The sequence below is a fragment of the Talpa europaea genome (genome assembly GCF_964194135.1).
Source record: "Talpa europaea genome assembly, chromosome: 5".
Taxonomy (NCBI): Eukaryota; Metazoa; Chordata; class Mammalia; order Eulipotyphla; family Talpidae; genus Talpa; species Talpa europaea.
Genome location: NC_140071.1, coordinates 45,537,201 through 45,793,911, shown reverse-complemented (window position 1 = coordinate 45,793,911; position 256,711 = coordinate 45,537,201). Strand labels below are relative to the sequence as shown.

The 256,711-nt window shown below is 37.6% G+C and overlaps 2 protein-coding genes and 1 pseudogene across 3 annotated transcripts; 2 read left to right on the top strand and 1 right to left on the bottom strand.

The window, feature by feature from the left end:
• Positions 1-107,660: 107,660 nt before the first annotated feature.
• TENT2 (terminal nucleotidyltransferase 2) lies at positions 107,661-141,445 on the top strand (the record flags this gene model as incomplete). The annotated part of the gene is given in 15 exon segments (XM_084233404.1): positions 107,661-107,797; positions 108,116-108,205; positions 110,338-110,575; positions 118,262-118,376; positions 118,462-118,553; positions 119,976-120,093; positions 120,096-120,116; positions 120,938-121,007; positions 122,581-122,657; positions 123,030-123,158; positions 127,878-127,921; positions 134,074-134,210; positions 137,464-137,555; positions 139,844-139,923; positions 141,363-141,445. Coding segments are annotated over 15 exon segments (1,515 nt in total). The 3' UTR covers positions 141,438-141,445.
• Positions 141,446-145,072: 3,627 nt separating this feature from the next.
• Positions 145,073-228,235, top strand: CMYA5 (cardiomyopathy associated 5; the record flags this gene model as incomplete). The annotated part of the gene is made up of 13 exons (XM_084233864.1): positions 145,073-145,221; positions 177,252-187,776; positions 191,437-191,532; positions 193,231-193,464; positions 195,018-195,040; positions 199,590-199,708; positions 204,639-204,788; positions 207,213-207,359; positions 208,559-208,706; positions 220,796-220,929; positions 222,183-222,282; positions 224,349-224,522; positions 227,989-228,235. The coding sequence occupies 13 exons, from the start codon at positions 145,073-145,075 to the stop codon at positions 228,233-228,235; spliced, it is 12,246 nt and encodes a 4,081-aa protein (XP_084089990.1).
• LOC311171293 (MOB-like protein phocein) lies at positions 203,870-204,507 on the bottom strand (annotated as a pseudogene). Its single transcript has one exon. The product of its transcript is annotated as an MOB-like protein phocein (transcript).
• Positions 228,236-256,711: the final 28,476 nt, after the last annotated feature.

Here is a 256,711-nt window from a genome sequence, read left to right as displayed (position 1 = left end):
TCCCATATGAGGTTCAAGTCAAACCTCTGTCTTGTTTCAACTCTTACACTATAAAGAAATGCCCTTTCTGAAGTCCACTGAGTGCTATATTTTTTTGCATTTTTGTGCCTTATTGGTGCTTTCTCTGTTTAAAATGTATCCTAAGAGGGGACCCAATGGACTATGGCAAAGGTTTATGGGTACCTTGGTGGTGGGAGTAGTGTGGTAATATACATCTGAAAAGGTGTGAAGATATACCTCTAAATCATATACAGTGTTGTAAACAAATGTTACCTCAATAAAAAACATAATAAAATGGACGCTAAGCACAGCGCTGATGTGCTGCCTATTCCTAGGCACTGGAAGGCTTTAATGTGACTTACAGAGAAAAAATGTATGTCATATAAGCTTCATTCAGATATGAATTATACTGCTATATGCCATGATTTCAGTGGTGATGAATTAACAATATATATTAAACAAGGTGTTTTTAAGCAAAAATACACTTAAAGCAAGGCTATGTATTGACTGGCTAATGAAAATGTGACTGAAGGCTCACAGGAACCCTAATCCTCTACTTCCCTTAAGAGCAATGGTTCATTATTTGATAATTCAGCATTTGTGGTAACTTTATGCAACATAACTACCATGACTAATGAGATACAACTGTACTCTGTTAAAAGACAACTATTTGCACTTGACCCTTAGTAGGTTAAAAGTTTTTACCCATTTAAAACTATGTTACATAGCAAGAGAAACAAAAGAGAATATAAACAAAAGGGACTCAAAGGGGACTACATGAAACTAAAAAGTTTCTGGTGAATGAAAGAAACAATTATTAAAACAAAAAGACACCTTGCAAAATAGGAAAAAAAATATTTGCCCACCACACATCCAATAAGGGACTGATATCTAAAACTTAAAAGAAATCATATAACAAAAAGCAAATAAAAAACTCAATAAAAAAATGGGCAGGGAAGCTAAATAGAAATTTCTCAAAAAAAGACATACAGATGGCCAACAGGCACATGAAAAAAAGTTCATTATCCCTTATCATCAGAAAAATGTAAATGAAAATCATAGTGAGATACTGCCTTACACCAGATAGAACAGAATGACCCATATCAAAACACCAGAAATGAGTGCTGGTGAGGATATAAATGAAAAGGTACTGATATAAATATTGGTGGGCATGTAGACTGGTCCAACCCCCCTTGGAAAACAGTATGAAGATTTCTCAAAATGTTAGATAGATATAGATCATAGATCTATCATATGATCCAGCAATTCCACTCCAAAGAATGCAAAAACTCTAATACAAAGGGATATGTGCACTCCTATGTTCATTACAGCACTATTTACAATAGCCAAGTTATGCAAACAACCTAAATGCCCAACAACTGATAAGTGAATTAGGAAGAGGTGGTGTATATATACAATGGAATGGTAATCAGGTATTAAAAAAAAAAAGTGAACTCTTGCCATTTGTAACAACATGAGTGGAATTAGAGGGATAATGGTAAGCAAAATAAGCCAGAAGGAAAAAGAGAAATACCAGATGGTTTCACTTTTATGTAGAATATAAACAAAACGAAGAGTCAGACAGAACCAAACCATTTAGCAAACCCTGTAAGTCTGACTGCAGAATTGAGGCTTCTAGAGGGAGAGAATGGTAGATGGAGAGCAGGGTATGAAGGGTGCAAAATGAACTATGGGGGAGGATTATGGGTGTGGTAAGGAAACATATATCTGAAGAGGTGTGATCCTATATTTCCAAATTACATACAGTGATTAAACCAGTTACCTCAGTAACCAGTTACAGTGTAAACCAGTTACCTCAACGAAATAAATAAACTACATTATTCTCACTATGGTGATTCCTTAAAAAATTAATACAAAAATACCATATGACTTATGAATACCAATCCTATTTATCCAAAAAATATGAAAACACTAATTTGAAAAAACACATGGACCTCTATGTTCACAGCATTATTTACAATAGCCAAAACATGAAACAACCTAAATACCCATCTATGGATGACTGGATAAAGAAGTGTGGCAATTATACTCAATGGAATATTACTCAGATATTAAAATATTAAATCTTGCCTTTTGCACCAACATGGGTATAACATGATGTGATTAAGCTAAATGAAATAAATCAGAAAGTGGTTTTCACTGTGTGTTATATAAATAACCAAAACAAATGAACTAACAATTCACAGCAAGGAATAACTTAGACTCTGAAAAATATACTGGTTACCAGAGAGGTGAGGATGATGAGTAGGAGCAAAGGGTAAGAAGGGGTCGATCTGATAGTGGGAATGGCACTAGAACTTTGGTGATGGGTACAGTGAGGCTTATACACATATTCAGGTGTGAAACTGTACTCCTGAAATATACACAGTGTAAAAGAAAAAAGAACAATACATAGGCAAATAGTACACTGAAAAAGTTCTATATCATCTCTACTATATATTTTTGAATATATGTATATACATATTTCCATATAAGTATAAGGAAGACAAAGTAGCTCACCACCAGTCTCTTTTACTTAGATCAAGTAGGAATACAAACACAGACAGAAAAAGGTTTTAAAATTATATTTTCAAGACCAAAACTATTCAAAAATGTATACTTAAAATATATTAGTTTTTTTTTAACAGTCTGAAGAAAGAACATTAGATGTATATATAAAAAAGTGTTACAATGCAAGTTTCCAAGTTTTGAGTAAAAAATTCTTTTGAAACAGCATTTACAAGCTTTATTTTTAGCCCAAATAAAGCTCAATTCATTTACTCAATACCTCGCTTTCTTAACGCAGTTCAAGGTCCTAAGAAGAATATTAGCTGGCATTAATGTTTAAAATCAAATAAATCAAAAACATTTTAAAGAATTAAAAACATTGAATGAAAAACAGAAATTAGAAAACAGATAAGGAAAATCTGGGCTCTTAGCAAAATGGTTCTTTGTGTTAGTAATAGGTGACACATATGCCTCCTGTTAGCTCTGATGTATGAGAGAGCTGGTGTAAAAGGGAGGTACCTTTCCTGTAGGTAGTCTCAATTTTTATTTCTGGAAACCTCCAATGATAATTTTTCTTATTAAAGAATTGCTTTTCAAAGAAAGTGATACATTTTAGAACATCCCCTAAAATATTAAACAGAAAATCAACACTCCTGGCTTAATTGCATTCTATGTGGATTCATTCAACAAATAAGTTTTAACACTCAGGCATTGTGGCAGGGTGAAGAATACTGAGTTAGGAGATCTTATTCATTCCCTCTTTCCCCAACCTCAATCCTTAACTTTTAGTGAGGCTGATGCAATATTTGGGTTACCTTCTAAAAGACCTGCACTGCTAGCTTTTCTTTCCATCTTTCAATTAAAGTTCTAGGTACTATATGTAGTTGGCCATATTGGCAGTGACTAGTTCCAATTTATAGGGAAATCAAATCACACAAAACTACTAAGGCATGTAAGGAAGAGGAGTGGGACAGTAGCCTTTACTGGGTTTTTGGTTTGTTTTTTTTTCATTTGACTGGGGGTACATTTCTAAAGAGTACAGACTCATAATTATAGAAATATTCTAACAAATGTATTTTCTAAAAAAACTAAATTAGTTGCTAAGACAATAATCCTGTTTTTGCAAGTCTTCATTCAATAGAAATGAAACATTGAGCCCAGTAAATAAGTCCATATAATATTAATTCACACAATTTACTTAATCTGCACAATTAATCCACACTATTTAGTTCTCTTATAAAGATCTTTAGCATAAACTAGCTATTTTACAAGCAAATGATATATGAATATTAATTAAGTACAGTGCTTTCTTCAATTCTCTTTGAAATAGCTGATTTCTTAAAATTATAGTTCAAGATTTCTCTTGTCAAAAGTTTACCCATAAAAGTCAGAATGATGACTAGGAAAATAATTTCACTGCTGATAGAACAGAATTCCTAGAAGTAAAAAGGAGGTAACTACATCTAACAGGGCCTGAGAATAAATGATTCAAGCTTTTAGTGAGTATCTACTACACACAAAAACTGAAAGAGAAATGGTCCTCTGCCTTTGAAAAATGCACATAGGAGTGGTATGTTAAAAAATAAAAATCTTCACAATAGACTGTAAATAAGCAACAGAGGGCTACCATGGAGAACCTGATGCCTCAGTAGAATTTGAAACAAAGTATGGCATAGTGGGGAAAAAGGCACAGTGCAGTGACTGAGCAGCTAGACCTGAGGATGAATGCTTTTGAAGAATGAGGCTAGAGGGAGACAAGCCAGTTCATGAGAGTCCCTGCTGGAAGCTACAGTCTATAAAAACGGAAAAGGTCTGCATTCTGCAAAGAAAAATTTGGCAGCACTGAAGGGTGTGGATTGGAAGGAAACAACATTAGACATGGAGGCTAGTCAGAACATTATTAAAGAATCTTGAGTATTAAAAAAAATAAAGAGGATGTGAGGTTAGGGAGCAGAATGAAGAGGAGATATTAAAGGTAAATTCAGAAAGTAGAATCAGAAAGAAAGAATAAGTAACAGAGTGGGCATAGGGCAGTGGTTCTAACGAGGATGATTTGTTCCCCAGGGGACATTTCACAAAATCTGAAGACATTTTTGGCTGTCAAAACTAAAGGAAACTGCACTTTGGGCTAGTTGCTAGAAGCCAAGGATGTTGGTAAATATCTACAATTCACAGGACAGCCTTCCGCAAGAGTTATCTAGCCAAAAATGACAACAGTGCCATGACTGAGAAATACTAATGTAGAAGATAAAAAGAAACCTGAGTTTCCTGGATTTCTGGTTTGATTTGATTGACAAGAAGAAAGTGCAACCAGCCAGAAAGATAAACAGAAAAGTCTGGGATAGGTAAAGGAAAGGGAGAGGATGAGCTCAGTTTGGACTGAGTTCAGATATCTACAAGGGTTTACATGTAAAACTGTCTGGAAAGAAACTTAATTATTAGTTTGTAGTTCAGCAGAGGAAACCACAGGCTGGAATGAAAAGTTTGGGGAATCGTCAAGAGATCTTATCACTAGTCTGTTTAAGATACATTCAATACTAAGCATGTGGATAAATTTCATTTTAGAGAAGCTATACCTGAAATCTTAAAGCTCTTATCTTCTTAAAAGGATCTGTAAAGCAGCTGAAGCTGATACCCCAAATGCTTAAGTGTTAAAGTTAAAGCTTTTTCAAATAAACCAGATAGCACTCATAAAGGTTAGACGGCACACCACTTCCTTTATAACAATTTGCACAATTATTAAATGCATGAAATAGCAACATTTTCCAAAGTATGTTCTATGAAACACTGGAAATGACTGTTCCATGTTTAAATAAGTTCTGCAAAAACTGTGTTATGTCTCATTCTGAAATATTGAGAATGCACATTAGTGTATAAAAGGTTCTGAGAAATCCTGCAGTAAGAAAACCTCATAACCCGAGGAGTTATTTCATGGAATACATTAATTTCTTGTAGGACTTATATTTATAACCACAATATGAAAATCAAAAGATAAATTTTTTAAATGTACATTTTTTAATTTTTTTAAAGATTTATTTATTTATACAAGAACCGGGGTACAGGCCAGACGTGTGGGAGGTTGAGAAAATTCACCAGAGACAGAGCAGGGACCAGAACAGGCAGACTGACGAAATACACTGCTGAGGGGAGCAGCGGGCGAGACAGGAAAGGTCTGCCGCGCCAGGTGGGACCCTTGCCGGCTGGCCAGGATTGAACCAGCGCTGCAGAGGCTGTGGACAGCTTCACAGCACTGCGCTTAAACGCCTGTGCCACCAGGGGAGGCCCTCAAAAGATAAATTTCGAGGCAACTATATCTCACTGAAAGTTGGCCTGGGTATTCTACCAACTTCAGTGCTATTACTAATAAGCACTAGAAAAAGTATATAAATGACATATTACAAAGTGGAGATTTAGTTAACCGTGACCACAGTATTATTTCCTCAGTAGATATATATTAACATTTAAAGTAACTCTTCTAAGAAATTAAACATTAACATTCAGTTTTAAAAGAAATTCAATTTTGGATGCAATACTTGCAACTAGCTTAGAGAAACAAAACTAAACACACAAACACACACTGATCCTAGGGAATCATCTACTTTGTAATTTTTTACACCAATAATCAGACAATGAGTAGTTCAAATGGCCTTCCTGTTATAAGAAAAGCTTATGGTAGTACTTTCCAATTAGTTATTAAATGAATTCTAGTTAGCTGATATAAGAACAATATCAAAGATCTTTATCTTGAGATAAAAACCTGTAAAAATGGCAATCACGGACTCTAAAACATAATATGGATGTGGAAAATTAGAGGAATGTACGTATAAGATGAACCCTGAGAAAAATGTACAATTAGAATTGTGTTTTAAAAATAAGTTTTATTCAAACTCATAAGAGTTGATATGTCACTGCACTGAACTCTCAGGCATCTGTTTTAAGAAAGAAATGAAGCCAGTATCATTCTCAATGGTGAAAAGCTGAAAGCAATTCCATTAAGATCTGGAACAAGACAAGGATGTCCACTCTCACCATTGCTTTTCAATATAATACTGGAAGTCCTAGCCAGGGCAATAAGACAAGAGAAAGACATCCAAGGAATCCAAATAGGAAAAGAAGAAGTCAAACTATCACTATTTGCAGACGATATGATATTATATATAGAGAACCCCAAAAACTCCACAGAAAAGCTAATTCAACTCATCAATCAGTTCAGTAAAGTGGCAGGATACAAAATCAACACGCAAAAGTCAGTAGCCTTCCTATACACAAACAATAAATCTGAAGAAGAAGAAATCAAAAAGACCATCCCTTTTGTTATTGAAACAAAAAAAATCAAATATTTGGGAATAAATCTAACAAAAGAGGTAAAGGACCTATACAAAGAAAACTATAAAACACTGTTAAAAGAAATAGAAGAAGACACAAAGAAATGGAGAGACATCCCCTGCTCATGGATTGGAAGAATAAACATTATTAAAATGGCCATCCTTCCAAAAGCAATATACAGATTCAATGCTATTCCAATCAAAATTTCAATGTCATTCTTCAAAGAAATAGAACAATTATTGATGAAATTCATATGGAATCACAAAAAACCCCGAATAGCCAAAGCTCTCCTGAAAAAAAAAGAAGGGAATGGAGGCATCAGACTCCCAGACTTCAAACTATACTACAAAGCCATAATCATCAAAACTGCATGGTATTGGAACAAGAACAGACATACAGACCAATGGAATCGAATAGAAAATCCAGAAATAAACCCACAGATTTATGGTCAACTAATCTTTGACAAAGGAGCAAAGAATATGCATTGGAGCAAAGAAAGTTTGTTCAATAAATGGTGCTGGGAAAACTGGGTCGCTACATGCAAAAGAATGAAGCTTGACCACCACCTCACACCATACACAAAAATCAACTCAAAATGGATTAAAGAACTAGACATAAGACCTGAAACCATAAAATATATAGAAGGAAATATAGGCGAAACACTACGTGATTTGCACATCAAAGACATCTTTACAGACACATCACCCAAAGCAGTGATAGTGAAGGCAAAGATAAACAGCTGGGACTACATCAAATTAAAGAGCTTTTGCACAGCAAAAGAGACAATAACAAAAACAAAGAGAAACCCCACCAACTGGGAGAACATTTTTGCACCCAACACTAATGATAAAGGACTGATCACAAAAATCTGCAAAGAGCTGATGAGACTCAACAACAACAAAGAAAATAATCCAGTCAAAAAATGGGCAGAAGAGCTTAAAAGAAACTTCTCTGAAGAGGAAATGCAAATGGCCAACAGGCATATGAAAAAATGTTCAACATCACTTGTCATCAGGGAAATGCAAATCAAAACTACCATGAGATACCATCTTACACCAGTGAGAATGGCACATATTAAAAAAACTAGCAACAACAAATGTTGGCGAGGGTGTGGAGAAAAAGGAACTCTTCTGCACTGTTGGTGGGAGTGCAAACTGGTCCAACCACTGTGGAAAGCTGTGTGGAGATTTCTGGACCTACTAAACATAGAGCTTCCATATGATCCAGCAATTCCACTCCTAGGTATTTACCCAAAGGACACAGAAACATCAATTCCAAAGAACACCTGCACCCCTATGTTTATAGCAGCACTGTTTACAATAGCTAAGCTTTGGAAACAACCCAAATGCCCAAAAATAGATGACTGGATCAAGAAGATGTGGTACATATATACCATGGAATATTACTCAGCATTCAAAAAAGATAAACACATGCAATTTGCAGCAACATGGATGGCGCTGGAAGGGATCATGCTCAGCGAAATAAGCCAAAAAGAAAAAGAAAAATACCGGATGGTCTCACTCATAGCAGGAATCTAGAAAACTTAAATAAGGGACCAGGAAAATGAATAACTATAAGATAGTGAAAATCAAAATCAACAAAAAACTATGAACCAGAGACACTTTTAGGGGGGCGGGAGGGGAGGGATTGGGGTCAGAATGGGGGGGCTGCAATTGTATGGGGAATATAACAATAAAATTTATTAAAAAAAAAAAAATAAAAAAAAAAATAAAAATTTTGGGAAAAAAAAAAAAATGCAGGAATACCCTAACAAATTGCTTTAAACACAAGAAAGGACTTAGCCTCCTGGAAAGATTCTAGATGTGGGTGTGTTAAATACGTTTTCATGTGCCAGAAAATATAGATCTATAGATCTGATGAATCAGATGTACTTCTAAAAGGAAAGATAAAGATAAATCCCATAAAAATAGCTAACTTTTATAAACTGCCTCTCATATATATCAGACACTGGCATATATACACATCACTTGCTTTATATAAATATAGCCTATTGTTCTCAGGAGAGCCCTAAGAGATGGGTATTACTAGCCCCATTTTATAGTTGAGAAAAGTAAGGTGAATGGGAATTCTGTAAAAAAAAAAAAAAAAAAAAAAAAAAAAAAAGAAAAGAATAAAGGAAAATAATGTTGAAAAAAAAAAAAAAAAAAAAAAGAAAGAAATGAAGATCATTAAAAACTGAAACAAAACAAAGATTTGCAAAATACATATTCTAGGTTTAGGAAAAAAGCCAAAAGTTAACATTTATCATTTGGATAGCTTTGTTCTAACATTCTTTAAAACTTACTATTGAAGTCTTTATTTTTGCAAACATTTATGATTACTCAATAAATTTTTGTTCCATGGAAGTACAAAGCTATACATCAAAAAAATAGCATCAAGCGCAAGGAAGAAAATTTTTATATTTTCTGGTTTTCTTTTAATGCCTAGGTTACACATATTCTTGTCAGATATGTAAGTACAATAAGATATGTAGTAAAGGGAACATAATGAAAATACAGTTTCAAATAATTCCCTTTCTACTTAATTAAAAAAAAAATAGCCTGACAGAAATGTAAAAAATAAGGTAGGTAACGTTCTCCACTAAAAGTCTGACACTGTTACAAACATTGTTGGCTGACTATCCATCACCTCTCCCTTTTCTCTCCTCCCTAATATACCTCACATTGTTTGGTGCAACTAACCTTCTCACAACTTCGAGCTTTCATTCACAGTTAATTATGGCAATTCTCATGGCAAGAAGTGCATTAGGAATGAGTCTCTAAGCAATTCTGATCAATTGAGATCATCAGGGAAAGTTTGCTGGAAGCTTCTGGGTATACTCATAAAGAGATACACACAGAAGGGATGTTCTAGTAAATGCTGTGTTCGCAGTGATTCCTGGACTTGAGGAAGTCATATTAGTACTGACGGCAGCCACTAACCTGAGAACAAAGCAGGAATAGTTTGCTAACAATAGTAGATGGAAAGACAAAAGAATTGGGTTCCTTGATAAAGTGAACCAATGAATCTGCCTCCAGGCATTCCTGTTTCACTCAGTTGTCATTTAAAACACTACACATATCATAATTTAAGAAAGTTGTTTACATATATAATAAAATCTGCAATAATGTATCATCCTATAGAATGTGACTGGTGGTGTTCCAGAATCCCTGGAAGCTACATTGGTCTTTCATTAACTTCTTAATACAAGCCCAGAATAGACATAATTAGATTTTTGGAGTCCCCTATAAAATTAAAGAGGCAATCAATGGAAAAAATTATAAGACTAACTGCTCTGAGACTTGTGGGAGGAAGAAATGTAGATATGATGAAAATTCACTATCAATTGACTTTAAAGCTCTTAATCAAAAAGTAGTATTAGATCATATCAGATATGGCAGTAGCCACCAAGATAAGTCAAAATTACAATTTTAAAAAGCAGTTGCCTCTGAAGGAGGCTAGAAAGAAAGGATGAGATAAGGAACTAATACTCATCTTTACAAAACTTTAAGTACTATTTAATTTTTTAGCTTTGTACAGGTACTAAAGGATGTTCATAAGCGGCACTGTGGTAGAAATTATACCTGCATCACAATGAATACTGAGAAAAGTATGCTTTAAGGGCTATTTTTGAAGACAGCCAAAGAACTATAGAATAAGTGACAATTTTTAATGTCTTCAATTTGACTGAACAGTACTTGTATCAAAAGTACTATTCATAAAAAGGGATAATGAAAGCAGGAGAGAAACAGAAATCCAAACATGCCTAACTGTGAGACAGGACATGTAGAAAACACATACACTTCCAGGTGAAAAAAAAACCCTCCACTAAAAGTAAATACACAGGAAGTAAGACAGAAGTCATTATATCTTCAGCTTGGTTTTAGAGTTTGAAGGGGCAAGAGGAGATGGACAATACTTGCTGAGGCCAAAGGAACAAGGGCAAGGATAAAAAACAAGGAGTGGAGAGACACTCATGACCACTAGCTGCAGATGTAATGCCTGAAGAATTTAGTTCCAGTGTCCTTGTGAGGCTGCACAGCATGCTTTCCGACAAGCTGAAACTCAAGCACTGGAATTTTCTTCTAAAGTATTATCCTGTAGAAGTTAATTTAAAGTTAAGTCTACTGAATCATCAAGGACACAGTTTAACTCCCTTCCCCCACTACTCTTCGGCCTTTTACACACATGAAAAAAATCTTATTGAGCTGGTTTGACGATACTAAAAGATTACGACTGCATTATTGCCAACTATGTATTCCAGCTGCCATGTTATGTCTTTAACAGTTGATTGCTCATACATTTAGAATTTTTTAAACACATTGCTTATTTTGAAGAAAGCAAAGATTATTCTACTAATGGCTGCCCCACACATAGTTGTACTGCAAGAACTCCATCTAGTGATAAACCAAAAACATAGCAGGCATATATTTGTTTTTAAACTTTCAAGTTATTATACATAGCAAGTACAAAATTGTAAAGTGATATTGTTATAAGAAGTATTACAGACTTAAAATGTGACACCAACAACTACAAAACACCTATTCTGGATGGATTTTTGTCAAGTGTATAATTTGAAGTCACTGGTATTTTAACTAGCAAATTGTATATTTAAGTGACTTTTCTCTTTTCAGAAAATCATAATTTGCATCACAACTAAGCATTAGAAATATTTTCATGACATAGAGAATTCAGTTGACATATAAATAAACTATGATAAGATAAAATTTTCCATTTGGAATTGAAGCTTATTAAATTATAAAGCTATACTTAAAAACAGAAACTAGACTGTTCATGCTTCTTAAATACTATTCCTCGCCTTAAGAATAGATTTTATCAATCCCAATCCTTGTGTTAGGCCACAGCACTAATAATTAAAAGAAACTGTAGTACTTATTTTGGACACTGTAGTTAGCAGCTACATTAAAAAAAAAGATCAAGGAATATGATGAAATTCACAAACTCACTCAACATGTTCAATGCTCAAAGAACCTGGCTTCTAATTTATTAAATGCAAAATGACATTGCCTTTGCCCCTCCCCTCATTTAAAACTCTATCCACTTTAGGCTTCATAATGTATCAGGATATATGCAGATAACTAAATAACATTTAAAATTAGTATTAATATCGTATTTTCAATTGCATTAGACTTCAAGCATTTCTTTTCTTCCCAAATGATTTCTACTAAAGTTAAATTACTAAATTTCTACTAAAGTTAAATATACACCAGAGCAATGTAAGGAAAATAGCCTCCTGTTTCAAATAGTTTAATTCTGTTAATATCAGCAGCACAGGCCTAAAAATCTACAATAAGTAATTTTCTAGTAGACATCCAATTCCTAAAAAAATTTAAAATAAATTGAACATTAAAAGATTATATAATACTAATAATACTTCAAGGAACAGTGATAGTCTTTGGTACTCCTTTTTTTTTTACATCTACTACAAACTAAAGTAGATACTCAATCCACATAGTATCTACACAATATTCTAAAAAAATATAACCAGGATTGATGAGAAAGATATGAAGGTATTTTGGCAATATGTCAATATTTGCTACATTTGATTGCTACATGGATGCAAGGATATTCTATTACCTCCTGTATTATTATTATTCTGAGTATTTAAAATTGCTCAAAATAGTAACACTTTACAACATATTTCTAGAAATTCCTTCTCTAAACAGCTGTGAATTCTACATTTAAGTCTATTATCCAAACTTGAGTCAATTTTAGTCACAGGTGTAAGATCTATGTCGATTCATTTTTTTATTTTTGCACATGATTATCCAAGTTTACAGCACCATTTACTAAAAAGACTGTCCTATTCTTTCTCCACTAAATCACTTTTTGCTTCTTTGTCTAAAAGTGAGTGACTATATGTATGGAGGTCTACTTCTGGGTCTAGAAATTCTTATTGATACTGTGAAATTTGAATACTCATCCACATTTTACATGTATGTAGATCATTTATTTTAACTGTTAGGCAAAAGTTTTTGCTGATTAGAATTGCACTATCCTATAGCATAGTTATCAGCCATATGACTACTGAGCACTGAAATATGGCTAATGCAACTGAGAAAGTGAATTAGTTTAAATTTTATTTGCTATTCAAAGCAGTTACTAAAATACGTGTAAGCTCCAAGGGTATGGAACAACCTGTGTTTAATCTACTTTTTCAACTATTTAGTTTTTGAAGTTTACATTCAGATCAAGTACTTCCAATGAAAATCTTAGCATACAAACGGAAATATGCTTTAAGTACAAAATACAACATGGATTTCAAAGGCTCCATTTTAAAAAAGAATGTAAAATATCAATTATTTTTATATCAAGCACATGTTAGAGTATTTTGGATATACTGTGACAAAATATATTAAAATTGATTTCCCCTTTTAAAATTTTAAAAGTAAATTTAAATTACATGTGGTATCTACAATGTATTTGAAGTAAAAAATACTGGGCTATCTTATATAGCCATTTCCTTACAGACAAACACATAGATTATAGATGAAGCTCCCCTGTCAGATGTCATGTCCCAGTTTGGGGGACACGGCATGCACTAGATCTATTTCAAACAGAGGTGTTAATAATTTTGCGCTAGTAAAAAAAAATCGCACTCATATACTTACTTGTGTACACATGCAAGAGATATTCTAGAAGCAGTGTTCATGGCCATAGAGCGGGCATGCTAGCATATTTACAAAGTGCTCTTTATAGCACATTTACCAATTTATTATCTTAATAGTCTATTATTTCCTCCCAACACTGGTAATATGCAAGTAACATCTTTAATTTGTGCCAATTTAATGGATATTTCATCATTGCTTAAATTTGCACTCCCTGATTATTAGTAAGGCTCCAGAACTCTTCATGTATTTCTGGACAATTTGAGACCAACAGGTTTCTATACGTATTTCCAGGCTTGCCTAAAACATTATTTTAGCTCTAGAGTGAAAAGATCAGAGACAAAATTCAACACACAAACCATATACACTCAACATGTCATACATACAATCCTGGCACATGTATAAGTTTAATTACAGTCACCCTCCTTAAAATAGGAAAGGGCAGAGTTGCTTGGTTTGCTAAGTCTGATGACAATGTTTAAAAATCAATACGGTAAGACACAGCACATAAATTCTATTCTTTTTAGAAATAAATTATGGTATATTTTTGTTTCTATTTTCATATACCAAAGCATTTCTAACATTTCTCAAAATTTCTCCTTTGTAGAAGGATATGAGTGGAAGAGTGGCAAATATATATTGTCAGACTTTTAAGAGTTATTTAAAATGTTCCTGGCTAATCATCAAAACATAATTTAAACTAATAAAATATTTAATGTTAAACTAGAGGTCAAAAGTGGCAACACAATTCTACTACCAGGTAAGTTACACTCCTGGGTATTTTTCAAAGAGTAACTACTACTACTCCATTTCCACTCTGTTTCTCAGTACCATTTTTCATTTCGACATCTCTAAGACTTTGAAGTGATTTTCACTTTCATCTATTCAAGTTATCTCTAGACATAGCTAATGGCTAGCTCCTTTCTGAGTGGGCCTTATAGTTTAGCTATAAAGTCTACCAGTGAACAGAATCTGGTATTCACATACGGCAGACACACACTTCTCTGTTTTTCCAGATTATCTAGCTTTCATATATTTTTTTCTGTTAAAAAAAATTTGTATTAAATATAACTGTGATTTATGTTTCCATTTTTGTCAGCTTTATAGGTAACAAAAATTATAGATAAAGCTCTCTTGTCAGATGTCATGTCCCAGTTTGGGGGTTTGCACATAAAATCCAATGCACTAATCTATTTCAAACAGAGGTGTTAATAATTCAGTCACATCATCATAGAAACCCAAACAAATATATTTGCTAACTATGAAGGTATTTAACATTTTTTCTGACCAATACAATACAGGAATACAATAAGCTAGGTGTGAGGTCTTTTTCCTATTTAACTTTTCTAAAAATGAATTTTAATAGAGGTAAAGAGAGGCTTAGTTCTGAGGTATTGGGAAGTGATAATCACTATAGACAAAAGAGTACCTCACAAAATACAGTACTCCACACCTCACAGCAGTGCTTTTTCAAAGACAGGTCACAACTCAAGAAGTCAATGATAAATTTAATGCTAACAATGAACATTTTAAATGTAAAAGAGAATGCAAAATACCACACTGCATCAAAGGAAGGGTATATGTATTGTTCCATGAAACTTTTGGCTACATATTTATTTATATATGCTTGTCACAATGTAAGATGAATTTTTACTATGGATCATGTTGAAGAAGTTTAAAAACCTGGGAATACAAAATCCTTTAATTAATGTTCATGAAAATCCTCTGAGGCAGGTACACCACACCCAGTTCATAGTACAAAAACATTAAGTCCTAAGTGACTTAGCCAAGTCACACAGCTAGCAAATGTTATGAGTAAGCATATTTTAGAAAATGCAAATAGAAATGGAATTCAACCTCACTAGAAATCAAAGTATTGAAAAAAATAAAAAGTCCTTAAAATGACCTAAACACCTTCTACCAGTGTTTCTCAACCCTGGCTGTACCTTAGAAACCTGGTCTCCTGCAGTCCCAGAATCAATGGTCTGGATGGGTAACCCAGCTTCCAAAGTGCTTCTCCTGTTAGTCAGAGGGAAGAACCACCATAGGATATGGCCCCTGCTTCCTCTAACGTCATCTGTTGCTTACTGTCTTTTGCACCAACCATATTGGCCCTCCTAGTAGTTCTCACACTTGCAAAATACCTCACCTCTGCCTAAGTACTTTCTAGCATCAATCTTCCTTCGCCTCCACTCGGTGTTTGCTCAAAAGTTACCTTCTCAGGGATACTGTTCCTAGTTGCTCTCTATATAAATTGCAGCCTATTCTTCTCTTCTCCCAGGACACCCCTACTTCCCTTCTTCTACTTTTCCCCAAGGCACTTATCATCATCTGACATACAATGTAGTTTCTTATTTATTGCCAGTCTCCCCCAACTAAACTGTTATCTCTTCAAGGACAAGGATTTTCTCTTTTTTAACCAATGCTGTGTCCCCAGGAACTCAAATACCTGGCACATATTAAGCACTCAGAAAATAATGAATGAATGAATGATAATATACTAAGACATTTATAGCACTGAGTAGTGGAATTATAACTTGTTTTCCTATATGTAATCAGTTTTCCTATATGTAATCATGTACCGTATTCCTAATAAGAAGTAATTCTAAGCAAACAATTTTAAAGCAATGTTTTTGCTTGTTTTAAAAAACATTGCTAGATTATTACCTTGGTGATTACACAATAAAATGAGCCACAGATTCGCACACATTACTGAATACATGCCTTAAATTAAAAAAAAAAAGTGAATGACAGTTTAAAAAAAATCACAACCATAGCAATAATGCATCCATCTAGCAAATACAGATTGGGGACACTCTTACCTATAGAATGCTTCCTGCAATTCAGCCACAAATCTCCATAGATGCAAGTTTTCCATCAGAATTCCATTTATGATATGTAACAATACCTAGAGTTATCCTACACAACTAGTAACCTTGAATTACCTTCATGGCTCTTTATTGTGAACCAGCAATCTTGTCCTATGGGACCCCATAAAACACCAATTCTAAGAAAGCCAATCATCTAGTGCTAGAGAAAGTTCCTTAACTGGTTCTCCAGCTAGCAAAGCATAGAAGATGATGGATTAATGACTAACCATGCACAAATGTTAGCTGAGCCAACAGATAAATAGAAAACATATCAATTCTACTGAAGATTTGTGTTGGGCAGACATTCTATAATGGTTAAGAGGATAATAGAACTCCAGTTAAGACTTCCTCATCCAACTATTTGGTGACCACTTACGACCCCGTTCTACAAAAGCCATACCTTGGACTACTGACAAAGCCATAATGCCTACTCTTAAAACAATCATAGTGAGATACAGCCACTCATCATGTGAAAAAGAACTCTAGAGTCTCAGCTCATTTCAGAAAAACAAATTAGCCTTCTCTCAAGAAAATAGAAAATAGTGTGCTAAAAACGAGGGGCACTACAAAATCACAGCATGTCGCTACAACAATTTTACATCATGGTAATAAAAAAATCATGCATTACATCAAAAATAAATATGGCTATACTGTGGAAGAATGCAAAGTTTTTATAAATTTATAAGCTAAACCATAACTTTAAAAAATCGGCACTTCCTATCATTCACCCTTTTTTTGCTAGGCACTTTGGCAGAAATATCCAAAGTATTTTAATAAGGAACTTGTTAACTATTCTAAATTCTCTAAGACTAAACCTCCCCCCACCACACACATGCACACACACACACGCACACACACATTAGTAATATAGTCAGAAGGCAAATTTATTACCTCATTTCCTTAGGAGAAAGCCTTCACAGGATTAAGATTTAAATTTCTTCCTTAAAGCTTTTCAGAGATTGGTAAAAGTACCATTGGACCCCTGTATTATTCAGTAATCCATATGGCAGCACTAGAAAAAAACTTGTCTGCTTGTTATTATTCCAAAACAAGACTATAGCTCAAGACACTTGCTTGCCAAGAAACACAGCCATGTTCTCTCCTCCACTATTGCAGTGACTTCACCTCAGGTGCCTGCTATATCTAGTCATCTGGCTCTTTTCACACAGTATTTTTAAATGTCCCTTTTACTCATTCCTGATATTATGAATTATTGGAAATTCCCTATAGAAACTGAAAGATTACACACGTAATAAAAACTGAATAGTTTAACACTAGTTACTGAATTAAAAAAAAATAGTGACCAAAAAAAATGAGTTTTTAGTCTCTTGCAGTTATAATGATATATCTCAATAGCTGGCCTTTCAGAAATTAATGAACACACAGTTTAACAACTTTCATCATTTGTACCAAAGAGGGGAAGTCATAGATTAGTTAATCCAACTGGACACATTCAAGTATGTCACTCTTAAGGCTGAAAACTAAAGCCTAAACTTATAAAGTGGATATGTGATAAGTTCTTTGGTTGTAATTAACATTTTTGAGAGCTGACCATATGGTCAGATACTGTTCTAAGCACCATGCCTGTGTTATTTAATCCTCTCAACTTTATGAGGTTGTTATTATCATCTCTCTTCAGAAGATGAGTAAGCAACCTGAGGCATAGAGAGTATGTAATTTGTACTGAGATGACACATGATAGAGCTGGCATTCACAGTCTGGCGCTAGAGCCCATGCCTTTATCCTATGCTGACTCTTTGAATGAGAAAAGATTTTCTTTGTTTTATGTAGATCTGAGTCCACTACTATCACTAAAGTCTTGCCCGGCCCTTGCCTGGATTTTTGTTGACAGAAGTGACATAGTCCAGCTACACAACTATGGTTACTATGCATGTTGTCACTTTCAAGAGTACTTTAGTATTTTTATAAGAGAGATACATGTGCACTAGTACCACTTACCTTTTACCTATATTTTGAAAACAATCTGTACTAAAATACTTCATCAGAATACTAGTGTAGATTAGAATAATCCAAAAACTTATTTTCAGTCATGCAATTATCACAGTCCTTGAACTTCCCTTCCGCAAGGGACAATAAGTCTCCCAATTATATTTTGACAAAATGATTCATTCCATTTATGTAACAGAATAGTAATAACAGTACAGCACTAGCCTATGTGTAGTGAAAGAACTGTCTTTGAAAGTATCTCATATCTGCTTCAGATTTTGTTAGATTTCATCACACATGGCATTCTGAAAACAATTAAATGATAAGGAATAAATTGCATATTTTGATAAAACAGAAATTTTACATGTGCAAACAGACATTCTACTTTCGTCTCACTGTTTTTCCTATTTATTTAGTTTCCTTATGGGAAAAAATTTTAAAAACTTAATTCTTCCAGCATTTTATTGAATACCTTAGCTCTTATAAAGAAGGCATTTTTTTCAGGATAATGCTTCACTTCAGTTTTAAAAATTTAATTCCTAACTAGTTGTATTTGTAGGGAAGTTGCATACACTTTCTGTAAAAGCTTTTGGAACAATTATAGGATTCTGACACACACACAGAAGGTCAGATGCCATAAAAACAAGTTTTATAAAATGGGTTATAGGAACTATTTCAGAAAGTGGAAAAATTTTTTCTTTCATTAACTCTTTCTACAAGAATACCAAAAATAAAAAATCCAGCATTCAAACTAAAATTCTAAATATCTAACTCTCACTGTTGAAGTGAAATGCAACCCATAACAGGAAAAACCAATCAACAAAAATCCCCATAAATTACATAGATAATGAAACTAGAAGTGCATTAAGATAGCTATCATAAGAATAGTTTACATGTTTAAGAAGGCATACACATATTGAGAGATTTGAAGATACATAAAAGCCCCAAATCAATTTTCCTTAGATTAAAAAAATACAATGTCTGAGATTGAAAAAGTATATTAACAGCAAATTAGACATTGCAGAAAAGAGAAAAAAAGGTTAACCTGCAGATACAGAAACTATTGTGAAGCCATAGACCAAGAAGTTCAACAAATATGAAGTGCAAAGAAATATGAAGAAAACTATATGAAGGCACATCATAATTAAATTGCTTAAAACCAATGATAAAGAGAAAACTGTAAACAGTCTCAGGGTGATGGGGCACCTGACATACAGTGGGAACAAAGAATGGCAGCAAAATTCTCATCCAAAACAAGGCAAGTCAGGCGACCGGAGAACAACTAAAAGTATATTTAAAAAAAAAAAAAAAAAAAAAACAACCTCATCAACCTGAACATATCATTCAAAAATGAAAGTGAATTTAGGAAGATAAAATGTCTTGGAATTAGACAGATGTAATAGTTACATAACATTGTCAATCTACTAAAATGTTCTACACTTTAAAATGATTAATGATTACTTTCCTGTTATGTGATGTCTACCTTTCAAAAAAAAATGAGATAAAAAGAATTTTTTAGAAACACAAAAGCTGGGCCTCCCTGGTGGCGCAGCGGGTTGATCACAGCGCTGTAAAGCTGTCCGCAGCCTCTGCAGCGCGGTTTCGATTCCCAGCCGGCCAGGGAGATACCCACATGTCTAGGCAGACCTCTCCTGTCTTGCCCACTGCTCCCCTCAGAAGTGTTTTCAGTCCATCTGCCTGTTCTGCTTCCTGCTATCTCTGGTGAATTCTCTCACCCTCTCACACCTCTGGCCTATACCTCCATTCTTGTATAAATAAATAAATCTTAAAAAAAAAACCCACAAAAGCTAAAAGAATTCATCATCAGAAGACCTGTACAATGTTAAAGAGGAGTTTTAGGTAGAAGAAAAAGAGGCCATTTCAACATCTCAATCTACTTAAAAGAATGAAGAGCACCAAAAATGGTAAATAAGTGGTTATTTATTTTTAAAATCTCTTTAAAAATGATTGACTGCTTATGTAAAAAATAATAACAATGGATTGTAAGGTTTATATTAGAAGTAGAATGCACTACAATAGCACAAAGGCAGGGGATTAGCACTATAGTACAATATTATAAAGGTCTTACTATTCGTAAAGTAATGTAACATCACCTGGAGGTAAACTGTGATAAGCTAAAGATATATATTATAAATCTTCAAAAAGTAAAGGTATAGAACTAATGTGGTAGGTTAAAAGAGTCATGAAAAAATAATGTAAATAAGGAGTAAAAAACAGGTGTGAAAAGAAAAAAGAACAGATGAGAAAAGCAAAAAAGATGTTAAACCAATCATATGAATAATTATATTAAATGTACATGATCTAAACACCCCAATTAAAAGACAAAGATTGTCATATAAATTGGATATAAAGCAACACCCAACTTTCTACATGAAAATCATTTAAAATTTAAAGACACTATGGGTTAAAAGAGAGTTAAAGATAATAAAGGAATTACTGTAAACTCCCATCCCCAGTTTGCAAACTGTTTGAGGTCAGGGGCACCCTTGTGTCTCCAACACTTAGCAAAACGGCACACAGTATTTAAGTAAATTAAAGCTTTTAGGATCTGTGGAAAATTCCACCCCCCAACCCCCCTATTACCTCAGATATTACCATATCTGAGGTCATCTTTAGTTCTTGATGTTATATGTATAGAACTTTCAAAAGCCTAATCCCAATCTCCTGGGGGCCAAGAAACCTCATAACCAATCATTTTATCTGTGCCAAAAGAGAAAACACTGGTTCTGAGTGAGGGTCTGCTTAGCTTTCTCTGAGTGAAGAATTTGCTGCTCCCTGAGAGTACTGAATAATTCTAAGGCTATCATGCTTCTTTGTCAGACCCACTAGAAGCCTCTTGTCATGAAATGGACACTAGAAAAATAGGAAAACAGAGTATTTGCGGGTTTGGGTTTTAAAAATAGGAGAGTTCATATGAATTCTGTTATTCAAACTGCTTACTCCTCCCATCCCTTCTAATATCACAAAATTTATATAACATACATGTTTTTCCTCTCCACCCCAATCCTCACCTAAGTTAAGCAGAAGTACCTGAAATAGGAGGAGTTAAAAGACTGGTGTTTGTATACCTCTGTTCCCACAGTTTGGAATATGATTTTCCCGGTGAAAATGTGATAGATGGTGTTTAGATTATGTTACAAATAATATATTTTAATGCTTCACCAGGTTCCGTGTAGGTATACAAACAAACAAACTAAAAAAAAACTTTCACCCTCATGGACAGCCAGAGATAATCACAAACTGTGATCAGCGTTGCCAAGGAAAACAAAGAGCTATGAAAAAAGAGCTTTTTCAGGCTTAGGTAACAGCATGTGTGTGGCAAAGTGAATTTTCTATAAATGGCTGCAACATATCCTCTTTTTCTAGAACCTTTCCATCCTGCTATCAGAAGGTGGAGCCTTTGCCAACTCCCCTTAAATATGAATGGGCTTTTGTGATTGGACCAAAATAATGAGGCAAAACTGACACTGTGACTTTAGAGTCTAGATTGTAATAGGTCATTCAGCTGCAGCTTGGTTCTCCACTTAGAACACTCACTCTTAGAACTAGGCCACTATGATGTGAAGAAAGCCAAGCTTCCTATGGAGAGGAATCAAGGAACCAAGTTGGGAAGGTCCCCAAGGTCCCCAGCCCAGGTAAATTCTCAGTCAAGAGCCAATACTACCTTGCCAATTTATGAGTGACTCACTATTTTTTCTAATCCAGCATAGAGCAGTTGTTATTTTTCTGTAACACATGTAACATATTCATAGCACTTTACCACAGGTTTAATCTCTAAAGAAGTCCATTTTACTTTAAAAAAAAAATCCTTTGTGATCTAACAGATTTCCTCAAGTCTGGTCCAGAAGAATGAGCTAAGATCCTTGAACTGATGTTGAAAGATTGAGTCCACTGCACATTATACAGCTGTTGAAAAGTTTAAAACTAGAAAGAGTCACGGCCACTGACAAAACTTTTTTTTTTGGTTAATTTAAGTTTTGTGGTTAGGTAATAATTCACAAAGATCATAAATAAAGTTTAAAATTAAAATCTCCTTTCTTACCTGGTCTTCTATTCATTTAGTTCCTCTTCCTTTCCCCTAGTAAACACTGTATTTAGTTTCTTATATAGGTAGTATTCAGAGATTTTTATGAAATACAAGGAACTACAAATACATATATTTTTCCCGACATACTTTCTATGTAAGTGGAAGCATACAATTTATAATATTAAAAATAAATCTACCATATAACCCAGCAATTCCACTCCTAGATATTTATCCGAAGAGTATAAAAACACTAATTCAAAGTGATATATGCACTCCTATGCTTACCACAGCACCATTTACAATAGCCAAGTTGTGGAAAAAACCTAACTGCCCAAGGACAGGTGAGTAGATGAAGAACAATGGAATATCACTCAGCTATAAAAAAAATTATGAAATCTTGCCATATGAGAAACATGGGCGGAGCTGGAGGGGATTATGACATGAGCAAGAGAAGACAAATACTGGATGATTTCATTCATATATGGAATATAAAGAAACAAAGGAACACACAAAGCTAACCAAAACAAACCCTATAAATGTGACCGTAGAACTTATGCTACTAGAGGGTAAGAATGAGATGGGAAAGAAAGAGGCAAGGAGGCCCAACGGCCTATAGAAGAGGCTTACGGGTGTGCTTTGGTTTTGGGTGTGATGTGGTGATAAACATCTGAAGAGATGTGAACCTATTCCCCCAAAACATTACAGTGTTGTAAACCATTAACTCAATGAAAAATATAATTTAAAAAACAGGGTTAAACATATATTTCCATCAAAATGAAAACTTACATATTCTCATTTGCAAATGTAAAAAGGATTGAAAAAGTTCTTTATGTTCTGAAATGAACAAATAGCCAATAAAAAAATTAAGGCTACAGAACAATACACACATTATGAAAAACTCATTAAAAGTACATCCTGTGGTCCCCAGTTAAGTTACTCCAGCCAGTGCCATGTAGAGCAGAGATGGGCTATACCCACCAAGTCTGCCCAAACTGCAAATTTGTGAGCTATTAAATAAATGATTGCCGCTGCTTTAAGCCAGTAAATTTGGAGTGGATGGTATGTAGCAAGAGATAATCAGAACAAAGTGTAAAGATCTTCAGGCTGGCAAGAACTTGGCAGTTCTAGAAACTGAAAAGAACAAGTGTGGCTGGAACACAGAGATCAAAAACAACAGCATCAACATCAGCAGCAACCACAACAGCTAACATTTGGCACTTACAGTACACAGGCATTGTTCTAAGTGATTCATATGTATTATTTAATCATTATAATTTTGTTGGTAGATACTCTTAAAACACTGATTTTTCAAATAGGAAAACTGAGGCACAGAACAGTTAATGATTTGCCAAAGATCACACTCAGACAGTCTGGTACAAGAGTCAATGCTACAAATAATGCCATATTTCCTCCCACAGAATAGAAGAATGTCATAAAATTAGACTATAAAGGTAGATCAAGCACAATTACACAGATCCTTACAGACCATGGTAGGAAGTTTAGATGTTAGTTTCCAGGTAATGGCACACTACTAAAAGAGTTTAAAACAGAGTTATAATAAGTGATCCAATTTATATTTAAAAGATCATTCTGGCTATGTGTGAAGAAAAGATTACAAGAAAGGCAACAATGTTTGACAGCAAGGTACTCCTGGAGATTAAAATTAGGAATTATTAAAATATAATGGTTTAGGGCCTCCCCTGGTGGCGCAGTGGTTGAGCGCTGGGCTGCGAGGCTGCCCGTAGCCTCTGCCGCGCTGGTTCGTTCCCCGGCCGCCAGCGAGGGTCCCACAAAAAAAAAAAAAGGTTTATATATAAAGTGTATGTGGAGAATATACTTTATAATTATCAAGCAGATAACACCAAGTCCCAGGATCAACCTTAACATACAAAAAGGAAAAAAATCAAGACACTGTTCTGTGCTGTCTAATGTAATGAACTAGTATGCCAGGAAGTATTCCATACTATCTATGGCACATTCTTGAGGGTTTGAAAAAAATTCAAACCTAAATCTGATTAAGCCTAGGTCCAGGTCCAGGTTTACCAGAAACAGAACAGAGAGACATGTTAAAAGACACCATGAGGACGCAATCTGTCCAATCTAAAATGTGGAAAATTCTTGAAAACAACTTTGATGAATAGGAAAAAAGGGAGAAGGTATTCGGGCGGTAGACTGTTATTAAAAGAGACTCAAGAGGGCCTCCCCGGTGGCGCAGTGGTTGAGCGCTGGGTTGCGAAGCTGCCCGCAGCCTCTACAGCGCCGGTTCGATTCCCGGGCGAGGGTCCCATATGGCGAGCAGACCTCTCCCGCCACCCACTGCTCCCCTCAGCAGTGTACGTTGGTCCTTCTGCCTGCTCTGCTCCCCGCTCTGGCTCTGGTGAATTCTCTCACCCTCCCGTGCTTCTGACTGTACCCAGTGCTTGTATAAATAAATAAATAAATCTTTAAAAAAAAAAAAAAGAGAGAGAGAGACTCAAGAAACATATCAACCATATGCAATGCATAGACTGCATCTGGAAGTTGACTTAAAGCAATCCAATGATTTAAAAAAAGACACTGATGAGGCCACTGGAGAGCTTTGGCCATCTGAAAGTATCAGATTAGGTTTTATGGAATTATTAGGGGTTTTAGGTATTTCTGGTATGATAATGGTATTATAAATGTTTTTTTTGCATGTTTATATGTAAATCTTGATTTAAAATAATGTGGAAGAAAGGCAGTACAGATAAAACAATATGCTGAAGCTGGGTGATGGATACACAGAGGTTAACTACACAATTCTCTTTAGGTTTTGTTTGCTCGAAACTTTTTATAATACAAAATTTAAATTTAAACATTTAGGCGTCTTTCTAAACTCCCTAAATCCAACCATTGTAAGGCTGTAAAAGGTAGGAATAATACGGGCCTCCCCTGGTGGCGCAGCGGTTGAGCGCTGGGTAGGGAGGCTGCCCGCAGCCTCTGCAGCGCCAGTTTGATCCCCGGCCACCAGTGAGGGTCCCACAAAAAAAAAAAAAAGGTAGGAATAATACAATGATGATTAACTATAGAATATCCCCAAGTGTTGTAGATTAAACAGATTCATTTAATGAGTGAATGAAGTGGAAGCCCCCACCGAAGGAACTCCCTTTCAGTTTCCTGTCCTTTAACATACAATCGGCTCGTTTTTTCCCCTCTCTACTTTAAGTTTAACTGAGCTATGGAATCTTTTCCAGGGCTTAAAAGGAATGCTAAATAACATTTTGAAAACAAAACCAAAAGAATTTCCTGAACTCTAGAACTTGCTGAAGCAATACTCTACTTCAAAAAAGTTTGGTCTTGAAGAAGAAATCTCTACACATTGAATTGGAACCATCATCCTGTGGTAATTTGGTTTTCATTCCAGGCTGCTCAAACTTCTCAAAGTGAGGGCATTAAAAGGACCATTATTTACCTAGTCTAATACCTTTTTTTTTTTTTTTTTGCCTCGTTTGATGTTTCTGCTACATATGATCCTGACTATTCATTTTTTAAAAACACCTCTCTTGGATTTTTGACACTGTTTTCTAATTGGCTTAGCCTCATAGCTTTGTGTCTCTCTTCCTTATCTCCCTTTTAAAGGATTGTTCCCCAGAGAGTTCTGATCTGTTCTCTTCCACTAATACCCTGAATGAGCTCATCCTCATCCACAGCTTCAACTAATACTTACATGTTCTAGTGTTTCCTAGAACTCTATCCTTAGCCCAGTTTTCTTTTCTTGAATAAAAGATCTAGACATCCAACCATAAATATCTCCCAGGTAGATGGTCATAAATATAACAAGTTTTACTCAATTTGTCATCTCAACTCACTGCAACTTGCTTCATTCCTCCTGGTTTCCTGTCTTAACAAATGGCTGACCAAGCCACTCTTCTTACCCCTCCATACCTATTAATTCACTGTCAACTCCTGCAGATACTACTACTTAAATTTCTTTGGAATCCAGTCCATGTTCTACTCTGTCTTAATTCATTATTCCTTATTCATTATTCTTTTTTTAAAAAGATTTTTTTATTTATTTATTTATACAAGCACTGGGTACAGTCAGAAGCTCGGGAGAGTGAGCAAATTCACCAGAGCCAAAGCGGGGAGCGGAACAGGCAGACTGACGAAGTACACTGCTGAGGGGAGCAGTGGGCGTGGCAGGAGAGGTCTGCGCACCATGTGGGACCCTCACCAGAGGCCGGGGATTGAACCGGCACTGCAGAGACTGCGGGCAGCCTTGCAGCCCAGCACTCAACCGCTGCGCCACCAGGGAGGCCCCGTTTATTCATTATTCTTGTCTAATCTGTTGCAATTAACCTTAAACACAATTAATTTGAGTGTCTGCAAGACACTTTCATCAATTTGTCTCTCTTTCTCACACACACACTCCTTCACCAAGTGCAAACTTCCTCCTTCCTTCATATTGCAGCCTGAGTCGTTAATCTTGAACAAAAGTATAGAAATTGTATCTAAAATTGTTCCTGTTCACCACTACTTAAAGCAATGGTCTCTAAAGTGGGAAACAAGGAAGATGTTAATTTTCTCTTCTTTCATCTCTATTTTTATGTTTATATATATACACACATACACAGAGAGTGGGACACACAATTTATAACTATATACTTATGGTGGAATATGCTCAAAATCTTTCATTGATATATGAGTACCACACAAAAATATGTAGAAGACCACTAGTCTAGCAGAAAAATATAATCCTTTAACACAAAACACAGTCATGCCTTGGCCTGAAATAACTTTCTATCTTTATACCATATCTGAGTTGTGCCAAATTACCTTAATTTTCTAACTAATCACCTCTGAATTTTCACATACACCACCCCTATGCTTGAAATGCTCTAATAACCCCCTCACATTTTCTTTCTCCCCTCTGCCCCCTGCACTCCCCAATTATCACCCTGGGTTCTTGAAGGCACAAAACAAATATAACTGGCTAGGTGAAGCCTCCTCTGACCTTCCTAGGCAGAGATGGGCCAAGCAATCTCCTCTGTGTTCTCAAACATAACAGCACATCTCCATTTTAGCATTTAAATCACAGTAATGTAATTTCTTGTTTACATGGCTGTCTACTCATCTTTATATTACCAGTGGCTGGCATGACTCATGACACAAATTAAGTGCTTAAAAAAAAAAAAAACAAATTAAGTGCTTAATGTTTGTTATAAGTGCTCAAGAGGCACAGAGTTAGGGAATAAACTGTTAACAACACCTTAGTTACCTGACAGAGTTGAGAATAAGTGCTCTGTTTTGCTGAAGTTTGGACTATCAATTTTAACTTTTTAATTTTAAGATGTGTTTACATCATGTATTGGTTTTTCAGGTGTTGGTTGCAGGGGCAGATTTTTAGAAAGTCAACACTTTATCATCCACCAAATTCCAATCAATTAACCGTCAACAGTGTCAACACATTCTGAAAGATGTCTTATATAAATTCAAAGCTAAGGCTCAGTGATTCCATTCAAACATGGCAAATTAATTGCACACATTCATCTTTTGTGAAATTTCCACCAAATTAAAGAAGAGGAAAGAAGGTATAAACCCATAACACCAAAGAATAGAAATTACATAAGTAATGTCAGTGCACAACTAACTTTAATACAATCTTGAATGATACAGATTTGAATGAAGAAATAGTACATGACTTGGCAAAGCCAAGGAAAACGTAAAATGCCTGCAAAATGGGAATTAATAACTGATCAACTTGCTGGTCATAGTTTAGAGGTAACGGGTCTATGGAAAAGGGTGTGAGATGAGGAGTTGACCAGAAATTTACATAATAGCAATAAGAGCTCTGTTTCCTTTCCCATCCTACATAGTCCAGCAATTATCTTTCCTAATAGAAGACAAAAGTGGGGCCTAAAATAGTTGCACTAAAAGGTTGCAAACCAAGCCATAACCCTTAAAAACCCTCCCACTGATGGTTTCCAGATTACAGCAGGTAATATGCCTCCTAGGTACATAATGGGAGAATATACTCGCCTTGCTCTCAGAATTCAATAAGTTTTTATATTGGAAGATCATTGTCTCAAAAAATTAAACATTTTCACAGAAAAGACCTACAATCTCAAGAACAGATCTCTCCATAGCTAAACTTGGGGACCACCAAGAGAGAGGCCAGTTAAATAACCAATACAAAGTCTAACAGTGACAGGCATTACTGATTCAGCTTTTCAGTATGTAAGATATTCCAGGAAAAATTACAACATGAAATAAAAAACTAAGCAAACAGAAAAGGACACAAAAACCAGACAATTTAAGGAACTGATAACAAAACTTCAAAACAGTATAAATATCCCTAAAAGAGATATTAATAAAGAGAAATTGGAATAAAAAATTATGTGGAAATTAAAAATCTAATCACAGAAAATTCCTTAAATGGCAGCATAAAAAGAAAAAAAAAACTAAAATGAAAAGGTGGTCTATCATCATTCATAAAGCGAACAGGTATTTTCTAAAAATAGAAGAAAATCTTCCAAACTTAGGAAAGCAAGTTGACAGACTGAAAGGGTCCAGCAGTGACCAAAAGAATAAATGGTAAAATAACAAAAAACAAAATAGAAATAAAAATCCATACCATATCATCATGAGCCTTTTTAGCAGCACAGGGGGGATAAAGAGAAAATCCTAAAACTTTCTAATGTAGGGGAAAAGTCACACATGAACAGGAATGCCAAATAAGCAGACTTTAACAGAAAAACTGGAAACTATAAAACTAGATCAATGCCTTCACAAATGTCTCAAAAAAGTTATTACTTACCTAGCCATTTTCAGTTAACTACAGGAAAGTGAGCTTCAGCAAAACTGAGTAAACCAAGTGAGAAGACAATGTCCAAGAAACAGTGGGCACAATACCAAATATATATTCAAGGCAAAGTCTAATATGAGAACCTAGTATAGCCTGCTTAAAGAGTAACCAGTCCATACTGGACCAGGAGTTCACAGCACTACAAGATTTTTAAAAACTTTAAAAAAAAACATAATAGATATATTAATATTTGAACATTTGGAAACTTTCCATAGGCTTTTTTTTTTAACTGAAGAAATAGTACTTTATAATGTCATATAAGCTTCAGGCATATAGGATTAAAATTCAACATCTGTATAGACTACATCTTGATAACCACCAAGAGTCTTCCAGAGGTATTAGATGTGGTATAACAGACTGACTATTTTTTTTTCTTTTTTTTAAGATTTATTTATTTATTTATACAGGCACTGGGTACAGTCAGAAGCGTGGGAGGGTGAGAGAATTCACCAGAGCCAGAGCGGGGAGCAGAGCAGGCAGAAGGACCGAAGTACACTGCTGAGGGGAGCAGCGGGCGGCAGGAGAGGTCTGCGCGCCATGTGGGACCCTCCTCCAGTGGCCGGGGAGCAGCCGGGGATCGAACCGGCACTGCAGAGGCTGCGGGCAGCTTCGCAACCCAGCGTTCAACCGCTGCGCCACCGGGGAGGCCCCAGACTGACTTTTTAGATGGACAAAGATTATTGCCTCCTAGTGGAAACCTTCTGCAGAAAACTCTCCTCTTGAGTGAGAACAGAGGACTGAATATGATGGGCTACACAAGGGTGATTATGTCATTAATCAGTTGATTTTAAAGTAATCGAAAGGAAAGTTATCCTGGGTGGTCCTGGCCTATTTAAGCAAATACTTCAAAAGAAAATGAAGTATCAGACGGGCTCTTCCTGTCACCTCTGAAGACATATCTTCCATGAGCTCTCCTTGCAAGGAAAATAATTCAGCCAACATTGTGAGTTCTGAAGACAGTGATCCACAGCCTCTAGTTCCTGCTGCCATCTACCTTGCTGCTTTGTTAGACGTGAGCAGAAGACCCAGCTATAATCTGACTCAGAAACTTTGAAATAAATGGGTGTTGTTTTAAGCCACTGAAATTGTGGTGACTTTGTCATAGAGCAATAGGAAACTAATAGTGTGGTATGTGGACAAACTCAGTTATCTAAGCGGAATAAACTACATTAAAAGGAAACCATACTTCCTCCAAAAACATAAAAAGTTAGAAATTCAAAGTAATGTCAAGTAGGTCTAAAAGTAATACATTCAGAATGTCAAAAAGCAGAAGTAACTGAGTAAGAAATTGGTATAACTGGTAACAGCTGACAGCCACCAGTTTTTAAAGAGAGATCAGTTTCAAGTTGTCTTGAATCTTTTGGCTTATAAGAAATAGACATAAGACTCAATCAGGGATTTTCCCCCTCAGTTCAAACCTGTAATTTTTTCAAATTGAAAGCAGAGAGGGGGAAAAAAAAAACCTTCAAGGATCACTGAAGCTTTTGAAAGGACAAAAATTTCTCATATGTGTAAGCTTCACTTTATCCAATGCAGTTATTCTCAAAGTAAGGTCCTGGATAGGCAGCTCCAGTATCACTGGGTATTTGTTAGAAGAGCAAATTTGTGGAATCCACTCCCAGGCCTACTGAATCAAAAATGCTTGGTATAGAGTCCAGTGCTCTGTGTTTTTAGAAACCCTCTAAGTGATTCTGATGCAGGGTCAAAATTGAGACCTGCCAATCACCTGATTTCTGCCACTGTCCTGCTCTTCCTTCAGTCAAGAATTAAAGCATTTCTAAACTTTCTGTATCCAACCTGTATTAGAGTACCACAGTCACTAGTACATGGTAAGAACTGAAAAAAAAAAAAAAAAAGTTTGCTAAATCAGGAGATTAGGCTTCAGATGTGTTTCTTTGGCCAGAGGATCTTTAGAATAGGGATATGAATATCTTTGGGCAGGGCATGTTCTTTTCACTCTCCCACAATCACCACCAATCCCTACTGCCTTCTACCTTACACTTTGACGTATTTTTTTCTGCCCAACCCATGGTAGCATCAGAGTTTGGAACCTATGGGGGAAAAAAATTCAGAAACAATAACAATTTTAAATCTGGACACAATATAACCCAACCTTCTCTTCAGAATAAGGGGATAAAGTAACTTACAACTATCTCATGATGGTTCAGAAATTGTATAATATGGAGCCTCCCTGGTAGTGCAAGGGGTTAAGACACAACCTATGAAGCTATCCACAGCCACTGCAGCACAAGTTCGATCCCCAGCCAGGGAGCTACCCACATGGCACAGCAGACCTCTCCTGACTCACCCACTGCTCCTCTCAGCAGTGTATTTCAGTAGATCGGCCAGTTCTGCTCCCCGCTCTGTCTCTGGTGAATCCTCTCACCCCCACACCTCTGGCCTGTACTCCAGTTCTTGTATGCATAAATAAATAAATCTTTAAAAAAAAAAAAAGAAAAGAAATTGTACAATATGCTACAACAGACCCATCCACCTTGAAGGTCTCTTGGTTCAGGATTAAGCCTACTAAAAGTGTTTCAAGATAACATCTGAAGATTTCTTTTTCTGAAGTCTTCAGAGAAGTAGACTCTGCCTAATTAAGTATTCCACAAGCTGTGCCCAGTACTAGGCCAGGGCTTTGACTGATGAAATTCACAAGTGAATAGCAACTTTGGGAACTCCATACTAATAGGTAATATAAAAAAGAAGAACCAAAATGGAGCTACCTAAGTTCAGGTAAAAACCAGAGTTGGGAAGCTATAGATGGTTGGACCGAGGTGTCCCAGGGCATGTCCAGGCAAGCCCATCCATACAAAAATGTCCATCCATAAGAAAATGAAACCCTGCCAGCAGGCCAAAGACCACTCAGGATTGAAATTCAACCAATCATCCCTTAGTGAACTTTCCACCAATCAGAACTGTACTAAATGAAAAACTGTATTTGCATAAAGCAGACCTGAGTGTGCACTCTCTCAATTTTCCTATACACATAAGCAGCTCCCCAACCAAGGCAACTCAAACACACAGGTCAACTGTTTCTTGAGTCTGCATCTATTGGATTGCCCTAAAGAAATTGTTTTCCTTTGCTGTAACTAAACCAGATTTCAGTTTCTTGGACTATAATACCAAACACATATAACAACATTAAATCATTTGTGAGACTTCAATGTATTTTTAAAAAATAATGCACTGAACAGACTTAATTACACTAAAATTAGGATGCAGTTTCAGTGCTATCAAAAGGGAAAAAAAGATACATTTCATGACCTCATCACAAAAATATTAAACTTATACTAAATAAGATATTTTTTTTAACTGAGGGGTTAGAAACCCTCTCTAAATGAGTTTCTAAAAATATGAGTATCTCTTTAGGATCCCATGAACTAACAGTAAAAGCTCTGAGGAACTACAGTGCATATACACGGTCCATCGCTAAATAACAATAACATAACAGAACTATGCTTTACATTTAATCTTAAAAAAGACACAATTTTCATGATCATTGTCATGATAGCAAGAGTACTTCTTAAGCCAATTTTGAAAAGAAAATGAAATAAAATTTTAGAAAAGCCAGCTAAAATTGATACACATAAGCATCTACATGTATAAACAATGATCCTTGTAACTTTGCATTGCAGATACAAACATTTTTAAATACCCTTCACTCTTAAAACCCAAGAAAAGGTCTAAAATTTAGTATATTAAGAGAAACTAAATGGTTCAGAAAGATCCAAAAAATAAAGTTTCACATGGCAGCTGCCAGAAATAAACATAGTAGCACTTTAAGGAATTTCCTTCAAATATTTTTATGCATATACAAAAAAAATTTACATAGCTATGGTTATAAGGACTATGCAATTTTTCATCTGGTTTCTAATGACCACTGCACCATCTTTGAAAACATTCTTTAGGCTATTTGCCTATCATACAATAATCTATTGTTTAAATGTCCACAGGTGATATACTAATATGCCAAAAAAGAAAACTAAACAATAATGTCATTAATATTTATTTTCCCCATGCTAATATGAGCATAGCAATAAATTTCAATTTATCATTAACAGAATACTAACTGAAAGCAACAGACAACTAAAATTTTATATATGTACATATGTTGAGTAAGGAAAAAGGTAGTCTGCAAGACCTAGCTTTTTTTTAATCAACAGAAGCTCAAGAAAGATGAGTTAAGAGTAACTTGGGAATCTCCCCACTCAGTTGAATGTATACAATCCCTGGCAATACTGAGTAACACAAGCATAGGTAGTATCTTCATTCTATAAACAATCAAGGAGTCAAAGGATGATTAGGCAAAGCACAAGAATTTTAATGTCAAAAACCATGTGACAGATTCATAATAAGAGAGTAGTAAGACAAAACAGCCATTTTATATAAGATTAATAAGCAAAATGGGAGCACAGAAAGGTAAATGGATAGGGTAAGTACGCTTATATATTCTAACAGGCTCAAAATAATTACCCTATATAAGTTTAGTAATGTACAGTTACCTTCCATAAAGGAAGACTGACAAATTTCCTAATATGAGTGTGCTGAAGTCTTTGATAGTCAAGATACTGAAGATAATTTTCTATAGACTGTTATTAAGAACCTAATGGGGGAAACAACATAACTAGGGCAGAAAATTCCAACTCACAAAAAAAGCCTTATTCAGAAAAACCCTCTTAAACTTATCTTAAATACTTAAACGAAACAGGAGGCAGTAACTAGTCAATTAAGAATGAGGCATGTTTAAACATAAAGGTAAAAATATTCCACAATTTACCTAGAAGAATTATCAGAAAAATACCTGGGACATCTAACCATATACCGAATTGCCAGGAATCAAGAAGTAATGTGTAATAAAAATGGGGTCTAATTCCCCAAATCATTTTAATTTCTATCATACATGTATGCCACACTACAAACTAGTATGTGAACAAGGGAAAAGCAACATGTAGAACCCATGGAATGTGTATCAGGGCTGTGACTCTCAGCAAATTTCTATTTAGGTCTCCTACTCAGGGACAGTGAGGAACAAACTTTTCCATGGGGACTGGAGTTGCAATGTCGAGGATACTCCTACATCATTCTGGACTGAGGCATGTGAACATAAAAATCCAGATGTGCTAACAGGCATGACATGATAAACATGTCTTTAAATGACTTACAAGGTAATGAGAGCTGCTTTGGTATCTCTGGTCCCTCAGTAGTTTTGTTGTTGTTGAATTTCTACCTAGACCTGATTGGTTTATAGAAAGCCCTCAATTCTTACAACTGCTCTGCATTGAGGAACTGGTTCAACACTCTACAAAGACAACATGGAATGTTTCATGTTTTATAGAAAAACATTGTATGTCTATAAAGCAAGGTTTTTATAGAAGCAAATATTGGGCATTAAGGGTAAGGTAACTTTTTACACACTAGAGAAACTGCAAAGGTAAACTGTTATGAAAAGAAAATAGTGACTAAATTGCTAAATTTTTGATTGATAGAATTTTGCTTTCTGATACAAGAAAGAAACCAATGACCTTTTGACTTCCTCCAGTAGCCTATCTTTAAAAGACAGCTAAGTGTAAACAAAATTCAGTTCTAAACCATAAGTAAAATGTTAATGCTATACATTTAAATTCTTTTAGCTACACAAGAGTCATACTGGTTTCAAAATCCATTATTGGGGGAGAAATTTGTTAAGATCATTTTTTCCTTGCAAAGTCTCTAAAAAGATGTCCCATAAAAGGAATTCTAAATTATACTTGTCCCTACAAAATTAATTCCAAATTACACTTATCAGAGAAGTTAGAGTTTTTAAAAACAAGATGATAAAATGCAAGTGGAGAGAAAAGGCAGAGCATAAAAAAAGATAATATATACATGTCAACAGTTTTTACCTCTTCCCTCAAAAATGCTGCTTAAAACAAACAGCAATGAAGTTTTAAATTTTGTCTTCTTTCAACAGATATTTATTAGGAAGCAAAGAAATGACCAATGTGTTAGATTTGTGATAGGGGGAAGGAAAACCAGGCTACAGTAAGATTTTTAAGTTCACTGATAAATCTCTCTCTTAACAGAACGATAATAGAAGATCTAATTTTATTGTATTTGGATTATACCATATATACTGTACACAGTATAGTATCTGGAGTATACAGTAAAAAATAAGATTTTCTTGCCCCAAATTAAGATTCTAACTATACAATTTTATTCACATATTGAAGATTGGCTTTTAAAAAGTTTTACCTACTTTTGCAATATCCATTCAGTAAAGATTGAAAATTTTATCTCTTTAGATGGACTAACAACTAAATAAACACCACTTATTACATGGAGATTCTTTTAAAATGAAAATATTTAATAAGCTTGAAATGCCTCAAAAGCACTTAACTTTTCAAAATTTAACAGAAAATTCTGTTTGGGCCCTAGGAAAGCTCACTTATTCCATGAGTATAAGGAATTTCATGACCTACAGACTCACTTTCCTGTATGAGCCACAGATCATGGGTATTACAAATATGCAACACAAACAAGAAACTATATTTCATTAAACTAACCAGATCCTAACTAACTGTGAAATAAAGCTTTTAAAAAGTTTTATTTTCAGTCATTTAAACATTTTATCAGGAAGCATAATATATTTGAAATTTATTTTCCCTTCTCTCTTTCTAATGAGTTGGAATAATTCTAAACAACAAAACACTCAGGTAACTAAAAATAAATATTTAAACACCATAGGTCAGAAAAAAATAAAAATCACATGACAGTAGGGAAGGGTCAGACCTTCTGAGATTTAACCATCTTGTCATCTGAGACATTCAAACCACTTAAAACTAAACTGAAGTTACAAACTACATATAGAACAGTTTCTTCTATCTTTTAAATACATGAGTAACATTTCCTGAAATTAGCCAAACTAACCTTCATGATTCTCTAAATCCCAAAAGGAAAAGCAACGCTAGTCAGATTTATTTTGTGATTTCATTTCAAAATTATTAAATAAATCATTGCACTGAACCAAAATTAAGAAATTCCCTAAGCACAGCCATTATATTTTTAAGTAATTTTTTTGTTATACTTGTTTGTTCATTATAGACCTGCAAATTTGTTGAAAAAGTTTTAATCCTTCAAGTTTGAAAGGTAACTATTTTAATTTAATAGTAATTCTTTTCTCGAGTCAGGAATCAAAGAAAACAAGTAAAAGAAATAAAAATAGGAACAGTGCGGGTATTTTTTAAAAGGATTAATTTCTATAAGTTGTGACCAAATCAAAATGACATAATATATATTGTTTTAAGAATTACATAATCACATCTTCATGTACTACTCATAATCACTATTTCGTTCTCATAAAAATCTCAGGCCAGAGCCAAAAACATCATATATCATATTCATTCTATCCTAGCTCTAATATTTGCTCCTCTCAAGTTAATTCACATAGGTAAAGTAACCAACCTTGACTAGTTTATATAATCTTACTAAGTGCTTTACACAAGTACTCAAGTACCATAATCTTGATTCTCCTCCCCTTATTCAAATTGTGCCTTCTTAAATATGTACCTATTTTTAAAGGTTTTTCCCATTTTTAAAACTAGAATATTTTGTTTTTTAAAAAACATAAATATCTTATTTATAAATTATAAATAACATTCCTATATCAGGGCACAGTAACACCACTGGCTATCCCATATAGATAGTGTTACCTGTCAGTTGACAGTGAATCCATCCCATTATCACCAAACTTGTGGGAAAAAAATTCAATTTTCTTTTTGGAGAGAATAGTGTGAGGGTAGGATCAGACAAGCATAACCAATCCCAACTCTGAAACAAACAGAAGTTGGGAGGAAAAGAGTAAATTTTCAGGAGTTAAATTAGGGAAGAAGCAGGTTTGGGGGTGAAAGTGGACTTAAGTTTTTCCTACTACCTATAAGCAAGTAAAAGCATTGTATCAAAGAGAAAAAACCCTCAGAGTTCACTGCTATTAATCCCCTGCCTGTTTTAACTAGGACAAGGGGGGAAATGGGATGAAATCACAGAGATAAAAGGAAGTAAGAGCAAAGAGAAACCAAGTTTCTTTTGAAAAGTCCTCACTGTACATAGCAATAGGATTACAGAGTAGGTGAAAAGAATATTTGGAAAGAGCAAGTATAATACTCAAAAAAGTCCCCCCCAAAAAAAAAGTTTAAAAGATCAGTAGGAGCACAGTAGGCTTTATTAGTCCATTAATACATGCAGAACTAAACCTATTCCCACGTAAGTTCTCATAAGAAAAATAATGTAGCTATATGAGATGAACATTTATTAGACTTGTAATCATTTTGCAGTATATTAATCTGTTAAATCATTATACTGCACACTTTAAACCAATAAGGTGCTATATAGATCCACTAAGTTCAATAAAACTGGGGTGGGGGGAGAGGAAGGTCTGTATACAAAATATGTAAATTCTTATGGTTGAGACCCTCCTAATATGTTGATATAAAATTAATTAATCTGTTTCTCTCAGGTGATAGGACTTTTTAGCTTATAAGGCAAATCTTATCTACAACTCCAAGTACTCTTGCATTGTAAGTGTTGTCACTTTCCGTGCAGTTTTTATGCCAGTAAGAAAATCCTTTCAAATTCCCAAATTACTTTCTCATGGTCCATCTGAGGAGTATATCTCTGGGAAGATTACCATGTATTTTCCAACATTTTTACCTCTGTACATGAAATGCCGTAATTCTAAAATCTTACCCAACCAACCAACCACACACATCTCAATCTCCATCCCTCCCCTCTTCCCACTCTGGAATTTTCTAGGACCTGCCCAGCTATCGACTTACCCTACTGGCCAGGATTCACTGCTCTGGTTTGGTTTTTCCACAGGACACTACAATTTAGTTTTTTAACTGTTTTCTCACTCTACCTCATTGACTCTTTATATCACTAATTTTCAAATTACCAGATGCCACCACTGGGTTGTTAAATCAATTTAGTGGGTACCAACTGTCTTTCTTTCCTAAAAATAAAACTGAATCAAATAGCATAGAAAATACCAGAGTACATCACACAATGCACATTATTTTGTGGCATTTTATCATACGCACACTAGGTTTTGAGGTTAAAATGTATATTTTACTATAATGGGTCATTACCAAAAAGGACATGAAATATATCAGCTTTCATTTGTGCTTCAAGACTCTCTAACCTGGCCCCTGCACAGGACTTCAGAACTCTCTTGCTTTACATCCTGTAGAGTCCAAGCAAAGTTCTTCATGCCAGATTTTCACAACACCTCAACTTAGTGCTGCCAATCACACTGTTCCCTATCCTTGAATGGCCTTTCACTTGCCTACCAAGTTCACCTGCACTCATCTTTCAGAGTTTAATACCTATCACCACCTCCACAAAATCTTTTTTATTCTTCCTTCAGCAGCTAATATTATAAACATACACACTCTGTGCTTCTGGTTCCCCTTAGACATTTCACTTCTCAATTTTACTTCTTAATTTTAAGCTTAACTGTCCTTCCAACTTCTAAATTACAAACTCTCTGAGGGAAGGAACATGTTTTAATCGACCATATCAGCAACACTGAGTTACTGCACATGACAGGGATTCAACATTGCTAAAATGGACAAGTAATTAGAGATTTGCATATAACTTCTCTAATGTTAAAAATGATTGCTCGTTTTGAACAAAGTTCACTCACATTGCAGTACAGGACAAAGGTTTCCGTATTTTTTCTATAGGCCCCAGAGAGCTGCACAAAGTAGCCTGAGATAGAAAGAGGTGTCAGTTTCCTCTCTCAGCAAACAAGGGACTCAGTTCAGGTTGCAATGCTACAGGACCCACTTCCACACTTCAGGAAGTTTGCTGAGGAAGGTCAGAGAAATGGATTTCCCAAGGTTTCCATAAGCAGGTGAGATTAATCAAAAACAGCATTATCAGACCCCAATAGCAGGAAGAACCACATGTTATAAATAACTCTTAACGGAGTGGGTGTTCGCTATTCCCTTGTTGATGGTACAAAATTGCCAATATGAGTTAAGCCAAACAAAAGGTAGCATAAAAAACTAGTTGAGGGTGCTTGATTTCCATTGCCTACTCTAATAGTTCTGAAATAGCTACTGACTCACTCTCTCATTATGAGATAAGATGGGAGAAGGGGACATACCTAACAGGCTCCTCACTGAGACTTTGAAGCTTTTCACAGACCTTATCTTACACAAAAGCTCTAATTTTCAGGGGTGTGAAACACCTGTTTCACAAACCAATACTTTAGCTGCTTTCAGTGCAATGAAACACAGTTCACAGAGCACCTAAGATACTTTGACAGACGCTGCCAACTGTCAGTTTCAGCTGTTCTTACCCCCTTTCCACCCTAGTTCATAGACTGCAATTAAAGGGTCATAGACTTGTTTTCAGCTTAATCACTCATTGTGTTTTCAAATAATTCCTTTTGCTTAGAATTTGACCCTAGACTTGCAATTATATCCATAATTAAGCAAAGACAAATTCTTATTAACAGTAGTCAAAAATAAATTCATATATGAAACTCTCCACCCACAATATTAAATTTTAGGCACTTGTCAGAGTAAGGTCATTTACGATTGCCTTGGTTTAAAACTTTAAAGGCCTTTTGATATAAATAGATCTAGCAGGCTATGCTTATTTCACAAACATGCTAGGCATAAATACCTAGAAAGTGTGAAAATGTCCATAAATGCCTTCTTTGTATGCTCCTCTCTTCTACTTTCACCATCCTCTCTTGACAACTTACAGCAACCAAATCACTATTGATGAGAAATACAGACTTTCAAAAAAAAACAAATGCCATAAATGCTCACTCCTTTCTCCTTCAACCTCTTTGAAGTTCTTTTAAAACAAGGACAAATAAACCAGATTCTAAACAAATCACATTTCACTGAAGTGTCTAAATGTATGTTGTGTAAAGACTTATTTTCATATTTTAAATATCAGAGCCCTTGGTATTAAATTCACCTCAAGCTCCCCTGGTAAAATAATGGACATTCATGCAGCCTAAAGGTTGTGGAAAATCGATTTTCTTTCATGATGCTACCACTCCACCGCCTAGAGAGAATGCAGCCTTCAACATGAAAAACTGCCACTTGGTTTTTTCTTTTTTTTTTCTTTTTTTTTTTTTTGCTCTGGCACATGTTAAACAAGAGCTGCAGATTGTCAAGGGAAGCCATATTTCAAAGATTTTGAATAGTAGTAATTTTCACATTAAAATTGTTGCAATTCATGCAAAAATAATTTTCAAATACAACTGTTTTCCAGCCTAGGTGCTTGAAAACCTCTTAGAGAATACAATGTCTCCATCTGAAAGATTTACTTCAAGAAACCAACTGGTAACTATTAAAATGGAAAGAAGGTGAAGGAAAAAAAAAAATCACATTTTCAGACTGGAAAAAATCTCTAAAACTCATCTAAGTCTTTCCTTTGTAGATAAGAGTTCACAGAGGTTAAGTAATTTACTCAGATAACCAAGCTACTAATAGCAACACTAGAAATAGAATGAGATATTTAAACTGCAGTTTCCCAAATCATGCAAGTTATACATATTCTCATCACTTGTCATTTAAATTTTTATAACAATTGTCACTCTCTATAATTCCTGATGAAGTCCTACAACATATATTTTAAATTTTTTAAGTTGTTCAATAAGCTTCACATTCTAACTTCAGCAAAAAAGATAGTACTATCAAAAAATTTTCCAAGGTTTAAGGAGTGTGCATATATCCTCAAACTGTCACGGTGAATTTCAGAATCTATCTTTTCAATCCTTGCCCCTTAACTACACTTCAGATGTGTTAACCAGAACACAGGCACAGAGAGAAAGAGAGAGAGAAGAGAATAAATTCTGGAAGTTCTTCTTAGAAGAGAAGAATCTACAATCTGTAAGTGAAATGACTAGTCATTACTCAATATAGTATGAGTTTCTGGCTTAACTGAGGAAGAGTCACTAAGAATTTTACTAAGTAACTGTCTGAAGAGTTAATACAAGATTGGAAAAAGCACTCTTTGACTTTGAATCTGAAGGGTGTAAATTTGACATGTTACACAAAGATCTGAGCTGAAAAGGGTTAAAACAGACAAACAAAAAAAGTAAACAAGTTCGTTCAAAGCTTTTTCCTACTGAGGCTCTGATTTCCCTACCTAGTGCCTGGCACTGTGGAGACCATCAGTAAAACACACAGATTTTCTTGATTTCAAATGCCCCAGTACATCTATGTATTTTAGCTTTGGCTATTCAAGGGCAAAAGAGAGGGCACAGTAAGGGCAACAATACACACTGGATCGTTTTCAAGAACAGTACTCCAACCACTCATTACTTTACAATCGTCCCTTTGTGCAAAGTACAGAGAGAAAGCAGTAGTTCTCTTTGAAAGATACCGGCAACAAAACCTAAAACAACATGATTTTGATTACAAACTGATCGTGCAGTTTGCCCAGTAAAACGAAGAATGTATTCCAAATATTACTAATAAAACTATATTCGTATAACAAAAAATGTTTCTTAATTATGACCGCCGGTGTCACTTTACAAAAATAACTTGTTAAAAGGTTAGCACACCTCTTTTTAAAGTACGACCAGGTTAGCATGGTGGCAAATTTCTTTGAAAACATAAAACACAGACAATCGCCACCACCGCTCAATAACACACATACATAAACAGATTCGAAGCTGTGTTAAGCACAAAAATCCTTACCCCATTTTGACCAAAGAAAACTTGCTCTGAAGTTTCTGCTTTTATGCTACGGAATAACTTCCAAAGGAATTCCTCCGTCTGCTATTTCGCAGTTGCTTTTCCACCCCCCGAGATCCTTTTCTGGAGGTATTTCGGTGATGCTGACAATTCAATTAGTTCCCTTAGGTAAAATGATTTCTCTTTCGTAAATACCAAAACGTTCAAACAGAGGTGGCATTTGCTTATTAGAGTTAAAATGCTGCGCGGAGGAAACAGCGGTCAACTCTATTCCACAAAAAAAGAGTCTACGTGTAGGAAAACGCAGAATCCAGCTTCACTGAGTCCTATAAAAAATGAGTTCGGTGGTCATTTTGTTCATGTCCTCCACGACACTCAGGGAAAGCCAGGTAACTCGGCCTTTTCGGTGCTACTAAGGCTGCGGGTTCAAATTTCTCCACCACACCAGGTCCCTGGGGGTGGAGCGTGCAACCCAATGCGACGTGCACTTTAGAGATCCCTACGTGAAAATAAAAATCCTAAAAGCAGTAAGCCACTGCTTCCCTGCGCTCACATTAGAAAAAGCGATATAGAAAAATCTCCTCGAAGTGCAAACTCGGCAGCTCGAGACGTGCACGGCACTCCACATAGGAATCTGTCTTTTTAATTTGTCCCCTTCTAAGACTCGGAGCAGAGAGGAGGTGGGGAGGAGGAAGAGAAGGCTGGGCAGGATCGATTCATTCTCCCGAGGAGAATAAACGGAGCCATTTCCAGGATGGCAGCAGGCTGGGGGCGCAGCGCACGCCGGGGCGCAGGGGGAGGGGGCCCGATCCCACCTCCCTCAGCCCCTTCCCGCCCCCCGTCGCCGAGCACAATGGAGCCCGGTCGGCGCGCGGCCCTTCATTCGCGGCTGCACCCTCTTCCCTCCTCTCTTTGGAACACAGCAGCAGGTCGGAGGCTCCCGTCGGCGAAGAATGAATGAATCAGAGCGCCGAGCCCCACGCAGCCCCCGGCTCCCTGCCCCCAGCTCCGGGGCGGGACGAGCAGCGGCGGACGGGGCTGAAGGGTCGACGGGCGCGAGCCCGAGCTGAGGCGGGCGGCGAATCCCGCGTCGGGGGCCGGGGAGCGGAGCTCGAAGCCGCGGGAGAGCCGCCGCTCCGGCGCCCCCACCCCTGCTCCTCGCCTCTCACGCTCCGCGCCGCCGCCACGCGCCGCCTCACAGTCCCCGGGCCCGCCGCCTCCTCACACTTCCATCACCACCCGCCTCCGCCGGCCTCCAGCTCCCGCTCGGCAGAGCAGCGCCGGCCCGGGCGGCCTGAAGCCCGTCGCTGCCTCCGCCTCAGAGCGCAGGGCGCAGCTTCCCGGGTCAGCGCCGCCCGCGTGAGCCCAGCGCGGCGGGAGAGCGGGCTGCGGGGGGCGGGGGAGGGGGCGGGGAGAACGAGGAGGGGGCCCGAGTGGCCCCTCCCCCTGCTCACGGGCGGGAGCGGGAGGCGACAGCTGCCGCGGAGCCGCAGCCGGGCGCCGGGGGCTGAGGCTGACCCGTCCGGAGAGCCCAGAGCGGCCCGGCGGGCAGCCGGAGGAGGCGACGGCCGCGAGGGCTGAGAGGAGGCTGGTGGTGTGAGGCCACGCCGGCCCTCGTGGGGAGCGCGGCCGGCCGGCGGGTCCGTCGGTCCGTCCTTCCTTCCTTTCCCCCCTCCCCTAGTGGCCGGCGGCGGGCGGGCGGCGCGCTCTGCTCCAGTGCTGGCTCCCGGCCCCGCTCGCGGCCGCCACAGCCTCCTCCGCGCCCCGCACCAGGTGCTCGCGCTGTGTCTCCATCCTCCCCGCAGGAGGACCTTTAAATAGCAACGTCAGCGCGCTCCTCTCCGCACACACGTCACCCGCCGCTTACGTCACCGGGTGCGGGGGATGATGTCACGCGGCCGGAAGTACTGCTAAATTAGGGAAGGCGAAGGGGGAGGCGGACTGGGCGAGCTCCTCTGTGCCCACCTGCTCTCACTTCTCTTTAAAGGCCAAAGCGCAGGAGACAGCCCGAGAAGAGCTCGGAGAAGGAAGCGACGGGAGGAGATTTCCTTGCAAGAAATGTGCCAAACACGAGTGATTCATTCATAGCAACAGTGCCGAAGTGTCAAGCCGGTGATATCCTATCTCCCACTCCCACCCCTGATACGGCAGCATTCCCGGGCTTCTCAAATCCCAACTAACGCGAAATGTGGGAGGAGAGCCTGATCACTCGCGATGGAATATTTCCAACAAACTTGGGAAAAATCCTATTTTTCGAAATAATTATGAAATGCTCTTCTGCACATAGTAGATTTTTAAACTCCCCCACCACCACCACCACCACCACCACCACCACCACCACCCCCCCTTTGGTGGTTACCTAAATCACCAAAAAATAAAGAAGGGAGCCATGTTCAAATATTACGTTATAAAGGATAGTAATTAAAGGAGGAGAGGCCGCTGGATGATCTAAATGTTTTCATTTGCAGAACAGCGATGCTTCAACATAGGATAATGAGTCAGTCTTAACAATTCACTCGAAATTATCACATACTTAGCAATGCTAGTATATACCTTCTATGTTCTGGTTTATCAAGACTATGAATTCCAGTTTAATGTTAACACGTACACATTTAGGTTGCTTTTGTCCTTAGTTTTAACCACATAATACATAATTACAACATCTCTTAAGCAGTTTTCATTTTCTATATGTCAAGGATGAGTGGTGGTCTAAAGGGTTACTAATTATGTTTTTGTGCCTATGATAAAGCATATTGTGAGTGTTTTTCCAATTGCAAATTACTACATCCTTTAAATAGCCTCATTATTTTGGTTGGTAAGTATTACGTAGACTCAAAAAATGAAATTTGTTTTAACTTGATAATCATGACCCAGAAATAGTTACTACATAATGCCAAAGGCCATTGCTATTTCAGAGTTAGTCTGTAAATGCAGTGGCCACGTTTTCCAAACTGAAATCTAGACACTTTATTTAATAATAGACAAAATATTTGGAATCAGATGTGATCTGGAAAATCCAGGACATGGCATAATCAACCTATAAAATAATTGTTAAGAGAGCTATAAATGGATATGAATGCAGTTTAAATAAATGAAGTGAAAACTAGAGAATTTAAATCGTGTCATTTAAAAAATGTTTTTAATGTCAAACTACTCACATGATTTCTAATTAAGGAACATTGGTTTTGCAGCTTTTTGCATTTACATTTTATTGATCAAGTTAAAGGACACCGGCCAAAAAAGTTAGCAATTTTGCAAGTAAGCTGGGCTTTCTGGTTATCGCCACAATACAAAATCACGGTTTTGCTTATTGTTGGATATTTTTTTAAGGCTATAGCAAAGGTTAATCAAAAGCAAACCCCTGCTTCCTATTTGTCTAATATTATCATATTAATAGAAAATTGTACTCACTCATATTTCAAATAAGAAATAAATGGAGCTTCTTATTATAAAATATTAAAACAATAAAACTGCCATTCTACAGTAATGTCATCCCTTGCCTCATTCAAATTAAAATACAAATTAAGTTATTACTTTACTGAATTTTATCTACAAACTGTTTTTTATCTGAACTAAATCACTTATCTCACTTTCCTGCTCTTCCCATCCAGTTAATTTAAGCTCTCACTTTACCATATCAAGCACTCCATTTATCCTTTCATCATGACTTCCTCTGATTTATAATCTTTTTTCCTCCCCTTATCTGCAACCAGCTGTCAAAGGAGCATATCCGCCTTTTAGAAGACTGACCCTTCATTAGTTTTTTCTGCTTGAAGCTCTTCTCAGCTGCTCATCTGTCAAGAGAAGATTGAGAGCAACTTTTTTTCTATATAAATCAAATGGTACAGTGTGATACAATTACTTACAGATCATGTGATTATTTAACTGTAGCCTCTACTTTTAATCTAGAAAATTCTACAAATAATTGGACAATTTTTCTTTCTAATGTATGTGGAATTGTAATAAGTATAGAAGGGAATAAATAACACATTGTGTCACGAAATGTCTGCTTCATTGTACGATGAAAGATAGAATTGGATTTTAGCAGTAAACTTAAAGTAGTCCACACACATGTTGATTCTCAGTGATTCATACCTGAAACTTATGTTACAATGCAATACTTATTCAAGAAAAATAAAATTTATGAAAGGAAAAATAAAGTGCTTGACTTTTCTCCTTTAAAGCAATTCTAATACAGTTTTGAGAGGAATCAGAGAACCCTTCTGTGATTTTCTATCTAAAAGAAAGTATCTTTTCTCTTGAAACTGAACTGATGGAACCCAATGCTAGCTATGAATTTCCAATCTTGAGTGCTTATATTTTTTAAAGTAATGAGCTTCCTAGAAAGTAATATATTTTCTTTTACCGGAAAAGACAGTAACTTAAACTTTAGTGAAGTTTCAAATTCTTAACAGTTTCTGTTTCCCACTACACTCTGAGAATTTGTAGAGAGGTTTATGAATACCCTCTGATTTTAGAAGCTGTGGGCGAAGGCATCTGTTTTAGTTACAGAGTTTGCTTCCATGCCCTTAATAGGAGATGGCAATATTCAATGGGTGTTCGTAGATTGGTCGTGATATATGTCTTTTTCAATGAAAAGATATCTAGGAGATAGAAAAACTTTGCAGGAAAGAGAGTTACAGTCAACTTTTATTTTTAATTACTTAACATTAGACAATAGCAAATCCCTTTCAAGCTCCATTTTAATTATCAAATTCCACTTTTTGCCTCAAATAAAGTCATAAGTAGAAATAATAGATAAAAAGATATCTATCCATACAATAGGAACTTCAAGATTCCCGGTTTATGCCACATAATTATAAAGAAGCTAAATGACCAGCAAATGATAAAAGAATGCTAGCCTTGTAGGAAAACAGAACTTACCCAGTTGATTCTCCAAAATCATCCCACCTTATCTACAATATAGCATTTTGGGCACCAGTGAATTGTGTTTGGCCATCGATAAAGCAACTTTAGTTGTTATAAATAATGTTCTGAACAGAAACATGGAAATTAATAGTGTTAGGGCTCGGAAAATAAGTGTTTGACATCTCCAAGGCATTGGCCTGAGGACAGCTTTTGCTCTTTTGAGTGTCTGCCCTATTTTGTTAGAGAGTTTGGTAGTGGTGAAGGAAGGGAAATTAGATATTATCTTCAGGAAAGAAATGATACAGAACACATGGGAAATGATTTCATGAATATCTGATTTTTACAGTTCTGATTTTTACTGTAAATTAATCATTTCTTTTCTAAATATGATTAAGGAGATTCTAATATAATCCCAGAATTGTAAAAGAATATACCAGAAAGTTTTCAGATGGTGCTGTGAGGAAAATTATTGTACAGCTATTTATGTAAGTATTTTAAATCATCAGAAAAGGATAAGTTGCCTTTGGAAAAAATTAACCTGCTTAACTTCAGATTTTTTTTTATTTTGGTTGGTTGTTTGGTTGGTTGATTGTTCTAAACAACAGGCAGGAAAAATATACAAATCTGCGGAGCTACAGTAAAGAACAAGTAGTAAAGCTTGTCTTATACCTGTGCAGTTACTTAGAATGGAATGCTGTGGAAGCTGATTGCCATGGTAACCAATAATCTTTTTCCTGAATGGGGAAACAGGACAACCATGAGGAAAATGTTTTAAATGAGCTACCTTATTTTGTGATTCTTTTGATAACAGACAGGAGAAAAACATCACCAAGTTATTTAGGCCAGCCAAGCTTATGAAAAGAAATTGTCTTCTTTTCCAAGAGACAAGGCTGAGGCAAATATCTGGGGCTATTTCAAAGAGAGTTAAGGGGTTAACATGCCTATTGCATACTCTCTGAAGGAGAATGTAATTGGTAAGGACTCTGACTTGGCCTAAGAGGGCAGAAACAATATCTACATAGCGTGTTAAAAGTTATTCCAAGCATAAGAGGTCAATATTCTCAATATTTGGGAGTTTCAGTCAAGACATTTTATTCATGAAGACTTTCTTTTAATCTGATCCTATTGATTAGACCATCTGATAAAATCTCTTACACTTATAATAAAATCCAAACTCAATGCGTTGGCCTAAGAAGTTCTGCATAATGGACCCCTGTTCATCTCTCTTACCTTGGTTACCATTCATTATTGTGTGTGAGTTGGTGTGTTATGAACTATAAGGAACAGAAACCCCAGCTACTGTTGACTTAAGTTAGCAGATTGTTTTTGTATTTGCCTACTAACTTAATAGGAAGTCTGAAGGGGGGTGATGCTGTAGTTGGTTTGGAAGGTACAAACTTTCTGTCCTTGTACTTTGTTATCTTCATTGTTGTCTTTTTAACCTGGCTTGCTGTCTCTTAATTGCTAGAATACTATTGCATATCCAGGCATTATCACAAAGAACATCCTAAGCAGAAAGGGAGGAAGAGAGATGGGAATGTTCTCCTTTATGCATGTTTACCACAAAGGAGAAGAACTTTCAAGAGGCCACCAGAAAATTTCCCTAGGCTGGACTAGATTACTTGCCCATTGTTAAATCAGTCACTCACAGTTTGCAATGGAATTTGACTGATTTGTGTAGACGAGCGATAAGTCATTCGTTTACACTGTACATATTGTGTGCGTAAATGGAATGTGAATTCTCCTAGCAAGGAAGAAGATACAATGAATGTTGGGCAAGCAACCTGAATATTTGCCACACATACTACTCTGATATTTCTACTGTTCTTCAAATATGAAAAACTTGTTCCATTGTGGGAACTTTGCCATTTTTCCCTTCAACTTAGAACACACATGCCCCCAAATCTCCAGACTCCTCCTCATCATTCAGTTATATGCTCAGATTACATTTCTTAAAAGAAATCTAAATATTCTTAATTAGATTATCTGGATGCCACTAGTCACTCACCCTCCATTTAATTTGCTTTATTTTCTTCATAGTATGTTTGGCATTCGCTAAAATGTTAGTAATCTACCTACTAGTTTGCTTATGAGTATAAGTGTTATGAAGGGGACTTTTGTACACTTTCCCATCTGAAATAGCAAGACAATATCTAACATATAGTGAATATTCAGTAAATTTTTTTTAATGGATGAATTTCTATACACTAAGTTCTCCTTATTTAGAAATTACTTGATTAGTCAGAGTTCTTAGCAAGTTAGCTGTTTTATCTAGAACAAAGGGACTTGATAAAGAGGTATTTGTAACTCACAGAATCACTGGGTAGGCTGGGGACTCTCTCTAGGTTGAGCTTCTAGGAGCAAGAACTAGCAGGAAACCGGACAAGACATTAATTAGATCCTTCTAAGAATAGTCAATAAAGACACTACTCTTTACAAGTGTGGAGCAAGGTAGAGGGAAAACTTAAGGGAGAGGGCAATATTTGGCTTAACACGGCACATTACCCCTGTACACCTGAAAGGACTAGAAGGGTAGCAGCATCAGGAAGCTGGATAGAGAGAAGATTGTGTGTAGAGGAGCCGTGTTCTTTGCTTAAAAGTCACAGTCAGACCACGGAGACCCCACAAAGAGGAAGCTCAGGAAATAAATACCTCAACTCAAACTCTTATCCCCCTCCCAACTCTCATCTCCTGGTGGCTTCTCCTTCTAAACCTGACATGAGAAAACTAGACATCAGGGCCTCCCCAGTGGCGCAGCGGGTTGGGGGCAGCGCTGTGAAGCTGTCCGCAGTCTTTGCAGTGCGGGTTCGATCCCGCTGGTGAGAATCCCCACGTGGCGTGGCAGACCTCTCCTGTCTCGCCCGCTGCGCTCCTCAGCAGTGTATTTCCATAGTCTGCCTGTTCTGCTCCCTGCTCTGTCTCTGGTGAATCCTCTCACGCACCCCCCTCCCCGCCTGGCATCTCTGGCCTGTACCCCAGCTCTTGTTTAAAAATAAATAAAACTTACCCAAAAAAAGAAAGAAAGAAAGAAAAGAAAACTAAACCTCACCAGGAACCCAGAAATACAGCCCAAACAGATTTTTCTTCCAGGGGTAAAAAGCAGGGAAAAGAAGGATACAGTGTGGATCTGAAAGGGCAAACAGATGTTCAGCCCAAATCATATTCCATTTGTCAGCTATTAGAATAGCAATTATTTTAAAACTTGGCATTCAGAAAAACAAGCACCCTGTTAGTAGGAATATAAATTGGTTTACCCTTGAAGACATACATAAATTTTGACAAAGCAGTTCTCCTTCAGGAATTTATCTTATCCTATAGATGTGCTTTCTCAAGTGTTCAAAGAAACGCATACAAAAAAAGTTTTTATTGCTATAAAATAAAAAAGGAGAGGAAACAACCTTTATATCCATCAATCGGAGACTAGTTAAATAAACGGTAGTATAACAATGCAATAAATTACTATGTAGCTATTAAAAAGAATGAGGCAGATCCAGAGTGTTGATATGGAAAGATGCCTAAATAGAAAAAAGTTCTAGATGAATACAGTAAACTAAATTGGAAGCAGGACTGTAAGTTTGAGAGGGAATAGGATTTTTTTTCTCAGCTTTTCCCTTATATCATTTATATTATTTGAATTTTTTAATATTAGCACATCATTTTCATGATACAAAAACCAACCCAAATTACTTACAGATGTTATTTAAAACACATAAATATATTTATAATTCAATTGCAAAGGGTAGAATAAAACATCAATATACATTTAATTTCCCTCATCTTTTTTTGAAGAAAACTATGGAGTTTTAAACTGCATTTATGGGGCCTCCCTGGTGGCGCAAGGGGTTAAGCACAGCACTATGACGCTATCCACAGCTTCTGCAGTACTGCGAGGGAACTGCCCACATGGCACAACAGACCTCTCCTGCCTTGATTGCTGCTCCCCTCAGCAGTGTATTTCAGTCAGTCTGCCTGTTCTGTTACCCACTCTGTCTCTGGTGAATCCTCTCACTCCCTGCACTTCTGGCCTGTACCCCAGTTCTTGTATGCATAAATAAAAAAATCTTTTAAAAAATTGCATTTATATGCTAAGTGAAATAACTCAGAAGGAGAAAGATAAATACTGGATGGTGTTACTAAAATGTGGGATATAAAGAGACCAAACTAAGGGTCAGATAAAAACAAACTTAAAACTAATCCTCGAAAGCTGACTGCAGAACTGAAGCATCCAGAGGGTCAGAGAGTGGGCTGAGTAAGAACAAAGGGGAGAAAGCACAATGGACTATGAAAGTGGACTATGTGTGATTTGATGGTGGGTGCAATATGGTGGTGATACTTGATGGGGGAAGACTCTAATATTACCTCAATTAAAAAGCAAATTTATTAAAAAAATAACAATGCTGTGAAAATCAATGAAATGATATTTTCAAAGCAAAAATATAAATAAGTAAAAAATAAAAATGCATTCATAAAAAAAGAAATTGGAGTAAGGCATTTTATTGGAAATAGTGATTCCATTGTACTCTTTACTAATGCAACCTCATCTGGATATTTTTTAAGAAAGATGCTGATGAGAAATCTAGATGGAGATGATGAGAACCAAGACAAGATCATGAGATGTCTGATTTGTTGAAAACAAAACCAATGGAGACATGGTGGCTGATTTCTTAGTACATCTGTCCCTAAGACAAGATCACAACTCCATAATGTGTGAATAGCTTTACATGCGAAGATGTGTTCCATGAGACAGTAAAGAATCAGCAGTAAATATATATATATTTAAAGACAGGTTTCAGGGGCCTCCCTGGTGGTGCAGGAGTTAAAAACACAGCACTATCAAGCTATTGCCAGCTGCTACAGCATGAGTTCGATCACCCCAGGATGGACAGGGAGCTGACCCACATGCACAAGGCACAGGGGACCTCTCCTGCCTCACCTGCTATTCCCTTCAGTAGTGTATTTAAGAAGTTCTACCTGTTCTGCTCCCCAACTCTGTCTCTGATGAATCTTCTTACTACCCCACCCCACACTGCTGGCCTACACCCCAGTTCTTGCATGCATAAATAAATAAATCTTTTTTTAAAAAAAGATTTATTTATTTATTTATACAAGCACTGGGTACAGTCAGAAGTGCGGGAGGGTGAGAGAATTCACCAGAGCCAGAGCAGGGAGCAGAACAGGCAGACAGATGGAGGACACTGCTGAGGGGAGCAGCGGGTGCAGCAGGAGAGGTCTGCCCGCCATGTGGGACCCCTGCCAGCAGCCGGGGAGCGATTCGGTGCTGCAGAAGCTATGGGCAGCTTCACAGCCCAGCGCTCAAATGCTGCGCCACTGGGAAGGCCCTAAATAAATAAATCTTAAAAAAAAAAAAAAGGTGGGTTTCTGCTGAACCTGAGGAGGAATACAAAAACAATCAGATCTATTTCAGTAGACTAAGTTGCCCTAAGAATAATTGACCTGGCTCTTCCTCACTATATCTATGAAGCAGAAACTAACTCTATGACCAATTATTGGGAAGATGTAGAAAAGATGTTTGTATCAGATAAACACTCAGCTATAAGACCCCTAAAGTCATGTTTTATTCAAGGATTTTATGAGTGCTCAAGTTGGAGCTCACATCAAAGTAGAGCTTCACTAATAGCTTCTCTGTACTGTGTCTTTCAAAGAACTCATCTCCTCTGCAGGGTATTGTACTTAGTGAAATAAAGTCAGATAAAAAAACACAAACACACTATAATTTCATTCACATATGGTGAATGAGAAAACAAAATGGATGACTTAATAAAACAAAAATAAACTTTTATGATAAGACCAATTAGTGGTTACCAAAGGGGAAGTGTCCAAAGGAGTGAGTAAATTGGGTCAAAGGGGACACTTATATGGTGAAGGATGGAACTGGACTTTCAGAGATAAGTTTATTTATTTATTTTTAAAGATTTATTTATTTATACATACAAGGACAGGGGTACAGGCCAGAGGTGTGAGTGGGGCATGTGAGAGGATTCACCAGAGACAGTGGGGAACAGAACAGGCAGATTAACTGAAATACACTGCTGAGGGGAGCAACGGGCAAGTCAGGAGGGGTCTGCTGTACCATGTGTTTAGCTCTCTGGCCGGGGATGGAATGCATGCTGCAGTAGCTGCAGATTGCTTCATAGGTTACATCTTCACCCCTTGCGACACCAGGGAGGCCCCTTTTAAGATAAATTTAATGTGATATATACACATGTTGATTTCCAATGATGCACACCTAAAACTTATATGTTGTAATGCAATCTTACTTCAATTAAAAAAGGAACAAATCCATTCAAAATTCAATTTATTACTTACACAGACAGCAAAAGCAAAAATAGCAAACATTTCAGCTCCTTATTTCCCTTGTCCTACAGGAACACAAGGGGCTAGCTGACACATAATGCAATATAAATGGTGAACTAATTCCATGCTGCAGTTAAGCAGAATTTTTATAGCTTAGTTGTATGCTAAGAATGGGAGACTGTACATAATAAAGAATTTGGCTAACCTTTGTTCCTGGTTCCTGGGAAGTAATCTCCAAATCCTTGGAATTTCCCTGGGGATAGGAATATCTGTTATTCATGGTGGGGGACCAAGGACCTTAATGGAGTTTATGCTGATGAGATATCTCAGGGTGGGGGCCGTTCATGCCAGAAAAACCAACAGTGTGATTGGAGGGTTGGGACTTTAAACCAGGTGCTATCAACCTGCGATCTAGGGAGAAGAAAGGCACTAGCCAAAGATTCAATCAAATACGTCTACATAAAAGAACCCTAATAAAAACTGTGGACACTGACATTCAGCAGAGCTTGAATTGATTGATAAGCGTAATATGGTATATGGGAGGGTTATACAGTCTAAAGATGTGAAAGATACACATCCACATTTGGAACGCTCCCAGAACCTGCCTTGTGCATCTCTTAGTTGGCTGATACTGATTTCTACCCTTTATAATAAAACTGTCACCATAAGGAGGTGTATTTTCCTGCCTTCAGTGAGTGATTCTAGTGAATTCTTGAACTTGAGGAGATAGTAGGAACTCCTGGACTTCTAACCAGTTGGTGAGATGTATAGATGACCTGGGAACCTGAGCTAGTTACTGGTGTCTGAAGTGAGTGCAATCTTGTGTGTGTTGGGGTGAGGAGTAGGGGTAGAGTGGAGGGGGGTTGTCTGTGCCCTCGTAATTCTTTGCAGAGGGGAAGGCAGGCATGAAAACTTCATCCCTCCTCAAAATCCAGAAGATGATCTGAAACTGCCTCATGATACTTTTCTGGGAAGACAAGGAGGCAAGTACAAAATGACCCTGAAGCAGTTCCTCACAAGCTTCCCATTGTCTTATGTTCTAAGAGGATCACAGGATGTTCTATTAAAACTAAACATCAGCTGCAGTTCAGCTGTGCATCAAAAAGGCCCTTGAAAACTGTTTACCAAAATAACTGCAGTTGTTGTCCCTGTTTATGGAATTAGAGGACTTCTAGCTTTCTACTAAGTGCTTTTCTTCTTTATACTTTATAGAGATCATTTAAAGGATGATTAAATGTGGGCTCTGGGGACATCTTGCCTGGGTTTGATTCTCTACCCTGTCATTTAGTAGGCATGTGTTCTTGATAGTGTTCTCTGTGTCCAGGGCTCAGCCAGCTCTAGACCCTCTTAGGTGTGCATGCACAACCCGCCCTCCACCCCCCCACCCCCGCCACACACCTTTCACTGTCCTCATGTGGAACTATCATTTCCTTTCCTGAAATGAAATTGTAAGATGTCCATTGCAAGGTCTTAATTCATCATCTTTGTTTTCTCATTAAACTAAATGACCTAATGAACAAATCAAAACCACGTTTTTTTGGTGTGACTGTTTTCTTGATAAACTAAGACTTTAAGCAAATTATTTCACTTCTTGATGCTTAAGTTTCCTCATTTATAAAATAAAATTGATAGTAGCCCTTATATCACTGAGTTCTTGTGAGCATTAAATGAGTTAATATAAACAAAACCCTATGTCTGGCACATAGAAAGCACTCAACATATATCAGCTATTTTATTCATTTGTTTGTCTCTTTGTTTCATGATCAACCAAATTGTTTATTTAAGCCATCTTCTACAATGAGAAGAGAGAAGGAAAAACAATACGCAGGTCATCATTTGATACAAATAAAGAAGATGATTTTAAGGTCCCTTATATTTTTCTGGTCCTTGTGTTGAGTAATGATCCAAACCAGTGCTGTGGTGCCCAGTTCTTTGTCATGGTCCACGTTCTGTTTATTTATCTTCACAGTCAGAAAGCAGTGGATTTACATGAGAGTTGTGGAATAGACTATGGTTACCATCTACCCAGGAAAAGGGCTTGGGCCTAATCGGGAGGTAGGGGTGGGTTCATGTCTCTCATGATCTCTGTACTGCAACTTCAGGAAGACATTGAGCACACTCACTCCCACCCCAGCGAGCATGACCAAGTAGGTGAGGGCCTTCTACATGCTAGCTGAACCCCCTTCCATGGGTGCTACTCAACACAGCTGCCCCAGTGTTTTGGTAACCTTCAATGAGTAGCTTAGATGAACATATAACATATAAAATAGATACATACTAAATACATATACATATAATTTTAAATTACTTAATATTCTTCACCAATCTTCCTTCAAAAAGCTAAAGTTAATCTTTTAATCTCACATAAATTTAAAGTAATACATTAGAATGCTCTTCCTATTTTATCTGTGGAAAACAGAATTTTGGATTTTTTTCCTTTATCTCTTTTTACATATTCTAAATTCTTTCAAGTGATCATGCGTTACTTTTTGCAATTAGAAAAAATGTTATATTTAAAGACAAAATTATATTTATCAGAATCCTTTTTGCTCTGTGCGAAGGAAGTAGAAACAGAAAACATTTGAGACTCCAGTGACATGAGAGATTGCTTTTGAATTGTTTTGAAATTATATTTTTACTGGGTTTAACAAGATTTACAACCTACTCAAAAATGCAGTAGAGTGGCCACCACAAAGCAAATTTTTTAAAGTACTTACCAGTGCATGGACAATCATGACATTCAGCAACATGTCTCTGTTGAAAATAGTTTTTATAATTTATAATGGTGAATGTACTACTTAACAGGGTATGCTTCAGGTAGTATAAAATAAAAAGAATTTGAAAGTAGAGATTAAAGGTGATCAAAGCTTAAAGATTAGAAGTATTTTAATAAAACTTCCTTCTATTATACTAACACAGATTACAATCAAATGTAAACATGAACTTCAAGAACATCAGTGCAAGTTTTTGTGTCTGTGTCAATACTAAGACCATGGACTTTAGAATCAAACAGACTTTGAGCTTGAGTCTCTTTAGTCCAGATAGGTAGCACTGGATAAGTTATTTTATATATCTGAGGCTTAGTTTTCCACTCTCTAAAATATAAATAACAGTACTAAAAGGGCTTGCTATAAAAATTAAATGAAGTGTAAAATACTAATAAATTGTAAATGCTTAGTAAATTTACTGTTTATCTATTTGAAGTGCTACTATCAATTTTTTGTTTGTATCTTTTACTGGTTTGAAATTAATTGCATTCTTCCTACTCCTTTCAGTACTATTTTGTTATCAACTGCTTAAGAATTATATAAATGGGAAGGAAATATCAAACTATGTAACAAGTGGGGAAACTGACTTCAAAGTTATTGCCAAAATGGATTATTTTCCTTTAAAACACCCAAAACCTTGGAGAGTTTTACACAGAGACATACAATACCAACTTTATGATCTTATCAAGTGAAAAAGGAAAGTAAAAACTGAGGCCACTGCACACAAATACAAAATCTTTTCTACTTCTAGTCCTGATCTCTGAATCTTTAACTGCTGCATTTTAATCTTTTCCATCTATGAATTGCATTGCAGATTTTCAGTGACCTTGGATTTTTCATATAGCTGCTAGAGTAAACTCTGGCCTTTTAAGAATGATTTTCCTTGAATGAAGACTCATGTTACCCTTCAAAGACCCTTGGAGAGTTCCGCCAAATTGTCCTCAAAGCTTGCTCTTGATTTACCTGAGTCCTTGGAAGTACATACATTAGAGTACCTTCACTACAACTTTTAGCTATACCTTCATAGAACATTTTCCTTAATGGGAAAGCCTCTCATCATGATGCTTCTACCCATCTCACTCTTACAAGAAAATTTCTCTGGATTAACAGAACATCTGGCAGTTCAGATCCACAGAGAAAATGGTTCTCTCTATCCTTGGCTCAAAACCTAGAGTGAACATGAAGGTTTCAGTTACAGGGAGCCTTCTTCTCTTCTATGGCATTGCCTTGATTAACAGCATTTCTCTGAGACACTCACCTCCCACCCCCCATCTTTAAAAAAGTGGTCAATATTTTGGGCATTAAGTGTAAAAGAATAGGAATTGCAAATGGGTACTGCCTATTTGCCCAAATTCTCAGATTTTCCCTATCTTTTCCTCCATTGCTACTATTGGCATTTTCTGTTTGGAAGAACTAAATTATCATTTATGAACCTACTATTCTGTCTTCCAGATGACTTGTGCAAATTTAAAATATATTAGTCCCAGCACAGAGGGAATGCCGAAACACTGTTGTTTATGCTTCTCCAAATTAAAATGTGTTTATTGATTCATATGTTCTGTTTTTTCATTTTAAGCCATCTCCCTATCCATATTTTTTTTTAAAGTGGTGTCAATTCAATGATGATCCACTCTTCAAAATTTTCTTATTGAATAGTAGGAAATGTCATTGGGTATAATGATTTTGGGGAAGTCGTATTTTTATAAATTTCATCCATTAGTTTTCCTTTGGCACAATAGTCATTATTTCTCTAAAGACTTCATAATATTTTTACATGAATTTCCCTTGCAAGTTCTGATGAAATGAACAGCAATTATCCTTTCCCCCAGTAGATTGTTTAACATTTTCAAATGGGTCTACCATTTATTACAGATTCAAGTAGTTTGTCCAGTATAGTGTAACATATCTTATCTGTAAATTTCCACAGCTGTGCCTGCAATTCTTTTTTAAGGCAGAATTCAGAAAGGCAATCTATTAGTCCCTGGGAAAGTTTGCCTTCACTGGTTATACAACTTTGTTAACAATTGCAGTTTTACCTTTGACATCCTTAAAAACCTAGGTAGATTAAGTTGCTTTGATTCATCTCTGTCTGGTCTCTGGGCCCTTCTCACTAGTCATTAGAATAATACCACCTTCTCTCTTCACAGTTCTTTATGTTTTTCAAGCATTTTCAGCTTCTTGATGGGTCCAATAGTAACAATCTGTGAGTCAAAATGATTTCTTTCTCTATAAATCTAAAATTATTATAAAAAATAAAGTTTATTAATTACATAAATACAAAGTTATAGTTTAAAAAGTTATTGTTTAAAAGTTATAATTTCAAATATTGGTAATATATCCTTAGTAAGGACTGAGAAGAAAACCAACACATTTACTCTGTTAGAACTGTTGGATTCCTTCTTACCCCAATTCAGTAGTTTTCCTTATCCTTTACTTCACCTCTTCTGATTTATTGGAAGATTTTTTTGTGTGATTTAGAGTTCCCACAAAGTTTATCAAATTGTTTTTGAACATAATCTGTGACTAAATAATCAGTAGGTTATTATAAGAAAACCAGAAAAAAATAAAACTACTATATTAGTCATTTATTGGACTCTAATAAATGCCAAATATTGTGCTAGACATTTTTTGAATATTTTCTTAGACAATCCATAAGCACCTGTGAGGTAGATATTCTATAATCATCCTACTTAGAAAAAAGAAGAAATGGAAGTTCAGAGGGAATTTGTTGTTGCCTAATATCAAACTGAATTTGAAACTACATTTGCCTAATTCCAAACCTTTGCTTAACCTCTATACTCTGTTACCATTTAACTGGAACTAAATCAAGTATTTCTAGAACTACGGGTGACTAGATGACGATGTAGACTATTTGCATTCTGGTCTGGTTCTGCAACAACCAACTATTTGATGAAGGAAAGATCAGTTGTGCAGCCTATTTTGTTATCCCTTAAATGAGAAGGTACATTTCGAGACCTAGTTCTGTGATTCTATTTATGAAAATATTCATGAACCCTTATGTAGTCATGAATAGGCACTACACTAATGTAAAAAAAATTCAACTATGCCTCTCTTTTAAACTTTTTTTTTTAATTTATTTATTTTTGCATGTAAGAGCTGGGATGCAGGGTCAGAGATGGGGGTGAGGGGAGGGTGAGAGGATTCACCAGAGACAGAGTGAGGAGAAGAACAGATAGATCTACTGAAAATACACTGCTGAGGGGAGCAGCAGCCAGAGAGGAGAGGTCTGCTGCTCCATGTGAGTCACAGTGCTGCAGAGGCTGCTGAAGCTTTATAGTGCTGAAACTTAACCCCTTGCGCCACCAGGGAGCCCCCTCTCTTTTAAATTTAAAGAGAGCATTTTTTTTTTTTAATTTTCTAGAGGCATGTCTTATTTACTTATTTATTTATTTGTTTGTTTGTTTGTTTGTTTATTTATTATTTGTTTGTTTGTTTGGTTTATACATGCACTGGGTACAGTCAGAAGCGCGGGAGGGTGAGAGAATTCACCAGAGCCAGAGCCGGGAGCAGAGCAGGCAGAAGGACGGAAGTACACTGCTGAGGGGAGCAGCGGGCGGCAGGAGAGGTCTGCGCGCCATGTGGGATCCTCCTCCAGTGGCCGGGGAGCAGCTGGGGATCCAACCGGCGCTGCAGAGGCCGCGGGCAGCTTCGCAACCCAGCGCTCAACCGCTGTGCCACCGGGGACGCCCTAAAGAGAGCATTTTGATATTATTCATAACAATTCCTCCACACTGAAACATGTTTGTTATTTTACTTTATAGACAAAAATCTTGAAGTACTCATTAAGCAATATAGCCCTCACTTTTGAGTGTGATGACAGCTATGTCTGTAAATGAATTTTGTACCTATAGATCTGTATATAATTTTTTGTCTTGAAACCGCAATAATTGAGAGTTTCAAAGTAATGGAAGCTTTATTCTCTTTATTCAGATTGTATGCAGAGTAAACTGGTAATGAATACTAACACTGTGTAAGGGCCTAAAATCCTGCCCAAATCCTTCCCTCCCTCATCTTTCCCTACTCCATGTCTTAGAAGACTGAAATTTGCTGACTATATCACCATGATTCTTTGTGAGCTGGAATACACAGGAGATCTGGAAATACACAGGATACACAGTAAGCTGGAAAGTGGAGGTATTTCTTCCCTTCTCCCTGCCTGAGCCCCAAGTCCTGATGGTAGCTGTGTCATTCCCCACCCACATTTCTGGCCAGTGGTCTTTTCCATTGGTTCTAGCTCCCATCAGGCTCTGCTAACTTTATGTTCTTTCTTCAAATCCAGGGAAAACGGCTCTGTGCTCAGTGGTCACTGGGCACCTCATCACACTTTGTCTCTTTACTTAACCTTGCCCATAGAGCCTTGAGGTGTCTTTTCATTAGCCTCTTCATTTGAAGCAACAAAACTAGGGTGAATTGTGTTTCTTCTCCAGAACCCTGACTAAGTCTCCATCTCTTAGCTAAAATCCGTTGAATTGGAATTTAAGAACCTCATTGGGAAGATAATATTAGCTTTGATCAATGAATATATTGATATATACTGAACACTTTGACATCCTCAGGAAGATATGCAGCACTATAAGAGATGTAAGAGTCATTTGTGGCGTGATTTTGTCTTTAAGAAGTGTATAGTCTAATTAGAAAGGTTGCATTAAACCATTAACATGTAATGCAGGACTTTAAATCTTAAATTAGGTAGTTCATGTAATTAGGTAGTTCATAGGGCTAGTCAAGCGAAATGAGAAAACACTACAATAAGAAATGCTCACCCTCCGGATAAACTGCACTTCTTATAATGTTTTAATTTCCTGAGTTGGATACTTACTTATTGATTGATATTAGATATATAAAATATGGGGGTTTTTTTGCATGGAAGAACTGGGGTGTAGGCCAAAGGTGCTGGGGGTGAGAGGATTCACCAGAGACAAAGTGGGGAGCAGAACAGTGGATTTGCTGAAATACACTGCTGAGGGGAGCAGCGGGTGAGACAGAAGAGGTCTGCTGTGCCATGTGTAGGTTAGGTCCCTGGCCAGAGATTGAACTCAGGACATACTGGTGATAGCACTGACACTTAACCTCTAGGCAAGCATGGAGGACCAAAATATGTTATTTTAATCTAGGAAGTAGTGAAATTTTAACCAACTGTGGAATACTTCTGCTTGCAATATCCTGAGTCAGTGAAATGTGTTCAAAGGTACCTGCTGTATAAACAACATGAAGGCCAAGAGGTCATTCTTGTGTATGAAAGGGAAATTTGTTCATCAAACAACAATGGTAGGTCATAAGTCTGCAGTCTAGAACTACCTACCATTTTTAATTCATCAAAATAGTGATCAATTGCTCCTCACTTTTATCTTGAACAGGAACTTTACGACAGACTGAGAGACATATGCTGAAACTCAGCCTTGTTCATTAATGTATCCCCATACTCGGTTCAGAGGGAAGACCATAGGGATAGGAGAATGGAAAAGGAAAAGGCATATGGCACACACCAAGGCCCAATCTGATTGTTACCATCCAATAACAAGTTACCGTTTTAAGATCTTACATGTCAAGAGTACAAATTTGATATTTCAGCCACAGATTGGGAAGGAAGAGACATTGGAATGTGCGGAAAGGTATTGAATTAACTGCCTGTGTGCAGATAAGAGTAGGGTTCTCTATCATAGCTGAAAAGGCTTTATTCAGGACTTAGGGTCTTACTGTGGAAATTTAATTAGAATTCTAATAGGTGAGAGAGGAGAAAGGCTTACAGAAGAGAAAAACAATCTAAGAGAGGTAGAAATGAGCTAAATATTACACATAGGACAATGAAGTAACAAGCTTGATTTGACAGCCAAGTACTCTTTGAGCAGTACAAAGTAATATTGGACAGATGGGATGGGGTAGATTAACTTCCTGCAAAATTGTGTTGATGGAAGAGAACAGCACACCAGAATTTCAAAGTATTATCAGCTATGTGATTTTTCTTTATTAATATAATTTGCTTGTAGTTTTGACGATTGGTTAGAAATTGTTTTCATATTCACATGAAGGACTAGAAATGGACGGGATCTCTTAAGATTTCAAATCTGAATGCTAAAGATCCTGTACATGTTATAGTAGATGTAAGAAAAGAGGAAGTTCAGGAGTGCATTCTCAACTAAAGTGAGAGTGGGGATAGAGCTACTAATGAGGCGGCAGAAGTTTGCAGCTGTACCAACAATAGTGTCATTCAAAACTACTTCCTTTCCCAAAGCAGGAGGTGACATAACAATGATTTCCTCTCCAACACAGGAGCCTGCTTCCTACCAGGAGTATGGGAAATAAGAGAAGCCTCACTTTTATTGTCAGATCCACCATGAAAGGGACTGGATAAAGATCATGGAATACAGAAATAATAATGGGTGGGGATAGGAATTTCCCAGGTCTTAGCAAGCACTGTCCTACTGGTGCTAAATTCTGTGGACTTTTTTTGCCTTTGTGTTCTCCAAATTTCAAATGAGGAAAAATGGCACTGAAACTCATCTACCAGTAACAACTCCTGCAAAAATGTCTTTTAAACACTTGTTTCTGGAGTAGCAATTATTGGAGCTCTTGGCTAATAAATGCCTGGTGAGTCTAATCTCTGCATATCAGAAAATTAAATAAAAACCCTTGAAAACTGAATAGAAAATTAGCAACACCAGTTATTATTGTGACACATAAGTATTTTTCCACATCAAGCTACCAGTATGCTATCAAATTTATAACAATGACCTTGACTCTTTGAGTTAGCAGAGCAAAGGACTTATATTCTATATAACTATTTCAGGCAGTAAAAATTTCCAAGTCAGCACCAATATTCCTTATAAACCTGTCCTGCATATATCACATTGATGTGAAGTCAGACTAGATAATTATGTGAAGGCATTTTGTAAACTGAAGAGCTATATAATGGTCGAGGAATCATTATTACTATCATTCAACGAATCATAAAAGAACATGCTGTAAGGTCACTTGTTCAATATTTTCAAATTTTAGAAAAATGCACTTAGTCTTAAGAAATAAAGGCATTGAATTAATTTTTGAAATAGTATTTATTATGAGATTGGTATGCTGACAATGATCTGGAGCGCTAACAAGAATGAAGTACAATAAAACAATATTATTCCATTACTTCTTTTTAATGCTTTAAAGTACTGTGTTCCCAGAGTATATAAAGAAGTTTTAAAGGAAATTCAGTGCAACATTGGTATGGCAAAACAAAACAAATGTGCAAAGATAACGAATCTGGAAACAACTCGTGTGTCCACAATTATGGACCAATTTAAATAAATTAGGCAAATACATATCATGGGAAGCTATGTAGCCAAAGAAAAAATGAAGTAGATATATACTACAAACAAAAGGTATCCAAGAGGCCTCCCCGGTGGTGCAGCGGGTTGAGCGCAGCACTGTGAAGCTGTCCACAGCCTCCGCAGTGCGGGTTTGATTCCCAGCTGGCCAGGGAGAATCCCACATGGCGCAGCAGACCTCTCCTGTCTTCACCAGCAGCTCCCCTCAGCAGTGTTTTCGGTCCGTCTGCCTGTTCTGCTCCCCGCTCTGTCTCCGGTGAATCCTCTCACCCTCCGGTGACTCTGGACTGTACCCCAGCTCTTGTATGAATAAATAAGTAAATAAATAAATAAATAAAAATAAATGTAAAAAAATGGTATCCAAAAGATATTAAGTATTAAACATAATATGCAAAACAATATGTCTTGTGTGATTAGTATGTTTCTATATAATTTTCAAGGAATTATTGGGAGAAAAAGTCTATATAGTAATAGGTACTAGTTAACAGGAAAACCTTCTTGGGAAATAACTCCTGTTCCTCTATTAACAATGCCTTTCCATATCACAAGAGTTAAATTGTCTGTAATAATTTTATACTGTTTGAATTATTTTGTAATGAGATTATATTACTTTTATGATGATAAAATGCCAGGGCTTTTACAATGAATAAAACCCTTGTGCTTCAGACAAGATGTAAACATATTAATGAGCAAATGTAATTGACTTTCAATCATGAAGATTGGAATAGCTAAAGCCAAATAGAGTTTAGTTTAACCTGCTGAGGTTGATTTGGAATTGTGGAGCTTGAAAACATTCTTCAAAATATTGATCCCACTTCTCTAAGGCAACAGGCAATAAGTTCAAAATAAGATTCAGAGTCTCCATGGGCCTTAAACAACTCTTCCTGCTAAGATAACCTGAAACAAAAATGAGTTTTATCCTTTTGTAAGATTTTTAGTTTTTGTTTGTGACCAATAAATCAAAGGTCCACATGTTCATTGAATGTTCTCTAAGCCCTAGAGAAAAATCAACTAAAACGGCTTGAGCATAGGTTGAGTAAGGTCAACTTGGACTTGCACAAAAGAAAATGCTGGTAATGACTAAAGTTAGCTTTGCAATTTGCAGTGAAGAGCAAAGCCCAGAGAGTATGGCCTGTTTTTGAAGGGAGATATTTAAAAGATTCAGTCATTTCAAAGGTGAATGATTATTTTTTTTTTTATTTTTCTTCATTTGCCGATCCATCCCTAACCTATTAAAATGCCTGGTTGATGGCTGAATTTATAGAGAAAACTATGATATCATTAAAATTATAATGTCGCAGAGTATTTAACAATATGCAAAACAAAAATTTATGCTAGCACATACGATAATATAATTTTACTTTGTGAGGATGTGAAATTACAGGTAATTTTTAAAATTTTCCATTTATGTTTTAAAATTGGGCAGGCCATACATTTAAAAACAAGTTTAAAAAAATTATTTCACAAAAAATTATGGCTTCCTTTTATATCTCAAAGGGTACTCATGAAGGAGAAAAATCATTCAGTACAGTGTTTGCAAAAATAGTTCGGTTCTAGATTGTCTCTAAGAAATCTTCAAAACAGTTGTAAATGTAGCACCAAATAAAAAAGGGGAAAACCCGGTGTCTGTACAGTCTCGACCTGCCCTGAAATCAGGGCAGGGCCATGGGCTGATGGCCTCCAAGGAGCCACAGCGCCAGCACGCTTCAGTGGGGCAGGAGGTACAGTGGAGCTGGTGCCCCTTCAGCGGGCCAGGTGTAGCAATGCAAGGGAGGAGGGCTGCAGCAGCACCGGGACAGGGTGGCATTTTGTCTCAGGCCGCTGAGCCAGGGAGCACAGCTCCAGGGAGCCATAGCACTGGTGCTGCCCCAGCAGGGTTCAAGTCTTCTCTAAGCCGCCCCTGTCCACAGCCCAGGGACTTGGGGTTTGCCCCACTTACAGGATCTTGCTTTGCCATGGGGTGATCTAGCGGCTGCAGCCCCAGTAGAACTGCGTGCCCTGGCGTGGCATGGCAGGGGGACCACCAACACCCACCACTGCTGCCAGCCACTGCCTGAGCCCATGGGGCCAGCGGTGCCGACTAAGTCTGCATGTCCTGCTGCTCAGGCTGCAATGGGAAAGCGGGTTAGGACCCTCAGCTTGTGGGCAAAGAAGCAGGTGAAGCCTTATTACTTGCCCCACGGAGTCTGGTTTCAAAACCAAATATAATCATCTTAGAATGGCATTAATGGGGCCTCCCTGGTGGAGCAAGGGGTTAAGATGCAACCTATGAAGCTATCCACAGCCACTGCAGCACAAGTTCGATCCCCAGCCAGGGAGCTACCCACAGGTCTGCATAGCAGACCTCTCCTCACTTGCCCACTGCTCCCCTCAGCAGTGTACTTCAGTCAGTCTGCCTGTTCTGTTCCCCACTCTGTCTATGGTGAGTCCTCTCACCTCTCACCCCCCCCACACGTCTGGCCTGTACTCCAGTTCTTGTATGCATAAATAAATAAATCTTTAAAAAAAATGGCATTAATTAACTCCAAAGTTTGAATCAAAAATATTTTAAGTGAAAAGAGTTCTGATAGTAAACTTGAGAAAACAGTCAGCAAGTAGCATGAACTTCTTTAATTCAAGTTAAATAAATAATATGTTTTAATAGCAGAAATTACATAATTTACAATAATGCATTAGAGCCATATTGGTTTTGAACTAACTTTAATCAGATTATGCATCATTAATTTTCTTCTTAAAAAACTGCTGAAAAATCGGGACCTCCCCAGTGGTGCCGGTGGTTGAACGCAGTGCTGTGAAGCTGTCCACAGCCTCTGCAGTGTGGGTTCTATCCCCACCAGCTGTGGAGCAACCCACATGGCACTGCAGACCTCTCCTGTCTCATCTGCTACTCCCCTCAGCATTGTGTTTCAGTCATTCTGCCTGTTCTGTTCCCCGCTGGCTCTGGTAAATCCTCTGACCCTCCTGCACATCTGGCCTGTAGCCCAGTTCTTGTATAAATAAAAAAATCTTGGGCCTCCCCTGGTGGCGCAGCGGTTGAGCGCTGGGCTGTGAGGCTGCCCGCAGCCTCTGCAGCACCAGTTCGATCCCCAGCCACTGGTGAGGGTCCCACAAATACATACATACATACATACATACATACATACATACATACAATCTTAAAAAAAAAAACAAAACTGGTGAAAAATTAAGTGGTTTCATAAAGGTGTTTGTTCATCTATGTGCAATTTGAAAGCATCACTGATTTCTATTTCTTCAGCTAAAATCTGAGTTTTGTATATTTACAAATATTTTTTATTTTTATTTTTAATTGGTATTGTGCTTTATTGAGGTAACATTGGTTTACAACACTGTATATGATTTAAGGGTATAGGTTCATACTTCTTCAGATGTAGGTTTCCATACACACCAACCACCAAAGCACACATAATCTTCACTGTAGTGCATTGGATCCCTTTTCTCCTTTCCTCTTGGTACCCCACTCTCCCGACTCTGTAGCTTCAACTCTGCAGTCAAATTTTAAGGATTTGTTTTGGTTTAGTTTTATCTGTCATTTTGGCTTGTTTCTTTATATTTCACATATCTGTGAATCATTCAGTATTTGTCTTTCTCCTTCTGATTTATTTCATTTAGCATAATCCCATGCAGTTCCAGCCATGTTTCTTAAAAAGCTCTGCTTCTTGTTTTATAATTTTGGGCACTTTACTTAACCACATTATCCTTGGTTTTCCTTGTCTGTCAAAAGGGAATGATCATGTCTCTTAGCAGTATTGCTTTGCACAATCGTTGGTATTAAATGAGTTAATAAAAACAAAATATTCATAATTATGGCACCTAGTAAGTGCTATAAAAATGTTAGCTGTTTTCATTATATTATTTATTACTTTCAAATACTTTCAATTACAAAATAATGGGTAATCACTTAGTTCAGCTGTATCTGATGGTTGAGATAAAAACATCCTACTCTTCTAAGGGACTGAGTGTTCCTTGAGACACATTCTAGGAGGGATCATGCCGTGCTCTCACCTTGGTCTCTGGCCAATGATTCCAAATAATGCTGAGTTTGACTCATTCTGCAGGAAAGGTGATGAATAGTCAGCCAGGAGGGACCCCACATAAAGCCTGCAGATTGGACAAATGCTGAGGGATTGCTTATTATGAAATTTATTGGTACAGGAGTGTAAGCTTTTTAACCTAGCATGTAAATTAGAAGCCAATTAAACTCTAATGTTGTTCCCCCCACCCCGGAAAGATGGAGATAAACAATACCATTCTAAAGTCAGTTAGTAATGTATAAGCTTATCAAAATGAAGTACTGCCATAAACTCAGTTTTAGCATTCTGAAGAACCTATCCATCAAGTAATAAAAGCAAAATACCATCATGTCCAGCTGTTTAGACACTGATCTTCTTTAAATTATGTTTATTGAGGTAACCCAGTCACTGCTCTTGAAGAAAGAATATAGGATTTGGTGGTAGATTCTCTGTTAAATTCTTTAGTGTTGCATTAATTTACATGTATCCCACCAACACTTCTACAAACAAGATCGACAGTTGTGAGTAACCCAGAACCAGCACAGTGGTACTTCCTCTGCTACTTTGTGAATCTATTTTCATAATAAGAATAATAGCTAAGATTAATATTTAATATGCAACATTCACCATATGTGAAAAATTTTCATATATTGCCTCATTAAATCTTCAATCCCATGTAGTACTATTTTTATGCACACTTTACAGACGAGGAAACTAAAGCATAGACTGTGCCAAAGTCAAATAATTTTTAAAAGGAGGCTCTGTGCTCTTGCCAACAGCTAATTCAAAAGTTCACACCTTTGTCCTGTACTGCAATCTTCTCCAATCTCTGGAAGAAAGAAATATTTTTCTATTATTATTAAGCAGGGGCAAGATATGAATGGGTTTGAAAGGGAACACAATTGGTTTTAAGCAAACTTAAAAAATAAGCATCTGTCTTAGTGCTCACCTCTATGCTGTATCCTTTTCCTACATTATTACGTTTCTTCTGTGATTTGGAGCACAAATCTAATAAAGCCATTGATTCTATTACAAAATAGGATTTGATTATCACAGTCACAGACCCCTATCACATAATTTACCATAGGTATTCCGCCAGGCCCATGTTCTTCCATCACCCTTTTCTCCTGTTCCCCATCCCAGATGCTGTTGCTGGTTAGCAGGGCCAAGAAACTGTTCCCATGGACCCTACTACCAGTCCCTTTGTTCTTTGACTGCTTAGCAGTGGTCTTCTCAGATCACTATTAAAATCTCTTGAGAACATAACACTGATGTTTTGAAAGGTTCTGTGCCAAATGTATCAGACCTTAAACTTACTAAAATGATGATTTAAATAGATGAACTCTCTGAAACTCTGGACGTTCAAAGTTTTTTGGCAATGATAATGATAACCAACATGGTCTTGATTCTTATTTACAAGGTGTTTGGGGTACAGAATTCTTGGGTAAAATGACTGCAGTTTATTCTGGCTTGCTAACTAACATGTTTGTATATAACATTTGAGCTTAAAGATTATTCAACCCAGAGCTTTTACTCAACAGGTGAGGATATAAAAATCCTAAGACTCTAAGAAATATCCAAGGTCAGACAACTTATTAATGCCTGTGTGGAATTAATAATGATAATAATAGAGCCTCCTTGGTGGCAAAGGGGTTAAGTCTCAGCACTATCAAGCTATTGCCATCCACAGCAGCTTGAGTTCGATCCCCAGCCAGGGAGCTAACCCACATGATGAAGACTGCTGCTCCCCTCAGCAGTGTGTTTCAGTAGATCTGCCTGTTCTGCTCCCTATTCTGCCTCTGGTGAATCCTCTTACCTCCCACACCTCTGGCCTACACCCCAGTTCTTGTATGCATAAAAAAATAAAAATAAATTTCTAAAAAACAATAATGATAATAATAAATGGTAATTAATTAATGTCTTCTAGTAACAAACAAGACCAAATGCAGATTGATATGATAGAAGGAGACTTGGCTGGGAAGAAAAAGAGCAAGGTTTACTGCCCCATTTTTCCATTAACTGTATAACTTTAGATTAAACTTTTAAATGCTCTGGACCAGATTCTTCAATTATAAACTGATGGATTTGACCTAGAATTGTCAAATAAGATAACCATTACCCACACATGTGATTATTTAGCACATGAAATAGGGCTAGTCCAAATTAAAATGTTCTATGTATGTAAAATACCATAAGATTTTGAAGAATTGGTAATGCAAAAAGAATGTAAAATGTCACATAACAGTACAAGCATTACACGAATTACATATTGAAATGATAATATTTTGGATATGTTGGGTTAAATAAAACATTAATAAAATTATTATTATCTGTTTATTTTATTAAAGTGGCTGCTAGCAAATTAAAAATTACCAATATGGTCTGCATCATTATCTTTCTATTGAATATACTACTCTAGAAGCCCTTTTGGTTTCTTTTTTTCTTTTAAAGATTTATTTATATATGCATACGAGAACTGGGGTCAGGCCAGAGGTGTGGGGGGAGAGAAGATTCACAAGAGACAGAGTGGGAAACAGAACAGGTGGACTGACTGAAATACACTGCTGTGGGCCAGACAGGAGAGGACTGCTGCACCGTGTGGGTTGCTCCCTGGCTGGCAGGAATGGAACTTGTTCTGCAGAGATTGCAGATAGTTTCACAGTGTTGTGCTTAACACCTTGCGCCACCAGCGAGGCTCCCTCTTGGGTTTCTTTTAGGTCAAGAATCAGCAAATGTTTTCTGCCAAAGACCAGATTGTTAATATTTTAACTATTCAAGTCTGCCCTTGCAGCACTAAAGCAGCCATAGACGACAATACATATGACTGAGGCTATGTTTCCGTGAAACTCTGAACATACTACCTACATACAAGTGTCTTTACATAATGCATATGAGTTGGTGTGTATGTGTTTCAATAAAACTGTAGATACAAAAACAGCAGTTGGCCAGATGTGATGCACAGCTAGCTATAGTTTGGCATCCACATTCTGTAGGTCTATTTATTCTTTCTACCACTCAGCATTTACCGAGAAGTTATCTATTTTTAAATATGTAAAATAAAGCCCCAGCCTCTGCCTTGAACCTAGAAGGAAATCCAGGAACAGGAACACATAAGCAGGAGGCATCACAGTGGGTTAACAACACTGTAATCAAGCAGAGCATAAACGACTTGTTAGGGGAGCAACATTTTGTAGGGGCCTAAAGAATGAACAAGGAATTTTCTGGGTTAAAAATATATGGATCTAGGGAAATACGTGCGCAAGGGAATGCATGTGATGCATGCATGCGGTGGGGGCAAACTGCTTGTGATAGTAGGAAAAGGGACCTGAAAGAGGAAAGGTGCTTGAGAACGATAAGCTTTATGCACCACAGTGTATGTCCATCAGAGGCCATGACAGTAAAGATGAGACAGGGTCCCTGAGAGCCAAGGCATGCTACCCCAGGGGCTGGCCCTGAGTGTGGCACCAGCTGTAAAGGGCAGCCAGTCTGGCAGGGTGTGCACAAGGCCCCAGGGAACCCCAGAAGCAGCCACAGAAGTGATGAGTGGGCGATCTCTAAGTAACTGGAGCTGTGTGTTTTCAGCAGATGGCTGGAAACCTAGCTTAACGCTGGCCACCAACAGGGTCAAACAACTTTAGTAGGTACTGTTGGCAAACCTGAGGCAGAAGTAGACAATAAGGGGACAAGGACGAAAGGAAAGTAGTTGAAAGAATAAGCATGAGGTGAAATCTGCTGTCTCTAGAGAGGTAATAAATCACTAATTACCTTAGGAAGTCCTCTGAGGTATTAGGTAGAAGGCTGATGGGGTTCTGAGTGGTGCTCTGAGCCTCTGATGGGGCTCTTAAGTTTAGAGGTTCTTGGCCCAGATAATGCTGTGTACTTGGAATTTTAAAAATATGCTGATACCTGGGTCCCACCCCCAGACATTCTGATTAACTGAAATCAGAGGCTCATGTGTCAGAAGTTGTAAAAGAGAATTCCCTGTATTGCTAGGGTTAAGAACCATTGGTTTGGAGCCTCCCAGGTGGCACAAGGGGTTAAGACGCAACCTATGAAGCTATCCACAGCCACTGCAGCACAAGCTCTATCCCCGGCCAAGGAGCTACCCACATGGTGCAGCAGACCTCTCCTGACACACCCACTGCTCCCCTCAGCAGTGTATTTCAGTCTGCCTGTTCCATTCCCCACTCTGTCTCTGGTGAATCCTCTCACCCCCGACACCTCTGGCCTGTACCCCAGCTATTGTATGCATAAATAAATAAATCTTTAAAAAAAAACAAAACAAAACATTGGTTTGGTTGATGACAGACTGAACTGATTGATGCCCTGTGACTAATTGGGCAATAAGAAGGTACTCAAGAGAAGTCAGGCAGAGAATACAGAGACTATAAATCCTTTTCTCTGTGTGGGCAAACAGTGAAAATGACATATTATACTAATCCACAGTTGTTTTCTGTTGGTTAGTAGTCTTATTTGATATATATGAAATGAAGCAGATTTGAAGGTTTTTCTAATTAGTCTGACATGTGTAAAATCAGATCATTTCACCAGAAGTTTTTTGTCCCAAATATTCTAGAGAACTCTATTGGCGAATCATCAATTCTTAAGGACATGTCTTCTGATGCCCAAGTTTGCCAGGCACTTCAGAAAGTAGAATGCAACCATAAAGTGATAAGTTTAGGCAGCTTCAGAAAACCAGCAAACACTAAACTGATTTAATTTTTTTTTCTTGGCAGAAGATGTAGTCACACATAAATATTTAATCAAGTATATATAAGTTAAGTGATTAAAATAGTATTTCATCTCTTTACAGTAGGGGGATTATAAATTTCCATTTCTCTGCTTTTTAAATCAAGAATAGAACATTTGAAACTATTTCAAAAGACTTGGCCTATGTGGTAACCTTATTTAATACTGTGATTCTCACTCTTGTCTACCTTCTTTTATTTTTTTTCCCACTGGCACCTCACTTTTCCCCAGCTGCATAATTGTCATTTTGTTTATTGTCTCCTCCATCCACACTAGAAAGTGAACTCCATGAAGTCAAGGATTGTTGTCTGCTTTGTTCAACTATAGTCCCAGTGCGTAGTCTACAGGTTATCAGAACTACAATGGGAATAGTATACTGATAGGACTTCAAGAAATGTACAACTAAGCAGGGCATAGAAGAAAGGAATAATGCTTATGTCAGTCTGTTATTGTATATGAAAAAAGGGAAAGTCACATTACTTCTGTTAGGTGTTTTGTTCTCACAAGGATGAGCTACACTGTTTAAAGATGGTAGCTATGCTGTGAGTTTCTTGCTCTGAGTGTGTGTCGTGTGTGTGTGTGTGTGTATGTATGTGTGTGTGCTCACGTGCACGCACATGTGCACCTTTCTCTAGTATTTGTCTCTGTATGTTCTGTGTAAATTTACATCATAAGATTTTAAAAGAAATATTCCATTTGAATATGTATACACAGAAAATTTAAAAGTTAACCCAGAGACAATTGCTATTGTCAGTTTCTTATCTATCTTTCAGGGCATCTTATGAAAATGCAAAGAAAATATATACATATTCTTTTCTTATGCCTCCTTTTAAAAAAACAAATAGTAACATCTTCACTTTTACCTGGAGGTTATTTTAAAAAATACATAAATCCTTACTTTTGTTTAAAAGATGGCTGCTTGGTATTGTATTGTCTGAATGTACAATAATTATTTGAAAAAATTCTCTACCTGTAGTCACGTAAAATATTTCTAGTATGTTATTATTTTTGCAAATTCCTAGTAAAATTAAGTACGTGCATTGTATATATCCTTTAATTGCTAGCCTGCTAGTTTAAATACGAATGTAAGCTTAAAGTCTAAATTAATCAGTGTCTTTACTTTTCTCCTAAACAAACCTTTCTATAAACACTAACTCTGATCATCTTTTTGTTCCTAAGCCATTGTTGTATTTTAGTTTTATCCTTTTTTGTTTATTTTGAATCATGAATTTCTGGGTGTTGACTTATCATCTTCTCAATATTATTCTACTGTCTTCTGCCTTCCACTGCTGTCACCAAGAAGTCAGTTGCTAGTGTAGCCTTTTCTCCTTTATAGATTGTGTTTCTTTTCCTTCTGGATACTTTTAAGTTCCCCTCACTAGTTCCTTCTGTAGTTTGATTATGATGTACATAGTTGAATATTTTTTAAATTTAGTTTTTCTTTGAATGTGCTCATCTTTTTAAATATGAACTGAAAGAACTAAAATCTTTGTACAGTTAACAGAATATTCTGCCATTTTCAATGTGAATGTTGCCTCTTCTCCTCCATCCTCTTTATTATGGAACTCTAATTGTGACTGGAATTAATTGTGACTCTGGAACTCTAATTGTGACTTTGTGATTCTTTTTTATGTTTTTTATTGAGGTAACATGGGTTTACATCATTGTTTGTATTTTAGAAGTATAGGTTCTCACCTGCTGTTACCACACCACACCCACCACCAAAACACCCGTAGTCCACCACCATAGTCCATTGTGCTCCCTTTCCACTCGGTTCTCATCCTTCCACTTCCGTCTCTCCCTCTGTTAGCCTCAGTTCTATAGTCCATTTTTTCAGGTTTAATTCTTAGTTTGGCTTTATCTGACCCTGTTTTGTTTCTCTGTATTTCACATATAAGTGACACCATCTAGTATTTGTCTTTCTCCTTCTAACTTATTCCACTTAGCATAATCCCCTCCAGCTCTACCCATATTGTGAATAGTAAGAGTTTCTCTTTTTTGATCACTGAGTAGTAGCCTATCGTGTAGATATACCACATTTTTCTGATCCACTCAAATGTATTTGGACACTTAGTTTGCTTTTATTTTTTATTTATTTATTTATTTATTTATTTATAGAGGCATGCTTTATTTATTTGTTTGTTTATTTGTTTGTTTTTGTTTATACATGCACTGGGTACAGTCAGAAGTGTGGGAGGGTGAGAGAATTCACCAGAGCCAGAGCAGGGAACAGAACAGGCAGACTGATGAAGTACACTGCTGAGGGGAGCAGCGGGCGGCAGGAGAGGTCTGCGCGCCATGTGGGACCCTCCTCCAGTGGCCGGGGAGCAGCTGGGGATCGAACCGGCGCCTCAGAGGCCGTGGGCAGCTTCGCAACCCAGCGCTCAACCGCTGTGCCACCGGGTAGGCCCTTAGTTTGTTTTTATAGGTTGACTATTGTAAAATAGTGCTGCAATGAACACGGAGGTGAATGTTTCCCTTTGAATTAGTGTTTTTGTCTTCTTTGGGTAGATACCTCAGAGTGGGATTGCTGGGTGGTATAACAGATTCATTTTTAATCTTGTGAGAAACTTCCATACCTTCATAATCTTTTCCATAGGAGATGGATCACTCTACATTCCCCCCAAAAGTGCAGAAAGGTTCTTTTCTCCACACCCTCACCAGCACTTATTTTTTGATATTTTGATATAGGCTGTTCTCACAAGTGTGAAGTACTATCATATTTGGTTTTAATTTGCATTTTTCTGATAGTGTGATTATGAACATATTTCCATGTGCCTTTTGGCCATCTGTAGGTGTTCTTTGGGGAAGTGGCAGCGGACAATTTTATCTGTCTCTTCCATCACTTTTCCACCAGCATTTAGAAGATTGCCTGGCCTATGAATGAATGAATGAATGTGGCTTGGCCCAAGTAGATGAGCTGTGTCAATTAGAATCCTTTCTTGTGGATGGGATATTTTGAAAAAAGAGAAGTTTTTGGTGTAAAAGGTGAAAAGATCTAGGAGGCTTGAATTATCATCACAATTCATAGACAAGTTATCAAGAAACTGAAAACAGAGAAAAAGAATAGAATACATATAGAGGAAAGATGTGAAGTTATGACAAGAGCTGCCATGAGGTTTCTTATGTTTGAATCCCACATTATCACTGCAGCCTTAAAGACAACATTCACCTCCTCTCAAGTTAACTTAATCAGTTCCTTTTTCCTTCTAATTGTAAAAACCCTAACTTAAGCAATAACGTATTTGCAATAGTCTTCCAAAAAATGAAACCAGTTTGGGGTTAAAAAATACTAGAAAATATTCATTTATGCAACAAAATTTGTTGTTTTTACTAGGTGTAGGCATTGTGCTAGCCATTAGAGATAATCGTATGAAAAGACAAGATCAGCCCTCTTTAGGAACTAACACTTTAAAAGAGACACAGCAAGTAAAATGAAAACTATAAAGAAGATCTACACCCAGTGAAACAGGAGCATGTGAAAGGAAGACATTTTGAACTGAGACATGAAGAGTAAGTAGAATTTTGACACCCAAAAGTGAGAAGATTCTGAAGAAAATTGTGCTGGAGATGCTGAGTATGAGGAGGAGGACATTTCTATGCAGGAGGAATAAATGTGCAAAGGCATGGAGACAGGGAAAAAAAAGGAAATTAGGAGTTTGTGATGTGCAATAAAGGACCAGCAAAGGTGATGGTGAATGGGTAGGCATGACTAGATGGTGGAGGGCTTGAGATTTTATATTATAGGGACTCAGAAGCCATAAAGCACACTGAATACTAGGAAGATAAGCTTATATTTGCGCATGAGAAAGGTAACCCTGGTAGCTAAGTGGTTTGACTGGACCTGGATGATAGTCAGGGGAGGGGGTTCCAGGAATGGTGGGATGGGAAAGGGAAATTGTTCTTGTGGAATCTAGGGCAGAACACATGGAAAAATACAGGAAGAGCTACATATGAGAGTTTTGGAGGAATAGCAAGACGATAATTGATAAAGATAAGATTGATAGGTTTGTATAGACAAAAAGAATGAAGACATAAAAAACAATCATTAACATTTGGAAATAATTTTGCAGTCTCTAAAGAGAATTTACGCAAGCTTACTTAGTCATCAGAACAGCACTGTGGGAGAGCTACTGCTTTTATCAAAAACCCTCATTTTATCAAAAAGAATAAATCTCAGAGAGCTGAAGTGGCTTGCCCAGTAGGGTTGCTTTTACTTTGTGAAACAGAGTCAGAGCTAGAATTTAGTTTCTCTGACTTGATGCCCATTCTTTTCCCTGAATCGGGCTATCTCTATGAAAACCAGGTGACAAGTAAGTGGATTCCTCAAAGTAGCTCTACTGTTGAAAAGGTAGCAACAACAACAATAAAAAGAATTTAAAAAGTATAAACTTCTGCCAATATATTTTTATATAATTTGATTTTTTTTTTGTGGTCTGATTTTTGAAAGGACCATGCAGGAATCAGATCTTATTTTTTCCTTTCATATATTAATTTTGTGTTTAAATTCAAAGATAGGAGTCTTCATTTTTCTTATTTTCCTCTCTTTGAAGGAAAATGACATTTTAAAGTCATGTGAAAAGGGTCATATTTCTTCATGAGATTTCATACTCTGTCTTTAAGGATGGCATGTAATGCATTTTGTAGTACTGCAGTAGCCATTTCTGATGATACTGAATTGAATCTTTACTTAACATTGCTCTTCCAAGAGCATGATATTTTTTTTAACCAACATTTATTCTACCAATCTTTACAATGTCCCTGTCATTTCAAAAGACATCAGGAATTTTAGATCCTTCTTGTAAATAGAAAAATTCAGTCTTAAACTATTTAAGTCCCATTCCCAAGTTTTACAAAATAAATCAATGCCTTCTCCTTTACTTTCAATCCACTAGATAACTCCAACTTCAAATGGTAAAAAAAAAAATAATTTCTTCTTCTCAGATTCAGAGTCTCACTCATTTAATTTTATGAAATCCTACTATTGGCTGGGTACTTTATAAGTTACTTTGTTTAATCCTTAAGAATTCTTGAAAAAAAAATATCCTTAGGCATTCTCTAGTCTTTTACCTACTAAGATAATAACTAATATTATTAATTTAGTGGAAAGTAGATGAATTAATTAATTTTTCCACATAGGGGAAAATATCCAGGCTTTTTCTTTGTCACTATGTATTCAAAGTGAATATCATTTACAGAAAAGTAAATGCAAAAATTGTGTGTAACTCAAACATGATTGTTAAAACCAAAAATTAATTCGTGTTAATGAGAGAAAAAACTCAAAGTGTGTATTTTCAAAATTGTTAGTAACATCCCAAAAATATTCCTTTGATTTTTCATCTCTCAATTATCGTACCTAAAATATATTGTGCAGAATTTGAGACAATACCACCATTTTTGGCTCTTCCTTTAGTTGCAAGGCTAAAGGAAACCACAAGGGGGCATGCAAAGCTGTCATTTCCAAAAATAATTTGAAATCTGAATCCGAATTTTGGCGCGGGAAGTGACCCAAAGGTCATTGGATACGAACTTGATATTTTATGGATATGAAAGTTAAGACCCGGTGAGATTATTAGATTTGCCCACGGTCACGTAGCCGTCTATAAATAGAAACAATTTAGAAGTCAAGCTTTCTTGCTCCAGTTTAGCTCATATTCTTTCCGGTAATAATCAGACTTCAGCTCTTTATCACTCGACAAACGTTTACCATCGCTTGATAAACTACTTCGTTAAACTTCACATTTTCTTAATTTTTGTCTCCAATGTGAGAAAGCCTGGAGTCTTGTGCTAGCTTTTGGGGATTTCTTCCTGTGAGACTTGGTATTTAGTAATGTTTTGAAGCCAATGCTAGTGAGCAGAGTAGGCGCTCTAGCCATTGTATCTTTATCCAGCAAAAATGTCATCATCATTATCATCATCATCATCATGAAATATTTGTTCTGTAAATACTGTGATTTAGCATTGCTTTGATTTTTTAATCTATTTTGATGAATACTAATTCTCCCACTTTGGTGTTTATATTCTAGAGAATCTTGTGCACATGTAGACTAGGACATGTGAATAGAAATGTTCACTACCATGTCTTTAATCTGTATTTGCTTACTCTGTGTAAAACTTTAATTGCAGTAGTCCCTATTTTTTAATTTTTGTTTTTGTTTTGCTTTTGTATGGAGCAAGTCTCCAAAAACATTGTCTTTGCTGTCATTAAACATATTGCCTATGTTTTTGTCTATACATTTTATTATTGCAGTTCTTTTTTTTTTTTTTAAAAGATATATTTATACAAGCACCGGGTACAGTCAGAAGCGCGGGAGGGTGAGAGAATTCGCCAGGGCCAGATCGGAGAGCAGAGCAGGCAGACTGACGGGGTACACTGCTGAGGGGCGCAGCAGGCGCGGCAGGAGAGGTCTGTCCTCGCCGGTGGCCCGGGATTGAACCGGTGCTGCAGAGACTGTGGGCAGCTTCGCAACCCAACGCTCAACCGCTGCACCACCAGGGAGTCCCCACTACTGTTGCAGTTCTTATAGCTAAGTCTTTAGTCAATTTTTAGGATTTGTGTGTGTATTTGTGTGTTTATGGAACCAGAGAGTGGTCTGTCTTCACTCTTTTATCCATCACTAGTTTACCTATCACCGTTCATTAAAGACACTCTCCAATGAATGGTTGTGACTCTTTTATGATTAATTGAATATTGATATATTTATATGGATTTATTTCTGGACTTTCTATTCCGTTCCATTGATCTGTCTATTTTCATGCCAATGCCATATTGTATTTATTACTGTGACTTTATAGTTTAAATCAGGTAATGTGATGATTCCATTTCTCTTCTTTTCTCCTCAGGATTGCTTGTGCTGTTGAAGGATTTTTATGGTTCCATATAAATTTTAATTTTTTGTTCAATTTCTTTGAAGAATGTTGTTGGTATTTTGATAGGAAATGTATTAAATTTATATATCACTTTTGGGAAAATAGTCATTTTAACTATATTGCATTCCCCCATGTATAAGCATGGAATGTCTTTCCATCTCTGTACATCATGATCTAAATCCTTTAATAACATCTCGCAGTTTTCATTTCATAAAGTCCTTCACCTCCTTGGTTAAGTCAATTCCTATGTATCCGAGTCTTCTTGAAGCAATTGTGAATTGAATTATGTTCCTAATTTGATTTTTTTCCTTGCTCATTGTTTGTATAAAGAAATACAACAGATTTATCTATGTTGATTTTGTAACCTGCTTCTTTGTTGTATTTGCTTTGAGTGTAATAGCTTTTTGGTTGAGTCCTTAGAGTTTTCTATATATAGTATCATCTCAACTGCAAATAATGATAATTTCTCTTCTTCTTTTCCAACTGGATTTTTTAAATTTCCTCTTTGCACTAACTAAAACCTCTAATACTAAATTTAACAGAAGTGATGATAATGAGCATCTCTGTCTTGTTCCTGATGTTAAAGGGAAAGGTTTCAGTTTTTCATCATTAAGTATTATATTGGCAATTATTTGTGATATATGGTGTTTATTGTCTTCAAGTAGATTCCTTCTAGTCCCTTCTTATTTAGAGTTGTTACCATAAATGGATGATGAATCTTATCAATCAATTTTCTGCATCATTTGAAATTATCATGTGATTTTTATCTTTACTTTTGTTGATATGTATCACATAGATTAATGTATATGAAACCATCCTTCTTTTCCCATCTGATCGTAACATGTAGCCCTTGTAAGATATATTTTGATTCTAACTGCCAGTATTTTGTTTAAAATTTTAAAATCAATATTCGTCAGGGATATTGATCTGTAGCTTTTTGTGCTATCTGCTGGTTTCAGTTTTAAGATAATGTTGACATCGTAAAATGTATTAGGTAGCATTCCCTCTTCTTGGATTTTTAGAAATAATTTGAGCAACATGTGCAAATATCTTTTTTAAAGTTTTGATAGAATTTGCTTTTTAAAACAATTTGCCTCTGAGCTTTTGTTTTGGGGCAGAATTTTGATTGTTATTTCAATTTCCATGATTATATATTTATTAAATTCTTCTGTTTCTCTTTTGGTTAGTAGTGATAATCTAAATTGCTCTAGAATTTTGTTCATTTCTTCAAAATTATTGAATTTAATGACATAGTTGTTCATAGTAATCTCTTAATGATTCTTTGTATTTCGATGCCATCTATGTAATTTATCTTCTTTAATTTCTAATTTTGTTCATAAATGTTTTCTCTCTTCTTTCTTTATTAGCCTAGCTAACTAATCCAACTGTTACTTGTTCAAGGGTTTTTGTAAAGTAATCCTGGCCTTTTGAAATTTAATCTTCATCCCTCAAAGAACACTTTTAGTATGGTTATCTGTCTGTATAACCCAACAGAAGAGACTCCTTGAAGGCAGACAGCATAGTTTATTAACCTGTATTCCTCAGCACTGAGCACATCAAGTTCTTCATACATGTTTGTTGGATGAATTAAAGAATGTGAGATCCACAAAGAACAAAAATCTATTTATGCCCCATAGTACTAATGATAAGAAAACCTCCTACGGAGAGTTAGATTTTATTCAGAGCAGTAAGATTCTAGAGATGCTTTCTAGTCTGATCAGGAAATCTTCCTGAGGGCAGTAACTGGGAGGAGGGTTTGAGAAGGGGGGTAGCAGACCCTGAGATCTACCTGAACCTAAAGTTACACCAAACCTGAAGAGGTTGGGTTGACTGCAGGTCCCTTCAGGCATTCTGTTTACTCTAGAATGGAGCTGGGAGTTTCACATCAGTCTGAGGTTAAAATAAGCTCTCCATGAAGTCATATTATATCCTACTCCTTGTGAGGTGGGGTTGTGTGTATTTTTATAGCCCCTTCCCTCAAAGGATGATGTATTTTACACCCACATCTCATAGTAGATGAGGAAAGCCTCAGAGAACCCCTTGCAGAATCTAGCATATAATTGGAAGGAATCAGAAGTCAGTACCTGCCTACATCTGAAAGCATCTAAGTGGGAAAAGACTTGCTGAAGGGAACTGAGGTGGCAGGGTAAATAAGGTTGATGGGATGGTTGATTTTATGTGTCAACTTGACTGGGCCACAGGGTGCCCAGACATATGTCCAAACATTATTCTGGGTATATCTGTTAGGATACTTCTAGACGAGATTAATATTTGAGTCAAAGACTGAGAAAATAGATTGTCCCCCTACTGTGGGTAGATCTTATCAGTCTGTTGAAGGCTGAAAAGAGCAAAAAGGCTTATACTCCCACAAGTAAGGGGGGGAATTCTCCTGCCTAACTGTCTTCGCGCTGGAACATTGTTTTTCCCCTGCCTTCAGATTTTGAATTGAAATATTCTTCTTGGGCCTTGAGCCTTTAGACCAGAACTACAGTCAATGCTCCTCAGTCTCCAACTTGTTAATTCTAGGTTTTGGGATTTGCCAGCCTCCATAATCACAAGAGCCAATTCCTTATAATACATCCCCTTATACTTATATATCTGTAGTTATAGGCTACAGATATAGGCTCTCTATAGGCTCTCTATAGGCTCCCATCTATAGGCTCTCTTTTTCTGGAGAACCTGAGGAATACAGTAGAAAAATTAGGGCCCAAGGGAGCAAACATACAGATTTCTTTTGCATGAAGATTACATTTAAAAAGCGGTGGATTATGATCATTAAAAGGGACTTCACCAGAATGTTCTCCTAAGGATGGTGGTATCATCTAAAGCTCCAAGTTGAGAGGCAGTGGATGGAGTGGGAAGTGGCAGAGAAAGCAGTGGTCAGATTAAATAACTTTTAAAAAAGAGATGAGGTGAGAGGTCCCTGGTAGTGGGAACTCAAAAGTTCCTTTGTACCAGCCACAGAACACAGCTTATGTTCTCTAATCCACTTCCTCCACCACCCGAGCATAAAAATGTTTAATGATGGAAGGGAGATCAATGGGGGCATGAAGAGAAACGTTGAATCAATAAGAGCATACCATTTTGATATTAGATGATACTGAGGTTTTTAATATCAAAACATGACTAGAAAAGCTAGGATCTCTACTTAAGACTTCATTCAAGCATAGAGAAGAAAACTCTGACATGGGAGATTTGAAACAGTGGAGAAAGAGTAAGTTTGCTTTCCTTTGTCCTAGACTGAGTCCAGTACATTCCAATAACAAGTTACATGCAGTTAACCAAAAAGAAATTTCGTTGTGTGATTTTTGTAAAACTTTTGAATGATTGCCATTGCTTTTTATCTCTGAAAGTGTTGTGGAGAGCTAAGAGCTCCCTTTAAATAGATTTAAACCTTAGGGTCTCACTCCCCTTCTCCCTTCCCTCTTGCCTCCCTCCAATGGCTGTGCACTAAGTGAACTCATTCTCTGAATCAATTGGCTGATTCAAAGTTTCTCATCTCCTAATATAGCCTTAAAATTCTTTAAACAGGCCCTCTCTGGGGGCACAAGGGATTAAGAGGCAACCTATGAAGCTGTCCATGGCACTGCAGCACGAGTTCAATCCCCGGATAGGGACTACCCACATGGTGCAGCAGACCTCTCCTTTCTCACCAGCTACTCCCCTCAGCAGTGTATTTCAGTTGATCTGCCTGTTCTGTTCCCCACTCTGTCTCTGGTGAATCCTCTCACCCCCTACACCTCTAGCCTATACCTCCGTTCTTGTATGCATAAATAAATAAATCTTAAAAAAAATCTTTAAACAGAAATTTAATATTGTAGCTTTGTATATATCTTTGTAATAATATATACATCAAAATGACTCAAAGAAAGGTGCCAATGAGGTGTATGATTAATTCAGGATGGTAGGAGCTATAGAAGAGGAGGGGGTGGTTTCTGACAGGAATCTAAATGCTTCCTATCAAAGGAAAGATACCTCCTCATGAGATGCAGATCAGAAAAGCTGTCGGGCTATAGCTTTCAATCACTGCCTAAATTTCCAAGAAACTATACCTCTGTCCTTAAGTATCCATAACAATCTCAGTGTTTAGTGACTCACTGCTTTTTGCCAGTCAGCAAAGTTCTCTGATAAAATATTGTCAGATCATCAACCCACAAGCTATTAACCACCTACCTACTAGCTCTGTTCCTCCACACTAATTTTCTTTTAATTCCTGTTTGTTTGTCCAGGAGGTAGGGAAACAGGAAGTTATTTTGATGATTTATAGCATTTGCTTGATATCCAAGATTTGGTTTGTTTAAATATTGAGTCTAGTATTCTGAAAGCACTTAAAACATTTTGCAAATAAATAAATACCTTTTCTTGAACTAAACCAAAGGAATGATTTATCCCTCGGTTTATTCTCATTGTTCTAAAAGTGGAGAATCAGAAAACATCAGAATGGAGGGCTTCTGTAGTACATGTCTTCACTTAAACACTCAGAGCAGTACAAAATCTCCTCGATTGGTAATCTGCCTTCTCAGGACCTAATGAGTGGACAGAATTTGAGGTCCACCGGTTCATAGTGAATTTTCCATCAGATGGATGAGTTGGTGGTAGATGCATTAAGGTGGTAATACTTGATGGGGCCATCCCAATGTTACCTATTTAAAAATTAATTAGTCATTTAAAATAGAAATAAAACAAAAAAAATCTTGATACTTTCAGATTTCAATGCCCAATTTCTCTACCCTTTAAAGGAAAGCTTCTTCCTTTTGCTTCCTTTCTTACTTTCCAAGCCTCAGAGAAACTTCCCTCTGCAACGTCCCACATGCTAATAAACTAACATTTTCTGCTGACAGATTTTTTTTTTTTACTACCAAAATGGAATCACAAGAACTATAAACAACGACAGAAACTCACAAAGAGTTCAGTGGGTAACTTTACTTGTATATCAGAAATTGAAAGCTTACCTAACATAGATGATTTTATCTCTTTGAGTTGCATATTGTGTGGCAACATCATTAGGTCTTGTTACAATTCTAACCCAGTGGGATTAAAGGGCTTTGTTCTCTCGGCTTTCATTTCAGTTTAGACAGAAGATTTAACCTTTTAGGTAAACTTTTAGGTCTAAAACTCAACAGTGAAGCAGTTACTGGATTTAAGAGGTAGGCAGCAAGAACAATAAAAAGATAAAAAGATAGATTCTAATGGAATTAAGCAAGTCACAAGGAAGAGTAGAACAAAAGAGAGAAGGAAGAGAGGAAGAGAGATGGCAGAGGAGTTTTTGTGGAAGAAAGACTCATCAGGAGTATCTATCACACATGCTAGAGATGACCTATGACCGAATTTTAATCGAAAGCATGTATACTGTACACCTTTTTTGTACTTTTCCATAATGTGGAAATCAGCAGAGAAATTCATTTTCCTTGGTGTATTTGAGTTTTTTTTTTACTTTAGTCATTTCATTTTTTGAAAAGGGAGGAATACACACAGACCTTAAGTTTTGAGGAGAATTCAACTAAATAGGACAAAATAAATAAAACATCTTACCTAATGGCTGGCGTACTGTAAGTGTTGCATAAATGTTAGATTCCCTTGCCTTTGAAACAAAAGTACAAGTTTTCTCATAAAAAGTAAAGGCAGGCCCTCCCCTGGTGGTACAGGCTGTTGAGCGCAGCTCTGTGAAGCTGTCCGCGGCCTCTGCAGCGTGGGTTCGATCCCAGCCTGCTGGAAAGATACACACACGGCACGGCAGACCTCTCCTGTCTCGCTGGCTGCTCCCCTCAGCAGTATATTTCAGTCAGTCTGCCTGTTCTGTTCCCCGCTCTGTCTCTAGTGAATCCTCTCACCCTCCCGCACATCTGGCCTGTACCCTGGTTCTTGTATGCATGAATAAATAAATATTAAAAATAACAAACAAATGGGGCCTCCCCGGTGGCACAGCAGTTGAGCGCTGGGTTGCGAAGCTGTCTGCAGCCTCTGCTGCGCCAGTTCAATCCCCGGCTGTTCCCCAGCCGCTCCCCGGCCACCGGAGGAGGGTCCCACATGTCGCGCAGACCTCTCCAGCCGCCCGCTGCTCCCCTCAGCAGTGTACTTTGGTCCTTCTGCCTGCTCTGCTCCCCGCTCTGGCTCTGGTGAGTTCTCTCACCCTCCTGCGCTTCTGACTGTACCCAGTGCTTGTATAAATAAATAAATAAAATCTTAAAAAAAAATAAATAAAAATAACAAACAAAAAACAAAACCATAAAGCACATTAAAAACAAAAAGTAAAGGCAGGAGGAAATATTAACAACAGAATGAAATAAGAAATAATTAACCTCCTTTATCTATGAATTCCAAACTCTTTTCTTCCAGGACTTCTTTTACCAGGATTGTCAGCTAACAGTAGTATTAGCTGATTTGAGTTTTTCCTCTTCTTCTCCATTAGAAGTGGTATTTGCTTTGCTTCTGGGGAGGGAACAGTTGTTTTCACTGAACCATTTTATGCTATGCCAATGAGAGTGGACTTACTCTCCAGCATGAGGAGCCAACAGTGATTTTTTCCAGCTGGGGAGGGGTGTGACAGAGTTTTTATTTGAAATATCCATCTGGCATAGGAGTGCAAAGTAGAAGAGTGAGACTTAGGCTAGAAATCATTTATTTGCTCAACAAAAATGCACTGATATCCTATTCTATATTAGATGCTGGGGGGGAAAAAAGTTCTTGACCCTTTGGTGTTGAACACATACTGGGAAAGGCAGACCCACTTACTAGGGTAAGTGCTGTGAAGGAAGCATGTATAGGCTATCAATGAAAGGAAATGTTTCTCTGAGGAAATCACAGAGAACAAGGACCATGGAAGACCTTATTGAGGAGGGAGAGACTTGATCATACTTACATGCTGAAGGGCAGGAAGGAGGTGAGGAAGGGAGTCAAAGGAAGAGAGAGGCAAAAGAGGGGATCATATATGAAGCAAGAGTCCTCAGGGGATGTGAGAGGAGAGACTTCTATGCTGGGGCAGAAGAATTAGCTTTGGGCACTTGCCCTAGGATTGGATGGAGGGAGAGGGAATAGAAGAAGATATTGACAAGTTATAGATGAAGGGTAGGCTATAGCAGATGGTCTCATGATCTCTGTGCAGTAGAAGAGGCAGTTGTTGAATATCAAGGAGAGCTTGAAGAGCAGAGGGCTTGGGAAAGTGGTAAACAGATTCAAGTGGCTTTCTTGGAAAATCAGAGGTTGCCATGAAATGGGTCCACTATGTTCCCAAAGGGCCCTATTAGTCCTCTGAGGGATGTCTCTATAGTGCTCCTATTCTTCCTCTGATTGTTACATTTTCCAAGGGACTTGCTAATATACAGAGCGGCCATGAGAACAAGCATAAGTGAATTCTCCCATTACACCTGTGCCTCCCATACAAGAGAAATAATACATTTTTGCAGGCCTACTTTGATCCAGCCTTTAAATGAGACCCAATGATGAGATTGGCAAAAAATGAAAAATCTGACAATATTGAGTGTGGGTGTCAATGTGGGCAAAAAGGAACTCTCATATGCTGGTGGGAGAAGTGTAAATTGTACACCACTATGAAGAGCAATTTTACAATGTTTTATGAAGTTTTAATTGTCATAAACTGTGTATGTCATAACAGCTAGATACAGAGCTAGAAGATTATTTTTTAAAACTGCAGGTAGAAACCTCATCCTTGTTAGTGTTTTGACAACATAAAGTGTGGTCACCATAGCTCTCCTACCACCAAAGCAGCCATAGTCCTCCACCACAGTCCATTGTGCTCCCCACCTTTTATCCCTTTATGTCAATTATATCTACAAGTGTCACAATTTGCAATGATTTCTACTGGGCTTCTGCACATACTGTGTTTAATAATACCCTTAAACTATGGTAGATAGTTTTGTATCTCCATTTTGTGGGGGGAAAAAGACTACACAAACAAACCAAAACTCTGAGAGCTTATCACTCACTCACAGACTAGTTGGTTCTAACACCTGAATTCAAGCGCAGGGATTTTGATAATAAGATTAATAGGATTAATGCTATATCAACTGGTTAAAGCTAAGTTATTGGTCATTTTCATTATAAAGGTCATGTAGATATCTCTACTTTTGACCTTATAGGGTTCTTGAGCAGATGTTTTCTTTGTATTCTTCTGTTGGAGGTTATTATGGATCACTTTAAGTCTCAGACCCTGAATTCATCTTTCCAAAGAACAAGATGTACTTCCACAAAATGCATTGATTAGTCTATTTGATATCAATACTATTCTTCTACTTGGTTCCCTATTCAATATTTTTTAAAAGAAACATTTTAAAAGATTTTAACAAAGTCCTGTTGTCTTACACCCTTGTTAGTATTTTGACAGTATAGGATTTTACCCTATACCAGCGCTCTCCCACCATCAAAACATCCTTAGTCCTCTACCACAGTCTATAGTGTTCTCCCTGGCCCTTCATACTCCTCCTTTTCCCCTCCTCGATGCCTCAGGTCTATGGTTAGCTTTTGAAGGTTGGATTTAAAACTTGTCTTCGTTTGCCCTTTGGTTTGGTTTCTCTATATTCTACATATTAGTGAGATCATTCAGTATTTACCTTTCTCCTTGTGGCTTACTTAACTTAGTTTAAGTCCTTCCAACTCCATCCATGTTGTTGCAAATGGTATTGTTACAGGACAGGGAGAGAGGCACCCCAGAACCCCCAAACCTGCCCATTCTAAATAGGTTCTGCCATTCACCGCATCAAGACAAAACATACAAGACCTTTAATGGAAAGGAACTTTAATACAATTAGTGTGCAATATAGAAAAGACAAGAATATAGTATCCAAATCAAGCACCCAAAGTTACCCCTCCCCTCGTGGGTAAAAGTCCACCCAAACAGTATTGGCCCAAAGCAAGGCCCAAAAGTCTGCTACAAGTCTAAAACACCTTCTGGTGGGGACTCATAAAAAAGGGTCAGAAATAATCAGAAAAGTCTGGGAGGAAAAGAACATAATCAAAATTAAGATAGAAGCTACCATTGTTAACCTTCCCACATGTCTCTCACCCACATCCGTTTCAACCAACCCTGGACCAAGAAGCAAGAACATTTTTTTTCACATGTCGCTCTGCTCCATGTGCCTCCTCCAGGTCTCCTTTTGACACTCCATCCTTCTTCCTTCCTTCTCCAGTCTCTTCTCCAGCATCTTCTTCTCCCTGCTTAGCTCCCTCCCTTGGGTGGGGCAGGGAACCTGGAACCTCCCCTTTTCCTGGGGACCACTCTGTTACAGTATGAGTTTATCTTTGATTGCTCAGTTGTATTCCATTGTGTGTGTGTGTGTATGTATATATACACACCACATCTTATTGATCCACTCATCTATTGGGGGTACTGATTTTTCTCTATATCTCAGTTACTGTAAATAGTGGTGCTATAAATATGAGAGTGCAAATTTCCAAAACAGTAACGTTTTAGCTGAGTACTAAAAAATTTGCAAGTCATCCAATGAGATTTAACAGATTGTAAAGAAAGTCATTATTAAATGACTTAATATATTAAATCCCTAATATAATATCCCTATTATATTAAAACTAAACTGAAACCTAATTTTAATCAACCATGATGCTTTAGTTTTGTCATTTAATTTTTACAATAATCCTATGAAACATAGTGAGATCTTTCCATCTCTAACATTTGAAATAGAATTGGGGCTAGTAACACAAATTAGAAATGGTAGAGTGAAACCTAGAATTTGGACCTTTCTATCTGAGAGTCTATTTCAAAACATCACTATAACTTTCCCCTGTAATTCCAATTCTGACTCTGTAGTCTACAAAAATACCAACAAACAAGAATATATGTACAAGACTGTACATAAGTAGAATTATTCAAATTCTGAAAACTTGGAAATGACCTAAATATTCAACCATAAAAGTTATTTTTATTTTTTATTTCATTTTTATTTATTTGTTTTCTTACATCACTGTTAATTTCTGGACAGTATTTGATTTCTTTCCTTATGTGTAGTCCCCCTAGTTCTTCCACCACCATAGCACGTGTGATCCATCACCACAATCCTTTGTGCTCTTCCCAGCCCTGTTTTGACCGCATCTCCGCCCTCTCATCTACTGTATGTCTCAGATCTATGGTCAGCTTGCAAGTCTTCTCTTTTTCCTGATCACAAAATTTATTTTTTTTACTATGGGAAGGAGACTAAGAAATCCCATCTAAAATAATGGGGTAGGGACTCCCTGGTGGTGCAAGGGGTTAAACACCGCACTATGAAGCAATCCTCAGCCTCTGCAGCACAAGTTCAATCCCCAGTCGGCCAGAGAGAAAACCAGATGGCAAAGCAGACCTCTCCTGTCTCACCCGCTGCTCCCCTCAGCAGTGTATTTCAGTCAGTCTGCCTGTTCTGTTCCCCACTCTTTCTCTGGTGAATCTTCTCACCCCCTGCATCTCTGGCCTGTACCCCAGCTCTTGTATGCATAAATAAATAAATCCTTAAAAAAAAAATAAAATAAAGGGCCTCCCTGGTGGTGTAGCGGTTGAGTACTGGGTTGCGAAGCTGCCCACAGCCTCTGTAGCGCAGGTTCAATCCCCGGCTGGCGGGTGAAGATCCCACATGGCGTGTAGACCTCTCCTGCCACTCGCTGCTCCCCTCAGCAGTGTATTTCATCAGTCTGTCTGTTCTGCTCCCTGCTCTGGCTCTGGTGAATTCTCTCACCCTCCCGCGCTTCTGACTATACCCAGTGCTTGTATAAATAAATAAATAAAATCTTAAAAAAATAAAATTAAATAAAATAATGGGGTATCAACACACACATATACAATGACATGACATGAAGAATAGCCAAAAAAATTGTTTCATTAATAAAAAAATTGCAGAACAATATGTGATTAAATATTTGTATAAGGAAAAAACATACAAATTAATGTCTGAACATGCAAAAATTTGGAAAAAATATGTAACAAACTTTTAAATCATATTTTCTATCTTTTTCTTTTTTATTTTAAACATTTACAGTATAAAATGTAAAATTGAATGATGCATATTTTCTAAAGTACTGATTTTCAAAAGAACTAGCAAAACCCCAAATTTGAATTTTGTTTGTTATTTATTTATTTACTTACTTAAGAACAAGGGTGCAGGTCAGAGGCGTGGGAGGGTGAGAGAACTCACCAGAGACAGAGCCTGGAGCAGAACAGGCAGACAGACCTACCGAAGACACTGCTGAGGGGAGCAGCAGGCGAGACAGGAGGGTCTCTTCCTGGCCAGCCTGGAATCGAATCCGGGCTGCAGAGGCTGCTGACAGCTTCACAGCGCTGCGTTCAACCTGCTACATCAGTGGGTGGGGCAGACTCTCAAATTTGTTTTTAGAAATAATATTTTACCTGAAATAAACCAAGTGCTCAACAATGTTACTCCTTGGGGAGTTATAGTAATATTCTCAACAATGTTACTCCTTGGGGAGAAATAGTTGAGAGTAGGAAAGAACAAGTCATATGAACTCCAATTTATATTATTTGCATTTTTATAGTGATATGTTACATTGTACTTAAATTTTGAGGTTGAAGTACAATCAACAGTTTTTAAAAAGTTTTCCAGCTTCTCAAATGTTCATTGAATTCTTATTATGTGTGTGCTCAGCACTCTGCCAGGGGCTAAAGAACTCACCAGGAAGTTCTCTTGAGGAACTTAGTATATGGTTGGAGAGAAAAAGCAGAACTTAGAAAATGATACAAGGCATTTCATACTTGAGGGGGGAAGGGGAATGACCAATTTGTTTACCCATCAGGGACCTTAAGGAAGAGTCACACAGACTTAATTCTCTGTTGGAGGTTTTGTTTAATAAAGGAACTTGCATCAGGTCCCAAATTTCCCTACATTGGGACCTAGTGCAAATTTGAGTATCACTAAAAATCGTTAAGTTGCTCGCTATCACTGGGGCTAATGAAACTGAAGTAATCTGTCCTCTTTATTCATCTGTCATTTGCAGTTCTCAAAGAGAGAATTTGACTGACTTGTCTAATATCACTTGGCATCAACAGAAATTGGGCTACTGGACAGAAATTGGGCAAAGCTGCCTTAAAGGCCCCTGGTATATCTCATCTCACAGAAGATCAAGTCTGGCTTGTGCACAACTTCTCAATCCAAGCCAAGTTCAACTGTTGTGGTTGAGATATGTGAATTAGTTTTACTGACAATGCACAAAACACATTCTTTAAGCTCTAAAACTTATATTTAAAAGAACTGTTTGATGCCTCCTTTCTTCATGGCAAATATGAATTCTGCCTATGGTCAGTTTAGTACAATAGATAAAGGTGAGAATAGCAGAGGTAAAGGCAGAACATCTTTGAGTGTAGCCAGGTTCAAAGAAAATTAAAGAGTTCACATCCGTTAGCTAGCTTTCTTGGGCAAGATTGCTTTGTACAGTTGAACTGCAGATACCTGCACAAGATAGTCTGCTGAGGGAGTGAGGGACTGAAGTTCAGACTAGCTCTCTTTACTGGTGTGCAGTGATGGCTGTGTACAAGCCCTGCTATGTGATTGGGTACTTGGAGAGAGGAGACCTCCTTTTTCCAGCTAGCAAAAAAGCACAGTGTAGACTAAGATTTGCCCCATTCTTGGGATAATACCAGCTTGTGAACTAGCAAACTAAATTATGACAACTGAAGACCATATTGGAGGATATGGAGGGGAGGAACTTCAGAGGAAAAGTCAAGCAAATATTTCCAGCTCAAGCCTGGTGCAAAATAGATAATTAATAAATATTGTTAAATGAAGAAATAGTTCTGGGGATAGTATAATATTCAAAACAGACAAAACCTTTGAACTTCTGTAATGAAATAAAGTAAGATACAGAACAATATGTACTATATGATACCATCTATACGAAGTGTATAATGAAACAAAACGGCGGTGTGAAAACTCTATTACCCAGCAATTCGTATCCTAGGTATGTACCATAAGGAAATTTGTGCAATTTGTTACACCAGAAGACTTGTATAAGGCTATTTGTGGTATATGCTTGTAACATCAATATAAACAAAGAAAACAAAAATACCCAAAGTTGAAATAACCCAAGTGTCTACTAATAGCAGAATGGATACACTACATATTTACATGAAGGAATTCCATATAGTAGCAAAATTATTTATCTATAGTTACACACTTATTTGTGAATGACAGATACCATGCCTGGAACTATGGCAGTCATCTTGAGATCATGAGGGAAAGCCTTTCCATCACTGAATCACTGACCCAATACTAGCATCTTTTGTTTGAACCTCAGTTAGTTTGATAGTAAGGTTGTCTTGTTATCAGAACATATAAATGTTCTGAACTAATGCATAAGAATTAACTGAAAGAAGCAGCTAAGAATTATTAAGGTCGTGGGCCTCCTTGGTGGTGCAGGGGTTAAGTCTCAGCGCTAACAAGCTATCACCAGCCACTGCAGCATGAGTTCAACACCAGCCACTGCAGTATGAGTTCAACACCCACATGGCGCAGTAGACCTTTCCTGTCTCATCTGCTGCTCCCCTCAGCAGTGTATTTCAGTCGATCTGCCTTTATGCTCCCCACTATGTCCCTCACACCTCTGGCCTACACCCCAGTTCTTGTATGCATAAATAAATATTTAAAAAAGGAATTATTAAGGTTGATAACTCAGGGGAACTTTTTAGTTTGTGAAGCTATCTGCAGCCTCTGCAGCATGAGTTTGAACCCCCGGCGGCCAGGGAGCTACCCACATGGCACAGCAGACCTCTCCTGTCTTGCTCTCTGCTCCCCTCAGCATTGTATTTCAGTGTATTTTAAATCTTCCTGTTCTGTTCCCCACTCTGTCTCTGGTGAATTCTTTCACCCCCCCACCCCCCGCATCTCTGGCTTATACCCCAGTTCTTGTATACATAAATAAATAAATCTTTTGTCAAAAAGAGTATGTTCATCTATCATTTGGGTCACTCTTAAAATTTTTTAAGTGTAAGGAAACCAAGAAATGGAATGATATGCAGTGAATCACATGGGCCAGCTTTTCAATCTCATTCAATCAAATTATTATAGCACTTATTTAACTTCCTCCCACCAGATTTCCCCCAACAATCCTACCCTTAATTTCAGCTTAAGTCCCTTAATATGACCCGTAATCCTGTTTGTTTTCTGATTCTCAGTTCTGTCTCGCAAACCAATCTCTTCTTTGTTAACAAAGCTCTAGTTATATCAGTCCTATTTTATTTTTTTATTTTTTTTTTTTGTTTTTTTTGTTTTTTGTTTTGTTTTTTTTTTTTTGTTTTTGTTTTATACATGCACTGGGTACAGTCAGAAGCGCGGGAGGGTGAGAGAATTCACCAGAGCCAGAGCGGGGAGCAGAGCAGGCAGAAGGACCAAAGTACACTGCTGAGGGGAGCAGCGGGCGGCAGGAGAGGTCTGCACGCCATGTGGGACCCTCCTCTGGTGGCCGGGGAGCAGCCGGGGATCGAACCGGCGCCGCAGAGGCCGCGCGCAGCTTCGCAACCCAGCGCTCAACCGCTGCGCCACCGGGGAGGCCCATATCAGTCCTATTTTAGTTCTATAAATGTTACAGCTTCCCAGGCTCTGGCTTTCAATGTTACTTCCATTTCCTGAAATGTTCTCTTCTACCCCATTCTTTCCTTATCTTCCCTGCCCTCTCAGCAACAACCCTCTGCCCCCATTCCCTCCCCTTCTCACATAGGGTGAGAAGGTCTTTTATCAAAATAATGTACCCAAGTTATACCATGAAAGAAGAGCAATATTTACAGGAAAATGTCCTGTTTTAAAAATGTGTTTACTTTATAGGTCCTTCACTTTGAAGATTCTAAAAGACCTAAGCCAATTATATTGAAGGATGGGGCGGTCTTGAAATTGTGCTCCTAGAGCTGTGTTAGGGGCAAGAATTTCCATAGACTTGATCACAAAGGGTAGAGAGGATCCTGGGGATCCGGGGGAGGGGCGTGGAGAGGAGGGAATGAGTGGGTGGGAAGACAAGGAAAGACAGAAGCAGAAGACTGTAAGGGGCACTGGCACCTATTTGATGCTGTTTCTGTGTGGAAATGATCTCAGGGGAAAAGCATAGAAATGTTTTCCACCATCCTCTGGAAGCGGTGTTCATGATTAGTTAGTTGAAGTATTGTCCTTTCTGGAGATAGAATGTATACGATTACTCTTTCAGACATTCTGGGTGTGAAAGCAAGGTCACAGGTTCACATACCTTTAAGGCTTGGTGGCTTGAAGAAGTGAGTGGGGACAGAGTTATTACTGAAGTCCAGAGGCAGAGAGGGCCGTGTGAAGAATGGATCGAGCCTAAAATGATGCCACAGGAAAAAGCCTAGGAAATAAATAACCCTATTTTTCCTTCCTCCCACCGCCCTCTGATCTTTCCCTGTGATTCAGCGTTGCCCAACTCAACAGGAAACCCTATAGGCAAGAGAGCCAAGCAACAGAGTCCATGTAGGTCAGCCTCTCTGGCAGGAAGCAGGATGGAAAAACAAAAAAGGAAAAAAGCAGGGTGGGAGGATGGGACGGATATGCAGGGCAAATAGGAAATTTCCAGCACAGTGCTGGTAGGTCCGTCCGTTGTCTCCTTGTAGAAAAGCAACACTGGAAGATGAATTATAGCCACAAGATGGCTCAGGGAGTATAGAATCACAAAAAGGAAATTGTTTGGCCAATACTATTAAGTCCAATGTCCTAATACATACATTTCTGAGATAGGGATGTGGCAGAGGTGCTGGAGGTTTGAGCTGGTTTGCCAGAATTACTATTTCATACACAGTCATGCAATGATCTCCTCTCAATCACTCATTCCCCCTTCTTTCTTGAGGTATAATCGTGCACCTTCAGAAATCTTCAGGTCACACATTTCACAGTAGCATTTTATTTATTTCAATACAACCTCTAGTTAGGGGCCACTTTTTAATTAGAGTGTTTCTCTCTTTCTAGAGTTCCAACACCAGCACTAAAAGTTGACTTTCTTGTGGAAACAATTTCCACAAAGAAATAATAATTTTTAATGTAAGTTCCCAAGTGTCCCCATGCATATAACAATAAGAAGAGAATAATGAAGTCTAAGTTATAGATGTATTCCAGGCAGTCAGACAGGTTTATTCAGTGGCCAGTAAGTCTACTGAAATTATATATACAGAATTAAAGTTCCTATCACAGAAGAATTACAAATTATTTCAAAATTATGGGTTGACTGAACAGTTGATTATATTCATAATATTTCAACTCAATAAGAACTCTATGAGGTTATGTTCAGATTACTTTGACTGGATTTTGGATGTTTGTAAAACTTTAAATCTCATATTAAATGAAAATCTGTGATAATATGCAATTACTGACTTCCGAAATTTTATTTTATTATACATAAAATTATATATACTACAACTCCTACTAAGTGAAAGCACAGGGACCTACCAGCCACCTTACTAGACTATTACTGCTCTGAGTCTCTTTCTCTGTACCTCCATATCTCTTCTCTTTTCCTCCCTTTCCCCATGGGATCTGCTATGCTGAATTTTATATTTATTATTCCTTTTCATTTCTTTATAGTTTTATCACATATGAGTGTATCCTTAGTAACCATTTTTTTAGTTTTGCCTGCTTTTGAACTTTCTATAAATGGAACAATATAGTTCTTTCCCCCCTGCAACTTGGTTTTCAAAATTTTTCCCTCAACCTATAGGCTTATGAAGTTCATCCATGTCAACACATGTAGCAGCAATTTATTTTCACTGTTGTATTTTATTCCATTTTACAAATGAACTGCAATTCATTCATTCAATTGCTTGTCAATAAATATTTGACTTACCAGTTTTTTGCTATTCAAAACAATGCTGTTATTAGCATAATTGTATGTCTTCAGGGAAAATTTTCTTTCTTTTTTTTTTTTTTTGTGGGACCCTTGCCAGCCGCCAGGGAACAAACCGACGCTGCAGAGGCTGCGGGCAGCCTCGCAGCCCAGTGCTCAACCGCTGTGCCACCAGGGGAGGCCCTTTTTTTCTTTATTTTAAATATTTATTTATTTATGCATACAAGAACTGGGGTACAGGCCAGAGTTGCAGTGTAGGTAAGAGGATTCACCAGAGAGAATGGGGAGCAGAACAGGTAGATCTACTGAAATACACTGCTGAGGGGAGCAGCTGGTGAGACAGGAGAGGTCTGCTGAGCCATGTGGGTCAACTCCCTGGAAGGCTGGGGATTGAAATTGTGCTGGAGGTAGCTTGATAGTGCTGTCTTTAACCCTTGCACCACCAGGGATGCCCCAGGGAAAATTGTCTTTAGGATACATACTTAAGGAATGGAATTGCTAGATTGCAGGATATATACATATTCAACTTTATTCAAAAACCATAGTGTTTTCCAAAGTGGCCTTAAACAATTCATACTTACAGTATGAATTTAAGTATTTAAGATTTCTTATTGTTCCACATTCTTATCAATGCTTAGTATGGTGTAGTTCTGAATTTTTACCAGAGATGTCATTTTATAGATGACTGAACATACTTTTGTATTTTTATCTTTATCTTTTTCCTATTTAGTTGAATTTTGACCTTGACTTAAATGTATCTTTTCATCACCTTCTTGTATCACTTATACTTATTATTCATCATTTTAAATAAATCTACTTTCCAGCTGCTGAATAAATAGCTGGATGATATTCAGATTGATTTAATGAATAATATTGATTATAGCATCATGGGTCATGCACTGGCACAATTTGATGCATTCAGCATCTCTCTATCCCTTTTCCCTCAGTTTCTTGCAGGCACCCCCTCAAAACCTAATGTTGTTGCCTGGGGGATCAAGCTTATGTGACTTCCATGTTGCAAGAGCTAAAAGACGTGGCTCTTTAAAGTTCATAAATTGTAATGTAATGTAATGTAATGTAATGTAATGTAATGTAATGTAATTGTAATGACAAGATATATTCCTCTGTTCTGTGTTTAGAATTCAGAGCCACCTGCCAAATTTGGTGACTGATAAAGCTAAAATCTAAAAATTCAGTTTACTAAATATTTCGTATAAACTTACTTTATGTTTATTAATGTTGAAGTTCAACTTAGGGTTCTTTCCTTACAGTAGAAATCAATGTGTTCAGGTATATATTGCAAGGTAAATCAGAGTGCTTCTTACTCAATAATCCCATGTATAGTCTCAGTTCCACCTAATAACAAAGGTTCTAGTCACCAGGAAGCCTGGTTATTAGTAGTGATTAAGGCTAAACATGATAACCTTCAGGAGAAGATGAAATGGGCAGGTATCTGAATTGAAGTTTAGCAATTCCTAATAAATTCACAACAAGAGGTAGATGCTACTGTTATTGCACAATGCAGATAAGAAAACTGAGATGCCGAGATGTTAAAGTAAGTAACTTGGCAAATGCCCTCTAATGACTGGAAAGATGTTGTTAATACAGAGACAGAACACATAGGCAAATAGGACTTTCATTTTTGAAGAATGCCAAGACCTTTTTCTATTCTTATTTTATTTTAATCACATTCTATTTTCTGGAAACCAGAAGCCTCATTCCAAAGTCTTATTCTTGGATTTCTGGCAGCTTGGACATCTACCCAAATTATTGGAATTTCAGTCATTTTTCTTTTCAAAGTACTTACTTGTAGGTGGCAGTGTTACTTTCAAATCCTACTTTGCATTTTTCTGGGGAAGATTAGAAAAAGCCATCTGGTTAACATTATCCTGAAAAATTCTTCTTTGAGTAAAGTTTCCTAAGAAGAAATTGTTAGAGCGAGACAATTAGAAATAGAAAAATTTAGAAACAGAAGCATTGCATTCTGATACTTAGAGGAATTACCTTTGTAGAAAGTTTCCCCTTAGCTCTTTTCTTATCATTTTGAGGAAAGATTCTTTTAATTAAACCCTGTTTCTTATAGCTAAGCTATGGAAGCAACCCAAATGCCCAAAAATAGATGACTGGATCAAGAATATGTGGTACATATACACAATGGAATACTACTCAGCAATCAAAAAAGATAAACACATGCAGTTTGCAGCAACATGGATGGTGCTAGAAGGGATCATGCTCAGAAATAAGAAAGCAAAAGAAAAATACCGGATGGTCTCACTCATAGCAGGAATTTAGAAAACCTAAATAAGAGACCAGGAAAAAGACTAATCAATACAAAGTAAAAATCAAAATCAACAAGCAACCATAAACCAGAGACACACTGGGGTCGGGGGGAAAGGGGCTGGGAAAGGAAGGGCTAGAGTCAAAATAAGGGGGGGGGTGCAATTGTATGGGGAATATAACCAAAATGAAAATGCATACATTGTGCAAAGATGAAAAAAGATGTAAGAATTATATAAAATAAAATATTTAAATAAAAAAAATAAACCCTGTTTTCTTGACAACAGGGTTTTTTCTAGTTCTTGTTGAGATTTAAACTGGATCATATCCTGCTTGTTTGCCCTTGAATTTTGAGGTCATTTTCTAATTAGCCTTCTAGTCAAGGGTTCATTACTACCACCCTCCATCTCCCAAATAGTGACATTCTTTTAACAGAATTTGCTCAGAAGAAAATCTGGCAAATGATGGTTGCTTAGTAAATATTTGTTGTCTGAATGGCTGATTTCAATGAACGAACAAATGAATTATCGAATGAAAACCTTTCCAGGAAGGAAAGAAAAAGATCAAGGAGAGTAAATGTGAGCTTTGTAAAGAAGTGTTTGTGATACTGATTTTATTATTTTACATGTTTTAGAATTTGTTAATCTTTACATAAACCTGAAAAAGCTACATGTCCATATAATTTCAAATTAGAAAAATCAAATGCCATTCTAAAAGATGACCATTGGAAGAATGAAAAAAATTATTTCATTTAATTGAATAATTTAATTACAGTTATTCTATCCAGTCATTTGTAGCCTACTACAAAGAAAAAATTTTTAGATCCTCATTGTCTATAAATTATTCTTCCATTCACAGAGCTTTTACATTTATTTATTTATTTATTTATTTATACAAGCACTGGGCACAGTCAGAAGTGCAGGAGGGTGAGAGAATTCACCAGAGTCAGAGCAGGGAGCAGAGCAGCAGAAGGACCGAAGTACACTGCTGAGGGGAGCAGCGGGCGGCAGGAGAGGTCTGTGCGCCATGTGGGACCCTCCTCTGGTGGCCGGGGAGCAGCCGGGGATCGAACTGGCGCTACAGAGGCTGTGGGCAGCTTTGCAACCCAGCGCTCAACTGCTGTGCTTTGCGCCACCGGGGAGGCCCAGATCTTTTACTTTTAACCTTTTACAATATTATTTTACAGTTCTCTAGTTTTCAGAATAATATAAGTTAATGACTGTGATACTAACCTGAGCCATACTGAACATGACAAAAATTTGAGATATTAATTGGCATTTATTTAATTCTTATTTTTATTTTCATAATAGGTAAGTTGCAGTTTCACATATTTTAGTCATACTGATTCTGCGATATTCTCTTAATATATTTCAGTATTTTTAAAAAGTTTCTCCAATAAGTCTTCGTTACTTTTATAATAACAGAAAGTAATAAATTCCACTAACCCCATCACCATCAAATCAGTCATTTATCACTCTGAGCTATTGTTTATAGCAATTTCTATAGCAATAGAACTTCTATTGTTATAGCAATTTCTGAAGTCATGAGAACCTATGACAATAATATCAACTTGCAATTTCTGAGGATGCTATCGAGATGAATAAATAGAGAACTATATTCACAGAGTGCATTCTTGAACTTGCAATTATCTTCTCTTTTTGGGTATATTCTCACGCAATATATAAGATAAATTGAAATTATTGTTGATATACTTAAATCAAATACATTTTAATTTATTTCCTTTCTAGCTTTAACATAGCCATTGTTTCTGACATGTAAAATGAGAAACAGAGATAATTGCTAAATTTCATTTTAGTTCTAATAATACTTTATTACCATTTGTTGAGGTAATGCTCTAATAAATTCATTAGCAATAGCTTGTATTGCTATTTTGAATTCCTGAGAACACCATTCATTTCAATAGACAGAGTATGTTCTTAAACTGCATACGGAAGATTGCAGTTTAAAGTACATGTACTTCATGACATTGAGACACAGGGCAAGCTAGGAATTATGTAGTTTTAGGGACAGTGCAGGAGGGGACCTCTGAAGAATTTAGGGAGGCTTCAGAGATAAGGACAACCAAGGGAATGTAACCAATTCCACTAGGAAAAACAAACATCTCAGGACCAAGGACAACATTGTTAAAGCTGGTCTTGGTTTCCTTCAGGTGGTAAAGGGAGGCAGAGATTGGAGAAATGGAGAGTGGTTTAATTTATGGACAACTTAGAAGGGCAGCTCTTTAACTTCAATGCAGGGATGCCCATCCAGAGGACTGGGCCATAAAGATAAAGATGCAACAAATGGGGAAAGACAAAGCTGTTAGATAAGGAATGTGAAGATCCCCCACTCAGTAGCAAATTAAGTGAGACAGAGGAGAACTAACCAATCACAAAGAGACTGGTAGAGCTTTAGAATAATGAGGGAAAAAAAGTATATATTCCCTAAGACACAACTCCACTTTGGCTTCCTTGCCCCTCCCAGGCCTGGTTTCCTGGCCTGGGAGTCCCACTTTATTTCTGTTCTTTTTCTCCTCAATAAACTTTTCTTTCTCTAAACAAACCTGCCTCTTCTCGCTTGCTTGCCTGAGCGTCTGCCTGTGAAGTTCCTGCTGTGGCTTCGTGAGACACCAACCCGTGGGGGTCTAGCGGCTGGGGCTCAGCACTGCCCCTGCAGGCTGGGATCCGTTCCTGGCTGGGAGACTAGGCCTGACAATTCCGGTATCAACATGTATAGGATCATACCAGACAGTGAGAAGTTAATCAGTTTGAAGAATTTAAATAGTACAATCATCTGCTCATAAAAATGAACAGAAATCAATGAAATAGAAAACGAAAACGATAGAGAAAATCCATGAAATAAAACTAGTTTTGTAATTTGAGATAGTGAACTTGATAAGTCTCTCATTAAATTGAGCAGAAAAAAGAAAGATGAACAAATTACTGATTTCAGGAACGAGGGATGAGATTCTGTACGTAATATAAGGACGATAAAGGAATATTAAGTTTTAAATCAATAAAAATTAAACAATTTAGACATTCTCACCACTATGAAAAGCTCACTTAAGTAGAAATATTAACTATTTGAATGAGTGTTAACTAGTATGAGCGCTGAGTTTGGGTTATAGAGTTATATATATAGCACTTTCATCCCCAAGCAGTCTTAGTTCGGAGTTTTGGGGCGGGGGGGACAAGAAAATAAAGATTAATACTGATCGTGGAGACGAGTGAGGGCTAGGACTGAGAAAGGAACAGCTTCCTAGCGGAGTCACCCGATGAGAAACGAACAATAGGCAAAAATGATTTTCAGGGCAAGAGCTGCTGCACATGAACTCCGGCCAGAGGCCGAGGCAGCCTCCACCGCCAGGCCTCTGTGCATTGCCCAGCCCCGCCTATTTCAGCGCAGTCTCCCAGCTCTTAGCCCACTCGCGCTCCAAGCCGCGGAGCGCCCAGCTCCGGCCAAACCCACAACTCAGCAGTCGCGCGCTTGCGCACTCGAGCTTAGCGCGAAGGAGGGGGCGAGGCGGCTGCCGGAAGTGCGACCTTTCATTCCCTGCTGGCTGTTTCCATCCGGGTCACGTCGCTCGTTTCCAGTGTTTCTGACAGGATTTTCTACGCCTCTTTTGGGCGAGTTTTTGATCTTCCGCCCCTTACCACCGCCCCCAACTTCCCACACCCTTGCTGGCCCTGCCTTTTCTCGTGTGGTTCCTCCCCTACCGCTGAGCCCGGGATTTAGATCGCAATCCGCATCCGGATCCGGGCCTAGCCCTTCCTCGGGCTACTCCTTTGACTCGGGCGGAAGCTGCGACCCAGCGCGCGGGGCCGTGGCTGCCCCGGCCTCGGAGCCCCTGGGCGGGCGGCGCCGGTCGCCTCTGCTTAGCCGTTCCCCAGCGACACTTGTGAGTTAGCGGGCTCAGGAAAGGGACGCGACCGTGTAGGCCCAGGTCGGGGGCGGGGCGCGGGGAACTTTTTCTGAAACTAGTGTTCTGTGTTTTGGGGGGGAGGTTAGGGTAATAGTTCTTCAATAGCCCAGACTTATGGGCGGCTTCCAGGCTGGCCTTCTTTCTGAAGACTCTTAGGGCCGCTTACTTTTTACACTCGTTTTGTCTTCCTTACAACCCACCCCCAGCCTAGGGCCAAAAGAGGAAGATTGTTTTGGGACCCCTGCATGGTGTTTCCAAGGGTGGTGAAGAACGAAGGTAAATATCTGGGTTAATAATTTAAATTTTAAGACTTTTAGTACAATGGGTATGGAATAGTCTCAATTCTTCACTTGGCAGTAAAATGCATAGATTACAACTCTTTTCAGATTGTTGTATACCTTCTTCCCGTTTAGCTTTTGTAGCTAGGATCTTCATTACTCTTTCTGGGCCAGAACATGAAGGATTTATGTATCTCACAACTTTGGATTATCCAAGTTCCCTATTTTATTTGATCTTTCTCAGCTCTTTGCTTAAAATGGCAATTGTTTATTTTGATTGAACAGAAAAGAGATAAAGTATAAAATGCAAGCTATTGGCAACTTGTTTAACAGATGTGTGGTATGATTTTGTGAGGAGATCATCATAACTGAACATTAAGTCTGTGTTTGTGTTACTGATAACATACTAATTTTTAAATGCTATCGCATTGTATGCTATATTCATACAAGGCTTTACACATGTATAGATTAAGCACCAAAAGGCTCATAGTAGATACTGATCAATAGCCATAATAATATTACGTTGTTGACTTAAACAGCCCCAGTTATGTCTCATGGAAATATGCTGTAACAAATTCCATGTGAAATGGGCCATTTATCAATTCTTTTTTAAAAAAGTCCATTTGAGACCACGTGACTAGATTTTTTTTTTACTTTTGAATTGAAACATTAATAAAAGGAATGCCCTTTTAAAAACTTGCTTATAGTTTTGACAGTCGGTGACAAGGATTTACGAATTGCACTTTTTGGTTTGTGGAGAACAGAAGTGGGTTTAGGGGATAATAGGCATTTGGACAAAGTGGACAGATAAATTGTTTTAGTCACTACAGTTCTGTTTTTTAATTAAAGTAGCTTGTGCTTTCCAGGAAATCCTGATGAAGGAATTATGATACTCTGAGAGTTCTTTGATTGTGGAGTAGAGGTCAAGTTTAGGACAGAAATTCCAGGTTCTAAGTCATAGGCCAAACACTGTATCCCTAAGAACTACTTTTTAAACTATTCCTTACAGTCTTGTCTCTTGTATGATTATTTATAAATAAACCCATGTAGTTTCCCATTGGCTTAACCTGATCAAGAAGCAGTTCTTAAGATTCTTTCCTAAGGCAAGAACCAACGCAACAGTTTGAAACAGTTCAAAATTTACCTCAGTTACTCATTTCTAGTGTAAAGTATTGAGAAACTGATAACTTTTAAGGTAAGAAAAACAGACCACCACCAATCGCTGGATTTTATTTATCATAAGATTTCTGACCCTGGCTGCTACAGTTAATGTGGATTAATATTTTATCAGATCATTCTGTACTTAGTAAAGAAGCCTTTAATTCAGAATATAAAAAAATATTTAAAATTTTGTGGAGGTCTTCTTAATCTGGTAGGGTAATAGTTTCGCAGAACACTAATCCCTGAAACTACATGTTCTGTTTTAAAAATGATCTCTAATCTTGTTTATGATAGATTATTGTTTTTGGTGTCATTTTTATCTTCCCCATAATAATGTTAAAATGTATTAGGGTAAGTGTTAGGAAGAAGAATTAAAATTTACGGGCTTTTGGTTTACTTCCTTATCTCTAGATAAGTGTTTATCTTGAAATTTGGGATAGGCTGACTTAAATATCTGCCCTAAAGTAAACTTTAAAATAAACTTTGTAAGCTTTTAAGACTCAGATTATTTTGTCATTAGCTTTGTAGAGTACTTCTAGACCAGAAAACATCTTTTGACTTGTTCTTAGTTTGGATCTATGTAATGGGATAGAAATGAAGTCAGAACTATTGTCATTTTGAGTCTTCAAGTCTGAATAGATGTATATAGGACTTTATTTGGATCCAGAACAAAAGCACAAGCAAATTATTTACCAATATAAAGACGTTTAGAATTTTAACTAAATTGAATTAAACAAATCTGAAAATAGACAATTTAATTCAATTTAATTTTCTGAATACATTCCTTCCCTTGTTCAGATCCCTGGTATTTTATATAGATCATTTTGCATTTGAATAAAATGAAACATCAGCAATATTCATTATAATGAATTGCAATTAATATATTTAATGTCAGTTAATTTCATGTTTAATGTTGTTTTGTCATAAATCCTATGAAATGGAAATTATGTTTTATGGAGAGTTGGTTCAGGGAAACTGTAAAGAAGACCAAAAAGAGTGTGAACCTAGGCAAAGGATAGAATCAGGCATTAATTGCCAGTCTTGAATCTGGCATCCTATAATTGTTGTGTACTTTTTTTTTTTAAAGATTTATTTATTTATGCATACATACAAGAGCTGGGATACTGGCCAGAGATGGGGGAGGGGCGGTGAGAGGATTCACCAGAAACAGAGTGGGGAACAGAACAGGCAGACTGAAGTACAATGCTGAGGGGAGCAGCGGGCGAGATAGGAGAGGTCTGCTCTGCCATGTGGGTTGCTCCCTGGCCAGCTGGGGATTGAGCTTGTGCTGCAGAGTCTGCAGATTGCTTCATAGTGTGGTGCTTAACCCCTTGCGCCACCAGAGAGGCACTGTTGAGTGTACTTTTAATAAAGGATGCTCCAGATACTGTATGGTTGAAGATAATTTGTCTTTCATCTGATACTGTAAATTTTCGCAGATAAACCTACTTTAAAGAAAATTGATTTTAAAACAACCTATCACAGGAAGTAAAGACTTGCCAAAGAAAATTGGCAAACTTATATTTTGGAGGTTATACGTTATCTGTAATCCAAATTTAGATATTCAGTTTCTTGGGATGAGATCTGGTGATGGGCAGAAACACTTCTCAGTCTGTTCTGAATCTCATTCTTTGTGGGCTACCTAGGGAATTTTAATCTTATAGAGTTGGGAGGAAAAAAGCAAGGAACAAAGTATGTGTGATTTCTTTCTTCCCAGATCTTTCTCATGTGTTGTCTCCTGCTTCAGTTTTCCCAAACATCTGGTTTCAATCACCGGAGGCAACTACAATTTTTTTTTACCATTTCTTTTCTGCTCAGGTATTGTTTTCCTCTGTTCCAAAAAACCCAAAAATCTTATATAGCTCATTTTTTTGATTGATATCCTCTCATCATAAATTATGATGGCTATAAGTAGGTAAATATGTATAGCATAGTATAATAGTACATGTAACTTATAAATATGTAATAAATGATATATAATGAATATATTACGATTTCTTGTAAGTCAGAATAATCACTTTATGTTATTATGAGAACCAAATAGTAATTTTCTGTATTTCTTTTTGAGTGTTTTTTTTCTTGTTACTTTATTAAGTTTGGTAAGTTTCTTTAGTAATCTTTTTAAATTTTTGACTTAATGCTCTGTGCTATAGTTATTTCTGCTTTGTTGGCAGAACCTCCTCTATGCATCAGGTACTCTGCCAGCCAATTCTCCTCTTTCTCCCTTATTTCTTATTGAAACTTTTGCCCTTCTGCTCTAATTTAAGCCTCACCGTCATCCTGGAAAATTCCTATTTCATAGGATTTATGGGGAAATGATGTTAAAATATTAAATGACATTAAGTACATTAATTCATAATAATGAATATTGCTTGATGTTTCATTTTGTTGAAGTATAAATACATCCTGTGTCAGTCTTCTTCAATCACAGGTTTTCTTTTTCTTTTTTTGATACCAGATAGTATAGCTGGGTATAGAATTGTATATAGCTCAATAACATTTCCTTCAGAGCCTTGAAGCCATTCACTTCAGTATCTGTTTCCACTGGTGGTGTTGAGAAGTCCAAAACCATTTAGATTCCCAGCCTTTTGTTTATTTTTCCTTTCTGTAATATTTTATAAACATGTTCCTGATATTCTGAAATTTCATCATAGTATTCCTTGGTATGTATCTTATTTTTCAACCATGCTTTGCACTTCTTGGATCCTTCCAATATAAAGAGTAGCGTTCGTCAGGCTTTGATGTTTTGTTTTATTTGGTAATTTCCTTTTTGTATTTTCTCTCTTCTTTCTGGAACTTCCATTATGGTGGACCACATAGTTTGATTCTTTTATGTTTTCTTACTTATCCTTCCTCCTCTCCACCTTTACCAATTTTTCGTTTTTGTTATTTCTTTTTTTTTTTTTAAGATGTATTTGTTTATGCATACAAAAGCTGGAGCAGAGGCCAGAGATGCCGGGGCGTGTGTGCGTGTGTGTGTGTGTGTGTGTGTGTGTGTGTGTATGTATTCACCAGAGACAGAGTGGGGAACAGAATAGGCAGACTAACTGAAATACATGGCTGAGGGGAGCAGTGGGCAAGACAGGAGAGATCTGCTTCACCATGTGGATTGTTCCCTGGCGGGCCAGGGATCGAAGTCATGCTGCAGAGGCTTCAGATTGCTTCCTACTGTGGTGCTTAACCCCTTGCACCACCAAGGAGGCCCCTTTTTGTTATTTGTAAGAGATTTCCTCAATGTTATCTTTTAATTTTCTGCTGGATATTTTTGCTTTCTGTTTCATAATTTCCAAGAATTTGCTTTGTAAGCAGCATATTTTTGTTTTATATATGCAATATTTTTTAATTAATTATAGAAAGCTTCTTGAGCTTTCATCTGTTCCTGGCATTGTTTCTAAGATTTTTTTTTTTCTGAGTGGTGGTCTGTGAATGTCTATTTTAAGTGAAAGATACTAGAAATCTAGTTGAAAGCTCTGTGCACTTTGGTGGGCAATTCTGTAGTGTGGTAGGTTTCACACTAGCAAACTTCCTAGGTGGAAAACTTAACTACATTTTAGCTTCTCTGTTTACTGTATTATTTGGTTACTCTGTGTTATTCCACAGATGAGTTTTCTGATTACTGGCATTGGTAAATAGGCTGAGGATCCTGTTTTCACCTTATATCCATTACTTACTACTTGTTTTCCATTTGTTACCCAGTTCTTTGTAAATTTATAGCTGCCAGGAATCAATCACTGTGAAGAGTAAATACTAGGGATCAATCACTGTAAAGAGTAAATATTTTGTCTCTTGCTTAGATCAGTGAATGGTTCTGATTGCTTTGCATATAGGTTTTCCCCATTACTGTTGAATATGATGCCTTTTATTGGAACTTCTTTATATAAGTTATTTAGTTTTTGAGGAGTGTCTCAGGATTTTATAAACAGTTGTTTGGCAATGCAAATTTCTTCCTTTAGTTGATCAGATCTGTAAGATCTAAATTCTAGGAATCTGTGTCCCTTATGCCTTTGAATAAGTTAGTTGAGAATAAATACAAGAATCTGTAGGATTTCATTAAATTTCTCTCTAAGATGGTTTCTTTTTTATCATGAGATGGTTTCTTTTTTATCATGTGGTGATAGCTTGATTTCTAAAAGATATGTTGGTGTTAGTGGATATTTATTAGGATAAATCCTTTAGAAGCTTGTGTATATCTTGCTATTGGAATAATATTGTGGGTAATCTTGTTTAAAATTCATTATTAGTAAATTTTTTACCTATAGTGTAATGTAAGACTTTTGTATATTTACACTTAAATAACTTTGCAAATGAATTTCATAAGTTGGTAACTTATTGTTTTAAATAGTAGCTATTGATTACCAAAGAGTTTTTAATATCTTTAAGCTATAGTAATTTGTCTTTCAAAACTATTCTAGGTAGAAGAATACATGTTCACTTTTAGTGAGCAAGAGCATGTTCCCAAACTCAATTTTGGGTCGCCCGCCTTTCACACCAAATCATCAACAACATAGTAACTTCTTCGCCCTGTCACCAACTCTTTATTCACACCAGCAGCTTATAGATGCACAGTTCAACTTTCAGAATGCAGAGTGAGTATGGTGATACTTTGGCCTATATCAGTTGTAAATTTCATTTTATGCTTGACACAAACCCTTTTTATACAAAATATTTGAAGGTAGAGAGTATGTTATATCTTGTTATATTTTGATCTGTGAATTTATTATCCTTTGTTGTTTTTCTTTAAAAAAAATAGAGTTGAGGGCTGGGGAGGAGACTTGTACCAGTACCACAAATTGGAGGGGCTCCTCTTCTCAGCTATCTCATCTTTTTTTTTCATTGTCTTTAGTTGTGTGGTTTTGTTTTTAAAGAAAGTGTTTATAGTTATGTTCTTTCTCTGTTTTTGGTAGCTTGTCTAGAGCTGTGTCATTACAACAGTTGACGTACGGAAATGTCAGTCCAATACAGACCTCAGCTTCCCCATTATTTCGAGGAAGGAAGTAAGTACTTATTACTTATTTGAAAATAAAATTTTGCATTTCTGATTAACTTCATAATAATATACCTTGTATTAAAATTGTGTGGACATTATGCCATAAATTTTAACTACATAACACATTGTGTATTAAGTCCTTTCTTAGGGTTTAAAAATTTTTAGGAATCATTTTGTTGACTTATTCCTGCCATTTTAAATTTTAGATGAAATGAAGCTTTTTTTTTTTTTTTTTTAAGATTTATTTATTTATGCATACAAGAGCTGTGGTACAGGCCAAAATTGCGGGAGGTGAGAGGATTCACCAGAGACTGAGCGGGGAACAGAACAGGCAGACTGAAATACACTGCTGAGGGGAGCAGTGGGCAAGACAGGAGAGGTCTGCTGCGCCATGTGGGTTGCTCCCTGGCCGGCCGGGGATCGAACTTATGCTACAGAGGCTGCAGTTTGCTTCATAGTACAATGCTCAACCCCTTACGCCACCAGGGAGACCCTGAAGCTCTATTTCTTCAGAAACCCATTTTTAACTGAGATTTTAAATTAAATCAGATGAATTTTTGTATTTGTTTGCTTGGACTATCATAACAAAGTACAGCAGACTGGGTAGCTTAAACAATAGAAATTTATTTTCTCACAATTCTACAGGCTAGAATTCAAAGATGAAAGTGTTGGTAGGTTGGATTTCTTTTGAATTCTCCCTCCTTGGCTTGTAGAGGACACAATTCAATCCATAAGTAACAACTTTCTGGTAAAGTTTGCACCATTTTATCTAAAGCTTATACTAGTAAGGGTCCATGATAAATATAGTGAAAAATTTATATATGACACAAAGGCTTTCTATATAGAAGCCAGGAACTAATTTTAACCAGTTAGATGATAAGAAAGTGATATATCACATAGTAATTATAATGGAATTTTAGAGGTGATAGTTAATATTAAAGATTTGGCAATATTTGTAAGATATTGCTATTTAAAGCCTATATAGACATCTCATTATGGTAATAGCCAATTATACTATGAGAAACACATTAGAACCTGGTAATAAATAATGAGATATTAATCCCCAAAAACCCCTAAGACTTATTGATCTACTATGTAGTAGACATTGTTTGAAGGACTTCACAAATAATGATTTGGTTGAATTTTATAATACTTCATGAGGTTTATCGCTACTCACATTATCCCTCTTCTGTTGAGTAGAAAACTGAAGCCCATTGAGGTTAAGCAGCTAGTTTTTCAGGTAGAAATGGCATTGCTGGTATTTGAACCAGGCCTTTTGGCTCTATAACCTATAATTAGAAGTACTATACTATGTGTTGTTTTACATGATTATTATTATAGAGAACTGTATAATGATGCTGAAAGTATTCACTTTATTTGGATTTTTAAATATTTTTTAGATAGCCTTCGTAGTCAGTTTGTGTTTCACAAATGAAAATAAATTACATTAGTTTGTAGTTACACATTTTTAAAACTAAAAATGTCATGCATAGTCAATAGATGTTCAGTATTTACGCTCTCAGTTATTTTCATTTAAAGAATATTATATTTCCAGCACAATACACATTTGCCTGAGTTTTAGTTATTTTGTGGGTAAAGGAGAGATGAACTGGATTAATCACAAAGGAATAGCATGAATAAGGATAATTCTCCTTTACAACCAAAATACATTGATCATGCCAAAGAAATTTAACACTTATATAATACTAATGTATCTGGAATACATTACCTTTTCAAATTTCCTTAGTTATCCAGTGTCTTTGTAGCTTATTGAAAAATAGGTATTTCCTAATTTGATCTTTCCTACTGAAGAACCAGAACACAAACTCATAGAGTCTTCTTACATATAGCACAGTTAACTTAAACTCCTTATATTGAGTTTGGATTTTTCAAATGGGATAGTTCAAATACAGAAAACTAAGCGGTTTTTTTTTTTTTTAAGATGCATTATTACTAGTCATTTTTCATAAGGTGTTGAAGCCATCTCTTGTGCTAAAAATGAGTATTTTAAGATCATAGAGAGCTAATAATGTAACCTTGCTGAAAAGAGTCAATATTGTCATCTATATATTTTAAGTTTTTTGATGATGAGGAAGTTATTTTTATCTTTAATTACTAAGGTATCTTGCTTGTTTTCAGGAGATTAAGCGATGAAAAAAACCTTCCTCTAGATGGTAAACGGCAGCGTTTTCATTCACCCCACCAAGAACCAACTATAGTTAACCACATAGTGCCTTTATCAGGTGAAAGAAGATACTCAATGCCACCATTGTTTCACACACACTATGTACCCGATATTGTCAGATGTGTTCCACCTTTTCGAGAAATACCATTTTTAGAGCCTAGAGAAATCACGCTGCCTGAGGCCAAAGATAAGGTAATAATAATGTAGATTTTAGCTTTACCTTTTGAAAAATATATAATGTATTAAAAGTCTCAAAAATGTATGTCTTAGATTAAGTAGAATTTACCTTTTTTTGCTGCTTAAAATACTATTCAACAGTTTTCTAATTTGATTTTTGTCTATACTTTGTTTTTTGACAGTTTTTTAATGCAAGGACAGCTTTAGTATCAGAAAAGCAGATTGTGTCTGATTCATAAATGTATGGGATTAAAGCCCCAAATATTTGATTTCTTAGCTTAAAGAACCCAATTATTTTTATTATGGGGAAAAAAGTTTCATATGATTGGTGTATTAAGTGTTAAAAAGTATTTCCTTTTGGGCCTTTTGTATTTGTCATAATATATATTTTTTGAATGTCAAAGGGGGAATCCAGGAATCAAGGAGGAAGTAATATGTTTAAAGTGAACTAATGGAGTTCAGGTGAAGGGTGTGTCGCGTGGGGTTCTTGGGTCCCTCTGAGAAGTAATGCAGCAGAATTCGTCAGCACATGACAAAGAGGAAAGGAGAACAAGGAAGGAGAGACAGCTGTGTAGACACAGGCAGGCAGTCTCAAAGAACAAGAACTATATTTTGCCAGGGCAATGGGTGTTCTTTCATAATGTTCTTTGATGGAATTATTGTGGGAATTATCACCTTGGGGTCAGGTTGGGTTGGTTATCTAAGATTAGTAATCCTCTCTGCCCCCATCTCTGGCTGATAATCTTTTCTGACCCCTCCTTAGATTCCTGGAACCTTCCATAGATTGTTTAGTTAAGATTTATTAATTGTCCCTAGCCCCACCTCTGGTGTTTGTCCTTGTGAGATCTCCCATCCTAATTTTTTCCTACTATAAGATTCCAGCAATATGATCAAGGAAGTTTGATGAAAAACATTTATTTGTAAATAACATTTTAAATAAATGAAGTTATGCAAATCGTAATTCTTGGATAATTACATTATGGGCATTGAGGAACAATAAGTTATTTAACACCAGTATTAGAAGCATGTCTTTTCTCCCCTCCTCCATATTTAGTGAAACCTAAAAAAGAGATTCATGTTACTTAGAAGAGTTTACACTGTACATATTTGCATTTTCTTGTCTTGTCTTGTCTATGGATTATACTTGTGGTTTTTACATGTTTAAAGCTGCTCTCGTTGTTGAGAAATATATTTGTAGGCTTGGAGAATGAACCTGAGGAGAGGTGTAGTGACTTTGTTTTCCTCATCTTTTGGGTTGCTAGCAACCAGTGTAGGCCTGAAATATAGTAATTGTACGGAAAATGTAGTGTCAAAAAGAAACTCGCTTCCTTCATTAGTTGTGCTGCTTTTTATTCCTCTGTTCTTTTTCTTGAAATGAGGTGTCATTGTATCAAAATTTGCTCTTTTAAAGTGCATGATTCAGTGCTTTGTAGTCTGTCCACAAAGTTCCATTACTATGACCACTGATTACAGTATGTTTGCATTACTCCCCTCCCAAAAAAAGCAGCTCTCATCCTTTAACCCTTTCTTCACATGGCCTTCCCTTTCCCCACCTTTCCTCAGCCCCTGGCAACCATTTATCTATTTTTTTAATCTCTGGATTTCCCTGTTGTGGACATATAAATGGAGTCATATAATTTGTGGTTTTGCTTATTTTTCTTGGCATGTTTTCAAGGTTTGTCCATGTCCATATCAAGTATCAGTTCTTCATTCCTTCTTATAGCTGAATAGTATTCATTGTCTAGATTAAGACCATATTTTGTCCATGCATTCCTCGGTTGATGGACTTTAGAATTGTTTCTGCTTTTGGCTATTAGGAATATCTGCAAACTAGTTTTTGTGTGGAAATAATGTTTTCATTTCTCTTGGGTATATATGTACATACATAGGAATGAAATTTCTGAGTTAAATTGCTGAGTTATGTAAGTAACTTCTTCAGGAACTGCCAAAGTATTTTCTAAAATTGCTCTGTCCTTTTACATTTCTATCAGCAATGTGTAAGTATTCCAGTTTCTCCACATCTCTGCCAATACTTGTTATTTTCTGTTTTTTAACTTTAGCCACCTTAATGCTATGAAGTGGTATCTTATGATTTTGATTTGTGTTTTCCTAATGAGTTCAGAGGTTCAGCGTTTTTTCGTGTGTGTTAGCCATTTGACTATCTTTGGAGAACTGTCTATTGAGATCCTTTGCCCATTTTTTTAAGTGTTGAATTGTAAGAGTTTTTTTTTACATATTCTGGATGCTAGATTCTGGATATTAGACTCACATGATTTGCGAATATATTCTTTCTGTGGTTTGTCTTTTTACTTTCTTGATGGTGTCCCTTGAAGCAAAAAAAAATTATTTTAATGAAGTCCACTTTATTTTTCTTTGAATGCTTTAGCTTTTGAAGTCATATCTAAGAAATCATTGCCTAATCCAAGGTTATATTTTTTATTTATTTTTTTTTAATTTTTATTTATTTATTTATTTTTTTATAGAGGCATGCTTTATTTATTTGTTTGCTGGTTTGTTTGTTTGTTTTTGTTTATACATGCAATGGGTACAGTCAGAAGCGCGGGAGGGTGAGAGAATTCACCAGAGCCAGAGCAGGGAGCAGAGCAGGCAGAAGGACCGAAGTACACTGCTGAGGGGAGCAGCGGGCGGCAGGAGAGGTCTGCACGCCATGTGGGACCCTCCTCTGGTGGCCGGGGAGCAGCCGGGGATCGAACCGGCGCCGCAGAGGCCGTGCGCAGTTTCGCAACCCAGAGCTCAACCGCTGCGCCACCGGGGAGGCCCTAATCCAAGGTTATAGATATTAATTCCTATGTGTTATTCAAAGGGTTTTATAGTTAACTCTAAGATTTAGTTCTTTGGCTCATTTTAATTTTTGTTTGTGTTGTGAAGTGGGTGTACATCCTAATTCTTTTCACTATTTGTTAAGTTGTCCTAGCTTTGGAAAAGATTCTGTCATTCTTTCTTAAAATTATAAAAGGTAAAACCAATGGGCAGGAGGAAAAAACAAAGTGAAAGGGGAAATGACTAACTTGGGATGATTTGTACCATTTATCTGACACTCCACCTTTCCTTCTTTCTTTGTTTTTACATTTAAATTTTTTTTAGATTTTTTTTTTTTGTTTATGCATACAAGAACTGGGTGTAGGTCAGAGATGTAGGGGGTGGGGTGAGAGGATTCACCAGAGACAGAGAGGGGAGCAGAACAGGTGGATCAACTGAAATACACTGCTGAGGGGAGCAGCGGGCTGAGACAGAAGAGGCTTGCTGCACCATGTGGATAAGCCAGGGATTGAACTCAGGCCCCAGTGGCTGGTGATAGCATGACAGTGCTTAGACTTTAACCCCTGTACCACCAGGGGCCCCCTGTTTTCACATTTGAAAGATGCTTTTGTAATGCTATAATGTGAAAGTCTGTGGTATAAATCAAATCAAACCAATTCATTTGAATGAATATGTAGGAATCTTTTACTCTTTGGGCTTTGAATATAGGTATGTAGATAGACCCATAGTATATATTATGAATAGGTATTGAAATCTCTATTTTTGCATGGATTTATGTATACATACGTATATGTTACGTATATAAAATAGTTGATTATTACAACTATTATTTCTGCACATGAACTAAGATGCATGTTGAGTTTTAGTAAATTTGACCACATAATTCACATTAGTGAAGTCACATAATTTACACTGGTAAATTATCTAGTAGTCCATATCAATAACTTTTTTCTTTGTTTAGTAGCATAGACAGAGATTCTCCTGAAATTTATGCAATGAATTTTGTATAGGTTCATTCTGTAACTGAACACTTGAGAACTAATATTTATGGATTTCTCTCCTAGGCATTGTATGTGTGTTATGTCATATATATAACACCAGTAACCCCATGACATAGGTATCCTAATTTTACTGAGGCTCAGAGAACTGAATAACTCAAAGTTACAGTAAGTAAATGATAACTAAGATTTGATCTTGGTCTCTAATAATACAAAAAGGGAGAAATTCTAAATGCTTAAAATCAAGGATAGCAAGGTGATAGTGTTAGAACGGACCATAATGCCAGAGTAGTCTGTGACATTAATAGTTAATATTTATTGAGAGTCTTTCACCTAGATCTTGGTTGTAAATTTCATTGAGATATTTGCAACTATGCAAAATTCTGCTTTAACATTTGTGCTCTTGAGAAACATCATGTTTTGCAAATTATACATTAAGGCTGTGGCAAAACAGGACTGTTGCCTACTACTTAAGACCTGAAAATTTTGTAACCAGAACACTAACAAGAATATTAATTTATAATTTGGGAAATAACTTAGACAGAGCAGGTAGGCAGCTTATTATGATTGGTTACTGCTGTAGGGACTAATAAAAATACATAAAGTAGAGTGGAAATGCTGGCTTGAGGTGCGCACTTATACAAAGTAGTTAAAAGTTGAGCCCTGAGTCAGTGAGGCTGCTCTTAAGGTAGACACAAAAGGAGAGGGCTTGCACCAGTAGAGAGCTGTATGGGCTTATGCTTTGTTGAAACCATGGACATAGACACTTATTTTAATTGTCTTAGATCTATAAGACATTTTTTAGCAGAACTTACAGTATATATTGCAGAAATGAGGTCAGGGTGAGATACATGAATCCTGAAGTCATCTGAATAAGAATGACAACTGAAACTCCTGGAGTAGGTTTGATTTTGTATTTATTTAGTATTCAGCAAATATTTGCATTGTAATGTTTGAGCTGAGAGCTAAAGGGTGAGTAGGAGTTAACTAGTGAAAGCATAGTGGGGGTGGATAGAATGCTTTAGAGAGAAGAAACAGCATATTTGAAAGTTCTAATGTAGAAAGGAGCATGGAGTATGCAAACAACTTCAAGGAAACCATGGTGGCTAGAGATTGGTTGATTATGGGGAGAGTTAAATGAGTTAAGAAGGGTGTGGAAAAGGGAAGCTCACTGTAAGAACTTGCATGTCATTTTGGTCTTCAGCTTAAAAACAGTGGTAAGTTATTCAGGGCTTTCTTTAGCAGGAAGGAGAGGTGAATTAAAATTATTCTGACTGCATTGTGTGAAGTTGAACAAACATGAATGTGGGGAAATTATTGTAGTATTCTAGGTGAAAAGCAATGGTACCTTAAATTAGGAAGTGCTAGTAGTTAAGATAAAGAGAAATTGTTGGATTTAAGTTTTGTTTGGGAAGTGGAATGGATAGTTTGTCTACATTTTGGCACTGCTGCAGTTAAGACAACTAAAAATTTCTACAGAGGTTGCCAAATGTCCCTTGGGGGCCAAAATTGCCCCCAGTTGAGAACCATTGGATTAAATAGAGAAGATAATGGGGATTACTCCCAAGTTTTGGGCTTCTACACCTAGATGCATAATGGTATCACTATGAACAAAATGGAAGAAAAGCAAGGGTGGGGGTGTGTGTATGTGTGTGTGTTTAATAGGAATTTGAGGTTGAGCTGGGGCCTTGTGAGTTCTTTTGGCTATGTTGCCTTTAACATGCGTTTGAAATACTAAATTATATCTTAATATGAATAGATGTGGAATTCACACCTATTGACCATAAATGTACATTTAATAATTATTAGCACATACATGATAATTGAAGTCAGTTGTGTAGATATTATTAAGAGAAGAGGGTTTGGATCTAAGACTGAAATAGATTGAGGAAAGAATGAGGAAACAGAAAGGGAAATTTAAGAATATAAACAATTGCTTTCTGAAGTTTGACTATAATGGGGATGAGATAAAGGAGGGAAATTGAAATAAGGGGGTTTGATTTTTAAGGTGGGAGAAATTTTAGCCACATATAAGTGTTTATGGGAAAGATTGAATAGAGAGAGGAAATTGTCTACTCTGGAAAGAAAAAAACAGTCATACAACGTTTCTTAGAAGGTGGAATGGACATAAGTCTTGCATGTAGGCATAGTAATTGACTTTAAGAGGAAAACTTTTTGAAATTGAGGATAGGATAGATTAGGTATAGATATGAAAACGTTTATAGATGTGGTAGGAAGAAGTTAATGGAGGTCCCATAGTTGAGTGATGTCCTGTTTTCTCTCTGAATTATTATGCAATTATCTATTGAAATGGAGAGGACAAGGTGGGATATTTGAGTTTTGAGAATAGTGAAGATGTTTGAAATAGTGTTTACTGAGTGCACGAAATCAACCACACTTAAGAAGCAGCATAGAGAATGCTTGAAACAGTATTGCTCGAGTTCAATTAAGATTGTTAATAACATTATTATGTATTATTGTGATTATTATATAATCCATCAGCTGATTGTTTAGCTTGTGGGAAAGATTTTGTTAGAAGTTTTTAACTATTTTGAAAATTCATATTCTGTGCTTTGAAATGTAAGGAACTGAATTTCTTTTAAATGATTACTCTCTGAATTTATTTTCTTCATTTAAAAATCTTTTGCCTGTTTTTCAAGTTGCTATATTAATAGAAAGAAATCTAAGTCAAAAAATCTGAGTTCCCTTTCTGAATTTTAACTTTTATTTCACTCTAGTATTTATTTTTAAAAAGTTATTTAGGGCCTCCCCAGTGGCGCAATGGTTGAGCGCTGGGCTGCGAAGCTGCCCGCAGCCTCTGCAGCGCTGGTTCAATCCCCGGCCACCGGCGAGAGCCATGAGAGTCCCACATGGCTCGCAGACCTCTCCTGCCACGCCTGCTGCTCCCCTTAGCAGTGTACTTTATCAGTCTGCCTGTTTTGCTCCCGGCTCTGGCTCTGGTGAATTCTCTCACCCTCCTGCTCTTCTGACTGTACCTAGTGCTTATATAAATAAATAAATCTTTAAAAAAAATTTACTTATATATATTTTACATCATTAATTTTTGTTGAGTGTTTGCTTTCTCCTGTCAGGTGTAGGCCCCATGTAATTCCCATCACCAATACCCCCGTGCAGCGTCACCATAGTCCCTTGTGCTCTTCCTTCCCCTATTTTGATTATTCTAACTTTTAGGTAAATACATTGATCCCTGGACAAAAGAGAGGCGTAGAGTAGAATTAGAGTTATCCAAGCGCTTGAATTCCATCTAATAAAACTTTTCTTTGGAAATTCTGGCTAGTTTAAAGACATACAAATTGATATGGTATCTTGAATTTTGAGTTGAAATGAGGTTTCAGTGAGGTTTTTTAGGTATTTTATGAAAAAATGTTTTCAGACATTGCCAGATGTCCCCCAGGAGTCAGAATCCTTCTAGTTTTAGACTTTATTTCCTTTTCTTGTAAAGGCTGTATACTGTTGCTGGCAGATACTGGATGGTGTTGTCTTTGAAGAGTGTTCATTTGTTTTGAGATTCTGATCCTTCTGTGATCTTCTTGTATTTACCTGAGTTGTAGCCTGTGAAATTCCCTCCCAATTTTGGTTGCTGTTTCACATCAAAATGAAATGTGTATAAAACTTTTCAATCATGTATCATACAGAAACAGGCAGCAATTGAAGGTTGTAGTTTACTGACCCAGGGACTATACTCATTACGAATTATCTGTGACTAATTTTCTGTGACTTGGTGATACTTTGTAAAAGTAACTATTTCAATTACTAAGTAACCATTCGATATTGTAAAGTATGAATAAGATAATACAGATTTTAAAAATACTGTCTCTAGTATTGTTTTATACTTTTTTGGTATGATAATTACTTTTACATTTCTGAACAAAGTTTTTGCTTTTTATATGGTGAATTCAAGTTGAGTCAACAGATACTGGAATTATTTGAAGCATGTCAGCAGCAACTAAGCGATTTAAAGAAGAAAGAACTGTGTCGAACACAGCTGCAGAGAGAAATTCAGCTGTTATTTCCACGTAGGTTTCCCTATTTTACATGCTCGTTTTGTATGTGCATTCCTCTTTTAAATGTTTATGCCTTACACTTCTGTTGTTTCTTTAGAAAGCAGACTTTTTTTGGTTGGATCTTCTTTAAATGGATTTGGTACCCGGACCAGTGATGGTGATTTATGCCTAGTTGTTAAAGAGGAACCAGTAAGTAACATTTATTCCAAGCATGTTTCTCGTGTTAATTCATTTACGATTTTCTCATATTTTGTTTCAGTTACTTTTCTGGATTCAGTTTATAATAATTTAAGTAAAGTCAGGAAGTTCTTTTTCTTTTATGGTCTGTGCACAATAAACATAACAGGAATTCTAGCATTCTTTTTATTTTATTTTTTTCACTTATTAAAGTACTATGTCCTTTTAAGTTTTTAAACTGTTAAAGTACTATGGCTTTTAGGAACTTTGCCTCTACTTTGAAACGTCATTGGGTTGGCTATGTTACTGGGATACAGAAAAAAAAACGGTATGTTTCAGCATTATCTTTTTGATGTATTTCCTTTCCATTTGAATTCTCAGTGATTTTATTTTCTGTCATGCTTTTCTCCCCTTGAAAATGCTATTTGGAGTTCATATATTTGGGAAGAGCAAAAGAGATTTTAAAGTAATATTTAATATAGTTTTCTCTGATTTTTTTTTCTAATTTTACTTAGCAAATCAAGTTTTGTTGTTTAGTATTGTTTATTTGAATTTCCTGTTGACTGATACTTTCGAGTATCCATAATATCACAATAATTGGCGCTCATTAAGCTGACCTAAAGCAGATTTTCCAGTATGCTGAGGTTTTAAAAAAATTACCAAAGATTTAGCTAATTTTAGTTTACTTTTAATGTGCCTTTTTATGTTCCTTCTCTTTAAAATACAAATAAAATCTATGAAATGGAAATATGTATTTTTGTTATTCCTATAATTCCACTAACAAAATTGTCTAGTCACTGTTAAGTCAGTGATTTATTCCAAGAAAGAAACATATTTTTCTAGACTTTGGAATCATGTTAAAGGAAAAGTTAAGAAATGAAACCCAAAACTTCAGAAATAATAAACATTATGGTGTAAGTTTTAATTAAAAGTTTTTCTCATGCAATTGAACTATACTCAGGCATGTCCTAATAATCCTTCAGTCTAATTCACATGTAAGTATCATGTCATCACAACTTACTCAAAAATATGAGTTGTCTTTAAACAACTCATAGTCTAGGTAGGGAAATAAAACATGTTATAGAAAGTTAAAATTCTGTTTATTTTTCTTAGAGAAGATTGATTTTTGTACATTTATACTAAAGGGGAAAATGTCATGGCTGTTTCAATATGTCTTTTAAAATTCTTTTTTAAATTTTAAATCAGGAATTGATTTAGAAATATTAATGTAAAAAAAGAGAGGAAGAAATGCTGGTGTGAAAGATAGCATAAAGGTTGATATTTTCTGTTGTAATTTTGTGTATATTGAAGAATGACTCAAAAACAGATTATTGTGTTTTCTTTTTGTTTGAGGTACTTTAAGAAAATAAAACACTAAGTTTAGGAAAATAATGAAAAAACACTTTATTTTTAACTTTTCAGTGTTTTTTTCAGGTAAACCAGAAGACTGAAGCACGGCATATACTCACCTTAGTCCATAAACACTTCTGTACAAGACTTTGTAAGTCTGACATGCCTCAAGTTCTTATGTCATCTGATAACTCTTTATTTAAATATCTCTCACTTTACTTTTTGGTAAGAATTACTTATTTTCTGCGTCAGGATAATATGGATTATTAATAGTTATAATGCAAAATATCTCTGAAAAACCAAAAAGACTATACAGTCTTATTAATGTGAGCGAGAGAATTTCATCTGTTTTTTAACGACATGCTATTATATGTGTCAGGTGGAAAATACAAAGTCAAGAAGCAAGTTACTGCCCTTGAACAAATCTGGAGTTACATTTTTCGTTAATTTTAAAACATTAGAAAATTGCTTATTTGGGGAAAAACTTAAAATTTCTTTTATACATTTTTGTGTTTTCCTAATTCTCTGCAGTGAATGTGTGTGTATTGTTTTAAACTTAGGAATTTTTTTTTTTAAGTTTGATAGAATAAAGATATATATGTGTAGTTCTTAGAGATCATACTAATTTGAATGTATCGCTGCATCATGTATCATGTTGCAAGCATTTCCACAATCTAAAACTGTGTAGATAAGATTTCTGTGGCTGCCATAATAAGATGCCACGTGCTGTACCAGAATTTAATTATTATTCTTCTTCTGCTTGCCTAGGTATTTTTCACAGTTGTAATGCTGATGAACTTCTTTAAACATTACTAGATAGCAGACCAGATTTCTGATACACATTTCTTGATATAAAGCCCTCTAAATGGTATTGGAAGTTCCAGCCTTAGAATTCAATAATGTCTTTCTTCCCCCCCCCCCCAAGACAGTATTTTATTAATTGTTATAACTTAGAAATACTGTTTTCTAAAAATGTGCTTTGGAATACTATAAATTTGAGAGAAATTTATAGATATAGATAATTCATTTTATCTTACATCTTTCAGCTGGCTACATTGAGCGACCTCAGCTGATTAGAGCAAAAGTGCCAATTGTGAAGTTCAGAGATAAAGTCAGGTAATTTTTGAATTCTTTTTTTTTTTCAATTGCTTTAGATCATTTTTATTTATTTATTTTTTATGTAGAAGAAGTGGGGTGTAGGACAAAGGTACAGGGAATGAGAAGATTCACCAGAGACAGTGGGGAAGCTAACAGGCGGATTTATTGAAATACTGCTAAGGGAGGCATTGGGTGCTACAAGAGAGGTCTGCTGAACTGTATGTGGGTTAGCTCCCTTGCTGGGTATTGAACTTAGGCCACTGCTTTGATCGTGATAGCGCTGAGACTTAACTCTTAGGCCTTCAGGGATGCCCTTGTAGATCTTCAGTATCAGTCCTTTGTCAGATGTATGATGTGCAAATATTTTCTCCCATTCAATCTTTTGATTTTTGTTATAGTTCCTTTATTTCATTGAATGAATATATTATTAAGTTGTCCACTTCCCTGTTAAAATAAGCAGTTTGTGCATAAAATTCTTTCCATATTAAGGATTACGTTAGTATTTCTAAAAGTATACTTTGAAGCAAGTACTATGGATATTTTAAAGCTCTGAATTAATATTTTTGGTAAAATTTTATAAATTAGTTTTCATCTGTTTTTTCTTCTCTTGAGTTATACAGAGGTAGTGCAAACTTTTTTTAGACTTTTAGATACACAGTTAAAGAATGTAACTCTATTACCATATATTTCCAAAGCCAGATATATTTGATATCTGAAGTATTAATACCACTATTCATTTTATCAATGTGCATGAATAATTGAACAGTTATAGAAATTCTTTCCCAAAACAAACAATATGACATGGTAAATTTAAAGTTTTATAATTAAAAGCTATAAAATTTCAAGTTTTTAATTTTCAGCAATATTTTTCATAGAAAACATCATTGTTCTAGTAGTATATTCATACTACTACTAGTAGTATATTCATCCATTACTTATATATATTGTAATGCTCTTTTTGGTTTAGCCTTTCTTACAGATCCCATCATTATTGCCCAATTTTGGAGATTGTGAATTGCATGTATTTTTTTTTTTTTTTCAAAGAAGTATCCCCACCGTTATGTTTTGACTGTTAACAGTTCTTCCCAGATGTCAGTAGCTAAATTTGGAATGATGTTATAATCTAACAACTTTTTCAGAGGAAATATAATGTATAGACAGAACTTACATTCTTTTTGCCTGCACTTTGACTTTCTTTTCCTTCTGTTTTCAAGCAAATACTGCCATAGTTCCATATTAGCTGAGAGTACATACTTAACTGGGATAATCTGCCCAGAGATGTTTTTGTTCACATAATTTTGTTTGCTTGGAAAGGATTCCAAAATTTTAAAATTTCTTTTGTTAAGGATAATTGGAGCCTTACCAGTACATTACAGATCTTTGAAGAGTAATCCTCTTTTTTATTTTTAATGCACACTAATCATATCAAAATGCATACTGAGATTATATATTGATTTTATTTCTTTAGTGCCTCATTTTAAGATGTTTGGCCTTTGGGCCCATGTTACTTTATATCACTAAGTAAATGTTGATGGATATTAATTTAGTTCTGAGGGAGTTTGTATTGAGCTAAAGTTTTTTTTCTTAATAGTTGTGTGGAGTTTGACTTGAATGTCAACAATATTGTTGGAATAAGAAACACATTCCTTCTCAGAACTTATGCATATCGTAAGTTTTTTATTTCCCAATAATTATCAGCTTTTGTTTTTATTCTTCATTCCTTTTTTAAAATGTTTGTAGTAAATGCTGATATCATTTTATAATGTTATAACAACATATATTCATTTACTTAACTTACAATATATTATTATGTTACTCCACTAAATCATATACTACCATAATTATAGTTCAGTGGAATAAATTTTAGTTATTGGTAATTTTTTAAAAAGTAAGATGTTTCAGAAGTAAGATGCATTTTTTGTGGAACTGATGTTTAGTATATAGGGAGGCAATACTTTGTTATGGAGTTGGGAAATGCTATAAACTTTCAAAGAAACTGTAATGTCCTACCCTTTTTTTAAGTTTTAATTTTACTTTCAGTTGAAAATCGAGTTCGTCCATTAGTACTGGTGATTAAGAAGTGGGCAAGTCACCATGAGATAAATGATGCCAGTCGTGGTACTTTAAGCAGCTATAGTCTTGTATTGATGGTTTTGCACTATTTACAAAGTAAGTACTATAAATTTTCCCCATTTTTAAAACAGAAATACAGTTAAACTTCATTATGGTGTCTTCCCTATCTTCAGATATCATTGTGTTAAAACATTCTAAGGCCCATAAAATTGTATTTCCTGTTTTGTTGCTTTGAAAAGTGGTGTTCCCTGCAAGCATTATAAAGAAGTTTCACTGTGTTTTTATTTTTTCTCAGTTTTCTATATTCACTTTATACTCAAAGAACTTTTACATTCTATTGTGGACTCATTGAGCCTGATAGATGAATGTTCAGCAAGTCTATAAAAATAAGCTCAATAACTATTTCCTTGATCTTATTTTTCATTTGAGACAGGGATTAAATGATTTTCTTGTTGGTCAAAGCTTTTTTTCCTGTGAGCTGGCATGGAGATTGGGTGAAAGACTCAATGTTAATGTAATAGAAGTCAATATTTACCAAGATGCAGAGTCTGATTTACTCTGAGTTAATCATGTTTCTACAGTTTAAAGAGCAGTGTTGTAATATTTATGTTCATACCCTTTGACTTAGTTATTTCTCTCTTGGAATTTATTCTAATATGGTTTATATATTAAAGCTGTTTTTCATGATTGTTGAAATAACAGAAGACTAGAAATAAGTTTTTAGGAATAGGGGAATGGTTAAATTAATTATGATTATTCTAATATGAAATTTACACAGCGACTAAAAATCTTGTTTTAGTATATTTAATAAGAAAAATACATGAAACACTAAGTCAAATAAAACATGCCAGTTTTATTTAAAAAATAGTAACTTTTTGTGTATATATTCGTATGTATACAAATATTGAAAGGTATCCCTATGTATACAAATAATCTATTGGGTTATTGTTGAAAGGTAGAATTTGTTTATATGTTACTTGTTTGCAGATATTTTGTAACAGATTAAGTAAGAGTATATTTTTATTTGAAAGATAGAATTTGAGTTAGTGAGAGACTTACAAAATTGGGCTAGAGTTTCATGAACCAATCATGAGGTTGGATAATCTTCCTCTTTGTTGTTAAAAAAAATTCAAGCTAATTATGATGCATGTGTTTTTATTGTTGACACTAGTGTTACTGTTTTTCCCCCTAAAAGTATTTGAAGCATGACTTTGGTTGTTTTATGCTCTATGTAGCAATAATAATTTTTTGTCCACTTTTGCAATTCAGTCTAAGACATATTACTTTTGATGCTTTTTTAGTTAGTTCTGTCTTGTGGGTTGCAGTTTAGTTTTTTTAATAATTGAATAGATTTAAAATATTTCTTATAAAATAGAAATAATATGACAAATATGTGTTACTGTTTAGTGTCTTTTCGGTTTTTTAGTTTTAGTTATGATTTAAAAATTTGATTTGACTAAAACATTTAACACAACAAATATATCCCTTCGTCCTTATGATTACATTAGAAATTTTAGGGCCTCCCCTGTGGCACAGCGGTTGAGCGCTGGGTTGCGAAGCTGCCCGCAGCCTCTGCAGCGCCGGTTCCATCCCCGGCTGCTCCCCGGCCACCAGAGGAGGGTCCCACATGGCGCGCAGACCTCTCCTGCCACCCGCTGCTCCCCTCAGCAGTGTACTTTGGTCCTTCTGCCTGCTCTGCTCCCCGCTCTGGCTCTGGTGAATTCTCTCACCCTCCCGCGCTTCTGACTGTACCCAGTGCATGTATAAATAAATAAAAATAAATCTTTAAAAAAAAAAAAAGAAATTTTAATTTGATTACCGTCTTTAGAAAATTGCATTTTAATGCCATATGCCCCAAAGTGGTTTTGCAAGCATGTTGAAAATTTCATCATTAATGTTTTTACCAGTGTAATGAAATCATATCAAAATTTTTTATTTATATTTTGTTTGACATATTAACAATTGACCATGCTTAATGAGGTAGTTTCTAATAGTGGCAATATCATCAACCATCTCTAGGTCTTTGCTAAAGGACTTCAGCTACCCAGCACTATTGTGAAATTCTGTACTTTGGCAACTTGAAGCTATTTCTCTCTAGAAGAAACTAAAGATTGAAAAAATACTTTTCTTGTCAAACAGGAACCAACAGGTGGATTGAGCATTTAAAGCTCTGCCAAAATAAAGTAGATTTTATGATTTGAGTCCAAGTTATTCTTCTTTGGCCTCCATACTCTTGCCTGTAATATGAATAGTTTAATTAGATGACCCTTAAGTTTCATATAACTTCCTAAATGCTTCAGTACCTTTTCTGCCATGAACAAATGTAACAGGTTCTCTATATTTTCAAAGGTTGAAGATTAAAGCATTTCCTAGAATGAATTGCAGTAGTCAGTAATCGAGTATATATATATATATGCTTGAAAAGGTGACTGATGAAAGCATTAGTGGAAAAACACATTGAGAAAAGATTTTAATGACAAACTAAGATTAAGAGTGAATAATAAAAGCAAAAGTATTGACTGGTTGAAATAATAACATGAATGAATATAATGAAATGTTTACCATGTTACCAGGTGCAGAACTCTCTTATAGGTGTTTTAAAGTTATTCTTAAATTTGTAAAATTAGTCGTTGCTTAGTGTTGTTGATTTGCTTTTCTTCTAGTTGAATTTTTGATGACTCAAGTATGGAAAGTTTATGTGTGTAAATTTGTGGGGATCTGGCCAGAAATCTCACCTGAACTACAGAGTAAAATCTTATAGATAGCTATACTCAAAGTGTTCTCTGTTGATCAGATATTGCAATAATAAGCTTTTATTTTATTTTGCTTTTGAGGGGGAAATTTAAAGGTTGAAGTCCAAAAATGTGAAGTCAAAATAAATGTTATAACTTTATTCTCCTAGTATGTATGTTGCTTTGGAATAAAATAAACATTTGAGAAACAACTGAAAACTTTGAAGTTACTTTCAGCATAGTGTTAGTAAATAACTGGCACAATACACTAGTTGCTTTTCTATTGACTATTGTTTTTCAACCTTTAAAGTTGTAGAGGAAAGACTTACTGAATGATACCTAAGACCTTAATGCCTTTCAAATTGATTAGGCCTAGGCACTCTTTGTTGCAAGATGTAGGCCTGGGTCTTAGAGTATTTGTTTCAGTATTTGTTTTCCTTTCGTGATTATAGAATGAGATAAATTTTTTTCTACTTCTCTATAACCTTCATCCTTTTAAAATTATTTTAATGTATTGGGAGAGTTCAGTGGGACGTAATTCAAATTTTTAATTAAATTAATTTCTAGTAAGGTTCTCTAATTTATGTATTTGCAAAAATTGCATGAAAATCATTACATGTTAACGTAAATGTAGAGATATTTAGAATAAAAGTTGACTGGGGCTTGAGTTTATTTGTAGGGTATATATTGTAGAATTTTGAGCATTTGAATGTCTGGGAAAAAATATGTATCCATATTTCCTAAGACTGATTCTGGTAAGTTTGAATAAGTTTTTTCTCTAATAGTCTCAGTCATACATTGTGAATGTTTCAGACTGTCATGGACCTTTGTTTCAACTCTTAATTTGGAAATGAAGCATGATACAGAAAAGAAATTTAAATAAAGGATTCTATGCTATGTTATCTGCTAGAAATACAGATATTTATAATTATAGTTGGAGACCATCCATGTGAATTATCTTAATAGTTGGTTATAGGTACATTAATGTTTTCCAGAGTCATTTAGAAGTTTTTGCTAAATAGCAAATTAAAAGTGAATCAAAGATTCCTTTCTTCTTGAGTTATAATTGACATTAATATCTTGTATACAAAGTGAATTAAAGTTTCTGTTATTGAGTTCATTTAGCTACATATATTTTTCCAATTCTTAAATAGTTTGTCATATGGCACTATGTTTGCTTTTCAATCTTAAAGTATTGTGTCTATCTTATACCACACTTACAACATTATATTTAGTTGTTTCTTATTGTGAGTGTTAGGCCCTTTGTCTTTCAGTGTCACTCCATTTACATTGTAATGGTGTAAAATTTCTATTAATGCATTTAATGAGGTTGATTTGGGTAAGCTATTGAAGGGTGAAGAATGACAATTTAAAAATGTAACAGGAAGGTAATGATTCCTTTGTATGAAATTGTATTTATTTTATAACAGATTGGTATAAATCTTCTGATTTAGATTTCTAAACTTTACGGAGGCCTTTTAAAAAATTGATTAATGAAGTTGAATATTTTTCTTTTTTTCCCCCAATAGATCAGTTTTCTGAATGATCTTAATCTTGGTATTATTGTATTAGAAGAAAGTAACAGAACTACTGTTTTTTCATAAAGTATCATGGAACTGTACTTTTGAAATTAATTTTTTAATTGCTACATCCAGCTTAAAAATGTTAATTCGGTATCTGTAGAACAATCCTTGTCTTGCTTAGTGTGTGTGTGTGTGTGTGTGAGAGAGAGAGAGAGAGAGAGAGAGAGAGAGAGAGAGAGAGAGAGAGAGAGAGAGAGAGAGAGATCGGCTGGACTGAATGATGTGTCCATTTATTGACAGCTTATTAATCTAAAACCATGAAAGGAACATTGGTTTACATAGAAATATGTAGTTTGTTATCAAATCTTAAGTCAATAATTTAGATATATTTTGAATTTAAATTTTTAGGCATCTGAATTAATTTCACAAAATAAATGAAAACTGTTGAAATTTTAGCTTAAACCCTTAATGATATCATACCTGGAGTATAGCTGACAAGTAATTGCTTTGTAAAATGAATTATGTGAATCACAGAAGCTTTAAACTTTTTCTTTTTATAGCCCTACCTGAACCCATCCTTCCATCCATCCAAAAAATTTACCCAGTAAGTGTTTCTTATAAATTATTTAATAAATATTTTGACAAGTATATGTGGAACTATTTTATATAGTATTAATGTGAATATAAAAGTAGCAGTAATTACCTTCTAATTATATGATAGCATTCTCTATGTAGGCTCAGGCCTTGGCCCCTAGAATATTAAAAATGTTTCATACACTTTTCAAAAGACTATGATAATTTTTTGGTTATTGGCATATAACCTGGTCATTTACGTTAATGGTGGAATTTTTTGCATGATGCTCATGATTATCAATAATGGAAATTAAATATACTTATTTGGTTAAGGCCCATTTAGACTTTTCCAGTCTTCATGTTATTTTAAAATATAGTTTCATTACATTTCTTTAGTTAGTGACACAGAAGTTTTTCAGCCCCAATGTATGTATACTTGGAAAGGGGAAAAAGTTAAGTTGAACAATTGGATTTTTTTTTTATCTTTTCTTCAATTTTACAAATAATACACCAAAAGAAGTAAATTAGTAGACTATCCTTTAGTGTGTATAATATTGAGAAATCTGCTGAAATTAATTGGAAACATTCAAGAAAAGAAGTGTGCCTACTAGACAAAGTTTAGTTTGAGTTTAGAGGAACCTGGGTAGCATACACAGTCATAATCTATATGAATAATTTTTTTTTCCAGTTTTTTGTGTTCTTTTTTCTAGAACTCTGTTTCCTTGTTTTATGGGTCCTACCATTTCTGTTTTCTTCCATCCTTCTTGTCATCCTTGTTCCTGGATTTGTTTTATCTATTTATTTCTTGTTTAGAATGTTTAACCTACCTTTTGAAACCACATAATTTGTATCTGTTTCATAAACCTGTAAGAATTGTTTTCTAAACTTACTAAATGGTCTTATTACAGAGGAAAATGTAACATCCAACTTGAGTGATTGATTTCAAAGAACACATATTTTTATATATCACACAAGATATAATAAATATGCTTGACATGGAGCTTAAATTAAGTATAATTTAATCTTTGATAAGAACTGATGTTCTTAGTTTCGATCATCAATGGTTATTAATGCACACATAAGAGGTGCTGGATGCTAAGACATTCACTGTAATAGAGTTTTGTTGTAGTGAGGACTTTCCAGTTTGTCTACAAGAAGACAAAATTTTAAACAAGAACCTTTTGGAATATGTATATCTCTAAAAATTAATTTCTACTATTATGAAAAAATATTATAATAACTTTCCAATGTAGCCAGGGATAAATATGCATGCTTTTTTAAACATAAGAAATGAATGCATCAGAAAGAATAGAAATAAAAATAACTTGAACTTTGGGGCCTTTTGTTGAATGTTTTTCTTAACTCTATAAGGTATTTATTCCTTACCTCATATTGAAAGGTCAAATATAATGTCTGGGTGTTTACTATTTCATTTTATTGTCACAACTTTATTTTTGTTTAAGACCTAGATTTTGGTGTAGAAAGAGCTGCATGTATTTTTTCAGCATACAAAGGAAGGATCTACTAGTTAAAAGTAGACTTTGAAGAATATATTGTTGTATATTGCTTCTGCAGAAATAGCACTTAAAACTCTGCTATATGATAGTTTTTACATCTGTATTTTCAGTTTTCTAGCTTTTTAGCTTGTCCTCATGGCAGAGTCCTGACTTTTTGGCATGTCCTATACTCTACACTCACCACCCTTGTTTTGCTAATATTATTTCTGTACCTGCAGTGGGGTAATAGGCTAATATTAGCTCATCTTCAAGGCCTAAAAATTACTGATAGCAAGCCCTGTTAAAATTAAGGATCTCGTAATTTGCTTTCTGATGTGGTTACATTGTCATAAATATTTAAACCACATTTTCTTTACTATGAGATGACATGTGGAGAAGAACTTTCTAACCCCTCTGAATTGGGTTCTTTTGTTTTATATGAAACTTGTAAGCTCATCACCAGAGGGCTTCTTTTCATTGAGCCATTTAATAGCACAAACAAATCAGCTTGTCTCTTATGACTAATAATGACTGTCATTTATTTAGTTTCTATTTTAGGTCAATGACTTTAATTTTATGCATTTTCTTTAATTCTAAACAAACAAGCATGAAAGGTATTATGCTTCTTTGACAGATGAAGAAATTAAGTCTAGGTTACATTTTTCTGTATACAAATTAGGATTCAGAAACTTTTCCCATTACTTTCTGCCACTTGACAGAAAGACAAAATAATAGAGGTATTCACTAACATTTCATCTCATCAAATTATGTTGTTTACTACATTTTTATTTGTATATATCTGATTGTTCCTATACAGATATATCTTTTTAAGAAAAGCAGCAGATGTGACAAAATTTCTGCTTGTATAAATTTGAGACTGACTTGAAATTTTATAGTAACAAAAAAAACCTGTGTTACTTTGCAAGGAAACAAGTTTCTTTTAAGTTTTGAGCTTTTCTAGTTAAAATAGAATTTAAAAAGTGAGAATTTGAGAATGGAATAAAATATGTTCAATATATAGTATGCTCTTTTTAGTCTTTCGTATTTTCTTTAAAAAAAATTGTTGTCTTTTAACTCTTAATATTGAACTATGAAAGAAAAGAAAGACTATAAATATCCACATTCAAAAGCTTTATTACAGTATAGCATTGATGATTACTACTTAGTTCTCACTAACTTAAGACAACATGTGATAGAAGGCAGAATATTTACTATGAGTTAAAAAGATGAAAAGTTGAGAATGTTAAGTATGTAAACTCAGACTAAGTTCATGAAGGGTTTTTTTTAATAACAATATGCAAGCATAGTATTGGATTTATTGTAAGATAGATTTACCAGGACAATTTATATTTGTTTCCTTCTCTAATGATATCTTCATATAATAGGAAGTCATGTTAACAAAACAGAGACTTAAAAACCCCTCTTTTTTTGTAGTAATGAACTAAAGAATTCTGAGAATATAGAGTTCTTCTGTATAGTATATATGCAAAATACTCAATTTTGCATATATACACATACATATAGCAATTTTTCAGTTTTAAATAAGTGCACATATTAAAATTTTAACTTAAAGCACATATTATGAAGGATTTATTTATTATTAAAAAGTTTTTTTAGTAAACAAATTAAAAAATTTTGTTAATTTTTAAATGACAAAATTTTTTAAAGTTGACAAAACTTAAATTTAAAAAATCATTATTAGTTTAAAATAATAGTTGCATTATTGTATAAATGTACAGCTATAATGATGCCTGGCATGTACTAAATAAATAGATAAAACTGTTGCTGTTATGCTTTACATATATATTTAATCCTTTTAACAACCCTATGAGTAATATTATTTTCTGCATAGATGAAGAAGCTGAACCTTTGGAAAGCTAGGTAACTTGGGTAAGTTCATATAGCTAATAGAAGAGCAAGGTTTCAAATCTAGTATGACTCCAAAGTTCATGCTCTTACCTATTTCATTATAGAACTAATACTTCATGTCAAATACTTATATTGACTTCAAAACTTTAAAAATATCACTAAAATTGGTTATAATTTAAAGGAAATATAATCATCTTTATAGCATACATCACCAGATTATTGGTGATCTGTTAGACGATTAAGAAAGCATATGCAGGTCAGAGAAATGAAATCTGGGAAAAAATGTCTTTGCCAGTTTGATAGGCAATTCTATGGGCAAAGCAATGAGACTTTTAAGATGGTTTTCAAGGAACTGCCTATTTACATTTTTCTTAACTTGGCATTGATTGAAGAAAAATGAAAGATATGTATCCTAAAAAGTACTAGCATTTAAACATCATTTGAAAAATATTTTTGGGAGTTAACACATGTTCTGTTATTAGAAGTTACAAATAAGAAAACCTTGAAATGTTAAATAAAGATATCTTCCTTACATTAAAAACAAACCACACAGCAGTAAGTATTGATAATCCCCCCCCCCCAATGCTTTAAGAGACAGATATTAGCTTATTAGTTTAATTGTTTTTTCATGGATCTAGGTTGTGATTACAAGGCTTCTTCCCCCCCCCTCCTTTTAGTTTTTGGATTGCTATTTATGTGCTTTCTTACATGTTAGTAGTTTAAGGTCTGTCCACCCCCTTTCTATCTGAAGGATATGTTTTGTTCTTAAACAAATAAATGCAATGGGAGACTTCCCCTAGAAGATAAATTCTTTGAAGAAATTTTTCTTATAAGAGAATATTTTTCTGTAATGTGAATGATTACCACAGATGAACATTAAAGATTAAATAATTCTTATCTGCTTGAAGCTTCTTATAGTTGTACCCTAATATTTTTTGTTTGAATTGCTTCTTATGTCTCCTTCATTATATATGGATGACCCTTTTTGTATATGACCATGAAAAAGAACACCGGAGCTAAGAAAGTTGGCCAAATTGTTGATTCAAGGTTATTTAGCATTTTAGTGGAACAGGTCTCACAAGTCTTCAGATTTAGGGTCACAGTTGCTAATCTTTTTCTTTATTGAACAAAATAAATATTTCAAAGGAGGTTCAGTTTTTAAACTTTAAATAAGAACTGATGTTGGTTTTAGCATCAATTCATAAATTGAATGCTTATTACGCCACTTGCTAAAAATCAAGGTTAGTGAGAGGTTTTCAGAGCAGAAGCTATTAAATAGTGACCCACTTTTTTTTTTTTCTTGTCATTTGAACTTAAATCTTCTTGTTTAATTTGCCAGAAAATATTATTTAAAACATCCAATTTTAAATAATGTTACTCTAACTCCAATTTTACACTTAACAAATAAAGGACAGAGGATATTAAAGGCAATATACTTGCTCTTCCTTCTGCTTTTACTCTTTATTATAAATTGAGGCATCTCTCCCTCCACCTCCAGTCTTACAGGAAGTTAAGATTTCTACTTGAGGCTTAAATGTAATGCTAAGTCTGTTAGAAATTTAAGGGAGAATCTCAAGGAGTGCCAGCTTTATGGATTGTGGTTGGAGTAGAATTTTCCTTCTGAGAAAAAGGTAATTATTTCTTGGAATTTAAAAATTATTAATGGTTTTGAAGGGAGTAGGAGAGGGAATATTTCTTATTTTCTTCCTCTTTTGTATTTACTGATGATCTTTGACATCTTCCATTAAATAAATGCCTATTTCTTAGTTATTTGGGAAGACTCTTTTTCAGTGTTGGGTTTAGACATTACTAATTGAATTACTATCTGTAAACCCAGGGAACCTTTTGTGTAGTTGATATTTTGCTTCCTTAACCAATCACCTTTTAAAAAAAAACTGTTTCTACTCTTATGGCAAAAGGGATATAGAAAACCCTTCTTGAGGACACTGCAAACTACCATAGAAAGGTTGTTTACTAACATATGGATATATATTACTTGAGAATCTGTAGTTACATTTCGTATATTTCAGAACCAGAATTTGTTCCTAATATAGAAAAGATCAGATATGAAAATGAATGGCATATAGGCAAAATTGTTGATAGGTTGTTAGTCAAAAAAAATACTAATACCCATTAATATTCTTTCAAATAAATATCTTTCTTTGGGCCTGAATTGCAAGCAAATGCTGTTTTATGAATATTGTGGTAAAAATTTACTAAATATTGGTATGCTTCCTATCTTCTTTTCAATGCCCTCTTTGTCTAAGTTCAATCCATGTTGAATGTCTATCTACTCTTCCATCTGAGATACAAAATAGAAAAATAAAATGAAAATTATAAAATCTTAAAATTAGTATACTATTCATGTATTAACATTAGTTTTATGACCTTTGAGAAAAAAATTAATTTTTACCTGTGTTTGATAAAGTGCAAATGCTCCTTGGAAAAAAAAATTAAGAACTAAATACATTTATAAAGAAATTTATATTATTAGATAAAATCTTGGTCTGTACAGAAAGGTTTTTGTTTTTTTTGTTTTTTTTTTAATGAGTTAGAAAATTTTTTGCTACCTTGATATATCCATTTGGATAACAGAGTGCTCCATACACCTTAACCAAGGATTAGAGTATCATAGTTTTTCAGGTACTTTTTTAACCTATCCCAAACACTGATAAAATCTTTAGTGGAAGAAAATCTTCAAATTTCCAACTTAAAAATATTCTTTGTTCTGCAAAGAGGATTAGGTCAGTATTTATAAAGTTTTTTAGTGTATGTTTTAGATGGCTTTACATTCCCCTCCTCTTTTTTTTTTCGACAGGAATCTTTTAGTCCCGCTGTGCAGCTGCACCTTGTACATCAAACCCCATGTAATGTTCCTCCTTACCTCTCAAAAAATGAATCAAATCTTGGAGACCTCTTACTGGGCTTTCTGAAATATTATGCTACAGAATTTGAGTAAGTGAACCTTCAAATTGTGTTTATTCTTTTATATGTAAGTGAATGCTACAAATTCACTGAGAAGCTGTGTCAATTTTAATGCTGTAAACTTGTCCAGAAAATACATAGTTTATAAAATTTAGTCTCTAATGATTATTAACAATAAAATAGATTTCATATTCCTAGCTAATAAAAAATTATAGTTCCATTAACCTGGTGATCTTTTTGTATGTTTAGCTGCCTCTTTCCTCAGTAGGGCCTAAATAAATGTTTGTGTTAGTCCTATATAGGTTCTGTGTAGTTTGGAACATCTATTTTCTAGGAACTTAAAATTTGTAGTAAAAAAACACAGCTAAGAAACTTAGGGGAAAATCTCCTTAATTTTTTATATTTGAATATATGTGTGTTAGTATGATATACTATAATCAAAACCTACTCCTTTTTTCTTTCTGAGGGTGATGTGTAAACATTAAGTGAATAATTAGATGGGGCATGACTGGAAGATATGGATTCTTAGTCTAGATAAGTGGAGTTAGGGGTTATTTGTAGCTCTTTTGATTAAATTTGTAAAAACATGAAGGAGGAAGAAAGAAAGGGGACTCAGGAGTTGTCCAAAGTTATAAGAGAAGGGTATGGTGATCATAGGATAACACTTTGAAGAGTTTTGTAGAACAGAATAATAACAGTAGTAATAAATTGCTATTTCTAGGTGGGAAAAACTATTCTAAGCAAATTATATGTATTCTCTTATTCATTTTACATAATAACCATAAGAGAGAGTGTTAAGATGTGCCCATTTTACCAGTGAGGGATATAGAGAGGTGAAGAAACTTGCATCAAGATAACACAGTTAGCTAGGGGAGTATTTCAGATAGTTTTGACAAGGAAATTTACACTCTTATCTATGATACTTTACTGCAGTGTTGATATTGTCTTATTTGCTATGATGAAGTAGCTCTAAAGAAACCGGACTTGTATAAGATGTTTTGAAACATGGGGCATAAAGAGAAAGTGTTATTTATATTCCTCAACATAAAACTTGTATCATAGTCTTTGTGCCTGTTTTGTTCACAGTTGCATCACCAGTACCTCGCCCAGTACCTGATACTTTAAAATACTGTAGATAACTAAAGCACAAACTGAAAGTATGGACGTGATTCAAAGATCCTTAAGTAACTCAAACATTACTGAATTAGGTTAAGAAAAAGGAGTAGGAAAAAAGGTGTTGGAAGAAAGTAGATTAGTAAGAATGAATTATAATAACAGGTCAAAAATGAGCATGTCCAAGCAAGAAAGATATTCATTTATATGAATATGAGGAAAAATTTTAAGACTAAATGAAACATGAATATAAGAGACAAAGAGATTATTCTAGAATTAGGATTTTTAAAATGTTACAATAGCAAAAGCTAATGATTGGTGTTTACTGAGAGTTCTGCAGTATTTTGAGTAATTCCCATTATTATTTTTTTAAAGATTTATTTTATTTATGCATACAAGAGCTGAGGTATAGGCCAGAGGTGCAAGGAGGTGGTGGTAGGGGTGAAAGGATTCACCAGAGACAGAGTGGGGAACAAAACAGGCGGACTGACTGAAATACACTGCTGAGGGGAGCAGTGGGTGAGCTGCGCCATGTGGGTTAGCTCCCTGGCCTGTGATAGAACTTGTGCTTCAGTGGCTGCTGATAGCTTCATAATGCTGAGACTTAACCCCTTTCGCCACCAGGAAGATCCAATTCTCATTATTATCCCATTTAATCCTCACAGTAACCCCCTGTCAAGCTTAGGGAATTTGTGTATTTGAAACTTGCCCATGGCGATTCAGTTATAGAGTGAGAGAACTGAAATTAAAATTTAGTATGACTCCAATATCACATTCTTGTTAGACTATATTGGCATCTTCCTGTTGTGAAGTATTAATTAGGGATAGTTTGTAGACAGGGAAGAGGATTTTTAGAAAAATTACATTATTGCCACATGTCATTTAGGATTAGAACATCTTAGATACCTATACCTTGAAAATCACCTCTGTTTTATTTCACGGAAAAAGATGATAGCTATGCAAGTTTGAGTATTGATTCAGTGTTAACAGAAACTTGGTTGCTGTGCCAATTGTAAACTGGCTAGGGTGCTGGTGCTTGGAAAGAAGTTTTGAACTTTTAGCTGCATTTGTTATCACTACTAATACATGATGTAGATGACATTTCACCTCCTCTTTGATCATATAGTGCATTTGTCAAGGACATTGTTTCACGCTACATATTTTCAGAATTTTGACTGTAGGGAACACAGCCAAAAACATAGTTAATGGAGTTAAGTAGGTGCTGTACAAAATAATTATGGCAGCTGTTAGAAATGGTTGTGAGGATTTCATCTGAACTTTGAGACACTCAATCTAAAAATCCTCTTTGCTTGAAAAAGAAAAGTGCTTATTAAGGGTTACTTGTGGTATGAGTGTTGCAGAAGTTTTAAATGGCCATTTAAAAATTTGTAAGACCTTGGGTCCTCCCCAGTGGTGCAGCTGGTTGAGCACTGCACTGTGAAGTTGTCTGCAGCCTCTGCAGCGCGGGTTTGATTCCCTACTGACCAGGGAGAAACCTACATAGCGTGGCAGACCTCTCCTGCCTTGCCCACTACTCCCCTCAGCATTGTCTTCGGTCTGTCTGCCAGTTCTGCTCCCCGCTCTGTCTCTGGTGAATCCTCTCACCCTCCACACCTCTGGCCTGTACCCAGTTCTTGTATGCATAAATAAATAAATCTTTAAAAATATAAATAAACAGTAACATAATAATCAAATTGTTAGAATGGAAATGCTGTGGAAAAAACTATAGAAAAAGGGATTTTGGTGGTCCTCCCCTGGTGGCACAGCGGTTGAGCGCTGGGCTGCGAGGCTTCTGAGGCTGCCAGCAGCCTCTGCAGCGCCAGTTTGGTCCCCAGTTTGGTCCCTGGCCACCGGTGAGGGTCCCACATGGTGCAGCAGACCTCATATGCCGCGCCCGCTGCTCCCCTCAGCAGTGTGTTTTCGTCGGTCTGCCTGTTCTGATCCCGGCTCTGGTGAATTCTCTCACCCTCCCGTGCCTCTGACTATACCCAGTGCTTGTATGAATAAATAAATAAATCTTTTTTAAAAAAAGGGAAGGTATTGTGGTGCTGAGGATTCAGACAAGTTTCAGTATGCTATGAGAAAATGAAAATAGGCCTTGCTATTGATAAAATAAAAATAAAAGAAAAATCATGAAAATAGTTAAAAATTTTTTTTTTTTTTCTTATAGCTGGAATAGTCAAATGATTTCAGTTCGTGAAGCCAAAGCCATTCCCAGGCCTGATGGTATTGAATGGAGAAATAAATACATCTGTGTAGAAGGTAGCTTTCTCTAACTATTCTCTAGCCTTACAGTTACCATCATGGTACTGAGAGAATTACTTGAATAATTTCAGCTGCTTCAATTAGAAGTAATACATTTATGTTCTAAAGTGATTTACAAGTTTTTTTAGCTATAAAATTTTAATTTTAAGATCATTTAAAATTCTTTAGTCTTGAGAAATAATAAACATAAATGTAGGCATTTAGTCTTTCCAGCTTCGTAGGATTTGAGCAGTCTCTCTCATGCTTGTAGTTGATTAATACTTAATTTTACAGGTGGAAGAAAATGTAATTTTCATGTGGTAATTTTATGTTTAAATAAAACGAGCCTTTTATACTTAAAATATTGATATCCAGTGCAAGCTAAATTTTTATATATAGAAATTGGTTTTAATTTAAAAGTCAGATTCTCAAGCTTTTTTTTTTTTTTTCTGTAAAATTAATTTACATGTGGTTGAATATTTCTTTGAGTTGCTGGGAAACTGACTTCAAGAGGCGAAATTGTTCTCACTGGTACCAAGTCGATGACTTTTGTAAACCTTGAGGTAAAAGATAATGAAGGGTTGAGATTTTGCAGTTGTAGGAAAATACCAAATTTTAGAATATTTTTATCATGTGTTATATACACATCTTAAGAATTTGTGAATATGTAACTTTAGTGTTTCATTCACTAAATTGCACTGTGGGTGTTTATTATTTTAGTGACTTGTATTCTTTTGAATATTAAACACTGGCTTTTGTAAAGTACCATGAGTGATATAATCTTTGGCATATGGTGTTATTTTATAAAAAAGTGGCAAAACATTCCTTTTAAAAATTGCTTAAGTTGGGCCTCCCCGGTGGCGCAGTGGTTGAGCGCTGGGTTGCGAAGCTGCCCGCAGCCTCTGCAGCGCCGATTCAATCCCCGGCTGCTCCCCAGCCACAGGAGGAGGGTCCCACATGGCGCGCAGACCTCTCCTGCCGCCCGCTGCTCCCCTCAGCAGTGTGCTTCGGTCATTCTGCGTGCTCTGCTCCCCGCTCTGGCTCTGGTGAATTCTCTCACCCTCCCGTGCTTCTGACTGTACCCAGTGCTTGTATAAATAAATAAAAATAAATCTTAAAAAAAAAAAAATTTGCTTAAGTGGAAAGAAAAAAAAGAAAGTTTTTCTTTTTTAAATTATGGCCCTGCTTAGATTATATGGCAAATCTAAAATTAATTTCTTGACCAGATTTTCTATTTTTTTCCAGGTTGTTACCCTGTTAACCTTTCCTTTCTCTGGCTACTTAATTTTTTTTCTCTCTAGTCCCTCTCTTAATGGGCACTTAAGGTTTTCTATTCCTTAAAAATTACTTTTGATTTGATCCCAGTGGCTCTTCTGAGTACTTTTTCCACTGCCAAAATTCTCAAACTCTGATTATTTTTTACTTATCAATACATCAGATGAACTCTAGAAACATTAGTGAATTAGTGTGTTTTGAAAATAAGAAGCATTATTTCAGCTATCCCAACTCATTGCTAATGCCTTCAGTTACCCTCCTTTTCACACTTCATTTTCAGTTTCCTTGTCCTCATTTCTTTTTAACTGACACTCTATATGACTCTCTAGATGACTTCTTTCTTATTTTGTGGAAAAAAGGTAACTGAGGGGAAAGGTAGATATTTTGGAGTCACAAATAAAAATACTTTGTTTTCGTCTGTGCTTCTCTGCTTGTTATTTTTCTCTACTTTCACTGACAAATTTCTTATTCAGGTTACTTGTTCTTACTGTTTCTTTTTCTAAAACCATTCATTTGTGCTATAACGGCATTATCTTCTATCCGCACCAGTATTAAACCTCTGCTTTCAATGGTATTAACTAATCAGTGGATAAATCAGTATTTTTTAAAATTAAAATGAAATTTAAAATTTCCTTTCTATGATATTTGACATTGACTACTCTTACTGATATAATGCTTTGTTCTTTTTGATAACAGTTTTATCTTATTTTTATTCCCTTAAGAGTAAGTTCTTGACCTCTGTACTTCTTCAAAATTTTGCCCACTTTTAAAATTTAGATTAAACATGCTGATGCTGATGGTTCCTATCTAGTTATCCTCTCACTTGAATTTTATCTACTTTTATTAGATAGCTCATAGCTATATGAAACTCTTCTATATGCATCAATCTAATAAATAATAGGCTGAACCATATGACATTGCTATTTTGTAGGGCAGAAACGGTTCAATATTGGCACTGTCATTTAAGTTCAACTAAATAACAACTGAAGTTTTCACTTTTTAATAGTTAATGCATGCATTTGTTGTTGCAGAACCTTTTGATGGAACAAATACAGCCAGAGCTGTGCATGAAAAGCAGAAATTTGACATGATCAAGGATCAATTTTTAAAGGTAAAACAATACATCAGATTAACTCTAGAAATATTAGTGAACTAGTGTGTTTTGAAAATGAGAAAAATTATATGTACTATCCCAGAATAGCCCTAGTTCCTGTATTGTGAAGCCATTGGTATGGCATAGCAGGAAATTTATTACTTCAATTTAGATATACTTCTGCCTATTTTAATTCACATGATCTTACTTTTATGAAAATAAAATTTTTTGAGTTTATTAAAGTCCCACAGTGAGTGAATAAAATAATGGACTCCCTTTCCTCCATAAAATATTGAGGAATTTATTATAGCCTAAGAAAATCGATAACTTATTCCATGTATTTTTTTTCTGTATATGCCACTGTAGCAAGGAACTGGAGCACTACCTTATTTGTTTATACTCAGAAGAGTTAAAAAAGTATGTGTGTATGTTTGCATACACACAGTTAATGTATATAAACTAAAGTCATATGCACAAATATATGTATATATAATGTAATTTATTCCTGACTCTCTAGTCCCTTTTATGAGTTTATTCATCAGTCATTTTGCTAGATATGGTTCCTGTCTTCAAAGAACTTCATATTACAGTGTATAAATGTGTTGATAGAAATATATACTATGAGACATACATAGGAGAATGTTTCATAGAAAAAAAAGATCAGAGAACTGTGAAGATCATTTTAGAGACATACTTTTTCATAACCTACATATACAAGTGGACTTTTATTTTAGCGATGATTAAAAATATAAATATATCATATTATAAGCTGTCCTTTAGATTACACCCTCTCAGTTAGTTAGAATAGAAACTTTTAAATGAAAGCAATTCTGTAGGGCAAAACAAATACTCGAGGGAAAATTTGTGTCTATTAGATCAAATTGAGAACTCAAAAGTTGCATTGCTATCTTGCTGTGTTCTTATTGATGGGTGAGCTTCCGCTTAGGATTGTTTAGTGTAAAACCAGTGTTTTTCATCAACTGGACAGCTGAAATGAAAACATATTACCAAGATCTGGAGTCACCACTTAGTGTGCCAAATTTTTATCTTGTGAACAAGAACTTATTTCTTTTATTCTCATAAATTCTATTTAGTCTTTTCTAGAGGAATACCTACACTGCTTGATTATAGATTACTCCCTACATACGGTTACTACATACTACATGGTAATATACATACTATTTTTAATTGCAAAATCTAGTAATGATCACCTATAGTCCCACTTCTTTGTTTGTTAATAAATTGGAACCACATAGGCATAGTATTTTTAAATAACATTTTATTTTATGATGACAGAAATACTTGTACTTTATGTAGAACTTGGGAGAAAACAAGAAAAAAATCACTTAAAATTTTACCACGTAGTGAAAATCACTATTGACCATGTGTAGTGTGCTTTCAGTCTTTTCTTGCATAGATATCTTAGGTTTTAAGAATGATTTTTCTTTCTCTCCCAGTCATGGCACAGATTGAAAAACAAAAGAGATTTGAACAGTATACTACCTTTAAGAACTGCTGTCCTGAAAAGATAACTGGCCTCTATTTCTTAATAAAATTTTCTGAGAAATAAAGAATAGTAACATCAGAATACATTTTGTTTACCTCCATCATGGTTTCTTTTTAATTGCTCTTCTTGTTTTCATGTTTTATTTTTAAATAGACATACTTATATAAAGATTGCATATTTTATTATGACATTTCCTAATAAAACACTTTGATTTAAAGATGTATTTTTGAAAATGTTTACATTGATGACCAGTAATATTATGGCATGAATTTTCAGGAGATCAGATGAAATATTTTTGGGGGAATTAACTGAACAAATAAAAGGTTTTGATATAACTTCAATTAATTGTACTACATGCTATGAAGAACTCTGGAATTTTGGAAAGAGTCTGATTCATCTATACGTAAATAAAACCCACAGTGAATAAGTTTTTGCCTGAGTCTGTTCTAGTAAAGTGAAGATTTAAGTCAGTTATTCAGTTACTTGAAGCAAAATAAAGTCTTTTATTTCAGTGAAATCACTGCAGAGGCATGAAATACTGAACAGATGCCTTAAATCTACACTTGACTCACCAGGATAGACAGAAGCTTTGGGTATATCTATACTAGCATTTCATTTGTACCTCATATGCTTTTGATATACTCAAGATTGCTTTCAATTTGTGTTGAAACAACTATATTTTGCACTGTAGTAATATGAGCACTAACTGTATGATACAGCAGTTAGTGAATTATTTTAAAGAATCAGTTCAGTGTAGACATTTTGAAAATATTAAGTTCCCTGTGCTTTATGATAGTTTAGTGCAATGTGCACTTTTGCTTTATGTTTTGTTTTCTGGCTTTTACTTTCCCTATGACACGAAGCAACAGAAACTGAAAGATCAAAGTTAAGATTATATCCTATTGCTAGGGTTAGATTTTTTTGTGTGTGTACAATTATAGGATTTAATCTAAACTGGAATTTTTAGGCAGTAAGCCACTAGGATATGTTTTAGAAAAGACATAACAGAATTATTATATAAATAAAAACTTAATGTTTATAAAGGTATCCTTTTTTAGTATTTCTTTTCCACATGAAGACATAGTGGTGGCTGCTTAAAAAAAAAAACTAGGTTTTTTTTTTTTTGGGTTTATGTAAATAATTGTAAATTGGCCAATGCTTGTACATTTAACTATAAAAAGTTACCTGAAAACTGTTTTAACTTTTTCAAAAGGACTATGTACAAATTCTTTTAGACCTGCTGTAGCACAGTTTGTACCTCTAATGTATTTGGTTATTTTGCAGACCAATCCAAATGCTAAGATTTTGCTTTTCTTTGACATGTAAAAGGTGCATATTTTCATTTTCTTCTTTAAGTTTAAATTTTTGTATGATGTCAAAATGAATAAAGTTTATATATGGAATTGGTGATGTATTTTTTTTGTGTGAAAACTATTATTTAGAACTGAACCAAATCTATTCATGCTTGATTATTTAGATTCTACAGAGAATCTTGGAATCAACTCATTGTTGGTAAAGCCGATTTCTGTGGTATTACCAGGAATAAATCTTCCACATAGATGAACTTTCAAATTACTGAAAGCTATTAAGCTTTTTATATTTTTGAAATTTTAAAAAAAAAGTGTTATACATTGTATAAATTATCTTTATCTGAATGTATCAAGTATAATATTCTAGTGATGGTGCTAAGTAATCATAAGTAATAGGGATAGTAGCCTGTAATGATACTTTAATAATGTCTAGCTCTCAGGGATGGGTAAAATATGTAAGGTGTTGTACCTGTACAATATGACATTTCCTCCTGAAACCCCAGAATTTGTCATTGTGTGGATTCCTTCACTGCCACTGTTTTTGTTGCTTTCAGTAACCTTACCTATCTTACTGCTACTTGTTTTCAGCTGTTTTGCTCAAACAAAATAGATCAGAAGTTAATAAACTTACACCCAATACTAAATCAGTAGTCTTAAGCCATATATTATGCACTTTGTGACATCCAACTGTGTCACCTAAGTGGGCTATTAATATGAAAAAACTTACACTTCAATTATTTTCAATATGAATTACTTATTGTGCGAATAACACATTGTTTTATAGTTCTACTTTGTTTATCTGACCATTTCTATACATTTACATGTGTTGTTACTCAAGAAGGTAGTATTAGAGTGTTAAAAATGTGCAATCTATATTGCAATTCTAAATTTTGTATGGTTTGAACTAGTATCTGTGCAGATAAGTCACTAACTTTATTTTTTTTAAAGATTTATTTATGCATACAAGAACTGGGGTAGGCCAGAGGTGCAGGGGTGGGAGGATTCACCAGAGACAGGGGAACAGAGCAGCAGACTGAAACACACTGCTGACATGAAAAACCCCACGTTGGGGGCCATATGTTGTCGTTTTTGGAGTCTGGGTTTGGAGTGCAGGCTCCATGGGGTCAGTGCTTCTGTTTCAACCACACTCTGCAAGTTTCCCGGCCAGTTTCTCTGTGAAAGACACTTGTATAGACAGAAGCAGCAGGAAGAGCTGCCCCAGAAGGAACAGGTCTACTGAAAGAGGCCTGCATATATATTGCAGGGGTGGGGGGCCCTTGACAACTCACAGGCAAGCAGGAAGGCTGCTGCCCTGCAGAGGGAGACAGTTGGTGAAAAGAGGCACCTGCATAGTCACAAGTGGGCAGTGGGATTGCTGCCCCGAGCCAGTGCAGAGACTGCACTGATATGCTCTTCTGTTTGGGAGGGCCTCACTCCTTGTGAGTTGTCAGTTGGTTGCTAATTTTGAATAACTATGTAGAATTCAAGGGACCAGAGATTCTACAAGGGGCTCAATCTCCATATCTTTACCTTTGGATGCGCCTGCGGATACTGGTTTGAATGTTAAGCTTTGTAATTTCTAGGCGTCCCCTGCTAAGGATACTAGTTTCTGCAACTGTGTGATCTGTGCCTAAAGATCTTGGTTTCCATTGCTGGGTGAATGGCTAGGCTAATCTCTTCTACCCCCAACTCCTTGTGTGAGCCAGGTTTCTGGTCTTGTGGTGAACACCCTTTTCAGTTTTTTTTTTTTTTTCTATTCTTGTTCTCCATGAAGATCATGAGCAAGCGACCTAGACTCCTCTGAGCCGTTATTTCCTCATCTGTAAAACGGGTGGTTTTAGTTAAATCTACCACAGGATATAATAAAAATAAGACCCGTAGCAGAGTGCCTGAATTAGTAAGCCCTCTGCTCAGTAAAACATAATTATTTGGCTGGGACAAAGAGTCCATCTAGTAGCTGGGCTAGAAATAAAGTCTGCCAAACCCACTCTGGGGGAAAGAGGCGGGGTTGTAACCCTCCTGTGCAGCCAGAGCCTGCGCCCCTCAGGGTGGCGATCGCCAGTTGTTCGAAAGGCCCAACAAAACTTTGCCAGAAAAGGGCGGGGAGGGCTCGGGGAAGTTGGCAGACGGCGGGGAAGAGGAGAAACAGCCGGGGCTGGAGAAGCTCGGTGGCGAAACTTTTTGACGCCTTCTATTTAAAGTCTCGGGGCTCACCCGCCCCCCGGGCCGGGAATCCGAGCCGCCCCGCCGGGGCCGAGCTGCGCCGGGCGCGTCCCGAGCGCAGTCAGAGGGAGAACACCAGGCGCGGCGCGGGCGGCTCCGGCTCCAGCTCTGGCCCGGGAGAAGCACGATGGCGAGCAGCGACAGCAACCACGCCGCGGAGAGCTTCCTCGGCTCCGACGAGGACGAGGAGGCGACCCGGGGGCTGGAAACCGAGGAGGAGTCGGAGGGGGAGGATGACGAGACGGCCGCGGAGTCGGAAGAGGAGCCGGACGCCAGGTAGTGAGACCCGCTCAGGCCACTCTGAGTACGCAACGCCGAGGGCCTGGAAGTGCGGCCTTGGAGGGCAGGTGCTTCTGTGAGAAACCCCGCGCTCTTTCCTTTCTCTTCCTTTTTAGGCGCTAGAGTTCATTCCCTCAAGCTAAGCACTTTCTCTCTAGGGACGCTGCCTTAGTGAAGAACTGGAAAGTGTCAGCTGGAGTGACCGGTCCGCCTGCAGCCATAAGTGTACTGCCCCCCACAGCCCTCCTCTACTCCCTCCACCAGCTCATCTCCTTGTGAAGGCTGCTTTTGTTTATTCCTGGGGGTTTTCCTAGGGTCCTACCTGACTACAGAAATGCGCTGAAACTTCCATTTGGCCCACACCAAAGGAACAATCTTGAGGAAACCTGAGCAGGAAGAGAAGTGGGTAGGGAGTGCGGGTGGAAGCAGAGAAGCTTCCACTGGAACCTTGAAACGCTGGAGGTCGCCTGGATGCCTAGCACCTAACACCGGGCTGGTTACTATATCTCAGTAAGATACTGTGTCTTACTACAAAGGCCTGTGATTTCTTTGGTGTAAAGAAACCAGGACTTCCAATAACGCCTGTGCTTAAATTTCTGCTGCTTTATTTTCCTGATCCCAAATAATGTTTTGATGTCGTGGATGCCACTATGTATAGGTAATACTATATAAAAACATGGCTCTCCCTTGGCTTAATCTTCCTCACTTCTCCTAGACCCTAAAATGAGAATAGTAAGAATCAGCTGTCTATTTGGATGTTTCTACTTAACTTGTTCTCTTTGAGTATGTTTTTGCTTTGGGGATTTTTTTTTTGTGTGTGTGTGTGTGTGTTTTTTTTTTGTTGTTTTGTTTTGTTTTGCTTTTAGTATTTTTTGTTTTGTCAATGATGTCCCTTCCCAAATCTATTAATATCAGTAGGGAGGCTTTGTAGGTGACAGATGGATGTGCACCATTTTGGAATGTCCATCTTACCCAAACTTAAAAATGCTGCTTGCCAAAGCCAACAGAGCTGACATTGAAATAACCCACATGGATTCGGGTGAAATGTCTGTCAGATAAGTCTGCAATCATGAGCATATTTACTAAGCAACTATCAAGTGTGAAGCAGGAACAGTCTCTGCCCTCTAAGACTTAATGGAAAAAGTTTGGAAGCTTTTTCCTAACTTTATATATAGGGAGTGAGGTTTTATGCCAAAAAATAAGAGGGGCTAAGAGGAGAGATCCTGGATGCTGTGGAAAGTCTGAGGAGAGTGTAGAGAACTGTGGCTGCCTGGAGTACCTGGACAGAACCATACAGAAAGCTGACGCAACCATACCTGAGGGAAATGGCTAGGGACCTGTTAATCCTGGGCAATATTGGGAAAGGGAGAAATCTGTCAATATTAGCTTTTAAGACCCTTTCCCTTAATGGTGTCCGGAAGCCTCATATCCTTGCTTAAATCAAAATTATCCCCCAGAGAATCTGAAAATTCATTTACACTAAACTGTGAGTAACTGACAATGAATCAAAGCCCCACTTTGGGATTGCATTGCCCTTTGGCAGAGGTCAGAACTTCAGGTAAAGATTTGATGTATCTGCAGTCAAATTCAGGCTGCTCTGGTAACAGCTGGTAGGGACAGGGCACGGGGTAAGAATGAATAGAGTAGAGGGAAACTTGAGGGGATAGGTAGGTGGTAGGGGGAGGCCTTAAAAACCATTTATTTTGGATTTGATGCCATGGGTAATAAGGATTCAGGGACCTTCTGGACAGAATTTATTGGACTATTGGAAAATTAGTTTGACAGGCAGATCAGGTTGGTTTGGAGAGGGCTTGTCAGGGAGGCAGCAGCAGAGAGAAAGAGGATGTCTAAGGGTTACACCAGGGTGGATGCAATGGGAAAGGAAATAATGCCTAGGGAGAGATCAGCAGAGAGGAACTTTTGGGGGGACTTGGGAGTCCCCAAATTTCTTCTACGTCAAAGTATTTTTATTAACCAAACTAAAATATGGCTGAAAGTTCTTTGTTGTGAGACTAATGTTAAAACTTGGGATATTCTCTAGAAAATGGGAGGTAACAATGTCTTTTGCTTTATTCCTTCTGCTGGGCTCTTCTACCAAAGTTTTACAATTTAATGAAGGCCTGGTCACTCTGTGCCAGTTTCCCCGCTAAGTGTTTAAATGTTTTCTCATTTTAATCCCTTCAAGCAATACTATGAAGTTACAAGTAAGAAAACTGGCACTTTATGTCATTTACTGAGGATGAAGGGCAAATAAATGTAAAAACCAAGATGTGAGCCTGAAGCCAATGTTAGGCTTATGACATCTCCCTTTTAAGGAGAGACCCTTTCCTTGCGTTACCTATAGCCACTTTTCTGAATCACAGGAAAATACCCTTTAATTGTAAAAATACTTTTCTAGTGCAGGAAAACTTAATGTTATACATGTCAATACTCATATTGGGTCAGAGAACTTTCTTATGTTTCATTCAATGAAATGAATATGATATGTGGCATGAAGAAGCTGAATGTGAATCCTATTAGCCCTTCCATCACGGGCACATTTCTTGTCATCCCTGAGCCCAATTTTCTTATCTGTAAAATGGTATTAATAATTCCGAATTCATAAAGTTGTTGTAGGATTAAACTAAATGAACATGAGTTAAAATTGTTCCAAGCTTTACTTTCTGCCCCCCACTACTCATCAATAAGGGGAGAGTGATGATGTCAGTGTTACTAGTTGCCCTGGATCATGCAAAAAACTGGAGATTAAAAAAAAAAGACTACTAGGAATTCATTACTATCTTTAAGGTGTTCACATTTTTGGTGGAGACAGAAAAACACAATTATGTCACTAACTATGATATAAGAGATTTAGGAAAGAAAAGGCTGTACAAAACACTTCACAATAGAGAGGAAGTTCTGGCATCCATTCTGTCTGGCAGGATTGGGGAGGATTTCATCAGGGACCCTCTGGGTAGGGTGTCCTATCATAATGAAATACCCAGAAGGCTTATAGTGGGTGAATATCAAAAAGAGATTTTTGTGTTGCTAAAACTTCACAGCCAAGTTGTCTGCGAAAGGCAGCTCTATAAAACTTACAGGATTGTAGAACCCAGAAAGGTGTGAGAAACATCTTTCACCCAATCCTTTTACAAATAGAGAAACTCAGTGTCAGGGGACATTTATTCAAAATCACATAACTTTAGCCCTAGAAGTACAACTAAGTGTCTGGACTCCAGTCTAATGTTTGTTAGTTCATAAATGTCTATTGACTCCCACTATGTTCCACACACTTTCCAGGCACAAGGTGTATAACAGAGAACAAGACAAAATTCCTGCCTTCCTGGAAGTGACTTTCCAGCTCAGGAAGATAAAATAGCGGGAAAAAATAGGTTATATGTCAGGTGGCAGTACGTGATAAGGAAACAACGCAAGAGGAGTATGCTCTTTTGGATAAGGTATTGAAGAAAGCTTCCTAGATGAAGTGGCATTTGAGCAAAGACTGAACAAATGAGAATTCCAGAGGGAAGGTTAGGTACAAGGGCACTGAGACAGGACTGTTCGTGTTTTGTTTGAGGAACGCAGGTGGTCAGGTTGCTGGAGCAGAGTAAATATGGAGAGTGGTCAGACATGAATCTAAGCAATAACTGGGCTGCAAATCATGTAGGACTTTCAGGCCTTGCTAGGGTCGTCAGATTGTATTCTGAGTAAAATAGGAAGTCATGCTCTGTCTACCATACCTCTTGGGGTTTAAAACAAGTAAAATAAGGAAAACATGGGAATTGCAGTATTCCATTAAGTAGTAGGCACCTAAAAATTTATATATTAATTCAGTTAATATTTGTTAAACACCTAATGTTGCCATACACTGCTAAATTTTTCAAACTCAGTCTCCTATATGGAGGGAAATAGATAAATAGAACTTTTTACTTTTGTTTTTTTCTAACTGTAGACCAATGAAATCCAAATTTTATAACCTTTTGCACAGATCACCCAGAAGATTTCCATTATTTTTGTTTTGGATCATTTTCTGTTGCTCAATTTTAATTACTCTATTTAAGCACAGAGGATTTTTGCGCAGCAGTACCCAAAACTTAAAAATTACTTCCAGTTGCAGTTTTGCAGTGTCTATATAAATAAGTCTGTCTAAACTGATAGAATTAAAATTGTTAGTGACATTTACATTTTACATCATAGGAAACAAACCTTTTAGAAGGCAAAGGGAGTTTGTAGATGGTTTTCATTATCAGTACAGAGCACTCTGTTTCCATATATCTATTTATATGATATCTCCCACTGCTGTGCTTACCTAGGTGTTGTGACAAGTGTGTTATTTGAGCTTACCCTCTTTTGAGGTCAGTGGAAAGAGTTGGGGATTAAAGGAGTGACAGCTATGTATGCCAGCACCGAGGGAGGAGGCCCTTGGAGCAAGCAATTGAAGAGCTATTTAAATGTTGGTTGCATGGGTAGTACATGCCCTTGGTAAGACTTTGAAATATAGCTAGCAAGAGCTGGAAATTGTTTTTCTTCAAAACAGCAAACCTACTAAAATATTGGACATATTAGCTGATAGAATTTGCAAAAGCAGAATCTATCTTATAGTCCCTGGAGAGTCTATTCTGAGCCTAGGCCTAAATGAATACCTTGACTCAATTCAAACAATATAACCAAGTTACCTTTTCTACCAAGAAAACATAGAGGATCAGGTATAAGACACAGGTCATGCCTTGTACCTGAATCAATAATTTTTGGCCTAATCTATCATTATCCAATAAAAATATAATGTGAACCACGTACATAATTTTAAATTTTCTAATAGTCACATTTTTAAAAAGTACACAGAGACAGGTGAAATTAATTTTTGTAATATTTTTCATTTAGCTCAATATCCAAAGTATTATTTCAATATGTAATCAATTTAAAACTATCAATGAAATATTATACTTTTTTATATACTCTTTGAAATTTGATATGCTATACAACTCACCCTGCCTATCTATATTTCAAGTGCTGGAGGCTACCATATCCAATAGATATTAGTTAGAAATCCATTACCTTCATTGGAATCCACAGAACTGCCCATTGATAATGAGCTCTATACTCATGATCCTGTGCTAGGCAACAATAGCATAACTGGGATTGGATAACACAGTTGCTTCTCTCAAGGAACTTTCAGTCTGTTGAGAGGAAGTAGTTAACTTCAATAAAATGTTGTATGCACTGCAGTAAGGATATTCACACAGGAATAGGGAAAAGAATATAGCTGATCCTTAAGCAACATGGGTTGAACTGTGTGAGTCGATTTATACATGGATTTTCTTGTAAATAGTACAAACTTGTATCGATAAATAGAGTATGGTACTCTAAATGCATTTTCCTTATAATTTTATTAATAACATTTTCTTTTCTCTAGCTTCCTTTATTGTAAGGATACAGTATATATATTCTATATATAATATACAAAATCAGTGTGAATTGACTATGTTATTGTCCAGGCTTCCCGTCAACAGTGAGCTATGAAGTAGTTGTTTGGTTTATTGACTGGAGTTAGGGGGGTTCATTTCGAGTTGTTCAAGTGTCAACTGTAAATTCTTAAAATGAGATGTAGAAAGGATTTGCAGAAATTATACTGCAAATGGGCAGGAAGATAATAAAGCACAACATGTGGTTAGATATTCCTTTAATTCCTGGTTTCAGCTCTTGTGCTGCTAACTGCTGCTCTATCTGAATTTTCCTTTTTTCATCCAGAATCACTCAGAATTTTCAGGACTAAGGATATTTGTTGAATGAATAGTTGAATGGTGTGAATGAACAAATGAATGAGCGAATGAATGTTAAATTATCCAGATATCTGCAAGAAACAGGTTTGGGGATGTTTAAAGTGTTAGATTAGGTAGGATTTCATTGACTGGTGACCTTTCATTTACCAAGGATTGAGAATGCTCAGTAATTCTGGGAACACAGTAGCTGGGAGGGAACAGTGATAAGTACTGAGGGATTGTTCAATTAGTATGTCTGTGGTCACCATTCCCACCTTCTGTCACTTGTTGGAAAGCCTCCCCTAGACTGACCCTCCAGCCAAATCATAGCTGGAAGGATGAGAATAGGCTTTGTTTTTTGCCCAGAGGAAAGTCCACTATTAAAAGCTGGACTGCATTCAATTCAAAAATTCCACATCCTAATCTGAGAAAGTCCAAGCTATATGGAAAGATTAATCAATGCTACTTTTTGGTTTACCAGACTCCAAATGCTCAAAGCCCTCTTATGGAGCCATTACTATGTTCTCTTAGTTTAGATATACTTTTGTTTAAAAAAAAAAATCCACATGCTAAACAGAAATTTACATTCACTACAGATTTCATCTTAATGGCTGATTTCACTAGGGCACTTAAAATTGTTGAATTGTAAGTAAAACTAATTTCCTCCTGTTACGATTTTGTTAAAATAACATTTGTTAAATGGAGCGCAGAGTGCTGGGTGGTGAACCGCAATTCAACAACAGACCACAGGAAAAATTGAAATAGAGAACTTTCTTCCTCACAGATCTTGAGAACACAGAATACCTGGAGGGGGTTCACAGGGCCTGAGTCCAGGCAGAGTAAAGTAGGGCTTAATGACACATGTCTTTATTAGGCTCCATTGGTAGGATATTTTGGGGTTCTTAGGCTATGACTGGACTGATCAAACTAAAAAGGGGAGCTTGGTAAACTTCGAGGGGGTCTTAAAGAGGGGCACCAGGGCAAAGCACCGGGAGGTGGGGGAAACTTGATCACAAGAGTTGGGGAAGTCTTACCTGGAACTGACAATTACCTGTGACTACGGGGCTATTATCCGGGGCTTGGGGGTGTTTGCCTGAGGAGGCTAGTGCCAATTTAAGGTCCCGCAGGCTGCTTGGCAAACAAAAAGGGTATTAAGGCAGTGGTACCATAGAGTGGTATATTTAGTTCAAGTCTTGACACCATCATTTCAGAAATGTACCTACCATAAAAGACTCCTTCAATTCAGCAAATATTTATTGAGGGCCTACTATGTGCCAATGTAAACAGAGTAAGTAAATAGAGCAGAATTTCTAATCTTTAGAGTTCATCTTTGGAGAGGGTAAATACTAAATAATCTCATAAGTAATTAAAGCAAATGCTCTGGTAAAATGAGTTGGGCTTGGGGAGCTAAGGTAGGGGTCCACTAGAACCCCAGCCCCCAAGTTCTAGCCCCTGAAATCCCCTTGTAAATGGCCTTGGGAATTTTCAGTCTCTGAGTCTTTTTTGCTAGTCTCTCCATCTGCCTATAGCAAAAGGTTTCCTCCCCCTGTAGTCCAAACATGGCCGGAGATCCTAGCTGCTGCTGATACTTACCCTGGAAGGGGCCTTAGACTTCATCTCCCTGACCCACTTAGGTTTCTAATGAGTGAACAGAGACCCAGAGGAGGGAAGGGAACAAACAGTTTTCAAGGAACAACTCTTCTATTCTAAGCACTGTCAATTGTTACTATAACTTATTTTTTCAACAGCTCTATGAGGACATTGTTTTAATCTCCATTTTATGGAAGAGAAAGTGGAGTATAGTAATGAATAATGTGCCTAATTTCAGAAAACTAGTATGCTGGGATTCTAACCCTGTTGTAATAGTATAATGGCAGATCCAGTACTAGAACTCTCAGTGCTCATCTCAATATTTCACTCACACACCTGGTCTGTTTTATTTGGAATTCAATTTACTATTTTAAAATGATTATTTCAGTTTACTTTAAACTTTCAACATGAAGTATGAGACCCAGGAAAAATATGTAGTAGCTAATCCTGATCAACAACTTAGCTGTATTAAGTTTCCTAATGTGTAATAGGGAGAGTAGAACTTGTGTTTAAAAATAGACATTAGGCAATCCAATGTGACTGAATTTTCATAAGGTCAAACATAACAACACCAAAATAACTTTTTTTACTTGCTCTGTGGGATCATGTGATAAGTAATAGGTATTTATCATAATATCTGTAAAATTCAGATCCTCTGTTTAAAAGACAGAATTTATATGAGATCTAACATAGTGCATGTTGAACTTTTCATATCTAATAATTTTTTTGAAGAGTGCATGAGGAGAAGAGAGGGAGACAGCTGTCTTTGACTGTTCTTGGTTTGGGTATTTACAAGAAGGGCTTTAATAAATTCCCTCTTCATCCAGCATTATATTTTGAACATAAGCTAGGTTACAACTGCCTTAGAAAACCCTTGCTAGGGGGCCTCCCTGGTGGTGCAGGCGGTTGAGCGCAGCGCCGTGAAGCTGTCTGCAGCCTCTGCAGTGCCAGTTCGATCCCCGCCAGCCTCGGAGCAACCCACATGGCGAGCAGACCTCTCCTGCCTTGCCCGCTGCTCCCTTCAGCAGTGTATTTCATCAGTCTGCCTGTTCTGCTCCCCGCTCTGTCTCTGGTGAATCCTCTCACCCTCCCCCGCATCTGGACTGTACCCTGGCTCTCAATTAAATAAAAATAAATCTTAAAAAAAAAAAGAAAGAAAAGAAAACCCTTGCTAGGATTGAAAAGACTTGAATTACTATCCTAGCATTGTCTCTTAGTGGCTGTGTGACTTGGAGCAAGATACTTAACCTCTCTGCATCTTTATCATAATGTTCAAGACCCTGCCTGGACCTGCTTACCTCTCTCAGCTCATCTCAGGCCTCTCTGCCATGTTCATTGCATTCTGGCTGTGCTGGATGCTTTCTGAATCTCCAACATGCTAAGTTTGTTGCTGCATCCAGACCTTTGTTCTTGCTGTTTTCTCTCCCTGAGCACAACTTTCCCAAATCCACTGTTCAGGTTTCTGTGCATGTCACTTTCTTTCGTTTTTTTTTTTTAAGATTTATTTATTTATACATACAAGAGCTGGAGTACAGGCCAGAGATGTGGGGGTGAGAAGATTCACCAGAGACAGAGTGGGGAACAGAACAGGCAGACTAACTGAAATACACTGCTGAGGGGAGCAGTGGACGAGTCAGGAGAGGTCTGCTGCGCCATGTGGGTTGCTCCCTGGCAGGCAGGGGATCAAACTGTGCTGCAAGAGGCTGCGGATTGTGTCATAGTGTTGTGCTTAACCCCTTGCGCTACCAGGGAGGCTCGCATGTCACTTTCTTAAGGAGGCTTTCCTGAGCCAGCCTGCCTAAAGAATTCATTCTCGTCTGTCACTGTCACTTAGTCACTATTTCATCTTGTTCTTCACAGACTTTACCACTGTCTGAAAGGGTATCTTTTTGTTTGTTTATTGCTACCACTAGGATAGGATCTCTATGAGGGAAGGACCTTGCTTTGCTCTGTTGCATCTCTAGCAGCTAGAACACTGCGTTTTGTGCAGTCGGTGCCTAAGAAATGGTTGTTGAATAGGTTTTTGGCTGTCTCCACCTACATTTCTTCCCTAAGATCTCAGGTGTCCTTCTCTCTCACCTACACTATCCATATCATCACGCTCTTTAACTAACCATCTTATTCTTAGATGCCAAAACAAGAGCACAGAGAATGAGAACTAAGTGGTCAGTGAGTTTGTTAAAATGAAAATCAATAGAGAGAAATTTATAACTTAGGGAAATGTAAACACCTTTGAGAGGGTTTAAGCCTATCAGTATTGTTTAAAATTGGGTTCCCTTTTGAACAAATCCCTTCAGATACAGGATCTAAAGTAGTCTCCTGAAGAACAGGACATCAGAAAGGAGAAAATGGATGCTTAGAAAAGACATCAAGCAGCCTGGCTCTACAGCTGTGCCTCAGTCTACTATGCTCAGAAGAGTGAACTAAGGGTATCACCCAGAGAGCTGCAGAAACAACTTTCTCCAGATCCTTAGGTGACACATAAATCTAGGAGGGTAGTCTTACTTCCCTTTCTCCTTAGAGAATCCAGGAGACAAAAGGCAGGGTGGCATAGGGGAAGCATGTATATGCAAAGTTAGCAGTGTTGATATGTGAACTAAAGTTGCCTGATAACCAAATGTGTAGTTAAATTGGCAGATAAAATCAGGACTACTGCTTAGAGTCCATGAATGCCAGCCTAGGTTGGTAGAGAAATATAGGTAACACAGTGTCTGTGGCTGCAGCACCAAGGCAGAGAAAGGTCTGCTGGCTCAGAAAACCAGAGCTTATCATCTGAATAACAGTTAGTGGCCTACTAATCTTAGAGTAATAACTTTTTTTTTTTTTTTTGGTCTATTTCTCTCTGCTTCAGTTTCTACTTATTAATCCTATAAGTTCGCTTGGATTGAGGTTGCATAGTTTGAGAATTTAGAATCATGAATTCAGAAACCCAGACTTTCACAACATTGAGACTGAGCAGGTGTTTCCATTTGCCATTAAAGTCTCAAGTGATTTTTCTCTAGGTGAAAGATGCTGTCTTGGGTTCCAGAGTTTGTGTCAGTCAGGGTTTTGAGTTGCTAAAATGGAAGAAAATGACTTTATTCAAAGGGTAATGGTAGCTCATAGAATGGTGAACAGTGTGGAAAAGTAATCTTTGGTAGCCAGGAACAACCCTTAAAGCCATGCTGTACAACTGGTCTGGTGTGCTACACAGCTCAATGATAAGACAAAGCAATTTTAAAATGGGCAAAGAATGTAAATAAACATTTTCCCAAAGAAGATATACATATGACCATTAAGCACATGAAATTGATGGGATTCAGTTCATGGGGTTCTTGGCTCCCTCTGAGGTTTTGCAGTTTCCCTTCAGCTGCACATAGGGACTTTACTAACAAAAAAAATTTGCATAGACACAAACAGACAAAAGCTGCATTTTAAAGGTTTACTAGGAAAATGAGACTCCTGAATAGGTGCAGGCAGCTAAAGAGCTGCATTTTGAGAGGGGCAGCTTTTTTAAGAGACACCTGCATAGACATAAGCTGGCAGTGATGTCGCTTTTTGTCAGTGGGTTTGGAGTGCAGAGTCCTTGGATTCACTCTGGGAGAGGTTTTGTTATAGGGCAGCCTCGATAGGACATCCTTTTCCCCCTAACAGTTTGACCAGAGCTCCCCGTTCAGTGGCATGCGGCGAGTTCCCCAGGCAAGTTTCTCCATGAGACAGAAACATTAGTTATATTTAAAGAGCAGGTTTATTAGAAAAGGGACAGAAGAGGGAACTCCCCGGTGGCGCAGCACTGGGTTGTGAAGCTGCCGGCAGCCTCTGCAGCGCCGGTGCCATCCCCGGCCACTAGGGGAGGATCCCACATGGCGCTCAGACCTCTCCTGCCACCTGCTGCTCCCCTCAGCAGTGTACTTCGTCCTTGTTCTGCTCCCCACTCTGGCTCTGGTGAATTCTCTCACCCTCCCGTGCTTCTGTCTGTACCCAGTGCTTGTATAAATAAATAAATAAATAAATCTTAAAAAAAAAAAAGAAATTAAGAAAAGGGACAGAAGAGTAAAGTCCACTTACATAGACACAAGCAGGCAGGAAGAGCTGCCCTGAAAGGGGCAGGTTTGCTGAGAGGCCTGCATGGTTGCAGCCAGGCAGCCTTGAGGAGAGCTGCCTCCACTGAGGGAGGTCAGTGAGGAGAATCTCTGGCATGGCACAGATCACAGGCAGGCAGGAAGGCTGCTACCCTGTGGAGGGAGAGAGTTGGTGAATGTAAGCACCTGTATAGTCACGGGTGGCAGAAAGACTGCTGCCCTGTTGTGGGGGCAGTGTTATGTTTTATCATCTTGGGGGAGGGGCTCATCTTTGTGGGTAGATGGTTTGTGCGCCTGACACTCCCTATAGAAATCTGATAGTTTCTGGATGTTGTACCTCCTGATCTGTGCATTGATGCCTGAGGGTCTTGCCTAATCCCCTCTACCCCAACCTCCTTGTGAATTAGGTTCTTGACCTTGTATCTCCTTTCCAGTTTTTCTATTCTTATCCTCCATCAGCAGTCTTAGGGACAAGATCTGTATTTTATTTATTTATTTATAAAGATTTATTTATTTATTTATTTGTTTATTTATTTATTTGTTTATTTATTTATTTATTTATTTATACAAGCACTGGGTACAGTCAGAAGTGTGTGAGGGTGAGAGAATTCACCAGAGCCAGAGCAGGGAACAGAACAGGCAGACCGACGAAACACATTGCTGAGGGGAGCAGCGGGCGGCAGGAGAGGTCTGCGCGCCATGTGACCGGGGATCAAACCAGTGCTGCAGAGGCTGCGGGCAGCTTTGCAGCCCAGCGTTCAATCACTGTGCCACCCGGGGAGGTCCAAGATGCGTATTTTAAAAGGACAGACTTATTAGGAAAAAGAGAAAGGGGAAAGGTGCCTGCATAGGAATAGGTGGGCAGAAAGCTGCGTTTTGAAAGAACAAGGGGCATCCTTATATAGTGCTCTTTGATGAAATAACTGTGTAACTTACTGCCGTGGGGTTAGGTTACGTTGGTTCTCTGCAACTGATAATCCTTTCTGCCCCCACCTCAGATTCCTGGAAACTTCCATAGCCAGTTTCACTTGTGACTTGTTAATCATCCCTTCCCCCATCACTCCTTTTTGACATTGTGAAAACTTCCATCTAAATTTTTTTACTCTGAGCTTCCATCAAAATGTTCAACATCATTAACCATCAGGGAAATGTAAATCAAAGCCACAAACTTCACACCTACTTCAGAATCCTTCTCCACTGCTGGTGGGACTGTAAAATGGTGACTGCTTTGGAAAACAGTCTGGCAGTTCCTCAGTTTAGCCATAAAGTTACCATCTGACCCAGCAATCCCCCTCTTAGGTATAAACCAGAGAAATGATCACATATGTCTACACAAAAACTTGTACACCAATGTCCATAGCAGCATTATTCATAATAGTTATAAAGTGAGACTGTTGGCCTCCCTGGTGGCACAAGGATTTAAGACGCATCCTATGAAGCTGTCCATAGCCTCTGCAGCATGAGTTCGATCCCCCGGCCAGCCAGGGAGTGACCCACATGGCGCAGCAGACCTCTTCTGTCTCACCTGCTGCTCCCCTCAGCAGTGTACTTCAGTCAATCTGCCTGTTCTGTTCCCTGCTGTCTCTGGTAAATCCACTTTCCCCCTCCTCCCCCCACACACCTCTGGCCTGTACCCCACTTCTTGTATGAATAAATAAATGAAATCTTTGAAAAAAAGTAAAATAAAGTGAGACTGTCAGTATGCAGTCAAGGGGCACCCAGGGACCCTATCCCCATCTCTGGTGTTTGTCCTTGTGAGACCTTCCATCCTAAATTTTTCTACTTTTAAGGTTTTATCAGCAGCCTTGCTGGTGGTGTATGTAGGGGGTTGAGCGCAGTGCTGTGCAGCTATACGCAGCCTCGGCAGTGCGGGTTCTATCCCGGCTGGCTGTGGAGATACCCACATGGCATGGCAGACCTCTCCTGTCTTGTCCGCTGCTCCCCTCAGCAGTGTGTTTCTATCAGTCTACCTGTTCTGTTCCCCACTCTGTCTCTGGTGAATCCTCTCACCCTCCTGCACATCTGGCCTGTACCCTGGTTCTTGTATGCATGAATAAATAAATCTTTTTTTTAAAAAAGCAAAACTCAATCACAGGTCTGCCTGCCTTCCATGTTATACAGTCTGCTCAGCACTGCCCCTAGTTAGCATTATCTCCCCAGCTCAGAAAGTCTGGTTCATGGAGTTCTGGTGTAACAGGGTGGTCCCCAGGAAAGGGGGAGGTTCCCTGCCCCACCCAAGGAAGGGTGGAGCTGAGCAGGAAGAGGAGAAGCTGCAGAAGAGACTGAGGAAGGAAGCAAGATGGAGCCAGGAGGCCTGGAGGAGGCGCATGGAGCCTAGAGACACGTGAAGAAACTGTGCTTGTCTTTTGGTCGTGGACTGGGTGACACAGATGTGGGTGAGACCCATGGTCTCACCATGGGGAGGTGACAATGGGGAGGTGACAATGGCAGCTTTTATCTTAATGTTGATTTTGCTCTTTTCCTTCCGGGCTTGTCTGGTTGTTTCTGACCCTTTTCTGTGGGTCCCCACTGGAAGATGCTTTAGACCTGTGGCAGGCTTTGGGGCCTTGTTCTGGGCCGATCCCACATGGATGGAGTTTTACCCACGAGGGGACGGGTAACTGTGGGTGCTTCATTTAGAAACTAGACTCTTTGCCTTACCTGTATTGTTTCCTAGTTTTATTAAAGTTCCTTCCCATTAAAAAAAAAAAAAAATGATGGCTTTAGTCTGGAGTGGGGGTGGAGTCCACAAAGCCTGTATGGGATTAACTCAGGAACATCATTTCCCCCTAACACTGGCACTCATAATCTAAGGCAACTGCATATAAGTGAGGCAAGGGAAATGGTGCCTTCCCTTCATGAGGTATATCTGTAACAAGGAGACCCAAATATTCATTACCTAATGAATGAATATAGAAAATGTGGTATTTTCATAAAATGGAATGTTATTCAGCCATTAAAAGGAGTGAAATACTGATTCATGCTACAACATGGATGCACTCTGGAAACAGTATGCTAGGTAAGAGAAGACAGACTCATAGGATCACATATTGTATATTTTCATTTATTTAAAATGCCCAGAATAAATATACCTATACACAGAGACAGCAAATTAGTGATTGCCTAGAGTTGGGAGGGATATAGGGGAAGGTTTGGATGGAGGTGGTGCTTTGGGGGTGATGAAATATTCTAAAATTTATTGTACAACTGTGAATATACAATGACTTTTAGTATATTTAGTATTGAATTACACACTTTAATTGGGTAAATTACATTTTAGTAAAGCTATTTTTAAAAAACAGTTTTCCATTGAGGAAACAGTTGCCATTGCTAAGGGCACTAAACGTTACGTTTTGATTTTATTGTTGCCACTTCATACCAGCAGCTCAATATTGCAGCAACTGCAACCTCCAGAGAAAATGAGGTGCTTGCCCACCAGTAACTCTCAGTCAGTCCAGAATGGGCGTGAAGATCATTACTGGGGAACATCTGGCATTGTGAGCTCTGCCTCCCCCCGGATCCACAGGTGGGAAATTCACCACAAGGAAAGAGAAGTTAGATACTAGACTGTCAAAAGGATATATGCTGTCTACCAAAGCAACAAAGGGAACTGGACTAGGCTTTGTTCAGGTCTTGTTACCCCACCCTCAGAATATTTAACACATAATCTGTTGGTAATTTTTTTTCTGTGGATTATTTAAAAATAGAAAAAAACTAGCCCAAATTGAAAGGCCAACCCAGGCTTAACACCTAATCTCATTTCAGTTTCAACCTTTCCCAAAAGCATAATCCTAATAAGGAGTTCCTCATCAGCACCAAAGAGGTAATCTACCTGATAAGAGCCATTCCCCTTCCTCTGAGGGAAAGTGGCTTTGCCTGAAACAGTCTTTTCTTTTGCTAATAATCTTGTCACATCTTCTTTCCATCTGTAAATGCCCTCCATTTTGTTTAACCCCTTTGAGTATCTAAATAGGATTCTGCTCCATTCATGAGTTGTTTAATAACATCAATTAGATTTCAAAACTTGTGATTTTTTTTTTTAACAGGAGAGTCAACACATTATTTAAGTAATGGTCAACTAGCAATCTGTTTGCTATTATCAGAGAGTTAATTGTTTTCTAATCCTTTTTCATCACTTCGCCCAGGTCTGTCCTCCTTCAGAGAGTTGTCTTCCAACTCACACGGTGGGCTTCTCTGACTCTGGTCCAAGGGGAAATCAGACTCTTAAGTAGTGTCAGAGTCTCTTCTTATAACTTGGAAATGAAGACACATATTCTATTTTGTTAGTTTTAGAAGCAAAGGTGTGGGGGACTAGTCTCAACTTTTAGAGATCTATCCAATTTTAGTGTGATTTTTTTTCAATGATATTTTGTAAGACAGTATTGTTTTTTTTTCAATTTTTATATAATTTATTTATTTGTATATATTTTACATCATTGTTCATTTTTGTACAATGTTTGCTTTCTCCTCTGAGGTATAGTCCCCATAGAATTCCCACCACCAATTCACTTGTATATCATCGCTGTAGTTTTGTTGTAGAGCAACCCCGATACAAAATGGGGTGCCTGACTGTGGGTCCTCACCCGCGCGCTTAAAAGGACTTATCAGTACTCTACTGCAGGCACATGCAAAAGGTAAATAAAAGGTTTATTTACAAGGGAAGGGGAAATGAGGAAATATACAGCTCTGGGAGAAAAGTGGGAGACAAAGTTTTAAATGAGTCCTACCCGATCCGCCGATCAGGAATCCCAAAATGGCGCTCTCAGAGTTGGCCGCCAGCCAGGAGCGGTGAAGCCAGGAGACGAGCGATCTCGAGCCAGAGAGAGAGCCCAAGGCCCAAGTGTCTGGTTTTTTATCTCCAACCTGGCTGCCCAACTCCACCCTCAGGTCCCAGCCACCCTCCCTTGGTGGTGATGGGATTTGTCTTTCCCAGAGTCTTGATGGCTTTAGTCTGGAGTGGGGGTGGAGTCCACAAAGCCTGTATGGGATTAACTCAGGACATCACTTCCCCCTAACAGTTGTGCTCTTCCTTCCCATTTTGACCCCTCTCTCTCCCTCCCCTGCAGAATGTCTGATTTGTAGTTGCCTCTTAATTTGTTTTTTATTTATTGTTATCATTTTTTCCCCTGATTCCTTATTTGGTTACCCTATACTCCTCCTATAAGTGAAACCATCCAATATTTTTCTTTTTCCCTTTGATTTATTTCATCGAGCAGAATCCCTTCTAGCTCCATCCATGTTGCTGCAAATGGCATAGGTTTATCTTTTTTGATTGCTGAATAGTATTCCATCGGATACAGTATTGGGTTTTACATTTTTAAAAAGTGACTAATGTTCTATTAGTTTTAAAAAAAGATTTAAAATTTACATCTGTAAACTATCCAAAATATGGTAAAGAACATTAGCTAAAGTTGCTGAGCATAATTTGGTGTTTGAGCTGGTACCCAGAAAAAGTAAGGTATTTAATGGTAAATTAAAGCATTCTGTGAAGATAGAGAGCCGAGTACAGAAAATGAATGAAGATGAGCCCCTATACAAAAAGGAAGAATGAGATTCCTACCATGAGTGTGAATGCAGGATCATACCACCCGAGTTTCTAAAACCTTCTAACAGTCTACCTCTCAAAATATAGCACCTACAAGGACAGCCATTGGTTCCAAATTTGGTGAGCCAAGCAAGCCATACCAATAGCTAGAAGTGAGATTATATTGCTTCTCCTACCTTTCTTTTTGTTCTTTAAAATACATAGATCAGAAATGGGGGAAGCAATAAAACACCTTTTCAGGAAGCCAGGAAGATTTTCATTTTTAGTTTGTCTCTCAGTCTCCTTGGGAAATAGTTATATGTTATAAAGAAAAACTAGGAATTCTAAGACTCTGGGACTGAAAGTGCTATTAGGTACCATGTGGTTGCAGCTCTGCTGAATCCTGTAGTAGGAGAAACAGGAAACTGTGAAAGGGAAAGAGTGGGAAGAAGAGAGGAAGACAAGTACCTCCTCTGAGTCCCTGCAAAGCCTGGATACATCTACTCTTGGATTCCATGAGGAATCTCTATTTGCTTAAGTTAAATCATTCTGTTAAAGCTAGCTTGTGGTCCTTTGTCCCTTACCACCAAGAGTGCCCTAGTTCCTAGTTAACGTTTCTATCAGCATTATTTCTTTCCTCCTATAGATCCTACAGATCATGTCCCCTTCCTCAAAGTTAACCAAAAGGTGTCATGGCCCATGTTTCCAGAAATACTGTTATTTCACAACCAGGAATCTTTTTTTTTTTTTTAAGATTTATTTATTTATTTTATACAAGAACTGGGGTACAGGCCAGATGTGCGGGAGGGTGAGAGGATTCACCAGAGATAGAGCAGGGAACAGAACAGGCAGAATGACGAAATACACTGCTGAGGGGAGCAGCGGGCACAACAGGAGAGGTCTGCGGCACCACGTGGGACCCTCTCCGGCTGGCAAGGATCAAACTGGTGCTGCAGAGGCTGCTGACAGCTTCACAGCGCATGCTCAACCGCCTGTGCCACCAGGGGAGGCCCTCAACCAGGAATCTTTTGACATCCGTAACCACAGTGTGGAACCCCAAAACTGCCATGTATCTTTGATCGCCACAACATATTACCAACAAAATTTGAAAAACCTGCTTCAGATCTGAAAGAACTAGTCCTCCCCACCCACTTATATCCCCATTGCAATATCTTAAACTATATTGAATATAGAGTTATAGACCCAAAAGAGGTTTGTAGTGACTTAACGCCAACTTGAACATATTCCATTCAGGTGCTGGTAGTGAAAAATGCTTGATCTATCTTAGTTTGACCTCAAGAATGAGAGTCCCAAGATTTTCTTTGAATCTCCCCTGAAGTTGTTAAGGCTTTAGTACTTGCAGTTCTCCAGAATATACTGGTGAGAGCTGATTACTTCTTTGAGCCTCAGACTCAAAGATGTAGGTGTGTGTGGGAGTAAATGAGAATATGAACACACAGGGATGTCACATGTTCCTGGAGTAGAGCACAAATGAGTATTAGTTCCCTGTTCCTCTCTTCAGGGTAATCTGTCAGGACTGCCTGACTCGAGTAGTTTCGTGGGGTCATACTGCAGATTGCTGTTCCCTTTCCCTAGTGACCACTTCTTTCCTCACGCCCTTGTTTGGGGTGTAGTCCCAGATGTGCAAATAACTCTCCTTGATTTGTGCTTTAGTTAAGCCTGGAGTGAACTTCAACCTGGACTGTATCTATCTCACTGGTGCCTTCTCTCAGATTTCCTTGGTCAGCTTGTCAGAGAATGTTAAAGCTTTGATGTTAGTTTGATGTTATTTGAATCCAACGCAGGGTCATATTAAAATACACTAGTTCTGTAACCCTACTGAAATAATTGTCAGCTTTGAACCAGAATACAGACAGGGGTGAGTACCTGCTGTCACTGGGATGTACAATTGGAACACCTTCCTCAGTGTAACTTTGTGAATGACTTTTCTCTAAATTTGAGTTTTAACATTAGAGAAGTGGCATTCCAGCATTAAAAAAAGGAATTTCATTTTACATTTCTGTTTTGTTTATGGCGTGCATGTAATTGTCTTTGAAACACATAGGACACACTCATCGATGCTGACTGAGAGAATGAGTAATGAATGAGTGATTCAGGGAGGAATAATTAGAAAACTCATCAATTTTGTATAGTTACACTTTCCAGAGGTAATTGTTGTTATAGAGATGCCTCGTATCTTAATTAATTTCAGCTTTATTAGTAAATCAAAGTGAATTTGTAAATCATCAGAGTTTGGACAGCACAAGTTTAATTCAACGTTGGAAATGAAAAGGAAGAGAACAACCATATGGAAAAGTGTTCTCTCCATAGCTGGAGGGTGCCCTTGTGGTGTCTGTAGTAAAATCTCCATGAGGTTGATCGAAACAGGCCCATCGGAGCCAACCAACCCACTCTGCCTAGCCTCCGCTGACACAGGCAGAGGGATCCTCTGGGATGCCCAGGATTGGGAGGTTTTTCACCCACTCTCTGCTCATCTCAGCATCTTTTGCTGGAGTGAGGTCTTGGAGTGTTATTGTTTCCTCTTTAAAATGACAGAGAAAAGATAATTGTTGCCATGTATTCTAGGCTTAAGGACAAACCCTGGGCCTCCCCTGGTGGTGCAGGTGGTTGAATGCCGCGCTGTGAAGCTGTCAGCAGCCTCTGCAGCGCTGGTTCGATCCCTGCTGGTCGGCGAGGGTCCCACATAGCGTGGCAGACCTCTCCTGTCTTCCCTGCTGCTCCCCTCAGCAGTGTGTTTTGTCAGTCTGCCTGTTCTGTTCCCTGCTCTGTCTCTGGTGAATCCTATCACCCTCCTGCGCATCTGGCCTGTACCCCAGTTCTTGTATAAAATAAATAAATAATTTTTTTTTTTTAAAGGACAAACCCTGATGCCATCTAGTAGAGGAGCTGGTTTTATTTTTAAATGTACCATTATTTTCAAGGCCACAATTTAAGGACTCCTTTTCTGTTGTGAACTTACCAAGAAAGGTCACTGGAGGGTCACTAAGGAAATAAGGAAATCCAATCAGATTTCTCTTACTTTTTGGAACAATTGGCCTTCATCCTTCTTGCTCTTAGGTAGTTACAATTTTAGTTAAAAAATAAAAAAGTTGGTGGAACAGCAGGGGAGAAGTCATCCTGACTCACTGATTTATTTAAAAAGATCCCAGCCTGACACATTCTATTCAGATGAAGCTCTCTGTCTCTTAGTAACCACCAGCTGAACCTTTAGCGGAATTTGACAGCAGTGACTGGGGTAGGGTGGGGGATGGGGGGATAAAGTTTCTGTTCTGTGCTAATCTTCAGTAGTTGTTGAAGAATTCTAGTGCTAAAGAGTTAAGCCTGTTTTTAACTCCTGAGCTGGAAATCCCAGAATATGAATGTTCTTATCTTCCATGTTTTTTCATTTACATCCTCAGTCAAGGGTAATATTATCTCTGCTTTGTTTTCTTTTCCTCACTCTTAGATTAGCTTTTGTCAGTGGGTTCTCAACTAGTACGTATCTGAAGATATTTTTGGTTGCCACAACTGGGCGCAGATATTACTGGCATCTAGTGGAAGTTCCTCATGGACTCTACTAATCACTCTCAGCATACAGGAGAGCCTCCCACAACAACATCAAAATTCTGTGTAACCCAAAATGTTGATGGTGCCTTTGATAAGGTGCTCCAACATCACACATAATTGACTTGCCCATGTTTTGGTCTTAAGTAGTCATTAATCTGGGGGACCATAGTTTATTATTTGGGTTCACAGACCTGGCATCTTCTTGCCATTAGGTTTCTGTACCAGCAGAACATTCTCTGGTAAAGATTTTCTCCTTTTCTCTGGTGGATTCATGTGTCTTACTGCAGTTTATTTAATTGAGTCATTGCCCCCAGCTCATGGTCAGGCCCTGCATACGTAGATACTCCTTAAGTATTTATGAATTGGTTGCTCATTCCAGAAACCAATTGTTCTTTTAACTCTGGGTAGATAGTGGTTCCTTTGATTCCAGAGTTCTGATGGTCATGTAACATCTTTACCACTACTAGGTAGACATATCCTACTTGAAGCAAGTGGAGAAGTTTATGCATCCAGCCCATATATAATATTTTGTTTGGGAACAGGTAAAAGTAGGAGAGAAGGAAACTTTATTGTGAAACTTTGTATTTTCAAATAGATCATTCCTTGTGGAGTCCTTGTTGTAAGTTCCAGCACATGTCTTAGGCACACAATGGACATGTCTTAGGCACTCAAGTTACCTTCGTTGTTAGTAACAAGTATAATTGTAACACACCATTACAATTATTAGGCTTGTTTAAAGCCCTGGGAAAGATTGGGCAATGGGTATTTTCCAATCTGCTTGGAGTCTGGAGTAGTACTTGAAAGCACTGGCATAATACTCATGTTACAGGGCAGGGAGAGGGACAGCCCAGACCCCGCAAACCTGCCTGCTCTAAATAGGTTTTGCCATCCGCCGCATCAACACAAAACATATGAGACTTTAATGGGAAGGAACTTTAATACAATTAGGAAACAATACAGGAAAGGCAAAGAATATAGTTTCTAAATCAAGTACCCAAAGTTACCTGTCCCCTCGTGGGTAAAAGTCCACCCAAGCAGGATTGGCCCAGAACAAGGCTCCAAAGCCTGTCACAAGTCTAAAGCATCTTCCAATGGAGATCCACGGAAAAGGATCAGAAACAACCAGACAAGTCTGGAAGGAAAATAGCAAAATCAAAATCAAGACAAAAACTGCCATTGTCACCTCCCCACGGGTCTCTCACCCACATCTGTGTCAACCAGTCCATGACCAAAAGGCAAGTGTAGTTTCTTCATGTGTCTCTCGGCTCTATGTGCCTTCTCCAGATCTCCTTCTGGCTCTCCATCCTGCTTCCTTCCTTCCTCAATCTCTTCTGCAGTTTCTTCTCTCTCTGCTCAGCTCCACCCTCCTTTGGGTGGGACAGGGAACCTGTAACCTCCCCCTTTCCTAGGGACCACCCTGTTACACTCAGATATACACCACTGGGTCTTGGGGTTTTTAAGAAGATTACAGACTTTTGCAAAAGTGTCCTAAAGCACACCCAGACATGCCAGATGGCTTTACACCTCTTTCCCTCCTTTTTCACATGTTATTCATTTTACCTGAATTGCCTCCAACCACTTCCCAATATGGTGCTCCTGAGAAATTCATTTTTATTTTGCAAAACATTGTATCAGCTTTTTATACTCTGTGGTTATATTTCAAACCCCTGTTCGCACACATGTAGTCACACAACCTGCCCCAGCCCACCCCAAAGTTAAAACATTTCCGCCTCTGTACATTTACATCTGATGCCTTTGGCACATTCTTTTTGCAATTGCGCATATCCTGCTCTCTTATAAAGATCTGTTTGTCGATACAGCTCCATGCTAGCCTCTAAGTTCTTGGAAGGTGTGGTGTTATTCCTCTTTGTATTCCATTACATTGCACATTATAAGTACTTGTTGGAATTTAAAAACAGAATTCCTTTCACTTATTTTGCCAGGCTCAGTTTTTGTTTGTTCTGTAATTTGCAACGTGTTATCAAGTAACTGGGTTATCTCTGGTAATGGGGTTTGAATAGGAGTTGTGGTAGTTAAGGAAGACATTACTTATCAATGCTAGATTAATTTTTTGCAAGAAAAACATTTTCATTTTCTTGTGTAATAAAAAATATATTACATATACATACATATGTATATGCATATATATAAAAATGTTTTTTATGTCAAGAAGTACAGATATTTAATGTTGGAATGAGCTATGTAGTTAGATTTTGTATTAGAAAAGGTAATGCTAACTGCTGTGACAAATAAAATCTTAGTGGCTTAGCATAATACAAGTTTCTCTTGAACTCACAAAAAAGGCCAAAGCAAATATTCCTAGTTGAGCAGCTCTCCTCCATGTGGTGACTAAGGGACCGAGGCATCTTATCTGCTGTGACTGCTCTCTTCAGTATTTGGCATTTAAGGTTGCCATGCTTCAAGCTGTGGGTGGAAACACATATGGAGGGTCATGTGTGGGAGATTATAGTGATCTGTACCTAGAAATGGCTACATTACTAGTGCTCACTTTCCATTGGTAGAACCCCATCACTTGGCTGCCATCTGGTCAAGATGAAAAATAAACTTGATAATAAACTAGCTATCTCTAATAGTAAAGAAACAACTCTGTATATGCCAAATAGAAAATAGAAGGATTTTTTTGAAGAATTTTAGGAACTCACACACAGAATGAATGAGAGACTGGAGAATCAGGCAGGAACCAGGGGACACTGATTATCTGATTATCTGGCCTGGTGTCACAGGTTTACAGCCTCTCAGTCATTTTGCTGATTGTTATGAGGTTGAGGAATAGATGGGCCCCAACTAGCCTAGCCTGAGTAACTAACTACCCATCTCTAAGAAGATGGCAGGGCTAAAATTCCAGTGTTCTATCATCTTATTCATCTTGTTCTATCATCCAAACCCTTCCGATGACCTATAATTTCAGGTGAATTGTCTCCCAGCTGCTTTCTGACCTCACTCCTAATCTCTCTTTCCCTCTGCTCCAGTATAGCTCCAGTTTTGCTGTTTGTGCTCTCCTAAAATTTGCATGTTCACTCCTTTATACCTTCAAGTCTCTCCTCAAGTGTCTCTTTAATTGAGAAATCTTCCTTGACTCCCTTACATACAATAGCACCCCAATAACACCATCACCTTCCATTCCATTTACTTATATTTTCTTCATAGTACTTATTGCTCCCTAACATTTGTCTGATCAATTTACTTATTCTGTTTTCCCCTGTAATAGAATTTAAGCAGTAGGAGAACAGAGACTTTGTTTTTGTTTATGGACTGAAAACCAGACCCTGGGTGAGTGTCAAAGAGAGCACTTGGACCCAGCTTTTATGTTTTTGCATAATCTGATTCAAATTATCAACCCTTATTCTTTGCAGTTCATGGATATTTTTGCCTTGGATATAATATTATTTATCATTCACCATGGGTAACATACTTTTAAAATTGGTTTATGTTGCTTATAAAGTTCATGGTAATCACTAGTTCTGAAGGTTGATGCAGATAAAGACATGCTTTTGTCTATGTGCATGTAAAGACGACCCATCTGTGATCAGGGTGTTGTCAAGTCTGATGGCAGATTTCTTTGGTCTGAGTGATCCATGTTATCAGTTTATGATGGATACTCACAAACACATAGATTAGCTATCATATCTAATCTTGTTCTCAAGTAATGTCTTTTATGCTTTAATAACCACCTCTAGTGTGACTATTTATATTGGGTCTGGCAAATAGAATTACTACACAAAGCCCTTTTCCCTAAATTCTAAAACAACTGAAAGAAAATTCAAAGGAATGACAGCTAGAGATCAAAATATCAACTTTATTACTGATAAAGCTAATATCAGAGAATGTGGCATAGGTATAGGGTGATAATGTACTTTTTAATACCAACTCTGGGGAACTTATATTACTCCACACTTAATAGCATAGGCACAGAGTAAAATGGAGAAAAGTGACAGAGAGAAACTAGGTCAGGGAGGAGAGTTAGAGTAATAGATGTCCTTCCACGTGGAAAGAAACACCTGGAATAAGAAATAAATGACCCAGATAATACATTTAAATGTATGGCTATGATTATTTTAAGAGAACTTAAAGATTAAAAAAAACTCCTTTAAAATATTTAAAAAATCTTTATATCCCCTAGTTTATTCATACACCTTGTCTGTGTGTGTGTGTGTGTGTGTGTGTGTGTGTGTGTGTGTATGAAGCAGGAAAATATTCACTCACAATGAATTGTTCTCATCTAGGCTGGGAGAAAGTTGACTATGTCTAGCAGTGCTCTTGCACAGGTAATGACTTTGACAAGCACCTATTTTGCCTTACTGTGGAGCTGCCTCTAATAGTAACATCCAAAAACATCCTATCTGTTAGAAGTCTAAAATAAGGAAAAATTAGTTTATATTTCTATCACAAATCCACGGTTTAGACCAAATTGATTAGTTTGAAAAGAATTGTAAACATCTTTTAGGAAATTTGCACCAATTGGTTGTCTTGCTATAACAAATCTTGTGTGACATAGAACCTTGTATATAATTGGAGCTCAATAACTACTTGTTGAATGAATGAATCCTGACTTTGGACTTCAATTAGAAATCAGTTGAAAGTCAATGATGATTTGAAGACGTCATTGTCTTGAAGTTCATCTGAAATAGAAATTTCTTGGGTGTACTTGCTTATGAATGAAAACTAGAGATGTGCAGAAAGAACAATACAATCTCTTTTAACTCCTTTCTCTAAACCTAAATGACTGGAGTAACCAAAGTACCTCATTTGGGCTATAAACAGACTGCTGTCTTAGGCAAGCTAACCACTCCTTATCACAGGCTACTGTATAATATACCCATCATTTTGAGTTGCATTTTTACTAAAGGTCAGATGTGATTATTCCCAAACCTCTTTTATACTAGTTGCACTTGTTATTTTTATTACATGACTTAATTAAATATTATTAAAGCTGATGAATATAAATGTAAAAGTAAAAAACTTTTTCCTCTAAAAATGAAGATGACTGTTTTGAAAAGACTTTTAAGGGAACCTTGAAAGAACCACCGAAAGATCTGGTTCCTCCTTACAGAAAGTTGACAGCATTGTAGAGTAGCTACATTACATGTAAAATTACTCTAAAGTATAGAAGTAAATGCCACAGGAGAAGATTACATTAAGATCCCAGAAGTTCAGAGAAATAAAATTACTTTTGACTCACCAGTCAGTGATGGTTACGTGGAGGAGTTGGTATATGAGGTGATTGCTGAAGAGGGTAAAGTTAGGATATACAGAGATGATTCATTCCAGATGAAGAGAATGATATAAGGAAAAATATAAGGGGTAAGGTCAATGTTAGATTGGAGCACAGGGTTCATGAAAGGGAAGAATGTAAGTTAAAGGTAGAAAGACAACCTGATTTCAAGTAGTAGAGATCACTAACTTCAAGGCTATGAGGTGTCAGGTTATTGTGAAAATAAGATATTGACTCTTCTCATCCAAAATGAACTTAGGGCACAATAATGCTGTGTAATAATTTTTTCATGGTTTCATGGGTTTTTTCTCTTAAGTCCCTAATAACTTATAAGCTCCTGTTAACCTAAGCTATTTTATATTACTTTTTGTTCAGCAATGCATATAATAAATTTTCTGCTAAGAACTTGGTATTCAATTAATTCTTGGTGAAATATTATAGAGTCAGTCATTAAGTTTTTAGAAATTGGTTCTTTTTTAAGGCCCACATAACATATTAACAATTTGTAATATAAGCTCACAAGTTTGCTTGGAATTTGAAGCTTTACAAATATGTTTTACAAAGTTTACATTACAAGCAGAACCATATCAAACTTCAGTGATGTGGCATAACAATTGATACTAAGTCTGATACAGATTTAGTAAAAGAAAACCCTACTCATTACTTTATTTTGCTAGTGCATTGGGATTGTGTGAATGTAAAATAAGGCATTATGAGAATCTAAGGTATGTTCATAATTATATTCCTATAAGGAATTTTATTTTATTTTTTTAAAGATTTATTTATTTATTTATACAAGAACCAGGGTACAGACCAGATGTGCGGGAGGGTGAGAGGATTCACCAGAGACAGAGTGGGGATCAGAACAGACAGACTGAGTGAAATACATTGCTGAGGGGAGCAGCGGACGAGACAGGAGAGGTCTGCCACACCATGTGGGACCTTCACCAGAAGGCCGGGATCGAACCAGCGCTCTAGAGGCTGCAGACAGCTTCACAGCGCTGCGCTCAACTGCCTGTGCCACCAGGGGAGGCCCCCTATAAGGAATTTTAATGTCACTTTTTTTTTCCGTGGAGGAACTGGGGTGTAGGACAGAGTTGCAGGAGGTGAGAAGATTCACCAGACACAGAAAGGGGAGCAGAACAGGCAGATCTACTGAAATACACTGCTGAGGGAAGCAGCGGGGCGAGACAGGAGAGGTCTGCTGCGCCATGTGCGTTAGTTCCTGGGCAGGGGATCGAACTCATGCACTCATGTTTTAGTGGGAGAGCACTGAGACTTAACCCCTACGCCACCAGGGAGGCTTCTAAATGTCACTTTAGCTGCTGGTCAAAAGAAAGGACTAACCAGTTTCTAAACTACAAATTTTGAGTCTAACAGAAAAAAAGATATAATAGCTATAAATATTAGCTTCTAGATAAAAAGTTTGAGGACTTGTTTCACTTCTTCAGAAGTGTAGGGTGGTTTTTTTTTTGCCTTTAAAAATGAGTGCCAATTTAAAATGAAGATGTTGATGATGAAATAATGGAAATAATTATTTTTGTAGCTTTACTTTGATGGTTGGCCATTTTCTTCTTTAAAAATTTCAATTTGAAGGCCTCCCCATGGTGCAGTGGTTGAGCCCTGGGTTGCGAAGCTGCCCACAGCTTCTGCAGCACTGGTTCCATCCCCAGCCGCTGGGCGAAGGTCCCACATGGCTCACAGACCTCTCCTGCCACCTGCTGCTTCCCTCAGCAGTGTACTTCGTCCCTCTGACTGTTCTGTTCCCTGCTCTGGCTCTTGTGAATTCTCTCACCCTCCCGCACTTCTGACTGTACCCAGTGCTTGTATAAATAAATAAATAAATCTTTAAAAAAAAAATTTTCAATTTGAGAGGCTACTAGAGGGAATGGGAACAAAGTGGATAGTGAGCCCCATGGCCTAGGGTAAAGGACTTGGGTGCACTCACTTGCACATTGTATGGCCAATTATTCATGAAGACAGGAGCAAAAGTTTGAAACACATTATTAGTAAACAAAATCTAGCAATATATAAAAAGCATACTATATCACAACCACATTGAAGTCATTCCAGAAGTTCAAGGTTGGTTTGACATTTGGAAATCAATTGTTGCAATTCATCAAATTAACACAATAAGGGATCTGATTATCTATATAGTTGTATAAAATTGATGAAATTTAACATTGACTCACATTAAAAAAATTCTTTTAACAAATGAGAACAGAAAGTGGAAACCTCTTTAATCAAATAAAGCTAATCCTCAAAAGGAAGGAGTCATCTTTGGCACTTAGTTCTGGTATTAGTTTATTCTTTTCTTGGATCTAAGTTAGATCTGCTGAATCTTCCCTTTGCCCAACTCTGAAAGGGGAAGAAAGTGAGCTACTCAAGTTATCCAGTGTGTCACTCCTCTTGCCCACAGATAACTTTATATGGGAGGTCAAGCAATAATCACAAGGTTTCTTTGTGAGAACCAGAAAACAGATGAGATGATATCAATAACCAATATCCATTAACTGTAAAAATTATATATATATTTATACATATATACATATGTGTGTGTGTATCGTCACATCGATGAGAACACTTGTGTTTCTGAGTATTAAATGCATTTGTGAACTCTATGGGAACCATTTCCCTTCTACAGAGAGAAATTGTTTCTTTACTGAGTGTAATATGAATACTTGGGTCTCGGCTTTCCACATGCAAAGAAGTCATTATATGATTCTTTTTGGCTCTGTGATTTTTCTGTTCCTTTGCTTCTCTCCACTAATCCAAATATCCCAAAATATCTTGCGTTTCTCAGTGAGTGAGAATGATTTATTCATATATACATTTTGCATGTTCTATGACATTTTCCTGGAATGCCCTCCTCATCCTCTCAAATACCTCCACGCCTCATCAATTTGGCACACTCCTATTTCCTCTTCAAAATTCAACCCAAGTATCTTTCCTATGTGAAGTATTCCCTTCTTTATGTTCTCACTGTATCTCTCATATTTTTTGTAACAGTACTTATCACACCATATTAAAATGTTTAGTTCGTCTCCCAGTTAGATTTTTAATTTCTTTTTTTTAAAAAAGATTTATTTATTTATTTATACAAGCACTGGGTACAGTCAGTAGCGCGGGAGGTGAGAGAATTCACCAGAGCCAGAGCTGGGAGAGGGACCGAAGTACACTGCTGAGGGGAGCAGCGGGTGGCAGGAGAGGTCTGCGCGCCATGTGGGACCATCCTCCGGTGGCCGGGGAGCAGCCGGGGATCGAACGGGTGCTGCGGAGGCTTCAGGCAGCATCGCAACCCAGTGCTCAACTGCTGCGCCACCGGGGAGGCCCACGATTTTTAATTTCTTGAGAGAAGATTCTGTGTCCTTGTATTTGTATTGTTAGTATTTAAACTTAATAAAAGTTTATCAAATTAAGAAATAAATGAGTGAGTGAATAAGTAAACGACTGAGTGATCCCACCTCTGAAGGACTTTATCTTCTTATGACACCATTTGGGTATTCTGCTAACTACTCATGAACTCATTCTAGCTAGTAATGAAAACTTCTCTGGCTGAGTACATTGAATTTACAATCAATAATTAACTCTAAATTGAATTTATAATAGCTTTGTAACTACTACAATCATGGGCATTCAAAATGCTGACTTCCCCGATGCATGTCATAATCTTAATTTTTAATTTTCCTCCTTCTATTAAGTTAAATTAAAAGGAGAAGAGGTAGTAGGAATTGAAAATTCTGAGAAATAATTTTAATTAGGCATGTAAAAGAACTTGAAGGAAATTTTTTAAATAAGTTTCAGTCCTGAACCAAAATAGGATATTTATTCCTAATTAAGTTCAGTAGTTGAATACCAAAGCAAATAAGTAAGAGCAGAGTTGCCAAGGAAATGGAGAAAATAATTCTTCCCACTGCTTTCCAAACTTTTGTACCCACAGCATGTGTAGAAAAATGATATTATTTATGGTACACTGGGTGAATAAATGAGGCTGCTTGCTATTGAAGACCAGTGAGGGCTCTGGATGTCCCAGGCTCCACCTGGCTTGGTGAGAGTGATGGAGATCAGGATCTCAGTGATCCATAGTTCTTTGTAGCAGTCTGTTGGAAAACTCCAAAGTTTGAGAGTGGGAAGTAGAATGTGCTTGCAAGGACATTGACCTTCAGCCTAACCTAACAAAATAGGAAGGGTTCAAAATAAGCAAGAAAGTATGCACTATTTAAGTTTCATAGCTAGGATTATTTAAGTCAGTGGTCTTCGATTCTGGTTATATATTGGAGTCACTTGGAAGTTTTTAAACAAAAAACCATCAATGCCTAGACCTTAACCTGGTATAATCAAATCAGAGTCCCTGGTGAGGGATATGGCATAATATCTGCATTTCTTAAATGCTCCCCATAGGTGAGTCTAAAGTGTGTCCAGAGTTGAGAACCACTGATATTAGCAGTGATGAATTAAAATAAATTATTAGCAAAGGACAGCTATTTTAATTGCATTTTTTTAATTAAAAAAATTTTTTTTAAGATTTATTTTATTTATTTATACAAGCACTGGGTACAGTCAGAAGTGTGGGAGGATGAGAGAATTCACCAGAGCCAGAGCGGAGAGCAAAACAGACAGACTGACGAAGTACACTGCTGAGGGGAGCAGCAGACGCGGCAGGAGAGGTCTGCACGCCATGTGGGACCCTCGCCCCGTGGCCAGGGATCAAACCAGTGCTGCAGAGGCTGCAGGCAGCTTCGCAACCCAGCGCTTAACCGCTGTGCCACCGGGGAGACCCAATTGCACATTTTTTAAAAAGTGCCTTCATTTTATAGTTACAATTAATAAATTTTAGCATTGAAATTTGTCTTTTGTTTTCTTTTTCTTTTCTTATTGCTTTCTTTTTCTATTCTTATTGTTGTGGAAAGAATATAAGTCAGTAGTAGTTTGTATTTATCTCAAATTGTAGCATTGTTCCTAGAGTGGATGAATATAGGGTAGAGCCCTTGGCGTCCTGCTATCTCACATACTTGAGAAATCTGTACCGAGAGGTACAGGAACAAGCCAAAGTCACACAGCTGAAAAGTGGCCTGTTCAATAATCTCACATAAACTCCAAATATGCAGGAATCTCAAAATATGCAGGAATTCAAAGACATAGCCTTTGGAGTTTTAATCTTGAACTTATTATTTATGAAGTGAAAATAAGTAATGGCCAGGAATCATAACAGCGGAGGTTCTCAAGGTAAGCCTTGAAGATTAGATAGAAATTAGATATAGAAAAGATGGAGTAAGGTGGTGGATAGGCTGTCTAAAGGAAGGAACAGTGGGAATACAGGGGAGGGAAAATTCCAGAGAAGAGTGCTGTGGAATCTAAAACAAGTTCAATGACAACTGAAGCCCCAAAGGGGCAGCCAAATCCAGTTACCTCCTGAGAGAGTATAAGAAAAGTCTGTGGAGACTGTCTTTGCAAACACTGCTAGCAGCTGAAAATGCCCACACACAGGCTCCCTAGATCTCTAGTCCAAAGGTTGTAGGGAAGACCTGATTATAAATGATATTTACTGAGCACTAACTACATGCCAGGCACTTTTCCTAACATTTTGTATGTCTAATTTAATTTTCCCAACAACCTCATGGGCTGGATTCTACTAAAATCCCTGGCTCACAGATGAAGAGTACAGCACAGTAGGCTGGCAATTTTTGTGATCTTCCTATATTCAGTGATCTATTTTTCCTGGCTAAGGGTTCCCATATTTATCAGAGAGCGAATTATGTAGTTAAAATGGAAATATGGCACTGGGGTGGCTGAAAATGGGCCCTCGAAAATAAGGTCAGCTAGGATCAGAGAGCTAAAGATTTTGAACTTGTTTTTCTACAGGTGCAAGGAATTTACAGAGATTTTTGAGAAGGGAGTGGCATGATGAAAATTTTTAGAAAAGCTGGTTTGAAAAGATGGACAGGATAGCTTGCTGGTAGGATAGAGTGGGATGTGATATCAGCTGACCAGTTAAAATGATGATGGAATAATCAAAGGGTGACATGATAAAAGCTAGGTCAGCCTATTAACAGAGAACGCAGGTGTAATTAATGTTATGAAGGTCCAGAGTGAGCCCAAGTGACCGGGAGGCCAGGGGAGCAATCCCGATAAGGGAATGTTGTGAATTTAACTTCAAATTTTTTATATGGATGGCAATAGTTCCTATATATTTTAATTTTATGTTTATCCTTTACCTGGTTAAAGTATGATACTTACTTCTTATTATAATAAGTAATTATTATAATATTACTGTTATTATATGTAATTATTAATATTACTATTATTTACCATAGGTTATCAGACCAGGATGAAGAGGGCAAGACCAAAGAGAAGTGTATAATCTCTGACCCCTCCTTTTCCATGGTGACAGTTCAACAGGAAGATAGTGGAATAACCTGGGAAACCAACTCAAGTAGGTCTTCCACTCCTTGGGCTTCAGAAGAAAGTCACACTTCCGGAGTAGGTAGCTTGGAAGGATCAACTCTGAATTCTCCAGGGAATGTTTCCTTCATTGTGGATGAAGTTAAAAAGGCTCGGAAAAGAAGGCCTAAATCAAAGCATGGCTCACCATCATTACGTCGGAAAGGCAACAAAAAAAGAAATTTTTTGGAATCTCAAGATGTTCCAGAAAACAAAAAAGAAAATCCTTTAATTTCAGAAAGCCAGGAACTAAACATTCAAAAAGAGATGTCATCTATTGGCATTTATGATAAAATAAGAAAAAAGACCACCTCCAATACACCACCTATTACTGGGGCAATATACAAAGAACATAAGCCATTTGTGTTAAAGCCAGTCTACATAGGAACCGTACAATATAAAATTAAGATGTTTAATTCGGTTAAAGAAGAATTAATTCCACTCCAGTTTTATGGAACATTACCAAAGGGTTATGTAATTAAAGAAATACATTATAGGAAGGGGAAAGAGGCATCCATTAGTCTAGAGCCAGATAGTGATTCTAACATAGTTTCCAAAACAGGCAAATTAGTAGCCCAAAATGTAGAAGATGATAAAATAAAAGAGCTCACTTCACCTTGGAGAGGTGCATGCTCTTCCAAAGGGTCAAAGTCCCTGACTTCCTTATTCAGTCATGAAGAGCAAAAGAAAATGCATATTGATTCTCCCCAAAAGGGCACACCTGCCAACAAGCATACAGTTTCCTCTTTTATGAGTAATGACACAGCACAACAAGATGAGCTTATCACCCCACCATCAGTCCCAGGTGATAAAGCAAAATCCAGTGACATGGAAGCTTCCTCTCTCATACCTGGTGCATCTGAGACTGTATTCCTGGAAACAGCAAAGGAAGAATTTGAGCCTGATTTACAGGAAACTGTAAATTCAGGGCTTGACTCTGCAGTCTCACCACTGTCAGTGGATGAGGAAAAGAGGGAAGACATGTATTCTGATGACCACTCCATCTCACTGGAGGCAGAGAAGGAGTCTTTGGAAACAGCTTCACCAGGTCTGGCAGCATCTTTCCAGGAAGGTTTTGGCCTAGAGAAAGAAGAACTGGACCTGGCTTCACTAGAAAAGGCAGAATCAGTCTCTGAAGAACTGACTTCCTCACATCCCAGTGTCAGAGGAGAGAAGGAAGAAAATGTGCCTGAACCATCCATTTCTCTTTCTGAATCTCTAGTGTTAGAAAAACCAGAGAAAGAAGAAATAGAAACTTCTCTACCAATATCTGCTATGCCTGAACCTAAAGATTCTAACTTAGCAGAAGAAGAGTTCATAGAACAAGGTTACCCAGAGAGTCCATTCATTTCTGAGAAGCTCTTCCCTCCTCCTTTGGTCCCTGAAGTGGAGCAGAAGGAAGAGCAGCCCATTCTTTCAAAACTCATACCTACTCCTGAACATGTCGAGTTGTCTGAGGATGAAAGGGAGGAAAGTGAGTCTGTTTCTGTGGATTCTGCTTTTGTGTCAGAATGTTCAGTCCCTCAGGATTTGAACCATGAACTAGAGAAGCAAGAAGTCAAGTCAATTTCTCCATCCAGTGGTAAAGATGTATCTGAACCTGAAGTTTTGTCTGAAGAGAATGAGGACCTTGAGCCTTATTCCCCAGTGTCAACCTCTGCATCTGAATACTCTCTCCCACCATCCACAACTGCAAAGACTTCAGAAGGCCAGTCCTCACTGTTTTCAGCAGCTACCCCAGAACACATGGCCCTGTCCGAGGAGGAGTTCTTAGAGAGTGGGCGTCACACACCAGATTCCACTTCTGTTTCAGAATATTCAGCTCCATTACATTCAGCAACACAGTCGCTAAAGGAAACAGTTGACCATATGTCCCCATTAAAATTGAAAGATGCTTTTGAGCACAAGATTCTGTCAGAAGAAGAGAAGGAAGACACTGAGTTGTCTTCCCCAGATATGGCCCCTGCATCTGAACAGTCTCTCTCACCATCCACAACTGAGAAGACTTTACCACTGTTCTCAGCAGCAACACTGGAGCATATGGTCCTGCCTGGAGAAGAGGCCCTGGAAAGTGAACTTCATGCAGCACAGTCAACATTGCCTTCCCACGCTGCAGCTCCACCAAATGCAACACAGGAATCCCCAAAGAAAATAATTGAAGATGTTTCCCCATTGAAATCGAAAGATGCTTTTGAGCACAAGATTCCATCAGAAGAAGAGAAGGAAGACACTGAGTTGTCTTCCCCAGATATGGCCCCTGCATCTGAACAGTCTCTCTCACCATCCACAACTGAGAAGACTTTACCACTGTTCTCAGCAGCAACACTGGAGCATATGGTCCTGCCTGGAGAAGAGGCCCCAGAAAGTGAACTTCATGCAGCACAGTCAACATTGCCTTCCCACGTTGCAGCTCCACCAAATGCAACACAGGAATCCCCAAAGAAAATAATTGAAGATGTTTCCCCATTGAAATCGAAAGATGCTTTTGAGCACAAGATTCCATCAGAAGAAGAGAAGGAAGACACTGAGATGTCTTCCCCAGATATGGCCCCTGCATCTGAACAGTCTCTCTCACCATCCACAACTGAGAAGACTTTACCACTGTTCTCAGCAGCAACACTGGAGCATATGGTCCTGCCTGGAGAAGAGGCCCTGGAAAGTGAACTTCATGCAGCACAGTCAACATTGCCTTCCCACGCTGCAGCTCCACCAAATGCAACACAGGAATCCCCAAAGAAAATAATTGAAGATGTTTCCCCATTGAAATCGAAAGATGCTTTTGAGCACAAGATTCCATCAGAAGAAGAGAAGGAAGACACTGAGTTGTCTTCCCCAGATATGGCCCCTGCATCTGAACAGTCTCTCTCACCATCCACAACTGAGAAGACTTTACCACTGTTCTCAGCAGCAACACTGGAGCATATGGTCCTGCCTGGAGAAGAGGCCCCAGAAAGTGAACTTCATGCAGCACAGTCAACATTGCCTTCCCACGCTGCAGCTCCACCAAATGCAACACAGGAATCCCCAAAGAAAATAATTGAAGATGTTTCCCCATTGAAATTGAAAGATGCTTTTGAGCACAAGATTCCATCAGAAGAAGAGAAGGAAGACACTGAGTTGTCTTCCCCAGATATGGCCCCTGCATCTGAACAGTCTCTCTCACCATCCACAACTGAGAAGACTTCACCACTGTTCTCAGCAGCAACACTGGAGCATATGGTCCTGCCTGGAGAAGAGGCCCCGGAAAGTGAACTTCATGCAGCACAGTCAACATTGCCTTCCCACGCTGCAGCTCCACCAAATGCAACACAGGAATCCCCAAAGAAAATAATTGAAGATGTTTCCCCATTGAAATTGAAAGATGCTTTTGAGCACAAGATTCCATCAGAAGAAGAGAAGGAAGACACTGAGTTGTCTTCCCCAGATATGGCCCCTGCATCTGAACAGTCTCTCTCACCATCCACAACTGAGAAGACTTCACCACTGTTCTCAGCAGCAACACTGGAGCATATGGTCCTGCCTGGAGAAGAGGCCCCAGAAAGTGAACTTCATGCAGCACAGTCAACATTGCCTTCCCACGCTGCAGCTCCACCAGATGCAACACAGGAATCTCCAAAGAAAATAATTGAAGATGTTTCCCCATTAAAATCAAAAAGTGCTTCTGAGCACAAGATTCCATCAGAAGAAGAGAAGGAGGACATTGGGTTGTTTTCCCCAGATGTGGCCCCTACAACTGAACACACTCTTCCACCACACAGAGCTGAGGTGAACTCTGAATGCCAGGCTCCACCGCTTTCAGGCACTCTATCTGAACAAATGGTTCTATCAGAAGAAGAGACAATAGAAATAGAACGGTACACACCTTCTTCCAACTCTGCTTCTGAGTTTTCAGTACCACCATATGCAACACCAGAATCACAAGAGGAGGAAACTGACCACAGATCTTTAAATCTCAAAGGTGTCTTCTCACCCATGAGTTTCTCAGAAGAAGAGCAAGAAGATATTGGACCTTTTTCTCCAGATTCTGCATTTGCGTCAGAATTCTCATTTTCACCCTCTGTGACTAGGGAAACAGAGAAAAGAGAAATTGAGAGTGATTCTCCAATATGTTTAACATCACCATCTGAACACACGATTTTGTCAGATGAAGACACTGAAGCTGAGCTTTTTTCTCCAGACTCAGCATCACAAGTTTCAATCCCACCATATAGAATCTCAGAAACAAAGAAAAGTGAAATTGAGCCTGATTTGCTGTTAACTGCAATGTCTGCTTCAGGATGTTCTGGTTTTTCAGAAGCAGATGAAGAAGAAATTGCACCAGCAGCTGCTACACCTGTACCCGAGCATCTCAGTTCATCACAGAAACAAAAAGCGGAAACTTCCCCTTCAATATCTGCCCGTGAAGATGCAAGTCTGCCGCCTTCAACATATAAAACTGAGAAAGCAGAAATTAAACCAGATGTTCAAGCAACCTCAACATCTGTATCTGAATATCTTGTTTCATTACAGAAGCAGAGATCTCAAGCATCTTCTGAACCTGATTCTGAAGGCTTGATTTCACCAGATTTCACCAGAGTATCAGAGAAGGGAGAAATTGAGTCTAGTTCGCCACTATCTGCAACACCCGTTTCTTTACCTGCACAATCATCCATGGTAAAAGAAGAATCCAAACCTGCAACTCAGTGTTCAGTGTCACCTGATTCCATTCGTGCAATTGAGAAAGAAGAAGCACCCAAAGCATCACTCACTCCAAAAGCTGCAAATGAACAGATGGATTTGCTAAAAGTTAAAAGTAAGGAAGAGATGATGCCTGATTCTGCAGAAGCTACTGCACATGGATCATGGGATCAAGAAATGGAGCCTCTGCTTCCAAATGTTCCAGAGTCTGGAATGAAATATTCAATTCTGCCTGACTTGGTTGATGAGCCAAAGAAGGATGTCAAACCCAGTTTAGCTACAACCGTTTCGTCTGAACTAGAACAGAGACTGTTGTCAGAGAATGAACCTGAAGTGGTGAAGTCGTATTCACCTATATTGGAAACATCTTTATCTGGACTTGAGGTTTTATCACCAGAGAAAGCAAAGGTGAAACCTGATTCTAAGATAACAGGTACAGCTGGAGAGCTACGTTCACCTTCATTAGGAGTAGAAAATGTAATAAAACATGGACCACCTACATCAAAATTTATACCATTGTCAGAAGAAATAAAGCAAGAAACTGAAACCAGTTCTTCAATCACCACATCTGTAACTGAGCAAGACTCAAGCTTAAAAAATTTAGCAAAAGAAGAAATCCCAGCAGATTCATCCAGTCCTATAGAACAACCAGTCTTAACAAAAGTAGGAAAGAGTGAATTAGGTAGTGGTTTGCTACCAGCAGTAACATCTATAGATAAACATTCAGTTCTGAAAGAAGAAGAGAAGGGAGAAATTGAAGGCAGTTCTTCTCCCGCTGACACTGCTACATGGAAACATTCAGCTTGGTCAGAAGCAGAGGGGGAAGTTAAATTTGATTCACCTCCAAGCAAATTCTCTATATCAGAGCATTCTATTTTGTCAGAGGTAGAACCTGAAGATTTTAAACCTGGGTTGCCAATAACCCATGTATTGTCTTCTCAGCATTCAGATGTATCTAAGGAAGAAAGGGGGGGAAAGGAACAAGGATTTTCATTTTCTGCAGTCCTTGACTCTGAATGTTTGGTTTCATCACAGAAAGAGAATTCTGGGTCTGCCTCAGAGATATCAAGACGTGAACTTGGTTTTTCACTCAACCTAGGTGATAAGATAGAGAAAAAGGAAATGGAACTTCCTTCCTCACAAAACGTGTCACTCGCATCCAAACATATAATGCCAAAAGACAAAAATGAGGAAGTGGCAAGTTTTACTAAACTGGGAAATTTAGTGTCAGAAGAGATTGCTCCAGCATTACCTACCCTCAGTGATGACAAGAACAAAAAGGCAGTGGAGAGAGAAGCTTTTAAAGAAACACAAATGAAGAAGGCCCTTATTTCTCTAAAGGATGAAAACTGGATGTTAGACAAGCCTGAACAGGATCTAGTGAGTCATCATGAAGAAAGAGAACCGTCATCTGTGCAACTGGGTACCTCTGGCCCCAGTGATCTGGTGACAGGATCACTCAAGCCTGTTCCATCAGATGAAGACCATGCAGATGAAACCAAAAAGCAGGTTTTGCCACATTTTGCTGAAGAATCACATTTATCATTACAAGAACCAGTATCTACTCTTGATACCACAAGTGGTAACATAGAGACCTCATCAACTAAAACTTACTCTTCTGAAGAAATAAGGCTAGCCCCCAAACCTAAATCTTTAGTTCTAGCAGGAAATGACACAGAAAGAAAGGAGAGCCATTCTTTCATGGGGAGTGAAAGTTCAATATTGGAGCAAGCAAAATCAGAATTCTCCAGATCTTGCAAAGAAGACAGCCAGGAAGAAATCAAACTACCTCCTGAAAGAATCTTTCAGAAACCAGTTTCTGGTTCATCAATGGAACAGTTCAAATCAGAAACTATTCCTTCTCCTCCCAAAGCACCGCATTTCCTGGCAGAAGATGTGGAATCTGTGTTGGGCAATGAAAAAGAAGCACAAAGGGGGATATCGCCTATACCTGGAGAGAAACCAGTAGTGAACTCAAAAATTGTTCAGTCAGTGGGCATAGATGAAACTAATGAAAGGGAGAAACCTGAAGTGAAAATACCCACACAAATAAAACCTCTCCCCCCAGTCCAAAGTAATGAAAAAGCTCAACTTCCAGAGTCACCTAAGGTGACTGAAAAGCTACCTGAGGTGACTCAAAAGCTGCCTGAGGGGCCAAAGGCAGTTGAGCCAAGCCCTTCTGAAGAAAAGGGAAAGAAAGGAATTTCATCTTTCACATCATGGATGTCCAGTTTGTTTTTTAGATCACATACTCCAGATAACAAAGTTGCTGAAAAAGAAGATTTGGAAACTCAGCCAAGTCCATCAGTGGAAAAAGCAGTGACTATGATGGAACCTAAATCAGCTGATGGTGAGGAGTGTCTTGGGATTCAATCTTATTCCCCCATGGGTGAGAAATCCATTATGGAAGAAACCAAAAATGCTGTTCCTCTTCATGTCACTGATAGTAAGAAAGTCCAGGCACCAGCAATCTCTCCTCCATCTAAATGGAATGTTTCTGTTGTTAACAAAAAGCCCAGAAGTGATCAAAAAGAAAAATTACTCTTTTCATTTGATGCAGTAGATAAGGTGCCACAAGAGCCAAAATCAGCTTCATCTAGCTTCACAGGTGAAAATATCATGAAGGAATCTAAGGAGCCAGAGTCAATAATTTTGCCAGTAGAGGAATCTAAAGGCAGTTTAATTGATTTTGGTGAAGACAGACTTAAGAAAGAAATGCCAAAACCTACTTCCTTAAAAATTGCTGAAGAGGAAATAAAGCTCAGTTCTGTTAGCCCAACTGAAGAGAAAGATAACTTGGAAACCAGATCATATTCCTTGGCAGAAAAACAAGAAACTGTAGCCCCATTAGAACTTAAAGATAATAATGAAATAGAACAGGCACAAATTATACATGCATCTAGCCCTTTGAAATTGGAAGACTCAAAAACTGCAGCTGAGCTGCAACAGTCCTATCAAGATGAAGACCACAAAGAAATATACAAAATTATCAAGGAGGAGAAAGGAGAAGAAAAAGAAAAGCAATTACATGCATTTTCAGAAAGAAAGAAACAGCAGGAAATTCAGCCTACTGTGAATGTAGAAGGCTACATCAGTGAATGTAAAACTACATCAATTACTGAAAAACCAGAAGCCAGGATTTCAGAAGCTCACCTGGAAATCAAGGAAACAAAGGCAGAAGAAACCCAGCCACACACATTAAAAGAAAGTAAAGTGTTGGTGGAAAAAACCAAGACTTTCCTTCCAGTGGATCTTCCTTATCCTTGTGAAATAGATGACCACTCCTTACCTAAAGATGGAAATCTGGCACTGGAAAAGTCAAGCAGGGATACAGTGAGTCATAATGAAGTAAAGGGACAGCACACAGTGTCAGAACCATCTCAAGTTTCTTTAGATATCACAAAAGAAAGTATGAAACAAGGATCTCAATCTAAGGAATCTGAAAGAATCTTTGATCGTCCTTTGGGCGAAACAAAGAGTTTAGAAACACATCCATATCTGGTGCCATCTGTGAAACCACAAACACTCGTTTCAGGAACTTCTCCAGAAATTAGTACAGTGAAGAAACAAGAAATACCACAGTCAGAAAGTACTCCAGATAGGCATACAGTTCATACCATTCAAACATCTAAAGATCAAACATCTGAAATACCTAAACAATCTGTTCTTGTTTCAAAGAGCCACTTGGAGACTACAGAAGATGCCCATGGAAATGAACTACACTCTTTGCCAAGTAGCAACTACACTCAATTTATAGCTAATGCATCAGCAATCAATGCTAATAAAGTGGTTTCTACTAGAGAAATATCCACAGAGCCCGAAGACACACATGTAAAAGATGAATTTAAAGTGACTAGTAAGCCAGCTGGACTTTCAGAAGATCAAAAGAGTGCCTTCAGTATCATTTCTGAAGGCTGTGAAATACTGAATGTTCATGCTCCTGCATTTATTTCTTCAGTTGATCAGGAAGAAAGTGAACAAATGAAAGATAAGTTAGAATATTTGGAAAAGAAGGCCTCATTTAAAACTATACAGCGCCATGATAATGAGGCAGCTCCTTGTCAGAAAGCTAAGAGTAAGTTAGAAGAATCTGATGAAAAAGAAGCATCATCAAAAGAAAAGAAACAAAAGGAAACTCACGATATAGAAGAGGAGATAGCTCTAGATTCAGAAACTGGTGACTTAGCCTTTAAACAGCCTACAATTTCCAGTGAAGAGGATTATTTTGAGAAATATACGTTGATTGATTATAATATCTCCCCAGTGCCAGAAAAACAGAAGGCTCCATGGAAATTAAATGTTAAAGCAGAACACTCAAAGGAAGTTACAGAAGAGGCTATCTCTTTCCCAGAAAGTTCAGAGGAAAGTGCCCTAGAAAGTGAATATGACTTGGTGAAATTAGATGAAAGTTTTTATGGAATGGAAGAGGACCACAGCAAATTATCTCACCCAGAGACCCAAAAGTCTTTGGATATTCAAAAATTATCTGACGGAGTTGCTCCAAAGAGCATAAATAGAGATGTGGACTCCAAGTCACCTGGGATGCCTTTATTCGATGAAAAGGAAGGAGTTTTATCACCAACCCAGATATTTCCTACCACTGTTAAGGCCATTAATCCTGAACTTCTTGAGGAGCCACCTGCACTTGCATTTTTATACAAGGATTTGTATGAAGAAGCAGTTGGAGAGAAAAAGAAAGAAGGGGAGACAGCTTCTGAAGGTGACAGTGTGAATTCTGAGGCATCGTTTCCTAGCAGAAATTCTGACACTGATGATGGAACAGGAATATATTTTGAGAAGTACATACTCAAAGATGACTTTCTTCATGACACACCTGTAACTCAAAGGGACCAAGGCCAAGGTCTGGAAGAAAAACCAGTTGGTAAGGATGATTTGTACCAACAAATCACTGCAGAAGGAAAAATTGGGGGGAGGGTTGAAACTATTTTTGGGAAGAAGAGTCTGGAAGAGGAGCGGAAATCTGTTTACAAGGAAGGAGAATCTGTACTTGATGTGGAGACCCTTGACAATGAAGCCATGCAGAGGAAAATTCCCATCACTGAGGAAGTCAGAATGGCTACCCAGAAGATAAGCTATGCAGTTCCATTTGAAGACACCAATAATGTCATGGAGAGAGTAGATGAACCCGGCAGCCAGAGTAATGATGGAGGAAGTGCAAGTACAGAGGTCAATCTGAACATCCCAGTACAAGTGTCTTTCCCAGAGGAAGAATTTGCATCTGGTGCAACTTGTGTTCAAGAAACAGTGCAAGAAGAATCTAAAATAATGGTCTCACCTGAGCCAAGTGAAGACAGGCTCCACAATAGCCCTGTTCAGGATGAGTATGAATTTACTGAATCCCTGAATTATGACGTGGTTACTCAAGATATTTTATCAGAAGAACTGCATTCAGAGTCATTGTCTGAGGATGTTTTATCTCAAGGAAAGGAGTGCTTTGAACACATCAATGAAAATGAATTTGTGAGTAAGATGGAACAAGGTATGTCCGCTGAACAGAAAGAGTTTGGCAGAGAAAGAACAGAACAAGACCAGTTCTTGTCATCCTTAGTAACTGAGAAGGAGCAAAAGGAATTGAAAACATCCCAAACTGACACATATTGTTGCACTTGCAAATGTCCAATTTCTGCCACTGACAAGATACTTGGCACCCATAATGACCATGAGGTTTCAACGCTTGACACAGCTATAAGTGCTGTAAAGGTAAATAGATCTTAATGCATATAAATTATATATACACGTTTAATTTCTTGTCACAGTTGAAAATATGACTGATATTTGATACACACATCTTTAAGCATAAAGTAACCAGTTACATTCTAGTGGCTAGAAAGATAATACAAAGTTAACAAAGAATATTTCCTAGGCAGTTAAGTTCAATTTGGAATTGGGAAAACATTTATTGGGTACACACTCTGAGTCAGGTGTTTTTCCTAGGTTCTGGGGAGGCTAAAATAAATAACACAGGGTCACTGTGAGGGGTCTTATCATCCGTTGGCAGTAGTCCTTAACATTATCCAAAAAAGTCAAATCATTTTAAATTAAGAATATACTTTTGAATATAAAACATGATTTATTTTATACAATATCATCCTATAAAATACATGTATGTTACATTGAGTAAGTTTATTGAAAATTTTATAAAATACTCAAGAGAATAAGATATTTATATTTCAATTTTCTCCATTTTTTCTCTTTATTATAAAAACGATGTTAGAAATGGAAAGCTTTTGCATTCTTTCTGGCTATGTTTATAGATTCTGAGTGTAAAAAAACTAATCACAACACACATCCTTATGTATTGTGATTTTTAAATACTCCACTTCCCCAGAGTTACTATTGGAAATCAAGCATTGAGTCTTTGCTATTCTCATCTACCTTCATTACAGCCATAAAACTGGTGTTTTTACCCTTGTCTCTTTAATTTCTTTTCCTTTTTTTTTTTTAAAGATTTATTTTTATACAAGAGCGGGGGTACAGGCCAGAGGCGAGGGAGGATGAGAGAATTCACCAGAGACAGACCAGGGAGCAGAACAGGCAGATGACAGAAATACACTGCTGAGGGGAGCAGCAGGGGAGACAGGAGAGGTCTGCACCATGTGGGAATCTCCCTGGAAGGCCGGGATCAAACTCACACTGCAGAGGCTGCGGACAGCTTCACAGCATGGCGCTCAACCCGCTGCGCCGCCACCGGGGAGGCCCTAATTTATTTTCTATGCAGTAGCCAGAATGATCTTACAATACCATGCATAACAGAATTGAGCACTTACTATGTACTAGGCACTTTTTAAAGTTACAAGGTATCTTTTAAATCTTTGCAACAATACTGTCATTGTCATTAATTTGCAGATAAAGAAATGGGCTCATATAGTTTAAGTGATTTGGTCAAAGTCATGGAAGACAGAGCTAGGATTGGTACCCAGTCTGCCTGCCACCACAGATCCTGTTCTTGATCATATATCCATTTTGCTCCACCCAGTGCCTTGCTAGTGGTAATGATTTTCAATAGGATTATTCAATTAGGTCACTTAAATAATTGTTGGTCTCATTTTTGATTCAATAGGATAACATATTAGAATCTTGGCCTTTTTTTTGTCTGCCAAATTAATCCTTCTCAACGTGTCTGATACTGGTTTTACTTCTTCAGCATAAAATTTTGTTGAAATTTGCTTTAGCTGGCCAAATTCAGAGATGGGGCTATTTCTTGTATGAAATCTCAGACAACAGGATGTATTAGCACCTGTGAAATTAGCCCCATTTATGTGATGACATTTTTTTTTAAAGATTTATTTATTTATTTATACAAGCACTGGGTACAATCAGAAGCATGGGAGGGTGAGCAAATTCACTAGAGCCAGAGCCGGGAACAGAACAGGCAGAGTGACGAAATATACTGCTGGGCACGGCAGGAGAGGTCTGTTGTGCCATGTGGGGCCCTCACCAGAGGCCGGGGAACAAACCGGTGCTGCAGAGGCTGCGGGCAGCTTCACAGCCCAGCGCTCAACTGCTGTGCCACCAGGGGAGGCCCTATGTGATGACATTTGATTTTGTTAACTGACAGCTATTGGGCACTGTCAGCAGAAAGACGACTAGGTATATTCAGCCTTTCTCATTCTGCTTTGTTTATGAGTTTTAGAAATTAAAAAGTAATTCTGCCTAAATATTGTCAATTTAAAACAAATTTCAAGTGAGGTTAAAGATGTCTGCTCTTTGAACCCAATTTTTTTTTTAAAGATTTTTTTATTTCATTTGTACAAGAGCCGGGGTACAGTCCAGATGCGCGGGAGGGTGAGAGGATTCACCAGAGACAGAGTGGGGAACAGAACAGGCAGACTGATGAAATACACTGCTGAGGGGAGCAGCAGGCGAGGCAGGAGAGGTCTGCTCGCCATGTGGGTTGCTCCGAGGCCGGCGGGGATTGAACCGGCACTGCAGAGGCTGCAGACAATTTCACAGCGTTGCCCTCACCCGCCTGCACCACCAGGGAGGCCCTCTTTGAACCCATTTGAAAGTGTTTTCTTACTCTCTAATCTTCTCTGGAAAACTAGTTGACTAAAGCAAAAGAGACTTACTCCATTTCATTAAGTCAACGTAATGAACTTTCATAAGGAGTTCATTTTTAACTTCTTTAAAATTAAAAATCTAATTAAAAATTATAACTTAAGAATCTTCTAGCATCTTGTGAGTAGGCCATTAGAGATTATTTAGGCACTGGCACTTGCATTTACAGATTATTCTGGTCCTTGCTTCTCCTTAACTGCATTGCTCTTGTGGTGACTTATCTCTTGTTGATCTCTTATTTCTTCCTTCACTTGTTTCACTTCCTTTTTCTCATTGTTTTTTAACTTCCCATTCCATGTCAAGACTTTCATTGGAAATGAAAATGAAAATAAAGTAAGATATACTTGCTTCCCCAAATCAGTATCCCTAAATTGTGGCAACATAGTGTTCTGAGAAAGGAAACTTTGGGCAGTGAATAAAATGGTGGAATGGGACAGGGAGGGTTAGGAGAGGTGTATTGAAAAGTTGTAACTTGGGTGAGCCTTAAATAAGACAGAGTTCTGCAGTAAAGAGCAGGGCACCGTACACAAAGACAAGAAAAAGTCCAAGGGACAATGGGATCTATGTGATATCCTGGAAGCTCATGGAGAGATGGCAGTTTCCATCAAACTTATTTCTCTAGCATTTTGAGGGTAGCAAGTCAGGCAGTTGAAGCTGTTTTTGTCTTGTTATTTGTAAAGTTTAGCAGGATAGATTGTAGCTTTAGGTTTTAAACTATTATTTAAATGGTAGCATCCTCCCCTTCACCCATACATTTTCTGGTTGCCTGTCACTCCTTGAGTATTTTAACACTTTGAGGGTCATTACTACCTTTGGATCTCTCTAGTAGACATCATTTGGTTACAAGACTTCAGACCTGGGGATGCCGATCACTTTTTCAGAGTTCAGTCCTCCAAGGCACACCTATGGCCACTGGTGCAAATGTAAGGAACGTGCTAGGGTATGTTGAACTAGTTCAACAAAACATCTGCCTAGAAGAAAGACAATTGTATAAAAAGTGATGCTTTTCCAAGGAGAAAGAATTCAAATCTATATATCACTAAAACAAATATGTTTTGAACTCTCTTTCATGAGAGAATAAACTCTCTTTCTAGTGCTCTTTCACAAAACTCCTGATTGTTTATCATACAGAATTAACTATAGTCAATTTAGATGAAGCAGAAATGAATATTTAAAGGTTGATTTTTTAGTGAACATGATATAATAAATTTCTACCAAATATACTAAATTTATAAGGAAATCAGAACTTACTGCTTGAAATTCCTAAGTGTCATATCCTAAGGACATCTTAATTTTTTTCAGGTTCAATTAGCAGAATTTCTAGAAAACTTACAGGAAAAGTCCTTGAGGATTGAAGCCTTTGTTAGAGAGATAGAATCTTTTTTTAATACCGTTGAGGTAAGTTACTGTATCCCTTTTACGTTAACCTGGTTTGTTTATGGTATCACCAGTAAATGATTCTGAGCTAAAAGGATCTCCCTTGGGGTTTGTGTGTGGCTTGGTTGTTTGTCATTGTTGGTTTTGTTCCATTAAAAGTGAAGGTCCTTGAAGTTTTTCTGGTGTATAATCAGTGAGACTACTTTCTATGGATAAATGACTTGCCCTTAAAAATGCATACACATTGATTGAAGAGTAAATTTTTACTCTGTGAGGCCTAAACAAATATTCTCAACGTTTTTCTTCTCAATGTCTTAATTTGTAAAAAGTTTATATAAGCTAGAGTAAATGATTGCAGTGTCCTGAAATGAAAATATATTCTCTGATTAATTTATGTGAGTGTATGTGACTTAGATATTTGGGTATCAGTACCTTCTAGTAAGCGTAAGCTAAATTTTAATATATATATATAAATAAGAGTATTGGTATAATTTTTTAAGTGTTTTCAAATAAAAACATACATGATGATTTGGCTTGATTTTAATTGTATCTGAGTGATGGGAAAGCCGTACATAAATAGAATGAGTTTAATCTGCTTAAAAAATGCATACACATTTATTGGGGACTTCCTGTGATAGGGCAAATGCTTACCTGTTTTATTCAATTAAATCTCATAGTAACCATATGAGATCATTTTATTTTTTCCCCATTTTTAGAAAAGCAACTAAGATTTAGGGTTATTGTCTAAGGTCATAGGAAGCTAAGAGACAAGATTTAGATTCAGGTCAGAGTTCTTACTGGCACCACCATTCCTCCTTTCACTGGGCTAGCTCTGCAGAAGCATTCCCAGATACTGTTCCGTCTCCCATGCCCAGGACAAATGAGTGTCTCCCTGGTACCATTATCTTTGATGAGTTCATGGCCTCCTCGTAGCTGGCCTCGCTCCCTTCACAGTGAAGAGAGTGCGTAGGAATGCTCCATCTATTTACAGAGATGGCCCAGGCATCCTCACTTGTCAACCAGGAGTGGCAGAGGGCTCAAGGTCCCTGCAGAAGACTGGTGCATAGTTTTCCTATCATTAGATGATGCCACATCCTGATTTGCTTGTCAAAGGCTGTTTAATTCCTGATGTAGATCAGTTTACACCTGCTAATTATTTTTAGTGCACCTCCCAAAGTGTCCCTTTTAGTCAGTAATTTATAACGACCTTATCATTCCTCCTGCTTTTGAGGACAGTGAGGTATCTGAGTTTGTACAAATGGCTAATCAAGTGTCTCCTACCGTGGTGGAAGTGCCCGTGGAGAGCATTTGTGGATGTAGACTCTATGCAACTTCCTCGCTGCTCCTCACTCACTAGGATTTCAGTGGCGTGGTGAAAATGGCTAAACCTGCTCCACTCCCTAAAGACCAGGGGTCTTCATTCATTGTGTTGTCATTTTCAAGCCGTATGTGGGAATGCAAGTGGGCAAAGCTTCTATACAAATGCCTTTTTCCATATTTATTAACTAAATTCTTCTTGGTAATACTCTTACACTAATTCTATTGCAAAGCTACTTGTGTCAAAGAGGGTTGGTGGGTGGAAAATTTACACTGTGTATAATGTGTGATTTTCTTATCAAAAAGCCAGAGATCAGTTCTTTAAAAGGCTGGTATTTCTATTTTTTTTTTTTTAAAGACATGCATTATTCGTTTTATTTAGAAGTGTGTGTTTGTCTTTAGGAAAACTGTAGTAAAAATGAGAAAAGGCTAGAAGAGCAGAATGAGGAAATGATGAAGAAGGTTTTAGCACAGTACGATGAGAAAGCCCAGAGCTTTGAGGAAGTAAAGAAAAAGAAGATGGAGTTCCTGCACGATCAGATGGTCCACTTTCTGCAGAGCATGGACACTGCCAAAGACACCCTGGAGACCATCGTGAGAGAAGCAGAGGAGCTTGATGAGACCGTTTTCCTGACTGTAAGTGCCAATTAAGTCCACTTTGACCCAAATCTACTTTTTAAAATTGATCTTTTAGTGTTCCCCAAGATCATTTATATCTTAGTGTGGGGCTTATATAATTCTGGCATTTAGCAATTATTAGGTCCTGTTTGATGCCTATGGAAAAGGCCAGCAAGTCCTTAAAGCCTTGGTACCCAGATCAGCTGAAGGATACATGGAAGTCAGGACATAGCACTGTCTGTCCTTTCTGTCACCCTGAGTTGGTTGGTCCTCTCTGGGAGGGAGAGAAAGCAACCTGAAAGCCTTATGTGCCCTGCTTTCCCTTTGGGAGTCCTGATCTTCTAAAGCCTGGCATTTTCTTGCTGGTTCCTGGACCTACCCTTTTTGCTCCCACTCCTAGTCTGAAGCAACCTCTCCTATGGGTTGTTTCCTCTGAGCCTCACCCAGGGGGCCAACAGGAGCATTTTGGTACACTTTAAGGGATGCAAGACATGACACACCTCTTTTAGGCACAATGTTGATGTTTTTACAAGATGTTCTCTGGGAACAGTTTTTCTTAATTCAAACTAGAGCCTTTTGCACAGAGATTCCTTTGGGTGTTCCTCAACTTGCTCCAGAGTTAGCTCTTTGCTCTCCTAATTCCTAGATGTTTCTCCAGGGAGGCAGGATTAACCCTGAGGAATGAAGATGTTTTCTCCGAGGACAGCCCCAAACCTAATAGTCAAAGCCTAGGAAAGCATGTTCTTATGATGAGTAGAGCCCTCCCTTTCAAAGGTCACCAGTCCTCTCAGCTCTCTAGTACATTTTGGAGATAGAACAGGACAAAATAGGACAATGTCAGGGTTTTTATTATTCTCGCCGGACACCTCTAGTGAGGACAGATTTGGGTGCAGTAGACATAGCCATCCTCAAAGGAGAATGAAAATTATTCCACTGCTTTAAGTTTAGTGAAGGCAATGCTTTAATGTTTTTAAGTTATGTATCTCCTGTGAAGTATAACATAAAGTTCTTTGTGTTCCCTAAGAACCGTACCTTTGTTTGAAAAGAATATTTTCTTTTCTTTAGAATAACAAATTATAAAAAGAAGCATTTTTTCCTGATTATAAAAGAAATATATATCCATTTTACAAAATTTTTAAAATATAGAAAAACACAGAGAAGATATCACTCAGAGATAACTACTGATTGCATTTTTGGAATATATGCCACATTGAGCAAATTTAAGTCACTTTTCTTGCTTCAGAGATTTCTATTCTGGAAGGTAACCATTTGTTAATGAATAAAGAGAAGCAGAGCATAAGCAAACTCAACCCAGGTCTTGCTGATCATAAAGAGCAGAGCAAAGCTGGAAACTAAAGCCCCTCCAACCCTGCTTGGACCTCTCTTTGTGAGCAATGATTTCCTGGTGCCTAGGGACTGATGCCACTCAAGAGAAACAGTCTCCAGGGAAGCCAAAGAGTAATGATTTTAGAACTGGCTTGATCTTAAGCTCTCTAAGTTGATTTTCTTTCAGTTGTTAATTTTTTTTTTTTTTTCTCTCTCTCTCCTCCCTTCCCCCAACTCCCCAAAAGTCCTTTGAGGAAATCAATGAAAGGTATATACATGTGGCTCAATGTGGTGGCGAATGAGAACAGCATGACTGAGTGCTTTATTTGTAATACTCTGATGCTTTATAGCAAATGTGCTGCCAATTAAAAAGTACATACATTTAGTGAGCTACTGGATTTTCACCTTTAGACACAGTGCTTGTACAAGCTAAATGACAGCTTTGTAAGGAAATTGCATGTGCTTTTGTTAAATAACAATCATCATAATGTAGATTTTTAACTGCTTCCTTGAGATGCGTTCTATATTTTTTCAATATAATCTAGACCGTTTTTCCTGTCACGTATGCGGAACATTATGTAAATGCTTAAACTTATTGGTTAAATATGACTATTTAAAGAAATCATTCATGTCTGCCTTGAGTAATTTTATGACTTATGTAATCTTAGTGGAATGTGTTCTCTCTTTTTCTCTTCAAACGATAGGCATGCATTTATCTTCTTTTCTGCTCAGTTAACCAAAATGAATCTTCCTCTTTTGATTTTTGTGTTTGTTGTTGTTTTTAACACTCAATATCAGAGAAATACTTTATTCTTTCAAAAGGGAAAACACTCAACAAGAAATTAGGATATGTTGTCTATAAAAACACATGAACATCAGATCTATGTTTCTTTTTTTGGAGCATTAGATATTAAAATGTTCCTACTGATCTGACACAGCTTTCCTTTTTTCCCATAGCAAAGTCTAAAGTCTTTCCTACTGGTTGAACCTACTTTTTAAAAATAATTTTTACCCCCTTAATGTCATTTTTAAAGTTGTAAATATTATTTTAAGTGTACTTCAATGACAAATTGTGAAATAGCATAAAGTAAAATAAAAAATTCATATTTGTAATATGTCAAAATACAGAAAAATGAGTTTGAATTAGAAACCTTGATTTTTTTAGATAATGAAAATTACACAGATAAATCCTGTTTACCTATAAAATAAATCTATTCAATAGAATCTATTGCTGATAAAAATTACAAAAAGAATTTTTTAATTAATATTGGCATTAATCAACTGGGGCTTTATGATAGTGACTCTTTTATAAATAAAATTACCTGGGTAGTTTTAAAAAATGTTGATGCCTGAATCTTACCTCCTGAGATTCTGATTAAATTGGTCTGGGCTGTGGCCTTGGCATTTTTTAAGTTTCCTAAGTGATTCTGATGAGCAGCCAGGGTTGAGAATCTCTGGTTTATAACAATCTGTGTATGTCCTGTGGCCCAGTGGTACCTAAGACTAGCTGTGCCTGAATCTCCTGTGTTGGTGGTAAAACCAGAACTCCTGAAGTCCCACCCCCTATCTACTGCTTGAGAATCCAGGGTGGGACAATGCACCTACCTCTTTATTAATTCCCATGCAGAAATGTGAAGCACACTATGCAGGCCTGAATCAAGTTTCCTTTACTTAAAAAGAAAATTATACATTTTCCATAAATATTATTGCTATTTATTTTTATTCAAAAAGTATATGGATTTATAGTGTCAGTCTATATACACAGGCCAGTATTGATGCATATTTGCTTATTTATATTTTATCCACTCATGGGAGAGAATGATTGGCAGGAAACTGGTGAATAAAAATTTGTGAATTTATCTTAGTACATTTTTATTTTTCTAAACATTAGGATATTAACTTACTACTATGAATTGACATTCATTTAATACTGTTTCTTTGGTTTTGTGCTTGAACTTGTTCATCTGTGTGTCATTTTAATTAATTTTTATTTCACTGTCCCATTGACAATGGATTAATCTTTGCTAAAGCTCTAATGTCAGCTAAGGGAGAGTACACTTGGGAGAACCATTATTTTTCTGTAAAGAAAATAACAAACCAAAATGTGGGATTGGATAAAGAAATATGAACAATTAAAGAAAGCCCTGTTAAACTTGCACATATGCACACACTTGTGATGAAACTTGATTATTTCATTAGAGAAGCCTTTCCTAACCTCAAGAAAATCCTGCCTCAAACTCTTAAATGTTATTGGTGTTCCTTTCTAAGAGAAATTCTAATTATCTAAATTATTTTTTTACCTTGCTGCTTCTCCCGCTCTGCATATTGTATCTCAAAAGGCAGTGCTTGTATATTAAATGACTTTTCTCAACACTGAAAATGCTTAAATTAAGGAATGCTGTCAAGCATATTTAGACTCAAAATTTGCATATTTTGAAAAACACATTTGCTTCGAAAATGCTGTTCTGTTAAGAGGATGCATTTCTCCCCCTTTTGGCTCTTTTGTGTTATAATAATGACAAGGAACAAGAAATCAAACAACTATAGGACCTGCTCATAAAAAGATGTCTGCTCGGCTTTTCATATACTGATGTTAAAATTGAACATGCTAGTGCATAAGGAAAAACTCCAACATTTCACTTGTGGTATTTACCACTAGAGCTTTTATGCTAGAAAGAAAGAAAGTCCTTCAAAAGAAAGAGAAAAGTCCTTCTCAATATAAGTGACTTGTATTGAGAGGGCTTAGTATGTGTTAGTCACCATTGTGTGTTAATTCAGAGGCAAGGTTCCCACTCTCTGCATCCCCAAAGTCTTAATTTAGGCTCATGTTATCTCCCCTTACCTAGCACTTTGGGGGTCCTCCCAAACTGAGGGACTATATTACCTCTCTATTCAATTGGCTCTGATCCTTCCTCAGATTCCTGCTAGAATATTCTTCTAAAACTCGCCTGTTAAACACATTTCTGTGGCTCTTCCTATCTTAAAAGGTGAAATAGAAACTTGGTGAATATGAAAGACTCTTTACAGTCAAGCCACGACCCACTTTTCTATTTCATCTTCATTGTCTCCATGTCCTGATTTTCAAGGTACCCAGTGGTCCCCTGTGGCTCTTGAAGATGCCAGACTCTCAGAACTCCCTGCCCGTACTCACACTGTGCTATTTGCAACACCCATGTTCCCTTACCTGCCTCAGAAACTCTTACTCCTTTAAGACTTACCCTAATTGTCACCTCCTCTTTGGAGCATTTACTGGAACCATCTCCCCTAAATGACTAATCCTAGTAAGGATCGTGGGCATGCTTTAAATATTTTTTTAAGATTTATTTATTTATGCATACAAGAATTGGGGTATATACGCCAGAGGTGCTGGTGGCGGGGGGTGAGAGGATTCACCAGAGACAGAGTAGACGGATCTACTGAAATACACTGCTGAGGAGGGCAAGGGTGAGACAGGAGAGGTCCCTGCTATGCCATGTGGGTTAGCTCCCTGGCCAGGGATCAAACTCATGCTGCAGTGGCTGCCAATAGCTTCACAGTGCTGAGACTTAACTCCTTGCGTCACCAGGGAGGCCCCATGCTTTAAATTATTTCAATTGTATTTTATAATCTTGTCCCTCACACTGATAAAATAAAGTTACCCAGCCAGAGATCCTGATATTCTCACACAAATGAAATTTTGTCCTCTTAATTCATTCAAAATGTATTCATTAAATGCCTACTATGTGCCAAGAAACACATTACAAAACAGTAGTGAACAAAATAAAATCATTTCTTGCATGCGGATTACAGTTTGGTAAAAAAGACAGATGAAAACAAATAGGTTATGATAAGTTTGAGAACTGAAGAACAACAGAGTAAGGGGGAAAGGGATGAGCCACCACAGTGTTAGCAGTGAAATTGGGGCTGGCCTCTCTGAGAGACTGATATCTGACAGAGATCTAAATTAAGTGAGGAAGGTGCCATACAACTACCTAGCAGGAGAGAAGTCCCAGCAAAGACTTAGAGGTGCAAAGACTTAGAGGTGGGTCTGTACTACCAAAACCAAAACATCCAATTAATGAAGTCACTGGAGTTCTTCACAGCTGACTTCATTGCTGGAAGATTAAAAGAAAATGCAAGGTGCACCAAGCAGATCTCCTAACCAAATTATAGGTTCCTCGTGCTAAAGATAAATGCATTTGCACTCTTTCCCTGTTTAGAAGCAACCTGTTATTTCTTTTTCAAGTTGAAATTTCACCTGGATACAAGTGCTAAGAACGAGTATTTGCTGCCATTTCTCCTAAGAGGGTCTTGAGCATATAAAAGCTATGAATTTATAAATTGTGATTTGTTTAGTATTTTAAGGCTGAATAGACTTCATCCTTCTTTGTTGTGTATTTAGTATCCAGAACAGTGCCTGACACATGGGAGGTAAACATGTTTTTTTGCACAACTAAATGACTAGAAACATGTTAGTGAGGGATAAGAACAGCAAGGACATCTGAAACTTTATAGCTTAGGAAATAAATAAAAATCATTAAAATGTATTCATTGTTAGGACTAACTTTATAATGAAAAAATAAGACTCATAGTCAGATTTGAGGATATAGGAATGGAATTTCTAATATTACCAGTAGCACCATGAGGTTCTGAGAATAAGTAGGTTTTATACAGGTATTTCTAGCCTTTGAAACAATTTAAATTCTTTTTGGATATAATGCCTCACAAAAAATCATCACTACCATCAACCTCATCAACAACATTTTCATTTGAACTGTTGCTCTTAATTTTCATTCTGTATGTTTCTTGATTTACATAGAAATATTTTCCCCTTATAGGTTGCTTTCTGCAATGGAGAGTACTGCTTCTTTAGAGAAAATGCCTGCTGCATTTTCACTTTTTGAACATTATGATGACAGCTCGGCAAGAAGTGACCAGATGCTGAAACAAGTGGCTGGTAGGAATTTTAATATATTAATTACCTTGATGAAATCTGGCAGCTTTTCCCTGTTTGTTTTGTCAATTTTTTGAATGCAAGGAAATATTAAGTGAATAAGAAAACTCTTCATTGTAAATTTTAAAGCTGGATTCCAAAATAGAGCATGAGGCTAGAATACCATTTCGATTATAAACTCCATCTCCCTTTGGAGCTTTATGACTGTATTAGGATATTGAAGAGGAAAGGAGTGGCAATGGCATCAAAGGTTTTCCTCTTTTTCTTTTTTCTAGTTAAAATGGGATTTCTCTTCCTTTCTTCTAGAGGTTATTTGCTTTATGCCAGGAGTCAGATATGGAAGGAAAAATAAATCAACATTTTCATATGTGTTGGACAGAATTTTCCTTATGAGTAGCTTTCCCTTCTTCCATTGAGTTCTTTTTCCTTTTTTCAAACTAAACAGATTAGCTTAGAGAACTAACAGCTCAGCATCATGCTCTGTAGCCAGGAGCCTCCCACTCAACTGTCAGAAGCATCCTGCCGGCTCTTCAAAATATTTTTTAATGTGCTATTTTAACAAATAAGACAATGAAACTCATTTAGCTTTCTCAAGGCTGCTGTGTTTCAGTGAAGTTACCAAGTTTCACTTACTGTAAAATGTACTCAGATGTCCTCCTTAAAAGATCCTGCATTTTCTCAAAACCACCTTAAAGACAGCGGCTGTTTTAAAATTGACAAGTCTCATTCCTGCAGGAAGAGTTTTAGTTTAGAAACTAGTAAAATGTACTGTATCTTTAAAAAGACCAAGCAAGCCCACCAATTCTAGATAAAGTGAAAAATTCAGTCATTTATCCTAACAGATTTTCTCTAGAAATGTTTCAAAACAAAAGGGTGTTTTCCTGTAATTTCTTTAAGAGGCATTTAAATAGACCAATGACTGCAAACTAAGATGTTCTGATTAACAGAGTGAATGGATCTTTTGCTTTGAAGGGGTTGGTGTTAGATGCTGTGTGTTCATTTAGAAGGAAATACTTTTGACTGTCTGATGGGCAAGGAGAGGACATTTTACATATTTCAGAGATCACAGGGATAAATTGTCACAAAGTGCTAATAATTCACTCAGAAATAGTGCATGTGGCAGTTCTGGTATTTCTAAGCATTTATGGGGAGATGGATCTCTGAGACAGAAATGCCTGAGTTGTGCCCCTGCTCTCCAGACCTGGAGCCCAGTGTGTTGACTTGCTGCTAAGGAGTTTTTGTTCATTTTTGTTACCCACGGAACCTCTCAGATATGGAATTCTCACCTGGTATCTAAAAAGTTAATCTGATCACTCCCTGAACTAAACAGATATAAATGAGGAAAGGAAGTGACTACTGCACTGAGACCAGCAGCCCCAACATTCTTCCATCCTCCATGGTGCTGGCACTGTAAGACAGACATTTCCTCTCATCTAAACTCACAACCACCCTCGGAAATTAGTTTTATTGATTCTCATTTGACAGGGGAGGAAATAGAGGGAACATAAAAATGTCTTTTGTATTTCCCTAGCTGTGTAGGGTGTGTGTGTGTGTGTGTGTGTGATGGGAGGGGGTGGTGGAGTTTGGCTTCAGAGTGTTGGCATGCAAACCCCTGCTTTACACCAAAAGGTGGAGTGCAACTCTGTGACAGGCGAGAGCCATGGAGTAGCGACACCCAAGGCGTCCTTGATTCTGGCTCCTGGGGACTTTTCTTTTAAATTCTGATAAAATACATATAACAAAAAACCATCATAGACTTTTTTTAAAGATTTATTTTACTTATTTATGCATAGAAGAACTGGGGTGTAGGCCAGAGGTACAGAGGGTGAGAGGATTCACCAGAGACAGAGTTGGGAGCAGAACAGGCAGATTGACTGAAATACAGTGCTTAGGGGAGCAGTGGGCAAATCAGGAGAGGTCTGCTGCGCCATGTGGGTAGCTCCCTGTCCAGGATCGAATTCATGCCGCAATGGCTGATAGTTTGATAGTGCCAAGACTTAACCCCTGAGCCACTAGGGAGGCCCCATCATAGACATTTTGATGTAGTTAGTACATTTATATTGTTGTACAACTATCACTTCTGTCCATCTCCAGAACTGTCTTCAGCTTGCAAAACTGAAACTCAGTACCTATTAAGCAATACCCTGGTAATAACCACTAACCTCCTTTTTGTGTCTCTGAATTTAACTGCTCTAGGTAACTTACCTAAGTGAAATTATATAGTAGTTGTCTTTTTGCAGCTGGCTTATTTCACCTTGTACAATGTCCTCAAGGTTCATCCATGTTGTTGCATATGCTGGAATTCTCTTGCTTTAAAAACTGAATTAGTATTCCATAGTATATACACATACATTTTATTTCTCCACTCATCTATTGGTGTACACTTGGATTGCTTCCCCTTTTTGGGTGTTGTGAATCATGCTTTCTCTCCTGGGGACTTTTTGAGTTGAGTTTTAGTGGGAATCAGTATCTGGCCACAGATTCTGAAGCCCAAGTTGATCTAATCTTTAGTTCCTCAATCGTGACATGCTCGCTCTGTAAGGTAGAGAGGGTAGAGGGTCCATGGGGTACATGCTCCCCAATTCCTTAGTCTCTGGCAAAGAAATCTTAAAATTCCATTTTGCACTTTTGACATTATTCCTGTTCAAGTTTATGACAGAGTGTAAACAGAGTTGCTAAGCGTTAAATCTGAGTCTGTGATGTTCTTTTGCCACTCAGATCTCGTCATTGTTACAGGATTGCATCTATGGAATATTCTTTTGAAAATGTTTTAATGTCTTGTTTTTATTTTATTTTTTTAATTGAGGTAACATTGATTTGCAACTATATATGATTTAGAGGAACAGGTTCACACCTCCTCAAATGCATGTCACCATCCACATGCACCACCAAAGTACCCATAACCCTTTACCCTAGACCATTGGGAACCCCAATTGTTTCCACTCCTCCACTTAAATAATTTTGAGGGAAAGGAGTACATTAGGTCAAAAATAATCTCTAGCCTACAATCTTTGCTTAATGCCTAATTGACTTTTTTTTTTTTTTGGTCAATTATTGTTAGAGTTCTTGTCTGGCTTCATGGATATGACAAAAGGAATTTAGAGAGAAACCCAATCAAAGTTCAAGGAAAGCCCATTTTTTTTTGTGGGTCACACAGTAGGGGAGGGGCAGCAACTGCCCTGAGCCACAATTTCACCTGAGAGCTCTGGGGGGGAGGGTGTCCTGGCTTTATAGGTTGATCACCAGGGGCAGGGGTAAGGGGAGGAAGTAGGATACTTCCTACTTGGCTTGCCAGGGTTTTGGGGTTTTCAGATCAAACAAAGACCAGGTTAACTCATCAACAAAAGGAAAGGTTACAACAAGAACCATGTTCCATGGGTAACATTATTTTTTTAAAGATTTATTTATTTATGCATACAAGAACTGGGGTATAGGCCAGAGATGCGGGGGGTGAGAGGATTCACCAGAGACAGAGTGAGGAACAGAACAGGCAGACTAACTGAAGTACACTGCTGAGGGGAGCAGCGGGCGAGTCAGGAGAGGTCTGCTGCGCCATGTGGGTTTCTCTCTGGCCAGCTGGGGATCGAACTCGTGCTGCAGAGGCTGCAGATTGCTTCATAGTGTGGTGCTTAACCCCTGGTGCCACCAAGGAGGCCCCCATGGGTAACATTATTAAAGTTTTTAATTTCATTAAAGAGAGAAAGATTTTTAAAAATATGCTATCATTTTTCAAAGGCAGATATAGCTCAACGTTTAATTCATAGTGGGAAAAAAGGGAGCATTTTCGTTGTTCATGCCTCAAAGAGTTCTCTAACACTGCTTCAAAGATGATTGACATTGTGGAAGCATTCTTCTTGGCTCTTTAGTAAACCCAGGCAACATGAAAATGTACTGAACAGTATTTATCTGGATGGACTCCTTTAGACTGTGACACTAATTTCCTGCTGGGCAGGCAAACAGAAAAGTCAAAGATAGTACAAGGGTCTCTGAACCTTTATCAGTCCTATACTAAACAAAGAAGCTATAATATGTATACATGATTGAAGTGTCTAATATATGTATATGCATATACATGATTGACGTGTCTAATATATGTATATGCATATATATAGTCCATAATTAATGTTAATTATGTGATTGGTACATTTCACAATGTGATTCCCTTCATGCTTCACTTTCCCCAGAAGCTGAATTCTGAACTTCTTCTTCTAAAATTGCTGCAATCAGGTTATCCTTGTACCTCAAGTTATATTTCATCCTCCAAATTTAGTAAACTGATGACATAAAAATGTTTCTGTTTCATACTTACCAAATAGCTGCTGGTGGTGAAAGTAAGCATGTGAAAATATTCTATAAATCCTATGACATACTGATCCTGGTTTGGCTACAGATGATTCCTTTATACTAACCCTGCTGGGAAAATATTTTATTACTATTCAGAAGACATGTAGCATCATCAAGTATGTGTCCAGTATAGTCTGTAGCAGGACACTCTTTTGGAATTTTGTGAGCTGCGCAAAGGAATAGCCCTTGTTCAGTTGCTGTATCTGGTTTGACAGCAAGTCCATTAGTTCAAGACAGAATTGCCTAAAATGTTCATACTTTCATTTACCTTCATCCTGGCCTTCAGATGGTTCAAGAATTTTGTCAATATTGGAGCAATCTGCTCTTATGATCTGTTGCATAGACTGCTGCACAGCTAGTGTACTGTCCATTTCATCAAAGGACTCATCAGGCCATTTATAAGAATCCTGTGCCTTGGTTCCCAGCCTGTTTTGCTTCAACACTGCCATCCCCTCCACCATGACATGGTGCTATTGTCCAGGTGGCTATAGGTTTGAATTTTTTTCAACAAGCATAAGTGACTTTTGCAAAAAGAAAAACAAATCAATAATAACAGCATTGGTTATAATAAATCTTGCATATGTTCCAGTTCCACAGCCTCCTAGGTTAGAACCTCAGGAACCAAATTCTGCCACTGGCACAACGATTGCTGTTTACTGGAGCATGAACAAAGAAGATGTCATTGACTCATTCCAGGTTTACTGCATGGAGGAGCCACAAGATGACCAAGATATAAATGGTAAGATTGCTAACACAAATACAGGTGCATGTGTATATTTCTGCATTTTATTGTGAGGTATATTTATTTATATATGTATTTAATATATGTATATAAAATGGCTCTTTCCACAAAGCATTTACAACTTTGCTGTTAAAAAAAAGCAACCACCACCACAAACCAACAACATTATTATAAATGCCATATAAGCAAAATTTGGAATCAGGATCAAGGAAAACAAAAGGCCATAAATATCATCATCATGGTCATTATGAATGCTGCAGTTGAGATTAAAATTTAACTTTGAACTCAAGATAGCAGGACTAATTAAATGACTCATTTTCAGTGTTTTAGGAAGAACAAGTTTTCTACACTGGGCTAGAAGAGAAGTGTAGTTCATGTCATTTTGTGGAGAAAAATTGAGTGCTATATACAGAATAGTGCATTCCATAGTAATTTTAATGCAAATGAAGCATTGGATGTCATGATTGGCATTTTCTCAGATCCACCTTTGATAAAAGGTGCAACAAGTCATAAAGGTTATTTCAGACTTTACAATCCTCAAGGCATGGACCTAGACATGATGTAGTCTTCTGGTGTTTCAAATGAATGAGCAGATAGAAGTGAAAGTACTTAGTAGGGTGAATGTATAATAAGTCTTATGGTGGAACCTCTGTAAATAATTCTCTGTTCTGTAAGACTTCTGTTAAGACTGTAAAGCCAAACAGTTTGAGGTTGTGCTTCCAGATGCATCAGAACTAGGAATATTAGCATGTATGTTGCTTGTTGATGACAGATCCATAGTTTAGAAACCAGATGAATGTGTTGCAGGACATGCAATTACAAAATGCAGGGGCACAAATTGTAATGAGGAATGAGTTTTAATATATTTCACTGTTACCAACATTTAAATCTTTTCAGATGCCATGAAAAAGTAAGATAAATTGGCCATGGCTAAGTTTGTCAACAATAGCTCCTATTTTTTTGGGGCTCTAGCACCACATAGCTGCCACAACACTAGATAAGTGCCATTATCCCCTTTTGCAAATGAGCAAACTGATGTGATATAATAAGTTATTGGTTCAAAGGCCACACAACTTAAATATGAGAGGGGCAGAATTCAAACACAGATCTTTCAGACTCCAAAGCTTATGTTTTTGCTTGCTTCTCTCTCTGTTTAATTTATGTTACCACACTTTGTATCCCTCTATATACAGCTATCTCATGGAGTGTCATGACTCTCCAAGACTCCTCTTAACAGTTATTATCTGGAGCGCTTCACCTCCTCCCCTCGTCCCCCAAATACTTACCTATCCTGTGTTCATTCATTCAATGCCTTGAACTTTACTGATGCCTGTTAGTCTGGTCATCTATACTGTCATTCTGTGCTCTGTTGAAGAGGTCACATACTATGTTATGTGCATTGTTTAAAAGGATAATTCCATCCTTGTAGGCTAGATTCCACCTAGTCACAGTTGCTAGGCAGTGAAGAAATTGTTTTTCAGTGTGTAAGGCCTATGGCATTCTTTAAACCAAATTTCCTGTCCAGAAAGTATACCTCATTGGGAAAGAGAGGTGCAATTGAAGACTCTTGCTGTGTTGAAGAACTCCTAAATTTATTTTTAAAGGAAATAATCTGAGTTTCTAAACTGAAGGAGTTTGGAAGATATGACATTCGAGGGTAATAAAGTGAGGATTACTGAAATCACCGTAGGCTAATCTACAAAGCATTCTTTTTAAAGGGAAGGAAATTTCAATAAGGATATTCAGATTGGTTCAAAGGGGCAGATGTTCAGAATGGTATTGAATAATATTTACTAATAAAATGTTGAAATTAAAATAAGGGATTTTAGGCAATGTTTTGAATAAAGTTGCTCCTTAGAATAGCTTATGACCTACCAAACTCAAGTATTTTTGGAAATTGTGAAATCTCTAGTTGAAAAAAGTCTGGAATTCATGAGATGGAACCAAGATTTGAAAAGTCATACTGAAATAGTCTACTAATCTGTAAAGATGTTTTATAACATCGTAAGTTTAGAAAACATGTGATTGTCTTTATTACATATTCTCCTGAAGTATTGGCATTGTTTCTTAAGAATGTTCTTGAGAATGTATTATTGGAATTTAAGCTAACAGAAACTCTGCAATTTTAGTATTTGCTATTGGAATAACTTACTTTAATTGTGGTATGTGAAGTTCATGATTTTGCTAATATGCTATTACTTTCTGATAAGTGTTTACAAGTAATACTGTGTCATTCTAAGTATCTCTTTTGAGAATGTTATTGCTTTCTTATATGTTCTAAAGCACTAGCGATCACACAATGATCTCTGTAAGTTTATAGTCTTTCCTCTAGTAAAAAGTCACAGACTGATTTTTCTAATAACTATAACTTTCAATTAACTTCAGAAAACATCTTAGAGCTATGATTGTGTTTTATGCTAGAATTGGTAGAAGAATACAGAGTGACAGTGAAAGAAAGCTACTGCGTTTTTGAAGATTTGGAACCTGATCGATGCTATCAAGTGTGGGTAATGGCTGTGAACTTTACTGGATGTAGCCTGCCCAGTGAAAGAGCAATTTTTAGAACAGGTAAGGAGATGGTAAGGGGGTTTTAGGAGGCAATACTCAATTCTTCACAGATTATTAAGATCAACCAATAGCATTCATTAAGCACCTACTGCATACTAGGTGTTTTACAATACTGTGCATACAACGATGAATGAGACATGATTACTGTTTCCAAGAAGTTTGTCATCAAGTTGGGGGAAATAGGAAACAGAAGATCAGAACAATTTGTGGTAAGGGCTGTTATCTAGTCATGCACAAATTATAATCAGAAAACTCTGGAGGGGTACTCACTACAGCCCAGGGCCTAGGGGAAGGATCAAGAATGACTTCCCAGAACTGGTACCTAAAAGAAATCCTCCCAAGGATCAGAAGGAAGTAAGTTGTTAAAGGAACATTTTTCAATTAAAGAAGGGTTAAGATGAGCAGAAGCACTGGGATAAAAACCAGTCTGGAGTATGCAGGACACAATAAGAAGATTAGTGTTATTTCTTTGACTTAAAAACAAGGAGAGACACAATATGAAGCTAGAACAGTTAGTGTGTAGAAGCCATGTTTGCTAGGGTAAGTAGCTTGGGATCATCACAGGGGTCCTAGGAGTACCCAAAAGGTTATGGAATCCAGGTGGGATTGCATTCCTGTGATGTAATCTTTTCACAAGGGGCTGGAGCTTAAGTCAAGTTTGCATTGCCTTACAATAATTTGTCAGAGGAAGAAATTGCTTAGCCCCACCCTTTTATCCTTTTCTCTTGCCTTTTAAAACAAGTATTTATTGAACTCCTACTGAAGGCAAGATCATGGCTACCTTTTGTGTGAAGAGACGGGGACAAAAATATTGATTTTTATGTGCTTTTATCTATCTGTATAAAAAAAACTCAGGATTTTTAGGAAGGTAATAGTAGAGTGTCTGTTGGGGGTGGTGAAAACTAGGCAATTTAGAAGGTACAAACTTTTCACTATATAATTTTTTGTACCTTTTGGGCTTTTAGGCCAAAATACAATTTTTAATAAAAAAATGAGATTTTTTTTTTTTTTTTAAGAACCAGCTTTTGGTTTCATTAATCTTTTGGATTACTTTTTTATTTTTACTTCATTGATTTCTGCTTTGATTTTCATTATTTCCAAAAATTAAAATAAATTCATGCTAAGCATTTGCCCCAGGGCAGCAGGGAAGCAACTCTGGCATTGATCGCACCACAGCGGTTTTGGTTCTCTCTCTGCAGCACCCTCCACTCCTGTGATCTGTGCAGAAGACTGCACTGTGTGCTGGAACAGGGCCACCATCCGATGGCGGCCTGCCAACCTGGAGGCCACTGAAACCTACACTCTGGAGTACTGCAGACAGAACTCTCCGGAGGGCCAGGGTCTCAGGTAAACTTCCTTCTCTATAGGGAGACAACCCAGAGCTTGACACCCATTGAAGGGACCTAAGCTACCTCTGAGCTTATGCTGCTGAGCTAAATCCTGCTGAGCTAATTATGCTGTTGACTTGATCTGCAGCTCCACCACTATTCATCAATAAACTAACTTTGTAATAAAACATATGCTACATTGCAGAATAATAATTTCCTTGTTAGAAAAATGCATATGAATTTTAATAAGATAGAACATTCTTCGAGGTATATTTAACTTGAGTCATTAGGTAAGATTTATGCATGTGTTATGTACTTTTTAGTGGTTATATCAGAAGAGGTACCACCTAGCTCAGAAAACTAATAGTGAGTATGTATATAAAGTAAATAAATATGAATGTTTCCATGATATATTGGTAATATAAAGGAGATAATTACATATATATTATCAGAGATATATCTGCTTCTCTAAGAACCTAAAGAGATTTTTCTAGGAAAAAAGAAATGTGAAGCTCTCTCACTCACTAAAATTAAAAAAAAAAACATTGTGCATCTAGGGGGTATTCGGTAAATGTTAATTCCCTTGTTGAGATAGTGTTCTATTAACCTCCAATCTATATCAATAAGGCAACTTTACTTCCTTGATGAATATTCAGATCATTATTGTTAATATTCATATTTTTATAGAGACAGCTTTAGCTTTGGTTTTTAAACCAAGTTTACTGAGATTAACTCTTTAGGTAGGATATGAAACTTAGAAATAATGGCTAGAAATTTAAGAGCTTTTAATAAAGTATGTTATTTAAGCTCTTGATTATCTTCATGATCAATCAACAACTATTTAGATATGATGTGAGGTTTCATTCGACTGAGCAATAATTATAGTTTCTTTCAAGTTTGTGAAGACAGACTTCACAAAATAATGATCAAAGGATGAATTAATGTTGAGTGGAGTGTACGTGGGTGGGAGGTAGGCATTTCAGCAGAAGTGAGAACATACATAGTAAAATGTACAAGAACAGTATCTCTGTTAGTGTACCATTGCTAGAAAGCACTCTTCAATGATCAGCAAGTAGTTGAAAAGTAAACTTGGGCCAGGACAGAAGAAAAAGGGAAAGAGGAGGGAGGAAGGGAGAGGAGAAGGAAGGGAGAAGAGTGCCAAGTCACTGTCCGAAATGTTTTATTGCCTTGCCTTATTTAATCCTCAGAAGAACTCAGAGAAAACAGATACTTTGAAGGAGCTATTCAGGTAGAGAGTAACAATTAGGACTCAAACCCTATTTTGTTAGATTTCAAAGCTTCTAAGCCTGTTAGAAGCCTAAGCTTCTAACCCCTGTTAAATGTCATTTAGAGGAGTCCTGGACCATCTCTACAAAAAACTCTTGATGTTCTGAGAGCATTGTATCAGGAGTGCCCAAGTCTCATCATTCCCCACCATCAGTGAGGAAAACCCTGTTCTCTGTGAGGCAGGATCAGACTGTTAAGGATTGCTCTGACTCATCCTTGGTATGGCATCAGTCCCCAGCTGGTATTTGCATAAGTAATATCATCACAGTTGGATTCTTAAATCAGCATAAATCTGGAAACCTTAAAAGCTAGTAGTCACCTCATGCAGGAACTCTGGTATCATCTCATAAATGTGGCTATGGGGAGAAGGGAAGAGGAAATGGTGTCCATTGACTGGCTTCCGCAAGCCAAGCTATGCTAAATCTCTCAGCAATCCTCTGAAGGAGATGATGATCTCCATTAAATAATAATCAGGGAGGTTAAATAGTTTGTCCACTGTATGTATGAAAGAGTGAGAGTTTGTTTCAGGATTCAAATTCAAATCTGTCTTACTCTTTCTACTTGTTTTTAAACTTGTGTTATTAGCATTCCACAGCAGCCTGACAACTGGCAGTTATATATACTTAGTTCCCTTTGTCATATAAAAATCATAGTTGTAAAGAAAGAATGCAGTAATATTCTAATACCTTTTCATTCCCTGATCAACCTAGGACCCTCAAAAAAAAAAAAAAAAGAGAGAGGCAATTTGATATTAACAATGAATAATGCAATGCCTTCAAAATAAATCCTATCAGAGCCAAGTAAACCAATGACAGTTTCATTTTTATAGAAGAAACAGTTTCCAGTCACCACTTTCATTAAGACTAAAGTTGAACTTATTAACACATGAGGCTTGTCATTAGTATATTCTATTAGAAACTTTGCCAGTGGGGTTTTGTTTGTTTGTTTGTTTTTGGTTAAAGGAGAGTACTGGAGAAGGTAGGTAAGCTGAAGTTTATAGTAGTTATACAACAATACAAGGATCCTTTGTTAGTAAATGGATATAATCCAGAAAGCCTAGTGATGAAGGGAAATTCCAGAGAGCCTTGTGGATAATTTAGAGCTCTGTTGGAGATGGAGCTGTTTTCCAATTAGGTGCTAAAAGATCCCTTGGTGCCAAGAAGCAGAATGTTATGGCCAATTCACAACCCAGAGATGACTCTCCAGCCTCTGGATCTCTGCTGAGAGATATTGTTTTGTCTGTCACACTAGATGATTTTTTTGAAGGAAGAAAAATTTTGTTGGCCACAAATCACTACTCTCATTTGCTAAGTCTAATGCTGGTGCATCAGAACCATCCCTTATTGATATAAGAAGCTCTATTTCTTATAACCCAAATTTGGCATCAGCAGACTATGAAATAATTTATACTTAATCTCAGAGATTTAGGCCTGCAGAAATTATTGTGTCCCTTGGTTCTCCAATTCTAAGAGTCTATTAGAAAATTAATGACCACATATCTTAGATCTGTTGACCACCTGATTCTTACAATGAGCTTTAAAACTTTCCTCACAGTGTCTAATGGTTTAAAAATCTATAAAATATTGACTACTTAATTATGGTCTTTATTGCTCAGTCTGTAAGCTATCACCTGCATACAACTAGTTAGACAGTAGATTTGATAAAATGAAAACCTCAAAACTTGGTTATCCCTAACCAACAAATGCAAACAATCCCTATTTTTCTGTTCTATTAAACCACATTCTTCACTTTGGTTTTCTGCACAGTGCATAATTAAAGTTACATATTTTGTGTCTTGGAAAGAACAGCAAACCAAGAGTTGTCTGAGCAAACCAAGAGTTGTCTGATCCCACTCACTTGTTGACTTCATGAAGCGAATTTTATGTAAAGCTATAGCCTTAGTGCCTGGGATAATGTCTGACATAATTAGAGATGCATTACCTGAATGGATAAATATCAATTCGCATTGAATATATAATACTAACACCAACTAGAAAAGTAGTAAAGCCAGCCTTGATGATAATTTTGTATTCAAATTGGAAAAAAAGAAGCTGTGCCAACAAAGTAAAGAATGAGGTATCAGTTAATTTTGTTGTTTGGATACTTCACTAAGAGATTATAATTATTCAAATAGGTAGCCTGGAAACCTATTCATAGATCACTCATAGGAAAAGGCACTTATAATCTTCTTTAGCCATTGGTTACATAATCCTTACATAGGCACTGGGTTTCATGCAAAAAATCCTATGCTAAACCTGATCCAAAACTTGATCTAGAGGTCACTGAAGAATAATAAATAGGACCAAAGATTATTTTTTTTGATGTAGTTCAGTATGGCCTCATGAGGATGAGGACTTTACCCATAATAAATATCTCTTTATTGAATGAATGAGTGGATGAACATTGGAATTAGCCAATCTCTTTTTACTCTTGCCAATTCCAACCCATCTGGCTGGAATCTCTAGCAGAGGATGAACTAGAAATCTAAGAACTAAATGAGTTCACATCTATTTCTCACCCCACTCCCTAAAATGACAGATCGCTTTAAAATCCCTGGTCTGGAGTAGGAAGAGAAGTTGAAATGAAATGAAAAGAACGGACTAAAGGATGAGTAATATGAAAACACACACGGAGGGTACTGACTGCCCTTTAGATAAGGGAGTCTAATTTTGGATACCAGAACAGAAACATATCCATCTTCAAACCTGCATTTATCCTCCCAGTATAATAGCCTCCAGATATTCCAATTTAAGACTGAAAGTGGTGGTTGAACTCTTATGGTGGGTGTTTGAATGGAATGAGCCTATTGTGCCCCCAAGATCCATGACGCGGTGTCTGAAATAGTCGAGCAATTGCCTCCATTCCATAATCCTCACAAAAAACATATTTGCATATTTTTGTGTGTGGGCACTGTGGCTGGGTCCCAGCAGTCGGCCCCTGTTGGGATTGGGGGTGGGCGGGAGTGACAATCCCTGGCTTGTGTGCGGAGGTTGAGGGAGCTCCTACTCACCCTTTCCTGTTTTTCTTTGAATGCTCTCCTCAGGTTGGGTGGGCTCAAAACACTTTAAAAAATTTTCCACCGCTCGGCTGCTTCCTCAGCTGTTCTGTCTCTCCTGTGTGGAGAAAAGTCAGCAGAAATGTGGGTGGAGGAGGGAAAGCTGAGAGAAATATAGTACAGGGATTAGCTGTGTAGGCTGTGCAGAGAGAAGCTGTGTACTGAATGACAAATCTGTGAGACTCAATACACCACAAAAGTAGTTGGTAGTGAAACTTCCTGCTTCCCACCCCTGGCCAAGGCTGTGAGTTGGAAGACCCTCCGTGGGCCCCCTCCCAGCAGCATCTTTAGGGTGGGTTGGGCTCTGGGTGCTGGGCCTGTGAATTCTTGTTCTTTCTGCCTTTAGCATCACCCAGGAACAGAATTGCTTGTCATGGTATTCCAATTGGGGACACCTGCCACAGCTTCTGATAATAAGGATAAATAAGGGCAGGTTTCCTAATGAAACACTGCCTGAGTGGGAAATAATGAATTCCAGCTTCTTACTAAGCTTTCAACTGATTCACCACTGTTCATGGCAAGTGAATGACTTTCTCTGCAACCTTTTGGTAAAAGGAGGCAGTCATTCCTGCCCCATGCTACATCGCAGTGTGACAGGGGAACCATGACATGATTGGGTCAAAATTCATTGTGTAATTAAGAGCTAATAACTGATATTTATATAGTAATATTTTCCTGACCCAGATTGTAGTATCCCAGTGTAGGGAGCCCTTGAGAGAATGACTTTATGGTAAGATGGTTCTCCCCCTCCCCCAGTGTTCTTGGCATTCAGTTTTCCTAAATGAAATCTTTCTTCCTAAATGAAACTGATTTAAGTTTGATCATTTGAAATCCTATACACCTCCTGTGGTATAGTAAAACTCCAGTTAATGGAAACACAACCTGTTCCTTCACTTCTAAACTTATGTTATGTCAATTTTTAAAAGTATGTAAGTTGTTCACAATAAAAGACCCAGACATAATAAAACCTCTAAAGACAACCATCTAGGAATAAGAGTTAGATAATGCAGGGGTGAAGAGAGTATATCAGAAAGTACAGGTTAAGAAGAGTACCTCAATGGGACATAAAATTTTAATCTGAACTTCCTGGCAGCTAAGGTGAAAACAGGAGAGAGGGGGAGAGAGCAAGAGAGAGATAGGAAGAGATTACATAACTCTTCTTTTTTAAAAAAGGAAGCACAACATTTCACTGAGAGACAATTATATTTCATGACATTCAGCTCTAAGATGAATTTTTCATGTAGATCTTTATGTAAGGGCTATTGAACAAGATAATAGTGATTGTTTTTGAGAGCAGTTTTACAAATGATGCAAAAACATTCCCTATGTAACCATTTACAAAACTGGATCTGAAAGCAAAATGTTAAACCACCCTTCAATGCAGACAGTTCTATGGAGACCTCAAGTAATTGTCCACATATATGGCCTCTGAGTGGCCAAGAAGAGCTTAGGGGATCCAGAGGAATTAATGTTACTAGGCTCCTGGGATTCTCTGCCCAAAATATGAATAGCATCAATCTTTGGAGTGTAACTGTAGAGAAATCTCAAATCCAGAGTCCTTTTGCTGGGATCCTCTGAGTCCCTTTGATTTTGTGAGAGATTTTAATTATAGGAAACCTAAGACCATAGTCCATAGCATTCAGCCCTCATGTTGTGTTTCTAAACTGTTATGAAATAACAGTGATACTTATTTAACATCGAGTCCACAATAACCTCATTTGTCAAATGAAAAAATAGTCCTGTACAAATATTTTCACTTACCAATTTAAAAAAAAAACAACAAAATCAGTGTGTAAAGAATTTTCTTCTTAATCCTAATTTAACCAAAAAGCTTCATCTTAAATAAAAAGGTTTCATATTCTAGAGAGTTCCAGCTACTGTAGCTATTTAGTTTGTTGTTCTTGTTTTTAACATTGCTTATGTTCTTATGGATTTTTCATCTTTTTACTTGTTTCTCCCTCTCACCCCTTATCACCCCACATTATTATATGCTTATGTCTTCCAAACCTAACATCATGAAAACCAACTAAGATGTCTGTTAAAATTTAGATTCACAGCCTCCTCTTCAAAGGTTCCTATTAAGAAAGTCAAGTGTGCTCAGGTAGGTTTGAGAAACACTGCTTTCTAACTCAGCAGTCCCCATAGGGCCAACAGTGTGCTGTGTTCACAGTTGACAATAAATGGTGTTGACTGACTGTTTGAGTGTTGGTGCTGCCAATAGGAATGCCAGTAAGAGCCCACTGTGTTTTGAAAAAACAATTCATACTTAGCCATCTGTTGTGCACTGCAGTGACAGCACCATCCGTAGGCTGCTTCCAGAGTCATGGCACTGGATTCCTCCATATTGTTTGTACACATGCCGCCCTACCTCCTCTGGGTAGAAAACTTGCTTCGATTCAGGCACTAGAGGACCTGGCCCTGGAGAAGACAGTCACACTGTATAGTTAACCAGCCCCAGTGTTACCTTAACTGTTCTTCCTTTTTTTCTTTTTCTTTTTTTTTTTTTTAAGAAAAGAACACCCCTGTCTTCCATCCCACACAAACTGTTGAATTATCAAATTCCTGGAGAAGTTACTTTATAGAGTTCAAATGAATGTGCCTTCTGCAAACACATTCAACCAACTGCTGAAATCTTGTTCTTGTAATACAGCTTTAAAAGAAAATTATCTAATTAATTTTAGATAGAGAATATGTACATATGGTACAAATCCAAAAGATACAAAAGGGAGTACAGTGAAAATTTTCTCCTTTCTACTTATACTTCACCTATATAGTTTTCCTCCCCAGGGCATTATTGTTAACTGATTCATATTTATCCTTTCAGAAAATCTGTGCATACACAAACATCTGTTTTTTCAGCAATGGTGGCATACAGCATATATTTTATTACCTCGCTTTTCTTGTTTAAAAATATTTCTTGGTGAGTATTTTATATCAGTACATCTGGAACTGCCTCAATTTTAAAAAATAATTCCACTGTATTTTAAAAGTATAATTGAACTTATATGACCAATTGAGACCCGTTTCTGTTGTTTCTATTCTCTTGCTATCACGAACAATGCTGCAAATAAAGCCTTGTGCACGTGTCATTTCACACATCTGCAGATGTATCTGTAGGATAAATTCCTACAAGTAGGATGAGTGGAGAAAAGGTGTGCACATTTTCAATTCTGATAGATATTGCCAAACTGTCTCTGTAGAGGCTGTAGCTATTTACACTCTGGCTAACAGCGTCAAGAGTATGTGATTCTTTTAAACCTTTACCTAAAAAGAGTGTGATAAAATGAAATTTGACAATTTGACATGTAGAAAATAGAATGTTATTATAGTTTAATTCTGCATTTCTATTCTTAGTTTGAACATCTTTTCATATGTTCCAGGGTTATGTACTTTCTTTAATATGTCATTCATTACTTTTACCCATTTTTTTCCTGCCAGATTGTTAGTATTTTTTCTTAATGATTTATAGCTTCTCCTTGTTTTTCTTAAGAACATTAAGCTTCATTGCAAATATTTTTGATATTTTTACCATGCATATTTTTTATGTTAACTTAGTAGAATTCATCAATTTCTTTCTAAAATAACATTGTTTTTGTGTCAAACCTCTTTACCCCCTTTTCTGCCTCATAACCTCCCTTATTTTTTGCACTATCCAGTGATTTCATTTTTTTTTTAATTTGTTTATTTATTTATACAAACACTGGGTACAGTCAGAAGCGTGGGAGGGTGAGAGAATTCACCAGAACCAGAGCAGGGAACAGAACAGGCAGAGTGACAAAATACACTGCTGAGGGGAGCAGCGGGAGCGGCAGGAGAGGTCTGTTGCCCCATGTGGGACCCTCGCCGGCAGCCGGGGATCGAACTGGTGCTGCAAAGGCTGCAGGCAGCTTCGCAGCCCAGCGCTCAACCACTGCGCCACCAGGGGAGGCCCCTCCAGTGATTTCATTTTTAAAAACTAGATCTTTGATCATATGGAATTTATTTCAGTAGACAGTATGGAATAGGTAATTCAATTAATTTTTCTTTTTAGAATGGCTGTCCAGGTATTACAGCAAGAAAACCTATTATTTTTCTTTCTGATTTTATATGCTTCCATTATTATATATTCAAGAGTCTATGGGTTTCGTTCTGTTACTGACTACTAGAATCTGTTCCACTGATTTGTCTATTTATGTCCCAATGCTGTACTGCTTTTAATACTGTAGCTTTATCATTTATAATTTCTGGTAGTTAGGATTCCTTCTCATGACCTTTTATTTTTTCTATTTGGTAGTTTATTTTTTTGTATCCCCTTCATTCCGATTTTGTAGTGTCCTCTGTCCCTGACAATTTAATATGTTTAGACATCATGTTAAATTGATAGATTAACTTAAGGAGAATTGAAATTTTTGTAATGGTGCATTTTCTTATTCAAGAGCTGATTTGTCTTCCCCTTTACTCAAGTTCTTTGCGTGTTTTCCTTCATTACCATCTTTAAAAATGTTCTTCATTTAAATCTTATACATTTTGTTATGTTTGCCACTGCTACTCTAAGACCTTTCTTTAGTTTTATCTTCTATTTAGTTTCTATTTATATGTGAAAGATTGTGATTTCTTACATTAATTTCACACCTAGCCATCCTATTATGTAAGACTTTTTCAAATGATTTTTCTTGAGTTTACTAGATAAATGGTAATAATTTTACCTTCCACATCCCAATTTTTTTTAACCTCCTGTCTGTCACTCTCTTAGTGGGAATGCTTTTTGTATTTCTCCATTAAGTATCTTTACTTCATAAATATGCCTTTAAAGATCCATATAGAATGACTCTTGTTCTATTGTCCATGGTTAGTTGTGGCAAACTTTTCAATAATTCCTTGCAAAACTAAAGAGTGAAAGCACTCAAATTAGAGAGACCTCCTTTATATTGAACAGACATAAGATTTCAGGGGGATTTCTACTCCTTTACCTCTGAAATAACAGAAGTGGAGACCAGTCTCATTCACATGGCAACCCATCATATTACTGAGAGGACAGTGGGTTTTTCTTTCCAGCAATCAACTAATTTGTTGATGTGTCAGGGTTTCTAGATTGTATTAGGTTTCCTGACCTCTGTCTCTGAAACCTTCACATATAAAGTCATCCCTTTCCACTATACTATGGCAATTGTAGAAAGAATCTCACATTGATGACCCAAAGTGAGACCATTTGAATCATAGTTTTTATTGTTTTTTTAAATTTTATTACTGGCTGTAGACTTTCTTACAGTCATTTCAGTATATTATTGATGGGGCTAAAATCCCTTAAGCACTAATAGCTTGATGTGGTTCCATTTACTGTCTCATCACTTACCTTTTTTTGAATATTCTGTGAATTTGAATCCTACTAAAAACTAGTAGAACTCATTATAAGTCATGTAGATTCAGTTGTGATAATCAGTTTTTGGTTTTGAAATTAAAAAAGTATAGTCTGTGGAAGGGTGCCACTCTCCAATTTTTCAATTCTGAAATTTTCTAACTTTCCATTTAGTTGAAAAACAGGGACAGCTGACATGAAGACTTTCGTAACTTTTAAGTGAGGTCAAGCAGAATAAATAGACATAGAAATGAATTATTTTTTCTGAGCTTTTTTGCTTTGTTCTTGGTGTATAAGCATAAGGTGGCAACTTGTAAACAATAAAGCACAACCACGTTTCCTATTACTTTCATTTTCATGCCTGGTGCTTTTACTTCACAGATTCAGCAAGGGCATAGTGCATATTTGTCAAGTCTGGATGACCTGTTCACACACTGAAACAGGATCTGTTCCAATATTTTGACTTCAGTACTATGTAAACCTTTATTCTTTAAATGAGTAATATGACATAGCATGCAATTGACTATATACATGCAATTTCCTCCTTGACAGCCTTCATAAAACTTAAGAGAAAACACCCAATAAAACAATAGCGTTGGTATTTAAGGATAATATTGTTATAAAATGAAGCCAATATGTACTATCCAGTCTCTAGAGATGAAACTTACCCACTTATCCTTGCTACTTTCCCTTTAGGCTTCAGGATAACAGGCGGAGACAGGGCCTGGGCACATGATAAGTGATCAGTAAATATTTATTTCATGAGTGAGTGAAGTCTGAGATTCAGTTCAGGCCCAAGTGTGCTTATGGAGTGAATAATTGTATTGCTTGTTATAATTAATGTACATTTAGAACATCTCTTCAGTTATCAATTCAAATAAGATAAACAATACATCCACTCCAGAATAATAGACTTATTAGTCAGGAATTACATTCTCAATCACAGGACATGGTTTTTCATTAATTAACTGAAACATAATTAGCTGTCAGTGATCATGGGGCTCAATTTCATCGATCCATTCTCAGAGTATCTAAAAATAGTACTCCTGAGGGCAGGGTCAGGTGATAACTCAGCAGTGACAACCAGTAATCTTTTGGGGAATTTGCTCTGATCTTCTCCAGAGACAAGCACTAATAGCAGATAGACAAAAAGACCTAGGATGCCCTCCACACTTTCTTCTGAGGAACGCACTGTAAGTTTTTGTGCCTTTAGACATGGGAGGAGGGAGTTGTTACTTTGGCCAAATATTCTGCTTTTAAAAACTTCTGAATTTTTTTTTTTGAGCCAATGATTTTTTTTTTTAATTTTTATAGTTCTTCATGTTACTCTCTAAGATAGGTACGGAGGAATAAGATAAGTGAACAGAAGTAGAAATAACCTGGAAAAATACATACATTAATAACAAAATAAACACAAAGTAAAACAAAAACAAAGCAAACACAGATAAAACCCCGAAACCTCTAAGAATGAATATGAAGACTGGTGTACTAATGTTTTCATTGCCCATTATTCAGTCAACATCTCCCAGGAACAGGACCCTGGCACCTCAGTACTCAGGTTAGGGATTCATTCATTAAAAGCCTAACTTATAAGTCCCCAAAGGCTAAAAGAAAGAGCACTTGTGTGCTTTATTAGTATAAATGCTCTAGGCCATGCTATCAAGTAGATTAAAGAGAATGGAAAGGAGGCATGAAGCCAGTCTAGCTCTTTGGCAAGTTCAGAGAGCTCCATCTTCAGATCCAACAAATCCATTTCTGTTTAAATGATTGCACTGTTACAATGCATTTGCCAAGCCTGTTGCCAATCAGATACCACTACCAGCACTTTTTTAAACCGTAAATAGGTAATTCAGGAATGGCAGTTTTGAGGTTTTATTTGGCTATTAGAATTCTCTCTTCTTGCCAACATCAAACTTTCTTTAAAGACCTTCAGTTGCTTCAGAGATCTTCAGTTGCTATAAATTTAGTGTCTGTAGCATGATGATCATGTACAAAACCATCTCTCATTTTAAGTTTTCCATAATTTGGATCTGTTAATAAGATAATTTGGTCTTTTGTATTATAGATTGGTTTAACATCATCTTAATGAAAAAGTGCCCTCTCAGCAAAAAATGATAAAGAAAATAATATATTCTTGGGAACTCATTAACCATGAATCAGTCTGTATTCTGAATTAAAAATAAAAGTTTATTGGTCCTATTCCAAAGTGTGTTCTGGAAGGCATGTATTGGACAAAAGTTGATAAAGTGAGAAAAAATTTGATAAAATAATTTGTGGACAATGACCGTTTGCCAACTCTGGTGGTCATCAAAAGGAAAAATAAGTTATTTGTTGTTAATCAAAGATGTTCATTCATAATGGGATTAAACTATGATGAGTTGTTTAGCAGGTGACAATATATTTAAAATTATTCCTTTCCATCTGTATTTAGATCTTTCTCTGGAATTAAAGGACTCCAGCTGAAAGTTAACCTTCAACCCAATGATAATTACTTTTTCTACGTGAGAGCCATCAATGCATTTGGGACAAGTGAACAGAGTGAAGCTGCCCTCATTTCTACCAGAGGTATTTCCCCTTTGTAAATGAAGAACTATTTCCAAATGTTCCCTTTCCTTCCCTTCCACCACCCAGAGAAAACATCCTGGAAGGCAACGCCCTGAAGTCCCCAACCTGTTGGCAGTAGTAGCATTTGAACATGAGGACCTAAGATTGGTCAAAGTTCAAGATATTTCTTTTATTTTTCTAGTTTAGAGGCTTTCAACCTTTACCCATTAGGAATCAGTCAGGGTGCTTAAAAAGTTCAGATGCCCATGCCCTATTATGGGAGACCCTGATCTAATTGATCTGGAGAGGGGTTCTGAAATGGTAATCTTCCTAGATGATTCTTGTTTGGTTCACAATGTGCTATATTTTGTGGGTATGTTTTCAGAGTGTTGGGGGGAAGGGAGTGTTGGAGATATTCTTATTTTATTACACTGTGAACTCTATGAACAAACTCCTAATCTTATTCTCGTATTCTTATTTTTTTTTTTGGTGCCAATTAATGTTTGTTGAATGAGTAAATGAATGGATGAACAATTTAATGATATAACATGTTGGGGAAAATACCCTGATGATTCCAGCAATAACAAAAAAATGTTTGTTCTTAATTACTGTGAAAATAGTTTAGGAATGGTGATATTATCTTATCCTATGTTGGAAAATGGTATAAGATGAATGCATGTGCCTCTTTTTTTGGTATGAGATTAATACATGTGCTTCTTTATAAACATCAGGTTGGCCCTGATGTTTATAAGGGGCTAACCTGATGTTTATAAAGAGATGTGAGGGCTGGCTGCCCAGGCATGTTTTCCCAATAGTCCCAATATGGTGTCTACTTTCCACTATTATAACCACTCCTTTGGGTCATGCCAGTACATCTTCAGACTTTCATGTGTATGTGAATCTCCTGAAGATCTCATTAAAATATGGATTCTGATTCAGTAGTTCTGGGATGGGGCCCAATATTCTGCATATCTAACTAGTTTTGGGTGAGGTAGATGCTGCTGGTGCTAAGAGCACATTTTACATTATGGAGTGAGTTCTGGTACAGGAGATGCACCTGCACCAGGTAGAGGAAACCAGGTAGAGGTAGCCAGCCATTGGCATTCATAGTGTCTTATCACGGATGAGATTTTCACTTGTGGATCTGAAAACACTGAGAGCAGGTGATTTTGGTGTCAGGGAATAGGAGGCTAAGGCCTGATACGTGGAACTTGGCTTTGGGACAGCACTTGTCATTGTGGTAATCTTAAAATCCTATTTTCTTAACTGTGAAGGAACCCGATTTCTCTTGTTGAGAGAAACAGCTCATCCTGCTCTGCAGATTTCCTCAAATGGGACAGTGATCAGCTTCACTGAGAGGAGACGGCTGACAGAGTAAGTAAAAGAGAGCACAAGAGGCCTCTGCGGGCAGCAGAGGCTTCTAGAATATGTCCCCCCCCCCCCCATATAGCCTCACCTGAGCATATTCTTGATTTAATGAACAGTCCTGGATGCCTGGTACCCACTATGAGTTTGTGCACACCCATAAGTTTCAGTTTTGGTTCATTGCCAAGGGAAGTGACAGTTCATAATTTGGAGCAAGTGTCAATATTTTATTGGAAATATAAGGACAGATGGTCTTTTGTAACACATGGGCTGTTTTAAGGCATTATCTCTGGCTCAATGTTAAAAAAAAAACAAACCCAGGTTAGTGCTATTATTTTCAATTGCAAACCAGATTTTGTATCCATGAGATGGAAAATGAACAGAGGATGACATTTTGCTGAGTTTCTAATTCTAACCACACACAGGACTTTTGAAATCTTGCCTCTCCACTCCTCCCCATTAGCTCTCACAAAAAGAAGCACCAAAGTAAAGAGCAGAAGCTGAGGGCATGTGCACAGACTGTTCTGTAATTTGCCCGCAACTTCTCAAGGTTATTTTGAAGGTCAAAATGATCAGCTTGGAGAAAGTTCATGAAGGTCTTTCTGAAACCATAACACATGTGAATGCATACATGGCTGTTGGCACTGACATGTCCCAGGTGTGCTGCCAGAAACCAGCAAGCATTAAGCATAAAGCATTGAGATGACCAATTATCAACCATGACTTGTACTTTTTTCCTATCAGAATGCTATTCTTCTGTCTATGGCCCAGCTTTGGTGTTACCTGCTGCTGGAAGTGGCCAGGCCTTCTCTGGAACCTGTGCCTTTTGACTGCTATCTGTGAAAAGGTCTGAGCACTTGCTCTGTAATCAGTCTCAAGGCAGCAGCGCTATCTTCTGCATGTTTGAATCTTCAGAATCTAGTGTGGGGACCTAGAACATTGTAGATGTTCAACTTATACAAACCAGTGAATTCAGAGGAAAAAAAAGACTGAAGAAATAGTTTGGGCTTTTCTGTCTTTTTTTGGATTTCTCAAAAAATTAAAGAAAATTGCTGGTTGGTAAGAGTTCATAGATAATTATAGATGATAACTATATTTTATAGAATTTTATTTATTTATTATTAACCTGAAAATTTGCTCATAAATAGCAAGCTGCTGGGCTTTGCTCCAGAGAGCAAGGGCCTGTCAGTAAACTACCTCTCTGAAATGAGGTTGTTGGGTAAAGACATGAGAAAGTGAAATACATTCCCTTGCATTAATCATTTTCTCATCTGTTAAAGGGGAAAGGGAGAGGGTGCTGACTGAATATTAAGGCTGCTTAAATTAAAAATGCTTCCTTGCTGTCTCAGCCATTTCAAAACAAAATCGAGTAATTCATACAAACAAGGTCACCCATCAGCAGTTGAAAGGGCTTTGGTTCATTTCATGGGGCCTGTTATAAAAATAGCCAAGGTCAGACAAAGAGGCCTCTCAACAACCTCTCAGGTACACTTATTATAATCCAAAGAGGCCAGAGTCCTAAAGACCATTGACCACAGCTTTCACATACCTGACTAATTCCACATGCTGCTCTACTCTGATCTCACTGGCTGTCTTTGCTGTTCAAGAAATGTACTGCCTTTGGTCTCTGTGCCCAGTAAGGTCAGCAGACATTAAAGCTCATTGTTAAAAAAGCTTTTAGAAACATTTCTTGCAAGTTTTTGGAAGTATGTTTTGCAAATCTTGTGTTCTTGGAATCCCTTACCTGCCCCCCTTCTATTTTCTAGTTCTCTTTGAAAGCAGATATCATGCCATTTCTTTTGTTTTTACATTATTTCAGTTAATTTCCTGGTTCTTAGCTCCTTCAAGAGATGCAATGTGCAGTATATACATGTTGCGTGTGGCTGGGTAAAAATCAAATGCACATTGAGAGCTGAGGAATTTTGTGACATTCAGGTCAAGGTTGGGGGCACAAAACTCCAGCAATTTCCAAGGACAGAATCCATCCTAAAATGTGTGTGAGTTTGTGAATATTGATGTTTGTGAAAGATTGGTGATACCTGCGCTAAGCTTCTCCTGATCAACTTTGTCTCCAGAATTCCATCAGTACTGGGTGAGGAGCTCCCTGCATGTGGCCAGCATTACTGGGAAACCACGGTCACAGATTGCCCTGCTTATCGACTTGGCATCTGCTCCAGTTCAGCTGTGCAGGCTGGTGCCCTGGGACAAGGGGAGACATCATGGTACATGCACTGCTCTCAGCCACAGAGGTAAGCCAGCACCTTCCCTTCATAATCAATATATCATGAGTTGGGCCTCCCTGGTGGCGTAAGGGGTTAAGACACAACCTGAGAAGTTGTCTGCAGCCTCTGCAGCACAAGTTTGAATCCCTGGCTGGCCAGGGAACAACCCACATGGTGCAGCTGACCTCACCTGGCTCGCCCGCTGCTCCTCTCAGCAGTGTACTTCAGTCAATCTGCCTGTTCTTATGAAGATAGGGCTGCAAGTTCAATATGCCTGTTCTGTTCCCCGCTCTGGCTCTGGTAAATCCTGTCACACACACCGTTCCCCCTCCCCTCACACATCTGGCCTGCACCCCAGCTCTTGTCTGCATGAATAAATAAATCTTTTAAAAAACAATCATGAGTTGGTAAAGAACTAATATTCCATTTTGCCACCGAAGTTCTGAGCCAACTAAAAAAAATTCCACAAACTCAAGTATATGAAGACTAAACTAAGACAATCTTAGAGAATGTGCTTCATACCTGAGAAGGTATCTTATGTTGAGACAGACTCATACTCCCCCAGAACCTTGGCTAGGCCAGCTTTCCCATCCTATATGGCAGAATTGATCCCCAGCAAAGCAGAGAAGGATGTGTCTCCTAGGGAAGCTCATAACTTCCTTTTTTAACAGGGAAAAGGAAGGGCTTCCAGATTATTCCTGACCAGTTTTTCTTTCTAAACTTACCCCAAAATGGGGAGAGACCACAAGGCAATGCTGAAATATCTCACTCCACAGAGAGATTAACAGGGGTATGGAAGAAATGTGTTCTCAAAACCCCCACCTCCCCACCAGTGATCTAAATCGGGCAAACTATAGCCCAGAGGGCAAATATGACCCACTATCTGTTTTTGTAAAGTTTTTTTTTTTTTTTGGAATACAGTGATCCTTAATTGTTTACATATTGTCTATGACTGCCTTTGTGCTACAATGGTAGAATTCACTAGTTGCAGCAGAGACCAAATGGCCCCCCAAACCTAAGATATTTATAGTCTGGCCCTTTACAGAACAAGTTCCCTAACTCCTGGTCTATATTATTATAATTATTTAGTTGGGTGATGTGAAAAAGCCACTAACCTATTATTATCAGAGAAATAAGGCAAGCACGTTATAATCACAGAATGTCCACAGAATGATCTACTAGAAAGAGCACTAAGTAGGAGCCAGAAATTTGATTTTAGTCCTGGCTCCATCCTTGCCTATTGACTTTCTATTGGCTACTCACCAGATGTTGGGTAAAGCTTTCAGCAAACCTGGTATGACTCCTCTCTCTCGTCAGATGACCATGAATACTGTCTTGCTACCTTTTAGGGTTGTGAGGATAACATGAACTCAGATACATAGAAGAAGTTTGAAATTGTAAAATATAAAAATGTGAGGCATTATTCAAATGTAATGCTTTAAGAAGGAAGCCCTCAATGCTTTCAAGTTCCCAGAAAAAGGCCCACAGACTGGGATTTTGCATATCTCAGCTGCACATTTCTCCCTGCATCTTACTTAACAGAGTTTGATTCTCTGACATGGTTCATAAGGACACCGTCTCCAAGAGCTATTTTAAGTCACATTTCATCAAATTAGAGCAATTATGGTTAATTGATATTCAGTACTGTTCAATGCTTAAGGACCCAGCCCCTGCCCACAGCTTAAAATCACTCAAACCTGGAGTATATTATCAGTAGATTTAAGAGTTGAAAGTAGGTAATGATTTCATAAAAACTACCTTTGACACTTGAACGCTGAAGAACCCAAATGAAAGATTAGATTCCAATAACACATTTCTAGACCTTAGAAAGCAGAATTGTTTGTTTTATCCAACAGGTTCACAACTTCTTGGTATTTGGCCCCATCACAGGCCCAGGATAGGTTCTGTAGATTCTGGGAGGAAGAGTGTATCTTCCTATGTGGTCACAACACAGAGAGATCAAGTCTCAAGTCCCATCATCCCTGGCCCTTAGAGCAGCTATGGCAGATCTTCCTGTTTTTCAATTTTTCCGGCTTCATGGTTTTAAACCAAGCACACTTTTGATTCTACTTGTATAGAACCTAAGCTTCAAGATGTCACAATTAGAAAGGAGAAATAGATTCTAAGGAAAAAGAATTTCTTCCTGTCTACTCCTAACCCTACTGCCCTAGTTCACTTCTTCATCTCCTTTACCAGTATGACCAACAGCCAACATCTTTAGCGTTCTCCTAGTCTCCTCCCACCTCAAGCTCTCCCATGTGTCAGAACTGGCAAATATTTCTCTAACATCATTTTCATCATGCCCCTTCCTTTTCTGATCAAAAATCTACAAGCATCTACAGAGGTGTCAGCATTCAGGTGGGGCCATAGAGAAGAGGGGAACCAAGGAAGATTGTGAGCAGCCTGGGGGATGAGAAGCCATGGAGGGTAATCACCGGGATAAAAGGGGTCTGGGCTCAGTCTGGGAGTGAGTCCATCTGGAGTAGGCACAAGGGCACAGGCAGTTCCCAGGTAACACAGGTGTCAAGAGTCAGGCTTCTAGATAATGCTTGTTTGAACGGAGGCCAGCAGACCCAAGGATGGGCAGGCACAAGCTGGGCAGGATGTCAGCCCCAGGCAGAAAGGTTTGGCTTGACGCCAGTGTGCAGATGCGAGAAGGAACTAAGGTGCTCAGTAGGAAATGCAACAGCAGAGTAAATTCTGCAGGGTCTAGCCCATGATTAAGTCATTGAAAATGTTTTCCTTCCTGCTCAGTAGAGTACATATGGGTTCCCGGAGGGCAAAGGACAGTAGTATTCTGTGGTCTTTCATATAGCCCGGAGTGCCTAGTAAAGTGCAGCACACACACACAGATGTGTCCAATGAATACTCATTTAATTAAATTTATTTGACTTGAAAAAAGAAATTGAAGGCAAATCTCTTCAGCTGCAAGGTTGCAGAAAATGTGAAAAGGAAATAGGTTTGGGGGAAGGGTACACAGACAAAGGATGAAGTGGGGCCAAAATTATATTTCTTAAACTTCGTAAAGGCCCTTATGCAAGTTACCAGTAAATCTTTTAAGCTGTAAAATTAATACATTTTATGGAAGGTAATCCTGTGGTACTTTTAAAAATACATGGCAACCTCCAAGGAGTTTTATTCAAAAGAGTGACACTCCATGAATGCGGTAGTTAAAACATGTGGGCAGCTGGGAAAGAATTAGAATGTTGAGAAAAATCACAAGGGAGGCATATGTTGGTTATTCTGGGAATGCCTCCTAATGTAGAAGGAGCAAAATTATTAAAAATGCTCGTCTGTTGGGATGAACTATGCAATTTAGCATCTAGAAGGGATCTTGGTTAAAGTATGTGGGCCATTACTGCAATTCATATTATTATTGCTTATTATTGCGAACTGAAGTTAATAACTGAAAAATTAGTTATCTCTGAGTGATTTCTTTCTCCTGTTCCCTCAAGATTTCCAAAGTTTTACATTTCCCATTGTTTCATTTCAGATACACGTTTTTCTACAGCGGCATTGTGAGCGATGTTCAAGTGACTGAGCGTCCCGCCCGAGTGGGCATTCTGTTGGACTACAACAACCAGAGGCTCGTATTCATAAATGCTGAAAGTGGACAGCTGCTCTTCATCATTAGGCACAGGTTTAATGAGGGCGTTCACCCTGCCTTTGCCCTGGAGAAACCTGGAAAATGCACTTTGCACCTGGGCATAGAGCCCCCAGATTCTGCAAGGCACAAGTGATCACTGGCTTTCAGAGTTTGCAAAAACAATCATTCAAATATTGGGGGTTGTTGTTCTTTCCCTTGGGTGCTATACATTATTCAAGACCTCTCCCACACTTTCGCACTAATGATCACGGCATTCATAGCCATCAGCATATGAGCAAAACCACCAAGAAACCTTGACTTTCTAGAACAGCGTGTGAGTAAAGAGTGGGAAAAACCACCCTTTGAGTTATGTATGTTTGAGTTCTTCCCTAAATTACAAGGAATTATACCTGACTTGGGAACCAAGATGGAGAAATGGACTTCCACCTGTTTTATTGGTAAAAGAAATCCTCAGATGGATGGGTTGAGTGAAGTAATACAACTCACCTGACAAGAAATGGACATTTTTCTGCAAGAAAAATGTCACCTTACTTTACCAAAGGATGATAAATCCTATCATTAGAGTGTTTTAACCATTCTAAATTAATCATGAACTCTTTTGTAATAATATGTAGTGTAGAACACGAGTATCTTTCCCCTGAAGTTTTAAATGTAGAAAAGTGCTAGATATTAGAAATTTCCATTTTGTTAAATAAATGATTAGCACTGATAAAACAAAAATGTTATGTGAACTTATTCTATGTAACTAACCAACTGGCCTAGCATCTCTGCACCAGGACTAACAGCAGAGTAAATAACCAGCACATTTTCATGGGTTATACTACTACTATTTCCATGTGAGAATTTTACACATGTATGTTTTCAATCTAATCACTTTTAGCCCATAGTTACAGTCAACTGCCAGAAGCTGGGACTCTGCCTTTGCTAAAATAAAATGGTGGGTCATTTTTAGATATTTTATTTAAATCTCTTAAAATCTTCCCAAAATATATACACATGGTTGAAAAATCTAGAATGCATGTAGAGATGGTTGGTTTTGTTTTCAGTAATATAAATACTTCAATCATATTTTGAATTTCTTAACATTATGAATTCAGTTATTTGGTTTTTGAATTGAGAAATAATACCCTGCTTTTGGGATATATTCTAAAATCTGTTGTTTAATAGCTAGAAAATCCAAACCAGATCTGTAATTGCATTAATAGAACCCCTTCAAATCTATCACCACTCTGCTTTGAAATTAGAGCAGCTGTTGGCAAGATGGGTACTTAGTGAAACAGGAGGAATAGCTTGCTGCTTTGCTGAGGAGTTTCGCTTCTGTTTTTTTTAACCATTAAAAAAGTGTTATTGGGATCTGTAACCCACAGTCATTATTACTTTTTTTTTGTAGGAATATAGTGTAATTTAAAAACAATAACAGTAGCAATAACCATTAGAATTTTAGACTATGTCTCAGTTGGATTTCCTTCAGAAGTGAGACTCAAGATAAAGATTTCGAGCTGGTTGTCTATGTAGGAGATGAAGAAACACATGTGAGGAAGTGGGGGAAAGTAAGGCAGGAAGGAGAAAAGCCCCAAAAGAGTATTTTATTTGAGTTGATTATTACCACAATGAGCAACTTGGGGTCATTTGTCCATGCTAGAGGCACCCCTGGAAATTACTGAGAATAGGCCAGAAGCTGTCTAAACCCTATTGGTAAGGGTTGCTCCAGGGAGCATTAAATTCCCTTTCCAGATTCCAGAGCATTAAGCTCTTACCTTCCAGATGCATTCCTTGCAAGCAAGTTCCCCAAGGTCTTCTCTCTTGGTCCCAAGAAAGCCCTGAGGCAAAGGAAAGGAGAACCAGGCACCTGACATGGAAGTTGTCAGGGTTCTCAAACTGTCTCACACAGCTGCGGGTGCACCGGGTGAACTGGGGGTAAATGAGGCAGAGCACCAGCAGCATCTGTCCTCAAGTTGGAAGTAGCTCTGGTGTTGAGAAAGTCATCACAATAGGAAAAAATAGGCTTGACTCTCGATTCAGTCCTTGGTAGGTGATAACTTTCAGCATCTCAGATTTTTTAGTTATGCTCTTTTCTCAGGATCTTTGCTAACGTCAGATTGATAGTGAAATGGCACAGCATTTTGTGCCCTAAAACATCATGACAGGAGACTCCTCTCAGTCTGACCTTCTACCACATGCCCTGGATGGCCCTCTTATCTCTCACAGTGTGGCAAGTGGATGATGGAAGATAGAAGTACAGAGTCAGGAGGGCCATGTCTTAGCCGTCTCTGTGGACAAATAGGAGATTTCCAGGTCGGTTCCCAGGGGGTTATTCTAGTGCAGACAAGTAACACAAAGTTAATGCAATTTCCTCATGCCATCAAACAATTCCTTCCACCTTGGTGCATCATCTCTGTTTCATTTTCCCTTCTTTCACACAACACAAACCCTCAGAGAAGGGAAAGAAGGCCAGTAAATTTTGGTCAAAATTGCACCTCTGCAATTCTGCAGTAGTGTTAATTTATTAATACACATTGCCTCTTTTGATCCTCATCAGAGAATAAAAATCATTGCTATTTTATAGATGAGGAAACCAGTCTCAGAGCAGTTAAATAACTTATTTACAGTCATAGCCAGTAGGTGGCAGATTGTAGATTTAGATGTAGCTCAAGTCCCGAGCTAAGAGAATAAAATGATTATATTTAATTTTTTTATTGCAGATCATTTCTCCCACATATATGTGGCATGTGAAAATGAGATGTATGTATACACACAGCGCATACATATAAATACGTATTCATGCCACATTCACACATGTGCATCCTCTTTCCTCCTGAACTGACTTCCTTCCCAAGCCTGTTTTGTTGTTAATGCTGTCATAACTTCTGCCAGACATGGGATTTTCTCTGACTCTTTCTTCAATAACTATTGCCTTAATTAGGATTCAGAAGCATTTGTAATATTACATTTGCGAAGAAAGGACTTTCATATGTGGAACTGCACTGCTACTTCTAAGCTGTGTAGGGTCAAAAGAATTTGTTAGGAAAAGAGGAAGAACTGAGGACTAATACTGTGTTCCTTCTCTGTTTATATACACATCTGGCAACCAAGGATAGTGTATGCTTTGTCAAAGTTAGAAATGTTTTTCTATTGGATCAAGCCAGAACAAGTTCTTGTTGTTTTCTGAAGGTGCTTTCCTAACATCCAACAGATTTGAAGTATCCTACTTCATACACCCACTTACAACATTGTGTGCTTTCAACACCAAATACTAACACTCTCCCATCCTTCAGGCCTCAGAGTGGCCTGTATCTGAAGTTCCTTTCTCATTCTTTTTGTGTTAATTTCACATTTATCTTCTCAAGTGTTTGGTTGCACAGGATTCAAACAGTTTATACTTATGGGAGAGCTTCATCATAGACAAAGGATACTACATAGCTACAGAGGAAGGATAAGCATTAAATTGTATCCTAATAATGAAAGTGCAGCTTATCACCAGCGTGCACCTCGATAACCAGGAAGTCCAAGTGTTGTTTCTGGTGATGGAACAACCATAGCGGGCTAGTCACATAGGTTCTTTATTTTTATTTATATATTTTTATATCATTGTTTATTTTTGTACAATGTTTGATTTCTCCTCTCAGGTATAATCCCATAAAATTACCACCACCAACCAATGGAACTGAACTGAAAACCCAGAAATAAAGTCACATATATATGGACAACTAATCAATCACAGGTACTTCCCTGCTATGCAACTAGCCTGTAGGGTAAATGGAAGTTATCAGGTTTCCCCCACCCTCCGCCATTAACATCTATGATGGACACCTGTGATCTTACACGCCTGCCTAATGGCAGCACCTGTAATGTGGTGTGGGCGTGCGTAAGTGGGCGCACCTGAGCAGAGAGACTGAACATAGAAGGGTGGTGTCACAGAGGCGGGGCAGCAAAGGGCCGTGTGGCAGAGAGCAGTAGAGACCAGCAAAGAGACAGCTAGAGAATGCCAGAGAGCCCAGAAAGAGTAAAGAGTCGCTGGGAACTGGGAGGCCTGCCAACCTCTCAGCCCCCAGGCCTACCTGCCTGCCCTGCACCTGGTTGCCTCACTACAAATGGTGTAGAAACATCATTAAAAACCTGAAAAACCCACTGAGGGCTCCAGGACTCCTTCTTTACCCATATGCCCAGATCCGAAGAGAACCTGCTCCATGTCTTGCTGGCTCATCCCTAGCTTTTTTGAAACTTGCCTCCTTGCTCCATTTGGCCTCCACCAAAACCAACTGCAAATCATAAATCCAAGAGTTACTAATGAACGATGTTGACAGACATATGTAGGGTAAGGAAAAATGTCAGGCTTTTCTGCCCTCCCGCCATCAGGATAGATGATGGATTCTTGTGGTCCTGAATGCATGCCTGATGGCGGGCACCTGGAATAGGGCGTGGGCATAGGTAGATGGGATTCACCTGGGCAAAGACTGGGCTTTTAAGGGCGGCGTCACGGGGATGCCAGTAGCAGCAGAAGGAGAGAGAGAGAGGAGAGAGGGAGAGAGAGGAGAGAGAGAGAGGAGAGAGAGGAGAGAGAGAGAGAGAGAGAGAGAGCCGGAGAGTCCCTGCCTGCTGTATACCGGGTAAATCCGAATAAAAGACCTGCAAAAAAACACTGAGGACTCTGATTCCTCCTTTACCGGGTCTGCTGAATCATAGAAAACCTGCCCTGTGTCCTTCCTGTCCTTATAACATACATCCTGCTCCAAAAGAACTTATGGATCCATGGTTACAGAATTTCACTTATTTTTAGTTACTAGATTTCCATGGCACTGGGCAAAAGTCAGTAGCTCTGCAGATTAGTATGCGGTCAAATAGAGTAGCAGAAATGAACCTGTGCTAGGCACTTTGTGTCTTGTATTCCTGAGCTGGGCTACTGGGAGATTTTTCTAACGTAACTGAAAATGAAATGCCTCTACCACGCATAGCCAATTCCTCGTGTCCTTGATCTGGTGACGAGGGCACACACCTGTGCTGAATGAAGTTGCACCTGATTCCCAGCCCCTTTGAGATAGCTTAGGAGCGGCACATTTTCTGGGCTATTTTTAGACCAGGTTATTAATACCTCTGGTTTTTCTTTACTACCCCCAACAAGTGTGTGGTGGTGGCCCTCTTTGGACCTAAGTGGATTACTTTTCTATGCTTTACGTTTCCAATTGATATCAGTAATTTCAGATCCCCGAATAGTACATGAACTATAACAATAGTTGGAAAGTAATTGGGGGATTACGAATGTTTCAACTGATCTTTAAAAAAAAGAAAAAAGAATGTTTCAACTGAAACAGCCCATTAGACGGCACCTTCCAGGGCCATCCGCCACGAACCCCTGGAAACATCCGCGGCTCCCTTTCTTCAGCGACCCCGACACCTGCTCTTCCTACAGCGGAGAGGACTTGTGAATTATTGCGACTGCGACTTGCGCCACGGCCACGTGTGGAAACCGGCTGGCGCTCAGGAAGCCCCTGGGCCCCTGCAGGCCCCCTCTGCACGAGGTGGTTCCGGCCCACTTGCCCCGGGTCGTCGTCCGGGAGAGGACACGGAGAAGCAGCTCACCCTCATCCACTGGAGCTGCTCCTGTCATCCCGGGAGCCTGGGGAGCCGGGGACCTCGCGGAGCGCTGCAGCTCAGCCAAGGCGAGGCCCTCTGGTCGGCGTGCAGTCGCCTCCTAGCCGCCGAGCCCCAGGGCGCCAGGCTGCTGCCTCACTGGCCAGGCTGAAGCCGCCATCGCCTACGCCGCGTCCTCTCGGTAAGTCTCCATCTTATCCCTTTTAGTTTTCTGTTTTTTCCTCATTTAATTTATAACTTTACTCCCTCTCCTCTTACCCGTGCAGTCCATCCATTGCTGCTTTCAGTCTTAAGATTGTCCCACGAATAGGTTACTTCAAGTTGGAGTCTATATGACTGAAAAGCTTTTTTTGCAGGCCTTTTCTATAGTTCTTTAGGGGGAAAAAAAATCTCTATTCTGAGCTGTTTTATGGTTTGCTTTTTCCACTAAGGTAATTAATTGAGCTACTCAGGAGGCGCCTCAAGTTATGAATATGAGCTCCCATAGTATTTGGTTTTGTTTTTTCACAAAAACTTGTGTGGCTCCAAATTAATTTTAATTACTTAGACGATTGCTAATTTCTAAATAATAGCATTTGTTCAATTTAGAAGTTAAATATGTGTTAAATATAGGAAGTAAATTTACATTAGCTGATAGGCTATCATTTTCTCTAAGATGTGAAAGATCTCAGCTTAATTTCCTTTATTAAAGTTAGAAAGAAAAGGTTATAACTTTATTTAAGTAGTTTATTTCATTATATTTACAACTGACATGAGCTGAAAAGAGACAAACTAATAGATGGCTTTACTTACTGTAAGGGGTGAGGATCTGAACTACTAAGTTTTCTTTATTCTCAGAGACATAAAATAGTGTGACATTTTTCAAAGTAGTTGATCCACTTTGTGATACCTATAACTGGTATTAAATGTGAAAGATGTGAATTTAGTGACTCTCCTTAATTCTTAGATAAATTTTTAAAAATGAGATTTTAAAAGGTATTAAAGCACTTGATCCATTTCCATACATCTGCAACTGGAAGGAGGCAAAAAAAAAAGTGAGCAATATACTTTTGTTGATATTTGAGACTCACCGATATCTTGAATTTTCCAGAAGAATAGTAAAAGAGAAAAGATTTGCAGTAAACAATTAAAAATTTTTTTTAATCTTCAGATCCTGCATTTCAGTGAGGTTACTTAAATTCATTAAAAATTCTGTGTACACACCAAATGTTCTACAATAAAATATGTTTATAAAAAAAAGATAATTAGTGATACTCTAGTCTGAATTCTGTGATGTAGGATGAATCAAAAGTCCCTAAATATTCTTTGAGTCGCTTTTCCTTTCCTGTGCAAATATGACATATTAATTGCACAAACTTGTATTTCCTATCCCACATTTTCAAGAATTTTTCCCAATTGACATTACTGATTTCTTGCTTCTGAATTCTCCATCACCACTAGTGACTGCACCACTTCTTCATGCTCACCTCAGCCCATTTGTTCTTCAAAATCCAAACCATAGACATGGTGCTCCTTTGATTCCTTCAGGTGGCACTAGATCAAGGCTGACATTGGTAGTGACAACATAGTTTTGACTGAAGACTTGGGGTTAATGAGGAAATTTTTTTTAACATTTTTATTTATTTATTCATACGAGTACTGCTGTGTAGACCAGAGGTATGGGGGCTGAGAGGATTCACCAGAAACAGAGTAGGGAGCAGAACAGGCAGATCTACTGAAATACACTGCTAAGGGGGAGCAATGGGAGAGACAGGAGGGGTCAGCTGTGCCATGTGGGTCAGCTGCGCCATGTGGGTCAGCTCCCTGGCTGGGGATCAAACTTAGCTGTAGAGGTGATAGCATGATAGCACTGAGACTTAACCCCTGCACCATCAGGGAGGCCCAATGAGGAAATTTGCTTCATAGAACATGAAATTAAAGCTGAATATGAAGCATTCAAGTTGCCAGGAGCCTCTTATGATCTCTTCTTCAGCCCTGTCTTCCTGCCATGTTGAACAGACCAACCTCTCCATCTACTTTATTCTTCAAGTTTCTAGTTGTTTTTTAAATCAGCTAGCAGAACTAGAAAATATCAAAACACAAAACCTCTCTTAGCAATTTAAATGTCTTTTGTAATAGCACGAAAGCCACATTTCACTCTCCTTATCTCAGCTTCTATCTTGTGCAGGCTCCAGGCCTCTCTTTGCAGAACTAAAAGAGCTATTAAAGTAGTCCTCAAAACCAAAGAATACTCCTCTCCCAACGAATTTGGCAATTTCCCCTTAGAGTTGTGTTAGAATTCCCTTTGTTTCTTCTCTTTCGTGTTTTTCTACACAACTAGCTAAGGACTAAAAATCCTTTCTCAACTTAACTGGCACTTTCAGACTTCATGTTAGGCTATTCTGACACAGTGAAGGACTTTACTGAATGCTGGTACTTCGGGGCAGAATGACACTCTTTTAGAGCCAACATGTTATTTAAAGATTGTATAACTAAGGAGGAAGTAGGTAAAAGAATTAAGAAAAAGGAAAATAGGGAGGGAGCAGCACAACTCATTCATTAAACACTTATTTATTATTTAATATGGGCTGAGCATTACTCTAGATCCCGAGGAAATGGCAGTTATCAAATCAGATAAAATCCTGCTTTCAAGGAGTTTATATTCTAGTGGAGACAGACAGTAACACATATTTAGTATGTCAGTGGAGAATAAGAACTAGGAAGAAAAATAAATTCCTAAGAGAATAAAGAGTAATGTGAATGGGGGCTGCTACATACTTTAGATATGATGGGAAAGTATTTCTCTGATAAGGTACTGTTTGAATAAAGACTGAAATGACGTGAGGAAGAAAGCCAGTCTTGTCCTCCCCCGCAGGGAAAGAGTATGGCACACAGAAGGAACAGCAAGGATAGGGGTCCTGAGGCAGCAACATGGGGTGTGTTAGAGAACCACTGAGGAGGCCAGCAAGGCTGGGGTAGCATAAACAAGGGGAAGAATGCTGTGGGTGCAATCAGGGAGTAGCTGGGGACTGGTTCATAATGGCCTCATAGGCCAAAAAAAAGAAAAAAAAATAACTTCAGATTATATTCTGGGTAAGTTAACAAGAAAGTAAAGGTTATGAGGAGCGGATGCAATGGCAATCTTGAACTGGCTTTTCAGATGCTTCGGTATTATGTTTTTCAGCATTAAACAGGATATTTCACAAAGGTCCCCTGGGTTGGCCTTTGTCAGCTCTCAGCTCCTGCAGAGAAAGGGCCTAGTGTAGGTGGGACAGAAGAAAAGCCTTTCTTTCTCTTACTCTCAGCTCTGTCCCGGAACCCTGGGGCCATGCTCACTTCCTGCCTCTGCTGAATAGTTGCTATTAGGATCAGCCTAGTGCAGAACTGTGAGGGGAAACTGGTATTGTACCTGTGTTGACTTTGTGCCTAACTAAGGCTGCTTACCCTTGATGAAAGGTAACAAGCACCAAAGATAGAGAATACAAACATACTTGATGGAAATGTTTTATATCTTCTCAAGGGCATGATTTTGCAGTCACAGGGAAGATGAAATAATGATGTCATCCATGGGGACTGTATGGTTGAACATAGCTTTATAGGTGCGTTCATGATGTGTATATGTGAGTGTATTTGCATCTATATGTTGTGCATATTTCATGTGTGTGTGCAGATGTGAGAATGAGGCGAAGTAGGCATAGACTTGTCATTCCAATCCAGGACTGGTTTTCCCATTAAGGATCCAGAAACTGGATTTGTCAAGATCTCCCAGAGGTTGTTAGGTCCACAGGGAATCACCCACATTAATCAAGCTCATAAGAGACTCATTGATTAGAATACCAATATCTTAATTTATAGTGAGAAATCAAATTTCTTAGGGGCTGTAGAACACATTTCTGCTGGTCAGAGTATTCTCTCTAGTCTCCTGTACCCACCACGGCAGTGCTGGACTGCACACACTGCCTATGACTTTCTACTTCTTAAATCCCACCTGCTCATGAGAATTGGCATATTTCCACCTGGGAAGCCCTGTGACAGTCAAAATACTATTTGACAAGTTAGCCGAATGATCTAATGACCAGCATTATTAAACTGCCGTGGCCAGCCCTGGGACCCATATATTTGGGTTTACTGGTTTAAGTACTTTCTTCTTGTATAAGCACTGGGAAATCCTTGTCCTTGGGGTGTTCTTATTTTTTTTTTTGAGGGACCCTCACCGTCGGCCGGGGAATGAACCAGCGCTGCAGAGGCTGCGGGCAGCCTCGCAGCCCAGCGCTCAACCACTGCGCCACCAGGGAAGGCCCATCTTTGGGGTGTTCTTGTATATTCAGTTCAACTTTTGACAATCACAATTTTTTTAGAGATGGCTTAGTACTATTTCCCAACCTGTTCTTTTCCTTTTCATTTAGTTAATACTTGATCACATTTCTAGGTCCTCTTCCTCCTGCTTTTGAGCTGAAAAATATGTCAGTTGTGATTACTGTTGAAATCAATAGAACACCATCTATTATGTGAAGATCTTACAAATTTATTACTCAAAAGGAAACCATCCTTCTAAGTTCTTTTGTGACACTGTCTCTACCATGGATGGACTACATGTGGGAAAAGGAAGACATTTTCATTCAATGCTTTGTTGTAATTGACGAGAGTGATTTGGAACAAAAATTCTATATTATGTAGGTCTGGGTTAAGACATGACTCTTTTCTTTCATAGCTCTGTGACTTTGGGCAAATTCTTTAGCCTCTCTTAACAATCGTCATTATAAAACAGGAATAGTGATGGTTATTATGTTTAATGTTGCTCATTCATTTCTTCACTCATTTGAGTACTAACTCAGGTGATGGGCCCTGCCATATGTACTAGGGTTAGGACAGTGATCAAAGCAGACAGATTTCACTGCCCTCAGGAAGTTCACATTCTGTAGAAAAGTACAACACATTCCAAAGAGATAAGCTGTTTAATATCTCTAAGTGATAAGTGCTGTAAAGAAAAATCAAGCAGGTAATTTACAAGCAAATTACCTGCTTGTAAATTGAAGAATTAATGTTTGCAAAGTTTTTAGCAGAGTGCATGACATATAGCAATAGCAAAAATTTCAGCTGTTACTAATTCAGCTATAACACAGGGACTTCCTGCAATTGAAGAGCTTAGTATGTCCCTAGAATAGCAGGATGTCCTCACACACTTCTTGATATGTAGGTTTGGTATCCATGACTCCCATGAATATCACCAATGAAAGTTTGATATTTTCCTTTTTCTACTCATTGCAATAATTCAGGAAAAAATATTTGGAATAAAAGATAAATTATCCTTAATTTTACTACTCAGAGAAACAATGTTGACATTTGGTATATATTCTGTTCTACCGGGCTCTTTTTTTTCTCTCATACCCCCACCCCACAATTTTTTAAAAAATACAAATAAAATCATTGTCATGTAATGTGCTGTTGTCACTTAAAGCTATGTTATGAACATCTTCTTACATGTACAAATTCACATTACTATCTGAATTTCCAAATGTTGTCCCCTGAAAAGATGGACCTTAAACTACACAACCAGCCCCTTATTGATAGATAATATTACTCAATCCCCAGGAATTCCTCTCTATAAAGATGCTTTGGTTTTAAGGTCACCCACTTCCTGGTGGGTGTGGTGTGACAACTTCCATTTGTAGAGGTGCACTTATACCCCTAAAACATTTGCAATGTTATAAATCAACATTATCTCAATAAACAAATAAACAAAAAAAGAAATAATTAAGTCAGCAACCTTATAATTTAGCCCTGAATTTTTCTTGGATTTGTATTGGAAAAGTATACTATTTCCATATTTAACTATGAACTTGAGGTGGTTTTCATAAACCCAGTAAGGAAGACTAATAGAAACTCCTTCATGGGGCAGACCTGGTGCCCAGGTTTATTACTTATAATCAATTCAATGTAACTATATTTAACACTGTTCAATTTAGTATATTTTTAAACATCTGTACATCAGGACACTATACTGATTCCCACTGGGAACTAAGATGAGTAGATGCCATTCCTACCTTCAAAGGCACACAGTGTCTGTAATACAGCATATAAGCCAGAAGAATCATGGGGTTCCAGAGCAGGGAGAGACCATCTGTGCTTGATATGACCAAATAATAACAAATCCTAATTTTATGTCACTAATGTGTTGGATAAACAAGACCCATGAGATGTGATGGAAAGGATGTTATTTCTTTTCTGTTCCTTGCATCATTTTAAATTCAGTGGAGGGAAGTTCTAAATGAAAATATAAGCAGAGGAACTTGCAAGGACTTTGATGGACTTTCTTAGAAGAAATATCTGAGCTAAGATGTACTAGCTGAGTACAGGTTGGCCAGATTGAAGGGTGTAGGTTCTGGAGACAGGAGTAAGAAGGGTGCTCTTGATGTAAAGGTGAGAAGGTAAGAAATAGGCTGATGTCTTAGCAGGACTAACACAATTAGTATAGCTGAGTATGGAAAGAGGAGGAGCGGAGGGAATTATGAGGGTGACTTTAGGGTGTGACTGTAGAGGGGTTTGTGGTGGGAGTGCTGAACAGTCTCTGAATGAGTATGCCAGGTTTAAGCTAAGGGCTTCGTACAAAGTGGGCAGTAAGTAAATGTTGAAAGTGCAGTCTGAAGTCATATAGGTTTTTGGTTTTTCTTTAACAGAGTTTCCTTTTCATAATTCAGAGCCACTGTATACCTACAGTGGCTCTTCACTGAGAAAATTAGGGCTATTTTCAAAAGGTTCATGGACAGCAAGCAGGAGAAAAATGCTGGGGCCCCTCCAGTGGAAACTCCCACTATATTTGTTGGAACCCAGGTTTTCTCACATAGTTTTGACTTGCAGATGAGTATTGAAGCCTCAGGATCAAAAGTTATCATTAGATAGTTATCATTCAGCTCATTAACTCATTCAAAACAAAGCTATTTTATAGGTTGTTTCTTACGAAAAGATGTTGCTAAATGGTATCAGGAAATCAGCGCTGTTGAAATATATACTGCTTTTTACTTTTGTCTTCTTTCAGTGAATTAAGCTATAACTAAGCTTATTTCTCGATTTGCATTTCTCCTTAATTATTCTGAGCTAAGCTCTATCCTGCAGAGCTCCAGAAAATGGATAAAAAATACGTTTGAGTGTTGAAGAGCAGCGGCACACACCTACGCACCAAACCCTGGCTGTGTGGGATGCTGCCATTTTCCCCAAGTCATTTCAGGCCAGAAACACCTCTGCTCCCAAAGAATAGCATTTAGAGGCCCCCACACGAGGTCTTTGAATGCATGGTGTAATATGAAAATCAAGGAACATACTTTGTTCTGTACTCTCTCAAGAATAAATTTATGGCTAATTTCTTGCCCCTGTAGACATAGAAGGGAATCTGTAAATGATTCAGCCCAACAGGATACCCTGTGAATTACCTCTATAGGTTTTCAAAATCATAACATGATTTTGCTTTAGTCTCATTCAATTGACAGAACTTTCTTTCTTTCTTTCTTCTTCTTCTTTTTAAAAAAATAACATTAACATCTATCATTGTGGAACTTTTGGGAGCTATGGAAAATTATGCTGACTAAAAAAAAAAGTGTAATTCTACAGGCTTTTACTCCGTTGGTATGTTCTTTAGCTGTGGGTCTTTTGCTTTCTGCCTTCCCCTAATGCAGATGCAATGCCTAATGGAGTTCCAGGCATCTTGCAACCTTGAGAATGAAATTAATATGCTGAGTATGAAAGAGCATGAAGATAGGAGCCTGAGTTCTCAACAGCATTGAGACATCTTTATGGTTCTCTACGATCTACCTCTAAACTTTTGTGACTTAAAATGAATAATCTCTGTCCTTTCAAGCCATTAAAATGGCTTTCATTTAAGTATAACATTCAGAAAATGCATCACAAGTTGACTGCATGCTGAATTTTTTTCAAAGCTAATGTATGTATAGACATGTGTGATATTATTACATCTGTAGACATGTAATATATGTGTGTAAGTTAAATAAGTGACTCCCACTCATTCCCACTGACTTAGGTAAGCTAATTTTTGCCTTTTTGGACATAATATGAATGCAGGATATTTTTTTCCTTTGTGTCTGACTTCTGCTCAATATTATGTTTGTGAGGTTTATCCATGCTACTATGTGTAGCTTTATTCATTTTATTTGTTATGTAGTAGTATAATTTATGAATATGCCACAATTTATTCCTTCTGCTGTTAATAGACATTTGAATTATTTCCAGTTTTGGGCTGTTACAAATACTACTGACAGGAAACATTTTTGTACATATTTTTTAGTGAATATGTATATTCTTTTCGGTAAATACTAGAATTTGAAGAATTGATGGGTCATGGCATGCATATGTTCCAAAGGAAATTCCAATTTAAACTCCAATCAGCACTGTGTGAAATTTTGAGATGCTTCAGGTCCTTGCTCCCATTTTGTGGTGTCTGTCTATTGTAACCATTCTGATGGGCCTGTAGTGGTATCACATTGTGGTTTGAGTTTGCATTGCCCTGGTGGTGAACTCCTTTTGTGAATCTGGATTTTTTAAAGTTTCCATTCAGGGCCTCCAAGGTGGCGCAGCGGTTGAGCGCTGGGTTGCGAAACTGCCCGCAGCCTCTGCAGCGCCGGTTCCATCCCCGGCTGCTCCCCGGGCCACCGGAGGAGGGTCCCACATGGCGCGCAGACCTCTCCTGCCGCCCGCTGCTCCCCTCAGCAGTGTACTTCGGTCCTTCTGCCTGCTCTGCTCCCCGCTCTGGCTCTGGTGAATTCTCTCACCCTCCCGCGCTTCTGACTGTACCCAGTGCTTGTATAAATAAATAAATAAATCTTTAAAAAAAAAATAAAGTTTCCATTCAAATCTTTTATCCATTTTTCTGTTGTGTTGTTGATTTCTCTCTCTTTCTTTGTGCGTATATGATTTCTGTATACATTCTGAGTATGATTCCTTCCTTGGATATAGATTTATGATTAATTTCTCCTTCCCCCACCTGTAGCTTAATTTTTTACTCTTTTAATAATTTTTGATAGACATTTTATTATTTTAGCAAAATTTGTATTTATATTTCTTTGGTTAGTTTTGGTGTTTACTTTGAGATGTTTTGCCCACCCTAAGGTCACGGACATAATTTAAAGTTTCTTTTTAAAAGTTTTATTATTTTAACATTCACACGAAGCCTTTATATATGTGTTTGTATAATTTGTATGTACATACATATATAATTGATTTTTTTATATGGTATAGTTACAGGACAGGGAGAGGGGCATCCCAGACCCCACAAACCTACCTACTCTAAATGGGTTCTGTCATCCGCCGCATCAACACAAAACATATGAGACTTTAATGGGAAGGAACTTTAATACACTTAGGCAACAATACAGGAAAGGCAAAGAATCTAGTTTCTAAATCAAGCACCCAAAGTTACCCATCCCCTCATGGGTAAAAGTCCACCCAAGCAGGATTGGCCCAGACCAAGGCCTGAAAGCCTGCCACAAGTCTAAAGCATACTCCAGTGGGAACCCATAGAAAAGGATCAGAAGCAACCAGACAAGTCTGGAAGGAAAAGAGCAAAATCAAAATCAAGACAAAAACTGCCATTGTCACCTCCCCACGGGTCTCTCACCCACATCTGTGTCAACCAGTCCATGACCAAAAGGCAAGTGCAGTTTCTTCATCTGTCTCTTGGCTCCATATGCCTCCTCCAGGTCTCCTTCTGACTCTCCATTCTTCTTCCTCCCTTCCTCAGTCTCCTCTGCAGCTTCTTCTCTCCCTGCTCAGCTCCACCCTCCTTTCTGGGTTGGCAGGGAACCTGGAACCTCCCCCTTTCCTGGGGACCACCCTGTTACAGTTGAGGTAGAGGTCGAAATGTAGCTTTTTCTTACTGGGAAAAAATGAACCCAGTCACCCCTCCCAATGCATTGCAGTGGTCACCTTTGTCATTAATGTTTAAGCCATTTCGTATTATTTTTATTGTCACTATCAGCCAGAGAATTACATTTGGTATATGTATATGTGTATGTATATGAGTGTGTATCACTTGTATTCTTCGGTTAAGTATTTTTAAGAATATAGTTTTTAATATGTACTTAATATTCCATTTATTTAACCAGTACTCAGCCTGAACCTTAAAGTTGTTTCCAACTTTCAGTTATTATAATTGGTTCTAAAATAGAAATCCTTATCCATAAATGTTTACACATAGATCTCATTATTTTCTTTCAGTACATTCCTTGAAGTTGAATTATAGGTTAAAATATACAAAACATTAAAGACTTGTGATAAATACTGCCAAATCAACATAGACTTAAACACTATCTGAAAAGATACGTAGAGAATGAGCTCTTTTTTTTTAAATAGAGGCATGTTTTTTTTATTTATTTGTTTGTTTGTTTGTTTGTACATGCACTGGGTACAGTCAGAAGCGCGGGAGGGTGAGAGAATTCACCAGAGCCAGAGCGGGGAGCAGAGCAGGCAGAAGGACCGAAGTACACTGCTGAGGGGAGCAGCGGGCGGCAGGAGAGGTCTGCGCGCCATGTGGGACCCTCCTCTGGTGGCCGGGGAGCAGCCGGGGATCGAACTGGCGCGGCAGAGGCCACGGGCAGCTTCGCAACCCAGCGCTCAACTGCTGCGCCACCGGGGAGGCCCAAGAATGAGCTTTTAAAGTATCATAATTCTTCAGTTGAGAAACCAAATACCACTTAGAAAATACAACTATATTTACTTAACATGTTTCTAATAAACTTCACTGATTTTTCCCCCTACTATTTACCTTCCTAATGACAATAGAACACAGCAGATTGGAAATTGTTTGACCTAAATGTGAGATTGGCTGTCTGGAAATACAATAAAAAATCTCAACATAAAAGCCCACCTACTTATTTCTTTTACTTGAAGCAGGAATGCAAGTGATAGAGGCAGCTAGTTCTTATATTCAACACATTTTTTTCTGCTTTTTCTTTTAGTTCATAGATTCCTTTTTGCCTTTATTTTGCTATTGCCAGTTTCTTTTCTTTCATAGAGGATTCAGGAATGAAATGGAGATAATATGGTATTTGTGAGGGATGCTTGACTCAAGGGAGGGGGAGATGATTATAAGAAACTGAACCTAAATATTCTACTCCAAAGGTTCATCATCTTCTGTTTCTGTATCCTATGAAGGAAAGGAAACAGGGGGAAAAGGAGTAACTGGGTGGAGGTGGAACCCCCACTTTAAAGGGATAATGAAAGACCTAGGAAGATTGCAGGGTAACTGTAGTCATCTATCCTAAACCAGAGTCGAATGTGCCAAAGGTACCACCAGATCTCATCTTTAGTTAAAGACAACAGGCCCTCCTGAGTTAGAGAGTGGAGCCCTCTTGGTTGCTGTGGCAATACCGAGTTTAGTGGAAGGGCTCTGACCCTAAAAAAGGCAGAAATGTACTCTTTAGAGCAAAAGTCAAAACTATATCCCTTAAAGTTGAGGAATAGTGTTCTTGGGAATAGATTTGAAATGCTGAAAAGAGCTGGCTGCCACTTCAACCTTAGCGACAATACTGCATCCTCTGCCACTTGCAGATCTGTGGCTGCCTCCTGTGCCACCCCACAGAAATATGGCTCCAAAGGGAGGGCCATGTATGGTTTGTACTGGATCCTAAGGCAGTGGTATTTGGGCAGTAATTATAAGCTTTTGGGAGGAAATATTTCTTACCTTTCTGATTGAAAAAGGCAGTAGAACAGCCCAAGAGCTCCTAGAAAAGCAGGCAAGTTTATATTCCTTGCAAGAGTGGCTCATCCACCAATGCTGACTATCTAGAAGGCCTTGGGCCTTTGAGGGTTGGAAACCCTAGAAGTAAGAGACAGAAGTGGAAGCTTTTGAGGGAGTCCCTGGGAGAACTTCATGAGCTCTAGCAGTCTTTGATTAAATGTCTCCACTTTTATATTTTCTGCTATTTTTTTATTGTTTGTTTTCACTTTCTTTATAACATTCCTTTTGAAAATTTCTGATTTTTGTCTTGGCCAAAGCAATTTGAAAGAAAAGATGTTATAGACTGTTGTAGGTTTAATTGTGTCTCACAAAAAAATATTGAAGTCCTAATCCCCAGAACCTGTAAATATAAACTTATTTGGGAATATGTTCTTTGCAGATTGTTATCAAGTTAAGATGAGGTCACACTGGAATAGAGTGGGCCCCAAATGTAATGAGTAGTGCCATTGTAAGAAAGGAGAGATTTGAGACACCGATATACTCACAGGGAAGAAGACCATGTATAGAGGCAATGGTTGGAATGGTATATCCGTAAGTCCAGGGATGTCAAAGAATGCTGCTCCAGCAACCACTGGGAGCTCATAAAAGACATGGAGGAATCTCCCTGAGAGTCTTAGCATGGAGCACAGCCCTGTGACACCTTGGTTACAGACATTTTTTTAAAAAATATTTTATTTTATATAATTCTTATAGCATTTTTCATTTTTGCACAATGTATGCATTTTTATTTTTGTTATATTCCCCATACAATTGCACCCCCCTCTTATTTTGACCCTAGTCCTTCCTCTCCCCACCCCTCCCCCCTGTAGTATGTCTCTGGTTCATAGTTGTTTGTTGATTTTGATTTTTACTTTATTATAATTAGTCTTTTTCCTGGTCCCTTATTTAGGTTTTCTAAATTCCCGCTATGAGTATTTTTCTTTTTCTTTCTGGCTTATTTCACTGAGCATGATCCTTCTAGCTCCATCCATGTTGCTGCAAACTGCATGAGTTTATCTTTTTTGATTGCTGAGTAATATTCCATTGTGTATATGTAACACATCTTCTCGATCCAGTCACCTATTTTTGGGCCTTTGGGTTGTTTCCATAGCTTAGCTATTATAAACAGTGCTGCTATAAACATAGGGGTGCAGATGCTCTTTTGAATTAATGCTTCTGTGTCCTTTGGGTAAATACCTAAGAGTGGAATTGCTGGATCATATGGAAGCTCTGTCTTTAGTAGGTTGAGGAATCGCCACACAGCTCTCCATGGTGGTTGGACCAGTTTGCACTCCCACCAGCAGTGCAGGAGAGTTCCTTTTTCTCCACATCCTTGCCAACATTTGTTGTTAGTTTTTTTAATATGTGCCATTCTCACTGGTGTAAGATGGTATCTCATTGTAGTTTTGATTTGCATTTCCCTGATGACAAGTGATGTTGAACATTTTTTCATATGCGTGCTGGCCATTTACATTTCCTCTTTGGAGAAGTTTCTTTTTAGCTCTTCTGCCCATTTTTTGACTGGATTATATTTTTTGTTTTTGTTGAGTCTCATCAGCTCTTTGTAGATTTTTGTGATCAGTCCTTTATCATTAGTGTTGTGTGCAAAAATGTTCTCCCAGTTGGTGTGTGGGGTTTCTCTTTGTTTTGGTTATTGTCTCTTTTGCTGTGCAGAAGCTCTTTAATTTGATGTAGTCCCGGCTGTTTATCTTTGCCTTCACTATCACTGCTTTGAGTGATGTGTCTATAAAGATGTCTTTGAGGTGCATGTCATGTAGTGTTTCGCCTATATTTTCTTCTATATATTTTATGGTTTCAGGTCTTATGTCTAGTTCTTTAATCCATTTTGAGTTGGTTTTTGTGCATGGTGTGAGGTAGTAGTCAAGCTTCTTTCTTTTGCATGTAGCGACCCAGTTTTCTCTTCACCATTTATTGAACAAACTTTCTTTGCTCCAGTGCATATTCTTTGCTCCTTTGACAAAGATTAGTTGACCCTAAATCTGTAGGTTTATTTCTGGATTTTCTATTGAGTTTCATTGGTCCGTGTGTCTGTTCTTGTTCCAATACCATGCAGTTTTGATGATTATGGCTTTATAGTATAGTTTGGAATCTGGGAGTGTGATGCCTCCATTCCCTTCTTTTTTTTTCAGGAGGGCTTTATCTATTTGGGGTTTTTAGTGGCTCCATATGAATTTCATCAATATTTGTTCTATTTCTTTGAAGAATGTCATTGAAATTTTTATTGGTATAGTATTGAATCTGTAAATTGCTTTTGGTAGGATGGCCATTTTGATGTTAATTCTTCCAATCCATGAGCAGGGGATGTCTTTCCATTTCTTTGTGTCTTCTTCTATTTCTTTTCACAGTGTTTTATAGTTTTCTTTGTATAGGTCCTTTACCTCTTTTGTTAGGTTTATTCCCAAGTATTTAATTTTTTTTGTTTCAATAAAAAAAGGGATGGTTTTCTTGATTTCTTCTTCAGATTTATTGTTTGTGTATAGAAAGGCTACTGATTTTTGCATGTTGATTTTGTATCCTGCCACTTTAGTAAACTGATTGATTAGTTTCATTAGTTTTTCTGTGGAGTTTTTGGGGTTCTCTATGTATATTATCATATCATCTGTGAATAGTGATAGTTTGACTTCTTCCTTGCCTATTTGGATTCCTTGTATGTCTTTCTCTTGTCTTATTACTTTGGCTAGGACTTCCAGTATTATATTGAAAAGCAGTGGTGAGAGTGGACATCCTTGTTGTTCCTGATCTTAATGGGAATGTTTTCAGCTTTTCACCATTGAGAATGATGTTGACTGTGGGCTTGTCATATATGGCCTTTATGATGTTGAGGTATGTTCCTTGTATCCCAAGAATTTCAAGGGCCTTTGTCATAAATGGGTGTTGTACTTTGTGGAAAGCTTTCTCAGCATCTACTGATATTATCATATGGTTTTTATTTTTTTTTATTTTTTTTTATTTTAAATTTATTTATTTATACAAGCACTGGGTACAGTCAGAAGCACGGGAGGGTGAGAGAATTCACCAGAGCCAGAGCAGGGAGCAGAGCAGGCAGAAGGACCGAAGCACACTGCTGAGGGGAGCAGCGGGCGGCAGGAGAGGTCTACGCGCCATGTGGGACCCTCCTCCGGTGGCCGGGGAGCAGCCGGGGATTGAACCAGCGCTGCAGAGGCTGCGGGCAGCTTCGCAACCCAGCGCTCAACCGCTGCGCCACCAGGGAGGCCCATCATATGGTTTTTATTTTTCTTTTTGTTGATGTGTTGGATTATGTTGATTGATTTTTGGATGTTGAACCATCCTTGTGTCCCTGGAATAATCCTATTTGGTCGTGGTGAATTATCTTATGGATACATTGTTGGATTTTGATAGCTAAAATTTTATTGAGGATTTTTGCATCCATGTTCTTTAGAGAGATTGGTCTGTAGTTTTCTTTTTTTTGTTGTCCTTGTTTGGTTTTGGTATTAGTGTAATGTTGGCTTCATAGAATATGTTTGGTATTATCCCTTCCTTCTCAATTTTTTGAAAGAGTTTGTGAAGGATAGACACTAATCTGTTTCTGAATGTTTGGTAAAATTCATTAGTAAATCCATCTGGTCCTGGGTTTTGTTTTTGGGAAGGGTTTTGATTACCATTTCAATATCACTGCTTGTAATTGGTCTGTTTAGGTGTTCTATGTCTTCTTTATCAAGCTTTGGGTGATTATAGAGTTATAGGAATTTGTCCATCTCTTCTAGATTGTTGAGCTTGTTTGCATATAACTGTTCATAGTAGTTTCTGATTATTCCTTTGATTTCTGCTGTGTGTTGTGATTTCTCCTCTTCATTTGTGATCCTATTTATTTGTGTTTTCTCCCATTTTCCCTTGGTGAGACTGGCTAGGGGTTTGTCTATTTTATTTATTTTTTCAAAGAACCAACTTTTGTTTTCATTGATCTTTTGGACTTTTTTTTTAGTTTCTATTTCATTTATTTCTGCTTTGATTTTTATTATTTCTTTTCTTCTACTGGTTTTGGGGTTTTGTTGTGCTTTTTGTAGTTCTTTGAGCTTTGAGTTCTTTCCTGTTTCTTGATGTGAGCCTGTATTGCTATATATTTTCCTCTTATTACTGCTTTTGCTGCATCTCATTCATTTAGGAAATTGGTGTCCTCCTTGTCATTCAACTCAAAGTATTTTTTCGTTTCTTCTTTGATCTCCTCATTAGTCCAGTGGTCTTCCAGTAGTGTGGGTTTCAATCTCCATGAGGTAAGAGAGTTCCTTGCCTTCTTTTTATGGTTTATTTCTAGTTTGATGCCTTCATGGTCAGAAAAGATGGTTGGTATGATTTCATTCTTGGTGTATCTGTTGATGTTTGTCTTGTGTCCCAGTATGTGATCGATCCTGGAGAATGATCCGTGTGCGCTTGAGAAAAATGTTTACTCAGATTTTTTTGGGTTTAGTGTTCTGCAGCTGTCTGTTAAGCCCATGAGCTCTAGATCCTTATTTAGAGCTTTAGTGTCCTTACTTATTTTTTGTCTTGTTGATCTATCCATTGTTGATAGCGGTGTGTTGAAGTCTCCTACTACATAGGTGTTTTCTCTGATGTCTGTTTTCAGAGATAATAATCGTTGTCTGATATATTTTGTTGCTCCTTCATTTGGTGAGTATATGTTAATGAGTGTTATTTCTTCTTGAAGTATTGTCCCCTTGATCATAATGTAGTGGCCGTCTGGGTCTCTTTTTACCTTTTTGAGTTTGAAATCTGTTTTGTCTGATATAAGTATAGCTGTTCCTGCTTTCTTTTTTTGTCCATTTGCTTGTAGGATTGTTTTCCATCCTTTTACTTTCAGTCTATTTTTATCTTTTGTAGTTAAGTGAGTTTCCTGGAGACAGTAAAAGGTTGGGTTTTGTTTCTTAATCCAGCCTGTGACTCTGTCTTTTTATTGAAGATTTTAGTCCGTTTATATTTAGAGTTAATATTGATATGTTAGCATCTGTATTTGCCATTTTGTTTGACTTTTCTCTGGTTTTATTTATTTATATTTTTAGTAATTTTTTTGGTCTTTTTTCATTCTTATTCATCCTTCTGTTAGTTCTGGCTTTAGGACTCCTTGTAGTATTTTTTGGAGTGGGGGTTTAGTCATAATGAAATTCCGGAGTTTGTTTGTCTGGGAAAGTCCTTATTCTTTCTTCATAGAGGAAGGAAAGCTTTGCGGGATAGAGTATTCTTGGTTGGCATTTGTTGTCATGGAGTTTGTCGACTATGTCCCTCCACTCTCTCTTTGCCTATAGGGTTTCTTTGGAAAAGTCTGATGTCAGCCTGATTGGTTTTCCTTTGTATGTTATCTGTTTCTTCCCTGTTGCCATCTTCATTATTTTTCCTTGTCTTGGGTTCTTGGGAGCTTTACTATTATGTGTCTTGCTGTATTTTTCCTTTCATCATGGAAATTTGGTGTTCTTCTTACTTCTTGTATGTCCATTTTCAGTTCCTTCTTCATGTTTGAGAAGTTCTCAATTATTTCCTTGAATATGTTCTCTGTTCCTATGTCTCTCTCCTCTCCTTCTGGGATTCCTATAATTCTTAAATTTCCTTTCCTCATGGAGTCAGATAGTTCCTGAAGTCTTTCTTCATTCTTTTTCATTTGTACTTCTCTTTCCTTTTCTGTTTTGGTTCTTTTTATTTCTGTGACTTCGAGAGTACTTATACATTCTTCCATTTCATCTATTCTGCTATCACTGCTTTTCCCAGAGTTCTTTACCTCTTCCATTAATCCTTCGATCTCCTGCATTTCTTTCATTTCCCTCTTTAGAGACTCAATTTCATTTTTCTGATTGTTGATTATTTTTCCCTTATCATTGTTTTCCTTAATGACTTCTGTCAGTTTTTTTAATCACGGCAATTTTAAACTCTCTTTCTGAAAGGCTCAGAAGTTCTTCCAAGTCACTGTTGTTGCAATCTGGTGGGTGATTTTTATTTTGTGGTGTGTCTTCTCCCTGAGGACTTGCTTGGTTGCGTGTAGTTTTTCTTCTCCCCTCTGCTTGTTTTCTAATTTGTCCTGTGCACTGGGACACTGTGTCACTGGTACTGGCCCACATCTTTTTGGTGTGCTCTTTCTGGGGTGTCGGAAACTGGTGGTCCAATTGAGTCAAATACTGTTATGCCAGAAGTCCCATAGGGCAGTGGTACTATGAATGAGTTAATGGTTGCTGTCACAGAATATCTTCTTCCTCTGTATTTGTTTAATTCCAAAGGTGTGTCTTGAAGTCCTGCAGACTGCCCTGTGGGATGGGTGGATTGCTTGCTGGACTCCAAAGTGCTAGATCTCCCTCTGGGCTCCAACTCCCTACCAGGCGGGACCCAGCTTTTGGGGGCCTTCAGCTCACCTCTAGCTGCGGGGTCATCTCTCTCCCAGTTTCAAGCAGTTTTTGATGAGGCAAAGGTCCCTATTCTAAAATGGCGAGTCAGAAGCATGCTTTCCTGCACCTTACGTCTGCCCTGGCTGTGGCTGCTGCTCCCCCTCTGGGTTCCGCCTGCTGGCCAGAAGGGGCCTGGCGTGGGGGCCTTCCCAGCTCACCTCTGGCTCCAGGGTCAGTCTGATCCCAGTTTCAAGCAGTTTTTGATGAGGCAAAGTTCCTTATTCTGGTTACAGACTTTTATCTCCCAGCACTATAAGAGGATACATTTCTGTTGTTTTAAGTCACCAGTGTGTGGGAATTTATTATGGCAGCCTCAGAAAATTAATGCACAGGATATGAAGCTTACAGCATCCCTGGTGTGGTGAGTGTCCCGGCTGGAGATCTGAGCAAACATGTGGGTGAGGCAAAAATAGAACTGCACTTGGCTACAGAATAGTACTTACAGCATTCCCTTGCATCATGACTTATCCAAGTCACAGTCACATATGAGGATTCAGAGGCACTGCAACCTTACAAGGCACATTACTGAAGATCTAACTGGACCTAAAAATTGTTTAAATTGTGGTTAAAAAAAAAAGTACAACATAGAATTTACTCGACTAGCCATTTATAAGTGTACAGATCAGTGATGTTAAGTATGTTTACATTTTTGTGGGATCTGCACTTTTTGTATGACTAGACAATACTTTGCTTTAAAAAAGCAATTGTCACAGTTATTCTTGCACTTAACTCCCTAAATACTGAGTACAAGCCTGAGTCTTTGTCATGATTCTCTTTTGTAAGGGTAAAGAATTTGCATTGAGTCAAGCAGGTTAACATGAGATTTTGGATTTTGAAATTATAATAAGGTCATCTCTTAGCAACTAAGCTTAAAGCTAATGTTATGCTTCATTTGAAATTGTGTATTAAATTGGCCTTGGTCAGTTCACACTAGGTTTAAAAAATAAGAGAGAATGTGTGGGATATTCTCAGTCCATTTTGATAAATATTGGACATCCAAAGGATGTTGTATGGACATTGGCATGTAGAATTCAGTCGGTCTGGCACAGTGCTCATTGCTTTTCAGGATAAAGAGGTTGGCAGTTGGATGAAGGGAGACTTTGTTGAGAAAGTGTCATTAGAGTTGACCTTCAGGAATAAATCCAGTGTTGTCGCAGTCATTCCTGGGTTAGTTACTACAAAGAGTGCAGATAATATGTCTGGATCAGTGATGAAAAACACTCATGGATACTCCTGAGGGAGCCAGCAGATAAGTTGCCCCAATCCAGGAGGAGTCTTCCATCCTATTTTTACCTTAATCTCAATCTGTGTGTGGACTCCAATAATCCAAGACAGGTGCCAGGGGAAGCTTCCTCTCAGTCCCTGACTTGAGTCTTGCTCAGCATTGAGTCTGACCTTTCTGGAGTGACCTTTCTGGAGTGTACAAGCTCATACCAACTTCTTCCCAACTTCCTGAACTACCTGAATCAGTTGCATTGAGTTCTTGTGAACACTCTCAAGCAGGAGCCTAAAGGAACAATTCCTCTCATCTGCACAGGAGCTGGTGCTGGTTGAGATGTAGACACAGTCTATAGGAAGATAACCCAGTAAGATAACCATGGAGAAGGTTCCCAGCAAGAGCTTAGGAAACAGCTAGGCTTAGGAACTAGGACTTCTCCAATGAGTCATTTGCTGGTTGGTAGACAGATAGTTATTAGGGACTCTGCTGCAGGAAACAACTGTGTACACCCAAGATTTGGGGAAGAGACTATTTTTCAGACCGAAGGTCAGTAGAGATTTGAGTACATCAGAACTACCTAGAAGGCATCTTAAAGTGCAGTTTCTGGGGTAGGAAGCCAGGGTAGTGTCCTGAGAAGTATTTCTAATAAAGTCCCAGGCGGAGCTGCTGCTGTAAGGAGACCACGCATTGATAACCCCTTCCTTAGGCTGTTGGAAGACTCCAAAAAGAAGCACCTCATCTGTGCATAGGGTGTAATACTCCTCAATGTGGAGGAGGGCTTTATAATCTGTTTTCCTTGATCATATGTGTCCCTTATCAGTAAGCACTAGTTTCACCAGGACTGCTTCTTTCCAAAGGGCTATAACACTTTCCAAAGATGCTAAGAAAAGAAATCTCTGGTGTTTTAGTTCCAAGCATGGAATGTTCTAGAAGGGATCTAGAACTGAGCAACAGGGGTGTCACCACCAAGGAAGCCGCAAGCAGGAGTCAAGGCTCCTACTGACAGCGTGTGTGGAGGAGACAAAGGGACACAGGGCTGCTTCTCTAGAAATGGCCATCAAGTTCACAGGCTTGTGTGGGGATGAGACACAGAAGGCAAGCAGCCTCCTGGTGGCTGGTTGTGAGATACTAGGAAGGGGAAGACTGGGTGAAGCGATTCTGAGATTTAGTGGCTCCATTATGATCCAGACTGATTGTAAGTGGCTTTTAGTTTTTCTTATACTCAAATGTTCTTCAGGACAAATGAACATGATTTTGTGACTCTGGTTAGATAGAAAGGCCAGTAGAATAGAATTGAGTGCCCCAAAATTGACCCTGCCTATATGCTATATGGAAACTTGAAATACCAGAGAAGTAGCATTGATATCAGTGTGGAAAGGATGACCTAGTCGTCAGTATATGGTATTGGAACATTTCTCTGTGTATGTGAGAAGAATAAGATCCACAATGCTATTGTTTAGTTTCTACAAATATGAGCATTCTCCTAGATAACCACAATCTAACCACCCAAATCAGGAAATTAATATTCATATGTTGTTGGCAGACCCCATTCAAGTTTCATTAATTGTCCCAATAATGTCCTTTATAGCAAAAAACCATACAGTTCTGCAACATACTCTCTTTAGTTAGGTCCTTTTGGTCCTTATCAATCTGAAACAATTCTTCAGTCTTTTCTTGACTTTCATAGTCTTGATCCTGTTGAAAATTACAGTGAAGTTACTTTGTAGACTATCCCTTGATATCTTCTTAAGATTAGATTCAGGTTACTCTTTTCTTGGTAGGAATATTACGGAAGGGATGCTGTATTCTTCTCAATGCATGAGATGTTAGACAAAAAGTTGGTATAGGTATACATACTGGATGATTACTTCATTTTTATAATGTTTGAAAGCATACAAAACCAAGTCACGTATTTTTAGAGGTACAGGTATGTAATGCTATAAAGAAAAACAAGGGAATAAAAAACACAAATTCTGCATGATGATAAAGTCTAGGGAAGAGGTAGGGAAATATGACTGGTGAGGAGTTTATAGGGACTTCAAAGTTATTCTTTATACCTTATACATAAATTATAAATATTTTGTTTGCATAGACTTTCATTTTTTAAAACATAAAATTCATTTCAGACACTTATTTTTTGGATTTTACAGTAGGCTCAATGGAAGTTTCTTTGGGTCTTTGACCTAGCATTTGAAAACGATGCCCTGACTCATAATGATGGTGCAGAGTAATAGTCTGTGTATATCTGTTGTTCCGCCCTAACTTTTAATAGTGTTTACAAAAATTTATCCTCCATTTGGGAGGATAAATTATAACAACTTCTACCTGTGTGTGAAAGGCACCTTGATCTGCCAGAGTTCAGAGTGCTTAAAGAATTATTTCCTCCTCTCAGACCTCACCCACTTTTTTAAATGATGGGAGTGTCCTTGAAAGAATCAGTGATTGACTTGGTCCTGCAGTTGGCCAGTCCCAAATCTGAGCCTGCTGGAACCTGGTTCTCTTCACTTCCTCAAGCTCTGTTCTTTTTTTTAAAAAAGATTTATTTATGCATATAAGAACTGTGGTACAGGCTGGAGGTGTGGGAGGTGAGAGGATTCACCAGAGACAGAGTGGGGAACAGAACAGGCAGATTGACTGAAACACACTGCAGAGGGGAGCAGCAGGCGAGTCAGGAGAGGTCTGCTGTGCTATGTGGTTATCTCCCTGGCCGGGGATCGAACTTGTGCTGCAGTGGCTGCAAACAGCTTCATAGGTTGCGTCTTAACCCCTTGCACTACCAGGGAGGCCCTCAAGTTCTGTTCTTAAGCTGCCTCTGCCTTAGCTGAATCTTAGAGTAGAACTGGAAAATGCTGACTCCACAGACAAAAGTGATTACATTAGTACATTGATTCTCGTGTCTAGAACAGGATTTAGGGAAATGATCTTTTGAAAATACACAGCAGTTTGCCAGGAGATTGGTAGCAATTCAACATGACAAGTGTGGTATATTTTTTATTTGTAGTATCCCTGGGCTATATAATTCATAGAATGACAAGCCTTTGGCCTGTGAACCTTATGCAAGAGATATCATCTGCCACAATGAGCTAAAAAATCCACAGAGTCACAATAAATTCCTCCTGTTTGCAGAACTTGTCTATATCTCACTTAATATTTTGTATTTGCACTAGCCACTGTCACTGAAGGTATCTTTTCCTTAAGGTGTCAGTGGGGATGACGGGCTGGGATAGCAGAAGTGACAGTTCTATAACAAAGAATGCAATGATTCATGTCCCAGTTTTAACCTGGATTAAAGAATTCTCTTATTTTTGTAAAATACAGTAATTACTCTATTTGTCCAAAGGGTCATCAAACAGAAGCTTCTAAAGGTTCTCCCTCCCTTTATTTTTTTGCATTGTTAAGGAGGTATAATTGATACATAATAAACTGCGCAGGAGGAGGTGTTGCAGAGAACTAGAACCTCCCCTTTCCCTGGGGCACACCCTGTTACACACATACTTAAAGCATATTGATGATGAGTTTTGTCATATTTTCACGCCCATAGAAACCATCACCACAACTAAGATAGTGAGCATGTCCTTTACCCTTAAAGTTTCCTTGTGCCGCTTTATAATCTATCTTGCTCCCTACATGACCCTGTCCCCAAGCAATCACTGATCTGCCTTCATTACTACAGATTAGTTTGTGCTCTCTAGA